This window comes from Furipterus horrens, unplaced genomic scaffold (assembly GCF_987537825.1).
Source record: "Furipterus horrens unplaced genomic scaffold, mFurHor1.1.pri manual_scaffold_2, whole genome shotgun sequence".
In the NCBI taxonomy this organism is placed as follows: Eukaryota; Metazoa; Chordata; class Mammalia; order Chiroptera; family Furipteridae; genus Furipterus; species Furipterus horrens.
This window is the reverse complement of record NW_028327172.1, coordinates 158,865,682-159,154,039: the sequence shown is the minus strand read 5'-3', so window position 1 is coordinate 159,154,039 and position 288,358 is coordinate 158,865,682. Positions and strand designations below refer to the sequence as shown.

The following is a 288,358-nucleotide window of genomic DNA, read 5'->3' as shown; positions in this document are numbered from 1 at the left end:
AGAGAGAGAGAGAGAGAACAGAAAGGCTTAATCACCAGAATAAAAGGCAGTGGACTCACTTCTGAGAGAACCAGGATAACTGAGCACTAATAATTGTGTTGATTCTTGAATGTTCCAAATGATGTCTGACCATTTTGTTGTACAGATAGTTTCATGTCTCTTATTTCTCTGTGTATGCTTTATGTTAAACTCCCACTAACTGAAGCAACCTTTTAGTCTTTCGATCTGGAAAAATTTAACACAGTTCTGAGTTCCACTCTGCCTAGATTGCTCTTTGCCATCTTCTCCTCTGGCTAACTTCTATTCTTACTTTAAAATTCTGTTCAGATGCCCCTCCTCCATTTGTCTTCTTCTTCTCTCCCCTCAGGCCCCATCCTCTGTGCTTGTATGACTGTGAATGTCTCCATCCCTGGGGTTGCCTCACTGCGTGATAATAATCTATTTATTGTCCCTATTAGATGTCAATCTCTTAATGGCAGAGATTATATCTTCCTCATTTTTAATCCAGTTAGAAAATGTCAGAAGTTGAACTCACATCTTTACTACTGACCTCTACTACTGCTTTATCACATTTCCCAGTAGAAATTTTTCAGCAAGAGATTTTTCCTAACACGTTTGACTTAAAGAGGTATAGGCATATTTATTTGCTGAAACCTGTCTATCCCACAGAGTAAAACACAGTTATTCATTACTCTCAGATTTTCCTGCTAATTTCTTAGTTGAAAAATAAAATCCACAGTGACTTCTTTCTTACTGAAGAGTAGTATTGTTGGTCATTTTATAGTTAAATACTCCTTTGAGATTTATTCTCAGGTCCCATTTATGCCAAAATATACCAAACACTATTCTGGAAAAAAGGGTTCAGAGATTTATAGTGGGCTATGAATAAATTGAAGGAGCAGATTCCAGAAGCCTGGCTACAGAAAAGTAAACATAATCAGGAGGAGATCAAGGAACCACCAATAGGAAAGGGAACCTACAGACTAGGCAAGCACAGTGCTTAGGATATGAAATTAAAGGAAGCATCACCCTTGAAGTCATGCATGAGAACCTGAGAGTGACACCTCCTTCAATTTTGTACCCTAGGTGCCTTATTTTTCTCACCCTAGTCTTGGCTTTGCCTATGAATTTGTTATTTTAGAACCTTCTTATATTTTTTTGTTTTGTTTCTAGGAGGTTTTGAGAGATAGGATGCCTGCCTTGTTTCCTGCCGTATCCCCAACACCCAGCACGGTGCCTGGCACACGTCAGCACCTAATGAGTGTTAGTTGAATGAATTACTTAGCAGAATCTGGGAAACCAAAGCAAGTTGAGCAATAAGTAGTGTCTACCATGTCTTTTAGAGCAGACAAGCAGAAAGAAACCTGCATCTTAGAACTGATAACTTAGATAAGAGACAGATCATTATATCTCCAAAGCAGAGATAATTTCCAATTCTTCTCTTCTCTAATGAATTTTTAAAGTATATTTTACTGATTATATTGTTACAATAGTTCCAGTTTTTCCCCCTTTGCTCCCCTCTTCCCAGAAACCCCCTCCCCCAGCAATCGCACCCCTCCCAGTATATGCCAATGGGTCATGCATACAAGTTCTCTGGCTTGACCTTTTCCTATATTATTCTTTTTAAAAAAAGCAATCAATTAATTAATTTTTTACAACAATAAAAAATAACAATCACAAGAGATCCAAGATGGCGGAGGAGTAAGTGGAAGCTACACTAACCTCCTCCCAGGACCAGTCTGGATTTACAACTTAATTTTGGAGAAATCATCTGGAATAACCAACGGAACACTAGCTGGAAAGAAGTCTTATAACCACAGAGAGACAGAAAAGGCCGCTACATCACAACGTGACCGGTAGGGAGTGCGGAGACGCGGAAGGGCTGGCTGGGCTCACACGGGTGGCTGCTGAAGGGACTGAGAAACAGCTCAGCAGCCGGGGATTCCCCCTGAGAAGGGCAGGGTCTAAACCCCCAGCTGGGCTTCCCAGCCTACAGCGACAGAGTGGAAAGTAAAATAGTATCAGCTGTGAAAAGCGAAAAGCCACAGGCTTTCTTGCTAGCCGGAGAGAAACAGCAGGAGAAAAAGAGCTCTTAAGTGGATCACATACGAAAATATTTTGGCCACCACTTACCCTGGGCACAAGCAGAGGGAAGGCAGAGAGGACTGGAGACACTTGGGGAGAATTTGGCACGGTGGCTTTGAGGGGAGAACTGGAGGAGCAGCTGACTGGGTCCCAGTGCTGACTCATCCCCAGTACTGCGGGTAGACCATTCCCCTCCAAGTGGCGTCAGCCTGAGGGGAAGCAAAAGCCCTGCCTACAGGAATTAAGCTGCCACACCCACAGTCCTTAAGCCTGACAGCTAATCACAGATTGAATAGATTAACAATCAAAGAAGACAGACAACAGCAGTAGATCCCTGGAAGTCTCCAACAGGCTGCCTAGGGCCAGACTGGTACATGATCTGACGCCACCAGAGGCAGATCCAGGAAGTGCAGATCATTCCAAGAAGCACCAACAAACAATAGGAGTCAAAAAAATGGGGAGACAGAGAAACAACCTCCCATCAAAAGGAAAGGTAGAATCCCCAGAAAGAGTGCTAAATGAAATAGAGGGGAGCGAACTATCAGATATGGAATTCAAAACATGGATTATGGAGAAGCTGAATGAGCTCAGCGGAAACTTCAAAGAACTCCAGAAAAACTACAAGGAACTCACAGAAAATTACGTGAGCATGAAAAAAGGACATAGAAGCTATCAATAAGAGCCAGGAGGAAATGAAAAATACGATCTCTGAATTGAAGAACACAGTAGAAGGAATTAAAAGCAGGCTAGAGGAAGCAGAAGATCGGATCAGCGAGCTGGAGGACAACCTACACAAAAACTCCCAGACAATGCAACAAAATGAAAAAAGACTGAACAAGACTGAAGAGGTTCTAAGACAGCTGCAGGACAACATGAAACGTAATAATATCCGTATCATAGGAATTCCAGAAGGAGAAGAAGAAGAGCAAGGGATAGAAAACCTCTTTGAAAAACTAATGACAGAAAACTTTCCTAACATGACGAGAGAAAGAGTCACGCAAGTCCAGGAAGCACAGAGGGTTCCAATGAAGATGAACCCCAACAGGCCCACCTCAAGACACATCATAATTAAAATGGCAACATTCAAAGACAAAGAGAGGATCCTAAAAGCAGCAAGAGAAAAACAACTAATAACATACAAGGGTACTCCAATAAGGCTATCATCAGATTTCTCAGCAGAAACACTACAAGCCAGAAGGGAATGGCAAAAAGTATTCCAAGCAATGAAAAACAAAGGCCTACAACCTAGAATACTATACCCAGCAAAGCTCTCATTCAAAATGGAGGGTGAAATAAGGAGCTTCCAAGACAAAAGAAGGCTAAAAGAATACATCTCCACCAAACCAGCAATGCAAGAGATGCTAAAGGGTCTGCTCTAAGAAGATAAAGAAACAGAGAGAGACAGAGAAGAACACGAGTACAAAGGGGAAAAATGACAATGAATAAGTACTTATCGGTAATAACCTTAAATGTAAATGGATTAAACGCTCCAATTAAAAGACATAGGGTAGCTGAATGGATTAGAAAGAATGACCCACATATATGCTGTCTACAAGAGACCCACCTTAGAACAAAAGATCTACACAGACTGAAAGTAAAGGGATGGAAAAATGTATTCCAAGCAAATGGACATGAAAAAAAAGCTGGGGTAGCAATACTTATATCAGACAAAACAGATTTCACAGCAAAGTCCATAAAAAGAGACAAAGAAGGGCATTTCATAATACTTAAGGGAAAAATCCATCAAGAAGATATAACCCTTATAAATATATATGCACCAAACTTAGGAGCACCCAAATATGTAAGGAAACTTTTGAAAGACTCCAAGAAAGATATAGACAACAACACACTCATAGTAGGGGACTTTAACACCCCATTGTCAACAATGGACAGATCTTCGAAGCAAAGAAACACCAAAGATATGGAGGCACTGAACAACACTCTAGATCAAATGGACTTAGTCGATATATATAGAAGTTTTCACCCCAAAGAAGCAAAATATACATACTTCTCAAGTGCACATGGAACATTTTCAAAGATAGACCACATGGTAGGACACAAAACAAGCCTTAACAAATTCAAGAAAATTGAAATTATATCAAGCATCTTCTCAGATCACAATGGCTTAAAATTGGAAATCAACCTCAAGGAAAAAACTCAAAAACATTCAAACTCATAGAGAATGAATAACATGCTATTAAATAATGAATGGGTTAACAATGACATCAAGGAAGAAATCAAAAAGTTTCTGGAAACTAATGATAATGAACACACAACAACCCAAAACCTATGGGATACAGCGAAAGCAGTCCTAAGAGGAAAGTTCATAGCAATACAGGCCTACCTAAAAAAGCTAGAGGAATATCTAATAAAAAATTTAACCCTACAGCTACAAGATCTAGAGGAAGAACAACAAGCAAAGCCCAGATCAAGTAGAAGGAAGGAAATCATCAAGATCAGAGCAGAATTAAATGACATAGAGTCTAAACTAACAATTCAAAAGATCAACAAAAGTAGGAGCTGGTTCTTTGAAAAAATAAACAAAATTGACAAGCCTTTAAGCAGGCTCATCAAGAAAAAAAGAGAGAGGACTCAAATAAATAAAATCAGAAATGAAAGAGGAGAAATCACAACTGATACCACAGAAATACAAAGGATTATAAGAAATTATTATGAACAACTGTATGGCAAGAAATTTGACAACCTAGAGGAAATGGACAGATTCCTGGAAACCTATAGTCTTCCCAAACTGAATCAAGAAGAAGCAGAAAGTCTGAATAGACCAATAACAGCTAGTGAAATTGAAGCAGTAATCAAAAAACTCCCAGCACACAAAAGCCCTGGACCGGATGGCTTCACAAGTGAATTCTACAAAACATTTAGGAAAGAACTAACTCCTATCCTTCTCAGACTATTCCAAAAGATACAAGAAGAGGGAAGACTGCCAAACTCATTCTATGAAGCCAGTATAACCCTAATTCCAAAACCAGGTCAAGACACAACAAAGAAAGAAAACTACAGGCCAATATCGCTGATGAACATAGATGCTAAAATCCTCAACAAAATATTGGCAAACCGGATCCAGCAACACATTAGAAAGATCATACACCACGATCAAGTAGGATTCATCCCAGGGATGCAAGGATGGTTTAACATTCGTAAATCAATAAACGTAATACACCACATAAACAAAATGAAAGACAAAAACCACATGATAATATCAATAGATGCAGAAAAAGCATTTGATAAAGTACAACACCCATTTATGATAAAAACTCTCAGCAAAATGGGAATAGAGGGAGCATACCTCAACATAATAAAGGCCATATATGAGAAACCTGAAGCCAACATCATACTCAATGGGCAAAAACTGAGAGCATTCCCCCTGAGATCAGGAACAAGACAAGGATGTCCGCTCTCCCCACTCCTATTCAACATAGTCTTGGAAGTTCTAGCCACCGCAATCAGACAAGAAAGAGAAATAAAAGGCATCCAAATTGGAAAAGAGGAAGTAAAACTGTCATTATTTGCAGATGACATGATAGTGTACATAGAAAACCCTATAGACTCCACAAAAAAACTACTCGACCTAATAAGTGAATTCGGCAAAATAGCAGGATACAAAGTCAATATTAAGAAATCAAAGGCATTTTTATACACCAACAATAAAAACTCAGAGATAGAAACTGAAAGAAAAATTCAATTTACCATAGCAACAAGAAAAATAAAATACCTAGGAATAAACTTAACCAAGGAGGTAAAAGACCTGTACTCAGAAAACTACATAACATTGAAGAAAGAAATTAAAGAAGATACAAATAAATGGAAGCATATACCATGCTCATGGATGGGAAGAATCAACATCATTAAAATGTCCATACTACCCAAAGCAATTTATAGATTCAATGCAATCCCTATTAAAATACCAGCAACATATTTCACAGACCTAGAACAAATACTTCAAAAATTTATATGGAACCAAAAAAGAGCCCGAATAGCCACAGCAATTTTGAGGAAGAAGAACACAGTAGGAGGAATCACAATACCTGATATCAAACTATACTACAAGGCCACGGTAATCAAAACAGTCTGGTACTGGCATAAAAACAGACATATAGATCAATGGAACAGAATAGAGAGCCCAGAAATAAACCCAGGTTCATATGGTCAACTAATATTTGACAAAGGGGGAAAGAACATCAAATGGAGTGAAAAGAGCCTCTTTAACAAATGGTGTTGGGAGAACTGGACAGGGACATGCAAAAAAATGAAACTAGACCACCAACTTACACCATACACCAGAATAAACTCAAAATGGATCAAAGACTTAAATGTAAGCCGTGATACCATAAAAGTCCTAGAGGAAAAAATAGGCAGGAAAATTTCAGATATCCCACGTAGCAACATTTTCACTGATATATCTCCTAAGGCAAGGGAAATAAAGGAAAGAATAAACAAATGGGACTACATCAAACTAAAAAGTTTCTGCTCAGCTAAAGAAAACATCAGCAAGATGAAAAGGAAACCAACCATATGGGAAAATATATTCGCCAATGACATCTCAGACAAGGGATTGATCTCCAAAATATATAAAGAACTCATACGACTCAACACCAAGAAGACAGACAACCCAATTAAAAAATGGGCAAAGGACCTGAACAAACACTTCTCCAAAGAAGACATACGGAGGGCCCATAGACATATGAAAATATGCTCAACATCACTAGCCATCAGAGAGATGCAAATAAAAACCACAATGAGATACCACCTCACACCAGTCAGAATGGCCATAATCAACAAATCAACAAACAACTTGTGCTGGAGAGGATGCGGAGAAACGGGAACCCTGGTGCATTGCTGGTGGGAATGCAGACTGGTGCAGCCACTATGGAAAACAGTTTGGAATTTCCTCAAAAAACTAAAAATGGAACTGCCTTTTGAACCAGCAATTCCATTACTGGGATTATATCCGAAAAATCCTGAAACACCAATTCAAAAGAACCTATGCACTCCAATGTTCATAGCAGCACTATTTACAATAGCCAAGTGCTGGAAACAACCTAAATGCCCATCTGTAGATGAGTGGATCAAAAAACTGTGGTACATTTACACAATGGAGTTCTATGTAGCAGAAAGAAAGAAGGAACTTCTACCATTTGCAACAACATGGATGGAACTAGAGAGAATTATGCTTAGCAAAATAAGCCAGGCAACGAAAGAAAAATATGTTATGCTGTCACCTATTACAGGAAACTAATGAACAACACAAACAAATGAGCAAAATTGAACCAGAGGTATGTAAACAAGGAGTAGACTAACAGTAACAAGGGGGGAGGGGGGAGGGAGAAAAGGGGGTAAGAAGGGGAAGTGTAAAATCAAAGAACATGTATAAATGACCCACAGACATGGGCAACTGAGTGGGGACTGAATGTGGGGGAAGGGAGGGGCAGGATACAGGGAAGCAAGAGGGGAAAAAAAAAAAGTGAGACAACTGTAATGGAAAAACAAACAAAAAAAAATTTTTTTTAGTGGGGGAAAATGAAAATATGAAGAACGGAAATGCCAGTTCAGTGAATATTAGGACAAAGATTTTCCTTCACGTTGTATATTTTTCTCCCTATTTGATCTCTCCAGAGTTTGGCATTCTAAACAAGTAAGTAATGACTTAAGTTTCTTTGCATAGACCTAATAAGACCATTTGTTAATAGAGGTTCCTTTTTCTGAACAAGCCTTTGACTGGAATGTCAAGCCTAAAGGAGACATGCTTGGGCTCATGTTGTTACCAAAAAGCCCTAAGGAACTGGGAATGACTTTCAAAGGTAATAAAAGCCCGCGAAATAAAAGGCCTGCTGCCATGGTTGGTTGTGCGGTCCAGAGCAATCTCTCCAGGGAAGGAACGAAGGTTGTTTTCCTGAAAGATGGCTAGAAGGGACCTTAAGGCACAATGGAAAACCAGAAAGACTTGGAAAGGACAGGTGTGTACAGGCAAGGATGAATGCCAGGTATGTGGCCCAGCTTCTGTGCACTGAAGAGCAGACTGAGGGCCACCCTAAATGTTCCTTGGGTAAGTTCCAGCAAAACAGAACTAAAGATCATAAGTGATCATTTGCTGCTCTTGTTATGCTTATGCAAATGAACAGGATAAATTAAAAATGGACTTAATGTAGTCCCTTTAAAGATAAGGAGAGTAATCTTAGGGAGAAAAATCAGTATTCAAGGAAAATCACAATGATCAGTGGCAGACTGTAAAGTAGGGCAGCTAACCGTCTTAAAAGTTTCTTCTCATTTAAAAAATGGTTTCACTTGAAAATTAAACCATATCTGTGATATCACCAAAGAGATTCAAGTTGCAGGCAAGTAGAATGTCAAGTGCCTTGCAACTGTATGTCTTCCCAATAAGACAGTCTTACAGATTTAGAGACTTTTTTGTTGGTTATGTTACATAAATTAACATGTGTTTTCTGTTTTCAAAGGGCATAAGCCTATGACCGCATTACCTGAGTGATTGTCTGTACGCATAAGCCTCACTTAATCCTCTCTGCAGCGCTGCCTCCGGAGACTCAACAGTTTGGCTGAACTAAATGGCTGAGTTGGTGAAGAATGGGGTGGTCTGTGGGCTTCACTTTAAAACTGAATTCTCTTTTCTATCCTAATGGCTTGGACAGAAAGGGCCCAGAGGTCTGAGAAGGGGGAAACATAAACTATTTCCCTCAGCCCAAACTAAATAAAATGGGCAAAAGGGTTTTGGACAGGAGAGATGTGCCTAGCACACCTTCCTCCAAAGAAGCCCTTTTTTTTTTTTTTTTCTCCTAATGTGGAATATTGAAAAATTAATCCCTGCCTTTTGCCACCTAGTAGTTATGGATTGAATGATGCTTTTTAACCCTTTTTGCCAAATCTGTTGCCCCCAGAACACAACAAGGATGCCAGCCTGCTAAACCAAGCACGCCGTTGTCCGGAGACAGCCAACTGACCTGGAGTCTGCACAATCCTTCCCCATGTGGGAAGGCCACCCTCCCCTCCACACCCCCACTGTTATTAGGGATTTCTGGACCCAAGGGTAGGTAGGACGACGACCATGTCCAGCTTGAAGCAGCTACAGGAGCTTGAGACCTTCGCCCATTGTCCTTTACAAGATTACAAAGGGTCTTAATATCTGAGAGGGAGGGATAGTTATTTTTTACGAACCATGGGTATGGACTTGGGGGGGGATGCTGGGGGAGGGAGATACTGGGTGGAGGGGAGTAAAGGGGAAAAAACTGGAACTACTGTAACAACATAATCAATAAAATATACTTTAAAAAAAGAAAATAACAATCGCCTCCACACACACTTAAGACCCTTTATAATCTTACAAAGGACAATGGGCAGAAGTCTCATTCTCCTTTAGCTGCTTCAAGCTGGACTTGGTCGTTGTCCTACCTACCCTTGGGTCCAGAAATCCCTAATAATAGTGGGGGTGTGGAGGGGAGGGTGGCCTTCCCACATGGGGAAGGATCGTGCAGACTCCAGGTCAGTTGGCTGTCCCTGGACAACGGCATGCTTGGTTTAACAGGCTGGCATCCTTGTTGTATTCTGTAGGCCACAGATATGGCAACAGGATTAAAAGGCATCATTTAATCCATAACCACTAGATGACAAAAGACAGGGGTTAATTTTTCAATGTCCCACATTAGGGAAAAAAAGAGATTCTTTGGAGGAAGATGTGCCAGGCACACCTGTCCAAAACCATTTTGCCCATTATACTTAGTTTGGGCTGGGGGCAATATTTTAGGTTTCCCCCCTTTCAGACCTCTGGGCCCTTTCTGTCCAAGTCATTAGGATAGAAAAGAGAAACCAGTTTTAAAGTGAAGCCCACAGACCACCTCATTCTTCACCAACCCAGCCACTTAGATCAGCCAAACCATTGAGTCTCAGGAGGCAGCGATGCAGACAAGATTAAGTGAGGCTTATATGTACAGACAATCACTCAGGTAATGAGATCATAGGCTTATGCCCTTTGAAAAGAGAACACTCATGTTAATTTATGCAACATAACCCACAAACCAGTCTCTTAAATCTGTAAGACAGTCTTATTGGAAAGATATCCAGTTGCAAGGCATTTGACATTCTTCTTGCCTATAAATTCAGTATCTTCGATGATGTCACAGACCTAGTTTAACTTTCAAATGAAAACAAATTTTAAATAAAAAGAAAGTTTAAAGACGGTTAGCTGCACTACTTTATAGTCTACCACTGAGCATTGTGATTTTCCTTGAATCACAATTTTTCTCCTTAAGATTGCCCTCCTTGTCATTAAAGGGACTGCATTAAGTCCATTTTTAAAAATATGTTTCTTTATGCTATTAAAGTTCTCGCAATTTCTTTTTCCTTTGTTCCCCTCCACTCAGTGACGCCCCTCACTTCAGTTGTCCCCCGCTAGTCCATGCCCATTGGTTGTGCATATAGTTCTTCTCAACATCTTCCTGTCTACTCCACTCCCTCCTACTATGCTTCTTAATTCCTGTACCATCTCCCTCCCTTTAGCCCCTTCCCCTCCTACACTGACCTCCCCCCAAATTTTCCCCATGCCTATAATTCTTTTCACACTCTCGTTGCCTACTTAGTCTACCTTTGTTTCAATTCCCTAGCTTCTGTTGCTGGTTGTTCGGATACAGTTTTTATTTTAATGTTCATAGTTTTGATCCTCCCTCTCCTAAACAAGTCCCTTTAACATTTCATATAACAGTGGAGTTGATGAACTCCTTCATTTTTACTTTGTCCTGGAAGCACTTTCTCTGCCCTTCTATTCTGAATGACAGCTTCTCAGGATAGAGTAATCGTGGTTGTAGGTTTTTGCTTTTCATTACTTTGAATATTTCTTGCCAGTCCCTTCTTGCCTGCAGAGTTTCTTTTGAGAAATCAGCTGATAGTCTTATTGGGACCGCTTTGTATGTAATTCTCTTCTCTCTTGCTGCTTTTAAGATTCTCTATCCTTAATTTTTGACATTTTGATTATAATGTGTATTGGTGTGGTTCTCCCTGGGTCCTGTTTTTTTGGAACTCTCTGTTCTTCCTGGATCTGTAAGTCTATTTTCTTCCCCAAGTTCAAGAAGTTCTGTGTCATTATTTTTTCACATAATTTTTCAATTTCTAGTTCTTCTTCTTCACCTTCTGACAGCCCTGTGATTTGGATGTTGGCCCACTTATAGCTGTCCGATAAGTTTCCGAGCCTCTCCTCATTTTTCTCACTTTTTGTTTCCTCTTTCTGCACTGGTTGACTGTTTGTTCCTTCCCTATGTTCTTATTTGTTGATTTGATCCCTGGTTTTCTTGCCTTCACCATTAGTTTCGTATGTGTTTTTGTTCATTTTAGCAGGATTAGCCTTCATTCCTTCCCCGTCTTGTTTAATATCTGCTGTTAGGTCTGTAAGCATTTTTATAACCAAAGCTCTGAACTGAGCCTCAGAAAGATTTCCTATCTGTTGCTTCATTAGGTTAGATATTTGCTGTCTGGTCAGCTGCATCACTGGGTTCTCTATCATCATCTGTGCCATCCTGACAGTTTTGTGTTTACCTTCGCTTCCTGGGCAGGGCTGTCACACCTCCTACGCTATAGGGGGTGGAGCCCCGCGCACTCACCACAATCAGGAGACACTTTTCACCACGCTGTGGCGTTTTCTGTAGGGGTGGGGGTCCAAGATGGATTCCTGCTGTTCAATCTCTGCTGAGAGACTGGGAGCCTCCTCTGTCCCCACCCCCTCCAGGCCTCACAGTCTAAGGCAATGGAGGTCTGCCTTCCTCGGCTTTGGAATTGCAAGGATACGGGTCTGGTCTGCAGCCGGGGGTGCTCCCCAGGCGCCTCTCACCTCCCCTTAAATATGGGTGTCTGTGCTTACTGCAGTCCTGCCTCCATCGCTGATGCTGCCATGGACATCACAGCTTGAACTCCCCTCCCTGGCTTCGCTCCTCCTATCTGTCCGGATGAGCACCACTTCTTTATAACTTCATATGTTGGACTTCCATTTATTTTCTGGAATTTCTGGTTATTTCTGGTTTTGCGGTAGTTTATTCCTTCTTAGTTGTGGAAGGATACGGAGTGTGTTAGTCTGGGCCTCCATCTTGGCTGGAAGTCTCCTATGTTTGTTTGCTTTCGTGTCCCAGGGAAAGCTGTTGCTAATTCTACATTGTAAGGGGTGGAGCCTTAGGGATTTGTTAGTAATGGGCGACCTGTTTCACCACGTGGCGCTGTATGTGGGGGAAGGGTCTGAGAAGGAACAATGTTGCTTTCCCAGCACTCGCCCCTTTTCCAGGCACTTCTCCCACTTCTGCACTGGACTGGCACCCCTCTAGTTGCTGCCCTGGCCATAGTTTCCAGAGTGGGTGGGTCTGCGATGTTCTAGGTCTGTGGGTGCCCTTTCAACAAGCGGACTCTGCTTAAAGACTGGCAGTTTCTGCCTGCATCCCAACCCCTAATGGTTTGCACAGTCAAAAGAAATGAGGCTTGATTTTTCTTGGTGCTGGGACAGTGAGCTGCGCGGTCTGGTGAGAAGCTGGAAAAGCTCCCCAGGTGTCTCTCCTGACTTTTTAAAACTGTAACTGCACTTTCCACCGGCTGCTGCTGTTGCTGCTGCCGCCACCACCACACTGTGTCCTCTCCGCCCCAGCTCTGCCCCTCCTACCCGTCTAGATGAGTATTTCTTCTTTATATCTTCGTTTACTGGACTTCCATGCAGTTTGATTTTCTGGAACTTCTAGTTGTTTCTAGTTTTTAGGTTGTTGTATTCCTTCTTAGTTGTGGAGGGAGACACAGCATGTCTGTCTATGCCTCCATCTTGCCCAGAAGTCTTGCATTAAGTCCATTTTTAATTTATCCTGTTTGTTTGCATAAACACAACAAGAGCAGCAACTGATCACACGATCTTTAAGTGTGCTTTGCTGGAACTTACACAAGGAACATTTAGGGTGACCTTCAGTCTGCCCTTTAGGGCACAAGAGCTGAGCCACATACCTGCCATTCAGCCTTGCCTGTAAACACCTGTCTTTTCCAAGTCCTTCTGGTTTTTCATTGTGCCTTAAGGTTCCTTCTAGACATCTTTCAGGAAAACAACCTTCATTCTTTCCCTGGAATGATTGCCGTGGACCGCACAACCAACCAAGGTATCAGGCCTTTTATCTCGTGGGCTTTTATTACCTTTGAAAGTCAATTTCAGTTCCTCAGGGCTTTTTGGTAACAACCAGAGCCCAAGCATTTCTTCTTTAGGCATGACATTCCAGTCAAAGTCTTGGTCAAAAAAACCTCTATTAATGACTGGTCTTATTAGTTTTATGCAAAGAAACTTATGTCATTACTTACTTCTTTAGAATGCCAAACTCTGGAGGGATCAGATAGGGAGAAAAATATACAGTGTGAAGGAAAATCCTTGTCCTTCTAATATTCACTGAACTTGCATTTCCATTCTTTATATTTACTTTTTTTCTCCCGCTAAAAATTATTGTTTGTTTTTCTATTACAGTTGTCCCAACTTTTCCCTATTGCTTCCCTGCACCCTGCCCACCCCTTCTCCCACAGTCAGTCCCCACCTGGTTGTTCATGTCCATGGGTCATTTATACATGTTCTTTGACTAGGCCCTTCTCCTTTTTACACCCTTCTCTACCTCCCTCCTTGTCACTGTTAGTCTACTTGTTTACATACCTCTGGTTCAATTTTGCTCATTTGTTTGTGTTGTTCATTAGTCTCCTGTAATAGGTGATAGCATAAGGTATTTTTCTTTCATTGCCTGGCTTATTTCGCTAAGCATAATTCTCTCTAGTTCCATCTACGTTGTCGCAAATGGCAGGAGTTCCTTCTTTCTTTCTGCTACGTAGTATTCCATTGTGTAAATGTACCACAGTTTTTTGATCCACTCATCTACATATGGATACTTAGGTTGTTTCTGCACTTGGCTATTGTAAATAGTGCTGCTATGAACACAGGGGTGCATAAGTTCCTTGGAATTGGTGTTTAGGATTCTGCAGATATAATCCTAGCAATGGAATTGCTGGTTGAAAAGGCAGTTCCATTTTTAGTTTTTTGAGGTAATTCCATACTGTTTTCCATAGTGGCTGCACTGGTCTGCATACCCAACAACAGTGCACCAAGGTTCCCTTTTCTCCACATCCTCGCCAACACAAGTTGTTTGTTAATTTGTTGATGATGACCATTCTGACAGGTACGAGGTGGTATCTCATTGTGGTTTTTATTTGCTTCTCTCTGATGCCTAGTGATGTTGAGCATTCTTTCATATGTCTATGGAGCCTCTGTATGTCCTCTTTAGAGAAGTGTTTATTCAGGTTCTTTGCTCATTTTTTAATTGGGTTGTCTGTCTTCTTGGTGTTGAGTCATATAAGTTCTTTATATATTTTGGAGATCAATCCCTTGTCTGAGGTATCATTGGCAAATATATTTTCTCATACGGTTGGTTCCCTTTTCATCCTATTGATGTTTTCTTTTGCTGAGCAGAAACTCTTTAGTTTGATGTAGTCCCACTTGTTTATTCTTTTCATTTCCCTTGCCTTAGGATATATCAGTGAAAATATTGCTATGTGGGATATCTGAAATTTCTCTGCCTATTTTTTCCTCTAGGACTTTTATGGTGTCACAGCTTACATTTAAGTCTTTGATCCATCTTGAGTTTATTCTGATGTATGGTGTAAGTTGGTGGTCTAGTTTCATTTTTTTCTATGTCTCTGTTCAGTTCTCCCAACACCATTTGTTGAAGAGGCTCCTTTCACTCCATTTTATGTTCCTTCTCCCTTTGTCAAATATTGATTGACCATATAGACCTGGATTTATTTGTGGACTCTCTGTTCTGTTCCATTGATCTATATGTCTGTTCTTATGCCAGTACCAGACTGTTTTGATTACCTTGGACTTGTAGTATAGTTTGATATCAGGTGTTGTGATTCCTCCGACTGTGTTTCTCTTTTTCAAGATTGCTGTGGCTATTCAAGCTCTTTTTTGGTTCCACAGAAATTTTTGAAGTATTTGTTCTCGGTCTGTGAAATATGTCATTGGTATTTTAATAGGGATTGCATTGAATCTATCAATTGATTTGGGTAGGATGGACATTTTAATGATGTTGATTCTTCCCATCATTGAACATGGTATATGCTTCCATTTATTTGTATGTTCCTTAATGTCTTTCTTCAGTGTTCTGTAGTTTTCCGAGTAAGGTCTTTTATTTCCTTGGTTAAGTTTATTCCTAGGTACTTTATTTTTCTTCTTTTTTTAAATATACTTTTATTTATTTATTTTTTTGTTTATTTATTTATTTTATTTCTAGAGAGATGGGAAAGGAGAAAGAGAGGGAGAGAAACATCACTGTGTGGTTGCCTCTCAGTTGCGCCTATAACTGGGGACTGATGTGCAACCTATTCATGTGCCCTGACTGGGAATCAAACCAGCAACACTTGGCTGGCAGGCCTATGCTCAATCTACTGAGCCACAACAGCTAAGGCCGGTACTTTATTTTTCTTGTTGCTATAGTAAATTTTTTTTCTAGTTTTGATCTCTGATATTTTATTGTTGGTACACAGAAATGACTTCGATTTCTGAATATTGACTTTGTACCCTAATCTTTTGCCCGATTCATTTATTACATTGAGTAGTTTTTTAGTGGAGTCTATAGGGTTTTCTATGTACACTATCATGTTGTCTGCAAATAATGACAGCTTTACTTACTCTTTTCCAATTTGGATGCCTTTTATTTCTCTTTTTTGTCTGATTGCTGTGGCTAGAACTTCCAACACTCTGTTGAATAGGAGTGGAGAGAGTGGACATTCTTTTCTTGTTCCTGATCTCAGGGGGAATGCTTTCAGTTTTTGGCTATTGAGTATGATGTTGGCTTCAGGTTTCTTGTATATGGCCTTAATTATGTTGAGATATGCTCCCTGTTTCCATTTTGCTGAGAGTTTTCATCATAAATCGGTGTTGTACTTTCTGAAATGCCTTTTCAGAATCTATTGATATGATCATGTGGTTTTTGTCTTTCATTTTGTTTATGTGGTGTATTACGTTTATTGATTTGTGAATATTAAACCATCATTGCATCCCTGGGGTTAATCTCACTTGATTGTGGTGTATGATCTTTGTAATGTGTTGCTGGATCCGGTTTGCCAATATTTTGTTGAGGATTTTAGCATCTATGTTCATCAGCGATATTGGCCTGTAGTTTTTTTTCTTTGTTGTGTCATGACCTGGTTTTGGAATTATGGTAATACTGGCTTTATAGGAAAAGTCATGGAGTCTTTCCTCTTCTTGAATTTTTTTGAATAGTCTGAGGAGGATAGGAGTTAGTTCTTCCCTAAATGTTTTGTAAAATTCACCTGGGAAGCCATTCGGTCCTGGACTGTTGTGTGCCAGGAGTTTTTTTATTACTGCTTCAATTTCACTAGTTGTTTTTGGTCTGTTCAGGCTTTCTGCTTCTTCTTGATTCAGTTTTTGGAAGATTGTATGTTTTTAGAAACTTTTCCATTTCATCTAGATTGTCAAATTTCTTGTGATACACTTGTTCATAATAATTTCTTAAAATCCTTTGTATTTCTGTGGTATCAGTTGTGATTTCTCCTCTTTCGTTTCTGATTTTATTTATTTGGGTTCTCTCTCTTTTTTTCTTGATGAGCCTTGTTAAATGCTTGTCAATTTTGTTTATCTTTTCAAAGAACCAGCTCCTAATTATGTTGATCTTTTGAATTGTTAGTTTAGTCTCTATGTCATTTAATTGTGCTCTAATCTTGATGATATCCTTCCTTATACTCACTCTGGGCTTTGCTTGTTGTTGTTCCTCTAGCTCATGTAGCTGCACGGTTAGGTTTTTTTTAGAGCTTCTTCTATCCTTTTCCGGTAGGCCTGTATTGCTATGAACTTTCTTCTCAGGTCTGCTTTCGCTGTATCCCATAGGTTTTGGGTTGTTGTATGTTCATTATCATTTGTTTCCAGAAACTTTTTGATTTCGTCCTTGATGTCATTATTAACCCATTCATTATTTAATAGTATGTTATTTATTTTTCATTAATTTGAATCTATTTGAATTTTTTCCTTGAGCTTGATTTCCAGTTTCAAGCCATTATGATCTGAGAAGATGCTTGATATAATTTCATTTTTCTTTAATTAGTTAAGGCTTGTTTTGTGTCTTACCACATGGGCTATCTTTGAAAATATTCCATGTGCACTTGAAAAGAATGTTTATTTTGCTTTTTGGGTGTAAAAAGTTCTATATATATCAACTAAGTCCATTTGATCTAGAGTGTTGTTCAATGCCGCAATATCCTTGATGTTTCTGGCTTTGAAGATCTGTCCCTTGTTGGCAATGGGGTGCTAAAGTCTTCTACTATGAGTGTGTTTCTGTCTATATTTTTCCTGAAGTCTTTCAAAATTTTCCTTACATATTTGGGTGCTCCTAAATTGGGTGCATATAGGTTTACAAGGGTTATATCTTCTTGATGGATTTTTCAGTTAAGTATTATGAAATGCCCTTCTTTGTCTCTTTTTATGGTCTTTGCTGTGAAATCTGTTTTGTATGATATAAGTATTGCTACCCCAACTTCTTTTTCAGGTCCATTTGCTTTAAATATATATTTTTTCCATTCCTTCACTTTCAGTCTGTGTAGATCTTTTGTTCTAAGATGGGTCTCTTGTAGACAGCATATATGTGGGTCATGCTTTCTAATCCATTCAGCTACTGTATATCTTTTGATTGGTGTATTTAATCCATTTACATTCAAGGTTTTTATTGATAGGTACTTATTCACTGTCTCCCCCCCCCCTTTGTACTTGTGTTCCTCTCTACCTCTCTCTGTTTCTTCATCTTCTTAAAGCAGACCCTTTAGCATCTCTTGCAATGCTGGTTTGGTGGAGTTGTATTCTTTTAGCCTTCTTTTGTCTGGGAAACTCCTTATTTCACCTTCCATTTTGAATGAGAGCCTTGCTGGGTAGAGTATTCTTGGTTGTAGGCCTTTTTTTTTTTCATTGCTTGAAATATTTTTGACCATTCCCTTCTTGCTTGTAGTATTTCTGTTGAGAAATAGGTCGATAGCCTTATCGGAGCTCCCTTGTATGTTATTTGCTGTTTTTCTCTTGCTGCTTTTAGGATTCTCTCTTTGTCTTTGAATGTTGCCATTTTAATTATGATGTGCCTTGGAGTGGGTTTTTTGGGGTTCATCTTCATTGGGACCCTCTGTGCTTCCTGGACTTGTGTGACTTTCTCTCCTCAAGTTAGGAAAGTTTTCTCTCATTAATTTTTCAAACAGGTTTTCTGGCCCTTGCTCCTCTTCTTCTCCTTCTGATATTCCTATGATACAGATATTACATTTCATTATGTCTTGCTGCTATCTTAAAACCTCTTCACTCTTTTTCAGTCTTTTTTCATTTTGTTACACTGTCTGGGAATTTTTTTCTACACTGTCCTCCATCTCGCTGATCTGATCTTCTGCTTCCTCTAGCCTGCTTTTAATTCCTCCTACTGTGTTCTTCAGTTCAAAAATTGTATTCTTCATTTCCTTCTGTCTCTTATTGATAGCTTCTATGTCCTTTTTCATGCTGGTGTAATTCTCAGTAAGTTCATTGTAGTTTCCCTGGAGTTCCTTGTAGTTTTCTTTGAGCTCACTGATCTCATTGAGCGTCCCTATAATCCATGTTTTGAATTCCATGTCTGATTGTTTGCTTCTTTTTCATTTAGCACTCTTTCTGGGGATTTTACCTTTCCTTTCGATGGGGGGTTGTTTACCTTTCTCCCCATTTTTGTGACTGTTCTTGTTTGTTACTGCTTCTTAGATTGATATGCACTTCCTAGATCTGCCCCTGGTGGCATCAGCTTGTATATCAGTCTGGGCCTAGGTAGTCTGTTGGAAACTTCCAGAGATCTACCGCCTTTGTCTGTCTCCTTTAGGTGTTAATCTATTCAATCTGTGATCAGCTATGGGTCTTAAGCACCAAGGGCGGGGCAGATTAATTCCTGCAGGCAGGACTTTTGCTTCCCCTCAGGCTGATGCCACTTGGAAGGGAATGGTCTTCCTGCAGTATAGGGAATCAGCCAGCGCTGGGACCCAGTTGGCTGCTCCCTCAGTTCTCTCCTCAAAACCACTGCCCCAAATTCTCCCCAAGCCTCTCTAGTCCTCTCTGCCCTACCTCTGCTTGAGCCCAGAGTAAGTGTGTGCCAAAATATTTTTGTACTTAACCCCTTAAGAGCTCTTTTTCTCCAGCTGTTTCTTTCAGGCCTGCAAAAATCCCTGTGGCTTTTTGCTTTTTACAGATAGATACTATTTTACTTTCAGGTATGTTCCTGTAGTCTGGGAAGCCCAGCTGGTGGTTTAGATGATACCCTTCTCAGAGGGAACCCCCAGCTGCTGAGCTGTTTCTCAGTCCTTTCAGCTGCCACCTATGGGAGCCCAGCCAGCCCTTTCATGTCTCCTCACTTCCTACCAGTCACGTTGTGATGAAGCGACCTTTTCTGTCTCTCCATGGTTACAAGAATTCTCTCCAGCTAGTGTTCAGTTGGTGATTCCAGATGATTTCTCCACCATTAAATTGTAAGTCCAGATAGGTCCTGGGAGGGTGTTACTGTAGCTCCACTTACTCTTCCACCATTTTGGATTCTCCTGTTGGTTTATTAATGATGGCCATTCTGACTGATGTCAGGTAATACCTCATTGAAGTTTTAATTAGCATCTCTCTGATGGCTAGTGATTTTGAAATCTTTTTATATGTCTTTGGGCCCTCTGTATGTCCTCCTTTGAGAAGTGTCTGATCAGATCCTTTGCCCATTTTTACATTGGATTGTTTGTATTCCTGGTGTTGAATCATATTAGTTTTTTATATACTTTGGAGATTAAACACTTGTCTGATGTATCATTGGCAAAGATGCTCTCCCATACAGTCAGTTCCCTTTTCATTTTGATGCTGCTTTCTTTAGCTGAGCAGAAGCTTTTTAATTAAAACCATTTTTTAAAAAGTATATTTCATTGATCATGTTGTTACAGTAGTTCCAACTTTTTTCTCCTTTGTTTCCCTCTGCCTTGTAGACACCTGCCCTCCAGCAACCCAATCCCCCTTAGTTCATGTCATGGGTCGTGCATATAAGTTCTTTGGCTTCACCCTTTCCTATATTATTCTTAACTTCCCCCTGTTTATTTTGTACCAATCGATTATGCTTCTTAATCCCTGCACCATATCCCCATTTCTTCCCCTCCCCGCTCCCAGCTGATAATCCTGCAAATGATCCCTATACCTATAATTCTGTTCCTATTCTAGTTTGCTTTAATGGATTTTGTTTTTGTTTTTTAGATTCAGTTGTTGATAGTTGTGAGTTTGTTGTCATTTTGGTGTTCATTGTTTTGATCTTTTTCTTAAGTAAGTCCCTTTGACATTTCATATAATAATGGCTTGGTGATGATGAACTCCTTTAGCTTTACCTTGTCTGGAAAGCACTTCATCTGCCCTTCCATTCCACATGATAGCTTTGCTGGATAGAGTAGTCCTGGTTGCAGGTTGCCTTTCATCACATTGAATACTGCTTGCCAGTCCCTTCCTACCTGCAAAGTGTCCTCTGAGAAATTAGCTGATAGTCCTATAGGCAGCCCCCTGCAGGCAACTCTCCACCTCTCTCTTGCTGCCCCCAGGACTCTCTTTATCTTTCACATTTGGCATCTCAATCATGTTGCGTCCTTGTGTGGTCCCCTCTGGGTCCAGCTCACCCAGGACCCTCTGTGCTTCTCAGACCTGTATTTCCATCTCCTTCACAAAATTTGGAAAGTTTTCCTCATTTTCTTTAAATCTTACTTCAGGTTTACTGTTTGTTTTTGTTTTTTTTTTCTTTCATATGTTCCAAATCATTGATTTGAACCCTGGTTTTCTTTCCTTTACCATTGGTTTTGTGTGGATTTTCCTTTATTTCACTTAGCATAGCCTTCACTTCTTCTCTTATGCATTTTCCATACTCAAGCATATCTGTCAAGCCTGTGAGCACCTTTGTCACCAGTGTTTTCAGTTCTGCATCTGTTATGTTGTCTTTCTTCTCATCTGTTATTTTGGCTATCTCCTCGTTGCTTAGTTCTCTCAGTGGAACCTTGATCTGTTTTCCCTTTTGGGCCATACTTCTCTGTCTCCTCATTCTGACAGGCTCCTGTATTTGTTTGCCTCTGCCTCCCAGGTAGAGCTGTCTGTTACGTTGTAAGGGGCAGAGCCTTAGGGATTCATCAGTACACGGCGGCCTCTTTCACCATATAGTGGCGCTGTATGTAGGGGAGGGGTTGGAGAGTGAACAGTGCAGCCTGTCCAGCACTCGCCCCTTTTCCAGATACCTCCCATTTCTGCAGCAGCCTGATGCCCCTCTAGCTGCTGCCCTCGCCATTGTTCCCAGAGTACGTGGGTCTGCAGATGTTCTAGGACCATTGGGGCCCTTTAAACCAGCTGACTCTGCTGAGAGACCAGCAGTTTATTCCTCTGCCGCAACCGCACTGGTCTGCACAGTCAGAAGCAATGAGGCTTGGTTTTCCCCGCTGTTGGACCATGAGTTGCTAGGTATGGTGAGGAGCTGCGAATGCTCTCTAGGTGTGCCTCCTGGCTTTAAAACGTGTGACTGCACTTTCTGCCTGCATGCTGCTGCCACTGCTTTTACTGCCACCACACCGCATCCTCTCCGCCCTGGCTTCACCCCTCCTATCTGTCTGGATGAGTATTTCTTCTTTAAATCTTTGTTTGCTGGACTTTTATGCAGTTTGATTTTCTGGAACTTCTGGTTGTTTCTAGTTTTGAGTTAGTTGTATTCCTTCTTAGTCATGGAGGGAGATGCAGCATGTCTGTCTATGCCTCCATCTTGGCTGGAAATCCCAAAGTTTTTAAATTTGATGTAGTCCTATTTGTTTATTTTTTCCTTTATTTCCCTTGCCCAGGCGATATATTGGCAAAAATATTGTGACCTGAGATATATGAAATTTTACTGCCTATGTTTTCCTCTAGGACTTTTATGGTATTATGACTTATTTTTGTCTTTTATCCATTTTGAGTTTTTTTTGGTGTTTAGCGTTAGTTGATGATCTAGTTTCTTTTGTTGTTGTTGTTGTTGTTGTTTCATGTATCAGTCCAGTTCTCCTAACACCATTTATTGAAGATGATGTTTTTACTCCATTGTTTGCTTGTGCCCCCATTGTCAAATATTAATTGATCATAGAGGCCTGGGTTTATTTCTGGGTTGTCTATTCTGTTCCATTGATCTATGTGTCTGTTTCTATGCCAGTTCCAGACTGTTTAGAGTACAGTGGCCTTGTAGTATAGTTTGATATTAGGTATTGTGAACCCTCCTACTTTTTTCTTCTTTCCTTGTTCTTCTTTCTCAAGATTGCTGTGGCTATTTGGGGTCTTTTTTGATTCCATATGAATTTTTGAAATATTTGTTTTAGATCCATGAAATATGCCATTGGTATTTTAATGGGAATTGCATTGAATCTTTAGATTTCTTTGGATAGTATGGACATTATAATGATGTTGATTCTTCCAATCCATGAACATGTTATATGCGTTCATTTATTTGTACCTTCCTCAATTTCTTTCTTCAGTGTTATGTAGTTTTCCAAGTAGAGGTCTTTTACCTCCTTGGTTAAAATTATTCCTAGGTACTTTGTTTTTATTGTTGCTATAATAAATGAATGGAACAAGAATTTAACACTTGGAGATGATCTGTGTGTAGAACATTTCTATATTTTCATAATCCCCCTCCAACCTTTAAATAATTTCTCATTTATGCCCAATTCACCAGCAATTTTTAATGACTCAGCTTTATAAAATCTTTCTAAAACATTTAACTTCATTTTAAGAAACTAATTTCTTTCTTTTAATATTCACATTTAATCAGTTTTTATTATAAAAGTTTATAAGTATGTATATACAGGCTTATATAAAAGTATATAAATAATGTTTAGTTAAAGTACATAATTATAATAGGTAAATAGTTGCTTATGTTTTATGCAAACCATAGTCATATAGTCAGCTGGAAAGGTCTGTGTTAATGAGATTGTCCTACTAGCTTCAGTCACCAATGTTCAGTGTGCTGTGGCCAACATCCTATATGTTATATAGAACAACTGGAGCACACTGGTTCTGTTAACTCAGCTAGTAGAAGTAGGTTAAGAGTATAATTCCTAAATTCATATTTTTATTGTTTTTTTTTTTTCCTTCAGAATTTGACCTTCCACTTTGGAAAGCCAGGAAATCACTCTTGGTAAGGACAAAAGGACTCAGACTTAAGATACTGGCTCAGACTAATGAATTCACTGAAGTCTAAGATCTATGGCAGTTTATTAACAATTCAATGAAAACAAAGGATAACTGTCAAAGGACCCAGGCTATCAGGAGTCTACATTATGAGCATATTCTCACTCTGTTATCTCAGCCCCTCTTGTTTTTCATTCTTTCATAACATAACCAGTCAAAAGCTGTAATTATTTTAATGCCTGCTTATCTGATAATTAAAATTGAGGGTTCAATGATGGTATTAAAAATAGTTTCAATAAGCTTTATTTTTAAAATCAATTTTAGTTTCACAATAGAATTGAGGGGAAGGTACAGAGATTTCCCATATACCCCCCCTGCCATCCAATATTCATACCCTCCTCTGTTATCAACATTCTTTACCAGAGTGGTATATTTGTTACAGTTGATGAATCTATATCCTATGAGCTTGGACAAATGCATAATGACATGTATCCAGTATATTAGTATCATAGAGAGTGATTTAATTATTCTAAAACTCTATGCTCTGCCTGTCAAAACCACTGATATTTTTACTCTTCTTAATAGTTTTGCCTTTTTCATAATGTCGTATACTTGGAATCATACAGTGTGTACCCTTTTAAGATTAGCTTCTTTCTCTTAGTAATATGCATTTAAAGTTCCTTAATGTCTTTTCATGAGTTGATAGCTCATTTCATTTTACCACTGAATAATATTTATTGTCTGGATGTACTACAGTGTATTAATCCATTAACTTATTGAAGGACATTTTGGCTCCTTCCAAGTTTTGGCAATTATGAGTAAAGCAGCCATTAATATCCATATGCAGGTTTTTGTGTGGACATAAGTTTTCATGTATTTGGGTAAATAACAAAGTGAATGGGGATTTTTGTTGGTTTGTCTGTATTGTTATTATTTTTTTAATGAAGAAAGAGACTTGATGAGATTATAGGCCACTGGGAAAAACCCATTGGAAAATGAGAAGCTGAAGTTTCAAGAATGTTACAGATAATAGAGATACTGAACTCCTGAATAAGGGGCTAGGGCTTAGCTCAGTAATTATTTTCAGAAGTCAGAGGGTTTTCTTATTGATTATAACTGGATGGAAGGAGGACAGTAAAGGTGTGGATATAGGAAGGAAGGTTAGTAAGTTGGCAGGGAATTGAGAGAGTTCTCATTAGTCCTGTGGGTTTCAGAAGAGTGGTGGTGGCAGGGTGGGGACCTTGGAAGAGCAGTTCCAGAGAAGAGCCTTCTTGCCAGGGAAATATTCAAGCTGGCTGGCTTTTTGGGCTCAACTGGGGCTGGAAGCCATGACTGGTTCTGGCCTTGGTCTCTGATGGCCCTCAGAGCTCAGAGGTGTAGGCATATGATAGAAGTTGGATTGTTCTAGTGTAGTTTTGCCAGGTGGGTGCATGGAGCATATAATACTGACAAGAATGTGGTTGAAGGCATGGATTTTCTGAGGCCTTCTTTGCCCACTTTCTTGATTTTTGACTGTTCCTCTGCAATGGGCCACTGGTTGGGTGAGTGAAGAGAGACTAGTGATGAGCTAACACATGCCTGAAAGTGTCCTAGGGAGAGTTTGTTGATCTTTCCTTATATTGAAGGACTCTAGAAATGCTAGTAATGCAGTTTAGAATTTGTCACTTCAACAGTTTAAGTAAGTAAACACTAACTGAGTTTTATGTGGGCTGGTACCAGTGCTTGGAAATATAAAAATGAATATTAAAATGCTCCTATATTCCAGCAGTTTAGTCTAGTGGGAGACAGAGATAAGTCATTACATGAAAAAATTATAATGAGTTAAGTCCAAAGATAAAGACCTTTACCAGGGAGCGTAGCTGCTCAAGGGAGATTTATGCTAACTGAGTCATTTCCATGCTGCTGGAATTGCAGTGGGCAGAAGACCTCAGCTTGGCCTCTCTGGGCAGAAGGGACACCTAGAGGGCAGCAGGTCTGGGTGGGCTGCAGCACTGGCTTCCTGTGTGAAACTGCACTGGGCTTCAGGACAGATTCCTTTTGGGACCGTGGTTCCGATAGAGGTGAAGCTTCCTTGGCTGACTTTCCCTAGCACCTCTGCCATCCCCTTCATCACCACAGTGTAGATTTTCCATGACAGGGAGCCTAGCAGGAGCAATGTTACACATTGGAAGATTGTAAAGGGCAGCAGAGCACAGGGATTTACTATAAAACTTCACTGAGCAAGGATCTGATGGGATAATGTTGGTCAGGAAGGGGCTTCTGGACACTGGTCTTAACTGTAAAGCTTTGGACTGATCCTCATCTCTCCATAGAGCCTTCAGAGGCACATGCCTGCTATGGAATGAACACTCAGGTTAGGCTTTGAGGCAGTGCATACTGAGTCTATCTGTGGGGTTCACTCTTGCAATCTCACTAGGGAATGGGTATTTTTCTCCTATGTGTGTTTTTTAAAAATAATACTTAATTTTTTTAGAGTAGCCTTAGGATCACAGCAAAATTAAGTGAAAGGTACAGAGATTTTCCATATACCCCTCAACCCACACATATATGTACGGCCTCTTCCCTATTATTAGCTTCATTCAACAGAGCAATGTATTTGTTAAAATTGATGAACCTACATTAACATGTCATAATTACCTAAAGTCCATGGTTTACATTACAATTCACTCTTAGTGTTGTACAATTTTGTTTTGGACAAATGTCTAGTGACATGTATCCATCATTATGGTATCATACCAAGTATTTTCCCTGCCCTAAAAGTCCCCTATGCTCTGCCCACTCATCTCTTTCCTGCCATCCCCAATCCCTGACAAGCATTGATCTTTTTACTGTCTCGATAGTTTTGTCTTTTCCAGAAATTCATGTAATTGGAATAGTACCATATGTAGTATTTTCAGGTTGGCTTCTTTCACTTAGCAACATACACTGAAAGTTTCTCTTTGTCTTTCATAGATTGATAATTATCTTTTTAGTGCTCAATAATATTCCATTATCTGGGTTTATCACAGTTTATTTATCTATTTGCTTACTATAAGAAATCTTGGTTGCTCCCAAATTTTGACAATTATGAATAAAGATGCTAATAAACATTTGTATGCAGGTTTTTGTGTGGAAGTATGTTTCAACTCCTTTTGGTAAACACCAAAGTGTATAATTGTTGGATCATATGAAAAGAGTATGTTTAATTTTGTAAGAAACTGACAAACTGCCTTCCAAATTTGTTGTATCATTTTGCATTTCCACCAGCAGTGAATGAGAATTCCTGTTGCTCCATATTCTCATCAGCATTTGATGTTATCCATGTTGTGGATTTGGGCCATTCTAAGAGCTATGTAATGGTATCTCATTGTTGACTTAATTTGCATCTCCCTGGTAACATGATATGAAGCATCTTTTCATATATGTAATTGCCATCTGTATACTTTTGGTGAGGCATGTGTTAAGGTCTTAGGCCTATTTTTAAGTATGTAGAGAGGGAGAATATTATCTATCTATTTATTTTATTTAATTTATTGGGGTGACACTAGTTAATAAGATTATGTAGATTTCAAGTATTATATACAATTCTATAACACATCATCTGTATACTGTATTGTGTATTCACCATCCCAAGTATAGTCTCCTTTCATCACCATTTATCCCCTCTACCCTCTTCTACCTCCCCCCACACCCCTGAGAAGGAAAAGTTTTGTACCAGTGCATCTCTACTTCCCATCTAATCCACAGAGATCACATGGCTTGTAATATAGCTGAATAAATCCCAAAGCTGTAATTTGTAATCTAATTCTTAATGAACCAAAGTGGCCTTGCAGGCAAAGATATCAGGTCAGTTATCTGGTCATCACAGCAGATGCTGGTGTTTCTTCTGTCATAATTCATCTTTTGCAAGGTATTAATGATTTTTTCTATTAGTCAAAGGACAAAAGAAAAGTAAGTCAGTCTCTAATTTCCCTAAGGTGAGCTATTTTATGAATTTTCAGAAAGTCATGTAGGAAAAGATCACAGCCCAGATCAATAACTGCTTTCTGGACTGAGAGCAGAAGATGGTTTATTTATGTGCCTGGGATGTTGTTGAATATGTGCTCAGTAGCCAGGTCTTTGGTCACATGGGCATAGAAAACACCATGCAGTGAATTATTAAAACCAAGAGAGATTTGCCTGATTCACATCTTTTCCTGTATTGATGCTGCCCAAAGCAACTTCTACTTTCTTGACATTCTTGAAAAAATTTCCAGTACTGTTATTTGGAATTACTTTTGCCCAGGATCTTAAGTTCAATATAGGTCAAACACACCAAATACTGTAATTGTATTCTTAGGAGGGTGTGTGTAAGTGCTGTTTGGGAAAATCATATCATGTTTTAATTGTACTGGAGAAGCAGGAAAGTTAAAAGAACCTTGAATCCTAATCCTTTGTAAAGAGAAGGTTCAGTTTGTGGTGCTATTTGTAGCACTAATAAACTCTAACCTACATATCTGTTTAGTGAGTTGGCATTTTTCAAAGTTGGGCCAGTGTGCTCCCATAGTGAATGGGTAAAAGGACATTGGGGCATTTGTTTCCCTGTATCTCAGTGCACAGTGCCCAACAAGCAGACAAAAGACTGAGAGTATATCAGGAGCTACTTTAGTGACTTCCAACATGATTAAGGAGACTCAGAAGAACATGCTGGAAATTAATATTTGTGTGGAGAATGGAGGGATTCACATAGGTAAATTCTCATCAGTATGCATAACGACATTGTGATCCTATGGTCAGATAACACAGAATGGCTTGAACAGACAAACTTTGTGTTCTTGGGCTTGTGATAATTTCTTTTCATTGTAAATGAAGAAAAGTTGTCCTAGTTTGGCATATCAGTCTCTTTTCAGTTTGATGCCCACTCTGTCTGTTCCTACTGTCCCTTTTCAAGTTTTAGTACTCCTAATTTACTAATCCACAAGGCCTATCCAGTACAGGACCCTGGGAGGTTTTTATTTATACCCCTTTGCCAGATGGAACTTGAACCCTTCTCTCAGACTTTTTGACCATGATTCCTAAGCACTTCCAAAATGTAGGAATTTCCAGAGGAAGATAGATCTGTTTCTATCATAGCTGGTTCCTTTTTCTTGAGTTTTTCTAATATCTCAAGACCCTGAGCCTTTGTCTAAGCTAATGGAGAACCATATTCCTTCTTCCTGTTCTTCCAGCAGCCAAGCCTTTTGGACCTCAGTGCTTTTGTTCATGTTAATTCTTTGTCCAGAATTCTTCCTCATCAACTCTTAGTATTATTGATAAAATTCTTTTGGTTTTAATGATCAGAAACCAAGTAAAGCTGGTTTAAATAAAAAATAGAAAATTTACTAAAAAGGCAAATGGGAAACTCAAGAACAACGGGTAGCAACATAACTGAGCTTCAGGAAACAGGAACTAGGAGGCAGTAGAAATTCAGGTAGTATTTCCCATCTTGCATTTCTCCTTGGTTCTAGTCTCTGCTTTTCTTTGCAACTTTATTCTTTGTTCTTTGTCAACTGGCCTCTTTGCTCTCTGTTCACATGGTGGAAGATATGGCCTCCACCCCCAGCTCCCAAGTTTTATAAACTATAGACTGATCCACTCTGGCTAATGCTCTCTTTCTGGGTCCCAAAACAAATTCAAAGGAAGGTATTCTGATTGATCCAATTTGTGTCAATGGCCCATTCCTGGACCAATTATTTACTTCTAGGGTCCAGGATCAAGTAGTAGAAATGTAATACACTGTTAATGCAACGTCTATGGGCCAGATGGGCAGATTCCAGAGAATAGAGGCAGGCAAGTCAAAGGATGTCTGCTATACTCCTTCTCCATGCCTGTGAAATAGAGTTCTTTCCTTCCTTCCTTCCTTCCTTCCTTTGTTCACACATTTAGTACATGTCTCATGCAAAATGCTAGCTGTTAGAAATATAGCCCTGAACAAAACCCAATCCCTATCTCACAGCTTTTAAGGATGAGCAGAGAATACAAAAATAAGAAAACTCCTGCTTACTCTTTATTACTTACTCACATTAGTGGAAAAGTCTCTCTCCTTGTTTCCAATGGTCACAACTTGGTTGGTATTATCCTCTCTCTCTTTATTCCCTGTGGCTCTATGTACTCACCTCTATTTTGGTAATCACATTTCATTTCCATGTTCTGTCTCAGTGCTCTGTAAATTCCTGGGGAAAGAGATGGCCTTTGGATTCAGAGTAGTTGGCCCAAGGTATGTGCTCAGTGAATGTTTGCTGATTGAAAGAACTGCCCTCCTTTGGAAAGAATGAGACTCACAGGATTCTATTTCTTTAGAGGTGTGAGTTTGATGAGAAGACACTGCACAGCTATATGTGCCAGAGTAGATGTCTTGGCAACTCTTGGGGGGACAGGGCTACCATGGACACACAAACTATTAATTTTGAACAGGAGTTGGAGGAATTAGTCTGCTGCCCATGAAAGCAGTAGTTGATAGCACTCAATAGTCTCAGTGGGAAATTCTTCAGAGCTATTCTATTACACAAGAGACAGATCAGACCATTAGTTTGATGGCTTTGTTTAATCTGGGTTTTTCTTCCTAAAAGGGAAGCTCAAGAAAGAAGTATCTCCCTTCTGATTATGCCATTACTCATTATTTCCCTTCCTTATCAAGCCCTATCCATGTGGCAAGCTCCAATTGATGGAATCAAGATTCTTAGTTTATTGAGAGGGAAAATAAGTACAATAAAATTTGATCAAAGTACAGTTTGAGTGAGTCACAGAACAATAAACAGTACACAGGTTTGATTTAAATGATAATTTTTTCAAATTAGAAAATTTAAAAAAGTATTTAGCCAGGGCTTGTTATGCTTGTAGAACTGACTCACAGTACTTTTGCATTTTTGAGTGAATGCCATTGTTAGTTTTTAGTTTTCAACAATACATAATTGGCACCAAGAGCTCCACATTTTTCCTTTTTTCCATGAGTCAGTTGTGAGTGGCAGGAAAACTTCTCTTGGGTCTGTGTTTCCATTCTCCTGAAGAGTTTGATGATACATGGGTGGCGTGTTCTTTGCCATCCTCACTGGGTTGTACACATTTGGTAAGGAAAGTTTCTATTGTATTTGCTCAGGCATTATTCTCCTTTATGTTTTCCCCATTTTCACATTTTGAGGAGAAAATCAGTCGAAATAATTCCTCTCTAAATACTTCTCTTCTCCTTCTTCCCCATAACCCTCATCATTTTTGGGGGGCGGGGGGTGGAGAAGATGCCTCAAAGAGTGACCATGTTAGTTAGCAGTTTTCTCTAATCAAGATCCCTTTAGTTTCCTCCTCTGTAAGTGAGATTAATAGTAAAACATACTTCATAAGCATTGTGAAGAATAAATAAGAAAATATATGTAAAGAACTTAGAATACTCTGTGATTTAGTAAGTGGTCAGTGAATGTTAGCTATTATTGCTTTTCCTAAGACTCTCCAGATACTCACCATTATCTCTATGCAGAGAAAGGCAAATGAGTGAACGAGTCAGGATTCATCTTTCTGCACCTACTGGCTCTCTCACATCACTGTCCTCTGTGGCACTCAAGACCCTGTGAGAAGTCACCAGCAATGGCTGGGCACCTCCGCTGTCTGGTCTCCCATCCTCCTGACTAAGAGTGCTCTTATTCCAAACTTGATATGTAAAAATAAATGGAAACCCTTTGTACATACATGATTTTAGTCTTCTGCCAGTGGGTTTTTGCTTCCTTTTTTCTCACACAAAGTGATCTTTCAAATTAAACAGAGAGCAATTTTGAAGAAAAAAGTTGAGAAATCTGGATTTTAATTAACTTTATCTCTAATTGTAGAGTAGCTCTGAGTCACTGTTTTTGGTAAACAAGGGTAAAAACTACAAATATTAATAAAGGTTATCAAGGCAGGGGAAGAACAAAGCTGAAAATTTCCATAATGATATCTTTCAAATCCAATAAATATTTTGCTTCATTTGATTGCATAAAGGCTGGCAGGTGTAGAAGAGTTATTTATGTTTTGATATGTAAGAAAACAGGCACGGCAGAACAGAGTCTCACATGACTTAGTCTGATAGTCCTTCCCAGTGCTCAACACTTTTTTGCCCCATAATGTAATTTTTGTGTGTGTGTGTGTCCTTATCCCACCAGAACAAAATCTTCTTGAGGATAGAACTCCATCTTGAAATAAATTCGTGAGTAAGACATTCGAGGAGAGAGAGGAGGATGAAGAAGTGCTATTTTTTCCCTTTAGATTTAATCACATTGAATAAACCTAGAAGTAACAAATCATGTTTGGAGCACCATTTTCTTGAAGTTCCTGCAATGACACATTATTTTGATCTCTAAGAAGAGAGGATCATTAAACAGGAAGATTATTTGCTTATTTGGAATGATAAATCTATCCTAATTATGGCTGCAGATACTTGGGAGCCTGATCATAAGTACATTTTCTTAATCCTTGCAAAGATTAATGAATGATAATTACTTTATTAAATGGCAAAAACTTTGGTTTTGAGCACATGTCATATTAACAGTTTTTGCTATTCATATCTAAAATGAATCTACATAACACATTATTTATAATCCCTGTGTATTTCCCCTTCCATTAAATTTACTAGTAGACTCTCTTCATTTTATGGTATAAAGTAATTTGACTGTTTTATGACCGTTATTTACTGCTTTAAAAAAATTACACTTTTGCTTTCAGTTCTCCAGTGAGCTACAGCTATTATTCAGTATTTGTTGACATTGTGCCTGCAGGAGTCTTTGTTTCCTTCCAGTCAAATGTACTCCATTTCAATATTGAGGTTTCAGGAACACCAGTGAGCTGTTCTGAAATTACACAGTTGGTGTTCTTAATTGCAATGTAGAACCTGGAGACCATTGCTGAGTTGCAAATTAATAAAATCTTTCTGAAGTGGAAGGTTCGTATTCAAAGAGATTATAGAATTTAAGCTATAAAAACCTGGGAAGGCATCCACTTGCACAGGAAAAATTTACCCTGACACAGCCCTGATAATTAGTGAGGAATAAAAACAAGAGTGTTCCACACACCGAAGGCAAGGTTAGCCCTGGGATAGTCAGGCCATGGAGGTGTCTAGGAGAAATGTGGGCGAGGGACCACACCCCATATTTTTCCCATTTCTTTCCTCCGTGCCTCAGGGTGACAGGACAGGAGAGCTTCTTTTCATGATAGCTTTGAATTTCTCTAACCTCAGTTCTCTGCAGAAAAGCCATAGAGATCATGGAGATATAACTGGGTTTCCTCTTCAACCTCTCAATCCCTCTCAGTTCTGTTTTATAACAGTTACAAATTCACATTCCTTCTTGGAAGGAAAACCCATTTCCACAGATTTTACAGATGATGTTATTCAAGATACTCATGTAGAATAGGTTCTTACAATTCTTTCCCACAGGTAAGTAAGCCCTGGTTTCTCACCCTGAATTCCAGCTCACATCCCCTCTCAGGGACTTAGTCTTCAAGTTTCCATTCTTCTTTAACCCCTTGGCTTCTCCATTTTCCACAGTGATTTCCTTCAGCATTTCTGCTTCATAGACTCATTGTGGCAAGATCATTAATTGTCTTTCTTTTTATTTTTATTGTAACAAGGACCCCAAAATACTTCTTTGCTAACAGCCCTTTGCTTATATTTTCTGTGTCTATGATCTTAGCCTTCTGACTCTGGAATCTTTCATTTTGGGAGCTGGTACATAGCCTCTGACAAGTCTGGCCTTTTCAGCAAGTGACTGAAGTCCTCTTCCTTATCTCCCTTAGGAACAAAGATAGTTCTCTGGTTTCTCAATATTTTTGTATCTCAAAAGGGGGAGGAGCCTGGGCTTTTAGCTTAATATCTTTACACCTCGGAGTTCCCATTTTTATTCTAAAAACAGACAAGCTCACTCTTTCTTCCTCTCCTCAGTTGTACGCACTGTACCCAGCACTTTTTCAGCTTTGAGGTCAGATTCAGTTCCTTGATTGGTTTCCAGAAGAAACTCAAGTGGGTTTACTGAATATCTGTGGAGTCAAAGGGAGAGAACCCATCACAAAGCCCACAGACAGCATTTCCTCTTTTGCCTTCTCTCCTTCCTAGATGTTAGTCAGGGATTCTGCTTTTCTGTTGACACTTACTCCATATAAAGTTCTGCAGTTTTTACTTCATCCCCCCCACCCTGTTTTTTTTGCATCCACTAGTTCCCGTTTTTATATGTAAAATAGCTCTTTGCTCTCCTCAAGGAAATCTAGTGCCCAACATAGTACCCTTGCCTGGGAGGTTGATTCTTCTAGACATGGGTGAATGTCAACAGCTTTCCAACAAAGCTACCTTTCTCCTTATGGAAGGATTCTCTGACCAGCTGCTGTTACCAAAAAGATAAACATTTCTGCATATCTTTATTCATAAAATGGGGCTATTAATAATTCCTAGGGTTGCTGAGAGGATGAAAGGAAATTGTGAACATAGTAGAGGATTGAGCACCTAGCTATTTGTTGTCATTGTCATTGAATGGAATCAGATTATGCAGCTCCTCTTTCAGGGTCTGTGTGGCTTCCTCCACCCAAGGCTTAAGGCTGAGTTGCCTGAGGTTGCTGCTAGCTTTGAGCTCCCCAGGGCAAGCAGCTCACCTGATCCATCTTTGTATCTCCAGTACCTGATGCTGTAGCCGTCTCAGAGTGATGCACACTAAGTGTTTGTTGAACAACTGAATCTCTATGCCCTGGGGAGCTGCTGGTGTATTCTAAAAAAGCACTATAGATAGAGAAAAAGACAGATCTGAGGAGAAGTGATAACTATGAAGGGGCCATTGCTGAAATCAAGCACTGGAAGTACTTCACAGGGAGGGGCTGTGATCGTTCCTTTGTGGATCTCCAGAGCCCAGCACCACGGTGCACACGGAGGAGATGCCAGAGCTCCCCACTGATGAGAGACTTATTCATTCTCTTTTTTAGCAGCTTTATGTTTAATATTTTAAACTTGGTAAATTATGTTTTTATAAGTAATCTTTAATGTCAATGAATGAGGTTGTTAACTATATGAACTATTTATTATGTCACTCAAAGCAAAACAGAAAAGGTTAACTCTAAAGAATGCCAAGCTTTCACCAAGTTCTCACTCTGCTTTGCAGGCTAGTTCTCTTTCCACTGTTTGAGCAGTTCCATGGCTAGGAGAGTGGAAGGAGGAAGAAACCCTCTGCCTGTGATTCCTTCCCTGTACACTCTGCTTCTCCCAGACCCGAGGAGCATGTGTGCATGTACGGTAGGGCGAGGTAAGGGCTGGGCTAAAATATGGGAGTATCCCAGGAATACGCTAATAACTTGATGTCCCATTAATCTGATGTTCTTAAACTTTTGTTCATCAGAGGCTGAGGACCTATTTCATGGGGAAAAGATGCAAATTGCAAATGGAGGGAAAATGCAGATTATAGCTCTAAGCCCCAAACTTGTGTACCCAAATTAGAAAAGAGAAATCTTTACATTAACCCAATCAAGGCAGCTCAGGAAGGCGCCATCTCATGTTACCTGAACATATTTCTGGGGTGGGTGAGGGGCTCATTCAACCTCAAGTTATTAAAAAAATTTATTCCAATTACAGAGACAAACACCCCAAAAAGATCTCTTACAAACTACATTGTTTCATCTCATGAAATTTCCATGTCTTAGCATCCATTATTGATCAACAGCCCAGTTTTTGTCACCTTCATATTGATCCACATTTAGCTTCACCATGTCACAATCTAATAAATACAAAATGCACTGCTTCTTCTTCTGTATTCTCCTGGTATTTCCATAGGGTGTTTGTGAAATGAGCTGGACTTATATCAAATCCTCTAGTTTGGGAAGTGGTTGAATTCTGGCCCAAGAAAAGTATCTTACAAATGTATTGTTCTACTTATTACAGAGGAGGATATAATCTGAATCTTGATAGCATTTATTAATTTTGATCTCCACAGGCTTTTGGTATATGGTATTGGTTTTATTATTCCAGCAGTTTATGACTGTTAACTATGGTGTTTTGAATTGCTCTTCAACCAAAGTAGCCTCGGTAATACATGGCCAGAACACTATGTGGGTGGTGAAAGATGTTTTTATTTTGGACTGTCATACCTTGAACTTCTGCTCAGATTTACACAACTATAACATGGGAATAATGATTGCTAACATGTTTCTTTATAATGGGTGAACTCAGTTGATAACCAATCTCATTCTTATACATAGAACACAAAATTTTGATTTTGAAAAAGATGATAGATATCTAGGCCAAGCACTTCCTTTTACAGAAGAAGCATCTGAGGCCAAAAGTCAAAAGACCTGCCTAGGTTATCTGTCATGCAGTAAGATGCTCGTTCTATGTAGCCTGTGAAGGCTCCTGCTACTATTCACCATTATCAACACTTTGTCAGGTTTCCTCCAAATCACCACATCTGAGAATTCTACCCATCTGGTAGAATTTAAGCTACCCAAAGCCCTATGCCAGTCTTTGAGTGGTATAGCTAACCATTGAGGGCTAGGAAAGTTAATAAAATCTAACCTCTCACAGAACATTAGCAAACTGATGAATTCATTGGCCATAGAGGTATCCTGAGATCCATATGGACACCTGACAGAATTACTTCAATTTTTTATGTAGGCAATTAGTTTCTTCCACTTAGGGCCACTCAATTATAAGGTAACAATTAAATCCCAGCCTACAACAATAAAATGTGATTAGTCCTTCCCTAAGAGTATGTAAAAAAAGTCAAGGTGATGATGAAGGAGGAGTGAGAAAGTCTGAAGTATAAGAAGATTAATTTTCAGAATTTTTCCCTCTCCAATGGATGAGATGGCAGCATTTCTTTGGTGAGACCCAGAGGCCATTTCTTTTGTTGATGAGCATGGGGAGTTCTGTACCTCCTATCTATCTTTGACTTCTGTCAAGGAATTTTCTAAAATATAATGGCTATCCTGGTTTAGATAACAGTCAAAAAAGACTTTTCAAGCAATGCTTGAAAATGCTGAAACAACTCGGACTATTCAGCCTGAAGAAGAGACAGCTGGAGTTCATGAGTTTTCTACTACATGCAGTCTTTCTGGATATGTCAGTAATAAGCTGCTCTTTCATTCTACTAGTGCCAAACTGAAACTAGATTAAATTTTAGTGGATTCTGGGTTAAAAATAAATCACCACTAATTGAGGGCAATGTTATTCAGAATTCTCGGTTAAAAGGAGAGAAACCCAACTCAGATTTACTCAAACAAAAAAATAAATTTTTGTAACTGACAATATCATGGGTCGTCGAGGCCAGAAAAGTGTTGATTCAATGTCTACGTCATGTTATTAGGGCCCAAGTCTTCCCTCTCCATTTCCTACCTGCCTTTCTTTCCTTCTTTTATTTTCTCTCTCCCTCCTTCCCTTCCAAAATAATTTATTCAGTTGAAATTAACATAACATAAAATTTTTTTTAAGTGAACAATTTTAATACATTCATAATGTTGTGCAACCACCACCTCTATCTGGTTCCCAACCACTTCCATCACTACAAAGTAAAAGCCCATACCCATTAAACAGTTTCTAGTCTGGGTATTTCACATAAATAAAATCACATAATATGTGATCTTTTATGTCTGGCTTCTTCCACTTAGCACCATGTTTTGGGGGTTCATTCATATTATAGTATATATCAGTACTTCATTTTTTATGGCTGAATAACATTTGATTTTATGTATAGACCACAATTTGTTTAACTATTTATCTACTTAGTTTGTTTCCCCTTTCTGGCTATTGTGAATAGTGCTGCTATGAGCATGTATGTACATATACATGTTTGAATACCTGTTTTTAATTATTTTGGGTACATACCTTGGAACAGAATTGCAGGATCATATGGCAGTTCTATTTTAGCTTTGAGAAACCACCAAACTGATTTCCACAGTGGTCCAATTTCCTCCACATTCTCACCAACACTTGTTATCTCCCCCACCCTTTGGAATATTATTGTCATCCTAGTGGGTGTGAAGTGGTGGCACCACATTGTGGTTTTGATTTGCATTTCCCTGATGACTAATGATGTTGAGTACCTTTTCATGTATTTGTTAGCCATTTGTATATCTTCTTTGGAGAAATGCCTCCTTTTTTTCTGTAGGGGCTACATTCTCCTTCAGGCTTTCACCACAGTAGCATGGCTAATCAATTCAGTTTGCCTGGGCCTTAGGGGTATCCTGGGATGCAGGACTTTTAGACTTAAAACCAAGAAAGTTGAGTTTGTTGCCCAAATTGTGGGAAAGATGGCCCCTGCAGTCTTGGGATTATATAATTTTCCAGTTTTGGCATCAGAGCAAGAAAGGCATAATTTTCCCATAACCCTAGAATAGTCTTGGTGACCATTCAGCCATACTGATTGGCCTGACTTGAAACGCATGTCCATCCCTGGATTCTCTGTGGCCAGAGAGATGAATTACTTTGACATGTGTTAACATATGTTCACCTTGAGTTGAATGATTAACTTCTTTAAAAAAGAAAAAATAAGGTTGGACCAGGATTACTATAGAATTGGGGAGGTTAATTCTTCAAATAAAGAGATGCTTTATTTTTATCACAAGCATCTGTATATACTAGCTACTGTGCTTGCACATAGATTATTTCATTTTGTCCTCAAAATAACCTTATTGCATAGGTATTGATATATCAGTGTTAGACATGACAAAATTGAGCCTTAGAAAAGTTACTATGCTCAAAATCACATAATAAGTAAGTGCTAGAGATAGAATAGATAATTTTTAATTGAGATTTAATTGACATATAACATTGTATAATATTAGTTTTAGATGTTAAACAATGATTAGGTATATATTATATATAAAATATAAATATATCAAGTATATATAAATTATTTAGGTTAATTTTTAATAGGATATAGTATAAAATAGAATTTTTAGGCAGCAAGGAGAATTGAACTTCAGAAAGAGGTTAAAGAAGCTTCCCTTAGGACGTAATATCAGTCAGGACCCATTCAGGAAAATGAGCCATGCTAGTTGAGTAGAGAATTTAATAAAAGGAATTTGTTAAACAGGTATTTAAAAAGTTAAAGGCAAAAGGGAACACTGAGGTAATATAAGTATAGCAGCTTCAGATAGAAGCTACTACCTCTATAGCTGGAGGAACAGAGGCAAGAGGTTGGGGTTATTAAAATTTAGCATTGAGGAGAAGAGGCCTGACAGCTGGCTGGTGCTGGTATCTTGGAGAGGTGCAATGATGCTGGTTCTGGGAGTTTGGATAACATTTGAAACTGGAACCTACTGTAGTACTGCTATAGGTACAGAAAGCATAAAAGGACACAGAATCTGCCCTGCAGCCTTCCAACCTCCCTCTGGCACCCTCTGCCAGAGCCTAATAGGGCACTAGCTGGCAAAGCAAAAATACTGTTTGTGGGGTTCAAGCTTCAGCATCACAAAGGAGATTATGGCAGGGTGGGTTGGGAGCTGAGAAGCAATAGCTTAATCGCTAACACTACTGCTTTTATTTATTAATTTATTTTGAATGGAAATAATAGTTGCTTTATCTTAAAAAAATTTTATTGAATTTATTGGGGTGACATTGGTTAATAAAACTTTATAGGTTTCAAGTGTACATTTGTATAATGCATCATCTGTACAGTGTTCCCCATCCAATGTCAAGTTTTTTTCTGTCACCAAATATGCCCCCTTTACCCTTTTCTATCTCTCTCACCCTCCTTTTCCTCTGGGAACGACCATACTGTGTCTGTGTCAGAGTTTTTTTTTCTTTTTGCTCCATCCCTTTACTTTTTAGATCCAGCCCCCCATAGCCCTCCCCTCTGACAGCTGTCAGTCTGTTTTCTGTATCTAACAGTCTGTTTCTATTTGTTTGTTTGTTTGTTTTGTTCATTAGGTTCTACATATAAGTAAAATAATATGATAATTGTCTTTCTCTGACTGGCTTATTTCACTTAGCATACAATAGTGTATTTTACAGAACTAGAACAAATCGTCGGCAGCCGTCCGTCTCGAGAGACGATGGTGTAGCTTCTTAAGAGTCTATCTGCACCGCCGAGAATGGCTGTGCAGTCCGACTCGGGAGTGACACGGTATCTGTCTCCTCCCGTGTTGAATCGACATCTTGTGATGTGAAGCTGAAGCTACAGAGCCTGGGCAGGGTGATATGGAGGGTCTGCTGTTGCCCATGCAGCAGACTCCCCCTCTCTTCACAGCTGAAGGGCCCAAGGGAAAGACGGAGTCAATACAGCTTGGCTTCAGGTGCGCCGCAGGAGTTGCCGGTGTTGACTACAATGTCAAACCACCTTAGGGACTCCGGCTCCGGATTTTCTGTCGGGGTTTACTCCCTTAGCCTTTCCCCTGAAGAGGTATGCCGCAAGGCAGCGGAGGTTTTTTGGAATCAGAGTTTTCCTTCTCTGATGTGCCCTGACTGGAAGATCGAACCAGCGACACTTAGCTCGCAGGCCGACGCTCAATCCACTGAGCCAAACCAGCCAGGGCTACTAGAACAAATATTCCAAAAATATATATAGAACCACAAAAGACCCAGAATAGCAACAGCAATCCTGAGAAAAAAGAACAAAGATGGAGGACTCATGCTACCCAATATCAAACTATACTAAAAGGCCATAGTAATCAAGACAGCATTGTACTACCATAAGACAGACACATAGATGATAAATGGAACAGAAGAGAGCCCAGAAATAAACCACACATTTATGGTCAATTAATATTTGACAAAAGAGGCAAGAACATGTAAAGATAGTTTATTCAATAAATGGTATTAGGAAAATAGGGCAGATACATGCAAAAAAAAAAAAAAAGAAAGAAAGAAAGAAAGAAAGAAAGAAAAAGAAAAAGGAAAATAAAAAAAGAAACTAATCACCTTCTTACACCACACAGAAGAATAAACTCAAAATGGATTGAAGACTTGAATGTAAGGCTTGAAACACTACTGCCTTTAAAAGTGGCAAGCTCTTATATTTCAGAGTTCACAGTAAGACTGTTCATACATAGATAGAAAAAGGGTTAGATGCTTTTTTTATTGTGATGCTTTTTTTAAATTTAGTTTTAATTGTTTTTCTATTACAGTTATCTCATTGTTCCTCCTTTGCTCTCCCCTGCTCCACCCACCTCCTCCCTCTCCCACATCCATCCTCATTTAGTTGTCCATGTCCATGGGTCATTCACACTAGTTCCTTGACTAGACCCTTCCCCGTTTTTCTCCCCTTCTCCCCATCCCTGCTCCCTTCTGGTCATTGTCTGTTTGTTCCTTGTTGACATGTCTCTAGTTCTATTTTGCTCACTTGTTTGTGTTGTTCATTAGTTTCCTGTATTAGGTGAGATCATATGATATTTACCTTTCACTGCCTGATTATTTCACTCAGCATAATACTCTCAAGTTCCATTTATGTTGTAGCAAAAGGTAGGAGGTCCTTCCTTCTTTCTGCTGGTATTCCATTGTGTAAATGTACCACAGTTTTTTAATCCACTCATCCACTGATGGACACTTAGGCTGTTTCCAGCAGCTGGCTATTGAAAATAAGGCTGCTATGAACATAGGAGTGCATAGGTTCTTTTGAATTGGTATTTCAGGATTCTTTGGGTATAATCTTAGCAATGGAATTGCTGTGTCAAAAAGCAGTTCCATTTTTAGTTTTTTTGAGGAAATTCCATACTGTTTTCCACCGTGACTGCACCAGTCTGCATTCCCACCAACAGTGCACCAGGGTTCCCTTTTCTCCACATCCTTGCCAGCACTTGTTGTTTGTTGATTTGTTAATGATAGTCATTCTGATCGGTGTGAGATGGTGTCTCATTTTGGTTTTAATTTGCATTTCTCTGATGGCTAGTGATGATGAGTATACTTTCATGTGCCTATTGACCCTCTGTATATCCTCCTTGGAGAAGTATCTATTTAGGTCCTTTGCCCATTTTTAATTGGATTACTTGTCTTCCTGGTGTTGAGTTGTATAAGTTCTGTATATATTTTGGAGGTCAAACCCTTGTCTGAGGTATAATTGGCAAATATGTTCTCTCATACAGTTGGCTCCCTTTTCATCTTGCTGATGTTTTCTTTCGCTGAGCAGAAACTCTTTAGTTTGTTGTAGCACCATTTGTTTATTCTTTCCTTTATTTTCCCTGCCTTAGGAGCTATATTGGCAAAAATATTGCTGTGTGAAATATCTGAAATTTTCCCACATATGTTTTCCTCTAGGAGTTTTATGGTATCACAGATTCCATTTATGTATTTTATTCATCTTGAGTTTATTTGGGTGTATGGTGTAAGTTGGTGGTCTGGTTTCCTATTTTTTCATGTCCCTGTCCAGTTCTCCCAACACCATTTGTTGAAGAGGCTATTTTCACTCCATTTTATGTTCCTTCTGCCTTTTTCAAGTATTAATTGACCATAGAGACCTGGGTTTATTTCTGGGCTCTCTATTCTGTTCCATTGATCTATATTTCTGTTGTTTTGCTAGTATCAAACTGTTTTTATTACATTGGCCTTGTAGTATAGTTTGATATTAGGTATTGTAATTCCTCCTACTGGGTTCTTCTTTCTCAAGACTGCTGAGGCTATTCGGGTCTTTTTTGGTTACATATAAACTTTTGAAGTATTTGTTCTAGGTCTGTGAAATATGTCATTGGTATTTTAATAGGGATTGCATTGAATCCACCTATTGCTTTGAGTAGTATGTCCATTTTAATGATGTTAATTTTTTCCATCCATAAACATGGTATATGCTTCCATTTATTGTATTTTCTTTAATTTATTTATTTAGTGTTATGTAGTTTTCCAAGTACAGGTCTTTTACCTTCTTGGTTGAGTTTATTCGTAAGTATGTTATTTTTCTTGTTGCTATAGTAAATGGAATTTCTTTTTCTGGTTTCTATCTCTGATATTTTATTATTGGTGTTCAGAAATGCCTTCAGTTTCTGAATATTGACTTTGTGTCTTGCTATTTTGCCAAATTCAATTATTAGGTTGAGTAGTTTTTTGGTGGGGTGTACAGGGTTTTCTAGGTACACTATCATGTCATCAGCAAATAATGACAGTTTTACTTCCTCTTTTCCAATTTGGATGCCTTTTATTTCTTTTTCATGTCTGATTGCTGTGGCTAGAACTTCCAAAACTATGTTGAATAGAGTGGAGGGAGTTGACATTCTTGTCTTGTTCCTGATCATAGGGGAAAAGCTTTCAGATTTTTCCCATTGAGTATGATGTTGGCTTCAGGTTTCTCATATATGGCATTTATTATATTGAGGTATGCTCCCTCCATTCCCAGTTTGCTGAGCGGTTTTATCATATATGGGCGCTATATTTAATATATGCCTTTTCAGCCTCTATTAATATGATCATGTCATTTTTGCCTTTCATTTTGTTTATGTGGTGTATTACATTTATTGATGTGCAAATATCATCCTTGCATCCCTGGGATGAATCCCACTTGATCGTGGTGTATGATCTTTTTAAGGTGTTGCTGGATCCAGTTTGCCAATATTTTGTTGAGGATATTAGTGTCTATGTTCATCAGTGATATTAGCCTGTATTTTTCTTTCTTTGTTGTGTCTTGATCTGGTTTTGGAATTAGGGTAATACTGGCCTCATAGAAAGAGTTTGGGAGTCTTCCCTCTTCTTGGATTTTTTTTGAATAGTTTGAGAAGGAGAGGAGTTAGTTCTTTCCTAAACGTTTGGTAAAATTCACCTGTGAGGCCATCTGGACCAGGGCTGTTGTGTGCTTGGAGGTTTTTATAACTGATTCAATTTCACTAGTAGTTATCAGTCTATTCAGACTTTCTGCTTCTTCTTTATTCAGTTTTGGAAGATTATATGTTTTCAAATATTTCCCCATTTCCCCAAGGTTGTCAAATTTATTTTCATACATGTGTTCATAGTAATTTCTTACAATCTTTTGTATTTCTGTGGTATCAGTTGTGATTTCTCCTCTTTTGTTTTTTATTTATTTGGGTCCTCTCTCTTGCTTTCTTGACGAGTCTGGTTAAGGCTTTTCAACTTTGTTTATCTTTTCAAAGAACCAGCTTCTGTTTTTATTGATCGTTTGAATTGTTCTTTCAGTCTCTATGTCATTTAATTCTGCTCTGATCTTGATGATATCCTTCCTTCTACTTGCTCTGGGCTTTGTTTGTTGTTGATCCCCTAGTTCCTGTAGCTGTGGGGTTAGGTTGTTTATTTGAGATTTTCTGTCCTTTTTAGGAGGCCTGTATTGCTATGAACTTCCCTCTGAGGACTGCCTTTGCTGTATTCCATAAGTTTTGGGCTTTTGTGTGTTCATTATCATTTGTTTCCAGAAACTTTTTGATTCCTCTTTGATGTCATTGTTAACCTATTCGTTATTTAATAGCATGTTATCCATTCTCCATGAATTTTGACGTTTTTGAGTTTTTTCTTTGAGGTTGGTTTCTAGTTTCAAGGCATTGTGATCTGAGTAGATGCTTGATATAATTTCAATCTCTTAAATTTGTTAAGGCTTCTTTTGTGTCCTACCATGTGGTCTGTCTTTGAAAATGTCCCATGTGCATTTGAAAAGAATGTATATTTTTCTTCTTTGGGGTGAGGTTTTTTTGTATATATCAATTAAGTCCATTTGACTTAGAGTGTTGTTCAATGGCTCAATATCCTTGGTGTTTCTTTGCTTTGAAAATCTGTGCATTGTTGACAATGGGATGTTAAAGTCCCCTACTATGAGTGTGTTACTGTCTATATCCTTCCTGAAGTCCTCCAAGATTTTCCTTATATATTTGGATATTCCTATGTTGGGTGCATATATGTTTGTAAGAGTTATATCTTCTTGATGGATTGTTCCCTACGTATTACAAAGTATCGTTCTTTGTCTTTTTTTTATGCACTTCGTTTTGAAATCTATTTTGTCTGATATAAATATTGCTACTTCCACTTTTTAAAAATTTCCATTTGCTTGAAATACTTTTTTCCATCTCTTCACTTTCAGTCTGTGTAGATCTTTTGTTCTAAGGTGGGTCTCTTGTTGATAGCATATATGTGGGTCATGTTTTCTTATCAATTCAGGTACCCTACGCCTTTTTATTGGAGCATTTAATCCATTTACATGTAAGGTTATTATTGATAGTTACTTATTCACTGTGATTTTTCCCCTTTGTACCTGTGTCCTTCTCTCCCTCTCTCTTTGTCTTCATCTTCTTAAAGTAATCCCTTTAGCATGTCTTACAATGCTGGTTTGGTGGACATATATTCTCTTAGCCTTCTTTTGTCTGGGAAACTCCTTATTCACCTTCCATTTTGAAAGAGAGCCTTGTTGGGTAGAGTAGTTTTGGTTGTAGGCCTTTGTTTTTCATTGCTTGGAATATTTTTTGCCATTCCCTTCTGGCTTGTAGTGTTTTTATTGAGAAATCTGCTCATAGCCTTATCAAAGCTCCCTTGTATATTTTTAGTTGTTTCTCTCTTGCTGCCTTTAGGATTTTCTCTTCATCTTTGAATGTTGCTATTTTCATTAAGATGTGCCTTGGAGTGGGCCTTTCTGGGTTTATCTTCATTGGGACCCTCTGCGCTTCTTGCATTTGTGTGACTTTTTCTCTCTGCAGGTCAGAGAAGTTTTCTGTTATTAGTTTTTCAAACAGGTTTTCTATTCCTTGCCCCCCTTCTTCTCCCTCTGGTATCCCTATGATGCAGATATTGTTACATTTCATGTTGTCCAGCAACTCTCTTAAACCATCTTCATTCTTTTTCAGTCTTTTTTCATTTTGTTGCACTGTCTGGGAATTTTTTTTTATGTTGTCCTCCAGCTCGCTTATCTGAACCTCTGCTCCCTATAGCTTGCTTTTTATTCCTTCTGCTGTCTTCTTCAGTTCATAAATTGTATTCTTCATTTCCTCCTGGCTCTTATTGGTAGTTTTTATGTCCTTTTTAATGCTGGTGTAGTTCTCAGTAAGTTTCTTGTAGTTTCCCTGGAGTTCTTTGTAATTCCCATAGAGTTTGTTGTAGTTTTCTCTGAGTTTTGTTAAGTTCATTGAGCTTCCTTATAACTATTCTGTCAGATGCCTTTTTAAAAAACAATACAAGAAGCTTTTCATTTTCTGAACCTAGACTTACTGTTCTAGATTTTCAGAATTAGCATAATTAATGTCTGCCTTCCTTTGTAGATATGATTGCCAGGCCTCTCCCCAATCCTACCCTAGATATTATCATTTCTAAAACTTTCAGATCATCTCAAATTCATTTCCATTCTCTAATTTATCCATTGGAGTATTGTTTCAAGCCGCTGTGGGGAGACAAGGGATTTGGAATCAGAAAGGTATAGAATTAATCTTGCCACTTCAACTTTGCCTCTGATTTAACCTTGGGTGAGTTAATTAGTTTTAATTTCCTCATTTTTTAAAGGGGCATGGATAATGTATATCAATATCATAGAATTTTATAAGGTTTACATGAAGTAATGTATAAAAAAAATTACTTGCATGCTGTCTGGCAGAGGAATGAAGCTTAATAAAACAAATTCCATTCCTGTTGCCTTTACTCAACACTTCTACTTACACTGAACCTATGAGCTGCAGACAGATTACCTCCCTGGATGCAGAATCTTACTTTTGCAGCAGCAAACAAAAATTAAACAAGCAGTAGTGTCTCTCCAAAATTTCCACTAGTTCTCTCTTAAAGAACCTCCAAATAATCCAATGACATAAGCAACATAGTATAATCACTAGTGAAATCACAGCCCAAGACAAGTTTTCTCCAACTAGATAGCCAACCTTGGGTTCCCCTTATGTAGAAAGTTTGGACCCCTAAACTGGTGTCTCCCTGTTTCACTGAAGTGCCCCAAGATTTCTTTATTGAAAACTGGTCAAAGAGAATTGTTGTGCATTCCAAACATGCATTTCCAAGGTGTGGGAAATGGTATTTCTGAATTAACATAAGCATTTTTTTTCCTTTGGGAACTATGGATTAGGGGTAATGCTGCTGGCCAAAGTGCCAGGCATTCCTTGGGCCATTTTATAATGAAATTATAGGTAGGTAAATAGTTACAGATGTATAGAAGTCTTGGGTCCCTGCCTCAAAATATGCTCTAAAGAACAACAGAGAAAGACATTGATAGTTGCTTCATTTTAAAGAAATGAGTAATTGGATCATAATTTGCCTTTACCTTATCAGAGAGTATGAGCTTACTGAACATCTCCTATGCCCTCCTTGCCTTTTACTGAACCAGTGAAGATTTGGTATGTGTCCCCAAGAAGTTTCTGGAATGCAGTCCTTGCTGGGGGGCATTGCTCCTCAGAGGACCCCCTGGAGCAGGGTTAACACATGTGATACCACAGCTTTTCCAGTCAGGAAACACATCATGGAGCTATGTGCCCTGGGCTTCAGTGTCCTCACAGGCCTCCCTGAATGTGGAGTTAATAACCTGTGAAAACAACTTTCTATTTTTTAAACAACCTGTTTCCTTTTTCTCTTTTCTATTTGTTTTATCTTAACTTTTAATCCTTTCTTGAATCAAAGTGCTTCCTGGACTGCAAACTTACTATGCTGTTTTTCAGCCTGAATTGGATTTTTTACAGTAAGTCATAAACCCTGGGAAATAGGATTTATAATGGAAATGTTGATACAGGCCTAGCTAGTGTGGCCAGAGGGATGTTCTAATAATACTGGAGAGTAATATTCTCTAAATATAATACTCTGTAGATTTTTTTCCCCTTGCTATGATTCATACCAACTCAACTCTTTCTCTAACTTCTTCATGCCAGAGCCTGTGGTCTTCCATGACCAGCAAAGTCAATGCCCTTTGGGCATGTCTGGGTTACATTGGTATCTGGTTGAACATGACACAGTTAATTCCTATAGGCACAGACTTGGGGTGGGAGCAGTTCTGGAAGGTGATCAGATCCCTGGTGTGAGACAGGCTTGGGATAGAGGATGGGCATAGCTGGCTGTGACTAGTCCAGTGGACAGAACCTCAAATGAGGGAGAGTTTCCAGGTAAGCAGACAGGCTGTTCTGACAGATGTGTTGAATTCAGTGATGGAGTCAGAAAGCAATCACAGAAATCCAGGCATGTGACTCCCTTAAGGGAAGTCAGACTATGGCAGGTAGCATCGTTTCAGTTCTTGGCTCTGGTTCCTGGGGGGGTTGTAGTATAATTGAAAAAAATTTTTTTTGGTTCCAGTTCCTGGCACACAGCTTCAGAGTTGTTGGTCTTAAAATTCCAGCCCTCAGAGACTGTCAATGCTTTCTCTGATCCCAATGGGGAAGGAAATTTGTGGCCCAGATCCAGAGGGATTTCCAAGTGTAAGCCAGTCAACTGTGGCCAAAATAACAGGATACGTTCATGCCACTTGGATCAGGTGTCCAACCCTGTAGGAGTCAATGGTGGTCAAAGAAATGAAGTCATGAACATATGGTCACTTGGGCAGAAACAACCAAGATTAAGTTGGGGGCTGCCTTTTCCAGAAGCAGCAGATGCTGATCATATAAACAGTAAGTATCCACCAAACAAGTAAATTAGCTGTGTATTACACATATTACAATTATTGGGTTAATAGCACAATATTTTATTAGGGCCAGAATAGAAACTCATCTATCCCTGGCTGAGTGCCCTTTATATAGTCTTCTTTAAGAATCATTGCAACTCCTTCTCCCAGATGAAGATGAAGCATTTACACTCCTCAGTTTCCAAGTCTCTTCCTGGAATCTTCAGGCAAGTGATGATAGTAGTTCATGCCACACACACTAAGGTTACCCTGGTTGGGAGGTGGGGTAACTGAGAAAAAAGAACAAGCTTTCCTGGCAGATTTAGTTCACCTTCCAATCCCTGTGCACTACTTTTATGACTGTTGGCACATGTTGAACCTCTCTGAGCCACGGTTTACTCACTTGCAAAATGTGGATAATATATACCTTGCAAGGTTAGATATAATGTACATATGGAGCATTATTCCTGATACATGGTTACTATTGAATTATTAACATTAATGGCTCCCTCATGACTTCCAAAAGCTAAAGTACACTTGGACCTGAGACTGTCTTCAGGACATGTTCCATTTCATACTAACCCATTTCCTTGTGAAAAGCTCCCTTTTCTACCATCTATACCCAGAAGATATGATTAATATAGATTCCAACCAGGCTGTACTATAAAGAAAGAGAATGGGGTGGGGAAGGGCAGTTTTTGTTTTGGCTTTCTCCATAGGTTTTCTTATTTTATTTGAAATGATGCCACAAAATACCCCAAATCCAAAGATGACTTTAAAATATGAGCTAAGAAACACATATAGCAGCACTAATACCCTGAAATATGTATGTATGTGTGTATATATAATTTTATATATAGAAGTAGGTAATATACATTACATATATCATTATATTTTTGCTTATATTTAAAATATTATATTATATTTTATAACTGGATTCTTATTTCATTTTTAAAAATTTACACAGCTATTTTTTTAATGAAATATTCAGGAAAACTATAGCTGGCACCAGTTTTTCAGAGTATTAATCCCCTTATTTTACAAATGAGGAAACTGAAGTTCAGAGAGTTGAAGTGACTTGTCTCAGGTCCCCCAGTCCAAATATCAGGGACAATGTGAATTCTTATTCCCAGTCCAGTGCCTCTCCCACCCACTCTCTGACATATATATATATATATATATATATCTAAAGGGAAGAAGGCTCAGAAGGTTCCAGACCAGAACTGAAAGAGAACTACACAGAGACAGGAGCAAAGGAAATGCCACAGGCAGATCCCATCTCTCAAATATATTCTCTGGTAAAGGGGAGGAAAGCAGGCCTTAAACCCCACACTCACTTCTGGCCAGATTTAAGTGCTTTGAGAATTATCCATTATTATGAATGTTCTGAAGTTCTATTAATATAGATAATCAAAAAATAGCTTTTATTAATGTCTCTCGAATAACAATAGTAATAGAAGAAATAATTCAGCCTGCGTACAATATAAAACGATTCCTATATTCCTGTCTCAATCCCCCATTTCTATTCACTTCTAGAAAAATCCAAATGCTTGTACACCCCACTTCTTGCTTGCATGCTTTTGCTCCTGCTCACCCTGCTGGCCAGAATTTCCTTCTGCTCTTTCCTTCGCTCACTCATCTTTGAGATATATAGCTCAGGCCACACCTCCTCCAGGAGCTTTTCCTCATTCATCTTTTTGTTCTGGCCCACCGTAGGCTTCAGTGAGGGTGTATTGAGTGCTTGATGTGGAATAGAAGCGGTGTTTTGCTTCACTCAATACCAGAGATCCCCTTTCTCCAGTCATAACCTATTGCAGCCATCGCAACATCTCCTCTAACAACACTTAAGGGCATATAAATCAGGCCATCTCTGTCATAGGCCACTGAAGCTGTGAAAATGCCTGTTAGAAAATGTAGGCTTCCTTTCCTAATACAGAATAGAGGAAATAGAAAGTAGGAAAACTTAGTGGCAAGGGAGACAGGATAATGTGGGCAGAGAAATGACACTGCAGTACTTGAGGCAGGAAGCAGCCTGGATAACATGAACACATATCTTGTCCAAAACCATTGCTTCTTCTCTTGTCATTTTTAGCAACCTCCCTCTTTGCCTAGGATTCCTAGGTTTGCAATCATTCCCAGAAAAAGCAAAAACAAAAACAGAGGGCTTATGGAGTAAACTTGGCCCACGAGAGCTTCTACATCCAAGATCGTTACCCCTTTAAATGACCTCTACCCCAAGTTATACCTGGGACTCAGAGTTCCTTACAGTAGGAGTAGAGGACCAAGTGGAGGTCCTAGAAAGCATGGACTCTGCCCTAAGAACTCAGAAGGGCATTATATGATTCAGAGATGAAATAGCAGGAAAAACAAGTCTTACCTGTCCAGGCTGGGTGTCCCAGGGCACAGCTCTGTCCTCAGTGACTGAAAAAGCCTGCATGTCATGCCCAGCTCCAATCCTGGTACAGATAACAAGCTCCAGGACAAAACAGAGGCCAAATGTCAAACCTGAATTTCTCTTATTCTGATTCTCATCTGTACAGCTAACAAATCAAGTTTATTCACTTACAAACTTTGGCTGGCATCCAAGTCACCAGTCTGAGACCCTGGAGAACATGACATCTATGGTGTGTGGCCTTCTATAGCCAAAATTAGCTCCAGAATGCAATACAAGTTCCCATTTCCATTGTGATCATGGTTACCATGGGGATCACCTTATGCTTCTTTGTAGAAACCAACTATAATGCTTTTGCTAATGGCCCATAGCCTTGACTATTGGGAAACTAGAAACATTAGGCAATCAGAGCACTTGTATGCAAAATTCCTATCCTTCCCTAGGACCTTACGTATTGGTGAGAAGGGCAAAGAGCACAGGAGAAGAGTGTGCACCCATTCCATTAGAGAAGATGTTTCTGCTGCACCTTTCCTTTGCCAGTAGAGTATAGATGTTTATATAAATTTTTAAAAATTTAAAAAGCTCCTGGGTTCTATACTTGACTATGCCATCAACCTTCTCTGTGAGCTCAGACAAATCACTAAAACTCTTTGAACCAGATTCCTTATCTATAAATTGAAGACCTTAAATTTTTTTTCAAAGTTCTATCAGCTGATATTTTGAAAACTTATTCTGCTCTCAATTTACAAAAGAACCTTTCCCCTACATTGACAATGGTAAGAGTGGTCAAGTGAAAAATAGGGAAAAAATAGCAAGACTGAAAATAAAGCATGGTTCAGGTCACAAGGCTGGAGGTTAGAGTAGCCAAGAAGTAAAAAATCAAGATCAAGTTTGGGGTCTGAAGTCCCGCAAGTAGTCAGTCATCAGAGAGCCCAGGGGCCCAAAGAGCAGGTTCAGATACTCAGTGAGAGGCTACCATGGCCAAAGTACAAAGGCATTAAGTAAATCTAAAGTAAGGACTCATATTTTAGTAACATAATGGACTAGAATATGTCTATTGCAAGTCAGAAAATTATGAGTCAAAAGTCAATGAGAGGTTATAAAGTTGAGAGACATTAAGAGAAAATCAAATCCCAACAATTTTTCCTCTAAATCACCTAATGTCTTGTGTGTCAGGCCATGCATGTCACAGGTCACTACAAAAGCTCTGGAGAAGTTCTGGTGGAAAGTGTTGGTTCTTTTTGCCAATGTGGGTTCCCAGGATCTAAATGGATAATGCAAGAAAAAAAAAATCTTAGAACAGTCAGTTCAAAACCAATGGGAGCAAATGAATGGAGGTCTGTGTCTGAGATGCAGATGTTCTGAGGCTCATTCTGGAGTACATGTTCTGCTGCCTTTTCCAAGGCCCTGGGATGTACCTCTGCAGGTGTGCCCTCTCATCTCTCTGCATTCCCTACTTAATACAGAGTTCTATTTTCTCAGACTTTGGGGTTTGGAAAGGAGAGCTATCCATTATTTCAACAAATATTTACTAAGTACCTACTATAAGCCAAATCATGCTAGGAACGTAATATAAAGGCACATTGATTGCTACTTTAAAATACAGATATTTTGTGGTTAATTCTCTGATCCCATTTGAGTTCCTTGCTACTACACAACCAAATGAGCTTTATATATATTCCTACATAACATATTCCCAGGTATTGGTTCCTCTAAATACAGTGGGAAAAGAAGTGGGTTCTTATCCAAGCTCTGCCACTAACCTGCTTTGGGCTAAGCTTAAGTCACAAAAACATTCATGCTCTCAGCTTCTGCTCCTGCCATGTGAACATAATTTACCTCTCTACTTTTTTCACAAGATGCTGAAGGAGTTAATAAACTAATACCTGTGAACTAATCACTTTGAAATATGTTCTCATTGGTGACAAGCCAGCACTCCGTAAAGATGGGGGTTTCATGGGAATCAGAGCTTCTGACTCAGCCTGGCTTCTTTAGCCATTCCTGTGTCAATCAGCTGTCACTACTCCTTCTCCACAAACCATGGAGATTTTAAAAGTCTGCACAAGCTCATCAGAATTCACATACCCATGTTTCAAGTAGACAGGATAATCCGAAACTGGAAATCAGGAAGATGGCAGGTGGTGCTGCTCTCTGTGAGAAATGGGCATGGTAGAAATAGCCTCACTTCTCCCAAAGATGCCTGGTATTTGTGAGTGATTTCTAGTGCTTTCACTAGAAAGCCCTCATGCCCATGAACACATTTTGAAGACAAGAATCAATCTTACAATATAACAGAAGAGAAAATCTGTTAGGAAAAATGAAGAGAAGAAAAACCACCTAATTCTAGAATCCTTTCCACTAAATTAATGGATTCCAGAGAAGTAAGGCTGCATCCATAATTTTCCTTCAGTCTTCCCATTTACTAAGCAGCTGCATGAGGTGAGATTGAAGAGACTTTCTAGTTATCCCTACTAGCTTTCCCATCCCAATAATTTAGGCCAAATGCCATCAGAGAGAGACAACTTCCTCTGTCATTTCACCCCAGGGACCTCTCACTTCATCCTTGGCATTTTGTATCAAGCCAGTGTTTACCTATATGCATAAGACAAATAATCAAGAGCCTCACAGAATCTGTCATGCTATACACTACAATATATTGGGCATTACTACACAAGGATAGGCTGCCACAGTTTCCTTGGGGCATTTGTGACTTTTAAAACAAGGCAGCAACACACAGAGGTTTGATTTAACCCCAAGAGCAAGATGACTCCTACTTCTCAGGTCCTCCGACACTCAGGAATAAGGTCATTATAGACATACTGAAGCCTACAGTTGAAAATCATCATAGAACACATTGCACTGAGAATCCAACCAGTTTCAGATACAGGTAAATTTTAAAATAAGACATAAATGAGGAAGGGGCACTAGATAAAGCTAGCAAAGTGAAAGGAAGGAAACAAAAGGTATTGGGGGGATAGAAAAATATTTCCACGAAGTGCAAATTTGATGTTCCACCATGGCATGCTTACACACTAAAAAGTCCCTTTAACTCTTCTTTTGCTCATATGTCCATAGCCTCTTACTGTGTTTCATAGTCTAGAGAGTTTTAGAAGAATTGCGCAGGTCAGAGAGCTGTTGACTGGGGAATGACAGAGATGTATGAGCGTGAGCAAGGAGGAAAACACACTGGGCACCTGTAGAACTCAGTCCTCAAGATGGAAGCTTGTCATGTGCTCCATGTACCAAGAAGGAAAGGTGCTAAAGATTTTGGGATTTTTTTTGAAGTGCTGTCATGAAAGGAAGAGGCAGATGAAACTGGATGTGAAGAAGAAGCATGTTGAAGAAATGTATGATGACTTCAGGACAACCAGAAATATTGTAGAGCCATGAGAGAACATCCTGGCACATCAAACTCAAAATTCATGAAGAGGCCCAGAGCCTGACTTAAATAACTTGAATATAGGACAACAAATACTCTGTCAAACTCCATCCTGGTCCCTTTAAATCCTACATTCCAGTCAATTCTCCAGCTTCTAAGAGCCAAAGACAAGTAGAGATAACCCAGCGTAACTGTCTTCACTATGGTGACCTGCATGCGTCCTGTGGGTGCTCAGTACATATTAAAGGAATTGAGCGCATGGCTACAGAAGTCTAAATCAGAAATGGAGAGAGAACTTTTTAAATGTAAATGAAGACAAATCACAATTTTAATCATAACCACCTTTTCCAAGTGCCTCTGCTAGTAATATAAATACAAATTGCAGGTGTCAGTAAAATGTGTTACCTACAAGCCTACAAGTCAAGAGGTCTTTTCAGTAATGCACTATGAAAAGCTACTTGAAAAAATTTGAGATCCATCTCTGATGTTAGTGAGCTTTGCATTTTAAAGCTATTGTTCCCAAAGGCAGAAAACATTTTTTAACCAACCCAAAAGTGAAGAATAAATCTAGGTAGAATCAAGATGGCTGAGTGAGAAAAAAACATACACCCAAGTGCTAGTTACGGCAGACATTGAATCATGATTGTGGTAAAAGTTGTCCCATGAGAGAGATTAGACAGGAGAAATGCAGAGGCAGACTGATCCAGGTTGGAATTTCTGCATAGCATTAATAGCAAAAGACAGTAACTCCTAGCCCTGGTCCAAAGCCTGTCGATTCTTAGGCTAAAGTGCTGCAGTTTGAGATAAATTTGTCTGGAAAAAGGAATGTGGTTTTGGACCTTGTTCCAAACCCCAGCTCTATCTGGCTAAGCTACTTCATTCACTGAGTCTGTTCTCTTCTTTTGCTGTCAGTGTTAGTTGCCCTATCCGAAGAGCTAGCATGACAGGTCAATGAGGTCAATATGTACAAGTCCCTTAGCACAATGTTTACCACATGTTAGTTTTCTCACATCTGAAACCAATGTTTAGGACTATATATAGGGAAGGCAGATAAAGCTGTTGATATTTAGTACTAGGCTAAGGATTAGTTACCTGGTTCTCATGTCATCTAGCTCTGTGACTTTGGACAAGTCACCTTAATTCCTGATGCATCAGTTTTGTCAAATGCAAAATGGACTAGAGAACCTTTGAGATATCCTCTGGCAATACAGGAATTATGATTCAAAGATGGGAATTAATGTAAGTGCTAGAAAAAAAGCGTAGTATCTAGAATTATAGGGAGACATTAGTCTTGGGGTCCCCCAGAATTACTAAATGGGGTCATAATTGCTATTCAGGATCTAAAGCTTTTGGATCAAACAGGACTACATTGTATTATACTCAAAGGTAGTTGAGGTGACATGGGGAGGTGAAAGGGAGAGGAAGGGAAAAAAGAAAAACAATCCTCCTCTTCTGTAATCACGGCTGCAAGTATCAGATGAAAGAGCCTCCTACCCTACCAAGACAGACTTGGAACTACTGAGCCATATTGACCCTAGCTGGTTAACCCAGGTCAGATTCTATAATGGAGCTCCTAGGTGTTCCCCACATGCAACAGATAGGCAGGGTAGAAGCATTAGAGAAGGAAAATAAAAGGAGTCAGCTAGCTTTGGAGGTATTCTGACCTCCCACCCACCTTAAACACACACACACACACACATGCACATGCACACACACACACACACACACACACACACACACACATACATACTTCTATTCCCTTTGTGTCTGGGCAGGGGTTCCTGGCTCTGTTTCTAGTATTATGCATGCCTCTTCTCCATCAGCCAGCCTACACCCTGTCTAAAGCAGCAGCAATTCATGTGGGGATGAGAGTCTGGCTGGGCTGAAGGAGTACAGCATGTTCTTCAAACTACTTGGGCTAAAAGAATAAACAACTTTCAAAAACATAAATTTAACAGCATGCCATAAAACTTCAGAAAGAAGTAAGTTTCCCTTGTACCTGGCACTGCTCACACATAAATGCACACAACAACTATCCATTAACCAATAGAAATATCACACTGGGACTATTTCAGAATAGCATCTCCAAGTAATAAAGTATCTTCTAAAATACTCCATAAACATACAGTTCTCACTAGTCATCCTTGATGACCCTCTGCTTCTCTGAAATACCTCCAGGCCCATAGTCTCTCAGAAGCTTCTAGGTAAACATTACCAAGTTCAGCTCAATGTCTCCCAAGACCCAGGCCATTCTCTACTGTACAGATATGACTGTCTTCACTTTCACCACCATTTGTACCCACTCTATCCTTACTATGCTTCTGCCTGGTCAATTCTGACTCATTCTTAGATCTCAATATAAATGTTCTCTTCTCCAAGAAGCCCTTAGTAAACCTCCAAAGGTGACTTAGGTGCCCTTTCTATGTGCATCTTCATGTATCTTAACATTAGCTGCCCCTATTGCAATTGTATGTCAACTTGTCTAACTTCTCCACTAAACTCTGGGTTCCTTGAGGACAGAGACTCTATCTCTAGTACTTAACACAGTATTGGCATATGGAAGTGCTCAATAAATGTTTGTTGAATGAATGAATGAATGAATGAATGAATCTGAACCATATAATAGTTGTAATAAAAATATTAATCAGGTCTACTGAGGACAAACCAATATACCTGGTAAAAGGAAAGTGAAAATTCCTAGGCATGAAAATTGGGTACTCTCCCTAGAGTTCACAGTGAATTGGCTATTTGACTGAGCCAGGAATTGATGCTGCTAAACAGGCAATGCCAGAGAGCAGAGGAAAGATTAACAAGGCTAAACCAGCTTCTCCTTCAAAAGAGGGCAAGAAATAGCCACTTACAGAGCACCTGCATACATCGCTTTTAAGCTAAATAAAAGCTTGCAAGGTAAGTATTATCTATCACTATCTTCCTACATATAAGAAAACCAATACTCAGAGAAGCAAATAATGAGTCCAGTAAATAGTAACATTGGTACTGAAAGTTGGGATCTGCTGACTCCGGAGTCCACACTTTTTCACTCTCATTGCTTCTCAAATTTGATAGGTTTGGATGTTTATTTTCACATTCAGGTTAGCAAAATGATGGCTAGGAAGTGGGGCATCACTGAGTTGGTAGCACTGAATCAATAAGCAGATGAACAGGCACTTAGACCTATTATCTATGACCAGCAAAGGGCTCATGTTGCCAAAGATCTTGTCTTTGAAAATAGTTTCAAATCACAGAAGAGAAAGAAATTCAGAGTGAAGTGTCATGAAAGGCTCCTCTAGATTGATGAATAATAAAACAAAATTATATAAAAACATCACAGTGCACACCCAACCACTCAGAGAAAATGTATCTCAAAAAACTGTCATTATCAATAGGGACATTAGTCATAGCCACAGGGCTTCACCCAACTATCAGCATGTAGTCTCCTGCCTCCAAAAACAAAGATAATGTACTGAGAGTCAAGAGAAAACCTTAGAGAAAATAAAATTCATTTAATTCCCAGTCAAATGAAAATGCTGTAGGCCCAACGCTAAACAATATTCATGGCCTGATGGTGTTCACCACCCTAAATGTAGTCAACTGGTGAGCTTTTTTAAGGAGCACCTTATTCAAACTTCTGCATGCCAGAGATGTACCTCCTAATATATAGCCTGTTTCCTCCTGAAGCTGGAACACAGTGTCCTTGCTTTGTCATCCGTGGAAGAAGCAATGCCAGCAAAAGCTTTGCAGTTCTCACCCAACTCTACTTGTCCAAGCAGTGCCTGGGTGAGGCTTTTTAAAGGCAATGCCAAATAACCAGCCCACTTCTCCCACCCTCCCCAGAAATCACCTTTTAAAATTAGAAAACTCGGGGATAATTTGCATGCCCATTAACATAACCAAGGTCTGTGCAGCTTCTAACATTGCTTACCTCATTTGATCCTTATGACGAAACTGTATGGACAGAGAGGCAGCATGGAAGGCTGAAAAGCTTGAAGCCTTGGAATCAGAACTGGATTGAAAGCCTCACTCTTTCATCCAGGAAAGCTTCAGTTGCCTGATATGAAAGGTAGGGATTATGGTATCTATTTTTGCTCAATAAGTAAAAACTACATTGTTTTAGGTGTTATTAATTTTAGAAATTTTTAGAGCTAGAAGAACTAAATGGTTAAGTGTATGACTCTGGAGCCAGACAAAAATATCAAGGACTGTGTGGAAGAGAGTTGGGAGAATTGGTGAATAAAGGCAGTATCCAGACACAAGTGAAACTAATGTCAGGTCTGTGGGAATCAGAGTCAAGAACTCTTACCAGCCAACAAAGGAAATGAAGACATGATGAGGGGATGCAGGACCATCCAACTGACCTATAACCCATCATATCTTAGTTTGCCTTGTAGTCCCTCCTAATCACTGATTTCACTTTGGCAGTTGATAGTTATTCAACACAGCTCTCTGCCGTATGATGAGCAAAAGAATAGGTTTGGTATACTTGGGTTGTAGTAAGTTCCTCCCAGACTTTGGAAGAGGACATGAAAGTATCCTAAGACCAGAAGTAACAAAACACAACACATGAGGGGTGTGACAGTTGTGTACAGAAGTGGCCCACCGTGGGAAGCAGTTGGTAAGTATGTTCTCTTGGAAAGAAGGGAGCAAACAGGTGGAGGAAGAGAAATCTCACACATACATACACACAAATGCACATACACCCCCCCACACAAATTTACAAATCATAAGGGCACACTGAGTGTCCAGCAAAATGAAAAGAAATGTGACCCATACTTAGGCACATTTTCATGGCATTTCAGAGAACTGGAATTGAAGAGAAATATCCATAATACTTCCAAAGAGAAAATGGAGCAGTGCTTTCAAAATTCTGAGGAAAAATTATTTCCAACCAAAAATCCTATACCTATCCAAACTTAGATCAAAATGTAAGATAAAATAAAGATATTTTTGGGAAAGGATGGCATGCAATTAGGATGTGAGGAGTAGGAGCCAGTTTAAACATTTAATTTTATTCTCATAGATGGGAAGCCATTAGAGAATTCTGACCAGAGGATTGGCATGATCTGATTTATGTTTGATCTTGCAATCTATTTTATCTGATATTAGCTCTTACAGTCTATTAATCTGATGTCTTATCAGCCTGTACTCTTATGACTGTTGTTTATGGCATATCTTTTTTCCATTCTTTTACTTCATCCTGTTTCTATCTTTGAATATAAATTGTCTCCTGTAGACAACACTTATCGGGAGCAGGTTTGTTTCTGTTAATCCAGTCTGACAATCCCCCTCTTTTGATTAGATTGTTTAATACAGTAACATTTAATATATTGATATGGTTGGAAAGTCAATTACATTCTGCTTTTTGTTTTCTTTATGTCTCATTGATGTGTTGTTTATATATTCCTCCTTCACTACCTCCTGCTGCAACCCTGGCTGGTTTGGCTCAGTGGATTGAGCGTCGGCCTGCGAGTGTCGCTGGTTCGATCTTCCAGTCAGGGCACATCAGAGAAGGAAAACTCTGACTCCAAAAAACCTCCGCTGCCTTGCGGCATACCTCTTCAGGGGAAAGGCTAAGGGAGTAAACCCCGACAGAAAATCCGGAGCCGGAGTCCCTAAGGCGGTTTGACGTTGTAGTCAACACCGGCAACTCCTGCGGCGCACCTGAAGCCAAGCTGTATTGACTCTGTCTTTCCCTTGGACCCTTCAGCTGCGAAGAGAGGGGGGGTCTGCTGCATGGGCAACAGCAGACCCTCCATATCACCCTGCCCAGGCTCTGTAGCTTCAGCTTCACTGGAGAGGACACTCCAGCGTCATTGCAAGATGTCGATTCAACACGGGAGGAGACAGATACCGTGTCACTCCCGAGTCGGACTGCACAGCCATTCTCGGCGGTGCAGGTAGACTCTTAAGAAGCTACACCATCGTCTCTCGAGATGGACGGCTGCCGACGGACCTCCTGCTGCTACTTAAGTGGATATTTCCTAGTATGTCAATTAAATTCCTTTAATGATTTTTTAATTATTTTTTAATTCATTTCTTATTGATTGCTCTGGAGCATACAATGTACATCTTAACCTATTAGAATCTACCTCAGATTTATACACTTTTAGTTCCTGTAAGACTTTAAAACTTATCCATATATTGCTCCATTTTCTCTCCCTTTTATGTGCTATTAAATGCCTATATATGTTACAAACCCAACAATACATTGTGGCAATTACTGATTTTTATAATATAGTCTTTTATGTAAGCTAAGAGAAGAAATGAGAGAATACATTTACAGTATTTTTAAAATATATTTTCTTATTTTTACCAGTTGTGGTTATCTTTATCTCTTCCTTTGGATTTAGGTATCATCTGGTATCATTTCCTCAGGTCAATATAGTTTCATTCCCACTACCTCCTTTATGATGTTATTATCAAGTATGTTATATTTCTAGATGTTATACATCCAATAATACAACTTAATCGCTATTGTTTAAGTTAGAAAAAATATGTAATGATAACATTTTTACCATTACCTCGACTTATTCTTACTACTCCTTGTTTTTTAATATAATTTATTTATTTCTTTTGTTTGTTTGTTTGTTTATTTATTTATTTATTTTCAGAGAGAGCGGAAAGGAGAAAGAGAGGGAGAGAAACATCACTGTGTGGTTGCCTTTCACTCACGCCCCCAACTGGGGACCTGACATGCAACCTAGTAATGTTCCCTGACTGGGAATCGAACTACTCCTTGTTTTTTATGTAGATTTAAATCACTGTTTGTTGTCACTTCTTTCCAACATGAAAAGCTTCCTTTAGTATTCTTTATAACCTGCCAAAAATAAATTCTCTCATTTTTTATTTATCTGCGACTGTCTTTACTTTACTTTTATTTCAATTTCATTTTTGAAAATAAATTTACCGGATATAGGATCCTTGGTTGATTGTTTTTTTTCATTTGGAATTTTGAATATGTTGTCACATTGCCTTCTTGTCTCCATTGCTTTTGATATGAGGTAAGCTGTTAATCTTATTGTGATGAGTCATTCTTCTCTTGCAACACTCAAGATATTTCTCTTTATCTTTGGCTTTCAACATTTTGAGAATGATGTTTCTAAGTGCGGATCTCTTTTGTCTATTGTTCAGCTGGTTAGATATGTATGTTACTGTTTTTCACTAAATTTGGAAAGTTTTCAGTCATGGTTTTTTGAATATTTTTTCTACACCTTTGTCTTTTCTTCTGGTTCTACCATTGTGTACATATTGGTGTGTGAAATGGTGTTTCACATTTACCTGAAACTCTGTTCATTTTTCTTTGTTCTTCTTACTTTCTGTTCCTCAGATTGTGTAATCTTTTTGACCTGTTTTTAAGTTCTCTGATTTTTTTTCTTTTTTTGCCCAATCAAATGTACTGTTGAGTCCCTTTAGTGAATATTTCCTTTCAGTTATATTTTTCAACTCCAGAATTTACACTCAATTTAAAAAATTTTTTGTCTCTTTTTTATAATCTCTATTTGATGAATCATTGTTATACCTTCCTCTAAATCTTTGGTTTCCTTTAGTTCTTTGAACATATTTATAATAGCTGCCTTGAAGTTTCTGTTAGCTAAGTCCATCATCTGAGTCCTTTCCAAGTTATTTTCCATTGTGTGCTCTTTTGTCCTGTGTATGTATAACACTTTCCTGTTTCTTTACGTGTTTCATGATTTTTGGTTGAAAACTGTACATTTTAGGTAATATATTGTAGCAACTCAATATTGATCTCTCCCTCTTTGGGAAGTGTTTGGGAACCTATTTTATCATGTGTTTATCTTTTTTTAGTGACTTGACTGGACTAATTCTTGACGCCCATTTCCCCCACAGTGCAGTTAGTTACATTTTATTTTCCCTTTCTTGCTATTTTCTTTCTTCTTGGCTTCTAGGGGTCACTTCTGGATCTGTGTGAACCACTTTTTGGTCAACATTTGTGCATAAGCCCCCTTCACAATTTAGATATACACTCTTACCATTAGATATGTGTGCTTTGAGACTGCTTCCATAGTTCAGATAGTTTACAGTTTTGTCCCATATTTAGCCTAGGGCTGGTAGTCCAGTTTTCCATGTCATTCACCATATACAGCCTTGGGTATACATAACAGTCTTATAGACTACCAGGGAAGAGTGTAATTTTATTTTGAAGCTTGGCTTCCTAGGAATCACCCCTGGGTCAGAGTATCTTGTTGTTCAGTCAGTATTTAGACAAAGGCTGTGCTTACTTCCCTTGAGCCAGTAAGGCTTCCATATTTTGCTGATGGATGTGTATGTGGCTTAGGTCATGCTTTCAAGTCTGCCCCACATTCTTTGTTTCATTGTTTTTGAGTGATTGCAAGCACATGTACACAGCTTTACAGATCTCCAGGAATGAGAGTGACTTAGGAGGGCTCTCCTTGGGTCTATTTCTTTCCTACTAGTATCATAAAACTGCCATGTATGTATTGCTTTCAACAAAACACTAATCACAAACTTCTCCATATTCTGTTCCAAATAAATTCAGCCCCTTCAGGTAAAGTTGTGGGGCTACCTTTTTAAAAAAATTTTTATTTGCTTATGCTTTTATAGTTGCCCCGATTTTTACCGTTTTGCCCCCTCCCCCCAGCCTACCCCTTCCCACAGTCAATCCCTGCACCATTGTTCATGTCCATGGGTGATGCATATATGTTCTTTGACTAGTCCCTTCCCCTTCTTTCAACCAGTCCCACTCTCCTCCTCCCCTCTTACAGCTGTCTGAATGTTCTTTGTTTCTGTGCCTCTGGTCCTATTTTTCTCATTAGTTTATTTAGTTCATTATATTCTTATAAGTGAGATCATATGGTATTTGTCTTTCGCTGCCCAGCTCATTTCACTTAGCATAACAGTTTCCAGCTCCATCTACGCTGTCACAAAAGGTAGGAGAGTTCCTTCTTTCCTTCTGCTGCATAGTACTCCATTGTGTAAACGTACCGCAGTTTTTTCATCCACTAATTTTCTGATGGGCATTTAGGCTGTTTCCAAATCTTGGCTACTGTAAATAATGCTGCTATGAACATAGGGGTGCGTATATTTTTTGAGTTGGTGTTTCAGGATTCTTTGCACATATTGTGGGGCTATCTTTAAAGCCTAAGTCTTTGCCTGGGAAAAAGCTCTCTACCCCCTTCACAGGAACTGGGGGCAGTGACATCCCTTGCCATACAAGCAGAAGAGAAGAAAGCACCAGTCCTCTCTGCTGTACCTGTCTGAAAGCGTGCTTTTGTGACAGACTGAGAGGGCTGGGAATATGTGAGAAACACTGGCCTGCCTCTACTAGATAAAACAGTAGGCCTAGATGAAGGCAGTAGAGAAAACCCCCTTCTTCTTGGCTATGTTGCTCAAAGTAGAGTGCTCACATTGGAGCTCTGTCACATGGAGCTTGGAGAGGGGGGTAACCTCTGGTTCAAATGCCACAGACTCATTGTCCTTACTGATATTTGGTAGATTTTCTTGTATGTTTCTCTGCTAGTTTCATGCTCTAAGGACAATTTCCATAGGCTTTAAATAGTTTTATATATGTAATTTTTATCAGTTAAATGATTTTTTTTTTTTTTTGCTGGGGAAAGTGAAAAGGTCCACTAAACTTCTCACACCAACATCCTGGAAGTTCCAACTCTGACTCATTTTAAAATGATCCTTTTCCCTTCTATGTGGAGAATAGGAACAAAGTAGAAGCAGCAAACTCTATATTAAAAATATCCATCATCACTATTTATATATGCAACATCTTTAATACAGCCTGACACACAGCAGTGCTCATAAATGTTAGCTTCCTTTCTCAGGAACTGAGTCTTTGCAAGGAAGACTGTCCTCCAGTCAGACCTCATGTGCTCTGAGATGCCCCCTCAAAACCATTCTTGTTTGTTAACTTCTCTTTCTCAACCAAGATTTTCCAACCCTATGATTCCTCAAAGTAAACTTCTCCTCTTGTTAAGAGGCCCCTGAACTTCCTGACAACATCTAAAACCACAGTCTCACCTTCCCCAACCCCACAACTTTCTGTCTTTGCTTCAGGTTTCTCAGGCTCAATACTTAATATGTTTGCATAAGCACATGCCAGTTCTGATGTAGGTTTTCCTGCCTTTCTGTGTGCACCTTCTTCTGGTGTTTATTGCCTGTTCCTGTAAGTGCCATCCCACTTTCCCAGACCACCTGGTCCACACTCTGAGATACAATCCAGCTACCTCTGGCTTCTCATTGCCTCTACTCATCTCCTTCAGTTGATACTAATCTCTGTCTGTTTTTCCAGGACACCTGACCTTGTTCTATACCCTGTTGTTTACTTACACTTGCTGCTGACAACACATGCCTGAGTTTCATTCGTTATTTATGCCTCTTCTGCTTCCCTACTCAATTCTGGCTCAGGGACTCCTTCATGGGCCTTCAGTATCAAGCCTCTCCCCACACCAATTCTAGATATCTCACTTAGTTGTAGCTACCAGTTTCTGGCACTCACCTCAAATCCCTATTGTAATGCTATCTTATGTCTTTTTGTACTGCTTATTCTACATCCAGTCTCTGACCTAGTTGCTTGACCTGCTGCCAACATTCCAAAGACAAAAATGTACCTCTATATCTATTTGTACTAGTATTGACTGACCTTGTACTTTATGCATTGTTCTAGCATTAAGTATATCACAGAATAACACAAAAGAGATCCTTAATAGATCAAAGTGACTTTAAAATAAAACAGAGTATCCGAAAAAATATGAGTGAGTCTACAATAAAGGGAACTCTTATTTAAAGAGTACAAGATCCATAAGGGCAAGGATTTTATTTTATTTAGTGCCATATCCCCAGCACCTAGAATACTCCTTGACTTATAATAAGCTCTCAATAAATATTTGTAGAATGAATGATTGAAGGAAAAGTAAGTTTATTAGAGTTCAACTGACTGCAACATTAGAAACAAAGCATTTTTGCATTTTCACCCCAACTAGTCAAGGCTCTTCAATATACTAATTACATTCCTATGTTATCATAGATTATTTCTAAGACATCATCTCTGTGATCTTAATACCTTTTGAGATGCATTCACTTATTCTTTCTCCAGTGTCTATACCTGACTTAAAGTTTTGGGCTTTATTTTCCTTCAAACTTTACCCAAATCTTTGATATCTTAAAATTTTGTTCAGCATGCTATATAAAGCTATTCTAACCCTGGACATAAGTTTCCCATTTAAAATACCATGTCTTTGTCTTCCTATTGAACTTAAAGGCAAGATGGGAGGGGTGTTACGGAGGCTATGCTCCTTTGTAAATGGTGCTGTAGGTAAGAGGAACACCTACGTCAAGTTCTATCTGTTCTTCCTGTTGTAGGCAGGAATATACTTGGCATTTCTCTGAATTTATAATGTTTTGACCATTTCCCCCCCAAGTGTAGAGCTTAGGTAAAGAAGTAGGAAGCTTAAGAAAATGACAGAAATGATCACTCCCTGTATAAATAGCATTAAAGAGAATAATAGCTAGTTTCACTTATTTTTAGTTTCTGACCACAAGTGTAAGTAATTTTGATTCTCTTCTTGAAAGAGTAACAAAAATTGATTGATATTAGCCTGGTCTGGTGGGAAACAAAAGTGCATCTCTTTAATAGGTCATATTATCATAATTTAAATTAATACTCTACCATGCATTGTAATATGACAATTTTTATCCCATATGATCTTTGCAGAAACTTTCAAAAGGCTGATATTTAAAATTTAGAAATCCATGAGGAAAAGAGATGCTAAGTTTCATTAATTCTGTGTCATGATTTTGGGTGTATGACATTCTTTTATTTTATTTTAACCAAGAAAGGCACCAAGATTTCAGATGCTACCACTGCTCATCAGGCATGCTTGGTCCTCAGATCCCCACAGGGCTTTTGAGAAACTTAAAAAAAATAAAAGTATCTAAATGAATAGAACAACAAAAATAATAAGCAATATCCATCAATAATACTTTTGGCCTCTGTACCATATCCCAATCACTAAGACATCACAGTAATATGTCACTCCATGCATAAGCACATGGGAGGTCGGTTAATGTAGAAACACCTCTTTCATCCACCACCACCTCCCCATATTCTCTTTTAATCTGTCTCCATTTTTAAACTGGCATCCATATTTGTAGCTAAGACTAGATGTAATTCTGTGTTTGCCTACCTTAACATTCTGGCTATGAACTGAAAGGTACTGATATCAATGTTGGCCCTCCTATGTGGCTTAAAATGAAGAGCTGTATAGATCAAAAGAGTTTCAAAAGAAATGAATAGATCAAAAGACCTAGGTGGTCACCTAATATCATTTTCTTCCTGAGATTTGAACCTACTATATAATTGCCCACGTCAAGGGGACTTGTATACAAAACACCTCCAATCAAACACATCTATTTCATTAGATGAATAAATTAGTTTAACAACCAGTTAAAAATAACAAATCAGAGTGGCTTTCCAAAGGCCACAATTAAAAAACCTATTGCTAGAGAGCACATCCCTCAGAACTTAAGAAGTAGTTCTCCCTTATCCTCAGGGGAGATCTTCCAAGACCACCAGGGGATGCCTGAAACCCTGAGTCATACCAAACTCTACATGTATTATTATTTTTTCTATACATGCATATCTATTATAAAGTTTAGTTTATAAGTACGGCACCCTAAGTGATCAACAACAAAATCTACTAATAAATTAGAGCAATTATAAAAATATACTCTAATAAAAGTTATGTGAATGTGATCTCTTTCTCTCCCTTTGGTAACTGATCTAATAACTGAGATGACTACTTAGTGATTTATGGAAAGGCAGCATGCACAGTGTGGATACTCTGGACAAAAAGATGATTCACATCTGAGGCAGGACCATGTAGGATAACATGAGATATCATCATGCTACTCAGAACAACATACAATTTAAAACGTAAAATATTTATTTCATGAATGTTCCATTTAATATTTTTGGGTCATGGGTAATTGAAACCACAGAAAATGAAACTATAGATAAGGGTGGACTACTGTACCAGGATGACCCAAGCTAGGAACATTTGAGTCCTCACTGAAGCCTGATAGCATTAACCACTATGATTAGGGAAATGAGTCTGGTTTAGGCCCAACCCCTAGACAGGAAATAGAAATGAAGAAGAAATCCCCAGAAGTGCAGGAGGTTTACATCTGTGTGGGAAAGACGCTAAAACCATTGTATAAATAAATGTTTAGGCAGATTGCTCCTGACTGGCAGGAAACAAGATGATGTCTAAGCAAAGAGCACAGCAGGACAGGAAGGGAAGAAATCAAGCCAGATGGTAGAGATCTATGTCAACCAGTCTATAGCTCAAGAATAAATACCTGAGATGAGAGGGATTTCATGCTGAATCAAATTCCCAACTAATTTTATTGAGATGCTTAAGGAAACTTCCCTTTGAACTCTCTTCTCAGTTTGTATTTCTTTTCTTTTTTTCACTTTATTTTTCTTTTATATTTCCCAGTTACTCAGACCCATCAGTCTCCTGAATATCCTCAATATTCTATGCTAGCTTTCCACTAGAATAAATTGTAACTCCCTAAATCTAATATCTGAGATGAGGAGCAGGCAGGATTAGATGGAATGTTTTATAATACCCACCCAACTCTATTTCATGTAATTCAGAAGACAGATAAGGAAACTTTGTATAGTCTTTGATTTCATAAGCATTAACTACCAATGATACAAGCTGAATCAGCTAACTCCAGATGTCAATCAAATGCTCCTTCAGTATCTTCATAGAAATGCAACTTTAAGAATCAGAAAAAATGGGCAAGAAAGGATTCTTGACAGAAAAATTTTCCTTTGAATATTAGTATCAAGTAACCCAGTAGTTTCTAACATGTTCCAACCACTTGCACAAGAGAAGTCTTCTGCACAGCCTTCATTTATAAAAGAGATAAAGGTGTAGATGTTCTGGTTGAAGTGGCCTCAGGAATCCACCATTGCGCAGTTACTCTCCCCCTCATCACCTCTTCTGTTTCTTCCTTTGCAGCTGCTTCTGAGACCCCAGAGCTACATAAAAAATTATTCAAAAAATACTGGATAGTGGTTAAACATAAAACCTTCAGAATCAAGAAATCCTAGTTCCAAATTCCAATTCTCCCATTTATCAACCATGTCAACTTAAGCAAATGAACCAAAGCTTCTGTATATGAATGCCTCATCTATAAAATGTGGATAATAGCAACCTCAAAGGCTGATTTGGGGGTTACATAAGAGAGTATGCATGTAAAATAGCATCGCATATCTATAATAAGAATTCAATAAATGTCAGATATTACTATTATTAAAATGACATATAAGAATACAATAGAATCTTTTAATAATGGAGGCAAGAATTTTTAACTTTTGCCCTTAACTTTTTCTAGAATATTGTTTCTCAAATTGTATTCAGCAGAACATTACCCCCATGAAATATTTCATGAATAAAAATTTTATGGTCAAATCTATTAGGAAATGTTGTATCTCATAAAGCCTTCTAGAGACTCACAATGCATAACTAAGGCCAGGTTTCTGGGACAGAAGTCACATGATGAAATTTCACCTGAGAAAGATTACTCTTGATGGACTCTGGAAAATGGAAGAGGCAATAATCACGGCAGGTACTCTCTAGTTAGGAAGCCAATGCAATAATCCAAGGAGATTATGGCAGACTGAACTAGGGTAGAATAAAGAAAAGTGATCAGATCCAAGAGAAAAAGGAGGGGTGAGGAAGGAAGATAAAAGAGTCAATGATGAAATCATTAGATAATGAGATCAAAGGTGGTATCATTAATGGAAATGGAATACAGAGCAGGACTAGGCTGGGGAAAGATGAGTTTCATTTTGCATTAGTGAGTTTAGGATGCATATTTTCTAGACATTTTTCCATTGCAAGTGACAGAAACCCATTTAAACTAACTAGAGTAAAAAGGGAATGTATTAACTAATATAATGGGAAAGAGAGGAGCGTCTTGGTTTTGGACATTTGAGCAATGTCCCTTGTCTACTCTGTGGCTGATGTCATTGTCTTTCAGTTTGGGAAGAGAGCCCTGTACCAACCTGGGTAAACAGGAATCTTTCTGATTCTAGGGAATTCTCTGAGATATGACTGTTCCTCCCACTGCCTTGACCTGAGAAACTCACTTTGCAATGCTTGCTCGAAGCCACTTCACCCTTTAATAGATCTACTCCTGTGGAGAACCTCTCTAGCTGGATTCTCAGCTAAGTCTAGGACTATCTATGCCACATGGGATTTATGCAATGCTTAGAAAAACTAAAAATTCAAAGTATCTCATCCTAACCATAGAGCAATACCAAATTCTCTTCTGCTTTGGTGGCATCCTCAGCTGATGTAGGCCAAGCTAAGAGATGACCACCACAAAGAGTTGCAAATAGGAGCATGGGTGAGAGAACCCTGTGTCCTTGGTGCCATTCTTACTTCTCTAAACTCCTCCCATTTCTGGGCTGAAGCTTTAAGAAGAGAAAAATAGAAACATACATCTCTCATGCCTCTTTCTTCCATTCCCTCAAATGCCCTGGATTGGAAAGGGTGAAATCTTCTCTCCATCAGTGCTTCTCAAATCTTAAGTGTGCATCAGCTATTCCTAGAGGGATTGTTAAGAAAATTAATTGCTGAGCACTATGTATAGTACAGTAAATCTAAGCTGGGACCTGGGAATTTGCATTTCTAACAAGTTTCCAAATGATGCTGGTACTGCTGATCTGGGGACCACACTTTGAGAACCAGTACTATAAATCATTCTTCCCCTCCAACCTTATAAGAGAAGACCTTTATGATATGACTCCTATAGGCTTAGCCCTTGATTTGTTAGATAACATGTAGATTAATTTAGTAAATTCTCTCTCACTCTAAAATGATTGGTTTTCAAGCCTATTGTCTTACTGAATTCTATTTTGCATGCCAGAAGCTGAACATTATTCTGTATCTTCTCTTTTCATTTCTTCTGTAACATTTCTAACATACCTACAGGCAGGTGGATATCCTTAGCTGAGGAGAAAATCATGAACTCAGAGACAATATATACATACACACACACACACACACAAATATATATATATATATATGTACACACACACATACATATTTTCAAATATATACCCCCATTAAATGTATTATTTTGCAACTGGAATTTTAGAGAAAAACTTCTCTCCAAACAAATGCAATTTCTCCATTCAATTTTAGCTACATAGTCATGGTGCCTCCTCTTTTGACCTGACATAGAAAACTCAATACTTAACTTCAGGTTTCTTTTTAGTTGTTTCTTTTAGCTAATATTTTCTAAGTATTATAACTTTTCTCCTTAATCTAACTTAATAGTTTTCTTCATTCCTGGATTTTTAAATTTTACCCATTTAGAAAAATTGTAGGAAAAAAATTTAGGGTCCCTGTGTCCTTTGTTACAGGCTCATCAGCATAAAACACCGCTAAAGTTCTTTTTGAAAAAGCCATCCTTTCCCCACTGTCCTGAAGGGCAAAAAGAGAAGGGGTCTGTGTCCAAGCTCAGCTTTCAAGAGCAGGTCCCTAACCCAGAGTTAGGTGATATCAAGGATAATTAAAGGAGAGGCCCTGCCCTCATGTAAGAGAATGCAAAAACAAAAAGGATGTTTGGGGACTAATTGGGCAACTAGTTCTCCTGTGGGGGAGGGTAAGGAGAGAGCTGAGAGGGCAATCATAATTGGGATAGTCTGAGGGCTTTCTCCAAAGGCCCCTCTGCTTCCAAAATGATCCTACTGTCAACACCATGGAAAATTCTTCCTTCAGCTTGTTATTTTATCTCCACATATATCTTTATTAATCTCCTGGTAGGCATGCCACTTTCAAAATGAGAACGTTTTATAAGACAAAGGGGGAGAGGAGACCACAGGTCATGGTTGCTACCCAGATGGGAGAATCCTGCTTGGATTTCTTTGGAAGCCAGAAGACAGCATGAGCCTACATGAGAGGGGAGCAAAGCTGGAGCTAAAGCTCCAAATGAAGCAGAGACAGGTGGGTTAGCTTAGTTTTTAGAGAACACCAGAGACTTCCACAACTGCAGCATCTCAGTTACAATCAAGACCAGAGTCCCAACACTGAGGTTCCAATCACATCTTAGGATGGCGACCTTGAAATTGTGCAGTACACAGCCTGGGAGGCCATGTGCAGCAGCCTAAGTCCTATGGAGGCCAAAATCAATCACCACAAGGATAAGACAGAGTGCTCCCAGACATTCTCTCTCACTCTACACTGAGTGAAGCCCACCTGGGAAAATTCTGACTCTAAAAACTTGTCAAGTTTGACAAAAACAGGTGTGTTCTTCTTCAAAGGCCTTAACTGATGAGGTTAACTGCCAAAACTGCACATGGCCTTCATGCTAAACAGGGAGAAAATATCAAGCCTTCAACTGTAGCTGCTTTTAAAGTGAATCAAAAAAAGAACCAAAGACTAGTAGGAAAAATAAAAATCTTTTCCCACTGAATCCTAAAAAGGTCCATAGAAGAAAAGGACCCTTATCAGAGGTAACTGTGCCCCCTCCCAGTTTATACCTGAGAGAGCCTCCTGCCAGTCCACAACTTCTCCCTCTTCTCCAGGAGGCCACTGTGCTCCCGATCTAGTACCTAGGCACCCCATTGCACTTGCCATTTGGCTATTCCTGGTCCACAGAAGACCAGCTGTGATCTATTATGTTCAAAGACAATGTCAGCAAAATTCATTAAATGCCTATTTAAACAACTGTATCAGCCGGTGAATTTTCCCTTCTGTGTTACAAACTAGCATTAATTAGCCTGGTAAACTTGGGTAAGTCACTTCCCTCTGGGCCTCAGGTTCTTCAGACAAAGATTGGAGGATTAGACTTGGTACTACCTAATATTCCTTCTAGCTTAACACTTACATTCTGCATCTGATTCTCTATAGTTCTTCAGCGCCTTTCCCAGGATAAGCTCTACAAAGCCTATCATTGTTTTTATTTGACAAAGGCAAAGCCCTATTGTGTTTCTTAAGAAATTCTGAGGGGGGTGGAGAGGACATGGGGAAAATAAACACAATGAATAAGCATCTATCAATAATAACCTTAAATGTAAATGGATTAACCCCCTGGCTGGTTTGGCTCAGTGGATTGAGCATCGGCCTGCGAGCTAAGTGTCGCTGGTTCGATCTTCCAGTCAGGGCACATCAGAGAAGGAAAACTCTGACTCCAAAAAACCTCCGCTGCCTTGCGGCATACCTCTTCAGGGGAAAGGCTAAGGGAGTAAACCCCGACAGAAAATCTGGAGCCGGAGTCCCTAAGGTGGTTCGACGTTGTAGTCAACACCGGCAACTCCTGCGGCGCACCTGAAGCCAAGCTGTATTGACTCCGTCTTTCCCTTGGACCCTTCAGCTGCGAAGAGAGGGGGGGTCTGCTGCATGGGCAACAGCAGACCCTCCATATCACCCTGCCCAGGCTCTGTAGCTTCAGCTTCACTGGAGAGGACACTCCAGCGTCATTGCAAGATGTCGATTCAACACGGGAGGAGACACTGTCACTCCCGAGTCGGACTGCACAGCCATTCTCGGTGGTGCAGATAGACTCTTAAGAAGCTACACCATCGTCTCTCGAGACAGACGGCTGCCGACGAAATGGATTAAATGCTCCAATCAAAAGACATAGGGTAGCTGAATGGATTTACAAAACATGGCCCACATATATGCTATCTACAAGAGACACACCTCAGAACAAAACATCTACACAGACTAAAAGTGAAGGGATGGAAAAATTATTTCAAGCAATGGACATGAAAAAAGAAACTGGGGTAGTAATACTTATATCAGACAAAATAGATTTCAAAACAAAGTCCATAAAAGAACAAAGAAGGACACTTCATAATATTTAAGGGAGTAATCAATCAAGAAGAAATAACCCATGTAAACATATATATACCCAACATAGGAGAACCTAGATATATAAGGAAAATTTTGGAGATCTTTAAGAAAAGTATCGACAGTAACACACTCATTGTAGGGGGTTTTAACACCCCACTATCAACAATGTATAGATCTTCCAAACAAAGAATCAACAAGGATATTATGGCATTGAATAACACTCTAGGTCAAATGGACTTAATTGGTCTATACAGAAAATTTCACCCCAAAGAAGAAAAATATACACTCTTTTCAAATGCACATGGAACATCTTTTAAAGAAGGATCATGTGTAGGACACAAAACAAGCCTCAGCAAAATCAAGAAAATTGAAATCATATTGAGCATCTTCTCAAATAAGAATGGGTTAAAGCTAGAAACCAACCTCAAGAAAAAAACTCAAAAACATGAAAATACATGGAGAATGAATAACATGTCATTAAATAATGAATGGGTTAACAATGACATCAAGAAAGAAATAAAAAAATTTCTGGAAACAAATGAAAATGAACACACAACAGCCCAAAACCTCTGGGACACAGCCAAGGCAGTCCTGAGAGGGAAGTTCATAGGAATACAGGATTACCTATAAAAGACAGAAAAATCGCAAATAAACAACCTAACCCTACACCTGCAAGAACTAGAAAACAACAATAAGCAAAGCCTAGAGCAAGTAGAATAAAAGAAATAATCAAGATCAGAACAGAATTAAATGACATAGAGACTAAAAGAACAATAAAAAGGATTAAGAAACCCAGGAGCTGATTCTTTGAAAAGATAAACTTTACAAGCCTTTAAATAGACTCATCAAGAAAAAAAGAGAGCAGGCCCAAATAAATAAAATCAGAAATGAAAGAGAAGTTACAACCAATACCACAGAAATACAAAGGATTGTAAAAAGTTACTACAAACAAATATATGCCAAGAAATTTGACAACCTGGATGAAATGGACAAATTTATTGAAAAATACAAGCTTCCAAAACTGAATCAAGAAGCAGCAGAAAGGCTGAATAGACTGATAACCAGTGAAATTGAAGCAGTAATCAAAAAACTCCCAGCACGCAAAAGCCCTGTACCAAAAAGCTTCGCAAGCATATTTTACCAAACATTTAAAGAACTAACTCTTATCATTCTCAAACTATTGTATTCCAAAATATTCAAGAGGAAAGACTTTCCAAACCCTTTTTATGGGCCAGTATCATTCTAATTCCAAAATCAGATAAAGACACAACAAACAAAGAATATTACAGGCCAATATCTCTGATGAATATAGGTGATAAAATCCTCAATAAATATTGGCAATCCAGATGAAGCAATACATTAAACAGATCATACACCATGATCAAGGGGAATTCACCCCAGGGAAACAAGGGTGGTAGAATATTCACAAATCAATAAATGTCATACAGCACATAAATAAAATAAAGAACAAAAATCACATGATCATATCAATAGTTGCTGAAAAAGCATTTGGTAAAGTATAGAACCCTTTATGATAAAAACACTCAGAAGAGTGGGACTAGAAGGAGCATAACTCAGCATAATAAAGGCCACATATGAGAAACCTGCAACCAACATCATACTCAACAAGCAAAAACTAAAAGCTTTCCCCTAAAGATCAGGAACAAGACAGGGGTATCCGCTTTCAACACTTCTATTCAACATAGTACTGGAAGTTCTAGTCACAGTGATCAGACAATAAAAAGGAATAAAAGGCATCCAAACTGAAAAGGAGGAGGTAAAACTGTCCTTATTTGCAGATGACATTATAGTGTACAGAGAAAATGCTATCGCCTCCACCAAAACACTATTGGACTTAATAAGTAAATTTGGCTAAATAGTGGTGTACAAAGTCAATATTCAAAGGTATTTTTTATACTCTAACAATAAAATAACAGAAACAGAATCTAGAAAAAAATCACATTTGCTATAGTAACAAAAAAATATAATGTACCTGGAAATAAACTTAACACTAAGGAGGTAAAAGATCTCAGAGAACTACAGAACACTGAAGAAAGAAATTAAGGAAGAAAGAAATAAATGGAAGCATATACCATGCTCATGGATTGAAAGAATTAACATCATTAAAGTGTCCATACTACCAAAAGCATTCTATAGATTCAATGCAATACCTATTAAAATACAAATGCATATTTCACAGATCTAGAACAAATATTCCAAAAATTTATATGGAACCAAAAACAACCCTGAATGGCCTCAGCAGTCTTGAGAAAGAAGAACATAGTACTAGGAAATCACAATACTTGATATCATACTATACTAAAAGGCCAGAGTAATCAAAACAGTCTGGTACTGACGCAAGAACAGACACATAGGTCAGTGTAGCAGAACAGAGAGCCCAGAAATAAACCCACGTCTCTATGGTCAATTAATATCTAACAAAGTGGGCACAAACATACAATAGGGTAAAAGTATCCTTTTCAACAAATGATGCTGGGGGAACTGGACAAGGACATGCAAAAAAATGAAACTAGACCACCAACTGACATTATACACCAGAATAAACTCAAGATGGATAAAAGACTTAAATATAAGTCATGACACCATAAAAATCCTAGAAGAAAACATAGGCAGTAAAATTTCAGATATCCCACACAGCAATATTTTTGTCAATATATCTCCTAGGGCAAGAGAAATAAAGGAAAAAGTAAACAAAGGGGATATATGAAATTAAAAAGCTTCTGCATGGCTAAAGAAAACGTCATCAGGATGAAAAGGGATCCAATGGGAAAACATTTTTGTCAATGATACCTCAGACAAGGGTTTGACTCCAAAATATATAAAGAACTCATATGACTCAACATTGCGAAGACAAACAATCCAATTAAAAAATGAACAAGGACTTCCAGCCAAGATGGAGGCCTAGACAGACATGCTGTGTCTCCCTCCACAACTTAGAAGGAATATAACTACCTCTACCTCAAAACTAGAGACAACCAGAAGTTCAAAAAAATCAAGCTGCATGACAGTCCAAGAAACAAAGAAATAAAGAAGAAATATTCATTCAGACAGGTAGGAGGGTGGAGCTGGGGCAGAGAGGACATGGTGTGGTGGTGGCAGCAGCTGTGGCAGCGGCAGGCTGGTAGAAAGCAGTTACGTGTTTTAAAAAGTCAGAAGGTATATTATCTTAGACTTCCAGCCAAGATGGAGGCCTAGACTGACATGCTTGGTCTCCCTCTACAACTAATAAGGAATACAACTACTGTAAAGCCAGAAATAACCAGAAGTTCCAGAAAATAAAGCTACATGGAAGTCCAATGTATAAGTTATAAAGAACTGGTGCTCATCTGGATGGGTAGTAGGGGCACAGCTGGGGCAGCGAGGTCAAGCTGCGCTGGTGGCAGCAGCTACAATGACAGCAGCGGGACAGCGGTAAACACAGACACCCATATTTAAGGGGAGGTGAGAAGCGCCTGGGAAGCACCCTGGCTGCAGACCAAACCCGTCAGCTCTCGATTCCAATGCCAGGGAAGGCAGAACCCCCCCATTGCCTTGGACTGTGAGGCCCAGAGGGGCTAGAGATGGAGGAGGAGGCTCCTGGTCTCTCACCGGAGAGTAAATGGCAGGAATCCATCTTGGACCCCCACCCCCACACAAAACGCCACAGTGTGGTGAGAAGAGTTGCCCAGTTGTGATGACTGCACAGGGCTCCGCCCCCTATAGTGTAGGAGGTGTGACAGTCCCGCTCAGGAAACAAAGGTAAACACAAAACTATCAAGATAGCACAGATTATGATAGAGATCCCAATCACACAGCTGACCAGACAGCAAATATTGATCTAACAGATCAGCAGATAGGAAATCTTTCTGAGGCACAGTTCAGAGCTTTGGTTATACGAATGCTTACAGACCTAAGAGCAGATCTTAAACAAGACGGGGAAGGAATGAAGGGTAGTCCTGCTGAAATGAATGAAAACACATACAAAACTAGTGGTGAGGGAACATAGGGAAGGAACAGTCAACCAGTGCAGAAAGAGGAAACGAAAAGTGAGGAAAATTAAAGTTGGTCCTTGTGGGACAGAATCCTTAACCTGTGGGGTCTGTGACAAAGGGAGGGGGATATTGGCAGGACCCAAGTTTCAAAAAAGAAAAGGAAGGCCCAGAGTCAAATACTAGTTCTGCTATTTACTAGATGTGGGACAGCAAACAAGCGCTTTAACCACTTAGTTTCTGTTTTCCCATCTCTAAAATGGGCATAATAACATTGATAATTTGTTACATTCTCTCTTTTTGTATGATTGGTGTGTAGTAATCAAATATATTTATGCAATGAATGAATGAAGGGCTGTGTAATCAGCAGATAATCTACACTGGGATTTGGATTTGCATTTGGAAATGCTCTGCATTTGGAGCACATAGTCAAGGTTGGAGCCACAGGGAAGCCTTTCTTGGTGCTACATATGTACAAAGTCACTCATTTCCCTTTACCACCTTTTCTCTGAAATGAGGATTTGGTCTGGATTCTTTGAAGCCTGCAGGAGAAAGTTAGGAGACCCCAGTTATGGGGATAAGAAGACCGTAGAAGCTGGGATGTGAGAAGGGTCTGGCTCACACAATGTGGTAGAGGAGTAGCTAGTTCAGGCTCTGTCCTCAAACTGCATGGGTTCTAATCCCATGTATTTTTTTCAGTTCTTGTTTTCTCTCTCTCTTTTTTTTTTAAATTTTAAATTTTAATTTTAATTTTTTGGTTTTTCAATTACAGTAGTCCCATTTTCCCCCATTTCTCTCCCCCACTGAGCCCACTGCTTCTCCCACAATCATATCCCTCCCCGTTGTCCATGTCCATGACTCATTTATACACGTTCTTTGACTAAACATTTCCCTTACTTATCTTCTTTCTCTCCATCCCCCCTCCCGCCTATTGGCTGCTATTCTTCTCTTTGTTCTACTTAGTTCTTTTGTTTGTGTTGTTCTTTAGTTTCCTGTATTAGATGATATCATATGGTATTTTTCTTTCTTTGCCTGGTCTATCACTAAGTGTAATTCTCTCTAGTTCCATCCATGTGTTGCAAATGGCAGGAGTTCCTTCTTTCTTTCTGCTACATAGTATTCCATTGTGTAGATGTACCACAGTTTTTTGATCCACTCATCTACAGATGGGCACTTAGGCTGTTTCCAGCACTTAGCTATAGTAAACAGTGCTGCTATTAACATAGGGGTGCATAAGTTCTTTTGAATTAGTGTTTTAGGATTTTTCGGGTATAATCCTAGCAATGGAATCGCTGGTTGAAAAGGAAGTTCCATTTTTAGTTTTTTGAGGTAATTCCATACTGTTTTCCACAGTGGCTGCACTAGTCTGCATTCCCACCAATAGTGCAGTAAGGTTCCCGTTTCTCCACATCCTCGCCAGCACTTGTTGTTTGTTGATTTGTTGATGATGGCCATTCTGACAGGTGTAAGGTGGTATCTCATTGTGGTTTTTATTTGCATCTCCCTGATGGCTAATGATGTTGAGCATTTTTTCACGTGTCTATAGACCTTCTGTATGTCCTCTTCGGAAAAGTGTTTGTTCAGGTCCTCTGCCCATTTTTTAATTGGGTTGTTTGTTTTCTTGATGTTGAGTCGTATAAGCTCTTTATGTATTTTGGAGATCAGTCCCAGTCTGTGATGTCATTGGCAAATATGTTTTCCCATATGGTTGGTTCCCTTTTCATCTTACTGAAGTCTTCTTTTGCTGAGCAGAAACCCTTTAGTTTGATGTAGTCCCATTTGTTTATTTATTTTTTTATTTCTCTTGCCTTAGGAGATTTATCTGTGAAGATATTGTTATGTGGGATATCTGAAATTTTCCTGCCTATCTTTTCCTCTAGGACTTTTATGGTGTCATGGCTTACATTTAAGTCTTTGATTCATCTTGAGTTTATTCTGGCGTGTGGTGTAAGTTGGTGGTCTAGTTTCATTTTTTTGCAAGTTCCTATCTAGTTCTCCCAGCACCATTTGTTAAAGAGGCTCTTCTCACTCCATTTTATGTTCCTTCCTCTTTTATCAAATATTAGTTGACCACAGAGGCCTGGGTTTATTTCTGGACTCTATTCTGTTCCACTGATCTATATGTCTGTTCTTATGCCAGTACCAGACTGTTTTGATTACAGTGGCTTTGTAGTATTGTTTGATACTTGATGTTGTGATTTCTCCTGCTGTGTTCTTCTGTCTCAAGATTGCTTTTGCTATTCGGGGTCTTTTTTTGGTTCCATACGAATTTTTGGAGTATTTGTTCTAGGTCTGTGAAATATGTCATTGGTATTTTAATAGGGATTGCATTGAACCTGTAAATTGCTTTGGGTAGTATGGCCATTTTGATGATGTTGATTCTTCCCATCCAAGACATGGTATTTACTTCCATTTATTTGTATCTTTCTTAATTTCTTTCTTCAATGTTGCATAATTTTCAGAGTACAGGTCTTTTATCTCTTTGGTTAAATTTACTCCTATGTACTTTATTTTTGTTGTTGCTATAGTAAATGGTATTTTTTTTTCTCTGTCTCTGATATTTTATTGTTGGTGTACAAGAATGCCTTAAATTTCTGTATATTTATTTTGTACCCTGCTATTTTGTGAAATTGGCTTATTATATCAAGTAGTCTTTTAGTGGAGTTTATAGGGTTTTCTAGGTATACTATCATATCATTTGCATATAATGATAGTTTTACTTCTTCTTTCCCAATTTGGATGCCTTTTATTTCTTTTTCATGTCTGATTGCTGTGTCTAGGACTTCCAACACTATGTTGAAAAGGAGTGGAGAGAGTGGACAGCCTTGTCTAGTTCCTGATTTCAGGGGGAATGCTTTCAGTTTTTGTCCATTGAGTATGATGTTAGCTTCAGGCTTCTCATATATGGCCTTTATTATGTTAAGGTATGCTCTCTCTATTCCCATTTTGCTCAGTGTTTTCATCATAAATGGGTGTTGTACTTTATCAAATGCTTTTTCTGCATCTATTGATATGATCATGTGATTTTTGTCTTTCATTTTGTTTAGGTGATATATTTATTGATTTGCAAATATTAAACCATCCTTGCATCCCTGGGATGAATCCCACTTGATCGTGGTGTATGATCTTTTTGATGTATTGCTGGATCCTGTTTGCCAATATTTTATTGAGAATTTTAGCATCTATGTTCATCAGTGATATTGGCCTGTAGTTTTCTTTCTTTGTTGTGTCTTGACCTGGTTTTGGGATTAGGGTACTACTGGCTTCATAGAAAGAGTTTGGGATTTTTTCCTCTTCTTGGATTTTTTGGAATAGTTTGAGGAGGGTAGGAGTTAGTTCTTCCCTAAATGTTTTGTAAAATTGGCCTGTAAAGCCATCTGGTCCAGGACTTTTGTGTGCAGGGAGATTTTTGATTACTGTTTTAATTTCCTTCTTTGTTATTGGTCTGTCAAGACTTTCTACTTCTTATTGATACTGTTTTGGAAGGTTATATTTTTATAGAAATCTGTCCATTTCTTCTAGGTTGTCAAATTTCTTGCCATACAGTTGTCTGTAGTAATTTCTTACTATCGTTTTTATTTCTGTGGTATCAGTGGTGATTTCTCCTCTTTCATTTCTGATTTTGTTTATTTGGCTCTTCTCTTTTTTTCTTGATGAGCCTGGCTAGAGTCTTGTCGATTTTGCTTATTTTTTCAAAAAACCAGCTCCTAGTTTTGTTGATCATTTGTATTGTTTGTTTAGTCTCTATGTCATTTAATTCTGCTCTGATCTTGGTGATTTTCCTTTTCTTCTTGCCCTAGGCTTTGTTTGTTGTTGTTGTTCTAGTTCTTGTAGCTTTAGGGTTAGATTTTTTATTTGAGATTCTTCTATCCTTTTCAGATATGCTTGTATTGCTATGAACTTCCCTCTTAAGACTGCTTTTGCTGTGTCCCATAGGTTTTGGGCTGTTATGTGTTCATTATCATTAGTTTCTAGAAATTTCTTGATTTCTTCTTTGATGTCATTGTTAACCCACTCATTATTTAATAGCATGTTATTCGTTCTCCATGAGTTTGGTTGTCTTTGATTTTTTTTTCTGAGGTTGATTTCTAGTTTCAAGGCATTGTGGTCTGAAAAGGTGCTTGATATGATTTCAATTTTCTTGAATTTGTTGAGGCTTGTTTTGTGTCCTATCATGTGGTCTATCTTTGAAAATGTCCCATGTGCATTTGAAAAGAATGTATATTTTGCTTCTTTGGGGTGGAAAGTTCTATATATATCTGTTAAGTCCATGTGGTTTAGTGTGTTGTTCAATGCCTGTATATCCTTGGTGTTTCTTTGCTTTGATGATCTGTCTGTTGTTGATAATGGAGTGTTGAAGTCCCCGACTATGAGTGTGTTGTTGTTGATATCCTTCTTGTGGTCTTCTAGTATTTTCTTTATGTATTTGGGTGCTCCTATGTTGGGTCCATATATGTTTATCAGTGTTATATCTTCTTGATGGATTGTTCATTTAAGTATTATGAAATGTCCTTCTTTGTCTCTTTTTATTGCCCTTGCTTTGAAATCCGTTTTGTCTGATATGAGGACTGCTACCCAGGCTTTTATTTCCAGTTTGTTTGCTTGGAATATTTTTTATATCCCTTTACTTTTAGTCTGTGTAAATCTTTTGTTTTGAGGTGTGTTTCTTGTAGACAGCAAATATGTGGGTCCTGTTTTCTTATCCATTCCATTACTCTATGTCTTTTAATGGGAGCATTTATTTTATTTATTTATTTTTTCAGATTTAATGTGTTTTATTGATTAAAATATTACATTTGTGCCAATTTCCCTTCCCTCTGCTCCCCTCCACCCGGTGGCCCCCCTCCCTCCAGTTGTCCCCCCCTTTTAGATTATGTCCATTAGTTGTGCATACAGTTCCTCCCAACCTCTCTCCGTTTATTCCATTCCCTCCTACCATGATCCCCAATTCCTATATCATCTCCCTCCCTCTCCCCACTCCCCCTCCCTGTTGACCTCCCCCCAATATGCTTCCCGTACCCACAGTTCCTTTTCCACTCTCGTTGCCTGTTTAGTTTGCCTTTGTTTCATCTCCCTAGCTTCTGTTTTTTTAAACCAGTCCCTTTAACATCTCATATAACAGTGGTTTGGATCTAATGAACTCTTTCAGTTTTATTTTGTCCTGGAAACACTTTCTCTGTCCTTCTATTCTGAATGACAATTTCGCTGGATAGAGTATTCGTGGTTGTAGGTTTTGGATTTTCATTACTTTGAATATTTCTTGCCAGTCCCTTCTTGCCTGTAGGGTCTCCCTTGAGAAGTCAGCTGATAGTCTAATTGGGACCCCTTTGTACATAATTCTTTTCTTCTCTCTTGCTGCTTTTAAGATTCTCTCTTTATCTTTAATTTTTGACATTTTGATTATAATGTGTCTTGGAGTGGTTCTCCCTGGGTCCAGTCTCTTGGGAACTCTCCTTGCTTCCTGGACCTGCAAGTCTATTCCCTTCCCCAAGTCTGGGAAGTTCTCCTTTATTATATTTTCACTCAATTTTTCAAGTTCTAGTTCATCTTCCTCCCTCTCTGGCAAACCAATGATTCTTATGTTGGGCCTTTTATAGCTGTCCCAGAGGTTTCTGATCCTCTCATTGTTGCTTCCCATTTCCTCTCTCTGCATTGGTTGACTGCTTGTTCCTTCTCCATATTCCAGTTTGTTGAAATGAACTCTGGATTTTTTTTCCTCACCATCTGTCTCGTATGTGGTTTTGTTCCTTTCGTTATGAATGTTTTTCGCTTCTTTCTTATCTTTTTCCTGCTCTTTTGTGAATTCTGTAAGCCACCTGATAACAATGGCCCAGAACTGAGCCTCTGACAGGTTTCTTATCTGTTCATCTGTCAGGTTCTCTATCTGTTGCCTGGTGAGCTGTGCCACCGGGATTTCTATAGTTGTCTGCCTCATTTTGACAGATGCGTTTTGTTTTCTTGGGCCGGCTGTAGGGGGCAGTGCCTGTGTACGCGTCACAATTCAGCGACCGGCGCCTGTCCGCGACCTATTTCGCAGCCCTGTGGTGCTTTCTTTGGGGGTGGGGGTCCAAGATGGATTCACACAGTTATTCAGCTAGGAGACCGGGATCCGTCCTCCCGCCCCCCTGGGCCTCACTGTCCAAGGCGATGCGGTGGCCGCTCTCCCCAGCGCTGGGGTCGCGCACTGCCAGGGGCTTGACTGCAGCCAGGATTTTTCGCCGCCCTGCCGCTGTCCCAGGTGCGACCGCAAACAGCGCTGCCCTCTTTAACTCTTACCTGCCCAAATGGCACCGCTGGTTTATAACTTCATATGTTGGGCTTCCGTGTAGTTTTATTTTCTGGAATTTCTAGTTATCCTTTGTTTTGAAGTAGTTGTATTCCTCTCTAGTTGTAGAGGGAGACCTAGCGTGTCCGTCTAAGCCTCCATCTTGGCCGGAAGTCCTTAATGGGAGCATTTAATCCATTTATATTTAAGGTTATTATTGATGTGTATTTATTCATTTCCCTTTGTACCTCTGTTCCTCTCCTCATTTCTTTTTTTCCTTCTTTTTTCTTAGAATATTCCCTTTAGCATCACTTGCAATGCTGGTTTGGTGGAGATGTATTCTTTTGTTCTTCCTTTGTCTGAGAAACTCCTTATTTCACCTTCCTTTTTGAATGAGAGCTTTGCTGGGTAGAGTATTCTCGGTTGTAGGCCTTTGTTTTTCATTGCTTGAAATATTTTTGCCCTTCCCCTCTGGCTTGTAGTGTTTCTGTTGAGAAATCGGTCGATAGCCTTATCGGAGCTCCCTTGTATGTTATTTTCTGTTTTTCTCTTGCTGCTTTTAGGATTCTCTCTTTGTCTTTGAATGTTGCCATTTTAATTATGATGTTCTTTGGAGTGGGTTTTTTTGGGTTCCTCTTCATTGGAACTCTCTGTGCTTCCTGAACTTGTGTAACTGTTTCTCTCATCAGGTTCAGAAAATTTTCTGTCACTATTTCTCCTGTCTGGTTTTCAATTCCATGCTCCTTTTCTTCTCCCTCTCTTATTCTGATGATCCTGATATTATTTCTTCTCATGCTATCCTGTGACTCCCTTACATCTTGTTCATATTTTTTCAATCTTTTTTCATTTTGCTGTATTGTCTGGGAGTTTTTCTCTACATTATCTTCTAACTCACTAATCCGATCCTCTGTTTAATTTAGTCTGCTTTTGACTGATTCTACTGTGTTTTTATTTCAGAGATTGAATTCTTCATTTCTTCCTGGTTCTTGTTAATAGTTTCTATGTCCTTTTTTATGCTGGTGTAGTTCTCTGCAAGTTTCCTGTAATTTTCTTGGAGCTGCTGGTAACTTCCTTGGGGGTTGTCATAGTTGTTTTTAAGGTTGTTGAGTATATTGAGCTTCTTCACCATCATTGTTTTGAATTCCGTGTCTGACATTTGGGCTATGTCTATTCCATCTACCTCTCTTTCTGGGGATTCCTCTTTTCTTTTCATTGAAAGGTTGTTTCTGCATCTTACCATGTTGGAAACTTCCTGTTTGTTTTTATTTTTTTTTTATTTTTTTTGTTTGTCTGCTTTGACTTCCCACCATTCTGGTATGAGATTCTTTATAGGAGATCTGGGGGTTTCAGTGGTGCAGTCTCCTAAGCCTGATGTTCTTGGGTTACCCTTTATATTATTTGCTTATGCTGTCTGGTTATATTTCAGAAGTTCTTTGGTAGGATCTTCCTTCTGGCTAGTTGATTGAGAGTCACTCTGTCTACTTTGTCTTGAGTTCTTTTGTGGAGATGCTGTTAAAAACATAAACACACAGCCCAGGCAGGAGACCCACACCCTCAAAATTATCCCCCACCCCCTATCCCGCTATCGTCAGCAAATGAGCCAGTATTAATATAAATGTAGGAGATTAGAACTTTTATACTATAGGAAGAATAGATAAGAGTTGTTTTTAGGGAGGAAAAATATGACTTTTGAGAGAGGGGATGATAGATTAATAATAGTTGAGACTATGCAAGACAGTAGGTAATATTTACACTGTATGTTAATAAAAAATAGAAGAAGGATGGAAAAATGCAGAATATAGTAAGAAAGTGGGATTGTATAGTATTGGCTTTATATAGTAATTATATTCTATTTATTTAGAGTGAAAGGGAGGCTAAACTAGACACACAAATAAACAACGATTAAAGAGGAAGGATGAGAAGGAGAGATTATATGAAATGAATTAGAGATATAGTTTTTCTTTTCTTTTTTTTCCCTTTCTCTCTTCTCTTCTTTTTTCCCTTTTTTAAAGAAGGGGAAAAAGAAAAAAGAAAAAAAGAAGGAATGTTTTTACTTAGTTCAGCCTTCGTGTGTCGTCTTCTTTTTCTGTGTCCCCAGCTGGTCTAATGTGGCGAGTCAGAGGTTCTTGTTCCTTGCAGCAGTGGTGTGCGCCCTTGCTGGCCGGCATGGCAGGCTCCCTTGGTGCCCGCTGGAGCCAGCTGAGGTGCTTTTGCATGTGTGCCCCTGCGCGCACAGGGAGGCCTGAGAGCTTGCCTCAGGCCTGTCGAGCTGCGCTCCCGGAGCTGGTCTCTCGCCTCCCAGGGCGGGGTCCTAGACACTTGGGCACAGTGGGAGTGAGCTATTGGCGCCGATTGAAGCCAGGCTGAGGTGCTTCCGCGCTCACGCGCCCGTGCGCATGCAAGGCAGCCGGAGAGCTAGCCTCAGTCTCACCGAGTCAAGCTCTGGGAGTTGGTCTCTTGCCTCTTAGGGTGGGGCCCCAGTCACTTGTGCACAGTGGAAGTGAGCGTCTGTGAGTCGCTGCCACCTGCTGTTCCCATGCTGCAGCCACCCGCCGTTCTTGCACCCGTCTGGGTGGGCACAAGCAGAGCCTGAGCAAGTGGTCTGCATTCCAGCCTGGGGCCTGGCACCCACTGGAGCTGGCTAGGGGTGTCTGCGCATGCGTGTTCAGTGGGCCCTCCCTGTGCCCATTGGTGCACTAATCTTATGTTTGTTGGGACATGTCTGAGGGGCACCTGGACTCACAGTTGCACACCTGAGCCAGTGAATGAGGGCACTTCCCTATGAGCGCCCATGCGACCCAAGGGAAGGGTTGGGAGTGGACAAGCGCACCTCTGCGCCTGCACTCCTCAAGAATGTCCTACCACCCCCAAACTTTCCACCCCTCTCCGCAGTCCACAAGAGAAAAATATAAAGAAAATTACGTTCTCACTTGCACAGCAGTACGCTGTCTCCTGTTCTTCAGTGCCAATGCCACTTGGTCAAGTCCCATCTCTGCCAGCGGGCAGAGATATGCTCTCCTCCTGACTCCTCTCTGGGGAAGCCTGTGGTCGCCAAAAAGCCTTTGTGTCCTTCCAGCCACAGCTCCAGCAGCCACCCCAGTCAGGAATCCCGTTTTGTCCCTTTTTCCTCCGCTATCCTCACTAAACAAGTTGTTCCCAGATGGTTTTTCTCTAATCCAGCAGTGCCAAGGCTCGACTCCTGCAGTGTTCAGCTGCTCACTGAGATGTTCTGTCTGCAATTAGTCCAAACTACAGATGGGTCTCAGGAACCTGAAAGCCCAGCCTCCCCTCATTCCTCCACCATCTTCTCCTCATTTCCTGCTTCCTCATTCTGCACTGTTGACTGCTTTTTTCTTCCTTATGTTCCAAATCATTGATTTGAACCCAGGTTTCCTTCCCTTCACCATTGGTTTTGTGTGGATTTCCCTTCGTTTCACTTAGCATAGCCTTCACTTCTTCTTATGTGTTTGCCATACTCAAGCATAACTGTCAAGCCTGTGAGCATCTTTATACCAGTGTTTTGAATTCTGCATCTGTTAGGTTGACTATCTCTTCGTCACTTAGTTCTCCCACTGGAACATTGATCCATTCCCCCTTTTGGGCCATACTTCTCTGTCTCCTCATTCTGACAGGCTCCTGTGGTTGTTTGCCTCTGCATCCCAAGTAAAGCTGTCATTCCTGTTCCATTGTAATGGGCAGAGCTTTAGGGATTCGTCAGTACAGGGTGACCTGTGTCACCACGTTGTGGCCCTGTATGTGGGGGAAGGGTCTGAGAGGGAAAATGTCACCTGCCCAGCACTCACCCCCTTTCCAGGCACCTCTCCCACTTCTGCACCGGACTGGCCCCCCCTCTAGCTGCTGCCGTGGCTGTCGTTCCCAGAGTGGGTGGGTCCACAGATGTTCTAGGACCATGGGGGCCCTTTAAACAAGCAGACTCTGCTGAGAGACTGGCAGTTCCTGCCTCCATGCCAGCCCCCACTGGTCTGCACAATCAGAAGCAATGAGGCTTGATTTTCCCCAGTCCTGGGACCATGAGCTGCAAGGTCTGGTGAGGAGCTGGGAATGCTCCCCAGGGGTCCCTACTGACTTTTTAAAACATGTGACTGCGCTTTCTGCTGGCATGTTGCTGCTGTCGCTGCTGCCGCCACCACACCGTGTCCTCTCTGCCCCGGCTCTGCCCCTCCTACCTGTCTTCTCTACATCTCTGCTTGTTGGACTTCCATGCAGTTTGATTTTCTGGAACTTCTGGTTGTTTCTAGTTTTGAGGTAGTTGTATTCCTTTTTAGTTGTGGAGGGAGGCACAGCATGTCTGTCTACACTTCCATCTTGGCTGGAAGTCGGTAATGTTAAAATTATTTTGTAAAGAAATTGGATTCAGTTATAGTCCTGCTCACTAGTGTATAAGGGTTTCCTATTGTCCCAAATCCGCACCAAAAATTGGTATTGTCAAAGTTTATTTTTTGTATTTCTGATTATATAAAATTACCTTTTATGTAGTTAAAACTTGTATTTCCCTGATTATAGACAAGGTTGGCAAAGTTTCATATGTCTATGATCAGTTTTTTCTTCTGTAACAGGACAGAGTTTTGGCATTTTTCAATTGGGGTTTAAGTTCCTTTAGACATTTCTTCTTTTAAAAATATTTTATTGTCTATGCTAATTTAGTTGTCCCACTTTTTTCCCCTTTGCCTCCCTGCACCCAACCTGCCCCTCACTTCCATAATCATTCCTTCATCATTATCCATGTCCATGGTTCCTTCATATATGTTTTTGGACTAATCCCTTCACCCTCTTCCAAGCAATCCCCACCTTCTCTCTCCCTTCCTACAGCTCTCAGTCTGTTCCATGATTCTATGCCTCTGGATCTATTTTGCTAATTAGTTTATTTTGTTCATTATATTCACCTTATAAGTGAGATTATATGGTATTTGTCTTTCACCAACTGTTTTATTTAACTTAGCATAATACTCTCCAGCTCCATCCATGCCGTTACAAAAGGCAGGAATTCCTTTTTTCTTTCTGCTTCTTAGTATTTTGTTGTTTAAATGTACCAGAGTTTTTTGATCCACTTATTTATTGATGAGCACTTAGGCTATTTCCAGCACTTGGCTATTATAAATACAGTATTTCCTCACTTATCGTGGGTATTACGTTCTAGACCCCACCCCACGATAGGTGAAAATCCAAGAAGTAGGAAGCTTACATTTATTTTAGCATTTATATATATTTTAAGACTTTATAAACCCTTCCCACACATTTATAAACCATTCCCAGACCCTTATTAACCTTTTCTACATTTTTATAAACACTACTTATGTTCTTAAACATATTCTACACTCTTAAACCTATACAACTTTAAGAATATACATATATAGTACTGCAAAATCCCGCGATATAGCAAAAAATCCGTGATAAGTAAATATTTTTAAAACCCTGTGATATGGTGAGGCCACAATAAGTGAACCACAATATAGGGAGGGACTACTGTAATAATGTTATGAACATAGGGGTGCATATGTTCTTTTGAATTGGTGTTTTAGGATTCCTCGGGTATGATGCCAGCAGTAGAATTGCTAGATCAAAAGGCAGTTCTGTTTTTAGCTTTTTAAGGAAATTCCATTCTGTTTTCTACTGTGGCTACGCCAGTCTCCATTCTCACCAACAGTGCACTAGGGTTTCCTCTTCTCCACATCCTCACCAGCACTTGTTGTTTGTTGTGTATCTGCCTCAATTTCTTTCTTCGATGTCCTATAATTTTCTGAGTACAGGTCTTTTATCTTTTGGCAAAATTTAGTCTATAGATACTTTATTATTATTTTTTGTTATGGTAGTAAATGGGATTGTTTTATTCATTTCTTTTTCTGATAGTTTTTTATTGGTGTATAAAAATGCCATTGACTTCTGAATATTGAACTTTGTATTCCACTACTTTGTCAAATTCATTTATTATGTCGAGTAGTTTTTTAGTGGAGCTCATAGAGTTTTCCAAGTATAACATCACATTGTCTGTGAATAATGGCAGCTTTACTTCCTCTTTTCTAGTTTGGATACCTTTAATTTCTTCTTCTTGTCTTGTCTGATCAGTGTGGCCAGGACTTCCATCACTGTGTTGCATAAGAGAGGTGACAGCAGACACTCCTGTCTTGTTCCTGATCTTAAGTGAAACGTCTTTAATTTTTGCCCCTTGACTATGAAATTGGGAATAGGTTTTTCATATATAGCATTTATTATGTTGTGGTATGCTCCCTCTATTCCCACTTTGCTGTGTGATTTTATAACTGAGTGCTGGATTTTATGGGTTATTACTTTCTTATTGAAATGTATGAGTTTATTATAGATTCTGGATACTAATCCTTTGTTAGCTACATTTGTTGCAGCTCTATTTCTTAGCCTGTTGCTTATTATTATTATTATTATTTTAGTTTTTAATTTAAATAGTGTCTTTAAAAAAATACTCACCTGAGGACATGCTTTCATTCATTTTAGAGAGAAGAAGGGTTGAGAGAGAGAGAGAGAGGGAGAGAGAGAGAGGGAGAGAGAGAGAGAGAGAGAGAGAGAGAGAGAGAAATGTATGTGGCCCAACCAGGGATCGAGCCTGCAGCCTGCAACCTTTTGGTGTATGGGATGACACCCCAACCAAATGAGCAACTGAGCTACCAGGCCAGGGCTAAGTAATGTCTTTTGCTTAACAAAAAAATACTACATGTTTTATAATATAGGAATCATTTGCTTTGTGAATTTTGTCTTGCCTAATTCATGGAGATATTATTCTGTTCACTGTTAAAAGTTTTGCATTTCATATTTAGGTTTATAATCTACCCCAAACTGATTTTTGTGTATGGGGAGAAGGAATAAAATTCATATATATTTGTGTGTGTGTGTGTGTGTATGGATAACCAATTGTAATAATAGTTCTTAACTATTATTATAATTAGTAATAGTCTCTAACTAACTGGCAGGGCCACCTCTTTTACTTAGTAAGTTGCCATATATGAATGTCTCTCTTTCTGAGCTTTCTCCTTAGTCCTTCAATCTGTCTCTTCTTGCATCAATGTCACTCTGACTTCATTAATATAACTTTATTATGTTATTTCTCTTTTTTAATAAGATTCTATTTATTTATTTTTAGAGAGAAGAAGGGAGGGAGAAAGAGGGAGAACGTGTGATTGCCTCTCATGGCCCCCAGTTGGGGACCTGGCCTGAAACCCAGGCATGTGCCCTAACTAAGAATCGAACTGACAGCCCTTTGGTTCATAGGCCAGTGGTCAATCACTGAGCCACACCAGCCAGGAAACTTGGTATTTCTTTTAGTGAGTTTTTCTCCTCTTGCTTTTTCAAAATTATTTTGAACTTAGGTTTTAAATATAGTTTTAGATTTAGATCATTAGCATCCACAAAACAAAACAAACATTAGCATACTGATTAGAATTACATTGAAACTATGAGCAGTTTTGGAAACTGATATCTTACAATATTGATTTTTTTCTTATCTGTGAACAGATATCTCTCCACTTATTTGACTATTTTCAATGCCTTTAAATAAAGTTTTGTAATTTTTGCCATAAAGTGCTTACACTTTTTTATTACTTTTGTTCCTAGATGACTTTGTTTTTTGTTGTTATAGTAAATATTAATTTTTAAATTATTTTTCTCTTTGTTACAGGGATATAGAAATGCAATTAATTTTGCATATCACCTTACTAAACTCTTTTATCAATTATAATAATTTATCTATATTTGCCTTTGGGTTTTCTTTGTAGGAAGCATTAACTTAGGAATAATTCATTCATTCTTTCATTCAATAGACATTTATTGAGAATTATAGTGCACTAGGTTTTGGTCCAGGTAACATTCTAGGAATTTAACAAAACAGACAAAATTTCCTAACTTCATGTAGCTAACAAAGGTAATTCTTTTCCCCTCAATTCTTGTATCATTTATGACTGGGAAGGAATTAGTCTAACTAGGAGATTAACATATTTACTAGTGTTCTCAAAGAAATATTTGTTAAATTTGTTGGTACCCTATACTGTATCTTTGTTTTCTCTATTATTTGTTTCTACTCCTACAACTACTATTTCTTTCTTTTTAGTTTCTTTGGGCCTTTTTCATTTTCTTTTTTCTTGAAAGACATGGCTATTTTTCAGAAATAGTTTTCTTGAAATGTTTTTAAGGTATAATTTGTTTATTACTAATTTATTTATGATGTGTTTTGTACTAAAATAATATGAATATTTAAATTAATTTTTTAATTTTATTTTTCAATTACAGTTGACATTCAATATTATATTATATTAGTGTCAGGTTTACAGCATATAGTAGTTAGGCAATCATAATTTACAGAGTGATTCCCTGATATTTTAAGTACCCACCTGGCACCATACTTAGTTATTACAGTATTATTGACTATATTCCATATGTAGTAGTGAAATATAGTTTCTTGAAGAACTTGCTTCCATAACACTCCAGAAATCACCAGGACAGATGCTTATTAGATAGTAGAAAATCTCACCTAGAAAAATTGTACTGTTAACACTTTTTTCTAAGATAGACATTCAACTTAAACATTTTAACCTCTTTTCTCTGATAAGCACACAGAGTACACATTTCCTCAACTTATTATTTTAGCATTTTACAGGTTTTAATATGTGTTAGTATTACTATTTAACTCTTAATTTCCATTTCCTCTTCTTTGACATATATTATTTAAAATATTTTAATTTTCAATCATGGGGTCTTACATTATTTTGTTACTGACTTCTAATTTAATTGTGTTCTGTGTGATACGGAAAATTTGAAATTTGTTGAGGCTTATCTTATGGCCTAACATTGGTATAATTTTTGTAAATGTTCAATGTATCTTGAGGATATGTATTTCTTATTGTTGGATGCATGGCTCTATAAATGTCTGTCAGATCAAGCTTTAAGTTTTTTGTTTATTTGACTATAAGAACTGCAAGTTTTAATGTTGAAAACTCCTGGGATGACAGTAAATTTGTACATTTCTTGACATTCTATTAACTTTCATTTTAAATCTTTTGACATTATTTTATTGAGAGAACATGATGATCCTTATTTATTACAATTTTTATCATTAAGCAATGGCCCTCTTTTAATATACTTTTTCTCTCAAAATTTAATTATCTGATATTATTTTTTTCTTTTAATTAGTTTTTACCCAGTATATTTTCTTTCATTTTTACATTTTAAAAATGTCTATGATTCTTTGTTTCATATTTGTTCCTTGGAAATAAGATATAGCTTATTAAAAAATTATCTGACAATCTTTTAACTATGAATTACATTTGCATTTATTATTGCTGATATAGTTGAACTCATTTTTACCATCTTATGTTGTACTTTTTATTTGTTCTTGGTGTTCTATTCTTTATGTCTCGTTTCTAACCTTATTTTTAATTTTTTTTCTCAGTCAACTTCTCTTTCTTGTACTTGTTAAGAATATTTATACCAATTATCTTGTACTGGTTCCCCTTTATGATGAAAATATAAAATTAATTTGTATGAATTTCTTGAATAATATAAGGCTCTGATAATTCCCTATCTCTGATACCCCTTCTTGGCTTATGTGCTGTTGTTATTCAGAATTTTATTTCTATCTTTAAAAAAGAATTTCACAATTTCATCATTATTGCTATGTTATACACTCAGAATTTTCAGATTTGTCTAATCTTTACTATTTTTTTTGCTCACCATTCTGTATTTTATCTCAAATCTTACTTTGTGAATAACTTTTTTACTTTTGGGGTTTATCATTTAGAAGTTCATTTTTTGAGAATCTGCTAGTGGTATGCTGTCACAGTTTATGATAATCTAAACACATTTTATTTTACCCTTGTTCTTGAAAGATAGTCTTGATGAGAATATTCTTTCATTTTTTAATTGTATTTCTTTCCATTGCCATTTAGTCTTCTTAACCCACCTACCTGCTCCCACAGTCACCACACTGTTGTCCATGCTCATGAGTCCTTATTCCTTTTTGTTCAATCCCTCCACCCCTTAACTATCCTGCCCCACTTAGCTGTCACCTGCTCTCTCTCTATTAATCTGTCTTTATTTTGCTTGTTAGTTCAGTTTGTTCATTAGGTTTCACATATGAGTGAAATCAAATAATATTTGTCTTTCTCTGACTGGCTTATTCACTTAGCATAATTATCTCCAGGTCCATCCACATGATCACAAAAGGTAAAGTTTTCTTCTTTTTTATGGCCAAGTAGTATTCTATTGTGTAAATGTTCCATAGTGGTTTTATCCACCCATCTACTGATGGACACTTGGGCTGCTTCCATATCATAGTGATTGTAAATGCTGCAATGAACATAGCGGTGCTAATCATTTTTTGAATTAGTGTTTTGGGTTCCTTCAGATATATTCCCAGAAGTGGGATTGCTGAGTCAAAAAGAATATACATTTTTAATATTTGGAGGAATTCCATACTTCTTTCCACAGCGGCCGCACCAATCTGCATTCCCACAAACAGTGCAAAAGTAGTCCCTTTTCTTCACATCCTCACCAACACTTGTTGTTTGTTGATTTATTGATGATAGTTATTCTTACAGGTGTGAAGGGGCATGTCATTGTGGTTTTAATTTGCATGTCTCTGATGATTGGTGACATCGAGCTATTGGCCACTGTATGTCCTCTTTGGAGAAGTGTCTATTCAGGTCTTTTACCCATTTTTAAATTGGGTTGTTTGTTTTTTTTTTTTGGTGTTGAGTTTTATAAGTTCTTTATAAATTTTGGATATTAACCTATCAGATGTATCAATGAATATGTTCTCCCTTTCTTTGGGTTGTCTTTTTATTTTGCTGATGGTTTCATTTGTTGTACAAAAACGTTTTAGTTTGATATAGTCCCATTTATTTGTTTTTTATTTTGTTTTCTTGCCTGGGAGATATATCATATAAAATATTGCTACAAGCAATGCCTGAGATTTATTTGCTGCCTGTGTTTTCTTCTATGATTTTTATGGTTTTGGTTCTGACATTTAAGTCTTCAATCCATTTTGAACTTATTCTAGTGTGTGGTATAAGAATGTGGTCTAGTTTCATTTTTTGCATATGTCTATCCAATTTTCCCAACAACATTTATTGAATAAACTATTGTTAGCCCATTGTATGTGCTTGTAACCCCTGTCAAATACTAATTAATTATAAAGGTGTGGGTTTATTTCTGGGTTCTCTACTCACTTCCATTGATCTCTGTGTCTATTTTTATGCCAGTACCATGCTATTTTTATTACTATGATCTTAAAGTTTGATATTAGGTAGTGTGATTTCTCCAAATACGTTATTTTTTCTCAGGATTGCTGTTGCTATGCAGGGCCTTTTGCTGTTCCATATAATTCTTTAAAAAATACATTTTATTGATTAAGCTATTACAGTTATCCCAATATTTCCCCCTTAAACCCCCTCTACCTGGTACCCCTATTCACTCCAGCAATCTCCCCACCCCCTTAGTTCATGTCCATTTAAAAAAATTCTTTTTTCTTCTTGCTTTTCTGATCGAATTTTTTTTTTTCTTCCTTATGTTCCAAATCATTGATTTGGTTGTCAGCTTTATCCATTCCACTGTTGGTTCCCTATAAACTTTTCTTTATTTCACTTAGTGTAAACTTTTTTTCTGCCTGTGTCTTTTTTGTGCTGTTGAAGTACCCATCGAGTTCCTTGAGCATCCTAATAACCAGTGTTTTGAACTCTGCCCCTCTGTTAGATGGTTTTCTCCATTTTGTTTAGTTATTTTTATGGAGTTCAGTTCTGTTTCATTTGGGCCATATTTCTTTGTCTCCTCATTTTGGCAGCATCGCTGTGTTTGTTTCTATGTATTAGATATAACTACTTTGACTCCCTGTCTTAGTAACATGGCCTATTGTAGAAAGCACACCAGTAACTTGGATGGGGTGGAGACTTAGGTAATTGCCTGGGAGGGGCAACCTGTGTGAACTGGGTTCATGGAGTAGCAGCTGTGCTACTGCTCATCGGAGCAATAGAATCCTATTTGCTACTTTGTACTTATAAAGGTTCTCCTGCAGTGTAGACTTACAATATATGCAAATATGCAAGGATGTAAATTATTTTGTGGATATGTACTTGTTTCATTTATGGTTTTAAAAGTTTTCTGTGTGTTTAAATATTCAGGTAAGTTGAAATTATATTAAAATTCCTATTGTTGAAATTATATTAAGATAAAATTAATTCCTGATGTTACATCAGTGCCTGGATTTTTGTAGTTTATGAATAATTTTTGAATTTATTTAAATATTTTCACACTTGTCATTTTAATTTCAAGTAAAATTCTGTGATTTTTTTGCTTAAATTTCTGATTGTTACTCCTATTATATGTATACTATCATTAATTATAATTATACTGCTACATATGTTCAACTATTAGTTCAAAACTTTGTGATTATTATTATGCCATTATTAAGTATATTATACACATATTCAAATTTTATTGGAAATAAAACATTAATAATACATAATATTTTTTATTTAAAAATATAGTTAACATATATTTTTATTTTCCCATCTCTCTCTTTTTTTTAAGGGGCCCAATATTTTCTTCTGTGCCCTGGGCCTCAAACGACCTTAATCCACCTCTGGGTATGCCACTGGTGCCCTTCCAGCTGCTGCCCAGTGCTGGAGCCCAGAGGGAGTGAGTCTGTGTAAGTTCTAAATTTGGTGCAGGCCCTTTAAGAAAAGATGCCTGAGAATCCCGCAGTTTCTTCTGCTGCTCCAACCCTTGCCAGTTATTATAGCCAGAATTTATGGGGACTTATCTTCCTGGCACTGGAACCCTGGGCTGGGTGGTCTGGTGTGGGGCAGGGATACCTCACTCCCAAAGTTTCCCTCCTGGTTTTTATCTACCACATGTGGGTATGAGAGTGCCCATTGGGCGTCTCCATGTCTCTGCCCCTCTTCGCAGGTCTCCATATCTCTGCCCCTTCTACATGTCTGGATGGATGTGACTTCTTCAATTCCTTGTTGTTGGGCTTCCACACAGCTTGATTTTCTGATGATTCTGGGTGATAGTTGTTTTGTAGTGTAGTTGTAAATTTTGTTGTGATTGTGCAAGAAGGCAAGCTGTGCTTACCTTCGCCTCCATCTTGACCAGAAGTCTACATTTTGAAATATTTGTTCTAGTTCTGTGAAATATGTATTGGAATCTTGATAGAAATTGTACTGAATCTACAGATTGCTTTGGGTAATATAGACATTTCCATGAACATGGTATGTGCTTTCACTTATTTGTATCTTCTCTTTCTTTCTTCGGTGTCTTATAATTCTGTGAGTACAGGTATTTACATTCTTAGTTAGGTTTATACCTAGTTATTTTATTCTTTTTGAAGCAATTGTGGGTAGGATTGTTTTCTTAATTTTCCTTTCTGTTAGTTTGTTATTGGCAAATAAAAATGCAACTGATTTCTGTTTATTAATTTTGTATCCAGCTACTTTGCTGAATTCATTTATCAGTTCTAGCAGTTTCTTGGAATCTTTGGGATTCTCTATGTACAGTATCATGTCATCTGTAAATAAGTCAGTTTTACTTCTATTGCGTATAGATTTAGAGTTACTGTTATTTTCACTCAAGAATTTGATCATTACATTATATTCTGACTTTCACTCTGGAGAAGTTTGATATCAGCCTAATTTTTATTCACATTAAAATTATCTGGTTTTTTTTTTTGTGGTTGTTTTTAAGATCTCCTTTTCTTTCTTGTTCAGTATTTTCATCTTGATATTTCTCTCTTTGTTATTCTACTTTGCAATTCATTGGGATTCCTAAACCTGAAAATTGGTATATTTCACAAATTCTGAATATTTCTCAGCCATTTTCTCTTCAAATATTAAATCTCCTCCACTCCCTGCATCAGTCTATTTCAGAAATATCAATAAGACCTATATTAAGCTCTCTCAGTTTATCCTCTGTTTTAATTTATTTTTTAGATTTCCCCATCAGTTGTTCTTAATGAAGGATAAATTCTTTAATTTTACTTTCTAATATGTTATCTTTTCATCTGTGTATTCAAATTCAAACTCTAATTTTAGACTTTAAGTCTAATATGTACTTATATCCCAGTTGTGAAATTTAAAATTAAATACTTATATATTTTATTTCTAATATTTTTGGGGTTCTATTTATAACTTGGTCATTTTGGTAGTCTCTTCTTTTTCGTTTACTTTTGGACTTCATTTTAAAACTTTTTGTTAAACATATATAGAGTATTTTACATTCTGAATCATGTAATTCTAAATATCTATAGTCTTTGGTCGGGAGTGGGCTAAACTTCTTTAAATTTTACTTTATTATCTTCTGACTCTTGCTTATGTTGTTTTCTTTCTTCATTTGCTTCACTTTTTTTTCTGAGCTCATTATTTTAAAAACATGCTCTGTGAGAAATCTTAGGGGCCTAGTTTTAATTGTCTTTACCAGAAAGGACATTTGTTTCTTCCATACACCTGAAAGCACTACCAACCAAGACACACTTGGATTTACTTTTTGGATTAGTGGTTTCTCTGTACTCATGAGTGAGCCAATCTATGATTGTGGATTGTAAATTCTTAAGAGATAGTATCACCAATGTTAATATTATCTTAATTTTTGCTACTGCAGCCAAAGCTAAGGAAGACTGGTTTCCTTATAGGCTCACTTTCCTGGAAGACTATATATTTCTAGCTCACTCTTTCACTAATGCAGAAGTCTGAATTCCTTTGGGAATGCAATGAAGCCTGTGAATCCTTCTTGGAGTATTTTTAGTTGCCTAATCCATAGCATTACAAATGACTACAATTATATTGAAGTACAGTTGCTGTAGGCTGAATGTTTTTGTCTACCGCCCCCCTCCCATCCCCGCTCAACTCATTTGTAGAAAACAAATCCCCAATATGATGATATTTGGAGGCGAAGGCTTTGGTGATTAGGTCATGGTAGGTCATGAGAGCATCAGCCTCATGAAGAGCATTCGTCGGCAGCCGTCCGTCTCGAGAGACGATGGTGTAGCTTCTTAAGAGTCTATCTGCACCGCCGAGAATGGCTGTGCAGTCCGACTCGGGAGTGACATCGTATCTGTCTCCTCCCGTGTTGAATTGACATCTTGCGATGACGCTGAAGCTACAGAGCCTGGGCAGGGTGATATGGAGGGTCTGCTGTTGCCCATGCAGCAGACCCCCCCTCTCTTCGCAGCTGAAGGGTCCAAGGGAAAGACAGAGTCAATACAGCTTGGCTTCAGGTGCGCCGCAGGAGTTGCCGGTGTTGACTACAACGTCAAACCGCCTTAGGGACTCCGGCTCCGGATTTTCTGTCAGGGTTTACTCCCTTAGCCTTTCCCCTGAAGAGGTATGCCGCAAGGCAGTAGAGGTTTTTTGCAGTCAGAGTTTTCCTTCTCTGATGTACCCTGACTGGAAGATCGAACCAGCGACACTTAGCTCGCAGGCCGACGCTCAATCCACTGAGCTAAACCAGCCAGGGCCTTGAAGAGCATTAGTGCCCTTAGTAAATTAGAGACTCCAGAGAGCTCCTTTCCCTTTTTCTGCTGTGTGAAGACACAGTGAGAAGATGCCCCTCTATGAACCAGTAAGCAGGTTCTCACCAAACACAAAGACACTAGATCTGTTGGCATCTTGATCTTGAACTTCCCAGCCTCCATAACTGTGAGACATAAATTTCTGTTGAATATAAGCCATCCAGTCTATGGTGTATTTGTTATAGCACCCAGTGCAGGCTGAGATATAAAATATCTATGATTTGTACTGGAGGCAAAGACATAGTTATTGGTCACACTACTGTGATTTGCTGCTTAAATTTTGTAATTAAAGGACATTTTAATCAGAGATAAATGACAATAATGATGTAATTTTTTCCTATCGAAGTCCATGGATTCTTTGAATTCTCTCACAAATAACTAGAGAGCCTACAGACCTCAGGTTTAGAACCCTTGGGAAAGATGAACCTCCCATTTCTTTTTCACTAATCTCAAAACTCAAAGCTGCCGGTCTTGGCACTTTCCTCCCAGTTACCCTGGCTTCTGCTTTATAGGCCATGCTCTGATTTAAACCCCATGTTAATTTCTTGTTTTCCCCTCCATAGGGTTCTCTTACTTTTTTAGAGATTAACAATATGTTTCAAAGTTTGCTTTTGATACTTCTGCAAGAACTACTTGTATTGTACAAGGATGATTCTTTTTCTTATATAAATGTGGTATAGTTAACCACAGTGCCAAAAGTAGAATTGTTGTAGGTCTTTCCCTTTACTATAAGATCTTAGAGGATAGAGACTTTTTCTTTTTCTTTTCTTTTATCTTATTTTTTGGTTTTTCAATTACAGTTGTCCCATTTTTTCCCCATTGCTCTCCCCCACCCAGTCCACCCCTTCTCCCACAATCATATCCCTCCCTGTTGCCCATGTCCATGAGTCATTTCTCTCCCTCCCTCCTCCCCCCTATTGACTGCTATTCTGCTCTTTGTCCTATTTAGTTCGTTTGTTTATGTTGTTCTTCAGTTTCCTGTATTAGATGATATCATATGGTATTTTTCTTTCTTTGTCTGGCTTATTTCACTAAGCATAATTCTCTCTAGTTCCAACCATGTTGTTGCAAATGGCAGGAGTTCCTTCTTTCTTTCTGCTACATAGTATTCCATTGTGTAAATGTACCACAGTTTTTTGATCCACTCATCTAAACATGGTCATTTAGGCCGTTTCCAGCACTTAGCTATTGTAAACAGTGCTGCTATGAACATAGGGGTGCATAGGTTATTTTGAATTAGGGTTTTAGGATTTTTGGGGTATAATCCTAGCATTGGAATGATTGGTTCAAAAGGCAGTTCCATTTTTAGTTTTTTGAGGTAATTCCATACTGTTTTCCATAGTTGATGCACCAGTCTGCATTCCCACCAACAGTGCAGTAGGGTTCCCATTTCTCCACATCCTCACCAGCATTTGTTGTTTGTTGATTTGTTGATGATGGCCATTCTGACAGGTGTGAGGTGGTATCTCATTGTGGTTTTTATTTGCATCTCCCTGATGGCTAATGATTTTGAGCATTTTTTCATGTGTCTATGGACCTTCTGTATGTCCTCTTCAGAGAAGTGTTTTTTCAGGTCCTTTGCCCATTTTTTAATTGGGTTGTTTGTTTTCTTGATGTTGAGTTGTATAAGCTCTTTATATATTTTGGAGATTAGTCCAAAGAGCATCTGAAACAAAGAGACTTTTTCTTTTTGTTGTTAAACGCACAACAAAAGACAAAAGTGTTTACATGCAATAGATACTCAGTAAATATTTGTTGAGTGGGTATGTATATATGTATACAGATATCTCTGACTTCTCACTTCCCAGGGGCAACTCTATTTAAGGACTTTTATAGTTTCAAGGTTTTAAGATGTAATCCTCTTGTGAATTCAATGTGACCTATGTTCACAGTGAATATTCTACCTACAGAACTATATATAGAGATAATGAGTGGAGCAGAAACCAGGAACAGCTATATATAGATTTATCTAGCTCCAGAAAGCAAAGGAGATTAACATAGATCTCTTATACAACTTTTGAAATATGGTATCATTTTCTACATTTTAATTATTCTAATAAAATTATTTTTTATTAAAATATTTTTATTTTATTGATTTTAGAGAGAAGAGAAGGGAGGGAGAAAGAGAGGGAGAGACAAGTTGATATGAGAGAGAAACGTTGATTTCTTGCCTCTTGTACATGTCCCAACTGGGGACTGAATCCATAACCTAGGCATATGCCCCGACTAAGAATTGAACCAGTGACTTTTTGGTTTGCAGGATGATGCCCAATTAATTGAACCACACTGGCCAGGGCTCTAATAAAGTCATTTTTAAGAAGAAACATTTTATAAGTTTGTCTCTGAAACCTTCAACTTTAAGTACCACACTTCTGTCTAAAGGTAGATCAGTTTTCATTTTTGTTTACTCTCTTAACTTCAAGGGCACAATCTGCCAGGCTTCTCACTACTGCTGCTTTCTTCTAAGCTGCTGCCAAATGGAAGATAACTCACTATAGGTCAAATTTTGGGACAACTTTAGTATAAATGTAACAATTTCTCCACCTGTTATTATTTCAAGATACTATTAAGAAAAAGCAAAAACACCCAGATGTGTTACTGACATTTTCTGTTATGAAAATTAAAACTGGGTTTTTGCTATGTTTGTTTCCACTGTAATTAGTGTTTCCTTTCTGAAAACATCATTATCCCGTTACTCTTCTGCCATTTGTTAAGAGCAGGTTATATATTACTTTTAGCATTCATTCACCTTTTATCTACCAAAATATGGTGCCGAATAAGAAAAGGACATTTTGTTCAAAATATGCAGTGTTCTAGAATGCCAAGTCTCTACAGAAAGAAGAAAAATGAGAGTGCAAATAGAGAAGCCACAATAGAGCCATTTCAGATATATTATGTTCAAGCACAACACACTTGGATACATTCCACATCCACATCCATTTTAGGGTGAGGAACAGTGAACAGTTCACACATCCCTTCAGCTAGAGGGTCAGAAAAGAATCTTTTCCTCTTCCCCCATGATTTTGGGAGGCATGCAGACAATATTCAAGATAAAAATATAAGAGGTATCTGGTGACATGTGCTTGGATTGAGTTTGGGGAGATGAATAACTGATCTTTGGTAAACAGTTAATTATTGAAAAGTGAGCTAAGTTAATAAGTATTTGCTGTGGGTTGAATTGTGTCCCCCTAAAAAAATATGTCAAAGTATTAACTCCCAGTACCTGTGGACATGACCTTACTTATAAATAGAGACTTTGAAGATATAATCAAATAAGATGAAGTTATACTGGGTTAGGCTACACCTTAATTCAGTGACTGGTGTTCTTACAAGAAGAGAGAATTTTGATGCAGAGACATAGACACACAGGAGAGAAAGCCATGTGAAGATGGAGGCAGAGGTAGAAGTGATGCATCTATATATAAGCTAAGGACCATCAAGGATTGGCAGCAACTGCCAAATGCTGGGAGACAGGTTTTTCTTAAGAACCTCCAAATAAGGAACCAACCTGCTGACTCCTGATTTCTGAAATCAGTCTCCAGAACCATGGGAGAATAAATGTCTGTTATTTTAAGTCACCCAGTTTGTGGTACTTTGTTATAGCGGCCATAAAAATAACTAAAACACTATTATTCACCAAAAAAAGTACTTTCTGCATTTTAATGAATTTTCAAAATATTATGGTTATTTATTAGTATAATATGGTAGTATACATGTTAATAGTGAAATAAAAGAGATCTTGGCCCATTCTAAATTCTGGACAGTTTCTACTTTTTTTTTTAGAAGATATAATTGACATATGACATTATAATAGTTTTAGGTGTACAATATAATGATTTGATGAACTTATATATTACAAAATAGTCACCACACTAAATTTAGTTTATATCCATCACCATACATAGTTACAAAATCTTTTTCTTTGAGATGAAAACTTTTAAGGTCTACTCTCTTAACAATTTTCAAGTATATAATTCAGTATTATTAACAATAGTCACTATGCTGTACATTACATCCCATGTTTTATTTACTTTATAGCTGGAAGTTTGTACCTTTTAATCACCTTTACTAATTCACCGACTCCCCCACTGCCCACCTCTAGCAACCACCAGTCTGTTCTCTGAATCAGTTCTTTTTTAAAAAATAAGATTCCACATATAAATGAGATTGCATTGTAGGTATTTATCTCTCTGTTTCTGATTTATTTTGTTTAGCATTTTGTTCTCAAGGTTCATTCATATTGTCACAAATGGCAGAATTATGATGATTTTTAAAATATGCTTTATTGATTATGCTGTTAAAGTTGTCCCAATTTCTTTTCCCTTTGTTTCTCTCCACCCAGTGACCCCCTTCCCTCCAGTTCTCCCCCTCCCCTTAGTCATGCCCATTGGTTGTGCACATAGTTCTTCTCAACATCTTCCTATCTACTCCACTTCCTCCTACTATGCTTCTTAATTCCTGTACCATGTCCCTCCCTTTCCCCCTTCCCCCTCCTTGCTGACCCCCCTCCAAAATGTTCCCCATACTTATAATTCTTTTCACACTCTTGTTGCCTACTTAGTTTGCCTTTGTTTCAGTTCCCTAGCTTCTGTTGTTGGTTATTGTGATACAGTTTTCATTTTAATGTTCATGGTTTTGATCCTCTTTCTCCTAAACAAGCCCCTTTAACATTTCAATATAACAGTGGTTTGGATCTGATAAACTCCTTCAGTTTTACTTTGTCCTGGAAGCACTTTCTCTGCCCTTCTATTCTGAATGACAGCTTTGCTATATAGAGTAATTGTGGTTGTAGGGTTTTGCTTTTCATTACTTTGAATATTTCTTGCCAGACTCTTCTTGCCTGCAAAGTTTCTTTTGAGAAATCAACTGATGGTCTTATTGGGACCCCTTTGTAAGTAATTCTATTCTCTCTTGCTGCTTTTAAGATTCTCTCTTTGTCCTTAATTTTTGACATTTTAATTACAATGTGTCTTGGTGTGGTTCTCCCTGGGTCCAGTATTTTTGGAACTGTCTGTGCTTCCTGGACCTGTAAATCATTATTTTCATTATTTTTTCACATAATTTTTCAATTTCTAGTTCTTCTTCTTCACCTTCTGGCAACGCTATGATTCGGATGTTGGCCCACTTATAGCTGTCCCATAGCTTTCCGAGCCTTTCCTCATTTTCCTCACTTTTCATTTCCTCTTTCTGCACTGGTTGACTGTTTGTTCCTTCCTCACGATCTGATTTGTTGATTTGATCCCTGGTTTTCTTTCCCTCACCACTAGTTTTGTATGTGTTTTTCATTCATTTCAGCAGGACTAACCTTCATTCCTTCCCGGTCTTGTTTAAGATCTGCTCTTAGGTCTGCAAGCATTCATATAATCTAAGCTTTGAACTGTGCCTCAGAAAGAATTCCTATCTGCTGAGCTGTTAGATTAGATATTTGCTGTCTGGTCAGCAGCATGATTGGGATCTCTATCATGATCTGTGCCATTCTGAGAGTTTTGTGTTTACCTTTGCTTCCTGGGAGGGGCTGTCACTCTTCCTACACTATAGGGGGCGGAGACCTGTGCAGTCATTACAACTGGGCGACCCTTCTCACCACACTGTGGCATTTTGCATGGGGGCGGGGTCCAAGATGGATTCCTGCCATTCACTCTCCATTGAGACACTGGGAGCCTCCTCCTCTGTCCCCATGCCCTCTGGGCCTCACAGTCTAAGGCAATGGGGGTCTGCCTTCCCTGGCATTGGAATTGTGAGCTGATGGGTCTGGTCTGCAGGTAGGGGTGCTCCCCAGGTGCTTCTCACCTCCCTTTAAATACAGGTGTCTATGCTTACCGCCATCCTGCCACTGTCGCCTGCACAGCTTGACCTCTCCACCCTGGCTTCGCTCCTCCTACCTGTTCAGATGAGTGCCACTTCTTTATAACTTCATATGTTGGACTTCCTGTGTAGCTTTAATTTCTGGAATTTCTGGTAATTTCTGTTTTTTCAATGGCTGTATTCCTTCTTTTTTTAAAAATATGCTTTATTGATTATACTGTTACAGTTGTCCCAATTTCCCTTCCCTCTGCTCCCCTCTACCCAGTAGTCCCCCTCCCTCCAATTGTCCCCCTCTTTTAGTCCATGTCCATTGGTTGTACATATAGTTCTTCTCAACCTTTTCCTGTCTACTCCATTCCCTCCTACTATGCTTCTTAATTCCTGTATGATCTCCCTCCCTTATCCCCTTCCCCCTCCCTGCTGACCTCCCCCCAATATGGTCCCCATACCTATAGTTCTTTTTCCACTCTCATTGCCTATTTAGTTTGCCTTTGTTTCAATTTCCTAGCTTCTGGTTGGTTCTTGTGATGCAGTTTTCATTTTAGATTTCATAGTTTTGATCCTCCTTTTTCTAAACCAGTCCCTTTAACATCTCATATAACAGTGGTTTGGATCTAATGAACTCTTTCAGTTTTATTTTGTCCTGGAAGCACTTTCTCTGCCCTTCTATTCTGAATGACAGTTTCACTGGCTAGAGTATTCATGGTTGTAGGTTTTGGATTTTTATTACTTTGAATATTTCTTGCCAGTCCCTTCTTGCCTGCAGGGTCTCCCTTGAGAAGTCAGCTAGCTGATAGTCTAATTGGGACCCCTTTGTACATAATTCTTTTCTTCTTTCTTGCTGCTTTTAAGATTCTCTCTTTATCTTTAACTTTTGACAATTTGACTATAATGTGTCTTGGAGTGGTTCTCTCTGGGTCCAGTTTTTCTGGAACTCTCTGTGCTTCCTGGACCTGTAAGTCTATTCCTTCCCCAAATTGGGAAATTCTGCTTTATTATATTTTCACTTAATTTTTCAATTTCTAGTTCTTTTTCTTTGCCCTCTGGCAATCCTATAATTCTTGTGTTCGATCTCTTATAGCTGTCCCAGAGGTTGCTGATCCTCTTCTCACTTTCCTTGCTTCCTGTTTCCTCTCTCCGTACTGGTTGACTATTTGTTCCTTCTCTATGTTCTGGTTTGTTGATTTGAACTCTGGATTTTATTTCCTCACCATTTGTCTCGTATGTGGTTTTTTGTTTTTTTATTTTTTTCAGTATGAGTGGTTTTCAATCCTTTCTCATCTTTTTCCAAATCTTTTGTTAATTCTGTAAGCCACCTAATAACAATGGCTCTGAACTGAGCCTCTGACAGGTTTCTTATTTGTTCATCTGTCAGATTCTTCTTCTGTTGCCTGGTGAGCTACGCCACCGGGATTTCTATAGTTGTCTGCCTCATTTTGACAGATTTGCGTTTTGCTTTCTTGTGCCAGCCATAGAGGGCGGAGCCTGTGTACTCGTCACAGCCCAGCGACCGGCAGGCAATCTGCAACCTATTTTGCCGTGCTGTGGTGCTTTGTCATCACTTCCCAGTGACCAGGGGTGATCCACAACCTATTTCACAGCGCTGTGGCACTTTGTGTGGGGGCAGAGGTCCAAGATGGATTACTGCCATTATTCTCTGCTGGGAGACCAGGATCCGTCCTCCCGCCCTCTGGGCCTCATCGTCCGAGCCAATGTGGTGGCTGCTTTTCCCAGCATCAGTGTCAGGAGCTGCTGGCACTCAACTGCAGGCAGGACTGCTCTCCCTGCAGCTGTCCCTGGTGCTCCCACAAACAGCACCGCCCACTTTCGCTCTTCTTACCTGCCTGACAAGCACCGCTGGTTTATAACCTTGTACATTGGGCTTTCGTGTAGTTTTATTTTCTGGAATTTCTAGTTATCTTTAGTTTTGGGGTAGTTGTATTCCTTTCTAGTTGTAGAGGGAGACTGAGTGTGTCAGTCTAGGCCTCCATCTTGGCCAGAAGTTGTCTTCTCATCTTGACAGGTTCCTGTATTTGTTTGCCTCTGCATCTTAGGTAGAGCTCTTGATGATTTTTGATAACTCCTTGTTTTATTAATTTGTTTGTTCGGTCTAAAACCCAGAAAGCCAACCTAAAGCACCATAGGGCTTGGGTTATAGCCAAATTTACTCTCTTTCTCTTTTTATTATCATTATTATGAAAATAAATTCTTTTGATAAAGAATACTATAGTCTTATCTTGTAAATCAAAAGCCATGCCTTCTCAGATCTCCTTGCATCTAGTGTCCCTCCCCTCATTATCAGTAGATTTTCAAACTCCCCATATTTGTCTTACACAAAATTCCACATATTGGAAAAGATAATGTGAACAAATAAGAAATAGAAAACTAAAGTTGCACTGTTTCAAATATTGCCAAATCCATAGAAATAATGGATACAAGCTGAATTTCTGTGGTGAGGTCTTTTGGGTAACTTTGAGCTAAGGCACCATTTCTTCCTATGGGGCTGTTCTCAGGCCAGGCCCTGTCAAGGTCTCTCCTCCCCACCCCAGGACACTCTGGGCTTGCTTCCTTCAAAGCACCATACTTTATTGCAAAGGTCTTTCTTTTAGCTCATTTTCATCTCTGATTCTGGCCTGTCTCCTCCACTAGATTCTAAGGGCCTGGGGTCAGGCTGCCTTTTGCATTCCACCTTTGTATTTCTGGGTCTCAGCATCCTGCCCAGCCAAGATCAGAGTCTGAGCCTTGGAATGACGGCAGTCTCTGCCCTCAAGGGCATTGTAGTGCAATCTGGCACCTTTGTTTTGAAGCAAAATTGACAAAGAGCAATGACTTTCTATTTGAGCCCACATTTGTTAATGCTGCTGTTAACAAAAGGTGCCAGCATGCCATACTGGCACATATACCACCATAAAAACAAAACGAAGTCACTTATCCAGAATAAGGGCTATCCTCAGATAAGTCCCTGTGTCCAGGGAGGGAGATGTGAGAGAAAGAAGTTACAATATTTTCAGGTATGTCGAGGATACATGAATAGCCTCAAATTTCTGGTTATTTATGTTCTTCTATCCATGTCTTTTTCTAACAGTGACTTTAGTTTGTTGTGGATGCCCTAGCTTTAAATTGATGATGCTTCTGCTATTGACTTTTTGGGAGGAAATCTAAGCTATTCTATATTTTAGCTGATCTATCAGGAGTTGCCAACAGTTGCAAATTAATCCGGCTCCCTTTACCTTACCATACTTATTGGCTGGGATTTACTGGCTTTGGCCGTTCTGTGCTAACACACTTCTTGGAGTGGGACTGTCCTGAAAGTGATCATTTATTTTCTGGAGGTGGCTTCTCAGAAGCAGCAGCCTATCCATCCCAGTGTCAGGGCAGCCTGTCCAGCAGTTGCTGCGGCTGCTGTGGGCATCCTGCCAGCAGAGCACTGCAGGCCCAGAGTGGCTCTCTCTGCTTTTTCTAATTCCTCCCCTTCCCTGCCATGTGTATTTCCATGACAAATTACCCAAGAAAGATTTTTAGTGTGTTTTGACAGGATGAAATTGTGTGATTTGGCTTGATCCTGTTAAGAGCCCCATGGCCAAATCCCTCCAAAGCACAAAGACAAGGAGAGCCTGCAAACTGTGGATGGCTTGTCTTTCTAGCTGGGAGAGAGAGAGAGACACTGAAAGAACTTAACTGACATTGCTGACTTTATGCCCTTGACCTAAAGGAGAGAGGAATATTTAGTACATGTTTTCATTTGCAAAGTCCCCCTGTAAGTGAAGTGAAGCGTAAGTCAGTGAAGGCATTCCTGTTAAGAAGAAAGCACCTAGGCTTCTGAAGAATGTTCTAGCCCTCTTTAATCCATCCTCCTTCCCTCCCTTCTTCCTTTCCTCTCTCCCTTCCTTCCTTGCCACAAATAGTGTGAGTGCTATATATAAAAACCACTGTGTGAAATAATAAGTAAAACAAAAATCCATGCCCTGAAGTGGCTCACAGTGTGGTGGCGAAAAGAGAAATGCAGATAGACAATTATATACCAATATTTGGAATGCAGTGGTATAGAAAAATACCAGGTATTGCAAGAAAGGTCACCAAACTCCATCTGCAGGAGACAGCAATAAGGATGAGCTTCCTGGTGAAAGTGATGCTGGGACTTGTTTCATAGCATGAGTGGGAGTGAGTAAGGTGGATTTGGGATGGGGAGATAGGCTGTCTTAGGCAGAGGGCAGCTATGAGCAAGGTCTCCTTGTCAATCCCTGTTTCCTTACTCTCAAGATTCGCTCATGGACTGTGATTTTCATATTTGTTCCCTTTGTGATTTCTATTCACAGGTGTCTGTTAACTGGTTATCTGAACCTGTGTGCCCTAACTTTATGTGAGCTTCATTTCATGGACCAGGGTTTGCAGCCTGTTTAAATCACCCTGACCATCTTCAGTCTACCCCTTGATTTAGGTTCACCACTCCCCTCTTGACACTGAGTCTTACAGAATATACAACCAGTTAAAAGATCAAACACATATCCTGAGAAACAAGATGGCCCTACCCTCTGTCCAGATTTGCAGGAAATTTCAGTTGGGTTTGTGTATTCTCCATCATTTTAGTTCCAACTGCCTTATGCATAGCAGGGCTAAGTATATATTTGGTGAGAGAATGAAAAATTAGGTGGTCCAACTAACAAGCACCCTATATGTTTAGTGTCTTTTGTTATTCTGGCTCTTCAAAGAACAGAAAAATGCTACCAATGCCATTTTTATGAAAATCCACCTTATTTGCACAGTCAGAAGCAGGCTGTAGGAAGGATTTGAGAGAACTTGCAATCATATGACCACTGTTGTGCATGACCTGTAAGCTGTGCACAGAAATAAAAGGACCCAACTTAAATAAATGCAGGAAGCTTCAGCACAGAGGCTGCAGCCTGGAAAATCAGGGTGGAAATGATGATGGAGATGGATTTATCTTTATCTTGTCTTCAGTGGCTCCCATTTAGGACTCTGCCATGGCTAGGCAGGAAGACACTTACATTCTGCATGTAAGAGAGGTGAAGATGCTTTTTCCAGGCAATTAGCTTAAAAAGAGTGCAGTTTCTTGGCTTTATGGAAATACCGGAAAATATTATGAAATCTCTAAAGATCAGAAAAAAAGCCCGGGTGGTAAATGACATTTTATTCATTAGTATGGATATGCAAGTATTTTGTGCCTCTAAGAATGCTCTGTGCTTTGTACACTGGGATGGGGTCTATGGAACCCCATTAGTCATAATAACAGCAATAAAACCACCTTACATTTGCATGACACTTTTATATATGTAATTCAAATTATAGAAGGAACTTCTTGTCGGGGGAGGGTAGGAGGAGAGGTATCCAAAGGAAGATTGATTGTTTCCATTCTTTAGGAAATTTAACAATCAGCTAAGTCTTTGTCTCTGGAGTGTGATTCAGGCTCAGCTTAAACAGTTCAGAGGGTACGGCTTCATAGTAAGGGGGCGGGTGAGGTTTCTTGACTCTCCCCACCACTCTGTGCTCCAGCTGTGTCATGAAGATAGTCCTGACCCCCAAACCCTTCCCAGGAAAGCCTGAGACTCTCCAGTCAACCCCACTCTGAGTGGCATGTGGTTTCTTACAGTCTTACCTCTTGCTCCTAGTGACTCAGTTTCTAGAAACTGTGTGTGAAGGAACAGCTTCATAACATCATTGGTTCCTTGTGATGTAGGTGTTCAGTGAATCTGGGGACCTGAGGGTCATTGACCCATGGTGGGTTCTTGTCTTTGTGCAGGAAAGAATTTAAGTGCAAGCCAGCATAGACCTTAAAGAATGAGTAAGTTGATTAGTCAAGCAATGAGACACAGAGAGAGCAGCATCCCCTTTAGTGAAATTTGATTCCTTTATTGAGGTTCATTTAATAGGGGTGGGGATAGGGTATTCAAAAATGGTGAGGAATTTTCAGGATCCTCCCAGGAAAGGGGTGAGATTTTTTAGAGGCACTCTGTTGACCACTTTGTGTCCTTATATGGACATCCTGTTTCCAATCATGGTGGCACAGGGTGTGTTGTTTAGGATGCTAATGTATTACAATGAGTGTATAATGAGAAAAGGGTTTACTGTTAGGTGAAATTCGTTGCTATGTTGGATTGAGCTGGTCTCTGCCAGTTTTAAGCCATAAATCCAGTGGGGAGTGGTCTTCCTTCTTGACAGTTTCAGTAGCTTTTATCCATTGTAGCTATTTCACCACCTATCCTATCTCACGTGGGGGCCTTCTGCTTGCTTCCTTGAGTCACAATTCCAGATGCCTCTACCATTGAGACCAAGCTCTATCACTGGCTTCTCTATTGGACTGTGTTCTGCCTCGTTTTGTAGCCTTTGTCTCTGTGGTCATCACTAATTTTGATGTCAGGAAATCTACTTTAGTCTTCCTGTGGTGCTAATGTCCCCATAATCACAGTAGCTACCATGTTTTATGTCTTTTTTACCACCTGTAGTATTGTAATCAACTAAACACAATGATTCCTGCGAACAACTTGTATTCTTTTGGTGTCATCCCATTTTTAGGTCCTTGGGACTAAGAAAGCAGGATCTCATGACATAATTACCGCAGTTGCTACTGCACTTGGCTCTTGGCTTTCACAGCTAACTCTTCTGGCAGAAGTGACAGACAGGCTCCACCTTTTCCTCAGCTTGATGGAGAAAATGTAGTTGACCCAAGAAGATTTAAGGAAAATTTTGGTTATATACTCTTTCAATATAAGAATAATATGGTTAGAATCTTACTTCCTGGTCCTATGAGCAGGAGGGAATAATAATAGCTGCTCCAAAGGGCTAGTCAAATAATATGCATTTATTCTAATTCTCACCACCAGCCCACACAGATATTGTTACTATTTTATAGCTGAAGGGACTGAGGCTCAGAGAGGTGTAGTAATTTGCCTGAAGTCCTACTGCTGGTAAGGGCCAGAGCTGGATTTTATGCTCAGATCTGTCTGGCCTCTAAAACCTTGTTTTTTCCACTCCTGAGGTTGCCCATTCCACTTTCCTTTTATAGCCAGCTGAGACAGAGCCTTGGAAGTGGCTTCCAAAACATGAGCAGGTTATTCAAAGTCATGTCATTTTTTTTTCTTAGTAATTTTTAGTTAATTTTAATAAATATTCCTTATATTATTTAGTCTCCCCAAACCTCCAGCTAGTTGGTAAGGCAATAATTATTAAAACAGTAATTGTAAATTGAGGAAACTGGAGCTTAGAGAGATTTAATGATTCCCCCAAAGTTACAAAGCTAAGAGGTGATGGGAAATAGGCTTACTTCCAGGTTCTCTGGATCAAATCCCTGTGCATTTTAAAGTAGTCCTCATTTTACATCTGATTACAAAAATAACACATTTCTTATAAAAAAAATTAAAAAACCCACAGGGATTGAAATAAGAATCATGCATATATATGACTTCCAATGATCCCATGCTCTTTCATCTGTCTACTTCAGCAGGACAGACACTTTTTGCTATTTACATGTGACCCCTCTTTACTCTAGGACATGATTGTCATTCAGCTATGACATGACTGGGTTGGGTGAAGTGCTGAGGAGCATGAATGTGAATTACCTACCTTTCTTCTGTGTGAACCTTGCTAGCCTCTTCACAGACTTGACACTGCATCCTGACCTCTTCTTCAGCCTCTCACTTACCTCTGAAAACCTAGGACTGCACAGGATTAGTGACTGCTATGACACTTTCCAGTTTGGTGGTTAGCCAAGACTTCCATGGTTTATGTTCACTTGCCAATATCAGGAGTTTCCTTAGATAGATGTGATCAAAGAAACAAGCTGTTCACCTCCTTCAAATTGTTCGCCTCCCTTAAAACTTAAAATGAATGATCAAGAATGTCTTCAAAGAGTTGTTTCACTAAGGAAAGAAACATCTTTATATTTTATCTTGATTGTAAGGGGCCAAATGGAGAGTATGCTCTTGATTCTGATTCATTGATTGTTCTTCTGGAGGGTGGTGATGTCTGTATCCTCAGCTCATATGTGAAGGAATCAAGGCTGGGACCCACTCAGGGTCGCCAAGGCAATGGGGGAGGTGCCAGAGCAGCCTGAGGAGGCAAAATGAGGGTGGCTTGAGCAGGTTCCCTAGGATGGAAATCTGATTCCTGGTTTGTTCTGCTTATTGATTTCTCAGTCATCATGTTTTCACTTGCTCCTGTTTGGCTTCCAAGAATGTGGTAGAATATTTTGATCGCTGCCTAAAAATTCTAACTTATCAAATTCACACAAAGGCTTAGGAACACATTGATCAAAAATGGACATTTCTGATATACAATATCTGTTTAAAAGCAAGTTTTATATTCTCACAGCCTTTCTGAGAAGCAGTCTGACTTTATGTATGGCTCTTCTATCTCTGTTTCTTTTGCTGCCTTTCCCTTTGTTCTTCCTCCTTCACCTATATTTCTCAGCCTTAGCTTCAGAAGCAGAGCAGTGATTTTCAACTTTACTGTGAAAGCGTGTCACCAAGGGATTGTGTTAAGATGCAGATTCTGAGTCACTAAGTCTGGGTGCTGCCTGAGAATCCCAGGTGGTGCTGCAGCTGCTCCTGAGAGAACCAAGCTTTGAAGTCCCAGGCTCTGAGCTTGTGTGGGGATCACAGAGCCCTGGGAAAGCTACAAACTTAGCTGCAGACTAATCCAAGTGTCTGGCTCTGAGGACTAGGAGACCTGTTATCAAGCTGCTTTTGACTCAGGGTGACCCAAAATTGTCAGCATTGAGAAACTCAATTGCCCAACTCTCCTGCCCTAATGGAAGCTCTAAGATGGCTAGTTTCAGGCTTCCTGAGCTTCCTTTGTCCCTGAGAGCATCACTATGCCAACGACACTGCTGCAGTTATTGCTTCTGAGGTCTTAACTTATGGAGCATTCCCACAACTGTAGGGAGGGACAGGTGTTGGAAATGCTTTACTTCCCTGTTTTCTCTCCCTAGCCTGGTTTCCTGTAATGAGAGAATGACTTTCTCCTCATTCTGGGGACACAACGGCAAAGTCTACATGACAGTTCCAAAATTTGCCATGAGTGAAGGGGGAAAGGGTGGAATCAGTGATGTTGTAATCATTAAACTGCTCTTTTATTCAGGTTTGATATTGACTGATCTCACTGTTTTTCAACAGTTAGAGAAAAGCTTTTTGTTTGTTTTGATTTTACTTATTGGGGTGACATTGTTTAATAAAATTATATAGGTTTCAGGCATACAATTCTATAATACTTCAGAGAGAAGTTCTTTTGGTTAAACCCCCCCCCCCCCCCACACACACATACCTGTAACCCATTCTTTCAGGTTTATTATGTGACTGTGACTGGACAATTTTGGTATAACCTAACTTGGGCAGGCAGCCTTCTGTGAGAGATGAATTGATGTATAAATGTAGTTTTGACCTTATTATTCTTATGCAACCTGGGTGTCTTTTTGGTTCCCTATCTTACTGGATCTCCTGGGATCCAGGATACTGGTTTTCTAGTTTAGAAGGACCAGATTTTAATACTTGCCCTTGAAAATTTTTGCTGCCATGTAGTTTGGGCCCAAAATAATTTTTGACCAAAATGTGTTGGCTAATATGTAAATTTGAATGAAGACAGATCTTGTGCCAGAAATTCGAATTATTTTTGGGTTCTCTGACAGTTCTAAATAGGATTGGGTAGGATATGGTCTACGCAGGAGGCAGAGGGAAGATGACTGTGCTGATTGTCATGGCCTTTGGTGAAGAAGGAGACCCAGCCTGACTCTGTGGTAGTAGTACAGAGGTGGTAGAAGGACAGACTCCTGATGTATCAGTAGTGTTAGGAAAAAGCTTCACCTGAGGAGTGAACCAATGACCAAAGGCCCTGGTGGGAGGTGCCAAGGAGGGGCTGACACTTGATGTGGTGCAGGGGGAACTGGCTAGGAATGGAGTCACTAGCAAGGTGGTGTAGGGCCTCCCACAGAAGTTAGGTTACTTGGAAATCTGAGCAGGTCTCTGATGGATTCCCTTCACAGATCTTGCCTTAGAGCCCAGTCCCAGGTATCACAAACCTCAGCCCTTTCTTTGCTCACTTTTCTTTTGGCCACAGTTCATTGGCTCAGGGTGGACATCTGAGCCAACAGTGGTAATCCATAATCTGACAAGCAGCTTTTAACATATTCTGGGGTGGAGCTCTATGCAGAAGTGAATGGGTCAGTCAAAGAAGAGCTAGGTCAACAAGGTTCTTCTGGTGAGTCTCTTTCTTGTGGGAAGTTCAAGGTAGTGGTGTGGAGCTGGGACTGGTAATCACGTTTATCCATATACAAAAAATGTAGCTCCTAGGAGAGAACATTCTTCCTATCTCCATGTGGACAGATCACAGGCAGTATCACTGCTGAGATATTTCTACCTCCCACCCACTCCCTTGATAAGAGGGAAAGTGACTTATTGACTGGAATGTGGTCTTTCTTTTGCCACAAAGTCACAGATGAACTTATGGTCTTGCTTTTGCAAGCAACTCTGCTATGAATGGTGGCTAAATTTTTAATTCAAGGGTAAAATATTAGGAAACACACTTGGACTTAAGCCATATTTTGCCAACAGATTTATTAGTAATTAAGATAATATTTGAATCTCTATTTGCTTGATCCCTGTGTGTATCCCTGAATCAGTTCTGAATTTTATTGAAAAATAGATGACAATTTATTGATCTCCAAACCTCAACAATGATCCAGAGACTTTGTGAAGGAGATAGGGTATAGAATTTGGGGATCAAAATAATTGGTACATCCTGAGCTGGATGCTTTAGTCATTAAATGTTAATAGATGGAGCCATGTGGGTATTTCACTTGGCATTTGGCAATAACCTGCATTTTGCCATGTGACCCTGGGTTTAATAAGTGAGTCATGTGGGAAAATTATATTAGTAGTTCACTTCAGATTATAGCACCTCTGTCTACAGGCAAGAGGAGGTTTTTCCAAAGGGGGGACCCTCAAATACCAGAATTTATTTATACAAAATTGTGTATTTGTTCTTACATGTTTAAACTTCAATCACCTTCAAAGTGCTCTCCATTTGATGCAATACACCTATCAAGATGTTTTTCCATTGCTCAAAACAGTTTTTGAGCTAATTGATCTTGATGCCTTTTAAGCCTCTGCTGTTTTTTGTTTCACCTCTTCCACATCAGCAAAACATTTCCCTCTGAGGACTATTTTCATCTGGGGAAACCAAAAACAGTCCCTTGGGGCAAGATCTGGTCACTAGGGAGGGTAGAGCATGGAAGCTGGAGGTAAGGGGGTTCTTGGTCAAAAACTGCTAAACACTCAGTGTGGTGTGAGCAGGTGCACTCATAAATCAGCCATCATGAAATGGGCAAATGTGTTGAAAGAATTTTCCAAAAAAATTTCACTGAAGCTGAAAACAGCTTCTCACAAAAACACAGCTGGTACACTGATACAGATGGATCTCCAGAACACTCATCTAACGCAGGGGTGGGGCTGGGGTGCTGTACTATAAGGAACCCACCCTCCAGAAGATAATTCCAGCTTTTTGGGGTTCTTTCTTATGTACAGGGAAGTGGGTCTTTCTATCCAGGTAGGTAGGACCGGAGCAAGTGAGAAAGGAGAGAAAGTAATACAGGATGTGTTATGGAGCTGGTTTCCATTATGGGCAGTGGTGCCCTCTGGGAATTAGCTAGCATATACTAAGATTGTCTCTCTGTAGCGTGGGAAACTGGACTATTGATCCACCATCTCCTCTTCTCCATGGTCTGAGAGCAGTCTCCTCACCATTCTAGAATAGACCTGCACAAAGATTGAGCATCTTTCTGAGATTTTGGAGAGTCCTGAAGCACAGAAACATTGGCAAGTGCTCGAGAGAGCACACAGGAAACATGCCAGAACAGTCCACTTCAACTGTGCTGAAATGAAACGGAATTAGTGGCATAGAGAATATGGTATGGGGCTCCCAGAGCTTCTGCTTGAAATCAAATTAACTCAGGAAATCAAGGAGCAATAAAACTAGTTGGAGAAAAATATTTCAGTTTTACTTTCAGAACAAGAACAAGGAAAAATAAGATAAAATAATGGAAGAAAGTATGGTTAAGCTGTGATAAAGAGATTTCTTCAGGAGATGTGTTGCAATGTAGAGGACAAACTAGAAGATATAAAATAAAAATTAAGATATTTGAAAACTAGAAGAGGTATATATGAAAGGGAAAATGAGATATGAGATATGCTTAGGTATAATTGCTATGAAACAGGACTTAAACAAGAGGGAAATATTTTGTATTTTAGTAAATCAGATAGTTGTATCCAATAAAGGCAAGAGAAGCAATGTTATAGGGAAAAAGTGAAATGACTCCTCAGAAGCTGTTAGAATACAGAACTTGACAGAAAAAAACACACTGACAGCTACAAATAGACACCATAGTGAGAACAGTGGACACCCACCCTTTCACATTGGGTTATGGAAAAGCTGACAGAAGGTTATTAGAAAGAGGAATGATTTGGAAATCTCCAATATGACACAGATATCACTTGTGTCTTGAGGGAATGTGCTCAAGAAATGTATGGAATTAGTAAACTAAGAAAAAGCACAGAAAAAAAAAAAGAGAGAGAATATTAAATGGGAGAAGGCAGATAATGATAGATGAAGTTTAGGACTGGGCTGACCTAGTAGGAGGATATGTTCTTGGTGAGCAGGTCTGTGCAACTTAATGAGGTTTTGATGGTGGGAAGTTTTGAACAGTGAGGGTTGTGGTAGACCCAGATTACTTTGATTTCATATTTTTTTTGTATGTCTTATTGATTATACTGTTACAGTTGTCCCAATTTCTTTTCCTTTTGCTCCCCTCCACCCAGCAACACCCTCCCTCCAGCAGTCCAACCCCCCTTAGTCCATGTCCATGGGTCATGCATATAAGCTCTTCTCTACATCCCCCTGTCCATTCTGCACCCTCCTACTATGCTTCTTAATTCCTGAACCATTTCCCTCCCTCTCTCCCTTTCCCCTTCCCAGATGACAACCCTCCATATACTCCCCATATCTATGATTCTATTCCCACTCTGATTATCTGCTTAATTTTTGTTTTTATGTTTTAGATTCTGTTGTTGATAGTTGCGATTTTGTCATTTTAATGTTCATAGTTTTGATATTCTTTTTTTTAAAATAAGTTCCTTTAACATTTCATATAATAATGACTTGGTGATGTTGAACTCAGCTTTACCTTGTCTGGGAAGCACTTTCTCTGCTCTTCCATTCTAAATGATAGCTTTGCTGGATAGAGTAATCTTGGTTGTAGGTTTTTTCCTCTCATTACTGTGAATAGTTCCTGCCAGTACTTTCTTGCCTGCAAAGTTTCTTTTGAGAAATAAGCTGACAGTCTTATAGATACCCCTTTGTAGATAATTTGCCTCTTCTCTCTTGCTGCTTTTAAGGTTCTCTCTTTATCTTTAACATTTGGCATTTTGATTATGATGTATCTTGGTGTGGGTCTCCCTGGGTCTAGTTTGCTTGGGACTCTATCTGCTTCCTGAACCTGTATGTTCATTTCCTTTCCCAAATTAGGGAAGTTTTCCTTCATTATTTTTTTACATAGGTTTTCAATTTTTTTCTCTTCTTCTTCTCCCTCTGGCACCCCTATGATTTGGATGTTAGCATGTTTAAAGCTATCTCAGAGGTTTCTAAGCCTCTCATTTTATTTTTTTATTTCTTGTTTCCTCCTTCTGTACTGGTTGACAGTTTATTTCTTCCTTATGTCCCAATTCATTGATTTGAGCCCTGGCTTCCTTCACTACTAGTTTTGTGTGGATTTTCCTTCATTTCACTTAGTATAGCCTTCATTTCTTCCCTATCATGTTTAATATTTTCTTCAGGTCTTTGAGTATCTTTATCACCAGTACTTTGAACTGTGCATCTGTTAATTTGGCTATCTCTTTGTCTGTTAGGTTCATTATCTCCTCATCTGTTAGGTTTGCTATTTTCTTATAGCTTAGTTCTCTCACTGGAACCTTGATCTGAACCCTCTTTTGGGCCATACTTCTCTGTCTTCTCACCTTGACAGCTTTCCGTGTTTGCCTCTGTGTCTTGGTAGAGCTGTTACACCTGTTATGTTATAAGGGGCAGAGCCTTAGGTATTCGTTAGTGCTGGTGGCCTGTTTCATCACCTTGTGGCACTGTATGTAGGGGAAGGGTCTCAGAGGGAACAATACCACTTGCTCAGCACTTGCCCCTTTTCCAGGCACTTCTCCCACTTCCTGTACTAAGCAAGCTGCCTCCTTTGAGAGACCGGTAGTTTCTCCCTCTGCCCCAATCCCCAGCTAGCTTTCACAGTCAGAAGCAATGCAGTTCTCTTTTTCCTGGCACTGGAACCGCAAGCTATGTGTTCTGGTCTGGGGTTGGGATCACTTCCAGGGTTTAAAATGTATGTCTGTGCTTTTCACTGGTGGATACAGTCATAGTACTGCTAGATGTGCCACCACTCTCCGCTTATCCAGCTGTCAGGCGCCTCCAACTGCTGCTGCCTCCAGCTGCCAGCCACTGCTGCCTCTAGCCCTGTGCCAGCTGTGGCCATCAAGCACCTCCCCTATAGCCACTACTCTGCACCTTTCTCTCTGTCCTGGCTCCAGCCCTCCTATTTTTCGGTCTGAATATTTCTTCTTTATTTCTTTGCTGAACTTCCCTGTAGTTTCAGTTCTCTGGCTTTTCTGTCTTTTTTTTTTTTTTTAGCTTTGAAGTGGTTGTAAATTTCTTCTTAGTTGTGAGGGAGATGCAGCATTTCTTTTTATACCTCCACCTTGGCCAGAAGTCTCATACTTTTTTGTTACAGGAGAATGTGCAAGATTAAATCTGAATGAGTATTTTCCAAAATCATACATCTGGTCCAGGTGGGAAAGTAAAAGAACAGAAGCTAGGCAGATTCTAGGAACAGTTTAGCACTACCTGTGTTAGAACAGAAAAAAATGTCCTTAAGAAGCAGAGTGAACAGTTAGAAACTCGAATGTGCCTTCCTTAAAGAAATAGGGAATAACAGATGAAAACAGAACATAAAAGTATGCTAGGTCCCCTCCACTTACTCCTCCAGATCTATTGTCCATCCTTCCAGGACCTGCTCTTTGCCTCTGGAGGCAGATCTTTTGTAGATTGATTTACCCACTAAGTCTGGTTGAGTATGGCCAATGGAAGATCCAGCAGAGACCAGAGAACAGGACTGGAGAGAGGCTGAGGTATTTACTTATTGGCTCCTTGCCTGATAAGCTACAACTTGGCAGTGGCTACATTTCCTTTTCCCGTAGCTCCTTCACTCCCCCAACCCCCCTTCATCCTGGGCTAGTAATAGCATCTTTGAATGCCTCCCTTGTAGGTTACCTTTGCCTGCCCACAACTCCTCAAACATAGTGCTCAAAGGAAAACTAAAATTTTAGAGGTTCTGAGGTATGCAGATAAGCAAAGAAAGACACCACAAATAAGATCCTTAAAATATCTCAAGTGCCATTCTTCAAGAGATACACAGTGCACGGTTGGATTTTGCCTCAGAAATAGCAAAATACATGATATCAAAATTAACCTCCTACTAGGAGCCTAACTCTCTCTTCACCAAGTTGCAGGGCACAGATTAGGACCTCCTAACAATGACAGAGGCTGACTGGTGTCCTTGCAGGGCTGAACCCAGAGATCTAAGCCACCTGCTGTTTTCCCTTCATGGCACTGAGTCTGTTCTATGCTCTATGGTAACACTAAATACTCAGATCTGGGGATATAGAAATGCAGGCATTCATTGCTTTATGACTTGTATTTTGTCAGTATGTGACCAGTGCTATGAAAATTTTATGTGTTTTATTAACTCTTCTGATTCTTTAAAAGTGAGACATATGCAAACCTTGACATTATAATTGAACTTGTGAGGGTCTGAGAAACTTAAACTCATACTGTGGATGAAAACCCAGACAACAGCTACTGAAAAATCCAATCCACCCAGCTGATAATCTTCTAACCCAAGATTAAGCAAAATTAAAAAGTCAGAGGGGTTATAATATAATAATTGTATAAATTTAAAATTCCTTGAACTTTGAATTTAAAAAGAGAAGACAATTTGATTTTGGACTTTAATTTTCAAAAAGATTAGTTTTGAACATTAATTTCTCCCTGGAAAAATTAATAACTAGAGGTGACTTATACTCCAACTTGGGGACACTTACTGCTGGTATTAGTGGAGCATAGTGTTTGCATGTTGCTATTTAATAGCATTGCAGAACCTCTGATGAGATGTATTAGATTTCATGGCTGGGAAAGTTTGGGATAGAAACTGGAATAGGAAGTAAATTTTTCAGCTTTCAAGTTAATTGGGTTAATGAACTGCAGCAATCTATTTCAGAGATCTTGGAGAGCAAAATGTTAAAATACTTCCCAGAGGTCCCAGAATAAACCAAAAAGGAGCACTGGTTGTTACTGGGAGGATGACCTCAGGGAGATGGGACAGACTTCTAACCTCCTCCCCTCTCATCTGTTTGGACATGGGATGAATGAAGAGGTTCTCAACTAAGGCTGCTCATTAGAATATCCTGGGAAGCTTTAAAAAAAAATCCCAATACCCAGACCACTTTGCAGATTTACTAAATCAGAATATGTGGAGGATGAGACCCAGGCATCAGCATTTTTCATGTTCTCCCAGTATTTGGCCTGGTGGCTAAAGTTGAGACCACTTGCTTAAAGGTCAAGAAAAGAAAGGAAGGCAGGAAGAAAGAAGGCAGAAAGAAGGAAGAAACCCCAATAAGTGTTAGGTTGAAAAAGAGTATTTCCCACTTTTTCTGTTTCCAGGTGGGATAATTTTGAAGATTAATAATCCTGGCTACTGTCTGATCTCACTCATTGCCCCCCAAGGTAATAGAACCAAATTATGACTGAGGACTTTGGGTATACATTTGCCTCTGCTTTCTCTCTTTGGATCCTCCATTGAAAGAAGTATCTGCTCTCCTTTGGCTAAGAGGTAAACTTAGTGTCAAATGCCTTTTGGCTTTTGGCAAGACCTATGTTGGTGCGTTTCTGCTGGTGTCTGGATGCATAGGGTTAATTCAAGGCTTATATAAGAGAAAGACCATTTGGTCAAGAATTTAGTTATGTTCTTGAAACAGCTTTATCAGTTAAAAAAATGGTTGACATTTTTATGCATCTGACTTCTTCAATTTTCTCTCAATTTTTTCTGACCTTAAGAGCAGAACAGAATAAACTAGGACCTAGTGTGGACTGATACATATGGAGGCTACAGACAAGCTAATAATTCGGCCACTCTCTAAATCAATATTTTAAAAATATTTATTTAACACATATTAAGGAGGGAGACAAATTTATATTTTGCTAATAAAATTTTTATGCCTCTACTTTTATGTCCAAAATTACATGCATTATATCAAATGAACCTAATATTTTAACTTATTTAGTTTATCATTCATTTCTAGGTTTTTATAGCACTCATGTTTGGATAGCATTAGTTACTCAGACTCACTGAGGATAGAGGTAACTTAAGTAGAAATACTTGCTAAGAAGTATTGAAAATATCTTGAAAGTTATTTTTTTCTTATACATAGGCAACTTGTTGGTTTTCCTTCTTTATCTTCATGTTTTGGTTTGGAATTTTCTGAACGAAATTCTTCAGTGTCAAACTACAAGGTTTATATCATAGATGGTAGTAAATCACTCATTTGTAGCAAAGGGCATTACACGATGTTGACTGTGACTGCCAGCTTCAGGTAACTGTAGTTACATCATGAAATGTGCACTTGTACCATATAAAAATATTCAACATGGTGAGATCAGCACCTGCAAGGAGCACGTTTTGAAATTTTCACAGGAGAGTACTGCCTTCCTGTCTGTGAGCTGGACCAGATTGCACTTGTGATGTAGTTATGTATGGAAACTGACACCACAATTCCTGTATATTCCCTGATGCTTTAATGCCCCTTGTAGACTGATCATGCTGGGCACCTGCCTTTCTGGTTTCCCTCTTAATCAGGGACTGATCAGGATATAAAAGGAAAGACTGCCAGCCAAAATGCCACAGAGAAGCCAGGCCTCAAGTTAAAAGTGTTTGGATTATTCAGTAGAGTTGCAACTTTTGATGATGGTGGCTGGATTAGAAATGGTGGGCTAGGGCTTATGTACACACATTTTCATTAAAGGTCCAGAGGGCCTATTGGGTGGATAAATGTGGAGTGAATTCTGATGATGAAATGTTTATATAATGTGATTATTTTTTACTTCATTAGTGGAAAAATTAAAATATTATGTACTGTATCTAGGTTTTCTAGAGCAAATTAGTGCAGAGTTGAAGCAAAATATTTTCCAACTTGAGATACAATGGACTACAATAGGCTTTAATGAAGTAATTAAAAATTATTCATGTGTATGGCCTATTGATATTGTTTTATCAATTATATTATATAAACTTTAATTGAAATTTTATATTAATATATAACTGGATTATTATTTTTTAAATTTAATTTTATTGTTTTCCTATTACAGTTTCCTATTACAATTTTCCCACCAATTTCCCCCCCACCCACCCAGTCCACACTTTCTCCCACAGTCATTCCCCACCCCGATGTCCATGTCCATGGGTTATTTATACTAGTTCCTTTACTAGACCCTTCCCTATTTACCCCTTCTCTCTCCCCCTCCAATAACTGTTTTTCTATTCTTTGTTCAATTTTGTTCATTTGTTTGTTTTGTTCATTAGTCTCCCATATTAGGTGATACCATATGGTATTTTTCTTTCATTGTCTTGCTTATTTCGCTGAGCACAATTCTCTGTAGTTCCATCCATGTTGTCCCAAAAGGTAGGAGAGCCTTCTTTCTTTCTGCTACATAGTATTCCATTGTGTAAATGTACCACAGTTTTTTAATCCACTCATCTGCAGATGGGCAGTTAGGCTGTTTCCAGCACTTGCCTATTGTAAACAGCACTACTATGAACATAGGGATGCATAGGTTCTTTTGAATTGGGGTTTCAGGATTCTTTGGGTATAGTCCTAACAGTGGAATCACTGGTTCAAAAGGCAATTTCATTTTTAGTTTTTTGAGGTAATTCCATACTGTTTTCCATAGTGGCTGCACCAGTCTGCATTCCCACCAACAGTGCAGTAGGGTTCCCGTTTCTCCACATCCTCGCCAGCACTTGTTGTTTGTTGATTTGTTGATGATGGCCATTCTGACTGGTGTAAAGTGGTATCTCATTGTGGTTTTTATTTGCATCTCTCTGATGGCTAGTGATGTTGAGCATTCTTTCATATGTCTATGGACCCTCTGTGTATCCTCATTGGAGAAGTGTTTGTTCAGTTCTTTTGCCCATTTTTAAATTGGGCTGTTTGTCTTCTTGGTGTTGAGATCTGTAAGTTCTTTATATATTCTGGAGATCAATCCCTTGTCTGAGGTATCATTGGTAAATATATTTTCCCATATGGTTGGTTCCTTTTTCATCTTACTGATGTTTTCTTTTGCTGAGCAGAAACTCTTTAGTTGGATGTAGTTCCATTTGTTTATTCTTTCCTTTATTTCTCTTGCCATAGGAGATGTATTGGTGAAAATATTGTTATGTGGGATATCTGAAATTTTCTTGCCTATGTTTTCTTCTAGGACTTTTATGGTGTCATGGCTATGTTTAAGTCTTTGATCCATCTTGAGTTTATTCTTGTGTGTGGTGTAAGTTGGTGGTCTAGTTTCATTTTTTTGCACGTCCCTGTCCAGTTCTCCCAGCACCATTTGTTAAAGAGGCTCTTCTCACTCCATTTTATGTTCCTTCCCCCTTTGTGGAATATTATTCGACCATACAGACCTGGATTTTTTTCTGGTCTCTCTATTCTGTTCCATTGATCTATATGTCTGTTCTTATGCCAGTAGAAGACTGTTTTGATTATAGTAGCTTTGTAGTATAGTTTGATGTCAGGCATTGTGATTTCTCCTCTGTGTTCTTCTGTCTCAAGATTGCTGTGGCTATTTGAGGTCATTTTTGGTTCCATATAAATTTTTGAAATATTTGTTCTAGCTCTGTGAAATATTTCATTGGTATTTTAATAGGGATTGCATTGAATCTGTAAATTGCTTTGGGTAGTATGGCCATTATGATGATGTTGATTCTTCCCATCCAAGAACATGGTATTTACTTCCATTTATTTGTATCTTCCTTAATTTCTTTCTTCAGAGATATGTAGTTTTCTGAGTACAGGTCTTTTATTTCTTTGGTTAAGTTTATTCCTAGGTACTTTATTTTTCTTGTTTCTATAGTAAATGGGATTTTTTTTTTTTTTAGTTTTCATCTTTGATATTTGATTGTTGGTGTACAGAAATGCCTTTGATTTCAGAATATTGACTTTGTATCCTGCTATTTTGCCAATTCACTTATTATGTTGAGTAGTTTATTAGTGGAGTCTATAGGGTTTTTTATGTACACTATCATGTCATCAGCAAATAATGACAGTTTTATTTCCTCTTTTCCAATTTGGATTCTTTTTATTTCTTTTTCTTTTCTGATTGCTGTGTCTAGACCCTCCAACATTGTTGAATAGGATTAGAGAGAGTGGACATCCTTGTCTTGTTCCTGATCTCAGGGGGAATGCTCTCAGTTTTTGTCCATTAAGTATGATGTTGACTCCAGGTTTCTCATATATGGTCTTTATTATGTTGAAGTATGCTCACTCTAATCCCAGTTTGTTGAATGTTTTCATCACAAATGGGTGTTGTATTGTATCAAATGCCTTTTCAGCATCTATTAATATGATCATGTGGTTTTTGTCTTTCATTTTGTTTATGTGGTGTATTACATTTATTGACTTGCAAATATTAAACCATCCTTGCATCCCTTGGATGAATCCCACTTGATCATGGTGTATGATCTTTTTAATGTTGCTCGGTCCTGTTTGCCAATATTTTGTTGAGGATTTTAGCATCTATGTTCATCAGTGATATTGGCCTGTAGTTTTCTTTCTTTGTTGTGTCTTGACCTGGTTTTGGGATTAGGATAATACTGGCTTCATAGAAAGAGTTTGGGAGTTTTCTCTCTTCTTGAGGTTTTTTTTTTTTTTTTTTGTAGTTTGAGAAGGGTAGGCATTAGTTCTTCCCTAAATGTTTTTTAAAATTCACCTGTGAAGCCATCCGGTCCAGGGATTTTGTGTGCCAGTAGTTTTTTTATTACTGTTACAAGTTCACTCTTTGTTATTAGTCTGTTCAGGTCTCCTGCTTCTTCATGATTCAGTTTTGGAAGATTATATGTTTCTAGAAATTTGTCCATTTCATTTAGGTTGTCATGTTTCTTGGCATATAGTTGTTCATAGTAATTTCTTACAATCCTTTGTATTTCTTTGATATCGGTCATGATTTCTCCTCTTTCATTTCTGATTTTGTTTATTTGGATCTTCTATCTTTCTTTTTTTATGAGCCTGGCTAAAGGCTTGTTGATTTTGTGTATCTTTTCAAAGAACCAGTTCTTACTTTTGTTGATCCTTTGAATTGTTTGTTTAGTCTCTACGTCATTTAATTTTGCTCTGATCTTGATGATTTTCTTCCTTCTACTCGTCCTGGGTTTTGTTTGTTGCTATTGTTCTAATTCTTGTAGCTGTAGGGTTAGATATTTTATTTGGAATTCTTCTATCCTTTTCAGGTAGGCCTGTATTGTTATGAACTTTTCTCTCAGGACTGCTTTTGCTGGGTCCCATAGGTTTTGGGTTGTTGTGTGTTCATTATCATTCGTTTCCAGAAACTTATTGATTTCTTCCTTGATGTCATTGATAACCCATTCATTATTTAATATTATGTTATTCATTCTACATGAGTTTGAATGTCTTTTTTTTTTTTTCCTTGAGGTTGATTTCTAGTTTCAAGGCATTGTGGTCTGAGAAGATGCTTGATATAATTTCAATTTTCTTGAATTTGTTGAGGCTTCTTTTGTGTCCTACCATGTGGTCTATGTTTGAAAACATCCCGTGTGCATTTGAAAAGAATGTATATTTTGCTTCTTTGGGATGAAAAGTTCTATATATATCAATTAAGTCCATTTGATTTAGAGTGTTGTTCAATGCCTCAATATCTTTGGTGTTTCTTTGCTTTGAAGATCTGTCTATCATTGATTATGGGGTATTAAAGTCCCCTACTATGAGTGTGTTGTTGCTGATTTTCTTCTTGTAGTCTTCTAGCATATTCTTTATATATTTGGGTGTTCCTATGTTGGGGGCATATATATTTACCAGGTTTATATCTTCTTGATGGATTGTTCTCTTAAGTATTATGAAATGCCATTCTTTGTCTCCTTTTATGGCCTTTTCTGTGAAATCTTTTTTGTCTGATATAAGTATTGCTACCCCAGATTTTTTTTCATGTCCATTTGCCTGGAATATTTTTTTGCATCCCTTCACTTTCAGTCTGTGTAAATCTTTTGTTTTCGAGGTGTGTCTTGTAAACAGCATATATGTGGGTCATGTTTTTGTATCTATTCTGCTTCCCTATGTCTTTTGATTGGAGCACTTAATCCATTTACATTTAAGGTTATTATTGAGAGGTATTTATTCATTTTCCTTTGTACCTGCATTCCTCTCCCTCTCTCTTTTTCTTAAAGCATTCCCTTTAGCATGTCTTGCAATGCTGGTTTGGTGGAGATGTATTCTTTTAGTCTTCCTTTGTTTGGGAAACTTCTTATTTCACCTTTCATTTAAAGGAGAGTCTTGCTGAGTAAAGTAGTCTTGATTGTAGGCCTTTGTTTTTCATTGTTTGAATTATTTTTTGCCATTTCCTTCTGGCTTGTAGTGTTTCTGTTGAGAAATCAGTTGATAGTTTTATCGGAGTTCCCTTGTATGTTATTTGCTGTTTTTCTCTTGCTGCTTTTGTGATTTTCTCTTTGTCTTTGAATGTTGCCATTTTAATTATGATGTTCCTTGGAGTGGGCCTTTTTGGGTTCATCTTCATTGGGACCCTCTGTGATTCCTGAACTTGCATGACTTTTTCTCTCCTCAAGTTAGAAAAATTTTCTGTTATTTTTTTTTTCAGTTAGGTTTTCTAACCCTTGCTCCTCTTCTTCTTCTTGTATCCCTATGATTCTAATGTTGTTTCATTCATGTTGTCCAGCAGTTCTCTTAAATCCTCTTCATTCTTTTTAAGTCTTTTTTCATTCTGTTGTATTGTCTGGGACTTTTTTTCTACAGTGTCCTCTAACTCACTGATCTGAGCCTCTCCTTCATTTAGCCTGTTTTCATTGATTCTACTGTGTTCTTCAGTTCAGAAATTGTATCCTTCATTTCTTCCTGGTTCTTATTGATAGTTTCTATGTCCTTTTTTTATGCTGGTGTAGTTCTCCATAAGTTCCTTGTAGCTTCCCTGGAGTTTTTTGTAGTTCCCCTGGAGTTTGTTGTAGTTTCCTCTGAGTTTGAAAAGTTCATGAATTTCCTTATAACCATTCTTTTGAATTCCATGTCTGATAGTTGGCTCACGTATGTTCCATCTATCTCTCTTTCTGAGGATTCCTCTTTTCCTTTCATTGGGTTGTTGTTTCTGTGACTTCCCATGTTGTATGCTTCTTGTTTGTTTTTGTTTCTTGGATTTGTCTTCTTTGATTTCCTGCTTTTGTGGTATGAGATTCCATATAGGAGACCTGGGGGATTCATTGGTGCAGTCTCTTTGATCTCCTGAGCTTTATGCTCTTGGGATGCCCATTTCGTCATTTGTTTAAGCTGTCTGGTTATATTTCAGTTACTCTTTGGTGGAAACTTCCCTCTGGCTACTTGATTGAGAGTCACTCTGCCAACCTTGTCTTGAGTTATTTTGTGGAGATGCTGTTAAAACATAAACACACAACCCAGGCAAGAAACCCACACCCTCAAATATATCCCCCACTCACAATCAAACCATCATTAGCAAATGACCCAGTATTAATATAGATATAAAGAGGTTAAGACTATTACATTATATGAAAAACTGATGAGCTGTTTTAACTGATAGAGAGATGATTTTTGAGGGAGAAGGTAGTAGAATAATAGTAGTTGCAAGTAGGGTCAAGGCTATGTGAGACAGTAAGTGTTATTTACATTGTATGTTGAAAAAGGGAGGGAAGAATGAAGAATTAAGTGAGAAAGTGGAAGTGTATTGTATTAGGTTTATATAACAGTTATATGCTATATATTTACTGTGAGAAGGAGAATAAACAAAACAGAAACAAAAAACAAAAAACAAAATTAAAGAAGAATAGGAGGAAGAGAAGGTGGAAGACAGTTTAAAAAAATATTTTTTTCTCCAGTACAACCTTTGAGTGCTGTCCTTTTTCTGGATCTGCCCCTGGTCAAAATTCCATGGGTTTCAAATCCTCTTTTCTGGCTGGCTGGCTGTGATGAGATTTGGCTCATTTCTGAGGCTACTTTCCTCTCACTCGTAGGCCTGCTGCAACTTTCTGCGGTGAGCTGCACTGAGTTGGGTCTCTCCCCACTTGTCCTGTGGCACCCTCCAGCAATCCTCAGGCTTGTTTAGCAATGTGGTTCTGCTGGCAAGGCAGTGTGCAAGCCCCTAGTCTCTGCCCAGCCTTGGGTCCTGTCTCCACTCCTTCCCCCCAAAAGTCTCTGTGTTACCTCCAAGCTGCAGCATCTGCCTGCATTCCTGGCTAGCAGTGCCTTATTGTGCTCCTGTGCATACCACTTGACTGTCTGTGGTCCCTATGGAGTCTGTGTTTCCACCACAGCTTTCCTGTATGGTCCCCTCTCTATGGCTCAGTTCCGTTCTTTTGTTTGGTGGAGCTATGATGTGAGCACCTGCCTGGCGTGCAGGGTTGCCAGCCCAGGGAGTCCCCACCTAGATTCAGTTCATAAAGTTTCTCACAGTCTGAGCTATTCACTGCCTTCCCATGCCTCCGGCTGTTTCAATGGAACCTTCTCGATGACTCCCTCCAGGTCTTTGCTGGTCCTAGCACCTATGGCAGGGGGAGTTTCTAAGCAAATCCTGGCTAATGGGTCGGTCTGCAGCTGCCCCTTTGGGTGTGGCGTGGCAGAGGTACAGGGCTGGGGGGCCCAGAGGCTCCATTTTGAGAGCGCGGGCTGAGCTTTCTGCTGTCTTTCATGCTGCTCCCACACTCCCTTCCCTGTGTGCGCTATCTGAAATCCACACTCACTCACTCACTGCTCTCTGTCTTTGTACTCCAAGTTCTTCCATGATTGGAGCAAACAAACAACACTGCTACCTACTCCACTGCCATCTTCCCAGCCTCTTATAACTGAATTATTGATAATAAGACTTCATTTATGTCAAATTTCTCTAGAGAAAATAAAAAATTAACATCTGCAAAGATAAGTGATAAAACACTGGATTATTTAAGTCACTTAGAAACCAATTGAGCTGACCACTTTATAATCTCTTAGTTCTTGTATTACAACCGATTAGTGCTCTTTTATACCATCTCTGTTCAGGTGCAAAAATAATCTAAAAGCACTTTAAAACTTGGGTATGCTTGTGTCATAGGTCAAACCCTGTTTTGCGTATAATTAACTACAAGATTCATTCTCAATCTGGAATTTTCTTCCTAATTAAATTTTTATTACTCTTTTAATTGGTGGTACTTTATGAAACTTACCTTCTTCCTTAACATTGGAAGATGAAAAGGAACCAAACATTGTTAATTCATTTCTAGTGGTTGTATAAATTAGGGACTTTACTCATTATAATAATGCAAGGTCATGTCTATTTCATCTCTTCAGCCCCAGCATAATTTCTAGCATAAATTGTATATTCAATGAACGCTGCTGAATAAAGGAACATATTTCTTCTGAAACTTTACCAACATGTTTCATTGAAACACATTAAGAAGTTCAGCTTGTTGAAAATGCATCAGCTCCCATCTCATTTTAAAATGAAGAATGACCCCATAAATCAAATCAATAGTACCTTGATAATATTTAGAGAGGTTTCAAATTTGATGAAAATCTGACATCATTTTTGAGTGTGGTATAGATTGATCATGTAAAATTAAGAGTGATCGAATTGGCTGAGGTTTTACTTTGTTCAGCAAATCAGCTTTCTAGTCATTATGAGTTGGCAATAATGTGATGGAGCATTTGGATATAGAAAAAGACACTTGGGAGATCCTGTCTGGTTTACACATTGAAAATTGACAAGTTGATCAAAGACTAATTAATGATAAAATCTTAGGAAAAGACAGGAAGCATGAATACTCACATTTGTTATAATTTGTTTTCTTCCCTACTGTGTTCTTTTATTTTTTCCCTCCCAATATAGGATTTATAATTTATTTTTTTGTTTGTTTATTTATTTTTAGAGAGAGAAGAAAGGAGAAAGAGAGGGAGAGAAACATCACTGTGTGGTTGCCTCTCACTTGTGCTCCCAACTGGGGACCTGACGTGCAACCTAGTCATGTGCCCTGACTGGGAATCAAACCAGTGGCACTTGGTTCGCAGGCTGATGCTCAATCCACTGAGCCACAGCAGCTAGAGCCCCACTGTGTTCTTTATGTTGGGTTAATTTTTAGGGATCTGCTATATTCAAATACATGAGCCATTCTCTTGTCATTTTCAACCTGTTATTTAGCCCATTGAGTGAACATTTTACTTTAGATATTGTAATTTAGAATATAGACTTTCATTTTATTCTTTTTTATAGTTTCTATTTTTCTGCTAAGATTTCTATTTTCTGATTAATATCACATTTCAATTAGTCCTTGAAGGTATCTATTATAATAATTATTTCAAAGCCATTGTCTGAAAATTCCAACATCTATATCATCCCAGGGTCTATTTAACCCATTCATATTTTCCCCCTTGTCTGGTCCATATTTTCATACATTTTTGTATGTCTAAAATTATTTATTGTATACTATATTTTGATACATTGTAAAAAGTCTGGATTATGTTGCCTTCCTTTAAAGAAGGTTGAGATAGATAATATTTTCGTGTCTGTCTTAGATCTCTTTGGCTTGGTTTTCAGCTTTGTTAGAGAAGGGTCTTTCCATGATGATGAAAATGTTCTACATCTGTGCTGTCCAGCCACTAGTTACATTTAGCTATTGAGTATTTCAAAGGTGGCTAATAAGATTGAAAAAAACAAATTTTAAATTTTATCTAATTTTAATTAGTTAAATTTAAATTTAAATTGCTGTATGTGGTTAGTTACTCTATTGGCTAGTGTAGGTCTAAATTAAATCTTACTCTAGGGTATGGTCCTTTCTCATAGACCTTTCTGGAATTTCAGTGAATGTTTGGTGCTGAGGAGTCTATTCTGACTGAGCCAGAGCACCTGTGATCTCCCAGAACTGTTTAACTCTAGTATCATTAACCACCATTCTCTATCAGGCTGTGTGCTGGCTTGTCCTGCATGTGCACAGCACAGCTCTTGGCCAAGCACCTGTAGGGAAGCTTCACACAGACTTATACCACTGACTTGTTATAATTAGGACTTGGAATTTTTAGCATATTTTCATTTTGCATATTTCATTGGTTGCTTACTGTGCCTAAACTTGGCAATAAAATTGTAATCTTTAGGTCTTAAAAAGTAAGGCAGGCTATAATGATGATTTTTTGTCTACTTCCTCCCTGTTCCCAAAGCACTTTCATGCCCTTGTTATATGTCTCATTACATTCTTCTGGTGTCATGTACATGTCTGCCTTCCCAGCTGATCTGAGTTACCTAACAGCAGGAACCATGTCTTTCCCAATTCTTTTAGGTACTTTTCTTCAGTACCTACAATCCGATGGACATATAGTGATATTGTATTTATTGAATTATAGAGGGATTGACAGAAGGCTGGAGAAACTGAACTTAAGACAGACAGACCAACACTGCAAAAGCAAGTCAGTCCTCAAGTGAGCCAAAAGAGGCAGTCAGACAGATACTGGGTTCAGCAGGATTTTTCTAGAGATTACTGCACACTCACAATCTCTTTTAAAAGTTCAGATATTAAAAAAGACTGATTCCCAACATTATTCCATTGTTCCAATGGGGTCCTAAGAGAACAGGTCTTGATGGCAGCAAAGGAAAGTGGAACAGGCACACCTGTGAATATATCATAATGCCCATAGTAGTGATAACAGCTAACAAACTTTGAGTAATTATTGTAACTGTAACTTAGGTATTATTATTACCTCTGTTAAGGAGAGAAGGAGAACTTGACCACCTTATAAAACTAAAAATTCTTAGAGAAGGGAACTAACCAGGCAGTGTGACTCTAGAACTCATGCCCTTAACCTCTAAATGATCTTGTCTTTCATATTCCTTTTCTAGTTTATTGTATTGCTATAAGGAAGAATGATGAATATAGTATTATCAGCAATTTTCAGCACCAGTTTTTCAGCCAATATACCTACTCTGCAGGGTTCTTTGAAAAAAGACATAGTATATAGAGCCCTGTTTAAGAAACTTGAAATCTTATTGGACAAATGAGACATAGAGCTAAAAATTGAATAATGATATAAAACATATGCTAAAGATAGTTATAAATTATACAACTATTGTCAAATTTTATTATTATATAAGATACTCGGGTAAAATAATCATATAAATTAACCATATTACAGGTTTGGAAACTGAAGTACCTAGGTGAACTGACTTTCTCAAGCTCTTTTGAAAATTATTTTTTATTTCTTATTTTTGAGTTATATGGTTCTTTATATATTTTGTCTTTTTATTTTTATTTATTTATTTAAATATGCTTTATTGATTATGCTGTTAAAGTTGTCCCAATTTCTTTTCCCTTTGTTCCCCTCCACCCAGTGACCCTCCACCCTCCAGTTGTCCCACTCCTTAGTCCATGTCCATTGGTTGTACATATAGTTCTTCTCAACATCTTTCTATCTACTCCACTCCCTCCTACTATGCTTCTTAATTCCTGTACCATCTCCCTCCCTTTACCCACTTCCCCCTCCCTGCTGAACTCCCCCCAAAATGTTCCCCATACCTATAATTTTTTTCCCACTCTCATTGCCTAATTAGTTTGCCTTTGTTTTGATTCCTTAGTTTCTGTTGGCAATTGTTGTGATACAGTTTTCATTTTAATGTTCATAGTTTTGATCCTCTTTCTCCTAAACAAGTCCCTTTAACATTTCATATAACAGTGGTTTGGATCTGATGAACTCCTTCAGTTTTACTCTGTCCTGGAAACACTTTCTCTGCCCTTCTATTCTGAATGACAGCTTTGCTATATAGAGTAATCATGGTTGTAGGGTTTTGCTTTTCATTACTTTGAATATTTCTTGCCAGTCCCTTCTTGCCTGCAGAGTTTCTTTTGAGAAATCAGCTGATAGTCTTTTTTTAAAGTATATTTTATTAGTTATGTTGTTACAGTAGTCCCAATTTTTCCCCTTTGCTCCCCTCTGCCCAGTACCCCCATTCCCTCCAAAATCCCACCCCCCTTAGTTCGTATTCATGCACATGCATATAAATTCTTTGGCTTCACCCTTTCCTATATTATTCTTAACATCCCCCTGTCTATTTTGTACCAACTGATTATGCTTAGTCTCCACACCATTTCCCCATTTCTCCCCCACCCCTCTCCCAGCTGATAATCCTCCAAATGAACTCCTTAACTATGATTCTGTTCCTATTCTGGTTTGTTTAGTTGGATTTTGTTTTTACTTTTTAGATTCAGTTGTTGATAGTTGTGAGTTTGTTGTCATTTTAGTGATCATAGTTTTGATCTTCTTTTTCTTAAGTAAGTCCCTTTGACATTTCATATAATAATGGCTTGGTGATGATGAGCTCCTTTAGCTTCACCTTGTCTGGGAAGCACTTCATCTGCCCTTCCATTCCAAATGATAGCTTTGCTGGATAGAGTAATCCTGGTTGCAGGTTGCCTTTCTTCACATTGAATACTGCTTGCCAGTCTCTTCCTACCTGCAAAGTGGCCTCTGAGAAATCAGCTGATAGTCCTATAGTCACCCCCCTGTAGGCAACTCTCCACCTCTCTCTTGCTGCCTCGAGGACTCTCTCTTTATCTTTCACCTTTAGCATCTCAGTCATGATGCATCCTGTGTGGTCTCCTCTGGGTCCAGCTCACCCAGGACCCTCTGTCCTTCCTGGACCTGTATGTCCATCTCCTTCACAAAATTTGGGAAGTTTTCCTCATTTTTTTCAATTCTTGCTTCCTCATTCTGCACTGTTGACTGTATTTTTCTTCCTTATGTTCCAAATCATTGATTTGAACCCTGGTTTCCTTCCCTTTACCATTGATTTTGTGTGGATTTTTTTTTTCATTCAGCATAGCCTTCACTTCTTCTCTTATGCGTTTGCCATACTCAAGCATGTCTGTGAAGCCTGTGAGCATCTTTATCACCAGTGTTTTGAATTCTGCATCTGTTAGGTTGTTTATCTTTTCATCTGGTAGGTTGGCTATCTCTTTGTTGCTTAGTTCTCCCACTGGAACCTTGATCCATTTCCCCTTTTGGGCCATACTTCTCTGTCTCCTCATTCTGACAGGCTCCTGTGTTTGTTTGCCTCCATGTCCCAGGGTGAGCTGTTGCTCCTGTTATGTTGTAAGGGGTGGGGCCTTAGGGATTCGTCAGTACAGGGCGACCTGTTTGACCACGCTGTGGTGCTGTATGTTGGGGAGGGGTCCTAGAGGTAACAATGCTGCCATCTCAGCACTCGCCCCCCTTCCAGGCACCTCTCTCACTTCCACAATGGACTGGCGTCCCTCCAGCTGCCGCTTCAGCCATCTTTCCCAGAGTGGGTGGGTCTGCGGATGCTCCGGGACAATGGGAGCCCTCAAAACAAGCAGACTCTGCTGAGAGACTAGAAGTTTCTGCCTCCACCTCAGTCCCTACTGGTCCGCACAGTCAGAAGCAATGAGGCTTGATTTTCCTTGGTGCTGGGACTTCGAGATGTGAGGTCCAGGGAGGAGCTGGGAATGTTCCCCAGGTGTCCCTCCTGACCCTTTAAAACATTTGACTGCACTTTCTGCCAGCCCACATCTGCTGCCACCACTGCAGCCACCATACCGTGTCCTCTCCGCCCTGGCTCCACCCCTTCCACCTGTCTGAAGGAGCATTTCCTCTTTATATCTTTGTTTGCTGGACTTCCATGTAGCCTGATCTTCTGGAACTTCTGGCTGTTTCTAGTTTTGAGGTAGTTATTTTCCTTCTTAGTTGTGGAGGGAGATGCAGTGTGTCTATCTGCACCTCCATCTTGGCTGGAAGTCTCTCAGATGATAGTCTTATTGGAACCCCTCTGTATGTAATTATCTTCTTCCCTATTTCTGCTTTTCAGTTTCTCTCTTTGTCCTTAATTTTTGACATTTTGATTATAATGTGTCTTGGTGTGGTTCTCCCTGGGTCCAGTATTCTTGGAACTGTCTGTGCGTGCTGGACCTGTAAGCCTATTTTCTTCCCCAAGTTAGGGAAGTCTTGCTTCATTATTATTTCACATAATTTTTGAATTTCTAGTTCTTCTTCTTCACCTTCTGGCAACCATATGATTCAGATGTTGGCCCAGTTATAGCTGTTCCATAAGTTTCTGAGCCTCTCCGACCTCACTTTTCATTTCCTCTTTCTGCACTGGTTGACTGTTCTTCCCTGTGTTCTGATTTGTTGATTTGATCCCTGGTTTTCTTTCCCTCACCACTAGTTTTGTATGTGTTTTTATTCATTTCAGCAGAACTAGCCTTCATTCCTACCCCGTCTTGTTTAAGATCTGCTCTTAGGTCTGTAAGCATTTGTATAACCAAAGCTCTGAACTGTGCCTCAGAAAGATTTTCTATCTGCTGAGCCATTAGATCAGATATTTGCTAGCTGGTCAGCTGTGTCACTGGGATTTCTATCATGGTCTGTGCCATCCTGACAGTTTTGTGTTTACCTTTGCTTCCTGGGCACAGCTGTCACACCTCCTACACAATAAGGGGCAGAGCCCCATGCACTTGTCACTACCGGGCGACCCTTCTCACCACGCTGTGGTGCTTTGTGTGGTGGTTGGAGTCCAAGATAGATTCCTGCCATTCACTTTCCTCTGAGAGACCAGGAGTCTCCTCCTCCGTCACCACGCGCTCTGGCCTTATAGTCCAAGGCAATGAGGGTCTGCCTTTCCTGGCGTTGGAATTGTGAGCTTATGGTTTTGGTCTGCAACTGGGGGTGCTCCCCAGGTGCTTCTTGCCTCCCCTTAAATATGAGTGTCTATGCTTACCCCTGTCTGGCTGCCATCGCCAGCACAATTTGACCTCTCTGCCCTGGCTTCGTCCCTCCTACACATCCACATGAGCATATAACTTCATATGTTGCACTTCCATGTAGCTTTAGTTTCTGGAACTTTGGTTATTTCTGTTTTTTCAGTGGTTATATTCCTTCTTAGTTGTGGAGGGAGATGAAGCGTGTCAGTTCAGGCCTCCATCTTGGCCAAAAGTCTCTTTCAAGCCCTTAACCACTCACTTACTTGTCTGTCCATCCATCCATTCATCCATCAATCCATCCATCCATCCATCCATCCATCCATCCATCCACCCATCCATTCAATATTTATCAAGTATCTGCTTTGTTATAGAAACTGTGTTTAGGTCCTAGGGAATCTGTGTAAATAAGAAACTATTCTTGTTTACATGGAGCTCTTGACTCAGTGGTAGGGACAAGCCTATAAAACTTATAATTATCAAATTCACTATGTAATGTGGTTTTTTTGTTTTATTGTTTGCTTTTCTGTATTATGGTGGAGACAGATATCTATATATCTATATGTCTATATATCTATATCTATATATATTTTTGTTTGATTCACTCCTGGGTCTCTGTCTCAGGTAGATCTAAGTTTTGTGGTACCTAAAGTTTATACAATTTGGGGGCCTTCCATTTAAAAAACATATTACAAAAGTATTAACATAAAATTAGTTATAAATGCATATTTGTTTGTAATAAGAAATCACAAAAATTTAGTTATAAAAGCTGACAACATAAACATCACAAATTCCAGAAAAAACAACACGATATTCTCATTAAATGCCTGTCACTGCTGCCATACTTACTCTTCATATAATTTTTGACTACATACTCTTTGATATCTCTTTTCTTACAATAATTTTATAATTTATTTAAAAATAGAATTGTACTTTCTTATTTCCTAGCTGGTCAAAAAAATTTTTTTTATTGTGAGTTTAGAAAAGTTTTTTTCAGCTTCATAGTTTGTTATTTGATACCATCTAAGCATCTGTAGACATACTCACTATTTGTTGTATACTTACAAATTTATGCCCTGTAAGCACAGCCTTCTGATAATTTCTATTTCACATAATTGCTTTTTAAAAAAGAAAATAAATATATAGTGCATTTCTAATTGCAAGCATTGCATTATTTGGTATATTTTAGATAGGAGGAGATTTTTGTTTTGACTTGCTGTTGATGAGGACCAAATTATCTGTTTACAATGTTCCACTTGCTTTGAAACAGACTAGTTTCTGGTTAGTATCTTTAAACCATGTGTCTTTTCCACATACATTCTTCTGGGGCTGGGCACTGAAGGATATGTGCATGTTGTTAGACCACGTCTGGCACCGCACCACTCTGTCACAGTGACTGGTAAATTGGAATAGTACGATAAGAGTATTCCTGGAAGCCATTCCTACTTCAGAAAGGCTAATAGTCACTTAAATGTGTACAAAGGTGACTCTGAACCACATAAAGCTACGCCACTAATCCCAAACTAAACATATCCCATTTTGACTTCCCCTTACTTAGCCAGGTCTCCTGGATGCCTACTATGATTCCAATATCCCCTGAGAGGAGGTAAGAGTGGAGAGAGAGAGACAGAGTGATTTTAACTGAATAAAATTAAAGTATCTTATGTGTACAAATCTGGCAGCAACATATGATTGTATTTGTTACAAACCCTCACAGAATTCTAGGAGGGATACATGTGAGGGGCTGGGAAGTGTAATCTTCAATAGCTTTATGACAAATCTAGGTACCTGGTGCTTAGAATAGTGCCTGGAACTGTATAAATTGTGTGATGAATGAATGAATGATGATACAAAGAGCTCAGAGTCAACAAAATTTTGAAAACATCCTGTAGGCACAGTGGTATCAGGGAAGCTTTTTCAACTGCATTTGGTAGAGAAGAGGCAGCAGTGACATTTGAAGCAAAGAAACAGCACAAAATGTGACCTGAGTGCAGGGCAGGCTTGACGAGTTGTGAGTTTGTGGCAGACACTGGATTTCACAGAAATCTGTCATCTTTCTCCAGTGCTGCTCCCACCACATTACAGCTACTTATTTGTTTCTAAATTGGTATTTCTTCAGCTCTTTAACCCTGTGAGAAGAAACTGTTGTGGCAGATTATATTTCCAAGATGACCACAATAGGCTCTCCCAACCTGCATGTTTTTCTAATAATATGATGTTGACATTCTGCCCACTGAGAAGTGGGTGGCAGAGTGAGGGGTGGTTAGTTCTTCAAGTATTTTTATGTGATGACACTAAACATAGCAAAAATTTCTTTCACAGACAGGCTCATATTAATCAATATACAGTTTTGTGGTTTCTGTTTTTAGGCACTTTCTCTCCCTTTGTCTATATGACATCTTTACTTTCTCACAAATGTAGTCACAGATGCTGGTACTGCCAGCTTTGCTTTAACTTATTCAACAAGTATTTATTGAGCATCCACTATGTGTCAGGCACTGTTCTAGGCACAGGTGACACAGCCATGAATAAAACCAACAGTCTCTGCTTGCATACAGCTTCTAAAACAGTAGAAGGAGATAAATACACACACATACATAAAATAATGTTATGTCATATGAATGTTACAAAGAAAAAACAAAGCAAAGGGGTAGAATGTGATGCGATTATTTTAAATAGGATGATCTCATATGGCTCCTGTTAGGAGGACACAATTGAGTAATAAGAAAACCATGAAAATATCCCAGGCAAAAATAATGTGTGTAAAGGCCCTAGAGCAGTGGTTCTCAACCTGTGGGTCGCAACCCCTTTGGGGGTCAAACGACCCTTTCACAGGGGTTGCCTAAGACCATCAGAAAACACATGTATAATTACATATTGTTTTTGTGATTAATCACTATGCTTTAATTATGTTCAATTTGTAACAATGAAAATACATCCTACATATCAGATATTTACATTACGATTCATAACAGTAACAAAATTACAGTTATGAAGTAGCAACGAAAATAATTTTATGGTTGGGGGTCACCACAACATGAGCAACTGTATTAAAGGGTTGCAGCATGAGGAAGGTTGAGAACCACTGCGCTAGAGTATTGTATGCATTGTCATTCTCCCCAAGCAATGGTTGCATTAAATGCTTTAGTGAGGGGATCTGCGTGTAGCTACTTTGTTGTGATCATTTGCCAACTGAGACCTCTTCAGCTTCCCAAAGGAAAATACAGAGCTGCCTACCCTGGAACAGAGACCAACAATGGGTCCTGGGAGTTTTCATCATTCAACTAACAAACACATCAGGACCATTGCAGCAAGGGGCTATTCCTCTTAAGTGAAGTTCTTTGTAACACAGTGGCCAGTTTTTGTCTCTAAATAGGTTGCTTAGTTTCCTGCTCCGCTGAAGCTCAGCACCAGTTGTTGCTAGAGTCTTACTTTTTAGCAATATTATGGTTTGCTTACAAGCATAGGGTTTTATTTGTATGAATTACTGACCTGAGGAAAGATAGTCTCTGTTGTGTTTAATTGCCTGTTTATGCATCTGCTTGCCAAGATGTATAGTGGCATAGAGTTTGGGAATTCTAGAAAAAGCATGGGCTCTCTGAGCTCAAACTCATCTACCATTAATAGCAATATGGCCTCAGGTGAAGAATGCTTCTCTGGGTCTCAGCTTATTCCTCTATCAAATGGCTGTGGGTCCTCTGTGATGCTAAGTCTCTCATAGTTCCCCTCACCAAATCCCCATCAGCTCCTGGATGTGATAACGTTAAACTATGGTACCTTAACTGGCCTTAAAGATAGCGTAAGAGACACTTATGTGCACAGTGAGCTTGCTCCCTAGATGATGGCACTCTGCTGGCAGATACACTGATTTTCAAGATCACTCACTCAGTTTTCCTCTTGGCAGTCAGGTAGTAGTTACTTGCTCATGAAAGAGTCATCAATCCTGTTACTGGGTACAGAGGCTGGGAGAAAAAACAGATTGACCAGGCTTTAACAAGTGGCTCTCAAACATTGCTCATTAAGCAATATTATATGGGTGGATCCAAAGGCTCTTGGAGGCTTAGATACCTGGCTTAGAGGGTGTGTCTGATTTTCTAAAGTTCGAGGTCTAGTGTTCATGTGGTGACACTCTCAATGAATAATTGTGGACAGCTCCTAAAAAGTATTGTGTTTCCAGGAGATAGCAAGTAATACACAAGGGACCGCAGACTTGTGGGATTGATATTTAAATTTTTTTCACATCTAATATTTCACTTTTTCTGAAACCTTTGTGAGCCAACAAGCCTTAAACAATAAATAGCCAGCAAATCCTATCTTTACTGAACACTGAGATGTCTCTAATGAGAAAAGCCATCCTTTAGAATGGATGGTCTGGAACGTTATTACTGCCTCACAAGGAGGCACCTGTGCTGTTATCCAAATAAAATGTTTGTGGTGAGTCTGCTAAAGTACCATCCTTATTGAAATTATATGAGAACACAAGTGAAAGAGATAAGTGATCTGACCCCCAGTCTAGGGACTCAATAAATGAGTAGTTTGGATCATGGGGCTCTTGGTAGAAAAAAATTGTCACTTATTTTAGAAATTATTATCTTAACCTGTGTTTTTTCGTGCATGTTCTTATATTGTTACTATGGTATCTGCTTCCAGTGTAGCCAGATAGCTGCCAAATAAGCCACCTCCATGTTAGTAAAACCCTTTGCTGACTGCTCAGGGTAAACTGCAGAAAAGGAGAGCACGTAAAACTGGTCACTGGTGACTCCTCACTCTCTCCCCTGTCCTGGCAATGTACTTTCTACCCACTGTTCCTACAGTGGGAGCCATTTTCAGGAATGCAATCTTGAGAGACTAATGTGTTGTAAAAATGACATGGACTAAATACATGACCAAACCCAGTTAACGCCTTTTAATATTCTGGTGCAGAGATCTACTTGTCTTGAAGCCACCCAAGGCAAGCCTCGTATGAAAGATGATTATTAAACCTGCCACCTACAAAAAAAAAAAAAAAAAAAAAAAAAAAAAAACCTTTTGGGAAAAGCAGAACAGATATTCTCTTCCCTTCTATTCTTTCATTAATCAGTTGTCATTTTAAAAACACCTTCTGTGTCTCAAGCAGGAATAGGTCTTTTCTTTCATATGCATTATCTCATTCAATTCTCAAGATAACTTGAAAGGAATTCTTAGTTCCCATTTTCTGTTTGAGACAGCCTCACCCCAGGAAGGATCAAAGCAGGGGCTAATATTCAGCAGGTGTACACCAAAGTCAGTGTACTTGTTAAAACATTAAAATATTTCCAACTTTGATAAACAGTGTCTGGAGCTCCTGTAGCACCCCTTTCCCTGGTCTGTTTTCCCCAAATCCTTCCCATCATTTAACAACTAACTGGTCAGTACTTGGCAGAGCAGGGAGCTGCCAAGACCCTGCTCCAGCATGACAGCCAGTGTTAATTCTAACTGGCCAGTGCTTCTGCCATACTGGCCAGTAAGTATTTGAATATCACTGCTGAACAGAAGGCAAATTACAGTTCAGAAAGATTAAGTAGATTGTCCAGAGCCCCAGGAGTAATCCTCATGTTTTTCAGCAGCTCTACCCTATATCTCAGTCAATGGAATATGGGAACCTCATATTAGGTCTACAGATTTTACATTTTTCTCTCAGAACAAAATTATCAACTCTATATGGCTTATTTCTCAACAGGTAATGTAATATATACTCCCAGCTTGACTGGTTAAAATTTTAATGCTTTTACCAGACAGAAGCAAATATGGGAAAGCATTACCAGCAAACAGTTTTGTTGTGATATTCTTGGAATTTCTGGGGCATCTACTATGGTGGAAAAGGGCACACTCTTTATAAGGAGTATGTATCTGTTCTCAAGCATATCTCATTTTATCTTCTCACCACTCTGTGGGTACAATGTCCCCCTGGCAGGAGTATCCCTAAAATTTCTGAGCATTTGTAGTGTCATTGCTGCTGCAAACAGGACCTATTCTAAATGTAGAGTTCAGGACTGGAAGAAGAAGTTTCGAGTCTGGGCAAAGGAGGTGCCTACCTACAGGGCTTCATAGTTACTGAGTATCAGAGCTGAAAAGGCTTTAGAAATGTCCTAAATCATCAGTCAAAATGTTTTAAGTGGCAACTGTGAACTAGGCTATGGGAGGCTCTGAGGATAAAGAACTAAAAATCAGTTTCTACTCATACTGAATTCAAAGGCTCACGGAGAAACAGACGAGTAGAAAGATATAATTATACACTCTAACATAGCTTTTATGGGAACTGGAAGAGGGAGCTGACTATGGAAGTAAAACATTGCCAAGCAGCCTAAGCACCTTCCATGGCTGGAATAATCCTTTTGTTTTCAGCAGAGAAGATCAACATGGGTTGAACCAGGATAAAAGTGGGAGGACAAAGGGTGGCTATCCCATGTATTAGCCAAAAAGTGGTTTAAATGATGGATCATAACTTCTACACTGCTTATGGAAGGATGTGAGGTTTGGGAAAAAGTGGAAGGTCCATTGTCTCAATGTCTTAATGAGGTAAAAGTTTAAGCACAGAAATGATAAATGTTGTTGTTCAGGAGTGAAACAGAGAAAAAGGGCCAGGGAATGACCATGTTAGGTAGCTGAGGTGTGGTTGACTGAAGAAGCAGCAGCATTTGTGGTCAAGCCAGGCTTCAGTCACAGCATGATGGAGAAGGGAGTGTTCTGTGAAGAGGTTGAGAATATTGCGTGATTTAGAGGAGAGAATTTAGAAGAGGGAGCTTGTAGGAGGATCGAGTATTGGGTTGAAATTGGAGGAAAGAAAGCACAGAGAATGAATGTGTGAAAGGATAAATGATGGCTGGCTGGCTCTTGGGACAGGAGTCAAGGATGGGAAGGAGGTAGCACCAGGATGCTTCCCAAATGACATACTCATTGAGGTTGTTTCAGTGCTGCAGGGGCATATCCTGGGAATTGGTATTTTGAGCTGTTTCATGGTTCAGTTCTGAAGTAAGTCTGTAATTAATATATTCGTTAAGAGTGTAGTAAAGGGAGGTCCCATTAAGGGAGTAAGGGACTCAGAACACATGCCAGAAAATGTGCTTTTGTCCCAGCTTAAAGTGGACATGGGAGGGAGTGCCAATGTGCCTTCTTATACCTTCTTGACCACCTGAGCAAAAGATAGATTTGCTCTGTTCCCAGAATCCTCACCTTGATTTGGAGGAGCCAGCTGAGGTCTGGGTGGATTCTGCTCTAGAGGGAATCCAGCCTGAGTGTGTAGACAGTGGCATTTGGCAGTTCCTAGGATCTTGCCCTCCTGCAGTAAGCATCATCAGCCATCAGCTATCTAAATGTGTTATGTGTTAAATTTGAAATTACCCCTATTGAAAAGATATGGTTTCTTGGAAAGTCTACATCAGATACATTTTATTCTAATTTCCTTTAAAAGTCTAAAAGCTGGAAAAATGGCATTTCTGTTGTTAATAACCCATACCTTTAGAGGAGGACATTCTATTGACTTTAACTAGTTTTAGAGGCTTCACAGTTATTTCAGACAGACCAGAGTAAGTCTCTCACTAAATGGTAAGCTCTTGAAGGATGGTTCAGAAGGGGTATTCAGTAAATATTTATAGAGCTAATAGCAAGTATTATACCATTTCTTGGTAGGATGGGACAGTTGTTTCTTTTGTAATAGTGCCTCCTTCAACGGACCCTTCTTTTCTGATCTTGTTGTCTACAACCCCATAATAGCACAGGCTCTAACATCTGGAGAGCAGAGTGTGTTATTCAATGTCTTCCATGATAATGACCAACGTCTTCCCAACTCAATTTTTTATCTCTCCTTTATGGGAACCTACCTTTGTAGCCAAATTTATCTATTGACTATATTGTGTTCACACCTTGGGCTTTATCATCCTTATTTAGTATTCTTTGTTTCCTTTGCTTGGAATAGCAACCCCTGCCTTCTGCTTATTTTTTGCCTTCTAAAACTAGTACATGTTAATGATGTCTTGTGGTATTGACTATAAATAAATGCAGCGAGAGCCACTTGAAGTGAATCCAGTCATTCAGTTACTCAGCCAACATTTATTGATCTTATACTATGTGTTAGTCACTGTTTTAGTTACTCTTAGACAACAACAATGATAATAGCTAAAACATGTGGTATGCACTATTCTGTTTTACATATTTAATCCACGTAATGAGTTTAACTCACATAATATTACTTTAATGTAAATGTGAACCAGATACAGTCTGCTCTCATGAGACTCACAGTCTTGTTGGGGGAAACAGAAAGTAAAAGGCAACATGCTATGGTATGGTAACAGGGTTAATCACATGCTGCTATGGGATTACATGTGGTATGGTATTAGTTTTATGTTACTGTGTAACAAATTACCACAATTTATTGGCTTAAAACAGTACAAAGTTATCTCATAACTTTTTGTAGGTCAGAAGTATGGGCATGGTATCGCTGTACTTTTTTTGTTTTCTCACTGTCTTACTGGACTGAAATCAAGGTGTCACCTTGCATCTCATTTGGGGCTCAAGGTCTCTTTCAAGATCACTATTGTTGGCAGAATTTATTTCCTTGAGGTTGTAGGACTGAAGTCCCTATTTTCTTGCTGGTTGTCAGCTTTAATGCTCTTTCATCTTCTAGGGGACTTCCTAAGATCCTTTCTATCTTCAAAGCAGCAATGGCACATCAAAACTCCTTCATGCTTCAAATGTCTGACTTTCTCTTCTGCAACCAGCAAGAGAAAACTCTGCCTTTAAAGGGCTCATGTGATTATCTCAGGCCCCCATGGATATCTCTCTTCTGGTTAACTCACAGTCAACTGATTAGTGACTTTAATGACACTGGCAATATCCCTTTTGTCATGCAGTGTAACACAGTTATAGCAGTGATGGCCTATCATATTCACAAGGAGGGAATTATATGTGGCAGAAAGTCACTGGGGGGCATTGTGAATTCTGCTGTGGACACATGGGATGAACTCTTCACCTAATTTGGGGATTGGAATGGGAGTAGGTAGGATAGGAGAAAGCTTTTCAAAGGAAGTGATATTTAAGCAAGGAACTAAAGGGTTTATAGAAATTAGCCAGGTGAAGAAGGGAAGAAGGGAAAATGGGAAGAGAGTGTTCCTAACTAATGTAGTAGGGATAATAATTAATATTAACCAATATTCTTTTTGCTTCAGACTTTCTTTTCTGCACTGAAATCTTTCATTTATTTTGTGTTTTTGTTCCTCATATTTCCCTCTTGCACTATAACCCTTCTATTTATTTTAAGTGCCATCTAGGGAAGGCTAAGCTTATTAGTTTTAGGAATGGGATGAGTCAATATTCAGATTTTGTGTTCTGTAGCAGACTTAAAACTCATGGTAGAACCAGTAGATAAAATACAAAAGTTTTTTCTGTCTTAAAAGTCAAAGCTCTGAATGACTCAGACGTGGAATTTTGAATTGGAAGACTGAGACTCTGTCAGAGCCAATTTTTCCAAATGAGAAGGGATAAATTCTTCCTTGGAGAAGAGAACAATCCAGGAGAAGAGCAAGAGTGAGAAGTTGCTCTAGGTGTCTGATAAGGGAAAATGTACCCTATTCTTGGTCTAATCTCTGTCTGGGCGAGTACAATATACTCCCGTACAGATTGGAGGGTCTGAGAGGAGAGGGAATCTGAGTCCTGCTTCCCTGTTGAGAGTCTTGGGTGTTCATCCAACTTATCAGAGTTCCCTCTTCTTCAGGACAAGAGGGCATCATCAAGAAATGGCTGTGAGGGGACTTCCGGCCAAGATGGAGGCTTAGACGGACGCGCTAGGTCTCCCTCTACAACTAGAGAGGAATACAACTACTTCAAAACAAAGGATAACTAGAAATTCCAGAAAATAAAACTACACGGAAGCCCAACATATGAAGTTATAAACCAGCGGCGCCCTTTGGGCAGGTAAGAGCAAAAGAGGGCGGCGCTGTTTGCGGTCGCACCTGGGACAGCGGCGGGGAGAACAACCCCGGCTGCAGTCGAACCCCCGGCAGCTCGCGACCCCAACTCTGGGGAAAGCAGCCACCACATCGCCTTGAACAGTGAGGCCCAGGGGGGCGGGAGGACGGATCCCAGTCCCCTAGCTGAATAACTGTGTGAATCCATCTTGGACCCCCGCCCCCAAAGAAAGCGCCACAGGGCTGCGAAATAGGTCACGGACAGGCACCGCTCGCTGGATTGTGACGACAAAGCACCACGGCACAGCAAGAAAGGCTGCCGAATGGCGCCGGCTGCTGGGTCATTACGAGTACACAGGCACTGCCCCCTACAGCCGGCCCAAGAAAACAAAACGCATCTGTCAAAATGAGGCAGACAACTATAGAAATCCCGGTGGCACAGCTCACCCGGCAACAGATGAAGAATCTGACAGATGAACAGATAAGAAACCTGTCAGAGGCTCAGTTCTGGGCCATTGTTATCAGGTGGCTTACAGAATTCACAAAAGATCTGGAAAAAGATGAGAAAGAAGCGAAAAACACTCATAATGAAAGGAACAAAACCACATACGAGACAGATGGTGAGGAAAAAAAATCCAGAGTTCATTTCAACAAACTGGAATATGGAGAAGGAACAAGCAGTCAACCAATGCATAGAGAGGAAATGGGAAGCAACGATGAGAGGATCAGAAACCTCTGGGACAGCTATAAAAGGCCCAACATAAGAATCATTGGTTTGCCAGAGAGCGAGGAAGATGAACTAGAACTTGAAAAATTGAGTGAAAATATAATAAAGGAGAACTTCCCAGACTTGGGGAAGGAAATAGACTTACAGGTCCAGGAAGCACAGAGAGTTCCAAAAAAACTGGACCCAGGGAGAACCACTCCAAGACACATTATAATCAAAATGTCAAAAATTAAAGATAAAGAGAGAATCTTAAAAGCAGCAAGAGAGAAGAAAAGAATTATGTACAAAGGGGTCCCAATTAGACTATCAGCTGACTTCTCAAGGGAGACCCTGCAGGCAAGAAGGGACTGGCAAGAAATATTCAAAGTAATGAAAATCCAAAACCTACAACCATGAATACTCTATCCAGAGAAATTGTCATTCAGAATAGAAGGACAAAGAAAGTGTTTCCAGGACAAAATAAAACTGAAAGAGTTCATTAGATCCAAACCACTGTTATATGAGATGTTAAAGGGACTGGTTTAGAAAAAGGAGGATCAAGACAATGAAACCTAAAATGAAAACTGCATCACAAGAAACAACAGAAGCTAGGGAATTGAAACAAAGGCAAACTAAACAGGCAACGAGAGTGGAAAAAGAACTATAGGTACGGGGAACATATTGGGGGGATGTCAACAGGGAGGGGGAATGGGGAGAGGGAGGGAGATAATATAGGAATTAAGGATCATGGTAGGAGGGAATGGAATAGACAGAGAGAGGTTGAGAAGAACTGTATGCACAACTAATGGACATGATCTAAAAGGGGGGGACAACTGGAGGGAGGGGGGCCACCAGGTGGAGGGGAGCAGAGGGAAGGGAAATTGGCACAAATGTAATATTATAATCAATAAAACACATTAAAAAAAAAAAAAAAAGAAATGGCTGTGAGGGATGTCTAGACAAAGAAGCCTGAGACAGCCTCCCTTGATTTTCTACCATCTCAGATATGTTGTGAGTATAAACCAGCAGGTCTGACCAGGCTTTGTGGAAAGAAAAACAAGATGCATTAACAGATGCTGGCTTAGTCTGTGAAACCAGAGACCACATGGGAACTCACACCTCACTCAGGTTTAAGTAGGGAAAGACTGATGATGGGTCAATGAGGGGAACATATAGCAGCAGGTGCTGGAACAAAGAGTGGACAGTGCCAAGGTGGTCAGATTGTCCCCACCCATCTCCCAACCTAAGCATTATGTAAGCCTCCCTGGAATTTAGATATAATCCTAAGAAAAAGAGAAAGCTGAATATCCAGAAATGACCGAGAAAATTTTGATATGAGCAAGAAAAACCAAATTTGACTATGGTTAAATTACTACCTCTAGTTGAAATGAGGGCTTGAGCTAAAAATAACATTTAATTACAGAAAAATAAAAAGGATAACATTCCTAGGTGTCTGAGATTGTGGCTTGGGAAACTTGTACCCACTGCAAATTTCTGAAAATGGTGAAATCATTGAGACTAAGGAGGCTGCAGATTGAGGAAATTGAGCTGGATTTTTGAAAGGATTTGCAGGACAGGACAGTGGGCAGAAGGGAAGCAGAAATGAATACAGAGCGTAAGCAAAGGAAGAAAGGTATAAATGGAGGCAAAGAGGAGTGGAGGCCTCACTAGGGCACAGAATCTTTTCAGGGGAGACATGTGGTTGGACATGGAGGATGGAATCAGGTTATGAAGGGCCTTGGTGGGTCAGGAAAAGATGGGGCTGATTAGGGTTGTAAGATGTTAACCTCAGTGGGGAGGGGAAACAGGAGCCACATTTATTGAGTGCTTTCTGAGGGCTAGGCACTTTATAAATTATGTACCACTTATTTGTAATAACCTTCAAGGCATGCATTATTTTCATTTTACAGATGAGTACATTGAGGTTCAGGGATGTTAAATTCCTTTTATAAATTCAAATGGCTATGGTTGGTGGAGCAGGGATTTAAGCCTTTGTCCTTGATTTCAAAGCCCTGGCACTTCCCAGTACACCCGAGTCTCTCTGTGGTAGATTTCTAAATGGGGGAGAGGCTTGAAAATTTGGAAATTTTTGAAAGATTGGTTTGGCATAATTGTGAGTGATAGATTGGAGAGAGAAGAAGCTAGAGAGCAGAAACTGGAGCCTTTGTTTTGGGAGAGGTGGGTATGGGTCCAGATTTGGGAGATGCCGATAAGGAAGAATATATCCAAGAAACTATTTGAAGGCTGAGGTTGTATAAGATAGCTCTGATAGATGAGTCAACTTAAAAAAAAAAAAAAGAACTTATATGATTCCCGTCTCTGATTTCCAGTGGTTTCCAGGTTTCTATAAACCCAAAACTACTTTTAAAAAATCATAAAACATTAAAAAAAGTAATAGTCCAAGGCTTCCTACTTTTTGCAGGTTTATTCAAGGACATCTAGTTCTCATAATTAGTTTCCAGAAGGTATGAACTCTACCTGCAGTGTTTCAAAGAAACATTTTAACTTTTTTCTAGGCTTTTTGATAGGAAAATTCTCTTATCCACTGTTGTAGTTTGCTGCATATCCAGAACTACACAAAATGTTCTTTCGTGACATATGGACAAAGAACAATGAAAGCACAGTCCTCTGAGAGGTCTGAAGTTTATGTAATTGTATGCCCACGTTTTCATGGAATTTCTGGTAACAGGACATCTGTAAGCTTGCTATCAGCAGTCTGCCACCAGCAACTGGTTCCTATTTCTGAAGCAGGACTACATATCAAGGACTCCAAATATTTTGCAAAGAGTTAATTTTCCTTTCCTGAGGCCTTGCCATCACTTCTAGTTACATTGGTAATGATACAGAAGTCCAGATTCTGGGTAATACATCAGGTTTGTTGGTTGCAAGCAGTAAAAACAGATGCTGGCTTGCCTAAGGGGGCGTGGGGAGAGAAACCGACCAACAAAGTTTGAGACTTAGATCTCTCCCATACAAATTTAAAACTCCCAGGAGAGAATTTGATTGGCCCACTTAGATGTGGGGCTCCCCTTGTATATCATTTCCAGAAGGAATATCATGTATGCATTTCTAGAAATGAGACTCAGTCCAGGTCAGGCAGGCATCCCAGGATTTGTCTACAACAATGGTCTTGCAGTTAGAGCTGAGTTAAACCTCAGGTGTTCTTCATTCCTTCAAAAATATTTATTGTGGAAGAGGGAAGAGGAGTGGGTATAATGGGGATAAATTGTAATGGAAAATAATACAATAAAAATAAATAAAAAATAAACATCAAAAATATTTATTGAGACTATTGTGTCTAATATGTCTATACTCAATGAATGTGGGTTTCCACTTTCTGGAGAAGAAATATAAAGAAAGTTGCTGGTGTGTGTGGGTTCTAGTCATCAAGTTTATTAATCAAGTAAAAAAAGGCTTATAGACAGCAATTCCCCTTTATTAAGAAATAAGGCAAACTACATAGGACTCTTGATGCAAATACCCAGAGGTATTTAGGCATCAAGGTAAGCCTTCAAGATTGAGTCCGTAAATGTAAATTTTTAGGAAAATAAATAATAATACATGCCAAGTGCCTTAGAAATATTTATTTGTGACACAGAAATTTAACTTCTAGGCATTTATCCAATGGAAATAATATGGCAAGGGCAGAGATATTATACTATAAAATAGTCAACATGGCAGGTTTAAAGTTTGGAAATGATCTGAATATTAGATAAAATAGGGTTGGTTAAATTGATTATTATAATATTTATGTAACAGACCACCTAACTGTATTATTCCCATTTTTTTTTGTTTAACTAAAACAGGGAAAATCATACATATATGAAAATGTTTAGAGATAATAGTACTTATCTCTGAATAATGATTTTATAGGGGCTTATAGTTTTTACTTATTTTTTGTTTATATTTTCAAATTTTTTATAGTAAAATTATTATTTTTATTGTTTGTAAAAAAAAAATAAGTATTTTAAAAAAATCCCAATGATGTCAATCTGTTTTTATGAAAAAATGCTAGGCTTCCTATTTTAATCAACCAATCAGATCCTATTTCCTTTGTTATTGTTAGAATCAGTGAGGAAAGTTGACCTTTTTTTTGTTTTTTTCTGCCTTGTCATAATAAAACCAGCTTTCGCATAGTTTGCCCTGCCACTATCAGAAAATCTGCATTAGGGAAGCAACTCACGGACATTGGAGGGACAGTGCTAAGAGGAGGCTGGAGGAATCTGCAGATAAAAGTAAACAAATGATGGGAGGCAAAGCTGGGACGTGTTGCAGCCACAGGAGTCTTCTTCCTCCCTGTCCTGCAGTTAGGCAGCCAGTAGAAACCTGTGATTTTTGTCTCTCCTATCTGTGTCCTTTACATTAAGTGGATCATGGAGTAGATCATATCTCTCCCTGAACCACTAAAGCAGGACAACTTTAGTTGGCTTTGTTCCCTGGACTGTTTTAACTTTATCTTGAAGAGTTTAAAAGGACAGAAAAAAATAAACTCCCTCAGAAAATGTCAAATGCTTCCCCCCTTTCTTTTCTTAAAAAACAAAACACATTTCTTTGCTTTTTACTTTGAAATAATAACAACAATAATAAAAAGTTATTAGACTCCTTCTAGATGTTATGATGGAAGAAATGATGTGACTCTTAGATCTTCAAGCCCATGCTTAGGTAGCTCAATGCTGATGCAGTGTCTGCTCAGTGCGTGGCAGGGTGTTCCTGAGTCAGAGGGTTTACAAAGGGAGAGCCAGATATATGTTTGTGTGCCACTTTTCTGACCACTCAGCATCTCTGTATCTTGGTTTACTTATCTGTAAAATGGAGGTAATAATACCTATTTCAGTATTTTGAAGTTGAGATATCATGCATGCAAAACACTGAGGATGTTCTCTGGTGTATTAGCAAGTAACTAAAATATGATTACAATGCCATCAGGATTATATGTTGCAGCCATGGAAAATTCAGCTCAAAATGGCTTATGTCATAAAGGAAAGTTGTTGGCTGACACTATTGAAAAGATCAGGGGTAGATGTAGCTTCAGGTGAGATTTGATCTACCTTCTTATTAGTGGCACCAAGAAGGATTTGTTTCTCTCTCTCATCTCACCTGCCTTCACCATCAACCCTCTACTCCCATGATGCTATAGGTTCTCTTTTTTTGACTAGAGTCAAAATCTTAGATTGCCACTTTTTGTCCTACTTGAAGAGAAAAAATTTCCCTACTTGAACCTTCAGCTTCAAGTCACAGTGTCAAGTTTATCTGGCTATGATTGGGTTTCTTGTTCATACCAAACATGGTGGGGGGAATGGGGTATGTTCTTGGCTGTGCTCAGTCAAGTTCTATCCCTAGAGTTAAGGTCGAGTTCAGTCCCATCAAAACTACATAGCTGAGAATGGAGAAGAGGTGGTTTTATAAAAGAAATTTGATTATAAGGAATACTTGTTACTCCCAGAAGGAAAAGGAATAGATGCTAAATGCAAACAACATGTTTATTACTGTGCTTACAATTTGCATTTCCCTGATAAATAATAATGGTAAGTAGTTTTAGTATGCTTATTGGCTTTTCTTCTTTCATGAAATGACTGTTCAGTTCTTTTGCTCATTTTAAAAATTTGCATTGCCTTTTTCTTATTGATTTGTATGAGTTCTTATTGTATTTTAGATATGAATATTTTGCCAGTGATATCTGTTGCAAATATTTTCTTCCATCTGTGGCTTGCCTTTTTATTCTCTTAAAGGAATCCTCTGCTGAACAGAATTTCATTAACTTGAAAAAAGCCCAAATTTATCAGCGTAATTCCTTATGATAGGTACTTCTAATGTCCAGGTTAAAAACACTTTTCTAAACCCAACTATCCTCTGATGTTATCTTTATTGTTTATTTTACTCTCCACATTAGGTCTAAAATCTATCTGAAATTAAGTTTAGTATACTAAATTAGTTGAACCTGAAGTTTTCTGTTTTGAGACAGTTTTAATCACAAATTCAAATGTGTAATGGATAGCCTCATGTTTTATTTATTTTTGTGTCTGTTTAGGTAAGCTGTGTTTTTCTAGGGTTGTGTTTATTTCAACTAAATTGTTGAATTTATTGGCATAAAGTTTTAAGTAATATTTTGTTGTTATTATTCTTTTAGTGTTTATAGTTGTGCTTGCCAACTTTTTCTATAATGAGCCAGATAGTAGGCCTTTTAGGCTTTAGAAGCCATGTAGTAGAACTCAGCTCTGCTGTTGTACATGCAAGCAGCCATAAGTAATATATCAACAAATGAGAATGGCTCAATAAAACTATTTGTGAGCACTAAAATTTAAATTTCATATAATTTTTATGTATCATGAAATATTCTTTTTATTTTTTCTCAACCATTTAAAATATAAAAACCATTCATAACTTGTAAATTATACAAAAACAGGTAGAGCCTTATTTGGCTCAGAGGCCGTAGTTTGCTGGCTTAGATCATTAGCATCTTCAGCTCTAGCTTCTCTTTCATTCCCAAATTGATAATTTGTACCTTTTCTCTCTCTCTTTTTTCTCTTGATTAGTCTTGCTGGAGGTTTTCAATTTTTTAAAAAAAATTTAAAAAGGAACTTTTTGGCTTTGTTGTTTTTTCCTATAGTTTTTCATTTATGTATTTCATTGATTTCTATTCTTTATTATCCCATCTACTTACCTTATGTTTGAATTTAGGTCATTGATTTTAAAGCTCTCTCTTTTACTACTACAAGAATTTCAATCTACATATATATTCCCCCCACTAAACATTATTTTACGTGCATCCCACAAAGTTTGTTATATTGTATTTTTATATTCATTCAGTTCACAATATTTAAAAATGTTCCTTGTGGTATCTTCTTTGACTTAAGGGTTATGTAGAAATAGGTTGCTTAATTTCTAACTATTTGATATTTTTGATCTTTTTTGTTATTGATTTCTATTTTATTTCTGTTGTGAATGTATACTCTAAGGGAGTATATTTTATAAGATTTCAATTTTTTGAAATTTACTATGGCACTTTACGGTATATAATATAGTTTTGGTGACCATTCTGTGTGTACATGAAAATAATGTTTATTTTACATTTGCTGGTTAGATATCACTGTTTTCTATTGTCATAAATTTTACTTCTTTATATGTTATAATTTATGTGCAAAACAATGTTATAATCTTTTTTCTTTATAAATCAGTTTTTTTTAAACATTAAAAGAAGGAAATATAAGACTTCTGGCCAAGATTAAAGCCTAGACAGACATGCTGCATCTCCCTCCACAACTAAGAAGGAATACAACTATCTCAAAACTAGAGACAACCACAGAAGTCCAACAAACAAAGATATAAAGAAGAAATACTCATCCAGATGGGTAGGAGAGGTGGAGCTGGGGTGGAAAGGACATGGTGTAGTGGCGGCAGCAGTGATGGCAGTGGCAGGCTGGCAGAAAGCGTGGTCACGCATTTTAAAAAGTCAGGAGGGACACCTGGGAAGCACTCCCAGCAACAGACCAGACTGCGCAACTCATGGTCCCAGCACCGGGGAAAATCAAGCTTCATTCCTTCTGACTGTGAAAACCAGTGGGGGTTGGGGCAGAGGAAGAAACTGCTGATCTCTCAACAGAGTCCACTTGTTTAAAGGGCCCTCACAGTCCTAGAATTTCTGCAGACCCACGCACTCTGGGAACAACAGCCAGGGCAACAGCTAGAGAGGTGCCAGTCCCATACGGAAGTGGGAGAAGTGCCTGGAAAAGGGGCAAGTGCTGAGCAAGTGGCATTGTTTCCTCTCACACCCTTCCTCCCCCTACACAGTGCCACAACATGGTGAAACAAATCGCCCTGCACGGATGAATACCCATGGCTCCACCCCTTACAACCTAACAGATGCAACAGTTCTACCTAAGACACAGAGACCAACAAACACAGGAGTTTTTCAAGATGAGTAGACAGAAAAGTATGGCCCAAAAGAAGAAATAAATCAAGGTTCCAGTGGGAGAAGTAAGTGATGAGGAGATAGCCAACTTCACAGACAAGGAGATTGCCAACTTAACAGACATAGAATTCAAAACATTGGTGATAAAGGTGCTCACAGGCTTGACAGATATGCTTAGGTATGGCAGATACATAAGGGAAGAAGTGAAGGCTATTCTAAATGAAATGAAGGAAAATCCACATAAAACCAATGGTGAAGGGAAGCAAGCTGGGGTTGAAAGCAATGATTTGAAACATAAGGAAGAAAAAAACAGTCAACCAGTACAGAATGAGGAAACAAGAATTGAAAAAAATGAGGAGAGGCTTAGGAACCTCTGGGACAACCTTATCTGTGCCAACATCCAAACCATACGAATGTCAGAAGGAGAAGAGGAAGAGCAAGAATTTGAAAGCTTATGTGAGAAAATAATGAAGGAAAACTCCCCAAATTTGGTGAAGGAAATAGACATACAAATCCAGAAAGCACACAGAGTCCCAAACAAGCTAGATCCAAAAAGGACCATACCAAGATACATCATAATTAAAATGCCAAAGTTTAAAGATAAAAAGAATCTTAAAAGCAGCAAAAGAAAAGCAGAGAGTTACTACAAAGGGGTGCCTATAAGACTGTCAGCTTTGCAGGCAAAAAGGGGCTGGCAACAAGTATTGAATGTGATAAAAAGGAAGGACTTATGACCTTACTCTGTCCAGCAAAGCTATCATTTACAATGGAAGGGCAGAAAAAGTGTTTCCCATACAAGGTAAAGCTAAAGGAGCTCATCATCATCAAGCCATTATTATATGAAATGTCAAAGGGACTTACTTAAGAAAAAGAAGATCAAAATTATGAACATTAAAATCACAACAAACTCACAACTATCAACAACTGAATCTAAAAAATAGAAACAAAATCCAACTAAGCAAACCAGAATAGAAACAGAATCATAGGTATGGGGATCATTTGGAGGGTTATCAGCTGGGAGGGGGAAGGAGAAGTAATGGGGAATGGTGCAGGGATTAAGAAGCATAATTGGTTGGTACAAAATAGACAAGGGTAACTTAAGAATAATATAGGAAGGGATGAAACCAAGGAACTTATATGCGCTACTCACAGACATGAACTAAGGGTAATGGAATTGCTGGAGGGAAGGTGGGTACAGGGCAGAGGGGAGCAAAGGGGAAAAATTGGGACTACTGTAACAACATAATCAATAAAATAGACGAAAGAAAAAGAAGGAACTATAATTTTTAAATCTAGCCATGTAGCTGTCATTTCTGATGCTAGTCTGTAGATCCATTTTAATTATTTTTTTCACTTTGAAAACTTCAGCATTTCTTGTAGTGTAGCTATACTGGCAACAAATTCTTTCAGCTTTTGTTTATGTTATTGTTTTTAGTAACTTTGTTTTTGGAAGGATTCTTTTTTTTCAAATATGAAATTTTTAGTTAACATTTTTTAACACTGTAAAAGAGTCATTTCATTTTCTTCTGTCCCTCACTGTTTCTGATGAAAGCTGTCATTATTATCATTGTTCTCTTTTATTTATGGTTTTCAGTAGCTTGGCTATTATGTACTGTGCTGTGGTTTTTCTTCATATTTATCTTATATAAAGTTTGCCAAAGTTTTTGAATCTGTTGGTTAATTATTTTACTAGAGGATTTCAACCATTATTTTTTCAAATGACTTTTCTACCCCATTACCTTTTTCTTTTTTTCAGAGAATCCAATTACTTTTAAGCTAGATTACTTGATATTTTTCCAAATATAATGACAATCTAATAATGAAAAGCAAATCTTTTCCTCTCTCAATGTGGATAATTTCTATTGGTTTTTCTTCAAGTTCATTTATCCTTTATTCTTCATAGTCTAATCTGATTCAAACTCATTTGTGAATTTTTCATTTCAAATATGATTTTCAATTTTAGAATTTCCATTTTGTTCCTTAAAAAATAGTTTCTACTTTTTTTGGTTAAGATTTGCCATCTGTTAATGCATTTGCCTCTTTTCTTTAAATTCTTGCACATATTTTTAATAGCTGTTTTATACTACTTACCTGTTAATTCTAGTATCTTTGTTATCTTTGGGTCATTTTCTTTTGATGTCTACTTCTCTTGGTTCTGGATCACATTGCATATCTAGAATTTTCAATTATATGCTGTACATTGTAGATAATATATTGAAAGGATTCTAGGTTATCTTATCATTTTTTAAAGAATATTTAATTATTTTGTTAGACAAGTTATTTGAAGAACTTCTTGCTTCCTTTAGGCCTGGTTTTAGGTTTTCTCAGGGTGGGTTTGTCTTTGTTTTGTTCTTAGTCCTAGGGCATAGCCTTATCTAGAGTATGGTCTTACTTCTCAGGAATGGCTTTTCTTGGGTCCCAAATAAATGCTTGAGGCACTCAGGTTCACTGTGTCTCAGCAAATATGTCCAGGCACTTTTAAACCTTTGGTGTCTTCATTCAGGCTTCATCCTTCCATGTGCCTCTCTCTGCTGTGTTATGGAATTTCACTCTGCATACCTGAAGCCTAGTGTTTAGCCAGGGGCTTGCGGGAAGCCTCTGCATTATGTTCTGTGGCCCCTACTTGCACAGCTTTTAAGTTTTAATACCTTCTTCACAAAACCTAGTCTGCTCAGCAGAAAAACTCTGATGTCTGCTTCCTCAATTCAGTGAGACTGCCATTCTATACTTTGTCTCTGATTTTGTTTTTATTAAGTGCCCCCAGGAAGAAATTCAGGGTGAATGTGGGTTTTACCCGAGTTTTCCTTCTCTCAAGGCCTGTAATCCTGTGCTTCTCATTGTCAAATACATGACAAAGTTGCTTTATACAGTATTCCCTCACTTATCACGGATATTACATTCCAGACCCCCCGTGAAGTAGGGACCTTAAATTTATTCTACACTCTTAAACCTACGTAACTTAAACAATATACGTATACAGTACCACAAAATCCCATGATATAGTAAAAAATCTGTGATAAATAATTAAATATAATACTTTAAAAAATCCCGTGATACAGTGAGGCCATGATAAGTGAACTGCGATATAGCAAGGGAATACTGAATATTTTGTCCAGCTTTATAGTTGTTTATGGCAGAAGAATAAGTCTAATACTAATTATTCCATCATGTCCAGAAGCAACTGTTACTACATTTACAAAAGAGTAATAATTTCTCTGGTGTTTTGAACCATTTGTCAAAAAACATCACTTCTTTTCCCCTCTATGCTCACACAAATCTTAGATAAAGGTGAAAGTCATTAGAGTTTTGCTTATATTCCAGTAGTTCTTAAATTTTGGTATGCCAATAAATCGCCTTTTATAAAACATGGATTCATTTGGGTATGAGATGGGGCCTAGAATTATGCATTTTCAACATGCACGTAAGGAGATTTCTGATTCATTTGACCTCTGTCTATACCTTTCAAACACCTCCTACATTGTGTTGGAGAATAGCTTATTTGTCCAAGTGAAGTTTCACCTTAAGGAAATCTGTATCACAGATACAAAAACCTCATGATAATTTGCACATATTATTTTTGAGAATGAAGTAATTACTTTGTGATGATGGTACAGCATGTTCCTTACAAACATTTGTTAGCCCTGAGAACTGAAATGTAATTATGCTCTTAGTTAATAAATGGGCATATTATTCTCCCCCACTAGACTTAGGAGCACTACATGTAATTTAAAACTGATTTTAAAATATAGGAACACTGGAAGTATTTAAAGGTGACATTGTAAGTCAGATTCCATTTTATTTCTTGTGATAAAGGCTAAATTATTAGGGATTTAGAAGTATGCAACATTTAAAATTTGCATATTGCTCTCCACAAGTTATAGCTTGTTCTAGGCTCTTGTGTGATCCTGTGTGACTTGGTTTGACAGACAGAATTCATAAAATTGTTTGCTTTTTGTGTAACTTCTGCACCAAATTTTTCTTCCGAAGTAGACAAATTTTATTGAATATTTGAAGTGAAGTTAATCTTCACCATTACTTACTTAATTTTTGATCTGTCCTGTTTGGAATGTATAAAAACTTAGTTTGTCTATATATACCCAGCATAGAGATTATACAGAAACTTGAACAGATATAGCACATCATTGCTCTTCCTCAAGACTTTTTCTTGTTTCCTTGAATAATGAAAGTTAGGGTGGCTCAGGGAAAATAAATAAAATAAATAGAGCTCATAAAATAATGCTATCTTTAGGGAGTCATTACTTGAATTATATATAGTGTTTATTTAGTTAGCACTTATTTATTAAGCAAACAATTCTCTCAATGGATAATAAATCCCTGAGAAATGGTAATAGAAAAAGGGACGGGATAGCAGCTTTTCATTGATAATAATGCATTATTTTCTGAGTGTGGTTACTAAGGATGTGAGCCATACACTGGAGTGATATCATTTTTGCCAAAATATGGGTAAAGTAGTCATCTCACTGTACTTATCTTCACTGATAGTTCTTTCAACATTTATGCATATTGTGTACCGAGTGCTTATTATGTCTCAGGCATTGTGTCATAAAGGTGCAAACAGAGATTGGACCTTTTTTCTCATTGTATCTCCACTGGATATCAAATCCTCCAGAAGTATCTTTTGAATAAAAGAATGAAAGTTCCAGCCTTTGGGGAATCTAAGTGAAGGTAAATAAACTGTTTTGATACAATTTCAGATGTGGTCTGATAGAAATAGTTTCAAAGTGCTATGTGATAAAGCTGGAAGGAACAGCTAGATTTGAAAAGGGTACGTAGTTTCCCTAATGCAATCATTCTTTGAGGACCATAAATGTATGAAAATTAAGTTCACCCACTAACTTGAATAAATTATGAAAAAATTGTGGCCACAGTTGTTGGAGAAGTGGTTGAGCCTGAAACATATTGTGGTGCCAGAATGTAAATGCTGAAAAAAAAGTCACAACTGAAAGTATTTGGGCAGCAAAATAAATAACAATAGTATTGAACTATAGCTTAAAGAACAAAATAACTATTCATAAGTGTAATTGATACAAATAATTGAGTGAAAAATAAAGGGACATTTTTTTCTTACAAAAGAATCCCAGTTAATAGAGGTAGAAAGAATGAGGGACATAAAAAAAAAAAAAAATCACCATTAAGCCCAGAGTGAGTAGAAGGAAGGAAATAATCAAGATCAGAGCAGAATAAAATGACATAGAGACTAAAAGAAAAATTCAAATGATCAATAAAACCAGGAGCTAGTTCTTTAAAAAGATTTAAAAAAATGGATAAGCCTTTAACCAGACTCATCAAAGAAAAAAAGAAAGGACCCAAATAAATAAAATCAGAAATAAAAGGGGAGAACTCACAACCAAAACCACAGAAATACAAAGAATTATAAGAAATTACTATGAACAACTATATGCCAAGAAATTTGACAACCTTTGAGAAATGGACAAATTTATGGAAACATATGATCTTCTAAAACTGAATCAAGAAGAAGCAGAAAGCCTGAATAAACTGATAACAACTAGTGAAATTGAAAGTTATCAAAAAACTTCCAGCACACAAAAGCCCTGGAGCAGATGGCTTCACAGGTGAATTTTACCAAACATTTAGGAAAGAACTAATTCCTATTTTTCTCAAACTACTCCAAAAAATCCAAGAAGAGGAAAGACTCCCAAACTATTTCTATGAGGCCAGTATTATCCTAATTCCAAAGCCAGGTCAAGATACAATGAAGACAGAAAACTACAGATCAGTATCTCTGATAAACATAGATGCTAAAATCCTCAACAAATATTGGCAAACCAGATCCAGAAATATATTTTAAAAAGTATACAGCACGATAAAGTGGGATTCATCCCAGGGATGCAAGGATGGTATAATATTCACAAATCAGTAAACATAATACACCACAGAAACAAAATAAAACACAAAACCACATGATCATATCAAATAATGCTGAAAAAGCATTTGATAAAGTACAGCACCCATTTATGATAAAAACACTCAGCAAAGTGGAAATAGGGGAGCATACCTCAACATAAGAACGGCCACAGGCAAGAAACTTGCAGCCAACATCATACTCAATGGGCAAAAACTAAAAAAGAAGCCTTTCTTCTAAGATCAGGAACAGGACAAGATGTCCACTCTCACCACATCTATTCAACATAATTTCAGAAGTTCTAGCCACAGCAATCAGAAAATGAAAAGAAATAAAAGACATCCAAATTGGAAGGGAAAAAGTAAAACAGTGACTATTTGCAGATGACATGATAGTGTATATAGAAAACCTATAGGCTCACCAAAAAGCTACTCGACCTAATAGGTGCATTTAGCAAAATAGCAGGATAGAAAATACAAAGTCAACATTCAGAAATCAAAGGCATTTCTGTACACCAACAATAAAATATCAGAGATAGAAAGTAGAAAAAAATCCCATTTACTATGGCAACAAGAAAAATAAAATACATAGGAATAAACTCAACCAAAGAGGTAAAAGATCTGTACCTGAAAAACTACAGCACACTGAAGAAAGAAATTAAGGAAGATAATAATAAAGGGAAATATATACCATACTCATGGATGGGAAGAATCAACACCATTAAAATGTCCATACTACCCAAAGCAATTTATAGATTCAAAGCAATCTCCATTAAAATACCAATGACATGTTTCACAGACCTAGAACAAATATTTCAAAAATTTATATGAAACTAAAAATGACCCTGAATAACCTCAGCAGTCTTGAGAAAGGAGAACACAGTAGGAGGAATCACAATACCTAATATCAAACTGTATTACAAGGCCATGGATATCAAAACAGTCTGGTACTGGCATAAGAATAGACCTATAGATCAATGGAACAGAATAGAGAGCCCAGAAATAAACCCAGGTCTCTATGGTCAATTAATATTTGACAAAGGGGGCAGGATCATAAAATGGAGTGCAAATAACCTCTTCAACAAATGGTGTTGAGAGAATTGGACAGGAACATGCAAAAAAAAAAAAAAAGAAAAGAAAAGAAAAGAAAAGAAAGTAGACCACCAACTTACACCATACACCAGAATAAACTCAAGATGGATAAAAGACCTAAACCTAAACTGTCACACCAGGAAAGTCCTAGAGGAAAACATAGACAGTAAAATTTCAGATATTCTATGCAACAATATTATCACCAACATATCTCCTAGGACAAGGGAAATAAAGGAAAGAATAAACAAATGGGACTACATCAGACTAAAAAGTTTCTGCTCAGCTAAAGAAAACATCACCAAACTGAATAGGGAACCAACCATATGGGAAAACATATTGCCAATGATACCTCAGACAAAGGCTTGATCTCCAAAATATATAAAGAACTCATACCACTCAACACCAAGAAGACAGACAATCCAATTGAAAAATAGGCAGAGGACCTCAACAGACACTTCTCCAAAGAAGACATAGAGAGGGCCCATAGACATATGAAAGAATGCTCAACATTACTAGCCTTCAGAGAGACATAAATTAAAACCACAATGAGATACCACCTCACACTGTCACCATCATTAACAGATCAACAAAAAAATAAGTGCTAGTGAAGATGTGGAGAAAAGGGAACTCTGGTGCACTGTTGGTGGGAATGCAGACTGCTGCAGCCACTGTGGAAAACAGTATGGAATTTCCTCAAAAAACTAAAAATAAAACTGCCTTTTCCTCCAACAATTCCACTTCTCAGGTTTTACCCAAAGAATCCTTAAACACCAATTCAGAAGAACTTATGCACTCCTGCATTCATAGCAGCACTATTTACAATAGCCAAGTGCTGGGAACAGCCTAAGTGCCCATCAGTGGTTGAGCAGATCAAAATTCCGTGGTAATTTTATACAATGGAATACTACACAGTGGAAAGAAAGAAGGAATTCTTACCTTTTTCAATAACATGGATGAAACTGGAGAGTATTATGTTTAGTGAAATAAGTCAGGTGGCAAAAGACAAAGACTATATGATCTCACCTAATACAGGAACCTAATGAACAAAATAAAAGAACAAAATAGAACCAGGGGCATGAGAACATGGGAATAAGGAACAGACTGACAGTGACCAAAGGGAAGGGGGAAGTGGGGGGAAGAAGGGAAAGACGAGGAAGGCTCTAGTCAAAGAACTAGTATAAATGACCCATGGACATGGACAGCATGGAGGGGATGACTGTGGCAGGGCAGAGGAGAGTAATGGGGTAAAAATGGGACAACTGTAATAAAACAACAGTAAAAAAAATGAAAAAAACATTTACATTATGTTAATAATTGCTAGGACAATCCACTTATGCATATCAAAATAAGTAAAGAGATTTTTTCATAATATTTACTCAGTACAAGTGGAAAATATTTACCACTAATTATAAATACATTTTCTACAAGAGTAGGAAATCTGGGCAAGCTCCATTTTAACAAATGATCAAAGTTAAATATCACCTATAACAACACCCATATGGACATGATGTACTCTATTTTAGGATCAAAAAAGACACATCCCCTCTGTGGTGTTCTTCTCAAATATGGATAAACACAGTCTAATCATGAAAAGCCATCAGCTAGACACAATTTCAGAAGCATTCTATAAAATACTTGACCAGTTCCAGCACTCTTTGAGTGTCAAGGTCATGAAAGACTAAAGACAAGTCACAGATTGTGGAAGACTAAGGAGACACAACTAAATGTAACATGGGATCCTGAATTGGGGGAATAGTGAAAATTGTTAAAATCTAAATAAAATCTATGGTTCAGTTAATAAATATTGTACCCATGTTAATTGCCTGTTTTCATAATTGTACTATGCTTATGTGAGATTTCCACATTAGGGGAAGTAGGATGAAGGGTATATTGAAATTCTCAACTAGTTTTGCACCTTGTATGTAAATCTAAAGCTATTTCAAAGTAAAGTGTTAAAAAAATGAGCAGCTCTGCAATTAAATTTGTTCCTTTGGGGACAACTCTACACTATTTTTACAAAATTGCTCTTTGATGATTGAAGTGGGACAAGGTAGACATAGATACCAGCAGGTGGATGACTGGGAGGAAACACAAAGGCCTCAGTTGTGTATGAAATTCAGACACTAGTAATACGTCAGTTTTTCATATTTGTTGTCTCATTCAAGGCAGAGGGTAGGCTCCTCCACCTATTGGGTAATAATTTAGGAAAAGAGCAGTTCAATATCTTTAGCAATATAAATACTTTTTAAATTCTTTATGGAAGATATGATAAATGCTTGAACACAGACAAGATTTGTTTTGAGTTAATAATTTTTTTTTTTTTTTCTATTACAGTTGTCCCAATTTTCACCGGTTGGTTCCCCCTGCCCTGCCCATGCTTCTCTCCCACACTCAATCCTCCCCCCCATGTTGTCCATGAGTCATTTATATATGTTTCTTGATTAGACCCTTCTCCTTATTTCTACCCTTATCCCTTACACTCCTTCACTCTGGTCACTGTCAGTCTGTTCCTTGTTCCCATGTTCCCATGTCTCTGGTTCTATTTTGCTCATTTGTTTGTTTTGTTCATTAGGTTCCTCTTAAAGGTAAGATCATACGGTATTTGCCTTTCACTGCCTGGCTTATTTTACTTAGCATAGTATCTCCAGTTCCATCCATGCTGTCATAAAAGGTAGAAGTTCCTTCTTTCTTTCTGCCGCATAGTATTCTATAGTGTAAATGTACCTCAGTTTTTTGATGACTCATCTACTGTAGGCTGTTTCCAGCACTTGGTTATTGCAAATAACACTGCTATGAACCTAGGGGTGCATAGGTTCTTTTGGATTTGTGTTTCAGGATTCATCAGGTATAATCCAAGCAGTGGAATCACTGGATCAAAATGCAGCTTCTTTTTAGTTTTCTGAGGAAATTCCATACTATTTTTCACAGTGGCTGCAGCAGTCTGCATTCCCACCAGCAGTGCACCAGGGTTCCTTTTTCTCCACATCCTCAACAGCACTTGTTCTTTGTTGATTTGTTAATGATGGCCATTCTGATCAGTGTGAGGTGGTATCTCATTGTGGTTTTAATTTGCATCTCTCTGATGGCTAGTGATTTTGAGCATCCTTTCATATGTCTATGGGCCCTCTGTATGTCCTCCTTGGAAAAGTGTTTGTTCAGGTCCTTTGCCCATTTTTTAATTAGATTGTCTGTCTTCCTGGTGTTGAGTGGTATGAGTTCTTTATATATTTTGGAGATCAAACCCTTGTCTGAGGCATCATTGGCAAATATATTTTCCTATACAATTAGTTCCCTTTTCATTCTGATGATGTTTTCATTAGCTGAACAGAATCTTTTTAGTCGGATGTAGTCCTGTTTGTTTATTCTTTCCTTTATTTCTTTTGCCCTAGAGGATATATCTGCGAAGATATTGCTGCATGAGATATCTGAAATTTTACTGCCTATATTTTCCTCTAGGAAATTTATAGTGCTATGGTTTATGTTTAACTCCTTTATCCATTTTGAGTTTATTCTGTTGTAGTGTGTAGGGTGGTGATGTATTTTAATTTTTTTTTTTTTTTTTGCACATACTGTTTCAGTTCTCCCAACACCATTTGTTGAAGAGGCTATTTTTGCTCCATTATATGCTCCTGACCCCTTTGTCAAATACTAATTGACCACAGAGACATAGGTTTATTTCTGGGCTCTCTATTCTGTTCAGTTGATCTATGTGGCTCTTCTTATGCCAGTACCAGACTGTTTTGATTAGAGTGGCCTTGTAATATCGTTTGATATCAGGTATTTTGACCTCTCCTACTTTGCCCTTTTTCCTCAAGATTACTGAGACTATTTGGGGTTATGTTTGGTTCCATATATATTTTTGAAATATTTATTCTAAATTTGTGAAATATATCATTGGTATTTAAATAAGGATTACATTGAATCTATATAGATTGCTTAGGTTAGTATGGACATTTTAATGATGTTAATTCTTCCAATCCATGAGCATGGTATATGCTTCCATTTATTTGTACCTTCTTTAACTTCTTCAGTGTTTTGTAGTTTTCTGAGTGCAGGTCTTCTACTGCTTTGGTTAAGTTTATTCCTAGGTACTTTATTTTTTATGTTGCTACAGGAAATGGGATATTTTCACTAGTTTCTCTTTCTGATATTTAATTGTTGGCATGTAAAAATGTTTTTGACTTCTGAATATTGACTTTGTATCCTGCTATTTTGCCAAATGCACTTGTTAGGTCAAGTAGCTTTTTGGTAGAGCCTATAAGGTTTTCTGTGTACACTGTCATGTCATCTGCAAATAATGATAATTTTACTTTTTCCCTTCCAATTTGGATGCCTTTTATTTCTTTTTCTCATCTGATCACTGTGACTAAAACTTCAATTACTATGTTTAATAAAAGTAGTAAAAGAGGACACCTTATCTTGTTCCTGATCTTAGGGGAGTAGCTTTTAGTTTCTGCCCATTGAGTATGACATTGGCTGCAGGTTTCTTGCCTATGACTGTTCTTATGTTGAGGTATGCTCCCTCTATTCCCACTTTGTTGAGCGTTTTTATCATAAATGGGTACTGTACTTTATCAAATGCTTTTTCAGCATGCGTTAATATGATCACATGATTTTTGTACTTCATTTTGCTTCTGTGGTGTATTACATTTATTGATTTGCAAATATTATACCATCCTTGCATTCGTGGGATGAGTTCCACTTGATCATGGTGTATAATCTGTTTAATGTATTTCTGGATCCTGATTACCAATATTTGTTGAGGATTTTAGTACCTATGCTCATAAGCGATATTGGCCTGTAGTTTTCTGTCTTTGTTGTCTTGACCTTGTTTTGGAATTAGGACAATACTGGCCTCATTGAAAGAGTTTGGGAGTCTTCCCTCTTGAATTTTTGGTATAGTTTGAAAAAAATAGGAAGTTAGTTCTTCCTTAAATGTTTGGTAAAATTTGCCTCTGAGGTTATCCAGTCTGGGGCTTTTATGTGCTGGGAGTTTTTGATTACTGCTTCCATTTCATTAGTGTTATCAATCTTGTCAGGCTTTCTGCTTCTTCTTGATTTAGATTTGGAAGATTATATTTTCCAGAGATTTTTCTATTTCATGAAAGCTGTCAAATTTCTTGTCATATAGTTGTTCATAGTAATATCTTACACTTTTTTGTATTTCTGTGGTATTGGTTTTAACTTCTACTCTTTCACTTCTGATTTTATTTATTTGGGTCCTTTCTCTTTTTATCTTGATGAGTCTGGTTAGAGGCTTGTCAATTTGTTTATCATTTCAAAGAATCAGCTCCTGGATTTATCTTTTGAATGGTTCTTTTAGTCTCTATGTCATTTAATTCTGCTCTGTTCTTGGTTATTTCTTTTCTTCTACTTCCTCTGGGCTTTGTTTGTTGCTGTTTTTGTAGTTCTTGTAGATGTAGGTTTAGGTTATTCATTTGAAAAATTTCTATCTTTTTTAGGTAGACTTGTATTGCTATGAACTTCTCTCTCAGGACTGCCTTCACTGTGTCCCAGTGGTTTTGGGCTGTTGTGTGTTTATTATCATTTGTTTCTAGAAAATTTTGATTTCTTCCTTGATGTCATTGTTAACCCATTCATTATTTAATAGCATGTTATTCAGTCTCCATGAATTTGAATGCTTTTGAATTATTTTTCCTTGACGTTGTTTTCTAGTTTCAAGCCATTATGATTTGAGAAGATGATTGATATGATTTAAATTTTCTTGAATTTTGAGGCTTGTTTTGTGTCTTATCATGTGATTTATCTTTGAAAATATTCCTTGTGCATTTGAAAAATATTTATGTTTTGCTTTTTTGGGTTGAAGGTTCTGTATATATTAATTAAGTCCATTTGATCTAGAGTGTTGTTCAATGCCACAATATTCTTGTTGATTCTTTGCTTGGAAGATCTATCCATTGTTGACAATGGGGTTTTAAAATATCCTACTATGAGTGTCTTGCTGTCAATATCTTTCTTGGAGTCCTCCAAGATTTTTCTTATATGTTTAGGTGCTTCTATTTTGGGTGCCTATATATTTACAAGGATTGTATCTTCTTGATGGATTATTTTCTTAAGTGTTATGTAGTATCTTTCTTTGTCTCATTTTATGGCCTTTGTTTCAAAATCTATTTTGTCTGATATAAGTATTGGTACCCCAGCTTATTTTTTTTATGTTTGTTTTCTTGGAGTATTTTTTTTTCATCCTTTCACGTTTAGTCTGTGTAGATCTTCTGTTCTGAGGTATGTCTCTGGTAGACAGCATATATGTGGGTCATGTTTTCTCATCTATTCAATTACCCTATGTCTTTTGATTGGAGCATTTAACCATTTACATTTAAGGTCATTATTGGTAGGTACTTATTCATTGTGATGTTTCCCTTTTGTACCTGTGTTTCTTTCTCTCTCTTTATGTTCTTAAAGCAGTCTTTTGAGCATCTCTTCAAATGCTGGTTTGGTGGAGATGTATTCTTTTAGCCTTTTGTTTTGTCTTGGAAACTACCTATTTCACTTTTCATTTTGAATGAGAGCCTTACTGGGTAGAGTAGTGTTGGTTGCAGGACTTTGATTTTTATTGTTTACAATATTTTTTGCCATTTTCTTCTGGCTGATGGTGTTTCTGTTGAGTAATTAGTTGATAACCTTATTAGAGCTCCCTTGTATGTTATTGGCTGTTTTTCCTTTGCTAACTTTAATATTCTCTCTTTTTCTTTAAATTTTGCCATTGTGTCTTGGAGTGGGTCTCTTTGAGTTCATCTTGATTGGGCTGTCTGCTCTTCCTGGGCTTACATAACTTTTTTTCTCATCAAGTTAGGGAATTTTTTGTTATTATTGTTTCAAACAGGTTTTCTGTGTCTTGCTCCTGTTTTTCGCCTTCAGTATCACTATGATATGGACATTATTATGTCTCATGTAGCCTTGCAGCTCCCTTAAACACTCTTCCTTCTTTTTGAGTATTTTTTTATTTTGTTGCTCTGTTTTGGAATCTTTTACTACCTTGTCCTCCAGCTTGCTGATTTGAATCTCTGCTTCATCTAGCCTGCTGTTAATTCCTCTACTGTGTTCTTCATTTCGATATTATATTCTTCATTTTCTTCTGGCTCTTATTAATAGTTTCTATGTCATTTTTCATGCTGGTGTAGTTCATAGTAAGTTCTTTATAGCTTCCCTGGAGTTCTGTGTAGTTCTCAGTGAGCTTTTTGAGCATCCTTATAACCATTATTTTGACCTCAATGTCTGATAATTTGTTTGCCTCTATTTCATGTAATACTTACTCTGGGGATTACTCCTTTCCTTTTGATTGGGATTTTTTCTTTGTCTCCCCATTTTAAGTGACTCTTCTTGTTTTTTGTTTGTTTGTTTGTTTGTTTTTTATTGCTTCTTATATTGACCTTTTTTGACTCTCTGTCTTCATGGTGTGCACTTTTGTGGTAGGAGACCTGTGGATTTCAGTGGTGCAGTCTCCTTGATCTTCTGAACTTGATGCTATTAGGATGGATGACTTTTACACCAATTTTGTGGGCTCTCTGGTTGTAATTAGGTTTTTGTTTTTGTTGGGACATTCTTTGGTGGGTTCTTCCCTCTAGCTGGCTGACTGAGAGTCACTGCACCCTTCACATCTTGTATGCTGTTGTACAGGTGCTGCCTGAACAAAACCAAACAGCCCAGAAAACAAACCCACACTTGTAAAAACATGCCCCACCCACTATCACACTATTAACAGCAAATGAGCCAATATTAATAAAGGCTTAAAAAGGTTAAGACTATTATAAGAAAGGAAAACAATTACAAGGTGACTAACTGAATGAGTAATGATTTTGAGAGGGTAGAGGGGGGTGCAATAATAAGAGTAGGAAGTAGAGACAATTTGAAAAGAAAGTAAAATTTACATTGTAAATAAAAAAAGGAGGGAAGACGGCAGAATGGAGTAAGAGAAGAGAGCGTATAAATTAGGTTTAAATAGAAATTATATATATATGTATATATATATATATATATATATATATATATATAGAGAGAGAGAGAGAGAGAGAGAGAGAGAGAGAGAGAGAGAGAGAGGAGAGAGAATGCAGGAATCAAATTGTAGAAGAACTTCCACCACAGCACTACCATCAACAAATGAGCTAAGAGTAACATAGGCAGAATGGGAATAAGAGGGAAAGTATGAAAGGAAAGCTTAAGAGATGTCTGGAGGAAGGAAATGATTTTGAGAGGATAGAGGGAGAAGTAAAACTAAGAGTGTGCAATGAAAATTGGGCTAAGATAGGGAAAAATTAAAATTTAAAATGAAAAAAGGAAAGGTCAGGAGGAAGGTAAAATGAAGTAGAAGAGGAGATGGTAAAAACTGAGATTTGCAATACAAAAATAGTGAAGGTCTTGAAATAAAATAGAAGAAATGCAACAAAAACCAACATGTCCACAACCAATGAGCAAAGATTGATAAAGGTGGAGAGAGAATAAGGGTATTTTAAGAATGGGAAAAAGAATATAAGATGATTGATGACAAGAAAAATAGTTTTGAGAGGCTGGAGTAGGGAGAAATAGTAAGGGTGTGGAATGGAAACAAGTTGTAGCAAGAGAGAAAATAAAATTTAAAATGAAAATAAGAAGAGGGAAGAAGAAGGTAAAATGGAGTACGAGAAGGGAGGAGCAAAATATGAGATTTGAATTAAAATACAATATAAAAACTAGTGACCTAATAGGCACAAACTTGAAGGAAAAGAAATGAATGTTAAAAAGCTATGCAGGACAGAAAATAATGCAGATTATGAAGAAGAATGCAGTGTAATTTGCCTCAGTGGAATTTAGTGTTTAACACATTCATCTCTTTCTAGATCTGCCCCTGGTGATGGCATATAGTGTCCTAGTCTGGCCTTAGGCAGCCTGTTTGAGACTACCAGTGATCCACAGTCTGTGGCTTTCTCCTTCAGTTGTTAATCTAGTTAATCTGTAATCAGCAGTCAGGTTTAAGCACCACAGGGTGGAGCAGGGTAATTCCTGTGGGCAGAACTATTGCTTCCCCTCAGGCTGATGCCATTTGGAGGAGACTGCTCTGCCTGAGCAAGATGGTTCCTGCAGTATGGGAAATGACTCAGCAAAGGGATCCTGGCAGATGATCCCTCAGTTCTCTCCACAAACTGTTTCTAGTTCACTCTTCCACTCCTTTGCCAGAGCCCAGGGTAAGTGGATGCAAATAAAATTTTATGCATTGGTTCTTCAGGAGGCTCTCTGTGTCTCCAGACATCTCTTCCTTGCAAACAGAAACTCTGCAGCTTTTCACAGCTGGATGTTATCTGAGTTCCTTTTCTGCTCTGGTACTGTAGGCTGGGGAGCACAGCTTTGGTTTTAGACACCACATTTCTCAAGGGAAACCCCTTGTTTTCTTAAATTTCCCTCCAGCACTTTAGCTACAGCCTGTGGGAGTCCAGCCAAACCTCTTGTGTCCCCTCTGCACTCTGTAACAGTCAAGCTGTGGTGAAGTAGTTTCTTCTGTATGTCTGTGGTTATAAGGCTTCTCTCCAGCTATTGTTCAATTGGTTATTCTGGATGATTTCTCTAAAATTTAGTTATAATTCCAGATTAGTCTAGGAGGAGGTTAGTGTAGCTTCTACTTACTTCTCTGCCATCTTGGATCCTCCATGTGTTAATGACTTTATTTCCATATTGTATTCTATTGGGGGAATCACAGAGATAGGCAGATAAGGGATTTCCAGGGAATATTTTGATTATTAAATCTGTGAGGAGCTTAGGATCTGAGAAACAGAAAAATCATCAAGACAGAAAGTTTCACAGATTCTCCCAGGAGAAACACAGTTTTCTAATCAAGAAATCTATAGATCACTCATTTTTTTTCAAATTAGTATGTTTTTTTAGCAGATACTATATGCTATTCATTTTTCATGTGCTATCCCATTTAATTATAAGCCAAACAACTTTGATATTCTTAATCCCATTAACAGATGAAGAAACTAAGATGTATAGGTAGGTTGCCCAAAGACACAAACTTGGCAGTCTTGCTTGCAGGTAGAGGAGCATCCCAAGAACATCAATTTATCCACTAAATTTGATAAAAAGAATACTTGGTACTGTATCATGGTGTGTAATACATGCTGGCTGACATGCACAGATTCAGAAAGTCTAACTTTAAAGTGGAGTAGGAGTGCTGGGATAATAACTCAGGATTGTCTGAATATAAAACTATTGTTCTTTGTATTACATCAGATGGACTTTGCAGGGGATCAGATGAATGAGATGAAACTTAGATTAGAACTTGGCGAGTGAGTAGGATTTGAATGGGCAAAGAAGAGGTAGGGATGCATCATGTAGGAAGTAGACTAGGTTTTTAATGATCCCTTGATGATTTGAACAATTCTCACTCATCTTCTACTATATTATTTCCTTGACTGTGGGTATTTCTTCAAGGAAATTCATCTCCCAATCATCTTAAATCCAACTGATAAATTAATATCTACTTTTTGCTGGATTTATTCCCAGCTTCTTAAGAATTTCTCTTTTTCTTCCTGCTGCCATTTGTGACAAAATGAATAGAAATGGAGAGCATTATGCTTAGTGAAATAAGCCAGTCAGCAAAAGACAAATGCCATTTGATATCACCTTATACAGGAAACTAATGAACAACACAAACAAATGAGCAAATAGAACCAGAGGCAAGTAAAAAAGGAACAGACTGACAGTGACCAGGGGGGAGGGGGGAGAAGGGAAAGGAGGAAGAAGGGGAAGAGTCTAGTCAAGGAACTAGGATAAATGACCCATGGACATGGACAATGAGGTTGGGATTGACTGTGGAAAAAGGGATGGGCAGGGTGGGGGGAGTAATGGGGGAAAAAGTCAGACTACTATAATAGAAAAACAATAAATAAATTTTTTAAAATTATAAAAAAGAAAAAGAAAAAAAAATTTCTCTCCTCCAGAAAGAAATGACTTGAGATAATACTGGCATGTTTAAACAATGCAGATTGTCCAACTCTCCTATCCCCCTCTACCTGACAGCTCTGGCATAAGTCTTCCTTTTCTTCTAAAATATTTTGGGTTCTGGTTGGTGCTATTGTCTGAGCGCTGTCCAGAGGCCACTAATGGACCTTGTAATATACCCAAGCCAGGTATGTTTGACTTGATTATTAAGACTGAACAGGATGCATGGAATGCTGTTGGCAATCTGCCCAAGGAAATTGGCCCACCAGAAAGAATGCAATTGATGCTCAGATGTAGCAAGAAATCGTGCTTGCACCTCAAGCTGCAAGCAAGAATGACTCAACCATAGCTGTTTTAACAGGAGATGATGACTATTACTAGAGTGAAAATAATCTAACTTCATTGATATTCCCGAGGAGAAAGCTAAACAAAGTGCTATTATGCTGAAGAATTTTTAAGGCAGTTTTATAGATTTCCCTAAGCCTCTGATTGCAGTGGTAAATGGTTCAGCTGTGAGGCTCTCTGTCCCCATCCTTGGTGTATTAGATGCTGTGTATGCCTCCACGGGGCAGTATTTCATACTCCTTTTAGTCAGCCAGTCCTAAATCCAGAAGAATGCACCATTTAGACTTTTCTGAAGATAATGGGTCTGGCCAAGGCAACAGAGATGCTTATTTTTGGAAATAAGTTTACAGGAGAAGTATGTGCTCAAGAAATTGTTACGGAAGTTTTTTCTGATAGTAGTTTTCAGAAGTTTGGATAAGGCTGAAAGCATATTCAAAGCTCCCCCAAATGCCACGAGAATTTCAAAGCAGGTCATCAGAAATGTGGAGAAAGAAAAGCTGCATGCTGTTAATGTTCTCCAGGGAATATGGCTGTTAGGCAAATGCATAAATGCAGCCATGAACTTCTTATCCAAAAGAGCAAAACTGTGATGACTACTAGAGCAAAGTTGAGCATTTCAAAGGAAGGGATGTGCTATGGTTTCTGATTTCCAATACTTGAACTAAATGACCTTCATGGTGCCTTTTTTCAGTGATGACATATCATTATGATGATTATATTTTACTAGAGCCCTGATGAAAAACAAATTATGAAAAACAAGCTTTAAGAATTTACATAGGTTTGATGTTAACTCCTGACTCCAGTGGAAACGTGAGGCTGCAGTCCTATCAATCCTCATTTACCACCACTGCTCTCTCCATGTGCTAGTGGTTGGTGTCCCACACTGCTGTTCACACTCTGTCCAGTAGATGACACCTTTCCAGTGGTTCTCTACTAGGGTAGTTTGAAAGTGCTGAGGCATATTTTTGGTTGTCATGGAGACTGGTTGTGTATTTAGTGCCCAGTGCCCCCCAAAATACTATTCTGCATGCCAGAAACAGTTGCACCCAATGAAGAATTTCATCCACCTCTAAAATATTTTGAATTCTGGAAGAAGGTGGGACTCTTAATGGGATTCTTTATTAAGAGCTCCTCCTTTGGCTGTTAGCTTTGCCATAAAGATGATGAAGGAGCAGATCAAAGACAGATTCCTGTGAGCCTTTTTGCTTTTCATGTCTCCAACTCCCCTCTCCTATTAGAGAGAACTGTTTGTTTCAGAACTGAGATGGACCAAGAATAGACTAAGTGAACACTTACCATTGAACCATTAATTTTACCCTGATAAACTCTAAAACTTAAAAAATCACTTTACTCCCATAAACTGAGCAATTCATGTGCTGAAAAGAGTACTATAAATTTAAACTTGAAAGTAAAAATTGAGTAGATTTATAGAGTACTTGAATTTTTTAATGCAATAGACATTAAATAGAGATTAAAAGTTTTATTTAATTCTTTCCAATGTAACCCCACAGTCCACATCTCTACAAAAGTTTCTAGAAAAGAAATGTACTTAATCATTAAGCACTTATTAAGCACTTGTTAATGAAGTAAATCACTTTTTTCAAGTATTGTGTTAGGTTCTAGAGCTTAAAAGATAAATAAGATATTGTGTCTATCCTCAGGAAGCTCATAACCTAGTGAGAGAAGCTAAGTATGAGTAGTTACAATATAATTTAATTCTGCTAGGATGAAGGTGTACATAAGAGATTTGGGGAGCAAAAAGAGGGGAGTGATGATTTTTGGGAACGGTTGACATAAAGTCAAGTGGATTCATGGTAATTGATAAATCAGAGATTGAACTATATATGGCTTGTTGTCAACTGTTTGGCTACTATGAGAAAGTACCATAGACTAGGTGGTTTATAAACAACATGAAATTATTTCTCAAGTTCTGGAGGCTGGGGAGTCCATGATCAAGGCACCAGTGGATTTGGTGTCCAGAGAGGGTCCACATCCCAGTTCACAGATGGTCATCTTCTGTCGTCCCACATAGTGCAAGAGGATCTCTCTGGGTTTTCTTTTATAAAGACAGTAATCCCATTTATGAAGGTTCCATTGTTATGACCTACTCACATCCCAAAGACCCCACCTCCCAATACCATCACATTGGGGATTAGGATCTCAACAGTTTTTGGAGGACACAAACTTTCAGACCATAGAAAAGTTCTAATAGAACCATTTTCTAGCATCAATATAGACTATTAAATCAATTTTCTGAATGAGAACAGCTTTTAAAAAAATTGTTTCAAAGGCTAAATAATCCTATGAAGGCAAGAAGGAATCATAAATTTGGAAAATTTACAGGGCAAGTAGGATGTGGACTGCTTTTGTTTAGATAGAAATAATTTTGATACATTGATAAGACATAGGTAATTAATTTTAAAAAAGGTCAATACTGGCTTGATTGCCTCTATTTTCTATTTTCTTTTGATACAGTCTAGGTGACACATGTTAAAATGTGAAATCTTAGAGAATAGATACATGTCCTACCCAACATTGCTTCAATACTTTATATTTTAATGATAAGAACAAGAAACAGCATGAAAAGTAATCTACTTCTAAGTATAGCTGGTGGCAAATTATTGTTCATAAACTAGTTGCTTTTCTTGAGTGTTGGCTCACTGTCATATCTGTTCTTCACTCTTCATGGTGCACATGTAGGTTGTATTACATTAAATTAAATTCACCAGAGAAGATGGCGGAGGAGTGAGGGGAGGCTGCGCTTTTTGACACCTGAGACCCATCTGTAGTTTGGACTAACTGCAGACAGAACATCTCAATGAGCAGTTAGACACTGGCAGGAGTCAAGCCTTGGGAATGCTGGATTAGAGAAAACCATCTGGGAGCGACCTGTTTGGTGAGGATAGCAGAGGAAAAAGGGACAAGACGGGGTTTCTGACTGGGGTGGCTGCCCGAGCTGCGGCTGGAAGTACACAAAGGCTTTTTAGTGACCACAGGCTTCCCCAGAGAGGAATAGGGAGGAGTGCAGATCTCTGCCTCCTGGCAGAGCCAGAAGTGGGTCAGGTGGCATCTGGTGCTGAAAGACAAGAAACAGCGTACTGCTGTGCATGTGAGAATGTGATTTTTGTTTATATTTTTCTCCTGTGTACTGCAGAGAGGGGAAGAAAGTTTGAGGATGATAGTACATTCTTGAGTGCAGAAACAGAAGTGCACTCACCCACTCCCAACCCTCTCCTTGGGTAGCGTGGCCACACACAGGGAAGTGCCCTCATACACTGGCCCAGGCGTGCAGCCAGGACACTGGCCACGCATCCAGGTGCCCCTCGGACACACCCCAACAGATCAGTGCCCCAAGTAGCGCAGGGAGGGCCCGCAGGTCACACAAAAGACCGTACACTGAAACCCCTGGCCAGCCCCAGTGGGCACCAGGACGGAGCACAGCCCACCTTTGCTAGCTCTGCTTGTGTCAGCCCAGGTGGGTGCGGGAATGGCGGGCGGCTGCAGCGCGGGAACAGCGGGCAGTGACTCACAGATGCTCACTTCCACCGTGCACAAGTGTCTGGGGCCCTGTGCCAAGGGGTGAGAGACCCACTCCCAGGGCGCGGCTCAGCAGGCCTGAAGCTAGTGCGCAGGCAACCATGTGCGCACATGTGCGCACATGCACAAGTTCTCCGACTGGCTCCACACAAGCGCCAAACGAGTGCACCAGCCACCTCGGGTGTGCAGGAGTAATCTGGGCTCCCGACCAAGGCCATGTGCAGGCACACACTGCTGCTGCAAGGATCAGGAACCTCTGGCCCGCCTCATTAGACCAGCTGTGGATCCAGAAAAAGAAGACACACAAAGGCTGAACTGAGTAAAAACTTTCTTTTGTATATATATTTTTAAAATTTTTATTTCTATTTTAGTTTTTTATTTGTATTTTATTTTATTAGTTTTTTAATTTCTTATTTTAATTTTAATTTTTACTTTTATTAAAAAATTTTTTAAAACTATCTCTTAAATTTGTTTCATACCATCTCTCCTCATTCTTCCTCTTTAATTTTTGTTTATTTGTTTATTTTGTTTAGCCTCCCTTTCAAACTAAATAAGTAGAATATAACTACTATATAAATTTAATGCTATACAATTCCACTTCCTTACTATATTCTGCATTCTTCCCTCTTTTTCTTTTATTATTATTAACATACAATGTAAATATTACCTACTGTCTTGCATAGTCTTGACACTACTTGCTACTATTACTAATCTATCACCCCTCTCTCAAAAATCATATTTTTCTTCTTTAAAAACAACTCTTATCTATTCTTCCTATATTATAAAAGCCCTAACCTCCCTACATTTATATTAATACTGGCTCATTTGCTGATGATAGCGGGGTAGAGGGTGGGGGATATTTCTGAGGGTGTGGGTTTCCTGCCTGGGTTGTGTGTTTATGTTTTTAACAGCATCTCCACAAAAAAACTCAAGACAAAGTGGATAGAGTGACTCTCAATCAACTAGCCAGAGGGAAGATCCTACCAAAGAGCATCTGAAATATAACCAGACAGCATAAATGAAAGACATAAAGGGTAACCAAAGAACATCAGGCTCAGGAGATCAAAGAGAGTGCACCACTGAAACCCCCAGATCTCCTATAAAGAATCTCATACCACAAAGGTGGGAAGTCAAAGCAGACAAATCACAAAAAACAAAAACCTACAAGAAGAATCCAAGATGGTAAGACGCAGAAACAACCTCTCAATGAAAAGAAAAGAGGAATCCCCAGAAAGAGAGGTAGATGGAATAGACATAGCCCAAATGGCAGACACAAAATTCAAAACAATGGTGGTGCAGAAGCTCAATATAGTCGACAACCTTAAAAACAACTATGACAACCTTCAAGAAAGTTACCAACAGCTCCAAGAAAATTACAGGGAACTTGCAGAGAACTACACCAGCAAAAAAAAAAAAAAGACATAGAAACTATCAACAAAAACCAGGAAGAAATGAAGAATGCAATCTCTGAAATAAAAACACAGTAGAATCAGTCAAAAGCAGACTAAATGAAGCAGAGGATCATATTAGTGAGTTAGAGGATAATGTAGGAAATAATTTTGAAACGATACAGCAAAATGAAAAAAGATTGAAAAAATATGAACAAGATGTAAGGGAATTACAGGATAGCATGAGAAGCAATAATATCAGGATCATAAGAATAAGAGAGGGAGAAGAAAAAGAGCATGGAATTGAAAAACTGATAGCAGGAATAGTGACAGAAAATGTTCCCAACCTGATGAGAGAAAAAGTTATGCAAGTCCAGGAAGCACAGAGACTTCCAATAAAGAGGAACCCCCAAAAACCCACTCCAAAGCACATCATAATTAAAATGGCAACATTCAAAGACAAAGAGAGAATCCTAAAAGCAGCAAGAGAAAAACAGCAAATAACTTACAAGGGAGCTCCGATAAGGCTATCGACCGATTTCTCAACAGAAACACTACAAGCCAGAAGGGAATGGTCAAAAATATTTCAAGCAATGAAAAACAGGCCTACAACCAAGAATACTCTACCTAGCAAGGCTCTCATTCAAAATAGAAGGTGAAATAAGGAATTTCTCAGACAAAGGAAGACTAAAAAAATACATCTCCACCAAACCAGCATTGCAAGAGATGCTAAAGGGAATGTTTAAGAAAAAGAAGAAAAAAAGAGGTGAGGAACACAGGTACAAAGGGAAATGAATAAATACATGTCAATAATAACCTTAAATGTAAATGGATTAAATGCTCCAATTAAAAGACATAGGGTAAAAGAATGGATAAGAAAACCGGACCCACATATTTGCTGTCTACAAGAAACACACCTCAAAACAAAAGATTTACACAGACTGAAAGTAAAGGGATACAAAAAAGTATGCCAAGCAAACAGACATGAAAAAAAAGCTGGGGTGGCAGTACTCATATCAGACAAAACGGATTTCAAAGCAAGGGCAATAAAAAGAGACAAAGAAGGACATTTCATAATACTTAAGGGAACAATCCATCAAGAAGATATAACACTGGTAAACATATATGCACCCAACATAGGAGCACCCAAATACATAAAGCAAATACTAGAAGACCACAAGAAGGATATTAAGAGCAACACACTCATAGTAGCGGACTTTAAAACTCCATTATCAACAATAGACAGATCTCTGAAGCAAAGAAACACCAAGGATACACAGGCATTGAACAACACACTAAACCACATGGACTTAACTGATACATATATAGAACTTTTCACCCCAAAGAAACAAAATATACATTCTTTTCAAAGGAACATGGGACATTTTCAATGATAGACCACATGATAGGACACAAAACAAGCCTCAACAAATTCAAGAAAACTGAAATCATATCAAGCATCTTTTCAGACCACAATGCCTTGAAACTAAAAATCAACCTCAGAGAAAAAAATCAAAGACACCCAAACTCATGAAGAATGAATAACACGCTATTAAATAACGAATGGGTTAACAATGACATCAAAGAAGAAATCAAGAAATTTCTAGAAACTAATGACAATGAACACACAACAGCCCAAAACCTATGGGACACAGCAAAAGCAGTCCTAAGAGGAAAGTTTATAGCAATACAGGCATATCAGAAAATGATATAAGAATCTCAAATAAAAAATCTAATCCTAAAGCTACAAGAACTAGAACAAGAACAAACAAAGTCTAGGGCAAGAAGAAGAAAGGAAATCATCAAGATCAGAGCAGAATTAAATGACATATAGACTAAACAAACAATCCAAAAAATCAACAAAACTAGGACCTAGTTCTTCGAAAAAATAAAATTGACAAGCCTTTAGCCAGGCTCATCAAGAAAAAAAAAGAGAAGACTCAAATAAGCAGAATCAGAAATGAAAGAGGAGAAATCATGACTGATACCACAGAAATACAAACAATTGTAGAAATTACTACAAACAACTGTATGGCAAGAAATTTGACAATCTAGAAAAAATGGACAAATTTCTAGAAACATATAACCTTCCAAAACTGAATCAATAAGAAGTAGAAAGTTTCAACAGATCAATAACAAAGAAGGAAATTGAAACAGTAATCAAAAATCTCCCTGCACACAAAAGACCTAGACCGGATGGCTTCACAGGTGAATTTTACAAAACATTTAGGGAAGAACTAATTTCTACCCTCCTCAAACTATTCTGAAAATCTCAAGAAGAGAGAAAAATTCCAAACTCTTTCTATGAAGCCAGTATTACCCTAATCCCAAAACCAGGTCAAGACACAACAAAGAAAGAAAACTACAGGCCAATATCACTGATGAACATAGATGCTATAATCCTCAATAAAATATTGGCAAATAGGATCCAGCAATACATCAAAAAGATCATACACCATGATCAAGTGGGATTCATCCCAGGGATGCAAGGATGGTTTAATATTTGCAAATCAATAAATATAATACATCACCTAAACAAAATGAAAGACAAAAATCACATGATCATATCAATAGATGCAGAAAAAGCATTTGATAAAGTACAACACCCATTTATGATGAAAACTCTCAGCAAAATGGGAATAGAGGGAGCATACCTTAACATAATTAAGGCTATATATGAGAAACCTGAAGCCAACATCATACTCAATGGAGAAAAACTGAAAGCATTCCCCCTGAAATCAGGAACTAGACAAGGCTGTCCACTCTCTCCACTTCTATTCAACATAGTGTTGTAAGTCCTAGCCACAGCAATCAGACAAGACAAAGAAATAAAAGGCATCCAAATTGGGGAAGAAGAAATAAAACTCTCATTATATGCAAATAGCATGATAGTATATATGGGAAACCCTATAAACTCCACTAAAAGACAACTCGATATAATAAGTGAATTTGGCAAAATAGCAGGGTACAAAATAAGTATACAGAAATCTAAGGCATTTCTGTACACCAACAATAAAATATCAGAGACAGAGACAACAAGAAAAATAAAGTACCTAGGATTAAACTTAACCAAAGAGATAAAAGACCTGTACTCTGAAAATTACATAACATTGAAGAAAGAAATTAAGGAAGAAACGAATAAATGGAAGCAAATACTATGTTCTTGGATGGGAAGAATCAACATCATCAAAATGGCCATACTACCCAAAGCAATTTACAGATTCAATGCAATCCCTATTAAAATACCAATGACATATTTCACAGACCTAGAACAAATACTCCATAAATTCATATGGAACCAAAAAAGACCCCGAATAGCAAAAGCAATCTTGAGACAGAAGAACACAGCAGGAGGAATCACAACACCAGATATCAAACAATACTACAAAACCACTGTAATCAAAACAGTCTAGTACTGGCATAAGAACAGACATATAGATCAGTGGAACAGAATAGAGAGCCCAGAAATAAACCCAGGCCTCTATGGTCAACTAATCTTTGATAAAGGAGGAAGGAACATAAAATGGAGTGAGAAGAGCCTCTTTAACAAATGGTGCTTGGAGAACTGGACAGGGACGTGCAAAAAAATGAAACTAGACCACCAACTTACACCACACACGAGAATAAACTCAAGATGGATCAAAGACTTAAACATAGCCGTGACACCATAAAAGTCCTAGAGGAAAACACAGGCAGGAAAATTTCAGATATCCCACGTAACAATATCTTCACGGATACATCTCCTAAGGCAAGAGAAATAAAGGAAAAAATAAACAACTGAGATTATATCAAACTAAAGAGTTTCTGCTCAGCAAAAGAAAACATCAGCAAGATGAAAAGGAAACCAACCATATGGGAAAACATATTTGCCAATGACATCACAGACAGGGGACTGATCTCCAAAATATATAAAGAGCTTATATGACTCAACGTCAAGAAAACAGACAATCCAATCAAAAAATGGGCAAAGGAACTGAACAAACACTTCTTCAAGGACATACAGAAGGTCCATAGACACATGAGAAAATGCTCAACATCACTAGCCATCAGAGAGATGCAAATAAAAACCACAATGAGATACCATTTTACACCAGTCAGAATGGCCATCATCAACAAATCAACAAACAATAAGTACTGACAAGGATGTGGAGAAACAGGAACTTGACTGCTTTGTTGGTGGGAATGCAGACTGGTGCAGCCACTATGGAAAACAATATGGAATTCCCTCAAAAAACTAAAAATGGAACTGTCTTTTGAACCAGCGATTCCACTGCTAGGATTATACTCGAAAAATCCTAAAACCCTAATTCAAAAGAACTTATGCACCCCTATGTTCATAGCAGCACTGTTTACAATAGCTAAGTGCTGGAAATAGCCTACATGCCCATCTGTAGATGAGTGAATCAAAAAACTGGTACATTTACACAATGGAATACTATGCAACAGAGAGAAAGAAGAAACTCCTGCCATTTCCAACAACATGGATAGAACTAGAGAGAATTATGCTTAATAAAATAAGCCAGGCAAAGAAAGAAAAATACCATATGATATCACCTAATACAGGAAACTAAAGAACAACACAAACAAACGAACTAAATAGGACAAGGAGCAGAGTAACAGTCAATAAGAGGGTGGGGAGAGGGAGAGAAGGCGGATAAGTAAGGGAAGGGTTTAGTCAAGGAATGTGTATAAATGACTCATGGACATGCACAATGGGGAGGGATATGATTATGGGAGAAGTGGTGGGCTGGGTGGGGGGAGAGCAATGGGGGAAAAATGGGACAACTATAATTGAAAAACCAAAAAAGAAAATTAAATTCATCAAACATTTATTGAGAGGCTATTGTGCACCACAGTCTATGGGATACAAAATAGAACTGGAAAACTGACTTCAAAAAGAGTGCTTGCTGGTTTACCTGCAATGGTAGCATGATTAAACCACATGTGGTGCCTGTGGAATCAGCAGATTTAGACATTGGAGATCTAATTCCTGTGCATGTTACCATTTGAACATTTGTAAACAGAAGGAGAAGAATGCTTCATGGAACCAACATACCTCACAATTCATTCATGAACTTTTCGTCAAAGACCTTGAAAACTAATAGCTGTCTTCCATTTTTCATATTTGAATACAGTGCAGGAAACAGTGTTTTCTTTCTCTTTCTAAGCTCTAAGCAATCATGCAAACATAGTCACTATGGCACCAACGTGGTCTGGAGTATGTTGCAGGCAACAGAATATTCTGTAAGTCACAAACAGGAAAGTGGCAATCAAAGAATGAAGTGCTAGACTGGATCCTTTTGATTTAAATGAAATTCTGTATATGCCAGTTTATGTTTTGCAGTGTTGTCCCTGGTGACATAGAGCATAGATAGAGAATGCTTTTTATCATCCATAACCATTGACAGCGTGTGCTAGAGAGGTACTGATGGCTTCTGAAGAGATAGCCATCATCAGCTTATCATAAAAATGCTGTTGGAGAGTACCTAGAATGGAGAGAAGAATGAACTAGAACATACAAGATCTTGGTTTTGTTCTGGGTTTCCACGTGCTGTAAGTTTTTTAAAGAAACCTGTCAGTAAAAACATTTGTCTAAGATGTTAACATTGTTAGGCCATGGGTCAGTTCCTTATAAGTTCTTATTTTCGTTTTTCAGAGAACAAATATTTCTTTAAAAAAAAAGATTCTTGTTTAGCCCTGGCCAGTATGTCTTGGTTGGTTGGAGTGTCGACAGTCTTATAACCAAAAGATTGTGGGTTCGATTCCTGGTCAGGGCACATGTCTGGGTTTTAGGTTTTGTCCCTGGTCCATGCATGTATGGGAGGAAACTAATTGATGTTTCTTGCTGTCCCCCTTCTCCTCTTTCTAAAAGCAATGAAAAAATGTCTCCAGGTGAGGATAAAAAGTAATAATAATAAAAATAAAAAATTCTAGGTTATAGTAATTTTTTCCAAGCTTTAGCTACCTGTACTGGTATTCTGTCCCCTCACCCCCCATTAAGTAGCTAATGTATTATTGATCAGAGTGTGAAATAAAACTATTCTAAGTTCTTAGATATACTAGCAATACTTAGTATCAAGATTCTCAGATTCTCTTTAATTAAATAAACGTACTTTTGTTTCTTGCTCAAGAAGGTGTTGGTTTTATTTAAATTTTCTGTTGTTAGAAAGTCAAGGATTCTGATAATTCATACATCCAGAATAACAGAGAAAAATTGAGATTTCTGATGATTACATTTAACTAGTTGGAACAAATTATTATCTTAACTGTTGGTACCAGAATCTCTTTTAAGGATAAGACTGTCTGGTTAGGGAAATACTTTGATAAGGTGCTTAAACAAAAAAGAAGACTTTGTTGTGATGGTTTAGTAGGAAGAAACAAAAGGTTTTAAAAGCTTATTGTTATATATAAAGAGTACATTATTGAAATGAGAAAGTCAAGAAGGTAGGAGCAATGTGAAAGAATGCCCAGGGTGGTTCAGAACAGGGATGTGTAATACTCAATTTTCAGTTTCTGTGCTGTGGTGAAGTAAACACCCTTTATATTCTTCTCACAAATCTTCAGTAAGCTCCTCTACACACAAAGGCTTTCTGTGTGTTTGTAGTTGCATGTGTATGTAGGTGGGAAGGGAGTAGGAGAGAGAGTGGGAGCTATAGTGAGAATGAGAGCAAAAGAGAGAATTATGGAAAAAGACTGTAGTTTATGTCTATGCTGAAACTCAGGTGGAAAAGGGACAGGACCATTAAGTGAATCAATGTCTAAACTGAATGAATTCTGCAACACTGTGGTAGATGTGATCAAGAGAATTTGGGATACCCCCACCTTGAACATTGAACTTACAGATGTCTTTAGGAAGCCATTGGACATTTGAGTGCCTGGCACAGTGCCTAATACATTGGTAGGCATTCAATGAGTATTTGTTGAATGAAGAGATCTTTGAACTACCTGGATTACATACAGCTCACACTGATGTTCTTTGAAAGTTTTCTCTGCTTGTGGACAGTATCATACAATTTTGCCTATATTTAGACTATATTTCTCTTCAAATCTGTTAGTATCATTTCTTATACTTATAGTTTTAAGTCATGTTGGAGTAAAAAATGAGGCATTGATACTTTTATCTTTATTATTAGAAAATGCCCTTTCTACCCCTCTCTATTCCTTAACCCCTCAGTATTTCTGTATCAGCATTAGCATGTACATTTCTGTTTCATCCAAGATAGTGAAGGAGTTGGAAATGGTTAATTTATTTAAGTAGGTGAGGGTCTCAGCTGAAGAGAATTATGTGTCAGTTGGTGGGGTGTATGTACAGCGTATACCATGTCAGAAGAGTGCTGTCTATACTCCCTTTGTCTCTCCCTCGTGTTGCATGTTTATTGAAAAGATTCTTGGTAGCTGGAGACAGCCAGGGACCTTCCACAAGGATCGAATCCACATAGAGATGGAATAGCCAGCCATTTTGCCATTTTGACCTGACAGTGAAGGCTCATATTTGAGAATTCCCATGGCCATTTTCCTTCTAGTGTTCAACATTCTCCTGTCAAAGATTCATATTTTTATATGAAGTTTGATCCCCCAGTTTTTTACTTTGGGATACTATTCATGGAACCTACACTCTTACTGTCTCTCTTCAGCATTACGTGCTGTTTCAAATCTCCCTTGGGGTTAGGGTTGTCAGATAAAATACAGCACATTGAGTTAAATTTGAATTTCACATAAACAATGAATAATTTTATAATATCAGTATGTCTCCATGCAACATTTGGGACATACTTGCACTAAATGATTTATAAGTTGTCTAAAATTCAAACTTAATTGGACATCCTGTGTTTTTATTTGCTAAATCTGGCAACCCTACTTACAGAGAAAGCCCTGGCTGGTTTGGCTCAGTGGATTGAGCGTCGGCCTGCGAGCTAAGTGTCGCTGGTTCGATCTTCCAGTCAGGGCACATCAGAGAAGGAAAACTCTGACTCCAAAAAACCTCCGCTGCCTTGCGGCATACCTCTTCAGGGGAAAGGCTAAGGGAGTAAACCCCGACAGAAAATCCGGAGCCAGAGTCCCTAAGGCGGTTTGACGTTGTAGTCAACACCGGCAACTCCTGCGGCGCACCTGAAGCCAAGCTGTATTGACTCCGTCTTTCCCTTGGACCCTTCAGCTGCGAAGAGAGGGGGGGTCTGCTGCATGGGCAACAGCAGACCCTCCATATCACCCTGCCCAGGCTCTGTAGCTTCAGCTTCACTGGAGAGGACACTCCAGCGTCATCGCAAGATGTCGATTCAACACGGGAGGAGACAGATACCATGTCACTCCCGAGTCGGACTGCACAGCCATTCTTGGCGGTGCAGATAGACTCTTAAGAAGCTACACCATCGTCTGTCGAGACGGACAGCTGCCGACGACTTAGAGAGAAAAGTCCCTTGGGACTGAGGCTGAAATCCATGGTTCAGGACATCTGTAGGAGACAAGCAATATAAACCTGTCTCACGCTGGAAAGAAAACTTGACACCACTGCACCTTGGCAAAAATTGAACTTCTTTTTTAGCATTTTTTCTTTTCAAAACACCCAACAAAGTAATTTCCTAGATTGGGATAATGAATTCCAGATCTTTTAATATCATGTACTATAATTAGCTGGATAATAACCTATAATTATTCAAGGAAAGTGAGCCCATGTATAAATTGTTAGAGTTGTAAACTATGCTCTTTCAGTGGGAAACTTTTGGCCTTTTATAATGAGTGGTGGCATTCAGAATCCTGTGATAAGTACCTGGCGTTCTCTGCTGGACCATCAGCCTGCTGTCTCCGCCATCCTCTCTCACTTTATTCAGTGAGGCCTGGTAGATGATGCTGGATCCGCTGTGTCAGTAGATGGCACAGAGCCCAGACCAGACATACAGAAAGCTAAGTGAGTTCTGTGAAGCCAAAGGCCAGGTAGGCATTTCTATAGTAGTTGGAGGTGCAGGTGCCCATGGCTATGTAACCTGGACATCAGTCAATTGGAAAGTGGAGAATATTGTGTATAAAAAGTCCTTTGGCAACACATCACCTCCCACAGATAGGCTATCACCCATGGGATAGGCTTTCTACACACAGCACCTCCATCCAGGTACAGCAATTGTCAGAACTGTGAAGTTAATAAAAGTTTATCATTAGAGTTTCTCCCTATTACCTTCTCACTTCTGTAATGCCCCTGTCTGGTTAATCCCTAACATCTTGCTTCTTATTCTCTAAAGAAGTTGGAGTTTTTAAAGGACAAAATTTGGCAAGAACTTTTTTTGAAAAGCAAGAAACAAGTCTCTTCATAGTGAAATTTCAAACATTATGAAGACAGTTGGGGAGATATAACAAACAGGAACTTTCTGGTGGTCCTTGGTTCATGTCACATGAAAAACTGATACAAGGCAAGTCATGTCTTATTCTTGGTGGATGTTCGATATCTCAAAAGAAATATGAGGAGGGCCAAATGTAGTAACAAATTGTCCCAGTACTCATGTCCCAGGCTGCCATCATGGTGGATTATTGGTGCTCTGACTGAAGGGCCCTCTAACATCCAGGAGTCTGAGAATATTTCAGATCTTCTCTGAGTCTTAAAAGATTTTTTTATGTTCACTATAAAGGATCCTGATAGTCTATTTTATGTATTAAGTGTGAAAGGATAAATGAGCAAAGAAAATAATCTCAATAAAGCTTATGTTTGTTGAATGCCAAGTATATGCTAGGGAATTTATTATGTTTTTAATCCCCACAACATCCCTATAAAAAAATTATTGGACTCATTCAACATTTTAGCAGAGTGAGGTTCACTGAGGTTAATTATTTGTCCAAAATTAGTGAGTGATAGAGCCAAAATTTGAACTCAGGTCCATCTACTTCCACTTGGTTTGGGGACTGTCATTATTACATTCTTTTGTTAAGGGTGGTCCTAGGGTGACATCTGACAAAGAACTTGCCTGTATTTAAACTTTAGAGTTTGGAGGGACCTTAGTGGTTATCTAGGAGATGTTCTTTCATTTTGAGAGTTAACAAGCTGAGGCCAGGTTTCTAAGTGACTTGCATAACGTCCCTAAATTGTATATGGATAGTTGCATTGAGAACCTTCATTTACTATCAGCACTATTTCCATTTACTCCATGACTCTATGTCCCATGTTTGAATCACAAGATAGATTTTGGTAGAGGTTTGGTTATTTGTACATCCTTGTCAGGAGTGCTCCTGTCAGTATGCCTGTTTTGGTGACCTCTGAAGGGGACAGAAATCAGGTCCGCCTTTTTTTCCCATCTCCCAGGCCCATACCAAAAACAATGAGGAACGTTGTGTTACTGTTATTGACAGATGATGATTTCCTTTAGGAGCCTTTGATTGAAGACCCATAAATTCTCCAGGAAATACATAAACAGTAAGAAATCACACTTTGCTCTATAAATCAGTGCCTAATACCTGAAAGGTCAGATCGTTGGGTAGAAATGCAAACCACATATCTGACATTTGTTAATATATACATATATTTTCCTGGAACCTGATTTCTTTTAGGCCTTGGATATTTGTTGATATATATTGAGTAGAGATATTTTCACAAATATCATTTCAACTAGACCATACAACTGTTAGGATGAACAGAAAGACAGTCTGACCCATTTAGCATTTAAAAACTTTAACAGAAATACTGAAATAGGAAGTATTCTCATTGAGTAATATCAGCACATAGTGACTGACTTCCTGCTACAGCTTGTGCATTGATTAGTAGGCAAGAAAATATAAAATTTAGTCATTTTCTGCAATGTGTTTATAATATAATTGGCAAATGTGTCTGAAAATCTATACAACAAAATAAGACCAAATAAGTGAAAAATAAGATCAGAGGAGGAAGGTTACTTTGAGCTTATGTGGAAAGTTAAGGCTTCATGAACTAGGCAGAATATAAGCTGCATCTGAAGTTCATTTAGAATACTAAGGTGAAACTCAGAATGGTTAATGTGTTTGCCACACTCTGAAGAACAAGTGTGGAATTCAAAATGGCCTCAGTGAGTTAGAGAAAAGGTCAGAATTCGACATAGCAGAGTTCAACAAGGCAGTGCCCATTTCTTTACATGGGATAGACAGAAAGGGAGGTGTGGTTCCTTTATTCTTTTCATAGATTTTTGTTAAGCATCTACTAGGTGCAGGGGATACAGTATTAAACAGAACACAAGTACTATATCCTGACAGAGTTATTAGAAGCAGCCCATGCATTTTTGGGTTCTGTACATATCTAAGTTTATTACTTAAGTTCTAAATAATGAAGGGTTGAAAGACTAGCCTTCCTAGAAACAGAAAAATGTGGGAAGGGAGTGGCTGGTGCTTTTGGACAGAGAAAAGGCTCTAAGGGATCAGAGTGAGTGGAGTGGCTGACAAGAAGTTGGTAATATGGCACTGTCTCATTGTCATCGTTTTAAAGCAAGCCCAACACTAGCCTTGCATTAAAAAAATCTCACTTAGTAAGCAAGTGGTAAATAATTTTTCTTGTCTTCAGCATCCCAAAAGTTTGCTTTTCCAGGGATTCAGACCACTTAAAGGAAAAGAAAACAAAAGGATCTGCTCCTCCTATCTTAGTCCTATTCCACTTGCATTCTACTTCTTCCTCATTCCTTTTCCATGCCTTTTCTAAGATACATATTAAAATACAGAGACCTGTAAAATGCCCTCTATCAAAAAGCCTGTACCCATTCAGATTCTCCACACTTTATTCTACTTTTACTTCAAGCTGTCACTTATCTTTCCTGAATTTGACCAGTATAATGCCCTCAATATCAGTGCCTTCCTGACTTCTAGCCTGAAAGCTGCTCTTTTGTAACAGTAACTCCTGTATTTATGCATAAAAGTTGAATCTGGAACCCATTGTTTATGCAGACAGGGGGATTTGCAGAACAATTACCATGGGAAGTGATTGTTAACAATTTGGTGGAAAATAGCCTTGCTAACTCGTGTGCACTGCAAGATAACTTAGCTCTGAAATACAGGGAATAATAACCAAGTCCTTTTTGGGTGACCCCTAATGTAAAAGCCACATCCAGGGCAGCTGAGTCCAGAAATGCCACTAGGGCAGTTTTTAACCTTTGAGAAACTGTTACAAAAGCCTTGTCAATGTGATATTTCCCATCGTTTTTCTTTTTGCTGTACAGATACATGGAGTCCATCCAACCCTTCTCCTGTGTGGCTTAGGGTTTTGGGGGATCCTCTCAGAGAGCTCACTCCCCTCCTATTTTTATGGCTAATGCATTTTAGGTGTAGGGACATGTCATTGAGCTAATTCATAATAAAGGATGAAAGTTAGTCACTAGCAGGCAGAAAAAAGAATCTCTCTATTAACAAGATATTTTTTACCCTTGTGACATCATTTGTCACAAATTCTACTTTTTTTAAATAATAAAATATTTTGACCTTTGAAAAATCTCTGTCACCTTTTATCATAGATCTGATGCTTTTTAGGGAATTAATGGCCATTAGTTCAAATGCCACCTTTCTCACTAATGATCTCAGTAACCTTGGGCAAATCTTCTTAGTGATGAGTGGGGGTCAGCTTCCTCATCTTATGTAGCTACTGGAGTGTCTCTTGGCTGAACCTAAACTAAGCATAGATTGGCTGGGGGTCTCAGTAGCCCAAGCCCACCTTCCACTGGTCCTATTCTCGTGAAATGACATTCATGAGAACCTCTTGAACCTTCTCAATCAGGAGAGAAAGGAAGGGCATTTCTGTGAGGATACAAGGGTGGCACAAGAAAATATTAAAACACTGAATGGAGCAGATAATTTGCATTCATTTTGAACCTCTATAACAAGAAAAGTTAGAATCAGAAGCTGAACAAACTATTTTTGAGAAAGTCTTGGTGAGCCTCTAAGCATGGTAATAGCCTGTTCAGAGCTTAGATGGCACAATTCAACCCCAGGTGGAAAGGTCTATTCTCTTCCATCCATCACATGCACAGTGTGGGAGAATACAACCCAAGTCTTTCTAGGTTTGATGAAGTTGACTGCTCTTTAAGAGAGTTACCAGGAAAAGTGGTGCCAGGTAGGAATTTCTAGTTCTGTTTGGGCACCAAGTATCCAAAAAGACATCCTTTCTAGGTAAAAAGGTTAGACTATCACAGCCAGGGTGACACTCCTTGGTTATAAGGTGTCATTCCTACAGTCCCAAGCTTTGGTGAGTCATCAGAGAAATACATTTTTATTTTGGGGAATATGGTGAGGAAGTTTCATCAACTTCCTGCAAAAAGAATGAGGTCAGAAAACAAAAGATTTTCTTAGAGAGTTCTTTTTCAGCCTTAACAAAAACCTTTGAACTGCAGCTGAAAAATGCCTCCTGAGAGGTATGCTCTGGGAGGAAATAGAAAAGAATGTTGACAGTTTACATGGCTTTTTACTGGAGTGTCTTTATCTGTTCTGGCAAACAGGGCTGGGACTGCTGTGATGGAGAACTTGAGTATATTTAACAATTACTCAGAAATATAGAAAAATGTAGGATAGTGCAGGTTACATTTCTTAAGCCTGGCCAACTGGTAAAGAATGAACTCTCTACTTACATTGTCATTGTTCTTGTAGAAAGCCATGGTCCATTAGTTTTCAAATTGTGTTCCACAGAACATTAAACTTTCCTCAGTGCCCACTCAGAGGACACCCCAGTGGAACTAGAGAGTGGGAAAGGGTGATGAGGAGGAGGAAGGATAAGGTGATGGGATTCCTAGTCTCCTACCTACATGTGAACCAGAGCAGCTCTGCTTTGAGTACTGGGCCACTGCTTATGGTTTTGTTTGAACACGGTGCTCCCTGGCTGAACCATGGCCACTGTGACAGAGGTTGTGGCTAAAAGGAAGTAGTTAGTTCACAAATGCTTAAAAAACTCATTGCTAGGAAAATATTAATGCAGGGCTTCAGTGCAGGCTCAGGCTGAATGACCACATGAATATCCTTCTAGTTCCCTGGATTTCTCATGGGCTTCAAAAGAAGAGGAAGAACCCCATATCTGTTGGAATAGTCAGTAAGACCCTTGCCAGGGTTGAGGAGACAGTATACTCAATGACTTCATAGATCATTATCCTGATAAAGTGCAAACATCACCAAGACTGTAGGGAACATCATCTAACTCTGAAGTGTTACTCTTTCCAAAACAAGGGCCAGGAACTTCTGAAGCAGAAAATTCACCATTATGTTATTGTTGGACAGAGGATGGCCATTCCTAGAAGAATCTGTAATTAATTATTCAGAAGCAAATGTACTTGAGAACATGGGAACTATATATCCTGACCTTCCTTTCTGCCACCTGATCCCCTAGTTTCCCAAGTAACAGAGCATATTTTTCAATTGTTTCACATGTTTAAAAATTAGTGGAGCCTTTGAAGAAGAGAGATTGAGGTCAGCTCCATTTTCACAGTTCTTCTGGCTATAAACCTTGAAATCTTCCTTGAAATCTTCCTTGACTTACACATCTAAAATCCAGTCCATCAGTTGGTTTTATTGGGCATATCCTCAATATGGATTCAGAATTCCATCATTTCTCACTCTTCCCTATTACCACTCTGGCCTCATCTCCTTTTCCTCTGAATTCTTGCAATAGTTTCCCTACTTACATCTCACTTCCACCATCTATTCTTAGTAGAGAAGCCAGAGTGATTCTATTAAAATGGGAGGAATGTGGGTCATTGTACTCCTCTGCTTAAAATCCCATTTCACCCATAGTAAAAGCCAATATCTTCATAATGGCCTATAGGGCCTCTCTAATTGATCTAATCTTTCATTATTTCTATGAACTCATCTTCTATTCTATCCAGTTACACTGACCTCATTGCTGTTCCCTGAACATTCTGAACTCATACCTGTCTTAGGGTTTTTGCACTATCGTTCATCCTGCTTGAAATGCTCTTCTCACAGATTTCTACAGGGTTAATTTGTTAATCTCCTTTAAGCTTTTATTCAAATGATATTTTCTCAATGAAATCTTCCCTGGCTGCTCTCTCCAAAATTGTTTCTATGCCCTACCATACACACTTGCTACTCTCCTTTACTTAGTTCTACATTTTCCTTTTTTAAAACATGTCTGAGTGTCTTATATAGTTCACTTAGTTATTATGTTCATTGTATACCTTTCTCTAATGGAACGTAAGCTTATGAGGACATGGATCCTTGTCAGTGTCACTCACTACTGTATACAAAGTGCCTAAACTCATGCCTGGCTCACTTGGTGCTTAATAGAATGAATGAGTAAGGGGGTTGGTCAAGATTCTTCTAGTCTCTCTTCTATTTTAACATTGTGTGATTCTGTGATAACAATAAGAAGCATTTTTCATCAACCTTTGTTTTCTGGCCAAAAATGTGCTATATTTAGAGAGTTAGGTAACCAATTGCATCCCTTTTGATTAAAAAAAATGCTCTTGCAACAAGTATTTGGCACTATTGTGTGCTTGCAGGTAGGTTTTAATGTTTCTACAGTTGTATTTTAATGATAATCCTATAGGAAAAGAGAAGGAAAAAGAAGAGGTAGGCAATGAGAACTAAGTCCCTCATCCTAAGGAGAAGAGTTCTTGTCAGTACATGGGCATATGATAAGGTAACTGCTAAGTAGTTACAGCTAACATGAATGTTCTGGTCTGTGTTGGCTAATTATAAATTGACAAAATGGCATTTGGGCATACAACTTAGTCTCATATGTATTTTAGTTAATGAGAACTTTTCAGGCCTGAGTGGGACCAAGTATAATACGTGGTGATTCAATTATGGTTAGGACTTTTTAAGCTTCTGTCCACTCCTGCTGATGCTACCTAACGTTGTACATTTTCCATCTCTCAATCTCCTGGTTTGATCAGAAACATACCTGTTTGGGAGAGTGAAACGATTTGCATCTCTATTAACTGGAATTACTGATAAGAAAGTCTTAATGAATAAAAATATGAATTGTTGAAAAACCATATGGTTGTGCAGGTTGTACCTGAACCCAAATTTTATAGTTCTCACCAACTTATCTTATTGTATTGCCAAAACTTGTTCTATTATCCTTTACCTACTCATAGAAAACATCTTCAGAAAACTGCAATGAAAGTAAGCAAGAAAGGCATAACACATGGGCTGTTTTTTTCTAACTTTATTGAGGTATAATTAATAATTAAAAAATCTATATAAGGTGTAAAACTTGATGACTTGATATACATATTCATTGTGAAATAATCACCACAATCAAGCTAATTAACACATCCATTTCCTTACATAGTTACCATATTTCTTTTTGTGTTGAAAACACTTAAGATCTATCTTCTTAGTAAATTTCAAGTACACACACACACACGCACATGCGCACACACACACATACACATACATAAAATAACATTTTCTTCATTCATCCATAGATGGACAAAGGTTGTTTTTGTATCTTGGCTATTATGAATAATTGTGAAATGAATATGGAAGTAAAGATATCTCTTTGAAATCCTGATTTTATTTCCTTTGAATAAATACCCAGAAGTAGGATTGCTGGATCATAAGATAGTTCTATTTTTAAATTTTTGAGGAACTTCCATACTGTTTTCCCTGATGTCTGCATCAGATTATAACCCAGAACATTGTATAAGGGTTCCCTTTTCTTTATATCTTCACCAATGCTTTCTATCTTGTCTTGCTCATAGAAACATGTATGAGGTGATATCTCATTGTGGTTTTGCTTTACATTTCCATGATGATTAGTAAAATAGGGTACCTTTTCTTATACCTGTTGGCCATAAGTATGTCTTCTTTTGACAAATGTCTGTTCAGGTCCTTTGCCCATTTCCTTTCTTTTTGCTGTTAAGTTATATTAGTTCTTTATTGTATGTATTTTGGATATTAACATCTTATTACATATATAGTTTGCAAATATTGTCTCCCATTCCATATGCTGCCTTTTCACTCTCTTGGTTGTTTCCATTGCACAAGTGTTTTAGTTTGATGCAATCCCACTTGTTTATTTTTGCCATCATTGCCTGTGCTTTTGGTGTCACATCTAAAATACCATTGAAGTGGGCTATTCTTAATTTTTTTGGAAAGCAGCAGAAACTGCTATGTTTATGTTATGAAACTGAGTTCTCCTTTGAAATTATACACCACTCAATAAAGGTAACCAGTTTGCGGGCAATTAGTGGAGCAGAGGCAGTGCTCACATTCCCAAAATCAAATCAGAAAGCTGGGGACTACAGCATTACTGGGCACAGTACATAATGAGGGCCTATGATATTGATTACTATACTTCCCACCTTTTAGATTGGAGGTAGAAGGCAAAACCTCCTAAACGTATATTAGCTCATCCTGCAAGCACTGGACAGATCGTTTTCTGTTCAATATATATCCTGCTCGTGGACAGGGTCCTGGGAAATTGATCCATTTCTTCCCCAGCTTCTTCACAATAATCGTCTTTTTATCTGAGCATTGGGTGAGTGATTGCAATGACCCATTTTGTTGTAATATCATGTGAATGAGTATGCTGTATATTTTTACACTGTATTAGAGTATGGTGATGGCTCTATTTGAGCACATGGGACACTTTCTGGATCTCTGATGTGTGATTTGAGAATATTAGTATGCTACATATGGACTTGCCTCAAGTACTGCAGTTAAACACATGCAGACACACAACTTCCACTAAAATGTTGTAACTCCAAAGTGAAATGATGCAGTTCTGAATCTTACTTTCTTTTACTTCCAAATTGTACCTCTAACAATTGCTCAGAGGAACTTGAAATAGAAATTGTGGGATTAACAAAATTTTATTGAATGCAGTCTCATTTGGTGGATATGGGTCAACCCAATCCTCTTCATCTTATTTGGTCAGATTGAAAGGGCCCTCTTGATTATTATTGTATATTTTAGACATTTGATGGCTATATAGATGAAACACACAGACTCAGATTATTCTGAAAGAATTTCAGGACCTCCTAGCATGTTGGCAAGGGCAGTAATGATATGAAATCCCTTGTCTGCTGGATAATTAGTGAGACTCATTCTATGCTCCTTCTTCTATTGTATCCTTTCTCTTTCGGGCCAGCTATAGATGAGTGATTTGATAGTTGGCTTATTAGTTGCAGGATTTATGTTGTAGGTTTAAATGGTTTATTGGTGATCTTTGGGTTTGAGTAACCAGTATCTTTACATCTTTTGACAGAGAATTGTGCCCTGCATATGCGCTCAGTCAATGGTGGTCGTGATCTTCATTTCTTACTCCCTTTCCCCCATATCTCCCCTGCAGGCTGGGCCAGTCTATATGGCATAGGCAAAAACATAAATAAGGAACTTTAGAAGGAATGAAAACCAAGATAGTTTTCAGTGCATTAAACAAATAGCACACAGAGGAATGCAATAATTTCAAACGAGCTTTTGGGTTTGAGTTCTGAAGGCAAGAAATAATTATGACTTGTCCTGGAATACACGTCTCACCACTTTTGGATCAGTCCAGTGGCTCATTCTGCCCTGGGAGCATAAGGAGTGCCCCTAGGTTTCTGGCTAAGAGACTTCTATTTCTTATTCCTCCATCCATCTATCTCCATGTTTCTGAAGTTGAAGGTTTTATGGACAGTATGGTCTTTTTGGTCCTGCTGGGTGAAGTTTGGGAACTTGTGATGTCTGATGAGTTCTTCCCAGAGAGAAGTGGGATTTGTTGATCAGACCTGCTGTCTTAGGTGTACAGCCTATGTCCAGACACATCTCAGTGAGGGGGCTGGAAGAGGTTACATAAGGGTTAGCAAGACTTTGGGGCTGATATATTGATACTTTTGGAGGAAAGGTGAAATGTATATGGTTATAGTGAAATTAGTAAGTGGAAGTTAGTATGCTGGCCTACTGTTCCTGCTACAGAAAAGCCCTATGCTTTTGGGCTGTTCTGTACCAGAGCAGAATTCCAAACCTGCATCCAAGGCTCTGCTAGTCCTTTCATTCATTCTTATATCATCCCATCCATTCCATTTAAGGAGCCATTTATTCAAGAAACATTCATCCAACCTAAGTGTAAGAGCTTGAGCTGGGCACTTTTGATAGAGAGAGAAAAGCCACAGTTCCCTCCCTCACATTCTAATAGGAGAGAGAGAGAGGACAGAGACAAGTGATCACAGCATCCTTGGTATCAGGATGAAGGTAAGCACAGTGTTATAAGGGGGCACAGAAGAGGTACATCCCATACAGGCTTGGAAATTAGGCCTCAGTTCAGTCTCCGTGGATGAGGAAGCTTTAGCCTGGTCAAGAAGGAGGCAGAGGGCCTTCTGGGCAGGGGGATAGTATCTCATTATCTGGCTGAAGATGCTTTTTCAGAACATCCTTTCTCTGTCTTCAGAGTAAGTACAAGAGGCTTGGTATTGTCTAGGGTCAAGTTTCTGACATATTCACTGAATTCACCTGACAATTTTGAGTCTTTTTTGCTCTGGTGATTGTTTAAATCTCAGGAAAGTCCATAGAAATCGCTGCTCAGTTAATTTCAGGGAAGATTGAAATATGTGTGCTATCTGGATAGACACCTTTCTGGAGATCCTGCTTTTCTTTTTAAGGAACTCACAACAAGCAGTATAATAAAAGCATTCTGGTTAAAATAATCACTGTTAACTGATAAAAGCTTGAATAATCTTTGGGATTTCCTACTAAAATTTGTATTCAATGGACAGACCTGAGGTTAGAAGATGAGTGTTTACAAAGGTGGTTGAAAGGGAATTGTTAAAAAAATGTTCTAACAAAATGGAGTCAAATTCACTGGCCTGACATCATTTTTTGAAGCAAAGGCCCATCCTTGATCCTTCAGACTAAACTGACAGCGTTTCACAACATACAGTGTTTCATCGTTTATCTTACTCCATAAGTGTAGCATTTTTCCTTTTGCTCTGCTGCAACCTTGTATTTTCAAAATGACTGACAGGCCTGGAGGTATTGCTTGTACCACAAACAGTGGGTGCTCTTTCTGACTGCCAGAGAAATTGCCAAAGGTAAAGGGGCCTTTTTCAATATCACATGAAAATATCTGGGTATTTTTTCCCTCTCTTTTCTGACATAAAAAACAGAGGCCTGAGGTTTAAGCCCTTCTACTCCCATCCAGACTAGGGTGTCAGTGATGAGAGAGCTCTGCTCTTCTTACGCCTGAAACTTGTGTCCGTGAGCTTTGTTTGTAAACACAGAGTGACAACAAGAGGGGGCAGTTGGGTGACTTTGCCCTAATTGATACCTACTCTGAAAATTCAGAGATCCTGATTTTGAAGCAAAGATATATAACATATGTTGAAAAAGCTTTTTAATGGGTTAGGGGTAGCAGATGATATGCACTGTGGTGGTTTGGAAAAGGGAATTGAATCAACAGGTGAGGGAACTTTGAGCAAAGAGATTGACTTTAATCCCATTCCTATCAAACTCAAGCCACTGAATTTCTCAAGGGATTAAAGGTGGGAATAGTAGAGTAGTGACATTAGCCTGAAGTACGGCTCATCAGTATCAAAACAGCTCTGGATTTCAGATCTGGGTCTTCCACTCATGAGCTGTGCCACTTTAGACTTTAGTTAACCTGTTTGCTTTCTCTTATATAAAATGGAGACAATTATTTTCAGGATAAATATTAAAGACTAATTAATTAATATTGAGATAAAAAAGGGGATATACAAAAATGGGTACTCTAGTGCCTGATAATAAAATATACCTAAAATAATAGAAATATTACTCAGTAAGTGAGATATATAGGTAAGATAGGACTGAAGCAAGTGACTCCTAGGACAATGGGAAACCTTTGTTAAGGCAATTAACTACACAACTAATCTTATCCACTTCAGAGTCAATAATAATAGCAATGAAAACAACTATAACAATAACAATTTAAGTTACAGTAGGATTTTGCTTTTATTAATGATATGACTGAATCAGCAATGCCCAAATGCTGTCCGACATCCATTTCTCCCCGTTGGGGCCTGAATTTAAATCATAATTAGCACTGACTTTCTTCCAAGTTTTGGGATCTGAAATTGTCTTATTAGCAACATGGAGGAAGTGGGAGAGCTAGCTAGTTGATCTAGGAACAGGCCTTAGATGTAATTCACCTTCTAGCTGTATGCCTGCGGGCAGTACAAAAGCACCAGAGAGAGGTGACAGTGCATTCACCCAGCAAGGTGTATGCCAGGGAAGAGTGTCACAGACAAAGTGGGATTCCTACCCATTAGGAAGATAGGGCCCTTCTGTTCCTTCATCCCTGGAGGAAAAAGGTCAGGGAGGGGACTGAAAGCTTTTTTGCCCCACAGTGAGAATGGTAGCTAACATCTACTGAGTGCTCCCAGGCAGGTCTGTCTGGTTCCAAATCTCATGTCCTTAACCTCCCTTCTGGAAGTACCCAAGGAAGAAGTTGCAACTCAGATGTTAAGGACAAGAGCATGAGCCCTTCTTTGTGAAAATTATCCTAGAGGTTGCATATACTAATGTTTTCTTCTTTTAAGCTTGCAGAATATTTTAAATCATATCATACTTAACAAGTGTTTGCTCTCTGCTCTCACCTTTTAAATTTTTACCAGCTTGGCAGATAAATTACTTTATTTTTATCTATCTCAGAAATCCTTACTGAAAAATTTGCATCAGTTATCCTCCTCCCCCCGCAACCCCCTCCCCCATTTTTTAAACCATTGAGTTATATTGCCCCATAAGCATTCATGTTCTTGGTGTGCAGAATCGATTTCATTTACATGTTAATAGAGTTAGGTCTGTGTGACCTGTGGTAAGATCTTATTTAGGCAGGCACAGGCCTGTGAGGCTCTGTTTTGAATGCACTAGGGTGCAGAGCTAAAAGGAAATAGATCCATCTATGTGATTAGGTGCTTCTAATTACATAATCATGATTCTAGAAAACTTCTCTAGTTGAGTCCTCTCTGAGGAGACAGGACAAAAAACCTAGCTCAGTCACAGTGAATATATCCCTCTTGGACTATCTATGTCTCTGATTCTTTTCTGTGTCCTTTCAAAAGACACCTGATGACTTGAGGGAAGGGTTTTATAAGTAGGAAAGCCCCACTCTAATATTACCTGCTTTTACTATTCTTACATCAGCAGTAATTTTATTCTTTCAGAAAATGTTTAAGTGATTCCATTGTGCCTGGCATATTCTAGATGTTTTAAAGAGGTTTAAAAAAGTTTTATTAATAAAAAAGATTTTAAGAAAAATTAATTCTTCCCCTCAAGGAGGAATAATTTACTGTGATATCTGGCTTTTATGAATGAAATAAATTAGAAAACTTAAGGGTTTTAATTAAAAGTAGAAAAATTTTGAAGAAGTGTTTTGGAGAGTAAACATATTGGTAGTGTAGTTCTCAAGCACATTATTATTACACATGTGTGGCACAATCAGCTGTGAGATTTATTACAGGTAACTTATTAGTAATAATAATTGAAGACCTAAAATTATTTTTTACATAAATTAGAGTGGATTCAGTGTAATCCCTAAAAACAGGACTTGTTTGCATGTTGAAATGCTTTCTTGAAGAAGAGGAAATCAGAGAGGTTGAAACTAACAAGCTATAATTATAGGACTACTTCCTTTTTAGGGGGTTGGACCCTGGAGTCAGGTGATCCCTGCTCAAATCCCAGTTCCCTCACTTTGACCTCAAATCACTGAGACTCCTCACTTTGCTATGAGGATTCAAGGAGATAATCCCTGTGCAGCCAGGCTTACCTTGCCATTAGGCAACTACTAGAATAAATGTTAGCCAGTGTCATCATTAATTGCATACAGTGCTGGGTACACAGCTATTGTTCTCAGAGACCAGGATAGGGAGCTGGCCTCAGTGAAGAAGAAAGGTCTAAAGGTCTAAGTACAGTACCAGTGCAGAGAAAGTTGCAAGTTTGGAAGAGAGGTTTATTCTACTTTTGGCTGCATGTGCCCCAGCTGCTCCTTATGCTTGCCCCATCTGGGCCTCACTTCCTAGTCAATATTTCCCTGTTACTGATAAGCCTATCTTAGACTTTCTAGGTGTCCTTGAAGTCTGCCTTGATCTCCATGTGATCGGATTGTTTGTCTTTGAGAAGGTGTGTAATGCTCTGATTTTCCTCTTTTTCTTTTTTTCCCTTTCTTTCCTTCTTCCTTCCTTCCTTATTTCTTTCTCTCTCTTTCTCTTTCTTTCTCTCTTCCTTCCTTCCTTCTTTGTTTGTTTCTTTCCTTCCTTCCTTTATTATTTGTTGATTTTTTATATATATAAAGAGAGAGAGCATCAACTTGTTGTTCCATTTACTTATGCATTCATTGATTGATTCTTGTATGTGCCCTGACTGGGGACCAAATTTGCAACCTTGGCATTTCAGGACAATGCTCTAACCAACTGAACTACCCAGGCAGGGCCTGGTTTCCCTCTTTCTTTTTCATGGGGAAATCTCACTCCTGACTCCACCTATCTTTTCTATTCTCTTACTAATGAAGACTGACTTCACCCAAGTCAGGACCTTTACCCTGAGGTAGAACTTTTTGTAATTCTTCAAACCTTTTATTTGTTCTTGGTCAACTCCACTCCTATTTTCCTCAGTAACTCTTCCAAATCATCACTGACCTTATTTTTTAAAAAACAGTTGTTTTTAAAAATTTAAATATTTTATTATTTAGGCTTTTACAGTTGTCCCAAATTTTGCCTTTCAGCTCCCTCCACCCAGTCTTCACCATGACTACCACAGTCTATCCCTCACCATTGTCCATGTCTATGGGTCATTCATATATGTTCTTTGACTAATCCCTTAACCTTATTTCAATCAGTCCTCATATCACCCCTCCCTTTTTCACAGCTGTCAGTCCATTCCATGTTTCTATGCCTCTGGTTATGTTTTGCTCATTAGTTTATTTTGTTCATTACATTCCACTTATAAGTGAGGTTGTATGATATTTGTCTTTCATTGACTGGCTTATTTCACCTAGCATAATAATCTCCAGTTCCATTCATGCTGTCATGAAAGATAAAAATTCCTTTTTTACTGCTGCATAGTCCATTGAGTAAATGTACCAGCTTTTTGATCCACTCATATAGTGATAGGCACTTAGGCTATTTCCAGCACTTGGCAATTGTAAATGGCACTACTATGAACATAGGGCTGAATATGTTGTTTTTGAATTGGTGTTTCAGGATTCATAGAATATATTCCCAGCATTGGAATTGCTGGGTCAATAGGCAGTTCCATGTTTAGTTTTTTGAGGCAATTCCATGCTATTTTCCACTGTAGCTGCACCAGTCTGCATTTCTACCATCAGTGCACTAAAGTTCCCTTTTACCACATCCTTGCCAGCACTTGTAGTTTGTGATTTATTAATGATAGCCAGTTTGGCAGGTGTGAGATGGTATCTCATCATGGTTTTAATTTGCATTTCTGATGGCTAGTGTTGTTGAGCATCCTTTCATTTGTCTATGATCCCTCTGTATGTCCTCCATGGAGAAGTGTCTGTTCAGTTCTTTTGCCCACTTTTTGATTGGATTGCTTGTTTTCCTGGTATTGGGTCATATAAATTCTTAATATACTTTGGAGATTAAACCCTTTTTAAAAAAGTATATTTTATTGATTATGTTGTTACAGTAGTTTTCATTTCTCCCCCTTTGGTCCCCTCCACCCAGTACCCCCGTTCCCTCCAGCAATCCAACCCTCCTTAGTTCATGTCTGTGAGTCATGCATATACGTTCTTTGATTCACCCTCTCCTATCTTATTCTTAACTTTCCCCTATTTTGTATTTACCAATTATGCTTCTTAATCCCTGCATCATTTCCCCATTTCTCCCCCTTCCCCCTCCCAGCTGATAACCCTCCATATTATCCCCATACCTATGATTCTGTTCCTATTCTGGTTTGCTTAGTTGGATTTTGTTCTTATTTTTTATATTCAGTTATTGATACTTGTGAGTTTGTTGTCATTTTAATGTTCATAATTTTGATGTTCTTTTTCTTAAATAAGTCCCTTTAACATTTCATATAATAGGGCTTGGTGATGATGAACTCCTTTAGCTTTACCTTGTCTGGGAAGCACTTTATCTGCCCTTCCATTCTAAACAATAACTTTGCTGGATAGAGTAATCTTGGTTATGCCCTTGCTTTTCAACACATTGAATACTTCTTGACAGTCCCTTCTTGCCTGCAGTTTCTTTTGAGAAATCAGCTGATAGTCTTATAGGCACCCCTTTGTAGGTAACTCTGCTTTTCTCTTGCTGCTTTTAAGATTCTCCCTTTATCTTTAACCTTTGGCATTTTAATTATGATGTGTCTCTTGGTGTGGTCATTTTTGGGTCTAGCTTGTTTGGAACTCTCTGTGCTTCCTGGACTTCTCTGTCTATTTCCTTCACCAAATGTGGGGAGTTTTTCTTCATTATTTTTTTACATGAGTTTTTAATTTCCTGCTCTTCCTTTTCTCCTTCTGGCCCCCCTATGATTTGGATGTTGGCATGTTTAAAGTTGTCTCAGAGGTTCCTAAGCCTCTCCTCTTTTTTTTTAAAATTCTTGTTTTCTCATTCTGTACTGGTTGACTGTAATTTTCCTCATGTTCCAAATCATTGATTTGAACCCCAGTTTCCTTCTCATCACCATTGGTTTTGTATGGGTTTTTCTTGGTTTCATATAGCATAGCCTTCACTTCTTCCCTTATGCTTTTGCCATAATTGAGCATATCTGTCAAGCCTGTGAGCATCTTTATCACCAGTGTTTTGAACTGTGCATCTGTTAGGTTGGCTATCTCCTCAGTTGTTAGGTTGGCTATCTCCTCGTCACTTAGTTCTCCCACTGGAGCCTTGAGTTGTTCCCCCTTTTGGTCCATACTTATCTGTCTCCTCATCTTGACAGGCTCCTGTGTTTGTTTGCCTCTTTGTCTTAGGTAGAGCTGTTGCTCCTGTTATGTTGTAAGGAGCAAGGCCTTAGATTTTCTCATCTGTAGAGGGTGACATATCAGAGAAGGAAAACTCTGATTCCAAAAAACCTCCGCTGCCTTGCGGCATACCTCTTCAGGGGAAAGGCTAAGGGAGTAAACCCCGACAGAAAATCCGGAGCCAGAGTCCCTAAGGCGGTTTGACGTTGTAGTCAACACCGGCAACTCCTGCGGCGCACCTGAAGCCAAGCTGTATTGACTCCGTCTTTCCCTTGGACCCTTCAGCTGTGAAGAGAGGGGGGGGTCTGCTGCATGGGCAACAGCAGACCCTCCATATCACCCTGCCCAGGCTCTGTAGCTTCAGCTTCACTGGAGAGGACACTCCAGATGTCGATTCAACACGGGAGGAGACAGATACCGTGTCACTCCCGAGTCGGACTGCACAGCCATTCTCGGCGGTGCAGATAGACTCTTAAGAAGCTACACCATCGTCTCTCGAGATGGACGGCTGCCGACGACGACGACGACGACGAGAGGGTGACATATTTCACCACGTTGTGGTGTTGTATGTAGGGGAGGGGTCTGAGAGGAAACAATGTTGCTTGCTCAGCACCTGCCCCTTTTCCAGGCACTTCTCCCATTTCGTATGGGACTGGCGCCTCTCTAGCTGTTGCCCTGGCCATCATTCCCAGAGTGGGTGGGTCTGTGGATGTTCTAGGATCAAGAGGACCCTTTAAAGAAGCAGAACCTGCTGAGAGACTGGCTGTTTCTTCCTCCACCTCAACTCCCACTGGTTTGCACAGTCAAAAACAATGAGGCTTTATTTCCCCTGGTGCTGAAACTGTGAACTGTGTGTTCTGGTCTGGTGCTGGAAATGCTCCCCAGGTGTCCCCCCTGACTTTTTAAAACACGTGATTGCACTTTTCGCCAGCCTGCTGCTGTTGCTGCTGCCACTGCCACTGCCACACCGCATCCTCTCTGCCCCAGCTTTGCCCCTCCTACTTGTCTGGGTCAGTATTTCTTCTTTATATCTTTGTTGGACTTCCATGCAGCTCGATTTTCTGGAACTTCTGCTTGTCTCTAGTTTTGACATAGTTGTATTCCTTCTTACTTGTGGAGAGAGATGCAGCGTGTGTCAGATTAAACCCTTAACCAGTATATTGTTAACATATATGTTCTCCCAAACACTGGGTTTCCTTTTCATTTTGGTGATAGTTTCTTTAGCTGTGCAGAAGTTTTTTAATTTGATGTAGTTCCTTTTGTTTATTTTATCTTTTGTTTCCCTTGCCCTAGGAGATATATCAGCAACCATATCACTGTGCAAGATATCTGAAACTTTACTGCCTATGTTTTCCTCTAGGACTTTTATGGTATCATGACTTATCTTGAGTCTTTTATTCATTTTGAGTTTATTCTGGTATATGGTGGAAGCCGGTGGTCTAGTTTCATTTTTTTGCATGTGCTAATCCAGTTCTCCCAACACCATTTATTGAAGAGGTTGTCTTTACTCCATTGTATTCTCTTGTCTCTGTTGTCAAATATAAATTGACCATAAAGATGTGGGTTTATTTCTGGGCTCTCTATTCTATTCCATTGATCTATGTGTCTTTTCTTATGCCAGTACAAGACTGTTTTGATTACAGTGGCCTTATATTATAATTTGATATCAGGTATTGTGATACCTCCAACTTTGTCCTTCTTTCTCAAGATTGCTGAGGGTATTCGGGGTCTTTTTTGGTTCCATATAAATATTTGGAATACTTGTTCTAGATTTGTGAAATATGCCATTGGTACTTTAATAGGAACTGTGTTGAATTTATAGATTGCTTTGGGTAGTATGAACATTTTAATGATGACAATTCTTCCAATGCATGAACATGGTATATGCTTCCACTTGTATCTTCCTCAATTTCTTTCTTCAGTGTCCTATAATTTTATGAGTACAGGTCTTTTACCTCATTTGCTAAATTTATTCCTATGCAGAGGCTAATTAAGGTTAGTTGAGGCCCTGGGCACAGAAGAAAATATTGGGCTGCTTTAAAAAAAAGAGAGACAGGGAAAATAAAAACAAATGTTACCATATTTTTAAATAAATAAAAAATGTTATCTACTATTAATTTATTAATTATTCATAAACTATGAAAATTCAGGCACTGATGTAACAACAGGAATTAATTTTATCTTAATATGATTTCAACAATAGGAATTAATTTTATTTTAATACAATTTCAACTTACCTGAATATTTGTTTATATGCACAGAAAACTACTTTTAAAACAATACATGAAACAAATACATATCCACAAACTAATTACATCTCTGCGTATTTGTGTATATCATTAAGTCTGTACTGAAGGAGATCCTTTGTAAGTACTAAGTAGCAAATACGATTCTATTACTCTGATGAGTGGTAGCACAGCTGCACAGGGACTGTGCAGTGTAGTACGTGTATAGGATGTAGTGTAGTAATGAAATAATGAAAATAAGCAAATATAAATATACAATCAGGTTTTCTTGCCGATTGTAAACTTGTACATAATTAAAATTGCACATATGAAACCAAACTTTGTGTCATCAGAAAAAAGTGTAAAGCTGGGGTTTTGTGGGGCCCTTCATAAGTCGGGGCCCTAGGCGTGTGCCCAGTGCACTTGCTGTTAAATCCACCTCTGTTCCTAGGTACTTTTGCTGTTGTTGTTGGAATAGTAATGAGATTGTTTTCTTCATTTCTCTTTATGGTAGTTCATAATTGGTGTAAAAATACCATTAATTTCTGAATATTTGCTTTGTATCCCACTATTTTGCTGAATTCAATTATTAGATCAAGTAATTTTTTGGTGGATTCTATAGGGTTTTCTATGTACAATATTATATTGTATGCAAATAATGACAGTTTTACTTCCTCCTTTCCATTTTGGATGTCCTTTATTTCTTCATCTTCTTGTCAGATTGCTATGGCTAAGGCTCCCAGTACAATGTTGAATAAAAGTGGTGAAAATGAACCCCCTTGCTTTGTTCCTGATCTTAAGGGAAAAGGTTATTGTTTTTCCCTTGAGTATGATGTTGGCAGTAGGTTTCTTGTATCTGGCCTTTATTATGTTGAGGTATGCTCCTTTATTTTTACTTTACTAAGCATTTTTTATCATAAATGGGCACTGGATTTTATCAAATGCTTTTCTGTATCTATTGATATGATCATGTATTTTTTGTCTTTCATTTGGTTTATGTGATGTATCACACTTATTGATTTTTGAACATTGTGCCAGTCTTGCATTCCTGGGATAAATCTCACTTGATTCATGATGTATGATCTATTGACTATATTGCTGGATCTGGTTTGCTAATATTTTGTTGAGGATTTTAGTATCTATATTCATGAGGGATACTGGCCTGTAATTTTCTTTCTTTGTTGTGCACCTGGTTTTGGTAATTAAAATAATTACAATTTAAATATTTTAAAATTATATAAAAGTAAAGAGTAATAATGATACTCCACAAATTTACATTCCTATTCAATAAATTTAAATATTTTTCCACATTTACTTTATCTCTATTCTCTTTGGCTTTTTCTTTCTTGAATTATTTTAAAGAAAATTTTAAATTTGTTATTTTATGACTATGTGCTTAAGAATGCATTTCTGGAAATTATAAACATTTTCTTAAACAATCACAATTCTACTAACACATCTAACAAAATAAAAAAACAATTCTTTGGTGTTAGTAACTACTTTGATTATTGAAATTCTTTTTAAAGGTCATGTTTGAATTCGGACCCAGACAAGCTCTCCAAATTGTTGAGTAGTGTCATAAATTTCCTTTGATTTATATCAGTCTCCTTTCACTCTGTCCCTTTCCTGCCCCACTTTCTTTCTCCCTTCTTTCCTTTCCTCCTTCCTCTCTCTCTTTCAATGCATATTATTAACTTACTGAAGAGAAAAAAGGCAATCATTCTTAAGAATATTCTATATTTTGTATTTATCTGTTTGCTTTTTTTGTGAAAGCTTGACCACTCTGTTGACTTTAAGTCCTCACAAAAGAGCAGAGAATGTTAGGTGGAGAAGTAAGTGAAATCTACTCTAACCTACTCCCAGGACCAATCTGGAACTACAATTAAATTATAGAGAAATCATCCTGGATAACCAATCAGAGAGAAGTCTTATAACCATGGACAGACGAAGAAACTCCTTCACCACAATGCGACTGGTAGGGAATGCAGAGGAGGTGTGAGAGGGCTGGCTGAGGTCCCATGAGAAGCAGCTGAAGTTGTGGAGGAATATTTCAGTGGCCAGGGGTTCCCTCTGAGAAGGGTGGGTTTTAAACCCCAAGCTGGACTATCCAGCCTACACCACCAGAGCCAGGAAGGGACCTAGATAGTGTCCATCTGTGAAAATCAGCAGTTTCTGTCAGCCAGAGAGAGATGGATGGAGACTCAGAGAGCCTCTTGGAGAGCCAAAACACAAAATTTCATTTGAACCTCTTACCCTGGGCTCCAGCAGAGAGAGGGCAGAGTAAACTAAAACATGTGAGGAGAATCTGGGGTTGGTGGCTCTGGGGAGAGAACTGATGGAACAGCCACCAGGATTTCTGTATTGAAACATTCCTCATACTTCTGAAACCATTTTTCTTGGGCAGAGCACTCCTTTCCAAGTGGCATCAGCTTGAGAGGTAACAATAGCCCCTCCCACAGGAATTACTCTGTCCCTCCCTGTGGTACTTAAGCTGATTATAGTTTAAGGCTATAGCATTGATTAGTTTAACAGATAAAGCAGAAAATACAAAATGAGAAGCCAAAGAATTAGACCCCAAATGAAAGAATAAGAAAATTGTCCAGGAGAAGAACTAGATGAAATAAAGACAAGCAATTTATCAGATAGCCAGTTTAGAGTAATGATTATAAGGATACTCAACAGAATGAAAAATGACATACAAACCATAAAAAAGGACTGGTTAGAATAAAAAGTGCAATATCTGAAATAAATAATACACTGGAAGGAATAAACAGTAGACTAGATGAAGCAGAGGATAGAATCAGTGATTTGGAAGATAAGGTAAAAAAAAAAAAAAAAACCCAAGCAGAGCAGCAAAAAGAAAAAAAATTAAAATATAAAATTAAATTAAAATTAAAATTAAAAAAATTAAGAGAGCTTAAGAAACATTTTGGACAACATGAAGCATAACAACATCTGCCTCATGGGAGTACCAGAGGGATAAGAGGAAAAGCAAGTTATTGAGAATCTATTTGAAGAAATAATGGTCAAAAACTTCCCTAATCCAGTGAATGAAAAAGACATATAAGTCTAGGAAGCTCAGAGAGTCCCAAACAAGTTGGGCCCAAAGAGACCTATAATGACACACATCATAATTAAAATGACAAGGCTTAAAGAAAGGGAGAGAATCCTAAAATCTGCAAGAGAAAAGCAAGTAGTTACATACAAGGGAGCACCAATTAGACTGTCATATTATTTCTCAACAGAAACATTTCAGGCCAGAAGGGAGTGGTGTGAAATATTCAAGGTGATGGAAAGCAAGGATCTACAACCAAGGCTATTTTACCCAGCAAGGCTGTTATTTAAAATCAAAGGAGAAATAAGCTTCTTAGACAAAAAACAAAAAACAAACAAACAAACAAAAAACTAAAGGAGTTTGTTAACAACAAACCAGTACTGCAACAAATTTTAAAGGGCTTTTTGAAGAAGGAGAAGGAGAATGAAAAGAAGAAAGAAACACAGAGGAAAGTAGTCTAACAATAAAATGGCACTAAATACGTATCTATCAATAATCATCTTAACTGTAAAAGGCTTAAATGAAGCAACCAAAAGACATGGGGTTGCTGAATGGATAAGAAAACCAGACCCATATATATGCTTGCCCAAAGAGACACATATCAGATAGAAAGATACATACAGACTAGAAGTAAATGGATGGAAAAAGATATTTCACACAAGTGGAAAGGAAAAAAAAGACTGGGGTAGCAGTACTTATATCTGAAAAAATACACTTTAAAACCAAGGCTATACTAAGAAACAAAGAAGGACACTACATAATGATAAAGGGAACAATCCAACAAGAGGATATAACCCTAGGAAACATTTATGTACCCAACATAGGAGCACCTAAATATGTGAAGAAAATCTTGATGGACATGAAAGGATAGATTGACAGATATACAGTCATAGTCTGTGATTTTTAACACCCTATTGACTTCAATGGATAAATCTTCCAGATAGAAAACCAATAGATGGTGGTCTTAAATGACATACTGTATCAGGTGGATTTAATTAAAATTTTCAGAGTATTTCACCCCAAAGCAGCAGAATATACATACTTTTCAAGTGCACATGGAACATTTCCTAGGAGAGATTAAATGTTATGGCACAAAACAAGTCTCAATGAATTTAAGAAGATCGAAATTATATCAAGCATCTTCTCTGACTGCAATGCTATGAAACTAGAAGTCAATTACAAGGACACTGAAAAACACATGAAGACATGGAAGCTAAATAACATGTTATTTAACAATGAATGAGTCAACAATGAGATCAAGGAAGAAATAAAAAGATACCTTCAAACAAGTAAAAATGAGGACACAATAATCCAAAATCTGTGGGACACTGGTAAAGCAATCCTAAGAGAAAATTCATAGCCATACATGCCTATCTCAGAAAAGACATGGTCCATCTCTTCACACAGTCACATCAAAATTGCAACTTAAATATAGGACAACCATCACTCAGAACCATCAGAAATGAAGTTTAATGGAACTCTGACAACTACAGAATTAAAGAAGCCGCATTCATCCAGACTGAGCCAGCAAGCTTGTACTGTATCTGAGACTCCATTAACCTGGCTAACACTGACCCACCTTGGAGATCCCCAGAGACTCCACCCCTTCCAACTTACAGGCCCACCTAAGTTGCTTTTCCATTTGAATACTTGGTCTTGACTCATGCTTCATGACTTCCTAAATCCTCTCAAACAAGCAACAGCTAGCCTCAGTGAGCCCCTGGCCTGGCACTAGTAGCAGCCATCTTTGACTCACAGCTTGGCTTTGCCTAAGAATCTCCAAGCTCAGTACAAGTAGCAGCCATCTCAGATCGCTTTATAGCTTAGGCAGTGTGCCATGGGCAAAACGCAGGTGGTAGTTGACCTTGGCCTGCACCACCTGGGAAACCCAGGGCCAGTGTACCTAGTGGACAGCCACAGACCACCACCCTGCCCCTGCACAGCTTATCTGCCATGGAGGGTGGAGGTTGGTGGTAAGTAGTCACAACCAATCCTTGCAGCAGGTGGCCTGTGTAAATCCTCCCATTGGTTTGCCAATAGCAACCAGGGCTCAACTACAAGAGGAGGGTGTACTCAGCCCACATGGAAGGCACAACTCTACCCAGCTTGGGTGATAGGAGGAGCTGTGCCACCAGACTCTACAGGACACTGATTACATTAAGATACACTACCAATACAGGGAGTCATAGCAGCTCTACCTAATACATAGAAATAAACAGAATGAAGCTGCCAAAACAAGGAGATAAAGAAACATAGTGCTAATGAAAGAACATATCAAAATCCTTAACAAGAGATAAATCAAATGGAGATAAGCAATCTATCAGATGAAGAGTTCAAAACACTGGTTATAAGGATTCTCAATGAACTTAGTGAGGACCTCAACAGCATAAAAAACATCCAGTCAGAAATGAAAAATACACTAATTGAAATAAAGAACAATTTATAAGAAAACAACAGTAGAGTGGATGAAAACTGAGAATCAAATCAATAATTTTGAACATAAGGAAACAAAAAACAACCAATGAAAACAATAAGAAGAATCCAAAAAAGGAGGATAGTATAAGCAGCCTCTGGGACAACTTCAAGAGGTCCAACATTTGCATCATAGGGCTGCCAGAAGGAAAAGAGAAAGAGTAAGAAATTGGAAATCTATTTGAAAAAATAATAAAAGAAAACTTCCCTAATTTGTTGAAAGAAATAGATATACCAGTCCAGGAAGCACAGAGAATCCCAAACAAGAGAGATACAAAGAGGTCCACTCCAAGACACAGAATAATTAAAATACTAAAGGGTAAAGATAATGGGAGAATCTTAAAAGCAGCAAGAGAAAAGCAATTAGTTACCTACAGAGGAGTTCTCATAAGACTTTCAGCTGATTTATCAAAAGAAACTTGCAGGCTAGAAGGGATTGGCAAGAAATAAGTCATGAAAAGCAGGAACCTACAGCCAAGCTATTAATTAGAATTTAAAGGCAGATAAAGAGCTCCCAAGACAAGAAAAAACTAAAGGTGTTCAACATCACCAACCATTATTATATGAAATGATAAAGAGACTTATTTAAGAAAAGGAAGAAGATCAAAACTATGAAGGTTGCCAGATGGGAGGGAATTTTGCAGGAATAGGTGAAGATGTGAGAGGATTAAGAAATACAAATAGGTAGTTACAGAATCATCATGGGGATGTAAAATACAGTATAGAAAATGGAGTAGTCAAAGAATGACCCATTGACATGAAAATGGTGGGGGGATTGCCTGAGGGAATGGGGAGTGCTGCGCGGAGGGAGATAAAGTGGGAAAATCAGGACAACTGTAATAGTATAATCAATAAAACAATTAAAAAAAAAAACAAGAAAAGACAAATAAACAACCTAACTTTACACTTAAAAGAACTTGAAAAAGAACAACAATGAAGCCCAAAGTGAGTAGAAGGAAGGAAAAAATAAAGATCACCACATAAATAAATGAAATAGAGTAAAAAATGATACAAAGATCAAGAGATGGTTCTTTAAAAAAATAAACAAGATTGACAAACCTTTAACCAGACTCATCAAGAAAAAAGATAAAGGATCCAAATAAATAAAATCAAAAATGAAGGAGGAGAAATAACAACTGACACCAAAGAAATACAAAGGATTGTAAGAAAATATTATTAACAACTATATGCCCACAAACTGGACAGCCTGGACAAAACGGATAAATTCCTAGAAACATACAAACTTCCAAAGCTAGATCAGGAGGAATCAAAGAATGTGCATAGACAGATTACACCTAGTGAAATTGAAGCAATAATCCAAAAAATATCAACAAACAAAAACCCTAGATTAGATGACTTCACAGGTGAATTTTACCAAACATTCTGAGAACTAACATTTCTCCTCAAACTATTTCACAAAATTCAAGAGCAGGGAAGGCTCCCAAACTCATTTTATGAGGTCAACATTATCCTAATTCCAAAAGCAAATAAAGACACCAGAAAGAAAGAAAATTTAGAGGCCTAAATCCCTAATGGATAGAGACACTAAAATCTTCAACAAAATATTAGCAAATCAAATACAGCAATTCATCAAAAAGATTATACATCATGATCAAGTGGGATTTATTCCAGGAATGCAAGGTTGGTATAACATTCACAAATAAATAAATGTGATTCACCACATAAACAAAATGAAGGATAAAAACCACATGATCCTATCAATAGATGCAGAAAAAACATTTGATAAAATCCAGCACCCATTTATGATAAAAACTCCCAGCAAAGTGGGATTAGAGAGAACATACCTAAACATAATAAAGGCCATATATGACAAAACCACTGCCAACGTCATACTCAATAGGTAAAAACTACAAGTGTTCCCCTTGGGATCAGGAACAAGACAGGGATGTCCACTTTCATGATTCATATTTGACACAGAACTGCAAGTTCTAGTCACAGCAATTAGACAAGAAGAGGAGGCATCCAAAATGGGAAGGAAGAAGTAGAACTGTCTTTGTTTGCAGATGACATGATACTGTACACAGAGAACCCTAAAGATTCCACCAAGAAACTACTAGAAGTGATGAATGAATTCAGCAAAGTAGGATACAGAATTAATATCCAGAAGTCAGTTGCATTTTTATATGTCAATAATAAGCTAACAGGGAAATTAAGAAAACAACCACATTCACAATTTCTACAAAAAGAAAAAAATCCTAATAATAAACCTAACCAAGGATGTAAAAGGCCTGAGCTTGGAAAATTATAAGATGCTGAAGGAAGAAACAGAAGAAGATATAAATAAGTGGAAGCACATATTGTGTTCATGGATAGAAAGAATTAACATAATTAAAATGTCCATATTGCCCAAAGTGATCTATAGATTCATCACGATTCCTATCAAGGTTCCAATGATGTATTGCACAGAACTAGAACAAATACTTCAAAATTTATATGGAACCACAAAAAGCCCTTTAGGCAACAGTAATCCTGAGAAAGATGAACAAAATAGGAGGAATCATGCAACATAATATGCAACTAGACTATAAGGCCATAGTAACCAAAACAACATGATACTAGCATAAAAACACACACAAAAATCAATGGAATACCTCTATAGTCAATTAATATTCAACAGAGGAAGCAAGATCATACAATGAGCTAATGATAGTTTATTTAATAAATGGTATTGGGAAAATTGGACAGATATGTGCAGGAAAATGAAACTAGAACACCTTCTTACATCACACACAAGAATAAATTTAAAATAAAACAAAGACTTAAATGTTAGACCCCAAACCATAAAAGTCATAGAAGAAAACATAGGCAGCAAAATCTCAAACATTGCTTGCAGCAATACTTTATCTGATATATCTCCCCAGGGAAGGGAAATAAAAGAAAAAATAAACAAATGTGACTACATCAAACTAAAAAGTTTTTTCCCAGCAAAGGGAACCATCAACAAAATAAAGACAACACACAGAATGGGAGAACACATTAGTTGATACATCTGATAAGGGGTTAATATCCAAAATTTATAAAGAACTTATAAAACTAAACACCAAAATACAAGCAACTCAATTAAAAAATGGGCAAAGGACCAGAATAGACACTTCTCCAAAGAGTACATACAAATGGCCAATAAACATGAAAAGATGCTCAACATCACTAATCATCAGAGAAATGCAAATTAAAACTACAATGTGATGCCATCTCACACCTGTCAGAATGGATATCATCAATAAATCAACAAACAAGTGTTGAAGGGGATGTGAAGAAGGTGGAACATTTTTGTGTTGTTGGTTGGAATGCAGATATGTGCAGTAACAGTGGAAAGAAGTATGGAGATACCTCAAAAACTTAAAAATGGATCTATCTTTTGACCCAGTGCTCCCACTTCTGGAAATAAATCCAAAGGAACACAAAACACTAATTTGAAAGAATTTAAGCATCCTTATGTTCATTTTAGAGTTATTTACAGTCACTAAAATATGGAATCAGCCCAAGTGTCCATCAGTAAATGAGTTCATAAACAACTATGGGAAATTTACATGATGGAATACTACTCGACCATAAAAAAATATTTTACCTTTTGGGACAGTATGGATGGACTCAGAGAACATTATGTTAAGTGAAATAAGCCAGTCAGAGAAAGACAAATACCATGTGATTTCACTCATATGTCAAATCTAATGAATAAATTGAACTAACAAGGAAAATGGGGGCAGACTCAGATAGAAAGCAGGATGATAGTTAGTGGGGGGAAGTGAGGGCGTGGAGAAATTGAGAAATGGAAAAATGACTCATGGGCATGGACAACAGCATGGTGATTGTTGGAGGGAGGAGAGTCTATGGGGACTAAATGCTAATGGAAAAAAATACAATAAAGATTAAATAAAAATTAATTTAATTAAAAAAAAAATCAGAGAATGTTCATTTATTTAAGTGAACTTTTCTCAATTTTCAGTGGTGTTTAAAATTTTTCCTTATGTAGACTTTGCATATTTTTCACTAACAATATATCTAGGTAGTTTATTTTTTTAAGCTGGAACCTTCTATCCTTTTATATAGCATAACATGTTAGTGTTTGTATATTATATGGAAACAATTGATTTCTATATATTAATTTTATATTGTGTTAATTTACCTCATGCTATAATTTTTGTAGCAGTTTTTTCATTGATTCTCTTGAGCTTTCTTAATATAAACACTAATTATCTAAATATAGATATAGTTTTACTTTCCAGTTGCTTTATCTTTCTAATTTCATTGACTAACTCTTCCAGTATCATGTTAAGTAGTAATGGATATGATGGGCAACTTTGCATTGTTTCTTACATTAATGGGAATGCCTTAAGTGTTTCCCCATGAAGATTTGTCTTTAATTGATTCATATTTTAGTGAATGAGTGTGTATGTATGTGTGAATGTGTGTGTTTGATCAAAAATATATGTTGAATTTCTTTAAAATGCTTTTTTGGCATTGTTAAAAATGGTGATATAATTTCTCCCTTCACCTATTGCTATGATTAATTATATTAATGGATTTCCTCTTATGGAATCATCTTGAATGATCAGAATAAACTCTTTTGGTCATGATGTATTTTTATTTCAATATGACATAATATTCTATTCCTGACATTTTATGTATAACTTTTACATTAATTTTTATGTGAGAATAATATATAACTTTATTTTTTGTATCATTTTTATATGGCTTTTATGTCAATGGATATATTATATTTGACAGGAAAAAATGAATGATATTTATTTTTTTCTATGATATAGAACAATTCAGCAACTAGACTATTTGGTTTTTAATTGTTTGGTATTATTTCATTGTAAAATCATCTTGTCCTTGTGCTTGTTTGAAGAGTAGCATTTTGAGAACTGTCTCAATTATTCCTAAATGATAATTGGCCTGTTTGGACTTTGTACCTCAATTTTTTATTTTGATTGAAGTTATCCATTTCATCTAGTTTTTGAAATACAGGGGTGGGCAAAGTAGGTTTACAGTTGTACAAATAAACAATACAACAATTAATAAAAAATAAATCCTGTGTATCATGTACTTACAACTATAAACCTATTTTTGCCAACCCCTTTATTTGTAAATAATTGTGCCAATATAATTACATAGATTTTTTTTAATCACTTATTTGAGTGGTTATTTTTTCTTTTTTATGTTTATTTTGTATATTTGCACTTCCTACTCATTACCAAAAAAAAATTAACTATAGGTTTGTTCATTTTATTTATGTTTTTCAACGTATAACATTATTTCTTTATTAATGCTATATATTTTTTCTATTTTCTCTCTCATTTATTTTTGCTTTTAGCTTTAGTAATTCTTTTGTTCTGCTTTCTTTGGATATTCTTTGCTGTTCTTCACTTTTGGAGTTGAGTGTTTAACCCACTTTTTTCATTTTTATTGATAAGTTGATAAAGTTATGAATTTTTATTTGAGCATTTACTTTACCTGTGTTTCCTAGATACAATATATTGCATTTTATTTTACTCTTGCCTTCTGGAAATTCTGCAATTATTTTTTATATTTTTCTTCCTGACACAATATTTGAATGAGGTTATTGTGTATTTGTTTACATTTCCAATTGGAAGGGCTTTATTTATTTATTTACTAATTTTTGACAGTATTATAGATGTTCTCCATTCCCTCCTCCCTTTGACTTCCTCCTTACAATCCCTGCTCTCCCCCTTGGCCTTCACCACATTGTTGTCTGTGTCCATGGGCTATGCATATATGCATATATGTTCTTTGGCTAATCTCTTCCAGCCCTTCTCACCCTCCTCCCCTCGGATATCTGTAAGTCTGTTCCATGTATCATGCCTCTGTATTTTTATTTTGTTCATCAGTATGTTTTGTTCATTAGATTCCACATATGAGTGAGATCATATGGTACTTGTCTTTCTCTTACTGGCTTCTGTCACTTAGCATAATAATCGCCAGGTCTATCTACGCTGTCACAAGTGGAAAGACTTTTAAGAGCTTATTCATTTTTAGTTTTATTGCTCTTTACTCAGAATATACTGTGTGTATTCTTTAAAAACTTATTATAACTTTATTTGTGGCTTAGTATATTGTTAGTTTTTGTAAATATTCCATGTGCTCTCATAAAAAAGGTGTCTTCTCTATTATTGGAAAATGGGCTTCAATACATATCAGTAAGATCTTCCTTACTGGTTGTTTATATCTTCTATATTTATTTCATCTATCTGGATGTAAAAGAAACCAATATGATAATAATTTCTTTTAATTAGGTGAGTTAAGCCTATTTGTATTTATTGACAGGATAGGTATATTTAGTGTTCTTTCTTTAAATTCATGTAATATTTTTGTCTTCTATTGGTGTTCCTTTTGTTATCTGAAATTTTAATTTTTGTTAAAACAGATACATTTCTATCTTTGTTGAATATTTTTAGTCACCTCTTTTTTGGATATAAGTCATTGGTTTTCTACTAAGACCAGTACTGAGGTTAACTGAAAATCATTTCTTATTTTCTCCACTGTCTCTACTCTGGTTCAATTTTAGACATTAGTATTATATTAATCTTATTTATTTTTTATTTTTAATTATTAAGTATATTTTAATGATTATGTTGTTACAGTAATTCCAATTTTTTCCCCTTTGCTCTCCTCTGTCCAGTACCCACCTTCCCTTCAACAGTCCCACCCCCCTTAGTTCATGTCCATGGGTTATTCATATAAGTTCTTTGGCTTCACCCTTTCCTATATTATTCTTAACTTCCCCCTGTCTATTTGTACTAACTGATTATGCTTCTTAATCCCTGCATCATATCCCCATTTCTTCCATTCCCCCTCCCAGTTAGTAATTCTCCAAATGATTCCCATACCTCTAATTCTGTTCCTATTCTGGTTTTTTATTTTTTTAGTTAGATTTTATTTTTATTTTTTAGATTCAGTTTTTGATACTTATGGGTTTGTTGTCATTTTAGTGTTCATAGTTTTGATCTTCTTTTTCTTAAGTCCCTTTGACATTTCATATAATAATGGCTTGGTGATGAACTCCTTTAGCTTCACCTTGTCTGGGAAGCACTTCATCTGCCCTTCCATTCCAAATGATACCTTTGCTGGATAGAGTAATCCTGGTTGCAGGTTGCCTTTCATCATATTGAATACTGCTTGCAAGTCCCTTCCTGCCTGCAAAGTGTCCTCTGAGAAATCAGCTGATAGTCCTATAGTCACCCCCCTGTAGGAAACTCTCCGCCTCTCTCTTGCTGCCCCCAGGACTCTGTCTTTATCTTTCACCTTTGGCATCTCAGTCATGATGCATTCTGGTGTGGTCCCCTCTGGGTCCAGCTTGCCTGGGACCCTCCATGCTTCCTGGACCTGTATGTCCATCTCCTTCACAAAATTTGGGAAGTTTTCCTCATTTTTTTTCAATTCTTGCTTCCTCATTCTGCACTGGTTGACTGTTTTTTTTCTTCCTTATGTTCCAAATCATTGATTTGAACCCCGATTTTCTTCCCTTCACTATTGGTTTTGTGTGGATTTTTCTTCATTTCACTTAGCATAACTTTCACTTTTTCTCTTATGCATTTGCCATACTCAAGCATATCTGTCAAGCCTGTGAGCATCTTTATCACCAGTGTTTTGAATTCTTCATCTGTTAGGTTGTCTATCTCCTCCTCTGGGAGGTTATCTATCTCCTCATTGCTTAGTTCTCCCACTGGAACCTTGATTCATTCCCGCTTTTGGGCCATACTTCTCCGTCTTCTCATTCTGACAGGCTCCTGTGTTTGTTTGCCTCTGTGTCCCAGTTAGAGCTGTCATTCCTGTTACATTGTAAGGGGTGGAGCTTTAAGGGTTCATCAGTACAGGGTGTTGTGTGTACCATGTTGTGGTACTGTGTGTGGGGGAGGGATGTGAGAGGGAACAATGCCACCTGTCCAGCACTCGTCCCTTTTCCAGGCACCTCTCCCACTTCTGCACAGGGCTGGCGCCCCTCTAGCTGCTGCCCTGGCTGTCGTTCCCAGAGTGGGTGGGTCTGTGGATTTTCTAGGACCATGGGGTCCTTTCAACAAGCAGACTCTCCTGAGAATGGCAGTTTCTGTCTCCACCTCAAACCTCACTGGTCTGCACAGTCAGAAGCAATGAGGCTTGATATTCCCTGGTGCTGGGACTGTGAGCTGCGAGGTCCGGTGAAGAGCTGGGTTTGCTCCCCAGTTGTCCCTCCTGACTTTTTAAAATGTGTGACTGTGCTTTCTGCCAGCCTGCCATTGCCACCGTTGCTGCCATCACCACACTGCATCCTCTCCGCCCCAGCTCCGCCCCTTCTATCTGTCTGGGTGAGTATTTTTTCTTTATATTTTTGTTTGCTGGACTTCCATGCAGTTTGATTTTCTGAAACTTCTGGTTGTTTCTAGTTTTGAGGTAATTGTATTTCTTCTTAGTTGTGGAGGGAGATGTAGTGTGTCTGTCTATGCCTCCATCTTAGCCGGAAGTATATTAATATTTTTATAGTTTTAAATATACTTAGATTTTACTACTTGATTTGCCAGCTTCAAAACAGGCTTACACATATTTCTGTTAATTCCTATACAATAATTAGCGACCTTACTTTGCTTTTCATTTACTCTTCCTTTCTCATCTATTTGGTTTATAGCAGATATTATTGGGACTCTTAGAAACTACAGTGTTACCATACATGTTCTCCTTGCCCCTTATTAGATAAATTTGCTTTCTATTTCAATAAGAAAGTTTAATAAATCATTAAGTATTTTTTCTGTAGACTCCCTCCCTACTTGCCTCACATTTGTGTCTGTATCCAGATCTATCATTGTCATCTTTTTTTCAAACTCAAAAAAAATGTTCTAAGTATGATCTAAGGTCAGCCTTGACATCTCTACCTGTAGCTTGGTTCTCTCTCCTCTTACCTCTTCTGGAAACTAATTCTATCAGCTGTTCTCCCCACTCTCTCCTTTATTTTTAGTTTCTGTCATTCCTGACTCTTTCTCATTACCCCATAAACATGATTATCTTTAAAAAAATTCTCTTTTGACTTTGTATTTCCTTTAAGATACCATCCAATTCTCCTTCTTTTACCCCAAAATTGATGATTCATAGCCTTTATCCACTCACCCTCTAATTACTATAACTCATTACGGACTGCCTCCCATTTCCACCACTTTTTTTGAAATAGATCTTGTTATAGTCACCAATAAGTTACTACTTGTAAAGCCAATGGAAACCTTTTTATTTATCTTATTTGACCTCACTGTTATATTGAAACTGGATCATTCCTTCCTGTATTCTCCTGTGTGTCCCTGTAAATTCTCTCTGACCATTCCTCCTCCATTTCCACACTGGTTCCTCTTCCTTTACCTATAACTGAATATTGCTGCTTTCTAGGGCTCCATTCCAAACTCAATTGTTTTCTCATTCTAGATCTTCTTCATTCATCTACCTTCATAACTTTAACTACTACTTATAGGCTGGTAACTTCTAAAGCAGTATCTTCTGCTCAGTTCTCTCTTCTCAACTTCTAGTTTGTTAATCTATTTATGGACTAGGCATCCACAAGCAGATGTCTCAAAGATATCTCAAACTCAGTGTACCCCAAAATGAACTTGTTTTGTATTTCTAGAATCCTCTATCTTTTATTGTTTATTTGTTTGTTTTATTTTTTTAAGTATATTTTATTTATTATATTGTTAAAATAGTTCCAATTTTTTCCCCTTTGCTCCCCTCTTCCCAGCACCTCCCCTCCCCCAGCAATTCTGCCCCCCCTTAGTTCATGTCCATGGGTTCTGCATGTAAGTTTCCCAGCTTCCCCCTTTCCTATATTAATCTTTTAAAAAATTAGTTAATTAATTAATTATAACATTAAAAAATAACAATTCCCCCCGCTCAGACTTAAGACCCTTTATAATCTTATAAAGGACAATGGGTGAAGGTCTTGTGCTCCTCTAGCTGCTTCAAGCTGGACATGGTCATCGTCCTACCTACCATTGCATCCAGAAATCCCTAATAAGAGTTGGGGTGTGGAGGGGAGCGTGGCCTTCCCACCTGGGGAAGGATTGTGCAGACTCCAGGTCAGTTGGCTGTCCCTGGACAACGGCGTGCTTGATTTAATAGGCTGGCATCCTTGTTGTATTCTGGGGGCAAGAGATTTGGCAACAGGGTTGCCAAACCATAACCACTAGATGACAAAAGGCAGGTATTAATTTTTCAATGTTCCACATTAGGGAAAAAAAGGGCTTCTTTGGAAGAAGGTGTGCCAGGCACGTCACACTTGTCCAAAACCCTTTTGGCCATTATACTTAGTTTGGGCTGAGGGGAATATTTTAGGTTTCTCCCCTCTCAGACCTCTGGGCCCTTTCTGTCTAAGCCATTAGGATAGAAAAGAGAAACCAGTTTTAAAGTGAAGCCCACAGACCACCCCATTCTTCCTCAACCCAGCCATTTAGTTCAGCCAAACCGTTGAGTCTCAGGAGGCAGTGATGCAGACAGGATTAACTGAGGCCTGTATGTGCTGACAATCACTCAGGTAATGAGATCATAGGCTTATGCCCTATGAAAACAGAACACACATGTTATTTATGCAACATAACCCACAAACCAATCTCTAAGGCTGCAAGACTGTCTTATTGGAAAGACATCCAGTTGCAAGGCATTTGACATTCTTTTTGTCTATAAATTAAGCATTTTTGATGATGTCACAGACCTAGTTTAACTTTCAAATAAAAACAAACTTTAAATGAGGATAATGTTTAAAGACAGTTGCACTACTTTATAGTCTACTACTGTGCATTGTGATTTTTCTTGAATCGCGATTTTTCTTCTTAAGATTACCCTCCTTGTCATTAAAGGGACTGCATTAAGTCCAGTTTTAATGTATCCTGTTTGTTTGCATAAACACAACAAGAACAGCAAATGATCACATATGATCTTTACATCTGCTTTGCTGGAACTTACACAAGGAACATTTAGGGTGACTTTCAGTCTGCTCTTCAGGGCACAGAAGCTGAGCCACATACCTGCTATTCAGCCTTGCCTGTAAATACCTGTCTTTTCCATATAGGATCCTTTATCTTTGTGGTGGCAATTACACAAATTAGAAGCCTAGGAATCATCCTTGATTACCTTTCTCTTTCAATCATCTTCAGTTATTCACATACCAAATCTCATAAAATTTACCTCCAAAGTACTCTTTCAATAGGCCCCTCTTTAAAAAAAAATTCCTTCTGTTATTATATCAGTCTCGACTTCCTCAATTATCCACATGATCTGTCGAATCATATCACTGTTCTATGTTGAATTTTCTCAGGTTCCCTGTAGCCTTTGTGATAGAATCAAGTTCTATGATCTGAAATGCAAAGACCCTAATGGTCTGGTCTATGGCTTTCTCAATACTTTCTTGTTTTATCACTCCTTGACTCTAACAACATTTCTCACTAACACTGACATGCTTTAGCTTTCTGAGCATATCATGTTGTCTTTCTTTTCAATGCTGTTTCCTTCATCCCCTTTTCTTCATTTGGTTAACTTCTATTTATTCTTTAAGACCAAATTCAGATATTAACACTTTATTGAAGGCTCCCTGACATCTGGTCATCCCTTTCCCTAAAACTAAGCTGGATTAATTACCCCTCCCGAGTGTCCCTCAGCACTTACAGCTCACTGATGTCATTTCACTTAACATACAATATTGCAATAAACTATTTTTTACCTCCTCTTTCATCTTCCTTTAGATTCCCATATTCTGTACAGAAGTCATGTAATATATGTGCTATTCAACAAAACTACCCATTGGGATTCAGCACTATGGATGCAAGGAAGGATATGGTTGTTACATGGTTGTTACACCCCCCCATTTTTATATCATTTATCATATTAACCAAAATGCCTTGCAGAGTTTGTGCTTAATAATTATTCTGTGCTAGATAATGTTGACAGATGTCCCCACTCTTAAGGTGCACAATCTTTGGTGAACTAGTGATACCAGAGGGAAAAGCTTCCAGGCTTAAAATGTGAAGAAATATGCCTTAGAGAAAAAGGTGCATGAATAGGTTATCTGGAAATCTGGTTGCTCTCACCAACTAGCTGTGACCTTGTAGCACAACCTCCCTGAATCTGTGAAATAAAGTGATGGCCTGGGTAAGTGCTATGATCCCTCATAACTCTAATATTTAATTCAAAATAATAGTTCAGCTTGTTATTTTAAAGAAAGTATTTCAAATAACATGGGATAGTTTGAAGTTAGCTAGGTGCAATGAACTGACAACTTAAAGAAAACCCAAGACAAAATCATTAGCACCAAATATCTTCCCTCTAAACACAGCTTCATGAATTCCCACCAGATGCTATGACCTTCATTTCATACCAGCTCTCCTTCATTTTTGAGCCCCCACTAATTCTGTTCTTCCCACTCACAATGTTCTTCCTTTCCCCTCTGCTTACCCAGCCCACTTTTTTTCCTTCTAAGGCTCAGATCACATCCTACTTCTGTATTTGTATTTCTCCTTTCTCTGTGCTACTGTTCACTAGAATTATGATCATTACACACTTTCATAATTAATTGCTTGCCATACATTTAATGTGACTTAAATTTACTTTTATGATGAAGTTTTCTAAGCTTATAGAAGACTGAGGTATGTGCCTTTGAAATCATCAAGTCCTCATCAGGAACTAGTACGATGCTGGGCTCATAGTGGGTTCTTATAAAATTCTTGCAGGCGAATTCCTGCAAGAATCTGGCGCATATGGTGCCAATGTTAGAAAAGGTGAATATTGAATAAGCACTGTTGGTGTTGTGGGGAAATTTCCAGCAGCGTTTCCTTTTAGAGAACATTTGGGTTTCAGAACAAGCTTAAGACCTTTACTGTGAGTCTGAAATCTGCCACAGACACTCTGTACAGATTTTCCATTTTCACATTGTTAGCACTGATTGATGATAATCATTTGCCCAGGGGATTTGGAAAAGATCAGTTTGGGACCTGTGATCCTTCTCTCTTGAAACCACTCAAAGCTCATCTTTGCTTACTGGGTATATTGTCTCTGGGACAAAGTCCACCACTGTCATTAAAGCTGCCTCAGCCTCAATTGGACAAATTCCCTTGCTCAAAACAAGCTGCCCCAACCCTAATAGCTTCCTGCTGAGCTGGTCTGACTGCTGCTGCTGTTTCTCAGCAGTGCACAGCTTTGCCACTCAACTTGAAGTTTCACTCCAGGTCATCCTTTAAACATTTGCCTGCTCTCCCTTGCAGAGTCATGGGAAAGCCTGTCTGTGTGATATACTCCACACCTACTGGCAGATGGAGTCACCAAAAGCAACCCTTTTGGAGGCCTTCCAGGGAGCTAGAATGGGAAGTACATTGGCTATTACTCACCTGGGCAGGTGCTGAGGATGACAGATGTGCTGAGTCAAGGAGCTCCCTGTTGAAGGAGCTGGCAGGCACTATCCTGTGGATTTTGGCTAAGGGCTCATTCCACTGTCAGGAAACCCTTGACGCTTCCCAGATGAGGCTCTGAGTGTGTCTCTTCCCCAAATTTATTTAAGCAGTTACTACTAGATGAACTGCCATGTTTTCCCACAGACTCTTTGGCAGAAGGTTCATATTTGTACCTTCCATGAACACTTACAAAATGTAGCTCTTACTCCTTTAAGATCTGGTATTCAATTCAATTCATTTTAATTCAGTAAATATTTAAGAGATGGGGTTGTTGGGATAACAACTGTGAAGAAGATATACTTGGCATATGTTCTCAGATTATATTGAAATTTTCTCTCTTGTGTTCTTCTGGCGCTCTTAAAATTACATTTTTACATTGAAATCATTAATTCATCAGGAATTAATTTTGATTAATAAGAAATGAAATAAGATAAGATGTTAATCATTTTCTAGATTGAGGCTCAATTTTTTCCAGTTTTTGAATAAGTCATCCCTCTTCCTCTGTGACTTCCTTTATTATGACAGGGTTCTGCCCTTGTGTTATGATGGTAATCTGTTCTAAACAGATCTTCTACTATTATTTCTATGACAAAATTTTGTGTCTCAAAAGAAATACAGTTTATCTGAAAACAAGTTCATAGCACATTGAAATCTATGAGATAACTTCAATAATTAACATTTGGCTATTATAATGACATCATAAAGGCAATTTTCATGAATTAGTTCTTTATAATATGGCTATATACCTGTATTCATTCATCTCTTTCATAGCCATTAGATACTGTTGTAATCTTAAAATAATCCTCATAAAGCATTCATATGATTTTCAATATTTAAGTAACTGAATTTTTAGTTACTTAATGAAGTCAATATAAATGAAGAGCTTATCACTACTCTGTACTAGAGTATTTTAGAGAAAAACCCAATAGAACATACCGACTCTACAACTCCAAAGAGTTTTCCTGTTGGCTCCAGTTTCACAGCACTCTGTTGCTCAGAGGTAATCTTAATTGATCTTTTAAAATACAAAGAAAATTGTAAAAATCAAAGCAGGAGTACTAAATGAAATTCTTTATAAATTGAACTGCCATTTGAATGGCTATACCACAAAATATGGCCATACTAAATTTAGTGTATATTTGTTTCTGCTTCTGGACTCACTATCCTATTTATTATATGTTTGCTTATTAATGCATTAATATCATATTCTTCTAATTACTATACCTTGATAATATGCTTTCCTATTAGGTAGAGCTATTCCTCAATCAACACTTCCTTTTCTCCTACATGTTTATTTTTTTCAGATGAATTATAGAAACACCTTTATTTAGTCATTTAAAAACAACTACTTATTTTTTTAAATTATGAGATCTATAATTGCTTTCTAGTAAATTAATTTTATTTTAATATTGAGTCTTTCAGGATAAGAACAAGTTATGATCTTTAATTCATTCACATCTATTTGGTACCTTACAGAGTATAAGAGTTTCATATAATATAATCTTGCACATTTCTTGGTAAGTTTATTAGGTCTTTAATTCTTTTTTTTAATGTATTTCATTAATTATATTGTTACAATAGTTCCAATTTTCTCCCCTTTACTCATCTCCACCCAGCATCTCCCTCCCCCAGCATTCCCCCCCAAGTCCATACCCATGGTTCGTACATACAAGCTTTCCTGCTTCACCCTTTCATACATTCTTCTTCTTCTTCTCTTTTTCTTAGTAAGTATGTGATTAATTAATTATTTTAACAATAAAAAAACAACAATCCCTCCCTCTCAGATATTAAGACCCTTTGTAATCTTATAAAAGACAATGGGTGAAGGTCTCAAGCTCCTCTAGCTGCTTCAAGCTGGACATGGTCATCGTCCTACCTACCCTTGGGTCCAGAAATCCCTAGTAAGAGTGGGGGTGGGGGGGAGGGTGGCCTTCCCACATGGGGAAGGATCGTGCAGACTCCAGGTCAGTTGGCTGTTCCCAGACAATGGCGTGCTTGGTTTAACAGGTTGGCATCCTTGTGTTCTGGGGGCAACAGATTTGGCAAAAAGGGTTAAAAGACATCATTCAATCCATAACCACTAGATGACAAAAGGCAGGTATTAATTTTTCAATGTTCCACATTAGGGAAAAAGAAAAGAAAAAGAAAAAAAGGGCTTCTTTGGAGGAAGGTGTGCTAGGCACATCTCACCTGTCCAAAACCATTTTGTCCACTATACTTAGCTTGGGCTGAGGGAAATAGTTTAGGTTTCCCCCCTCTCAGACTTCTGGGTCCTTTCTGTCCAAGCCATTTGGATAGAAAAGAGAAACCAGTTTTAAAGTGAAGCCCACAGACCACCCCATTCTTCCTCAACCCAGCCATTTAGTTCAGCCAAACCATTGAGTCTCAGGAGGCAGCGCTGCAGAGAGGATTAAGTGAGGCTTATACGTACAGACAATCACTCAGGTAATGTGGTCATAGGCTTATGCCCTTTGAAAACAGAAAACACATGTTAATTTATGTAACATAACCCACAAACTAGTCTCTAAATCTGTAAGACTGTCTTATTGGAAAGACATCTAGTTGCAAGGCACTTGACATTCTTCTTGCCTGCAACTTAAATATCTTTGATGATACCACAGACATGGTTTAACTTTCAAGTGAAAACATATTTTAAATGAAAAGAAACTTTTAAGATGGTTAGCTGCACTACTTTATAGTCTACCACTGATCATTGTGATTTTCCTTGAATAATAATTTTTCTCCCTAAAATTACCCTCCTTGTAATTAAAGAGACTACATTAAGTCCATTTTTAATTTATCCTGTTCATTTGCATAAACACAACAAGAGCAGCAAATGATCACTAATGATCTTTAGTTCTGCTTTGCTGGAACTTACCCAAGGAACATTTAGGGTGACCTTCAGTCTGCTCTTCAGGGCACAGAAGCTGGGCCACATACCTGGCATTCAGCCTTGCCTGTACACACCTGTCTTTTCCAAGTCTTTCTGGTTTTTCATTGTGCCTTAAGGTCCCTTCTAGCCATCTTTCAGAAAAACAACCTTCGTTCTTTCCCTGGAAAGATTACTGTGGACCGCACAACTAACCATGGTACCAGACCTATTATCTCGTGGGCTTTTATTACCTTTGAAAGTCATTCCCAGTTCCTCAGGGCTTTTTAGTAACAACCTGAGCCCAAGCATGTCTCCTTTAGGCTTGACATTTCAGTCAAAGACTTGGTCAAAAAAAAAAAAAAACCTCTATTAACAACTGGTCTTATTAGTTTTATGCAAAGGAACTTATGTCATTACTTACTTCTTTAGAATGCCAAACTCTGGAGGGATCAGATAGGGAGAAAAATATACAACGTGAAGGAAAATCCTTGTCCTAATATTCACTGAACTGGCATTTCCATTCTTCATATTTTCATTTTTGCCCCACTAAAAAAAATTTTTGTTTGTTTTTCCATTACAGTTGTCCCACTTTTTTCCCCCTCTTGCTTCCCTGCACCCTGCCCCTCCCTTCCCCCACATTCAGTCCCCACTCAGTTGCCCATGTCCGTGGGTCATTTATACATGTTCCTTGACTAGACTCTTCCCCCTCTCAGCCCCCTCTCTCCCTCTCCCCTTCTCCCTTGTTGTTGTTAGTCTTCTTGTTTACATAGCTCTGGTTCAATTTTGCTCATTTGTTTGTGTTGTTCATTAGTGTCCTGTAATAGGTGACAGCATAAGGTATTTTTCTTTCATTGCCTGGCTTATTTCGCTAAGCATAATTCTCTCTAGTTCCATCCATGTTGTTGCAAATGGTAGAAGTTCCTTCTTTCTTTCTGCTACATAGTACTCCATTGTGTAAATGTACCACAGTTTTTTGATCCACTCCTCTACAGATGGGCACTTAGGTTGTTTCCAGCACTTGGCTATTTTAAATAGTGCTGCTATGAACATTGGAGTGCATAGGTTCTTTTGAATTGGTGTTTCCGGATTTTTCGGATATAATCCTAGCAATGGAATTGCTGGTTCAAAAGACAGTTCCATTTTTAGTTTTTTGAGGAAATTCCAAACTGTTTTCCATAGTGGCTGCACCAGTCTGCATTCCCACCAGCAATGCACCAGGATTCCCATTTCTCTGCATCCTCACCAGCACAAGTTGTTTGTTGATTTGTTGATGATGGCCATTCTGACTGGTGTGAGGTGGTATCTCATCGTGGTTTTTATTTGTATCTCTCTGATGGCTAGTGATGTTGAGCATTCTTTCATATGTCTATGGGCCATCTGTATGTCCTCTTTGGAGAAGTGTTTGTTCAGGTCCTTTGCCCGTTTTTTAATTGGGTTGTCTGTCTTCTTGATGTTGAGTCATATGAGTTCTTTATATATTTTGGAGATCAATCCCTTCTCTGAGATGTCATTGGCGAATATATTTTCCCATATGGTTGGTTTCCTTTTTTTTCCTTTTCATCTTGCTGAGGTTTTCTTTAGCTGAGCAGAAACTTTTTAGTTTGATGTAGTCCCATTTTTTTATTCTTTCCTTTATTTCCCTTGCTTTAGGAGATATATCAGTGAAAATGTTGCTACGTGGGATATCTGAAATTTTCCTGCCTATTTTTTCCTCTAGGACTTTTATGGTATCATGGCTTACATTTAAGTCTTTGATCCATTTTGAGTTTATTCTGGTGTATGGTGTAAGTTGGTAATCTAGTTTCATTTTTTTACATGTCCCTGTCCAGTTCTCCCAACACCATTTGTTGAAGAGGCTCTTTTCATTCCATTTGATGTTCCTTCCCCCTTTGTCAAATATTAGTTGACCATATGAACCTGGGTTTATTTCTGGGTTCTCTATTCTGTTCCATTGATCCATATGTCTGTTTTTATGCCAGTACCATATTTTTTTGATTACCGTGGCCTTGTAGTATAGTTTCATATCAGGTATTGTGATTCCTCCTACTGTGTTCTTCTTCCTCAAAATTGCTGTGGATATTCGGGGTCTTTTTTGGTTCTATATAAATTTTTGAAGTATTTGTTCTATGTCTGTGAAATATGTTGCTGGTATTTTAATAGGGATTGCATTGAATCTATAAATTGTTTTGAGTAGTATGGATATTTTAATGATGTTGAGTCTTCCCATCCATGAGCATGGTATATGCTTCCATTTATTTGTATCTTCTTTAATTTCTTTCTTTAGTGTAATGTAGTTTTCTGAGTACAGGTCTTTTACCTCCTTGGTTAAGTTTATTCCTTGGTACTTTATTTTTCTTCTTGCTATGGTAAATGGGATTTTTCTTTCAGTTTCTATCTCTGAGTTTTTATTGTTGGTGTACAAAAATGCCTTCAATTTCTTAATATTGACTTTGTATCCTGCTATTTTGCCGAATTCACTTATTAGGTTGAGTAGTTTTATTGTGGAGTTTATAGGGTTTTCTATGTACACTATCGTTGTCGTCGTCGTCGTCGGCAGCCGTCCGTCTCGAGAGACGATGGCGTGGCTTCCTGAGAGTCTATCTGCACCGCCGAGAATGGCTGTGCAGTCCGACTCGGGAGTGACAATCCCTGCCGCACTTGTCACAGGTGAAGGCAGATGACTGTTGTTGCTGCTGTTGACGCTGCTTCCGCCTCGATCTTTTCTGGGCCGCCTCCTCGTTGCGCGCAGCCTCCGCGCGTGACGTACCTTGCCTGACCGCGAGCCTCCAGGCTAGCCGGTCGTCTGCTTGAACTTCCCATGTGTTGAGATTGATGGAGCATTGTGTCATGTCCTTTTTGCAGATGTCTTTGAACCGCAGTTTTGGGCGCCCTGTCATCCTCTTGCCTTCTGCTAGCTCGCCGTAGAGGAGGTCTTTGGGGATACGGCCTGCATCCATTCTTTTGACATGGCCGAGCCACCTGAGGCATCTCTCATTAAGAACTGCATGCAAACTGCTCATATTGGCTTGCTTCAGCACCTCGGTGTTGGGAACCTTATCCTGCCAGGCGACATGCAGGACGCGTCGCAGGCACCTCATGTGGAAGCTGTTGAGTTTCCTTTCGTGCCTTGCGTAGGTGGTCCACGTCTCGCTGCCATAGAGGAGAGTGCTGAGTACGCAGGCTTGGTAGATGCGCAGTCTGGTTTTCTCAGTGAGGCTGGAATTGTTCCACGCTCGCCGGTTCAGTCTGGCCATAACTGTGGCTGCCCTGGCGATTCTCCGGTTGACCTCCAAGTCGACTGACAGAGAGCTCGAGATGGTGGACCCGAGGTAAGTGAAGTCGTTGACAACCTCCAGGGTGTATCCGTCGATGGTGATGCATGGGGGAGTCCCCGTGCCTTGAGCCATAACATTCGTCTTCGTCAGGCTGATGGCTAGTCCGAACTCCTTGCATGCGTGGGAAAGGCAAGTGACTAGCTGCTGGAGTCCCTCTTCGGAGTGTGATGTCAAAGCTGCGTCGTCGGCGAAGAGCATCTCACGGATGAGCACCTCTTTGACTTTGGTCTTGGCTCGTAGACGGGCCAGGTTGTAGAGCTTGCCATCGGATCTGGTGTGAATGAAGACACCCTCGCTGCAGTCCTTAAAGGTGTATTGGAGGAGCATGGAGGAGAAGATTCCGAACAGCGTAGGCGCGAGGATGCAGCCCTGCTTTACTCCGCTGCTGACTGGGAAGGCCTCAGAGGTTGCGCCGTTGTAGGACACCGTGCTGTGCATGTTGTCGTGAAAGGACATGACCACAGCAAGCAGATGTGGTGGACAGCCAATCTTCTGTAGCAAGCTGAAGAGTTCGCTTCGACTGACCAGATCAAACGCCTTCGTGAGGTCGATAAAGGCGAGGTAGAGTGGTTTATGCTGCTCGTGACACTTCTCCTGCAGCTGGCGTAGGGAGAAGATCATGTCCACTGTTGATCGGCCAGCTCTGAAGCCACACTGGGACTCTGGGTAGACGCGGGAAGCAAGGGTCTGCAGGCGGGCAAGGGCGACCCGGGCGAATACTTTGCCGACGACGCTGAGGAGAGAGATGCCCCGGTAGTTGTTGCAGTCGCTGCGGTCTCCTTTGTTCTTGTACATGGTGATAATGTTGGCATCTCTCATATCCTGGGGGATGTAACCCTCCTTCCAGCAGCGACAGAGTAGATGGTGGAGCGGCTGTAGCAGGACTGGTTTCCCGCTCTTTAGGATTTCTGGAGGGATTCCGTCGCTTCCTGGTGCTTTCCCGCAAGCGAGGCGGTCGATGGCTTTGCTGAGCTCTGCCGCAGTAGGTGGGGTGTCTAGCTCCTCCATGACTGGTAGGTCTGGGATGGCGTTAAGAGCAGTGTCTGTTACGGTGTTCTTCGTTGCGTACAGCTCGAGGTAGTGCTCGGTCCACCGCCGCATTTGCTGTTCCTGGTCAGTGATGACCTCACCTGTCTTGGACTTAAGGGGGGCGATCTTGGAGGGGATTGGGCCTGTTGCCTTCTTGATACCCTCATACATTCCTCGTGCGTTGCCTATATCAGCGGCTTCCTGAATGCTGCTGCACAGGTTTAGCCAATAGGTGTTGGCACAGTGGCGGGCGGTCTTCTGGACTTTGTTCCTGGCAGCCCGTAGAGCTTGAAGTGTACTGGGAGTGGGCGTGGCCTTGTAAGCCAGTAGGGCCTTCCTCTTAGCCTCGATCACGGGTTCCATTTCTTCCCAGTGAGCCTCGTACCAGTCAGCGTTCTTCCGCTCTTTCTTCCCGTAAGCAATAATGGCGGAGTTGTATATGGCGTCGCGGAGACGTGACCAATTGGATTCGATAATGTCGTCTGCCGCCATTCCCTCGCCGAGTGCATCTTCCATCTTGTTGATGAATTGCTGGGTCTTAACTGGGTTGCTGGCACAACTGGTGTTGATGCGTGGGCGACCCTTCATCTTGGAGTGGTGCAACCTCGTCGGCATTATGCGCACCTTGCTTACCACGAGGGCATGGTCCGTGTCGCACTATCATGTCATTTGCAAATAATGACAGTTTTACTTCGTTTTTCCAAGTTGGATGCCTTTTATTTCTCTCTTTCTTGTCTGATTGCTGTGGCTAGAGCTTCCAAGACTATGTTGAATAGGAGTGGAGAGAGCAGACATCCTTGTCTTGTTCCTGATCTCAGGGGGAATGCTCTCAGTTTTTTCCCATTGAGTATGATGTTGGCTTCAAGTTTCTCGTATATGGCCTTTATTATGTTGAGGTATGCTCCCTCTATTCCCATTTTGCTGAGAGTTTTCATCATAAATGGGTGTTGTACTTTATCGAATGCTCTTTCTGCATCTATTGATATGATCATGTGGTTTTTGTCTTTCATTTTGTTTAGGTGATGTATTATATTTATTGATTTGTGAATATTAAACCATCCTTGCATCCCTGGGATGAATCCCACTTGATCGTGGTGTATGATCTTTTTGATGTAGTGCTGGATCCGGTTTGCCAATATTTTGTTGAGGATTTTAGCATCTATGTTCATCAGCGATATTGGCCTGTAGTTTTCTTTCTTTGTTGTGTCTTGACCTGGTTTTGGAATTAGGGTAATACTGGCTTCATAGCACGAGTTTGGGAGTCTTCCCTCTTCTTGGATCTTTTGGAATAGTGTGAGGAGGATACAAGTTAATTCTGTCCTAAATGTTTTGTAGAATTCACTTGTGAAGCCATGTGGTCCAGGGCTTTTGTGTGCTGGGAGTTTTTTGATTACTGCTTCAATTTCACTAGCTGTTATTGGTCTATTCAGACTTTCTACTTCTTCTTTATTCCGTTTGTGAAAACTATAGGTTTCCAGGAATTTGTCCATTTCCTCTAGGTTGTCAAATTTCTTGCCATACAGTTGTTCGTAATAATTTCTTACAATCCTTTGTATTTCTGTGGTATCGGTTGTGATTTCTCCTCTTTCATTTCTGATTTTATTTATTTAGGTCCCCTCTCTTTTTTTCTTGATGAGCCTAGTTAAAGGCTTGTCAATTTTGTTTATCTTTTCAAAGAACCAGCTCTCCTACTTTTGTTGATCTTTTGAATTGTTAGTTTGGTCTCTATGTCATTTAATTCTTCTCTGATCTTGATGATTTCCTTCCTTCTACTTTATCTGGGCTTTCCTTGTTGTTCTTCCTCTAGTTCTTATAGCCGCAGGGTTAAATTTTTTGCTAGAGATTCTTCTAGCTTTTTTAGGTAGGCCTGTATTGCTATGAACTTTCCTCCCAGGACTGCTTTCGCTGTATCCCATAGGTTTTGGGTTGTTGTGTGTTCATTATCGTTAGTTTCCCGAACCTTTTTGATTTATTCCTTGATGTCATTGTTAACCCATTTATTATTTAATAGCATGTTATTCATTCTCCATGAGTTTGAATTTTTTTGAGTTTTTTCCTTGAGGTTGATTTCTAATTTTAAGCCATTGTGATCTGAGAAGATGCTTGATATAATTTCAATTTTTTGAATTTTTTTGAGGCTTGTTTTGTGTCCTACCATGTGGTCTATCTTTGAAAATGTTCAATGTGCACTTGAGAAGAATGTATATTTTGCTTCTTTGGGGTGAAAACTTCTATATATATCGACTAAGTCCATTTGATCTAGAGTGTTGTTCAGTGCCTCAATATCTTTGTTGTTTCTTTGCTTCGAAGATCTGTCCATTGTTGACAATGGGACGTTAAAGTCTCCTACTGTGAGTGTGTTGCTGTCTATATCTTTGTTGGAGTCTTTCAAAATTTTCCTTATATATTTGGATGCTCCTAAGTTGGGTGCATATATATTTATAAGGGTTATATCTTCTTGATGTACTTTTCCCTTAAGTATTATGAAATGCCCTTCTTTTTCTCTTTTTATGGCCCTTGCTGTGAAATCTGTTTTGTCTGATATAAGTATTGCTACCCCAGCTTCTTTTTCATGTCCATTTGCTTGACATACTTTTTTCCATCCCTTCACTTTCAGCCTGTGTAGATCTTTTGTTCTAAGGTGGGTCTCTTGTAGACAGCAAATATGTGGGTCATTCTTTCTAACCATTCAGTTACACTATGTCTTTTAATTGGAACTTTTAATCCATTTACATTTAAGGTTATTACCGATAAGTACTTATTCATTGTCATTTTCCCCCTTCGTACTCCTATTCTTCTCTGTCTCTCTCTGTTTCTTTATCTTCTTAAAGCAGACCCTTTAGCATCTCTTGCAATGCTGGTTTGGTGGACACGTATTCTTTTAGCCTTCTTTTGTCTTGGAAGCTCCTTATTTCACCCTCCATTTTGAATGAGAGCTTTGCTGGATAGAGTATTCTAGGTTGAAGGCCTTTGTTTTTCATTGCTTTGAATATTTTTGCCATTCCCTCCTGGCTTGTAGTGTTTCTGCTGACAAATCTGATGATAGCCTTATTGGAGCTCCCTTGTATGTTATTAGTTGTTTCTCTCTTGCTGCTTTTCGAATTCTTTCTTTGTCTTTGAATGTTGCCATTTTAATTATGATGTGTCTTGAAGTGGGCCTGTTGGGGTTCATCTTCATGGGACCCTCTGTGCTTCCTGGACTTGCGTGACTCTTTCTCTCGTCATGTTAGGGAAGTTTTCTGTCATTGGTTTTTCAAAGAGGTTTTCTATCCCTTGCTCTTCTTCTTCTCCTTCTGGAATTCCTATGATACGGATATTATTACATTTCATGTTGTCCTGCAGGTGTCTTAGAACCTCTTCAGTCTTTTTTCATTTTGTTGTACTGTCTGGGAGTTTTTGTCTACGTTGTCCTCCAGCTCACTGATCTGATCTTCTGCTTCCTCTAGTCTGCTTTTAATTCCTTCTACTGTGTTCTTCAATTCAGAGATTGTATTTTTCATTTCCTCCTGGCTCTTATTGATAGCTTCTATATCCTTTTTCATGCTGGTGTAATTCTCAGTAAGGTCCTTATAATTTTTCTGGAGTTCCTTGTAGTTTCCCTGGAGTTCTTTGTAGTTTCCGCTGAGCTCATTCAGCTTCTCCGTAATCCATGTTTTGAATTCGATATCTGATAGTATGCTCCCCTCTATTTCATTTAGCACTCTTTCTGAAGATTCTACCTTTCCTTTCGATGTGGGGTTGTTTCTCTGTCTCCCCATTTTTGTGACTCCTATTTTTTTTTTTGGTGCTTCCTAGAGTGATCTGCACTTCCTGAATCTGCCTCTGGTAGCATCAGATCATGTACCAGTCCGGCCGTAGGTAGCCTGTTGGAGACTTCCAGGGATCTACTGCCTTTGTCTGTCTTCTTTAGTTGTTAATCTACTGAATCTATGAGTAGCCATCAGGCTTAAGGACTGTGGGTGTGGCAGCTTAATTCCTGTAGGCAGGGCTTTTATTTCCCCTCAGGCTGATGCCACTTGGAGGGGAATGGTCTGCCTGCTGCTCTGGAGCTGAGTCAGCACTGGCTGGTCCTGGGAGGAGGTTAGTGTAGCTTCCACTTACTCCTCTGCCATCTTGGATCTCCATCTGTGTTGTCCTTGATGTTATTTATTTAATCTGTCTGGTTGTATTTCAGCTACTCTTTGGTGGGTCTTTTCCTCTGGTAAGTTGATTGAGAGTCACTCTGCCCACCTTGTCTTGAGATCTCTTGTGGAGGTGCTGCTAAAACATAATCACACAACCCAGGGAAGAAACCCACACCCTCCAATATCTCCCCCAAATACAATCTCACTTTAGGTTGCAAATGAGCCCATATTAATATACTTTTGGAGATACTGGGACTCTTATTTCATAGGAGAAATAGATAGGAGTTGTTTTAAACGAAGGAAGGGTAATTTTTGAAAGGGAAGTTGATAGAGTAATAATATTAGCAATTGGGATCAAGGGTACATAAGACTGCAATTAAAATTTACACTCTATGTTTGAAAAGAAGGAGAGGGTTACAGTGTGTAGTGAGAAAGTGGAAGTGTATAGTATTAGGATTATATAATAGATATATGCTATGTGATTAGTGTGGAAGGGAGGATAGACACAACAGACATCCAGGCAGACAGACAGCCAAAAATTGAAACAGAGGGCTGTGGGGGTTAGAAGGTAGGAAACAGATTGAGAAAGAATTTTTCAAGAATAAAACTACAGAGTAGAAAATAGCAAGACAAGAAGGGAGAGAGGAAAGAGAGAGAGAAAGTAGAGAATGGTAGGAAAGAGAACAAAAGAAGAAGAGGAAGGTGAAGAGGGGGGACTGGATTAAAATTTTTTAAAAAACATATATTATAAAAAATTTAAAAGATTAAAACATGATATAAAATAGCAAAATAGAGAGAGAGAGAATATATAGCAAGAGGAATAAGAGATGGGAAAGGGAAGCAAGAATAATTGAATGGAGAGGGAGTGGGGGGCAAAATAAAGAAAAATATTAATAAAATTAAAAGAAGTTAGAAAGAAAGAAGGGAAGAAAGAAGAGGATGAGGGAGTGAAAGAACATGGGGGAAGGAAGAAAATTGAGAGGAAGCGGAGATATTAGGGAGGGAAAAATTGAAATTGAAGAGTTTACAAAAGATAGGATGAAAGAAAGAAATACAATAGGGAGAGAAAGGAGAGAGGGGATGGGGAGGAAAGAGAGAAGGGGTAAAAGAGGAGGGTGAAAGGGGAGGGGAATAGATTAGAATTAAAATTTAAATATTAAAAGATTAGAATATAAAGTGGAATAGGGAGAAAGAAAGAAAAAGAGAGAGAATATTTATATGGAGAGAAGAAAAATAAGGGAAAGAGAAGAATAAAATTGAAAGTGCTTAGAGCGGAGGAAGGAAAGAGAGAGAAAGGAAACAGAGGGAGGACGAGGATAAGGGGGAGGGAAGGGGATTAGAAGAAGGGAATAGGAAGAAAAGGGAGAGAACTTAAAATTAAAAAATTAACAAAGGATAGGATGAAGGGGAGACATGCTAAAAGGAGAGAAGGGAGGGAAGAGGAGGGGAGAAAAGGAGCGAGAATAAGAAAGGATGGGAGGGACAGTTAGAAAGAGAGTGAGAAATAGAAGAATGAGGGGATTTTAACTCAATTTAACTTTTAGGCACAGTCTCTGGGTATTTTTGGTTTGTTTGTTTTTTGTTTTTCCTTCCTTCCTTCTTGGGTCTGCCCCTATTCAAAACTCCATGGGTTTCAAATCTTTTCTGGTTGGTTGGCTGGCTGTGAGAAGGTCCTGCTTGATTCCAGGGTTGCTAGTCTTTTATTTGTGGGCCTACTGCTGCTCTGCTGTGAGCTGCGTTTAGTTGTCCCCTCCTGTGGCACCCTCAGCCCCCCTTAGGCTTGTCTAGCTACTCCTTCCCACCGTTGGTCCAGCCTGTGCCTGCCAGCAGTCCCCGCCCTGCCTCCAGTCATGTCTATTCCTGGGCTATAGCTTCTGTTCTCTTCCCTGTCTATATGCCTGTGCACCCTACCTCTCTCCCTGTCTCAAGACCATCCCTTTGTTCTGCAGGACTCTAGTGTGGTCGGTCAGCCCGGGGCTCTCCTACCCAAGAGCTGTCCACCAGTCTGGAGCTCTGCAGTGGCCTTCCCCTGCGGGCCCTTCTCCCCTCCCTAAAACCGTCTCTACTTCTGAGCCACAGCCTCTGCTTGCTTCCCTGCTTATGTGACCTGCGCACCCTATCTCTCTCCTAGCCCCAAACCCGCCCTTTGTTCTGTGGGATTCTAGCGCGATTGCTCAAAGCGCAGGGGGCAAAAAAAAAAAAAAAAAAAAAAAAAGAAAGAAAAAAAAGCGCAGGGGGCATGCACTGCTCTCTTGGAGTTCTGCAGCGGCTTTTCCACGCGGCCAGTCTCCTTGTCCCAAAACTGTCCCTTTGTTCTGTAGGGCCCTAGCGCAAGTGCTGTGTGCACCCAGAGTGCTGGGCTTTTGGTCAGAGGTTGCAGCTGAGGAGGTTTCCCTCTAGACTCAGATCACACAGTTTCTCCCAGTCCTGGTTGTTCACTGTTCTCTCACTCCTCTGGATTTTTCAGCCGAATCCTCTCCCTAACTCCCTACAAGAATTCACTTATCGGTGCGCCCCTAGCAGGGGCAGCCTCCAAGCAGCTCTCAGTTATTGAGCCCTCGGGCATGCTACTGAAGATGCACCATCCTGGAATGACTCAGCCTGCAGTGCATGGTAAACCCCTCCACCCCTCTCCACGCTGCTCCCACGCTCTCCTCCCTGTTCACACTATCAGAGATCCACACTCACTCAGTCACTCCTCTCTGCATTCATTTCTGGAGTCTCTCCTTAACAGGAGTGAGCAGAGAACACTGCCCCTACTCCCCCACCATCTTCCCAACCCCCAGGTCTTTAATTCTTTTAGCTGCTGTTTAAATAGGATCTTTTCTGTTTTTTGTTTTGTTTTGTTTTTTTTTTTGTATACAGAATGACCATTAACTTTTATATATTAATTTTGTATTAAGTTAGCTGAACTACGATATTGTTAGTTATAAGTTTTCAATAGATTTTTCTAAATTTTTGTTATATAACCATATAATATTTATTATTTATCACATGTAGGGATTAGCAGAGCGGTAAATATTTAGTTCTGAATAATGGATTTGGGATTGTATGAAATACCTCTTTTTGTCTATACAGATAATAATGTAATTTTTCTTTTTGACTTATAATTATGGTGATTTATATCAAGAAATTTCTAATATTTAACACTCTTACATTCTTTGAGTTAATGCCACTTAGATATGTTGATTTATTATATCAATGTTTTGTGTAGTCACTTATTGATATTTTATTTAGGACTATTGCATTGATTATTTCATATGTAACATCAGCCTATAGGTTTTAGTATGTGCTGCCTTTTGGTTTCAATAATATATTATACTAGCTTCTTAAGGAGGATATTATATAATAATTTAAAGAGTACTATAATTATATATATAAAAGATTGACACAATCACTCCTGAAACATCTAGATACTTAATGGTTCCAAAATGTAATATTCATTATCAATTTTTAAAGTATATTTTATTGATTATGTTGTTACAGTAGTCCCAAATTTTTTCCTCTTTGCTCCCCTGTGCCTAGTGCCCCTTTCACCCTAGCAATCCCACTCCACTTAGTTCATGTCCATGGCTCGCTCATATAAGTTCTTTGGCTTCACCCTTTCCTATATTATTCTTAACTTCCCCCTGTCTCTTTTGTACCAACCGATTATGCTTCTTAGTCCCTGCACCATTTCCCCATTTCTCCCTCTCTCCGCTCCCAGCTGATAAGCCTCTAAATGATCCCCATACCTATGATTCTGTTCCTATTCTGGTTTACTTAGTTGGATTTTGTTTTTTATTTTTTTAGGTTCAGTTGTTGATAGTTGTGAGTTTGTTGTCATTTTAGTGTTCATATTTTTTATTTTCTTTTTCTTAAGTAAGTCCCTTTGGCATTTCATATAATAATGGCTTGGTGATGATGAGCTCCTTTAGCTTTACCTTGTCTAGGAAGCACTTCATCTGCCCTTCCATTCTAAATGATAGCTTTGCTGGATAGAGTAATCCTGGATGCAGGTTGCCTTTCATCATATTGAATACTGCTTGCAAGTCCCTTCCTGCCTGCAGAGTGTCCCCTGAGGAATCAGCTGATAGATCTATAGGCACCCCCTTGTAGGCAACTCTCTGCCTCTCTCTTGCTGCCCCCAGGACTCTGTCTTTATCTTTCACCTTTGGCATCTCAGTCATGATGCATCCTGGTGTGGTCCCCTCTGGGTCCAGCTTGCCTGGGACCCTCCATGCTTCCTGGACCTGTATGTCCATATCCTTCACAAAATTTGGGAAGTTTTCCTCATTTTTTTTCAATTCTTCCTTCCTCATTCTGCATTGGTTGACTGTTTTTTTCTTCCTTATGTTCCAAATCATTGATTTGAACCCCGGTTTTCTTCCCTTCACCATTGGTTTTGTGTGGATTTTCTTTCATTTCACTTAGCATAGCTTTCACTTCTTCTCTTATGCGTTTGCCGTACTTGTACTCAAGCATATCTGTCAAGCCTGTGAGCATCTTTATCACCAGTGTTTTGAATTCTGCATCTGTTAGGTTGTCTGTCTCCTCATCTGTGAGGTTGACTATCTATCGCTTAATTCTCCCACTGGAACCTTGATGCATTTCCCCTTTTGTGCCATACTTCTCTGTCTCCTCATTCTGACAGGCTCCTGTGTTTGTTTGCCTCCATGTCCAGGTAGAGCTATCATTCCTCTTACATGGTAAGGGGCAGTGACTTAGTGATTCATTAGTACAGGGTGACTTGTTTCACCATGTTGTGGCGCTGTTTGTGGAGGACGAGTCTGAGAGGGAACAGTGCTGCCAGCCCAGCACTCGCCTCCCTTCCAGGCACCTCTCCCACTTTCACACCAGACTGGCACTCCTCCAGCTGCCGCCCTGGCTGTCGTTCCCAGAATGGGTAGGTCTGCGAATGCTCCAGGACCATGGGGGCTGTTTGAACAAGCTTACCCTGCTGAGACCTGCAGTTTCTGCCTCCACCCCAACCTTCACTGGTCTGCACAGTCAGAAGCAATGAGGTTGACCTTCCCAGTGCTGGGACTGTGAGCTGCGAGGTCTGGTGAGGATCCAGGAATGCTCCCCAGGTGTCCCCCCTCACCTTTTAAAACATATGACTGTGCTTTCTGCCGGCCCACCACTGCTGCCGCTGCTGCTGCCACCACACTGCGTCCTCTCGGCCCCAGCTTCGCTCCTCCTACCTGTCTGGATGAGTATTTCTTCTTTATATCTTTGTTTGATGGACTTCCATGTAGTTTGATTTTCTGGAACTTCTGGTTGTTTCTAGTTTTGAGGTAGTCATATTTTTCTTAGTGGAGGGAGATGCAGCATGTCTGTCTATGCCTCCATCTTTCTCAATTTATTTTTGTATTTATTTCCTGTTGGCTTACATCCAGGTTCTAGTAGGTTTTCATTTCAAGAATAAGTAGCTTTTCTTTTTTTACTTTTGCACACTTGGATATCTTTTTATAGTCACATTATATGCATATGACAATTATCTGGTATGGCAGACTGCTGGCTGTTCATCCAATCTATTATTTCTACTTGTGTACACACTGTACTACATATCCTATCCTGCCTTGAAGTTAGATGTGATGATGAGACTGGATGAGTTCTAGACAAGGGAATCTGAATGAAACTTATATATATCAATATTGGGGCTAGCTTTTGAAACCTCTGCACACACTATGAACCAGGCACTATTCTGGGAATTTGGGATAAGGCAGTCTAGAAAGACCAGCTCCCTGCTCTCTTGAAGCTTATATTGAGGTTGAGGAGACATAATATGAAGGTAAGGAAAATATGGGGGAAAAATATAGCATGTTTGAAATTCAGGACTGTAAATTGTATGTAACATTTGGGAGAGAGCCATGTAGGTTGGTGTGATCAGAATGTATTGGGTTGGCCCAAAAGTCTGTTTAGTTTTTTCCATAAAATAAAAGACTCACTTTTTGTTTTCACCAATAACTTGATTGATTTGTGTATTTTGAGTATGTTGACTATCTCCAGCTATTGGTTTCTAGTGGGCATAGGCCAGGGGTGCTGCTAAACATCTAATGCATATGACAGCCCACAACAAAGATTTATTTGTGCAAAATGTCAGTAATACCAAGAAACTTCACAAACCACTTTTGATGTGTTGGATCAGTCACAGCACCTTCTCCATATACTGCACAAATCTTTGTTTGCATTTCAGTTGTGTTTTCACCTTTATTATAAAGTATAATAGTCCAAAAATGTTGCATATTTTCTTCCATCTTCAATATTAAAATGGCTGTACAAAAATTCACCAATTTTTATAATTTTTTTAAATGCACACTAATATGACAGCTGTCACAATACAATTTAAGAAATTTGTTTTGAATGAAGTTAAAGACAACTTAGCACTACTAGAGCCATTGTGTGTATATATATATATACATATATATATATCAGTGGATGGAGCGTCGGCCTGCGAGCTAAGTGTCGCTGGTTCGATCTTCCAGTCAGGGTACATCAGAGAAGGAAAACTCTGACACCAAAAAACCTCCGCTGCCTTGCGGCATACCTCTTCAGGGGAAAGGCTAAGGGAGTAAACCCCGACAGAAAATCCGGAGCCGGAGTCCCTAAGGCGGTTTGATGTTGTAGTCAACACCGGCAACTCCTGCGGCGCACCTGAACCCAAGCTGTATTGACTCCGTCTTTCCCTTGGACCCTTCAGCTGCGAAGAGAGGGGGGGTCTGCTGCATGGGCAACAGCAGACCCTCCGTATTACCCTGCCCAGGCTCTGTAGCTTCAGCTTCACTGGAGAGGACACTCCAGCGTCATCGCAAGATGTCGATTCAACACGGGAGGAGACAGATACCGTGTCACTCCCGAGTCGGACTGCACAGCCATTCTCGGAGGTGCAGATAGACTCTTAAGAAGCTACACCATCGTCTCTCGAGACGAACGGCTGCCGACGAGGATATATATATATATATATATATATATATATATATATATATAAAACCATGACTTTATGACTTTTTTGGCCAACCCAAGAAACTATGTGAGTGGTGATGGGGTTATATCTTGAGAAATGAAGCTGGTGAGGTGGGCAAGGACCAGATGGTGCAAGGCCAGGCTTGTGGGTTGAATGTAACAGTAAAGTCATATTTTCAGGTGTGTGTTGTCAATCAAGTCACTCAGAAGGAGATCCAGAGATGGACTAGACAAGACTGGTACTAGGCAGGAGGTTGGGGTTGAGAGGAGAGACCATTAATGAGGTAGATCATTAAACATTTATTGTTGGTCAGATATGAAGCATAAAGGAAAGAAGAGGTGAGGGTGTATGTCAGATTCTTAGTGTGGGTGGACAGCAGTGCTATCCACTTGGACAGGTGTATGGAGACAGCAGGTTTTATCCACATTCTAATCTATGAGATTGAAAACATTTAAATTTGGTCAGTATTCATCAATTAGATGGTTGCATCTAAAGTTTAGGGAAAAATGCCTGATGACATCTTCAGTTAGTATTGGGCTTTTCCACCATAAATTGTCAGTTTGTATGAGTTTTTTAAAATGTATTTTCTCTTACTTTTTAGACAAAATTGAAATTAAAATGTATAGATTCAGTTTATTTATTTAAAAACATTTTTTCAAGTTATTATAATACCTTACTTTAGTGAGCTTCATGCTTCTGTTCAAAAATGTTTTGTTATTTACCTGTAAACAGTATTGAATAAGCATGATTTCTAATGGATAGCTTATTCACAGCTTTGTTTAGAATTTAAAACAAGTGTCAGAGTTTCCAATATAAAATGTTTTCTCTTTTATATTAATGCCTTTTCACACTTTATACTACAGGCTGCTATCATTCTTATGGGAAACGAATAGTTATGAGTCAGCTCTGGCTGGGTAGCTCAGTTGCTTAGAGCATTATCCCGATATGCCAAGGCTGAGAGTTTGATACCCAGTCATGGCACATACAAGAATCAACCAATGAATGCACAGATAAGTGGAACAACAAGTAGATATTTATCTCCCCCCTCTATCCTTCCTCGCCCTCTCTCTAAAATCAATAAATAAAAATTTAAAGTAGTTATGAATCATAAGTCTAACAGCTCAGCATATTAGTAATTGACATTTCAGAAAGGTACCTGTCAAAGGTAAATTAGGACACATGCCAAATGATAATTTAGTATTTATAAATTTTATCAAAGCAAGTTTTTAAGGTACAGGAAAACTTGTCTGTGAAGACTCCCTGGATTTGACTAACCAATTAAACAATTTGAGCTTTTTTACCTATTTACTTATCATTAGGTTCAAAAACATACATGCAAAGATAAGGGGAGAATACATTGCTTCTCACACACTTTCTATTTCTGACCTTATTATCTTTAAAGATTCACATTTACTTAGAATTAACCCAAAATGTAGCAACTGAAATACTAAACACAACTTATAGTGCTAAAATTATGCCACTGTAAAAATTCTCAGGTTCATGACACTTAGATGGCAATAAGGCTCTTCTTGTTTTTAATACATGTCATGTTAAAAATATGTAGAATGTTGTTTTTCATTAGTGTTTGTTTTAAAACATAATTGTATGTGCTTTACCTCTTTTGGAACGACATGAATTTTTAAAAATACTTCTAATTTCATTTAGAATTTTACACAGTTTAGAAATTCTTCACAGGACTTGAGTTTAAAGATTTACTAAATTATGTGCTAGGCCAGCATTTCTTAATTTATTATAATTTTTTTACCAAATGCAGCTTTTTTTTTTGAGGATTCCTCACACTAAATGTTTACTTTTCATAGCACAGTTCCATAATTCCTAGGTAATTCTTCATGTGTGCTAGGCAAAATAAACCTTGAATTTCACTAAAACAATTCTGATTTTGTTTGGTGACATTTTTTTTCTTGCCAGGTTTCTCATATTTAGGCCTATGAATTTTTTTTTTTCACAACACCATCTGTCTACTGTTTTATTTTCTTTGAAACTGCCAGCATTCTTAGGCTAATGTGCAGGAAAGTGAGGCATATTCTAAAAAAAGAATGTGTGCTCAAGATATTTACACCAAACTACATGGCTAAGGATATCTAAAGGTGATTTTATACTCGACAGTAGCATTAAAGCAAACTTCCTTTTGTTTTTTATTTCCAATGTCAGTTCTCTAATTAACTATTTATGGGTACATTACTTTAAAAAACTTTTAAAAAACATTTTTAGATAATTACAGATTTACATCCAGTTGTCAGAAATAATACAGGAAGATTCCAACTACATTTTATTAATCCATTTTTTCCGATGATAATATCCCCCAATGATAAATTATAACTACACTATCACAACCAGTATATTGACATTGATATAATCCACAAATCTTTTTCATATTTTTGTGGTTTCACATGTACTCACTTGTAGCATATGTGAATACTTTTTAATTCCACAATTTTATCACATGTGTAGATTCCAGCCCTGGCACTATAGTTGAGATTAAACAATTTAATCTCTGAGATTAAACAGAGATTCTTTGTGTGTCCTCTTATAGTGACACCTCTCCCCATTCTGTCCCACACCTTCAATCACTAATAACCAGTAACCACTAATCTGCTATCATTTTGAAAATTTTTTGATTTCCAAAATTGTGTATGAGTGGAATCATACAGCATGTAGTTGACTTTTTTCACTCATCGCAATTCCCCAGAAACTTAGTGAGATTGCTTTGTATATCCATAGTTCATTCCTTTTTATTGTTGAGTAGTATTTTATGGTAGGACATACTACAGATTGTTCATCCATTCATTTATTGAAAAATACAAAAGTTGTGAAGCCCTGGCTGCTATGGCTCAATGGATTGAGCATTGGCCTGTGAGCCAAGGGTCGCTGGTTCGATTCCCAGTCAGGGCACATGACTAGGTTGCACATCAGGTCCCCAGTTGGGGGCGTGAGTGAGAGGCAACCACACAGTGATGTTTCTCTCCCTCTCTTTCTCCTTTCCCCTCTCTCTAAAAATAAATAAACAAGTAACTAACTAAATAAATAAATTTAAAAAAATACAAAATTTGTTTCCAGTTTGGTGCTATTACAAAAAAAACTACTACGAACATTTGTGTACAGGTTTTTATGTCAACATAGTTTTCTTTGTGATAAATTATCCAAGAACATAATTGCTGGGTTGCATGGTAATTGAATGTTTAGTTTTATGAGAAATTACCAAGGTATTATATTTGCCAGATTGGCTGCACCATTTTTCATTTTCACCAGTGATGTGTGAGTGATTCTGTTTTTCTGTATTTTTTCAGTATTTGATGTTGCTACTATTTTTTTATTTTAGCCATTCAGATAGGTGTGATTGGTGATTGGTGTCTGCTTGTGTTTTGTATAATTGATTTTTTATACATTTTTCCTGTATTTCATTTCATTGATATCTGTTCTTACATTTATTTTTTCATTTGTTCTGCTTGGTTTTGGTTTACTTTGCTCTTCCTAGTTTCTTGGAATAGAAACTTTTATTGATTTGAGACCTTTCTTCTTTTCTTTTTTTTTTTGTATATTTTATTGATTATGTTGTTACAATAGTTCCAATTTTTTCCTCCTTTGCTCCCCTCTGCCCAGTATCCACCTCCCTCAGCAATCCCACCACCACCCCTTAGTTTATGTCCATGGGTTGTACATACAAGTTCTTTGCCTTCACCCTTTATATATATATATTTTTTTAATTAATTAATTAATTTTTATAACAATAAAAAATAACAATTCCCTCCTCTCAGACTTAAGACCCTTTATAATCTTATAAAGGACAATGGTAGAAGGTCTTGTGCTCCTCTAGCTGCTTCAAGCTGGACATGGTTGTCATTCTACCTACCCTTTGGTCCAGAAAACTCTAATAAGAGTGGGGGTGTGCAGGGGAGGGTGGCCTTCCCACATGGGGAAGGATCTTGAAGACTTCAGGTCAGTTGGCTATCCACAGACCACAGCATGCTTGGTTTAACAGGCTGGCATTCTTGTACTCGGTCACATTGTGATGAAGAGCCCCCCTCTGTCTCTCTGGCTACAAGACTTCTCTCTAGCTATTTCTCAGTTGGTTATTCCAGATGATTTCTCCACAATTAAGTTGTAAGTCCAGACTGGTCCTGGGAGGAGGTTAGTGTAGCTTCCATTTACTCCTCCTCCATCTTGGATCCTCTCTCTTTTTTTCTAATATAAGTATTTAGTGTTATAAATTTCCTTTTCAGCACTGTTTTTCCTGCATCTATTTTGATATCATATATTTTTTATTCAGTTTTATTTGTACTTAAACATTCTTGTATCTGAGATTTCTTATTCCACCCAAGGATTAGTTAGAAATGGGTTATTTAATTTCCAAGCATTTAGAAATTTTCTTGATGTCCCTCTACTATTAATTTCTAGTTTAATTCTATTATGATCAGAGAACCTTATATGAATTCAATATTTTTAAATTTGTTGAGGTTTGTTTTATAGATAAGGACATGCCCTATCTTGGTGAATGTTCCATAACTGCTTGGGAAAAATATGTATTGTTGGGTAAAGTGTTCTCCATATGTCATTAGAACCTATTGATTAATTTTGTTCAGTTCTATATAATTGATGATTTTCTATCTAGTAGTTCTGTCATTTGCTGAAAATTCCTGATTTCCATATGACATAACATACATTTTGCTTCTTTATTTATTCATCTGTTCTTCTGCCCCTCTAGAACATCACCTTTCTGAGAGCGGGCATTTGTGTCTATTTCATTCACTTCTGTATCATTCAGCAGGTGGTATGCTAGATCCAGTATGCTTGACTACAGTGAAAGAGAACAAAAACTTACTGCATCTTTGCTTGAGGGAATATCTCTCAATTATCCTGTGCTTAGGGCTCAGAACAAACACTAGTTTTGGGTAGGTGTTTAGTAATATCTGGAGAATGAAAAGATGCATTTCTTGGATGATTTGTTCCCAGATGCTGTGAGGCCTATGAGACATGTTACTTCTTGAACTGGCCCAGTTTTGATTTGGCCTGTGCAAGGTTGGCATCTTTGCTTAGAAACTTCTATGGAAGGGACCATGGCAGGCAGCTTCTTCAAAAGGCAGCAGATTTGCATTCCAGTTCTAGTTCTTCCTTTGCTTTGTAAAGTTTCTGGCACAGCTGAGGATGTTCACAGGATTTTACCTAATGTTGTCTAATTACATTTTAGAATTTTGTTCAATGTTGTGTAATTACATTTTAGAGTTTTGTCATGTCACTATCCAGCAGTTTGGGTAGCTGAGGGTGAATGGTTATGGTGATGATTCTGGTCACTTTTGTGTCTGTATAACTCTTTAGTGTGCCAGATAAAGCTTCAAGGGAGTTGAAGGAGCAATGGATTTTTCCCTTGTACTAAAAAGAGATTTTACTATTATAAGATGGTAAGAATGTCAGGATGGCAGGAAAGATCAGCATTCAGATATATATCAGACATTTAAATCAGACAGATTGGGTTCAAATTCCAGCCCTGCTACTCAGTAGTTAAACAACAATTAGGCAGGTAATCTCTGTCAGCTCAATTCCTGCCTCTATGAAAGTGGGGGTAATTATTTGAAATGTTACATTACATAAAGATTGAATGAGATTAAACTGTCTAAAATATACCCTGTCATAAATTAATGACTCAATAAATATAAATTTATTTTATTTCTCCCCTATTTTTGATGTGTGAAAAGGAAGAACTCTCTCCATCTCCAAAAACATTTACCTCCTGTATCCATGTTATAGTTTGGCATTGTTCACAGGCTAACATATCATGGGACAGAGAGAATCTGGCATAGACAACAATGAATGGATATTAAAACACTTCTGATGAGAATGAGCAAACCAGGGGAATGAAAAGGACAAACTAAAAGTGAGCACATAACCCTGTAAAGAAAAATAGATGGAATTCAAAAGTAATAACAATACACAATCCTTATTTCCATTTTCTATTTTTCTATTACAGGTAGGATATGATCTCATAACTATGACTGCTGATTTATATGCTGTCCATTCAGTTTTCATTATCAGATTTCAAGTACCCTTTGAAGAAGGTCTGTATTATATCTATAGTTTCACATTTCCTAGACCATACAAAGTTACCACTGGATATTTTATAAGTAGCATTTCCACTTGTGTTCTTTTTTTTAGAACATAAAGACCAAAATATTTTTCAGGAACTTGGAAATGAAGGAAAGAAAAACTTCCCTGGTAGGTAAACTAAAACATTGATCCATAATGATTCAGGACAAATATATGTAATTCTTTATTAAAGTCAAGATTGTGGACTTCCAGCCAAGATGGAGGCCTGGACAGACATGCTGGGTCCCCCTCCACAACTAAGAAGGAATACAACTACCTCATAACTAGAGACAACCAGAAGTTGAAAAAAAACCAAACTGCATGTAAGTCCAACGAAAATAATAAAGAAGAAATACTCATCCAGACAGGTAGGATGGGCAGAGCCCAAGTGAAGAGGACATGGTGTGGTGGCAGCAGCAGCCTAGCAGCATCAGGCTGGTGGAAGGTGCAGTCACATGTTTTAAAAAGTGGGAGGGCCACCTGGGGAGCACTCCCAGCAACAGACCAGATTTTCCCAGTGCCAGGGAAAATCAAGCCTCATTGCTTCTGACTGTGCAAACCAGTGGGGATTAGGGTGGAGGAAGAAACTGCAAGTCTCTCAGTAGAGTCTGCTTGTTTAAAGGGCCCCATGGTCCTAGAATGTCTGCAGACCAATCCACTCTGGGAATGACAGCCAGGGCAACAGCTAGAGAGGTGCCAGTCCCATATGAAAGTAGAAGTGCCTGGAAAAGGGGCAAGTGCTGAGCAAGTGGCATTCTTCCCTCTCTGACTCATCCCCCACATACAGTGCCACAATGTGATGAAATGGGCTGCCCTGTACTGACGAATACCTAAGGCTCTGCCCCTTACAATGTAACAGGAGCGACAGCTCTACCTAAGACACAGAGGCAAACAAACGCAGGAGCCTGTCAAGATGAGGAGACAGAGAAGTATGGCCCAAAAGAGGGAACGGATCAAGGTTCCAGTGGGAGAACTAAGTGACAAGGAGAGAGACAACCTCACAGATGAGGAGTTCAAAAGACTGGTGATAAAGATGCTCACAGACTTGACAGATATGCTTGAATACAGCAAATGCATAAGGGAAGAAATGAAGGCTATGCTAAGTGAAATTAAGGAAAATACACACAAAACAATGGTGAAGGGAAGGAAACCAGGGTTCAAATCAATGATTTGGAAGAAAAAAAGTCAACCAGTACAGAAAGAGGAAATGAAAATTGAAAAAAAATAAGAAGAGGCTTAGGAACATCTTGGACAACTTTAAACGTGCCAACATCTGAGTCATAAGGGTGCCAGAAGGAAAAGAGGAAGAGCAAGAAATTGAAAGCCTATGTGAAAAAATAATGAAGGAAAACTCCCCATATTTGGTGAAGGAAATAGACATACATGTCCAGGAAGCACAGAGAGTCCCAAACAAGCTAGACCCAAAGAGGACCACACCAAGACACATCATAATTAAAATGCCAAAGTTGAAAGATAAAGAGAAGATCTTAAAAGCAGCAAGAGAAAAGCAGAGAGTTACATACAAAGGGTTGCTTATAAGAGTATCAGGTGATTTCTCAGAAGAAACTTTGCATGCAAGAAGGGACTGGCAAGACGTATTCAATGTGATGAATAGCAAGGACCTACAACCAAGATTACTCTATCCAGCAAAGCTATCATTTAGAATGGGAGGGTCGAAGATGTACTTCCCAGACAAGGTAAAGCTAAAAAAAAAAAGTTCATTATTACAAAGCCATTATTATATGAAATGTTAAAGAGACTTACTTAAGAAAAAGAAGATCAAAACTATGAACATTAAAATGACAACAAACTCACAACTATCAACAACTGAATCTAAAAAATAGAAACAAAATCCAACTAAGCAAACCAGAATAGGAACAGAATTATAGTTATAGGGATCATTTGAAGGGTTATCACCTGGGTGGGGAGAGGGAAAAATGGGGAAATGGTGCAGGGATTAAGAAGCATAATTGGGGGAAGTTAAGAATAAGATAGGAAAGGGTGAAGCCAAAAAACTTATGTGCACAATCCATGGACATGAATTAAGGGGCGTGGGATTGCTGGGGGAGGGCGGATACTGGGCAGAGGGAAGAAAAGGGGAAACAAAATTGAGACAACTGTAACAACATAATCAGTGAAATATACTTTTAAAAAAGTCAAGATTGCTCCTAGGAATTATACCCTGATTGAAGGCCACACTGCCCAAAGATGTCATTAAAATTTTGAGTTATGTAGCACCCTTTATTTTGACTACATGATTATGAATCAACACTTTGATTATAGTTTACTTCTTTCTGTGGCATGCTATGAAAACAATATACCACCTGGAATATCCAATGGGTCTGATATCCTTGTGCTATACTCTTGATGTATAGGCAAAATTAGATTTTTGGTTCTTTAAGGCTAGGGACTAAGTTATTGACCAATGCAATTCTTTTGGGAACTCCACTCTGGGAGGCCTCTAGTGAGGTGACATGCTAATTCGATGTGACACACAAAGCTTATCACAGGCTCTTCTCTTCCTATTTGAAACATGTTCACAAGGTGACTTATCTGGAAAGTCATACACATTTGAAGAGACATTGTGAGTTTTAAAAAGTAACCCATTAAAAAAAATACAAATTTTGGATCTGGTAGTGACCTCATCTTCTCTTTTATATATACCAATGAAAATACTATAAAGCCTTAAGTTTGGAAGAATCTTAAGATGCAGTCTAGTATTACCTCCCTGCTTAATTCAGGAAGCCTGTTTATCTCTAGCAGGTTATCATTAAGCCTCTGATGGAAGCTTATTAGCTCATGCAGCAGCCTCTTTATTTAAAAATACTTATGTTAAATTATTACATACTGAAATACACAGATATGAAGTTACAATTTTATGAGTTTTGATAGTGTGTGTGCCTATGTGATCACTGCTCCAAACAAAATATAGAGCATTATCTCATTTTTTAAACAGATGTGATTATTAGGAAATTATCTCTTATATACAGTCTGACTGGAACATCTTCATGCTAGTCCCATTTCTCTCCTCTGGAACATGCACAGTCAACCTGATTTCTCTTTTCCTTGACAGTACTTCAAATATTTGAGAATTGACAATGAGAAAACCAATCTTCAGAATCTATTAAGTGTCACATGTTCCAACATGATTCCAGAACATAAGTCAATGTACTGTTTTATTTAGGAAGTCTGGTGAAGTAGAGCCTACTACTTTCCATGTATTAATTGTGTAACCTTGGGAGAGTTTATGTACCTACATAAGCTACAGAGTCTTCACCTGTAAAGTGAGAACAATTCCTACCCTATGGGATTGTTGGGGAAAAAAAAAAAAGATATAATGGAACTGAAATGCTTAACATATTTCCTGGCCTTTAGAAAGGTATACAGTATAAAGTAGTAGATAATCATTATTACTTTTTTAATTTAAAAAATATGCTTATTGATTTTAGAGACGAAGGGAGAGAGAGGAGTGGAAGGAGCAGGGAGAGAGAGAGAGAGAAACATCAATGTGAGAGAAGAGTGTCAATCAGTAACCTCTCATAAGTGCCCCAACCAAGGACTGAACCCACAACCTAGGTATGTGGCCTGACTAGGAATCAAATGCTCAGCCTTTTGGTGCATGGGATGGTACTCCAAACAACTGAGCCACACTGGCCAGGGCACAGATAATTGTTTTAAGCAAAGTAACTTTGAACATTCTTGAAAAATCCTTGGATAAAAATTGTTTCTAATTCTGTTTCCTTTTTTAACAGGTATTAAGGAGTATAATGTAGTGAAAAGAAAACTGAATTTAGAACCAGATTACCTGTGTTTCAATCCTGGTTCATCCATTTATTAGCCTGTGAGCCTTAATGAAACATTTAACCTCCCTGGCCCATTCCTACATATCTGCAGAAGGGACAATAATACTGGCTAACCTGTATCATAGTTTTGTTAAGAAGTTCAAAATTAAAATTCAGGGTACATTAAAGTTTTCTTTAAACTGCAATTTGCTATAATAGGGCAAGCGAGGGGGTGGGGTGATGGTGCTCACAGGGAGGTGAGGTAGGAAAAATCAACCTGATATTCCTGATGTCTTTCTGCTATTGCTACCAGTTGTGTGGAGGTAGCAGATGTCATGTCCAAAGGTGAATACCATAGAGAGAAGGGAAAAGTTTTCAATTTTCCTTTATTTAGAATTCCCAGTAGAAGCCCAACTGTTTTTCTTTTCTGTCCATCTAGCACCAAAAGCATTGATAAATCTCATTGGCATTTGTTTGGATAAGTCACTGTCATTCTGTGTACATGTATATGCATAAATTTTCATCTCATTTTTAACTTAAAATTATGAGATATGAGAAAAATGTATTCTATATATACTTGTAACCACCAGCAAGGTCAAGAAATAGAGCATTACCATATTACTGAAGGCCCCCCTCCACCCCTCTGTGTGCCCCTCCTTTATCAAGGTATTTGTATATGTGTATGTGTGTATATGCATTGATACAAATTTAAATTTACCATTCCTATATCAGTTTTGTCAGTTGATCTGATAATGTCCTTTACAGAAATTTCCCTTTCCAGCAAAGGTCAGAGATTACATTTGGTCATATCTCCTTAGAGGCTTCTTTTATTTATTTATTTTCTTGTGTTCACATACCTTTAGTGCTGCTCAAATCCACAACACTTATTTTTAAAATTTAATTTTTATTGTATTTTTTCCATTATCATTAGGTCCCCTTATAAACCTCTCTCCCCAGCAATCACCACACTGTTGTTTAATCTGAAATATGTCCATAGCTTTTCCTTGTCTTTATGACATTGATATATATAATCCTTCCCTCATCTTTAAAAAGAACATTCTTTACATTGTGTTTGTCTGGTGTTTCCTGAATCATGGTTAGATTGAGATTATGTTGTCTTGGCTAGAATACTGCACAGGTGTTGTGTCCGCAGGGTATCACATCTGGAGGCTCATGATGTCCATCTGTTCCTCATTGGTCATGTTAATTTTGGCCACCCAGACAAGTGGTGACTGATTTCTTCACTGTACATTACTGTTCATTTCCCCCTTTGCAACTAATAAGCACTTTATACAGAGACATGCAAATATAGTGTTTCTTATGAAGTTTCACTTGAATTAATAGCCATTGGTGAGTCTTGCTTATCCACTCTTAACCACAATGACTGTAAAATGATGATTTCCATCTCTAGCACCAGCATTCCTCACCAATATACTGCAAGTAGTTATTATCTAATATCTAAATAATTCCTGTTATTTACTTATCTACTTATTATCTGTATAAGACTCAAATTCTTATTATTTTTAATTGTTTATAGTTTATCACTGAACTTAATTTTTTTAGGCTGAAATTATTCCAGGTTTGTGCAGTGGAAGTCCCTTCAAGCTGGCTGCTTTATCTTTGTATATCTTTGTGATAACTGCATATCCCTGCTCCCTTTTTTGAGCACTTCCTTACATTTTGGTGTAACAAATACAACTTATTTAACATCTAGTTCAAATGTCATCTTTTCCAGGGCAACCTCCATGACTAACTCTGCCCCAGAGATGGTTTTATTTTTCAGCACATTGTACACATTATACTGAATTCTCTTATTCTTGCTTATTCTTAGAAGTGATTTCTAGTTTGTCAAATATTTGATTTATCTCTTCAATTGATTGTGTTTTAAGACCAGGATCTATGTTTTATATCTTAAAAATAAGATTCCCCCTTGGAACCTTAAACTATTTAGTTATACAATAGATGCCAAATAATGCTATTCTTATGAGTGAATAAATGAAGGAAGAAAGGAAAGAAATAGTGTCTCTAGAAAAGTGTTTCTATTTTACACTTTTCAGTTTATATGTTGATTGGAAATTAATGTTGGAGGGTAATTGGACTAGAGGAGAAAGTATTGAAATAGTGTGTACCTATACTGGTGATTCAGAAAATTTAAAGACAGAAGGTCAGTGACCTCATCAGTGAACATTTAGTGATCTCAGTTACCCAACTGACTAGTTGATTTATTGGTTTTATATAGAATTTGAAGCAGTTTTATTATTATATTTTAGCAGGTGTTGGTGTTTATTTCTTGAGATGATATAGTTGATATTTTTATTATTTGTTTGGTGAAGATTATCTTTGTTTTTATTAAAATTAATTTCTTGGATAGGTTAAATGATTTTAAAAGTTATTGACTGTCTATAAGGTTGTGTGGTGGTAAACACATTTATTTTTAGGAGGTGAATAATAGAATCCTTCACCCTTGATGTTGTTGCTTGAATTGATTTGTCACGTCCATTTCTTTTTTGTTGTCCCCTGAACTTGCAGAGGTGAGATTGCGTATGTTTGTGAGCATGACACCTTTGTCTCATGCCCCACTTCTATAGGGTGCCTAAATCTATTCCAGTTATAAAATTCAGCAAAACTTCCCAACCTGATCTAGTAAATATCAGAGAATATGTATATAATGAACATTTTGTTTTATAAAAGTAGTATAATAATAACTCCTCAGAACACATTCATTGTGTTAAAGGCTCCTGAAGACTTGATTTGCTAAAATAATTGACCTGCTGTTTGTATATAACTGGGTATATTTTTCATAGACTCAGCAAAAGATTGAGCTGGATGCAACCATGTAGGTCATTCAGTCAGATCCACTTATCTTACAGGAAAAAAAAAAAAAAAGAGAACCAGAGAAGTCAATGAGAAGTCAATGAGAGCAAGTTAGTAGCAGAGTTGTTGAAAGAACCTGCTCTTCTGACTCTTGTTGAGTCTGTCTACCTCAGAATGCACTTAGTGAAGCTTTTAATTAGAGAAAGCATGGAAACTTCAGCCCACTGTGAGCCTTACCCTGAATTTCAAATGTCTGAAGTCTAAATATTTGTGTTTTTACTGTAGGTTTCACTAAGCCATTAGAAGTTTCAAGCACTCTTTTGCTGGGTGGAAAATGGGTTAACCAAATGCAGAACTAACTATAGAAATTTCCACATTCTGTAAAGGCTTTCAGATTAATCTGTAATCTATTTAGTTACATTGCTACATCACAATAAACTTGGTATGAGCAATAGCATTTTCTCCATGCTGAAGATCAGGTCATGTTATGCTAATTAGCTCTTTAGTGCTCACCTATCCCCCAACAATTTCAATAAATATTTGAAATTTATTATGTGCCATACCCAGTGCTTATAACTGGGGAGATAAGGCAACTCGTAGGAATTAATCACACCCCTCACTGAGGTTGATAAACAATTGAAAACTAAAGCCAGTAATGTGAAAAATATTAATAGAGAAAGAATATGGAGCCATGAGAACATGTGACAGGAGGACCTGACAATTCTGAGAAGTGGAACTTAAGTTGAGACCTGAAAGTTCATCCTAGGCAAAGGTAACAACATGTGGGAAACTGGAGGCAAGAGTAAACAGCAGAGATCCAAGATGGCAGTGGAGTAGGTGGAAGCTATACTAACCTCCTCCCTGGACCAAACTGGAATTACAACTAAATTATAGAAAAATTTTCCTGAACTGAAAGCTAGCTGAAGACAAGCCCAATAACCAAGAACATATGGAAGAAATCACATCAATACAACAAAACTGATAGGAAGTGTGGAGGCCAAGAGAGCTGGCTGGGCCCCCACAGGTGGCAGCTGGAGTTCTGACGATATATGTCAGTGGCCAGGGTGTTCCTCCTGAGAAGTGTAGGGTCTAAACTCCAAGCTGGGCTCCCCAGATTAGAGTACCAGAACTGGGAAAGGAATCAAAATATCCAAATAAAATCCAGTTGTGAAAAGCAGCAGGGTTTCTGTCTGCCAGGGAGAGATGGCTAGAGATGCAGAGAGCCTCTTAAAGGGCCAACACACAAAGTTTGATTTGCAGCCACTTACCCTGGGCTTTGGCAGAGGGAGGACAGAGTGGACTAGAGCTGCAAAAGGAGAGTCTAGGGTGGTGACTCTGGGGAAAGAACTGCCAGGATTCCTGTGCTGAGTCATTCCCCATAGGGCTGAAGCCATCTTTCTCAGGCAGAGCACTCCTTTCAAAGTGGCTTCAGCCTGAGGGGAAGCAATAACCCCAGCTGTAGGAACCCTCTTGCTTTATCCTGTGGAGCTTAAGCTGGGCTGCAGAGGAGTACAGCCCATTCTGTTTATGCACTGTGCTGGCTAATCACTGTTTAAGGTGTCCATATTCAGGCACATTGGCCTGGGGACAGCCCTAAATCATTTGTTATTTATATAGATATATTGGGGTCTAGCACAAAGTCACCATATTGTTGGTGACTTTGTAAATTCCTTTATTCTATTTTTAATAAGTGTAAAAAGCCACAATTTTTAAAATAGTTGCTTTGACAGTGATGGGGGTTATTGTGATTGCTTTTGAAAACTATTTTTTAAATCATTAAATGAAGTATTTTAATGATTTCTGACTCCTCTTTTCAGGGAAAGTAGTAGCAGACCTCCATTCAGTACTTACTGCCATGGAAACCAAATATAGGGTAACTCTGCTGCTTCAGAAACGTTCATTGGTCTGTGGGTTTCTTGGTGAGGATCTTTGCTGATATTGCAATCCCTATGATCTCTTTCTATTAACATTTGCATGTGTGTGTCTGTGTGTGTGTGTACATGCAAAGAGGAAGGCATATGTATGTCATACTATTTATCTCCAATTATAATTCATGTGACTCAAGTTAACAAAGAAACATGTTCTTTGGTGTAGTGAACACTACATTTCTTTTTACCTCTTGATCTAGTGGAACAAACACATGATGGATTGGGCTCTGCCATCTTTTGCTTACATCTCATGAAATACTACAGTGCACTGGCATTACTAAATTAGATGTTCCTTTGAATGAGTAGGAGCCTGTAATTCAGGCTGAAACTGGGTCTCTGTGAAGATACAAAATCAAAGAAAAGTAATGCTACACTGCCTATAAGTTTGTAGAAGCAATATCTAATATGATGTGGTATAAAAAATACCCAGCATGCTCCAGATCAAACCCATAGTGCCTGTGTGCACTGACTGGGAGGCTTCATGTTGATCCACTGTTGAATGACGATAGGATGGTGGACATTCCTGCTGCCAAGATGATGGACACCAGATGTCATATAAGACTGTGTCATTATGACAGATACCTCACAAATATTGTAAAGAGGGAAGAGTATGAACACAAGAATCCTGTGTTGAGCTTGCTCTTCTTTCTTGCTGTTAGATTGTGCCTCTCTAGAGATTTTCCTTTAATCTCCTTTGCTGCTGCCTTTAACATTTTGGTTTCTTTCTAGAGGGCTTTGTCCAAGTCCTAGGTCAGGAAGTTATCTGTTTTTTTCTCTGTGATTTCTCATTCATTAATAGGATCCACTCTCAAAGTTTCAACTCCCATCCCTCTTCAGCCTTCAGCCTTCACTTCTCTCCTCTCCAGTTTCCTGATGACCATGGTCTCCTGGATATCCTGTGTGTATCTTTCTTCACAAATTAAATCAGTCTTCTGACATCTTTAGTGTTGCTAAAGGAACTACCTCCATTTTCTCAATCATACCTTGCTTTTATTATATTTGTGACTACTTTCTCTTCTTTCCCCCCCAAGCTACTATTCATACATTACTGATTTTAATTATATAGTAATTCTTATATTCCATTCCCAGTTATATGACCATCATTATGCAGATCCTTATTATCTCTCATTCAACATTTTCCCTAGTTTAACAACAAAACTTCCCAACCACCAGCCTCTTCTTTTCCCAGCCTATTCTCAAGTTGCTGCCAAATTATTTGTCTTAAAGCATATCTCTGACTAGCCCACCTCTTTATTCAAAAATGTATAATTGCTCTCCATTGCTTGTTAGCCAAATATTCACAACAGATCATTTTTTATTCATTACATCTTCCAGACTTATTGCCTGATACTACCCCAAATTATTCAAGGTGTTTGTGTATCTGGAAAATTGGGTTGTACCCAAATATATTTTTGTATCAAACAAGCAATTTTTAATTTGAGTGTTGGCTTGCCTGTTTTACTCCCTGGACCATAAGTTCCAGGGGCAGGTACTGTGTCTGTTTTGAATCATCACTGTATCCTCTTATCTAATGTAGAACTTGGCACACAGCACAATAGGTAAATTTTAAGTGAATATATTATGTGATTTGCTTTCACAGAACTTTGTGAAAGTTCTCATGCCTGGACTGTCTTATTTGTAGAGCTCTGCCTATTGTAATACTTTCTATGCTTCAATACCTATTCAAATATTATGACTCCTATGTTTCCTAATCTCTTACTTCTCATCCCACTTGTGTTCCCTTTCTTTACTTCCCCAATTTAGTATGTTCTATTCCTCCTTCTTCCAGTTGCTTTGACACTCCCTTATGTCACTTAACATATAATGGCATCATATTTTGGATATTTGCACACTGTCAACCTTAGCTGTAACTAGCAATGGATGTTTTACGCTGATTCTCTCTGGCCCTACTTTATTTGAAAAAATGAGGAAGTGTGTAGAAAGCATATTTATTACATTTGTGGAAGCTTGGAGAGGAGCCAGTGCCTTGGTATTCAAGAAAGCATTGGAGGCAGGAAAAATGCACCAAATCTGACAGGATAAAATCAAAGAAAAGTGTGCTTTAAAGACAAAGGGCTTAAAACCAGCTGTAAAAGTATAGGATGGGAAGCATGTAGATTAGTAAAAACTTAGAGTCTTAGTTGACAATTGGTTAGTATGGAAAAATAATGTGGCTATTAAAGTTATAAAGCACCCTTGATCTTAGATTATGAATATATTGATAGTAACAGACTCTAGGATGAAGGAGGTGGTAATTGTCCTTTCTTCAGGCTTAATTATTATACTCTCAGAGATATAAAAACACTTGGGCATGTTAAATGGAGAAGGACCAGAATTTTGAAGAATCTGAAAACCAATCATTAATGGCCTATATAAGTAACTAGAAATGTTTCACAAGGAGTGAAGTCATGATAGCTGTCTCTAAGATGATAGATTACATTTATTAAAGGTACAGAAAGCCTTTGGGGAATCAGAAAAGGAGAAACATACAGTGATAACATATAGTTTTGACTGCAGGAGGAAATGGATATAAACTAATAATTATAATACAATGTGATGAGAGCTATATTAGTACTTATGTGATACCATGAGAATATGGAGGAAGGGCATATACCTTTCCCTGAGTGGTCTAGGGGAGGCTCCATAATGGAGTGACATTTGAACAGGACCTTGAATGAATTGTTACATGCTAGAAGCATGGAAGGTCCATAATTTCTGGACTCTTAAGTGAATTATTTTCAGTAGACTCAGATGAATTTATAAGGAGGTGAGGAAATCAATTCTCTTTACTAGCTCAGAGATTTTTAAAAACTTACCTATTCCTCTTATAAAAGAAATACTTGTTCATTTCAGGAAATTTAGTAAATAAAAAGTGTATAGAGTAGAAAAAAAAGAATCCATAATTCTGTCCCTGAAATAGAACTCCTATGAATCTTTTGGGAGCAGCATTAGAAAGTAAGGAGGTTTGGAGAGGGGTGAAGTTGAAGTTTAAGTAGGATGTTTGGGAAGACTTTTAAGAGGCAATGACAAATAAGCAGAAACCTGCAGAGTAAGTGTTATGGGAGAAACTCCCAGGAACTCAGTTCTTCTTAACAATGCAGTAAAGAATTACAGATCAGCGAGTCTATTAGCATGCAAACAGGGTCTATTGGTGATCCATTATCATGGAAGAGAACTGGCCTACCTAAGGTGGGCGAGAAGGGCAAGAGCAATGGTGGAAAGGGCAGGGATGGCAAGAGCAAGAATGGTCTCAGGCTGGGTAGCCAGAGAGAAAGAGTCCTTTGTTCTGAGGACTTATGTAGTCAAATACAAAAAGTGACAATAGCCAATGCAATAATAGCCATTTGGTGGGAATGAATCAAAATTATACCTTTTTTTGGTCAGATTGGCAAAAGATATATCTTTGATGAGCTGCAGAATTTAGTAATTAGTTTATGTGTTCCATGATATTAAAAAGGTTGAAAATCCTGACCTAGATATATATATATACCTGTTACTAAGGGGAGATTTATATGGAGCTAATGAAGCTTGCACAGGTCCCTTTTCAGGCCCTGACAAAGCCCATTTAATTTTGTATTCATCATTTTGTATTCTTTCCCCTTATTTTATCAACTTTATGCTATACAAAACCAGAATCCAGCACTATTTCCAGATTATTTATTTACAAGATTATTTATTTTCTTTTTATGAAAAATAGGATCATACTCTTAGATTTCATTTTCTAAAATACTATCTATATCTTTCCATGCTGTTGAATAGTCTTAATTATATTTTTATGGGGTATTGTCTTTGACCATATGATTGTACTATAGTTATATGACCATTTTTGAGTTATTCAGGCTGAACAAGTCTTTTTGATACTAACACTTGGTACTCATTAAATTCATGCTGTTGATCTCTTACTAGATGGGACATATTACCTAGCATTCTCTGGTCATGAGTTGTGGAATATTGCTTTTCACATGACTATTTCCAGGAGCAGAAGTGAAATACCAGTTGAGTCATTTGTTTCCTTAATGTTTCTCTTCCTGATGCAGTAGTACTATGGAAATGGATGAAGTTTGATGTGACTCTTGTTTCAGTTAGAATTAATTCAATTTTCTATAATATGTGAAATAAATTAAAAATTCTACTTGCTAATATTTATTTAAAACTTAAAAAATTAATAGTATGCTTATTAGAATTATTAAACCAGTTTAAAATATAATCTCTGGCTAATTCAAAAAGATAAAAATGGTTGTAACATGCACGCATATTAGGCATTCACTTATAATAGCATGAAGTCTTAATGAGGAAGCCGATAGTCTAATTTTAAAAACTAAATGAAAATAACTTTGGAAATCCAGAAAATTCCTCCAAAGAAATGTAATTTCATCCCCAAGAATACAGAGTTACACCCCAAATTTTAAAATAACAATGGAAATATGTTATAAAGGTGAATAAATTTGAGTTTCAGGTAATTATATAAACATGATCAGATATCTTGTACGAAATGACTTAATACTGATAAATGTTCAAAGACAACCATTTGAATGTAGGTGTTAAAAACTGTTGCTCATCAAAGGTTTTGGGTATTTCCTGATTGATGAGCTGTGTGTATTGTGCCTGCTACTCTATCTTTAGCACTGGTGTTTACGATTTTTACCTCTGGTTCAGTCTATCAACATGGTAGAGTGAACTGATGTGGCAAATGTGGAGAGCACATTCCTAACTCATGGAGTTGTTACAATGTAATCAAGTCAGAAATTCTAGCTCAAAAGCAAAGAAGAGAAATTCCAAGGAACTCTATATAAACTAAGTGGAAACAAAGCTAGAGCATGAGAGCAGTTTAAATCTGAAAAACCACAGAGCTATTAAAATTAGATAGAAGCCTAGGGGGGCTAGAAGTTTACAAATGAGGGATAGGGTAGGTGGATGACAAGGCCAAGGATCCTGTGTGCCTGGAAGTCGCACACAGCTGGGACAGATTTAATCAGGGCCTCGAACAATTCTGTCCATTGGCTCCGGGACACAGCAAACACAATGGGTACCTTGGGTAATGAGTAGAAAAAGTTATCTGTGGGGAAATGGAATCTCACGCTTCTCTGGAGATGGTGGAAGTTGAATCAACAAAAAATCTTTTCAACAAATACTAATTTGTTGAGTATTTATGTTTTAAGAACAGCCATGCACGTACTAAGTTCTTCAAAAGCATTAACTTATTTAATTGTGATAGTGATTTTCTGAGAAAAATGTGTTTCGTGAAAAAAAAAATGCAAAACTGCCCCATGGGGTCTCCTCCACAGCTTAGATTGCAAGGAATTCCCACAGGAAAGAACTTGCTGAAGATGATTGAAGCTGAAAATGACAAAGCACATATGGAAACAACTATGACAGAAAATCAGCAGACACAATAAATGGGAGAATTCATTTTCATTACAGTTAATCGAGTACTATGTGCAAATGATCTTATTTTTTAGGTCACAGAAGTTGAAGTTTCAGTAGTTTCAGTGACTTATACAGGCACTAAATGGAGAGCTAACCTGAAAATCTAACCTACAGAGAACAGACTCTTGATCAGAAGCCTTATTTTTTTCTACAAAATTAAATTCCTTCCAAATACAAGATAAGCTTACCAAACTCTGAATCTATTTATAACTCTAAATATAGATAATCACAGAGACACATTTCTGTCAATAATATATATAGTTAAAAGTACTAGATATAAGTTATATACACCTAAGCCCAGGCAAGTTCCTTTTCTCAATGGAAGAGACATTTGTCAAGTTTTCCCTTCTAGTTTCAAACTTAGCCTGACTCTCTCCTAAAGGCAGAAACCTCAGGAGTTGCCTACTGTCCTTCCAGATACAGCAAACCCTTAATGCTCTCCTGGGCTCATGAGAGGAGAGGCATGGTTTTTTCCATTTGTCTCTGGTAAGTAACCCCAAAACTTATTCCCAATAGTGGATATTCATGTTTTCCTTGTCACTATCTGTTAAGGAGAAAATTCCAGCTGTTAGTCCTCTCCCAAACTGAACTAAATTCCACTCAGGAAAACATGGTACTATGGTCTGACTTCCTCAAGGTTTCTCCAGTCAGTATTGGTTTCCTTGGTTACTCCAGGCAGGCACACTCACCCCATTCATGTTCCTCCTTTGATAATGCCTATCTACTTCCAGTGAACTTTTTCTTTCCAGACTTTGGTTAGTGAAGGCCTTGAACTTTCTCCTCATGTTGATGAGAATAATTGTTAGGACACAGTACTTTGCACATCTACATCGATTTACCTTATATTTCACTTTAACTACACCCTTCACCTTCTCACTATCTTGCATTGATGCTAATTCTTTGGCTTAACTCAATATGATATTTAAGATACTCTTCAAATTAGGGCCACCTGTTAACCTGTGCTTCTTATTGCTCTCATGCCATGGGGCCCAGCCCTCTGCTACAGGCAGGCAGACATATTTGCTCTCTCTTGCGTCTTCTCTCTCACCCTTAAGTCACTGCTAATGTTTCTCTGTTCCTAACCTGGAGTTTTCTCCCTTGCCTTTATTGCTAAACCATTTCCTCCTCTTGAAAACCTTCATTTATGATTCGTTGTCAACATCCCATTTAGCTCAGAAATGCTATGCTTACTCCTCAGAGTCTTCCAGATCAGCCCCTATTGATTCCAGGGCTTGGATACCCCTAACACTGAACTGGCAGTCCCCTCCCACCTTGCTCTCTCACCTGTGTACATAAGCAGAGGCCTATGTCAGCCACCACCAACTGCAAAAGAGCAGGTGCTCCTCCGAAGGCCAATAGAATGGGCAGGTGTTTCTCTGAAGCTTTCTACAATCTTGAGGAGAAGTTGGAGGACATTTGAAAATGGGGTAAAATGCAGAACAACTGAGTAATTTATCAAAGCAGAACTACATTGACTCATCAAGATAAAGCTTTCCTCCCCTGCAATTTCTGCCATCATTGGAACTGGGGGACTTAAGAAGAAGCTGAGAGTGTTTAAATAACACGAGTGGTGTTTATTTTTTTCTGCGTATGTGACGAGTTATGTATAATTTTTATCCATCTTCCACTGGTTATTGGGAATTTTAATCAAGCAATATGTAAAATGCCCTGTTCATCATGTGGTACAGAAAGTTCAACAAAAGTAAATTTATCCTCATTTATAAACTGATAGAAAATCCTGACATTTTAAAGAGGCTTTTTATGCTGATGAAAACTCAGAGCATCTTGTCTGACAGACAGGAAAAATATTTTATTGGAACAACCAGGGCCTCAAAGTAGGATAAAAAATCGAAATGAGAATACTGGGGACAGATAATAGGCAACTTCCGTTTTCTCGCTTCTTGCAGTAGCCTGAATAAACAGAATACATTAATAGATGTAGATGGATTGTGAATGATCAGTAAAAGTCACTCCTGGTCACCACTATTTCTCAGGTTTCATGGCTAGTCACACAGCTGCCACTCATCACCATCATGGTCTGAGTGTAGGCTTTGATGGTGCACGCTTTTTATAGCTGGTTAGGAAAGGGACTTGCCCCAATGGGTCATCCTGTCTCTATAAAATTCTCTGAAAAAAATCCTTTGATGCTTGTAGCAATGGAGCTGTTCACATTGGTGACAGTGGAGGCACATAGCTTTTTATAGGCTTTGCTCTAAAAAATACTGTTCAATATGTGAGGTAAAAAAGATAATTCATCATCAGCAGACCTTACTGCTCCTGATGTTCTCTGGGTCACATAAAAAGCATTTGAAGTTGTTGGTGTCTTATTCTTTTTTTTTTTTTAATACGCTTTATTGATTATGCTGTTACAGTTGTCCCAATTTCTTTTTCCTTTGTTCCCCTCCACCCAGTGACATCCATCCCTCCAGTTGCCCCCCCCCCTTAGTCCATGCCCATTGGTTGTACACATAGTTCTTCTCAACATCTTCCTGTCTATTTCACTCCCTCCTACTATGCTTCTTAGTTCCTGTACTATCTCCCTCCCTCTTCCCCCTTCCCCCTCCCTGCTGACCTCCCCTCATAATGTTCCCCATACCTATAATTCTTTTCACACTCTTGTTGCCTACTTAGTTTGCTTTTTGTTTCGGTTCCCTAGCTTCTGTTGTTGGTTGTTGTGATACAGTTTTCATTTGAATGTTCATAGTTTTGATCCTCTTTCTCCTAAACAAGTCCCTTTACCATTTCATATAACAGTGGTTTGGATCTGATGAACTCCTTCAGTTTTACTTTGTCCTGGAAGCACTTTCTCTGCCCTTCTCTTCTGAATGACAGCTTCGCTGGATAGAGTAATCGTGGTTATAGGTTTTTGCTTTTCATTACTTTGAATATTTCTTACCAGTCCCTTCTTGCCTGCAGAGTTTCTTTTGAGAAATCAGCTGACAGTCTTATTGGGACCTCTTTGTATGTAATTCTCTTCTTCTCTCTTGCTGCTTTTAAGACTCTCTCTTCATCCTTAATTTTTGACATTTTGATTATAATGTGTCTTGGTGTGGTTCTCGCTGGGTCCAGTTTTTTTGGGACACTCTGTGCTTCCTAGACTTATAAGTCTATTTCCTTCCCCAGGTTGGGGAAGTTCTGCTTCATTATTTTTTCACATAATTTTTCCATTTCTAGTTCTTCTTCTTCACCTTCTGGCAACCCTATGATTCAGATGTTGGCCTGCTTGCAGCTGTCCGATAAGTCTCTGAGCCTCTCCTCATTTTCCTCACTTCTCATTTCCTCTTTCTGCACTGGTTAACTGTCTGTTCCTTCCCTATGTTCCGATTTGTTGATTTGATCCCTGGTTTCCTTGCCCTCATCACTAGTTTTGTATGTATTTTTGTTCATTTCAGCAGGACTAGCCTTCATTCCTATGCCGTCTTGTTTAAGATCTGCTGTTAGGTCTGTAAGCATTTTTATAACCAAAGCTCTGAACTGTGCCTCAGAAAGATTTCCTATCTGCTGCTTCATTAGATCAGATATTTGCTGTCTGGTCAGCTGTGTCACCAGGATCTCTATCATGATCTGTGCCATCCTGACAGTTTTGTGTTTACCTTTGCTTCCTGGGCAGGGCTGTCACACCTCCTATGCTATAGGGGGTGTAGCCCTGTGCCCTCCTCACAACCAGGCGTTTTCTGTGGGGGTTGGGGTCCAAGATGGATTCCTGCTACTCACTCTCTGCTGAGAGACCAGGAGCCTTCTCCTCTGTCTCCAACCCCACCGGGCCTCACAGTCCAAGGTAATGGAGGTCTGCCTTCCCGGACTTTGGAATCACAAGCTGACGGGTATGGTCTGCAGCCAGGGGTGCTCCCCAGGTTCTTCTCACCTCTCCTTAAATACAGGTGTCTGTGCTTATCACTGTTCAGCTGCCATCACTTCTGCTTCCGCGGACAGCACAGCTTGACCTCTCCTCCCTGGCTTCGCCCCTCCTGCCTGTCTGGATGAGCACCACTTTTTTTTATAACTTCATATGTTGGACTTACATTTATTTTCTGGAATTTCTGGTTATTGCTAGTTTTGCGGTAGTTGTATTTCTTCTTAGTCGTGGAGGGAGATGGGGCATGTCAGTCTAGGCCTCCATCTTGGCCAGAAGTCTCCTGTGTTTGTTTGCTTCCGTGTCCCAGGCAGAGCTGTCACTCCTACTATGTTGTAAGGGGCAGAGCCTTAATGATTCAACAGTACAGGGTGACCTATTTCACCAAGTTGTGGTGCTGTATGTGGGGGAGGGATCTGAGAGGGAACAATGCCTCTTACCCAGTACTTGCCCCTTTTTTCAGGCACTTCTCCCACTTCTGCACCGGATTGGTGCCCCTCTAGCTGCTGCCCTGGCCATAGTTCCCAGAGTGCATGGATCTGTGGATGTTCTAGGTCTGTGGGGCCCCTTTAAACAAGCGAACTCTGCTCAGAGACTGGCAGTTTCTGCCTCCATCTCAAACCCCACTGGTTTGCACAGTCAAAAGCAAGGAGGCTTGATATTCCCTGTAGCTGGAACAGTGAGCTGTTCTGGTGAGGAGCTGGGAACAGTACCCAGGTGTCCCTCCTGACTTTTTAAAACATGTAACTGCTTTCCACCGGCCTGCTGCTGTTGCCACTGCTGCCACCACCACACCGTGTCCTCTCCACCTGGGCTCCGCCCCTCCTACCTGTCTGGAAGAGTATTTCTTCTTTATATCCTTGTTTGCTGGACTTCCATGCAGTTTGATTTTCTGGAACTTCTGGTTGTTTCTAGTTTTGAGGTAGTTGTATTCCTTCTTAGTTGTGAAGGGAGATGCAGCATGTCTGTCTACATCTCCATCTTGGCTGGAAGTCCTGGTGTCTGATTTTTAGTGTAGATAAAGTCACAAAATAAGAGTTGAACAAAACTAATTATGTCTGAGGTCAGGCAGAGCCAATGGAGAGGGAGAGCATTCCTTGTTATATGTGCCTGTGTTTCCTTCCAAGCTCTGTAGAGACTGGAGCTCTGGGGATGATGCTTGTCCAGAACATTTTTTTTTTTTTAATTTATAAGACTGATAATTATGTGGCAACTCATAAGGGAATGTATCTGAAATAGGCCTCAGAAGTGAAGTTACATTATTTTTAGATGAGGATTCTTTTCCCCCTTAATGGTTATTCTGTTTTTGATTTTGTAATTTTAGGACTTTATCAATCTAGTGACTGTATAATTCCAAATCCAAAATTAGAACATTATGTAGGATATACTTTTTGGGTCAGGTAATGGTCTTGGAGATGTCATTTAGATGTTATACAATGTTAGAGCTTTCTTCTGTATTTAAAATAAATATTTTTTGGGGAATAAAAGATGTGATATTTACAACCATGACTTTTGCAGAATTTTAGGCATTGTTGTCTTTCATGACTATGAACATTAATTTTCAAATTGGCATAGCTAATTTCTTCTTAAATATAAATTTGAAGAATAAATGCAATAATATTTGTAAAAGAGTTTTCAAATAAATAACATACTGTATAAGCTCAAAGAGTTCTACTACAGAAAACTGTTACTTGGTACAGTTAAAGAACTAGAGAGCTTAATAGAAATGGGTGACAAAGAGTGTATGGGGAGGAAAGGGAACCAATCTTTTTGGTGTCTGAAGCATGGCAGTAATTTCCCATAATCTTATTTCATCTTTCAACGATCCTTGCTGTCAGTCCTCACTGTATACACATGCAAACAGTCTCGCTTAGTAGCAGAAACCTTTGACTCAAAAGCTAAATATTTCACATGGATCTACATTAATATCATGTTCATTTTTTTCTGAAAAATTTTCTTGTATTATTCTATGATGACTTTCTCTTTTTGAAGAACATGTTAATCAGATGTGAGACCTCTGAACTTCTCAAATTTTGTATCTTGCTTCTACTTTCAATCTCCTTTGTGCTAAAATGTTATCTTCCAATATCTCTATTTAGTTTTCTATTTACACTATTCTATTTTTAATAGCCAATGTATTTTTGTCTTTAAATGTTTTCCCTTATACAGGATTCTGTTCTTGTTACATGGAGGGTGAATTTTCTCATTACTATAAGGACTTAATGATAGCATACTTATTTTATAGAATTTCTTTTTACAACACAGTCCCTGTTTTCTTCAAATTTTATTTATTTTTGTATGTTTGCATTAGCCTCTGTCTGAAATATTACAGGCTCTTTTGAGGTGCTTAGTAGTGAGAAACTAAAAAGCTCTCTTAAAACTGTGTGTGTATGAGAGAGAGAGAGAGAGAAGCAGTGTTGTTAATAGTGAATATCATTGTAGGGTGTGAGGTTGAAGATACTTTATTAATCCATTTAGAGAAAATTGACATAATTGACATATATTTCAGTATTGTTTCAGAATTTCTCCTGTAGAGATATTTCACATTCTTTAAAAAATATACTTGTTTGTACCAGATATTTTTATTGTATTATAAATAGATATTTAAGCATTTATTTAAATTTTTGTTAGATTATAGAAATAGAATTGATTTTTACATGTTAATTTTGCATTAAGCAAACTTGCTAGGCTCTCTTAGTAATTTTAATAATGTATATATAATTTATTTAGATTTCCTAGATACATGATTGTATCATCTGAAAATCCGATCTTGTATCCTTTCTGATTATTATATATTTTATTTATTTTTCTTGCATAATCATGCTGCTGAGAATTCCCAGTTACAATATTGAATGAACGTGGTGATAATGGTCCCAAAGGCAAGTTATCAAGATTTTATGTCTACCTATTAATTAATTTGTTGCACACTTGTTGCTCATAAATATTTTTAGATTGGAGAAATTTTTTTTTATTTGATAAAAACTTCTATAAGAAATGAATGTCATGCCTAAAGGAAACATGCTTGGTCTCTGTTACCAAAAATCCCTGAGGAAAGGTAATAAAAGCCCTTAATAAAAAAGACCTGGTACATTGGTTGGTTGTGCAGTCCATGGCAATCTCCCCAGGGAAGGAATGAAGGTTGCTTTCCTGAAAGATGGCTAGAAGAGACCTTAAGGCACAATGGAAAACCCTAAGGACTTGGAAAAGACAGGTGTTTACAGGCAAGGCTGAATGGCAAGTATGTGGCTCAGCTTCTGTGCCCTGAAGAGCAGACTGAAAGTCACCCTAAATGTTCCTTGTGTAAGTTCCAGCAAAGCAGATGTAAAGATCGTAAATGTTCATTTGCTGCTCTTGTTGTGTTTATGCAAACAGGATACATTAAAACTGGACTTAACGCAGGCCCTTTAATGACAAGGAAGGTAATCTTAAGAAGAAAAATCGTGATTCAAGGAAAATCACAATGCTCAGTGGTAGACTATAAAGTAGTGCAGCTATCTTTAAAGTTTATCCTCATTTAAAGTTTGTTTTCATTTGAAAGTTAAACTAGGTCTGTGGCATCATCAAAGATGCTTAATTTACAGGCAAGAAGAACATCAAATGCCTTGCAACTGGATGTCTTTCCAATAAGACAGTCTTATAGATTTAGAGACTTGTTTATGGGTTATGTTGCATAAATTAATATGTGTTTCCTGTTTTCAAAGGGTATAAGCCTATGATCTCATTACCTGAGTGATTGTCTGTACATATAAGCCTCACTTAATCCTGTCTGCATCGCTGTCTCCTGAGACTCAATGGTTTGGCTGAACTAAGTGGCTGGGTTGGTGAAGTATGGGGTGGTCTGTGGGCTTCACTTTAAAACTGGTTTCTCTTTTCTATCCTAATGTCTTGGACAGAAAAGGCCCAGAGGTCTGAGAGGGGGAAACCTAAAATATTCCCCTCAGCTCAAACTAAGTGTAGTGGGCAAAACAGTTTTGGACAAGTGTGATGTGCCTCGCACACCTTCCTCCAAAGAAGCCCTTTTTTTCCCTAATGTGGGACATTGAAAAATTAATACCTGCCTTTTGTCATCTAGTGGCTATGGATTGAATGATGCCTTTTAACCCTGTTGCCAAATCTGTTTCCCCAGAATACAACAAGGATGCCAGCTTGTTAAACCAAGCACGCCATTGTCCAGGGACAGCCAACTGACCTGGAGCCCGCAAGATCCTTCCCCATGTGGGAAGGCCACCCTTGCCTCCGCACCCGCACTCATTTTAGGGATTTCTGGATGCAACAGTAGGTAGGATGACTACAATAACCAGCTTGAAGCAGCTAGAGGAGTACAAGATCTTCACCCATTGTCCTTTATAAGATTATAAAGGGTCTTAAGTCTGAGAGGGTGATTTTTTTCATTGTTATAATTAATTAATTAATTAATTAATTAATTATTTTAAAAAGACAATAATATAGGAAAGGATGAAGCAAGAGAACTTGTATGCATGACCCATTGGCATGGACTGAGGGTGGTGGGATTGCTGGGGGAAGGGGGTTACTGGGAAGAGGAGAGCAAAGGGGGAAAATTGGAACTATTGTAACAATATATTTAATAAAATGTACTTTTAAAAAAAGTCTTAGCTGCATAGGAAAAAAGAAAGAAATGGGTGGATGTTAAACTTTTAGAAAATTTTTTTGCATTTATTGATAGCATCATATTACTTACTTCTCTTTATAGGTTAATGGGGTGATTTGTGTTAATTTTCTAATGTGAAGCTAACATTAAATTAAAATCCCTATTTTAAATCTAAATCAATTCATGATATATCATTCACATATTTTTTGGTCTTTGGTTTGTTGTACTTTATTTAGAATTTTTGTCAAGTGCTGTGCAATTTCTCAGACATGTTTTTTTCCCTTGATTTTCTTTCTTTCATTGTCTTTCTTTCCCTTCTTGCCTTCCATTCTCTTTCCTTTTCCTCTCCTCCACTCCCTCCTTCATTCCTTCTTCCCTTTCTCCTCTCCTCTCTCTCTCTTTCTGTCTTTATTTTTTTCTTAGCTCTGATTGGCTCCAATACATCCTTCCATATAGTTCTCTGGGATGGGATTTGGAGGAGGTGGTATGAATTTAATTCTGGTTCATAATTACCCAGAAATTATAGCCATCTGGGACCCAATTTTAAATGGAAGTCTCTTATAAGATTCTTCACCTCTATTTGGGCCTGTCCTCGACTTCTGTCACCTTTGTCTGGTTAAGTCCCATATGAAGCCCAGTTTCTTGATACCAGCACGTGTCCTCAGAATGAGCAATTTGGTGTGTCATAGGTATTCACTTTTCATCTCAGGGTTCCTCCTTTCTCCCAACAGGGTCTGGCAATCTTCACTTCAACAATCTGAAGGTGATTTAGGACTATATACATATTCAATATAGCATTGTTTTCAGCAGAAGCGTTGATGTCAATAACCTATTAGCAGAAACAAAATATGTTTACAATATGTTTTTAATGATTCATTTAATATTTTTGTTGTTTTACAGCAGAAGGTTTTTAGGAAAATTGAATGTGAAGAAGATCTTCATAAGTATTTGCTGTAAATACTATTATTCAAAAGTATAGTGACATCCTTGGGACACTGTGAAGAGCTGGGTCTGGTTATCAGGTCACTCCTTTAGTGCTCTTTTTGGCGAAATGTATGGGGATCTTAAAACTTCCTTCTGTATTTTGGGCCCTTATGTCAGCACTAGGCTGCACAGCTCTCTGGTTAATGTTAATATGATTGAGGTCATTTTTGTACTACATACAATTTATCTCCAAAGTGTAACTCATAAAGGGGATTAGGATGAAAATAAGCACAGTCATCTGATATGGTTTCAGGTGGATATTGAAAGGAATGAAGCCAGGCAGCTTTCTCAGCCCTGAGCTGAGCTGTCTTTTCATGGCCTTTTATTTGCACTTGGGCTGTTCATCCATGAGCTTATAAGGAGTTTGTTCTTGACTTATCTCTCTGGCACTTGGAATACTTTGCGGCTTAATTTAGGGCTTCAATAGCCTCTTTCTGCTCAGCTTTCATTTTATTTATTTATACGTTCATATATCTATTATGTCACTGTGCACATTTGCTTTGTTTTGGAGGATAATGCTCTTATAAGTGGAGGCAGCCAGAGAATGCTATTCTGGATAAAGCAGTAACTTCATCTCCAGTAGTGATTCATACAAAGAAACAGAGGATTATACATACAAAGAGACTTCTTAGATTTGATTCTGAAGTCTCTCTTGATAGAACCTCTTGTTTTGACTCTGTTGCTTGACTGAAAGTGCTAACAAAATTTTCAACTTGATCCTAAATTTTATTTTTGTTCCTATTAACTTAAAATTTTAAGGACAAGAGCATGCTTTCATGTGTGGATCCTCTTAAGTTTGAAAATGGTTCAGACAGTGAGTTCCTGGAAGCTCCACACTGGCCCATAGCTCTGGGTCTTTGCCCATGCTTCTTTCTCTCTCAAATTCCTTTTCTCCTCATTTGCCTAATTCCTTCTTATCTTTCACAACTGCTCTGGGAAACTTTCTCTGATTGTCTAATCTGTGTATACTTATATAGGTACCTCCTTCTCAGCCTGTAGTTCTATATTGTAGCTAACAGGTAAGAAGCTCAGGCTATAGATCCACATTACCCAGATTCAAACCTAGGCTCCATTAGGAACAGGCTGTGTAACTATGGACAAATTGTTTAACCTCTCTGTGTCTCAGTGTCCTCTTCTGTAAAGCAGGTTAGTAATTTCCTAAAGATTCAGTAAGATAGTATATACAGAGAACTTAATACAGTTTGACACATAATAGTAACTCAGTAAATGTATAAATGTATCATATTATTTTCAAAGCTCTTAGCTTTGTGATCATTGGCTAACTTCTATGACATCCTCACATCTCTTATCCCCAGACTGAGATCTTTTTGAGGTCAGACATCATTTTTCATCTCTGTCTTCTCAGCACCTGGCCCATGGAAGGTTCTAAGGAAGAATAGGGAAAAAAACAAATGAATCCTTGGTCCCAGAGCTCTTAGGAGAGTTGCCAGATGCTTATGAGTGTTGAAGCTTTAGTATTTTATGAGCCTAAATTCTTGTCACATGTCTTCAGAGGGTTCTTCCAGGGTAGATTTTGGTATAGGACTTTATTGTTGTTTGTGCCCAAAGAAATTGTGAATATCAATGATGGAGGTGTGTGGGTATGTATCTGTTGTGTGTGTGTGAGAGAGAGAGAGACAGAGAGGGAGGAAGAAAGAGGGAGAGAAAGGGAGACAGAAAGAGATAGAGACACACAGAGGGAGAGAGAGAGAGAATGTAAGTTCTCTCTGATAGTCAAATCTTCCTGTAGCAATTAGTAATGGCCAATAATGGCCAAGATTTCCTAGAGAAATGTTTACCCACCTTTTCCAGTGCAAATCCATGAAGACATGGGTGCAAGTCAGTAGCAGACACAGTACATTTGCCCCATCCCCTTCCACAGGTTATTTTTGTAGTCAACCCAGGACAGTCCTTCAGCCCTTCTGTGAAGACATAGACCTGCAGGGTTCAGAGTGTGAGGCAGAGAAGATCATCCCAAGGATGGCTTTATGAGGAAAGTCTGCCAGTACAGCACATACTCTGGACTCCCCTCTCCTCTTGCTGCAAAGAGCCATCCAAACACTCACAACTTGAGAGTGTGTAAGCTTTAAAGTAATGTGCAGAGAGTGCTGAAGTTCACCAATATTCATTCCAAGTCTCTATTACTGTCTTCATTGATAAGGGTGACAACCTCCTGTTGAGCATCAGGAGACAAAGCAGAGTCTCTGAGGGAGACTGGATGGAGAAACAGTTATCCTTGTTTATGCTGTCAACGTGCCTGAAGCAAACCTTGCCAGGGTCTCAACAAACTCCCTTCCCCTAGAGATTATCACTACCCTTTCTTTTCCTTTCATCATGTTATGTTTGTCTCATAGGCTTCTGAGTATTTAGGAATCTTGGGTCTGATAATGCCACTTTACTGAGGTCATACTGTGACTGTTAAAGGTTTGTGCTCATAATGTTTGTTTCGCTGTGTGTGCTTGGCACTGCTTCACTCCAGCAGCACCTTCAAGGAGCAGCAGCACATCAAGGTTGAGAAAAGGCTGGGCTTGGAGTCAGAGACCTTTTCCATCCTTTTCCTTCTTCTTTCTCACCCAGGTGTGGCCTTGGGCAAACCATTTAACCCTTTGGTTTCACATGGACAGGGGGGTTAGTGCTCTAATACTGTCTGCTGCTTTCCTCCTAGGAGTGCTGGAGGATAAGGCTTGGTAATTAAAGTACTTTTATTACTATTATAAGGCCCCCTTCTCCCTGGCTCTATTGACATGAATTAGCTTTAATGTATTCTCTCTTTCCTAGGGAAAAATTGCTACTAAGGATAGTGACAAAAGTAGTACTTCTCAGTGAGTAGATCCAATTATGTTTTTTCCCCCCAGAATATCCAAACACATTCCAAAAATTTACTGCATTTGAATATCTTTTCATCTTCAAAGTCTTTCTTGATTAACCAAGGGGAATATTTTTTTTTAAAGTGCTACTTTTTGTTTTCATGTCTGTGCCCTTACACATTCTGTTCAGAAAAAGAAGGTGGTTTTAGACTGATTCATGTGTTTTATTCAGATACATTTCCTGGGGTCATTAGTAGAAAAGGATATCAGAAACCCCAAAAGGAAGTATTTTGCAGACTAGAAGAATCTTGTACATTCCTGATATAATTAATTTTTACAAATCTGAGTTCTCATGGACTACTGGCCTCTCTAAGGAGATTAGGTTCTATTAATCTTTAAATTACTTCATAATAAGGTATTAATACTGGCTTATTAAATTAATAAATGAATTTACAGTAACATGGCTAGAAGAGTATATTTGTTTTAAACTCTGTTGCTTAAAGTTCTAAAATATTCAGAAAATATTTTCTGAGCTTCTAAAATGGGTTTAAGTTTAAGGGAAGAGAAAATTCTTTTCTGAGAAAGCCTAATTATTGAGGAGAATGTGGCATGAATAAGCAGGGTATGCACTGCATTGTGGGGTTGCAGGAAGAGGAACACCTAACTCTTCCTGAGAAGGTGTGCAAAGGATCAGGGAGTGTTCAAATGTGCCAGCAGGCAGTCCAAAGAAAGGGAACAAGTTGGCCAGAAGACCAAACTCCTGAGGCATCCCCAGTCTCTTGCTGGAGCAGACTTTTGCAGTGGCTCCTTTAGGGTGGCTCAACCTGGCATTCTACATACTGTCCCAGGAAGAAATTTCTGACTAAGGTACCTGTGTAGTGGTATATCATTGCATTAATAAAACACAATATCTCCCTTTAAAAATTATGAAATACTATGGAAGAAATGCTGGTTTACTATACAAACATGAAAAAAAATCTTATAGTGTACATTAAAAGAATAAAATAATCACCCATGATACTTTCATTTAGAGTCAATCATTGTTAACATTTTATAATTTCCTTCTTCTATGAGTATTATTTTATCCAGCCATGATTAGATTATACATATAATTTTAATATTTTTTCTTAAAATTTTTTAATGTCACTAAACTTTCTTTTAAAAATCCTTTCTGAAGGCTGCATAATATTCCAAAATATTTATGTATCTATATTGTTGAGAGCCAGATCTGTTTTTCTGGTGTTTTGTTGCTATGAATGTAATGATGGCTAATATCTGTGGCATTATTCTTTTTATTTTACTTTTTACTTTACTATAAATTCCATTACTGTGAAATTTACTGGATTAAAAATAGTAGGTAAAAAATGGTGCTTAATTAAAAGTTTCATATTTGTCATTTTAATAATGCATTTAAATGTTTTTCAGAGATTTATTAACATTTTTTCTTTTGACCTGTATGTTTATATTCTTTATGCTTTTTTTGTTAGGAGTTGGGCAAATAGGTTAAGGTTAATATTTTCTTATTGAATTATATGGATTTTAGATATATTACTTCACTATACTTAAGGCATATATTTATATATACTTTTTTGATTATGTTATAAATGTTTCTATCTAAAATACAGGCATTTCATATCTTTATTCTGTCAAATATGTCAATATTTTAAGATTTGGGAAGATTTATAAGTCTAGAATATTCCTTTCTGCTTAGAGAACAGCCAAATATTCAACTACATTTCTTTCTGTTTATTTATTTACTTATTTAATTTTTTTATTGGCTTCAGGTTGACATCTGGAATTTTTTTGTATAACATGGAATGAGAATTAAAAAGATTATTTCCCAAATAGCTAGAAGATGGTCCCAGCACTATTTATTGGGTGCCTTCTTTTCTTATTGATTTGTGATTTTCTGTTAATTTCCTATATGTACTAGCTCCTGTTTCCTGAATTATATATTACATTATAACGAAGTGATAGCTTTATACATTTTCCGATCTATTTTTATACCAGTACCACACTGATTTACTTCATAATGTTTTAACATCTAGTGAGGCTATTACTTTCTTCCTTTTCTTTTCTTATCAAGTCCAGATAAACTATGGAATCATTCTGTCAAAATATTTAAAAACAAGGTTGGGGTTTTGATTGAGAACACATTAAATCTTGAAATTAACTTGAAATTACTAGTTGTTTCCTCATTCAGGAGCCTGGTTGCTTTTTTATGCAAGCCTCTTTTATATATCTCAGCAGTTTGATAGATACTTTTTTCCCCTTGCAGTTATAATCCTGACTTTACCTCATATCTCCCTTTTCCTTAAAAATCTAAATAAGTCATCACTCAGATTCCACTTTTTTTTTTTTTGGTTCCATATGAATTTATGGAGTATTTGTTCTAGGTCTGTGAAATATGTCATTGGTATTTTAATAGGGATTGCATTGAATCTGTAAATTGCTTTGGGTAGTATGGACATTTTGATGATGTTGATTCTTCCCATCCAAGAACATGGTATTTGCTTCCATTTATTTGTATCTTCCTTAATTTCTTTCTTCAATGTTATGTAATTTTCAGACTACAGGTCTTTTGTCTCTTTGGTTAAGTTTACTCCTAGGTACTTCATTTTTCTTGTTGCTATAGTAAATGGTATTTTCTTTTTTGTCTCTGTCTCTGATATTTTATTGTTGATGTACAGAAATGCCTTAGATTTCTGTACATTTATTTTGTACCCAGCTATTTTGCCGAATTCACTTATTATATCGAGTAGTCTTTTAGTGGCGTTTATAGAATTTTCTTTTTCTTTTTTTTTTTTCAGATTTAATGTGTTTTATTGATTAAAATATTACATTTGTGCCAATTTCCCTTCCCTCTGCTCCCCTCCACCCGGTGGCCCCCCTCCCTCCAGTTGTCCCCCCCTTTTAGATTATGTCCATTAGTTGTGCATACAGTTCCTCCCAATCTCTCTCCATCTATTCCATTCCCTCCTACCATGATCCCCAATTCCTATATCATCTCCCTCCCTCTCCCCACTCCCCTTCCCTGTTGACCTCCCCCCACTATGCTTCCCTTACCCACAGTTCCTTTTCCACTCTCGTTGCCTGTTTCGTTTGCCTTTGTTTCATCTCCCTAGCTTCTGTTTTTTAAACCAGTCCCTTTAACATCTCATATAACAGTGGTTTGGATCTAATGAACTCTTTCAGTTTTATTTTGTCCTGGAAACACTTTCTCTGTCCTTCTATTCTGAATGACAATTTCGTTGGATAGAGTATTCGTGGTTGTAGGTTTTGGATTTTCATTACTTTGAATATTTCTTGCCAGTCCCTTCTTGCCTGCAGGGTCTCCCTTGAGAAGTCAGCTGATAGTCTAATTGGGACCCCTTTGTACATAATTCTTTTCTTCTCTCTTGCTGCTTTTAAGATTCTCTCTTTATCTTTAATTTTTGACATTTTGATTATAATGTGTCTTGGAGTGGTTCTCCCTGGGTCCAGTTTTTTTGGAACTCTCTGTGCTTCCTGGACCTGTAAGTCTATTTCCTTCCCCAAGTCTGGGAAGTTCTCCTTTATTATATTTTCACTCAATTTTTCAAGTTCTAGTTCATCTTCCTCGCTCTCTGGCAAACCAATGATTCTTATGTTGGGCCTTTTATAGCTGTCCCAGAGGTTTCTGATCCTCTCATTGTTGCTTCCTATTTCCTCTCGCTGCATTGGTTGACTGCTTGTTCCTTCTCCATATTCCAGTTTGTTGAAATGAACTCTGGATTCCTCACCATCTGTCTCGTATGTGGTTTTGTTCCTTTCGTTATGAAAGTTTTTCGCTTCTTTCATATCTTTTTCCTGCTCTTTTGTGAATTCTGTAAGCCACCTGATAACAATGGCCCAGAACTGAGCCTCTGACAGGTTTCTTATCTGTTCATCTGTCAGGTTCTCTATCTGCTGTCTGGTGAGTTGTGCCACCGGGATCTCTATATTTGTCTGCCACATTTTGACAGATGCGTTTTGTTTTCCTGGGCTGGCTGTCGGGGGCAGTGCCTGTGTACGCGTCACAAATTAGCGACCGGTGTCTGTCTGCGACCTATTTCGCAGCCCTGTGGCGCTTTCTGTGGGGGCAGGGGTCCAAGATGGATTCACACAGTTATTCAGCTAGGAGACCGGGATCCGTCCTCCCGCCCCCCTGGGCCTCACTGTTCAAGGCGAAGCTGCTGCCGCTCTCCCCAGCGCCCGGAGTCGTGCACGCCAGGGGCTTGATTGGAGTCGCGCACGCCAGGGGCTTGATTGCCTCTGGGATTTTTCGACGCCCCGCCCGCCGCTCCGCAAACAGCTTTGCCTTCTTTAACTCTTACCTGCCCAAATGGCACCGCTGGTTTATAACTTCATATGTTGGGCTTCCGTGTAGTTTTATTTTCTGGAATTTCTAGTTATCCTTTGTTTTGAAGTAGTTGTATTCCTCTCTAGTTGTTGAGGGAGACCTAGCGTGTCCGTCTAAGCCTCCATCTTGGCCGGAAGTCTAGAATTTTCTAGGTATACTATCATGTCATCTGCATATAATGATAGTTTTACTTCCTCTTTCCCAATTTGGATGCCTTTTATTTCTTTTTCTTGTCTGATTGCTGTGGCTAGGACTTCCAACACTATGTTGAATAGGAGTGGAGAGAGTGGACAACCTTGTCTTGTTCCTGAATTCAGGGGGAATGCTTTTAGTTTTTGTCCATTGAATATGATGTTGGCCTCAGGCTTCTCATATATAGCCTTAATTATGTTAAGGTATACTCCCTCTATTCCCATTTTGCTGAGTGTTTTCATTATAAATGGGTGTTGTACTTTATCAAATACTTTTTCTGCATCTATTGATATGATCATGTGATTTTTGTCTTTCATTGTGTTTAGGTGATGTATTATATTTATTGATTTGCGAATATTAAACCATCCTTGCATCCCTGGAATGAAGCCCACTTGATCATGATGTATGATCCTTTTGATGTATTGCTGGATCCTGTTTGCCAATATTTTATTAAGGATTTTAGTATCTATGTTCATCAGTGATATTGGCCTGTAGTTTTCTTTCTTTGTTGTGTCTTGACCTGGTTTTGGGATTAGGATAATACTGGCTTCATAGAAAGAGTTTGGGATTTTTCCCTCTTCTTGGATTTTCTGGAACAGTTTGAGGAGGATAGGAGTTACTTCTTCCCTGAATGTTTTGTAGAATTCGCTTGTGAAGCCATCCGGTCCAGGGCTTTTGTGTGCAGGGAGATTTTTGATTACTGTTCCAATTTCCTTCTTTGTTATTGGTCTGTTGAGACTTTCTACTTCTTCTTGATTCAGTTTTGGAAGGTTGTATGTTTCTAGAAATTTGTCCATTTCTTCTAGATGGTCAAATTTCTTGCCATACAGTTGTCTGTAGTAATTTCTAACTATCATTTGTATTTCTGTGGTATCAGTCGTGATTTCTCCTCTTTCATTTCTGATTTTGTTTATTTGGGTCTTCTCTCTTTTTTTCTTGATTAGACTGGCTAGAGGCTTGTCAATTTTGTTTATTTTTTTGAAGAACCAGCTCCTAGTTTTGTTGATCTTTTGGATTGTTTGTTTAGTCTCTATGTCATTTAGTTCTGCTCTGATCTTGATGATTTCCTTCCTTCTTCTTGCCGTAGGCTTTGTTTGTTGTCGTTGTTCTAGTTCTTGTAGCTTTACGGTTAGGTTTTTTTATCTGAGATTCTTCTATCCTTTTCAGATAGGCCTGTATTGCTATGAACTTCCCTCTTAGGACTGCTTTTCTGTGTCCCACAGGTTTTGGGCTGTTGTGTGCTCATTATCATTAGTTTCTAGAAATTTCTTGATTTCTTTTGATGTCATCGTTAATCCATTTATTATTTAATAGTATGTTATTCAATGTCCATGAGTTTGGGTGTCTTTGATTTTTTTTCTCTGAGGTTGATTTCTAGTTTCAAGGCATTGTGATCTGAAAAGATGCTTGATATGATTTCAATTTTCTTGAATTTGTTGAGGCTTGCTTTGTTTCCTATCATGTGGTCTATCTTTGAAAATGTCCCATGTGCATTTGGAAACAATGTATATTTTGCTTCTTTAGGGTGAAAAGTTCTATATATATCAGTTAAGTCCATGTGGTTTAGTGTGTTGTTCAATGCCTGTATATCCTTGGTGTTTCTTTGCTTTGATGATCTGTCTATTGTTGATAATGGAGTGTTGAAGTCCCCTACTATGAGTGTGTTGTTCTTGATATCCTTCTTGTGGTCTTCTAGTATTTGCTTTATGTATTTGGGTGCTCCTATGTTGGGTGCATATATGTTTATCAATGTCATATCTTCTTGATGGATTGTTCCTTTAAGTATTATGAAATGTCCTTCCTTGTCTCTTTTTATTGCCCTTGCTTTGAAATCCGTTTTGTCTGATATGAGGACTGCTACCCCGGCTTTTGTTTTCCGGTCCGTTTGCTTGGAATATTTTTTTATATCCTTTTACTTTCAGTCTGTGTAAATCTTTTGTTTTGAGGTATGATTCTTGTAGACAGCATATATGTGGGTCCTGTTTTCTTATCCATTTCGTTACCCTATGTCTTTTAATTGGAGCATTTAATCCATTTACATTTAAGGTTATTATTGACGTGTATTTATTCATTTCCCTTTGTACCTCTGTTCCTCTCCTCTCTCTTTTTTTTTTTTTCCTTCTTTTTTCTTAGAACACTCCCTTTAGCATCTCTTGCAATGCTGGTTTTGTGGAGATGTATTCTTTTAGTCTTCCTTTGTCTGAGAAACTCCTTATTTCACCTTCTATTTTGAATGAAGGCCTTGCTGGGTAGAGTATTCTTGGTTGCAGGCCTTTGTTTTTCATTGCTTGAAATATTTTTGACCATTCCCTTCTGGCTTGTAATGTTTCTGTTGAGAAATCAGTTGATAGCCTTATCGGAGCTCCCTTGTATGTTATTTGCTGTTTTTCTCTTGCCGCTTGTAGGATTCTCTCTTTGTCTTGAAATATTGCCATTTTAATTATGATGTGCCTTGGAGTGGGCTTTTGGGGGTTGCTCTTCATTGGAACTCTCTGTGCTTCCTGAACTTGTATAACTTTTTCTCTCATCAGGTTCGGAAAATTTTCTGTCACTATTTCTCCTATCAGTTTTTCAATTCCATGCTCCTTTCTTCTCCCTCTCTAATTCCGATGATCCTGATATTATTTCTTCTCATACTATCCTGTAATTCCCTTACATCTTGTTCATATTTTTTCAATCTTTTTTCATTTTGCTGTATTGTCTGGGAGTTTTTCTCTACATTATATTCTAACTCACTAATCCGATCCTCTGCTTCATTTAGTCTGCTTTTGACTGATTCTACTGTGTTTTTCAGTTCAGAGATTGAATTCTTCAATTCTTCCTCGTTCTTGTTAACAGTTTCTCTGTCTTTTTTTATGCTGGTGTAGTTCTCTGCAAGTTTCCTGTAATTTTCTTGGAGCTGCTGGTAACTTCCTTGGAGGTTGTCATGGTTGTTTTTAAGGATGTCGAGTATATTGAGCTTCTTTACCACCATTGTTTTGAATTCCATGTCTGATATTTGGGCTATGTCTGTTTCATCTATCTCTCTTTCTGAGGATTCCTCTTTTCTTTTCATTGAGGCGTTATTTTTGTGTCTTACCATGTTGGATTCTTCTTGTTTTTATTTATTTACTTGTTTGTTTGTTTTTTTTTGGGGGGGGATAGTCTGCTTTGACTTCCCTCCTTTGTGGTGTGAGATTCTTTATGGGAGATCTGGGGGTTTCAGTGATGCAGTCTCTTTGATATCCTGAGCCTGATGTTCTTGGGTTACCCTTTATGTCGTTTGCTTATGCTGTCTGGTTATATTTCAGAAGTTCTTTGGTAGGATCTTCCTTCTGGCTAGTTGACTGAGAGTCACTCTATCCACTTTGTCTTGAGTTCTTTTGTGGAGATGCTGTTAAAAACATAAACACACAGCCCAGGCAGGAGACCCACACCCTCAAAAAAATATCCCCCACCCTCTATCCCGCTATTGTCAGCCAACGAGCCCATATTAATATAAATGTAAAGAGATTAGAGCTTTTATACTATAAGAAGAATAGATAAGAGTTGTTTTTAGGGAGGAAAAATATAATTTTTGATAGAGGGGGTGATAGATTAATAATAGTTGAGACTATGCAAGCCAGTAGGTAATATTTACATTGTATGTTAATAAAAATAGAAGAAAAGGATGGAAAAATGCATAATATAGTAAGAAAGTGGGATTGTATTGTATTGGGTTTATATAGTAGTTAAATTCTATTATTTAGAGTGATAGGGGGGCTAACCTAGACACACAAACAAATAAACCATGATTAAAGAGAAAGAATGAGAAGGAGAGGTTATATGCAACACATTAGAGATATAGTTTGTTTTTCTTTTCCTTTTTTCTTCCCCTCCTCTCCTTTCCTCCTCTCTCCTTTTTTTTTTTTTTTTTTTTTTTTGGAAGGGAAAAAAAGAAAAACCAAAAACAACAAGAAAAAAGAAGAAAGAAAAGAAGAAAGAAAGAAAGAGAGAAAAAAAAGAAGAAAGAAGTAAAAAAGAAAGAAGAAAGAAAAAAGAAAAAAAAGAAAAAAACAAAAATAAGAAAAAAGAAGAAAGAAAATAAAGAAGAAAGAAGAAAAAAAGAAAGAAGAAAGATAGGGAAAAAAGGACTGTTTTTACTCAGTTCAGCCTTGGTGTGTCATCTTCTTTTTCTGCATCCGCAGCTGGTCTAGTGGTGTGGTTCAGAGGTTCTTGTTTCTTTCAGCAGATTCCACTTTTAAAATTTATGGAAGTTCAATGTCCTCCTTAAAATATTTTGTGACGTCATTGTTTATATGCTTACAATTGGCCCTGAACTCATGCCTAAGCTGACTGAAGAAATTCAGTCTATGGGTCATTTGCTATCTTATTCTGATTGCTTATATTTTGTACACATTGACCTGAGTATGCAATTTGGTCTTATTTCATAATATGCACACACTCTCATACACAATTACTCTCAAATGCATTTGTATAGATTTGCAAGGCTTGCCTAAAAGAATGAAGGGTCATAGAATGAACCTTCAATACCCAGGTTGTAAAACACGCTTAGACAATCTTGCTTTACTAATCAGCCATTTCCCCTCCCCAAATGCCTCTTTATTTATCATGCAGAACAGTTCAGGTATCTGTTTTTTTCCCCTCCAACTTCCCTTTCTGTTAGTGACTCAACAAGGTATTTTCTTAAATGAAGACACTTCTGTTCCTAATCCTGGGACAGATGTGAAAATAATATCCCCAGCAGTATAGGGTTTTCACATTTCTTGCTGGGTTTATTCCCATGTACTTTTTTTTTTTCCAGTTGCTATTAAGAGGGAACATACTTATTTTATTATAACTAATTGTTAGTGGTATTTATGAAACCTTAAAAATTACAGATTAATTTTCTATTCTGACATATTTCTTTAAAATTTTTTTTTGATTTTTTAAATTTTTTTCTATTACAGTTGTCCCACTTTTATTCTGACATATTTCTAAGAGTATATATTTTAAAGTTTATAATACCAATTTGTAATTAATATACTCTCCTGTTTTCCAACAGTTGGATACCTCATTTTTGTTTTGTCATATTATAAAATATGGATTTGTGTATGTGTGTGCATGTGTGTGTGTGTGTATTCTTCTCTTGTAGCAAAGATTCTCTAATATTTATAGAGTAACTTCAAGGAAGAGATGATATAAAAGCTACAGAAAGTGGCCACAAAATTATGTTTTCTAATTTTTCTTCCATTATGTCAGGATATCACTTAAATATTTGTTTTTAAAGCTACTTTCTGATGAAAACAGCAAAAAGCTTTTCTCTTTCTTGCTGGTTTCATCAGCTGTATACTGCCAATTAGTATTCCAAAGAAAGAACCTTAGGTGTGTATCCCCTTTTGTTCAGAGCACTGTTTCTTCAAGGTTGGCACCTCATTTCTCATTATACATTCCTGGCATGAGATTTCTAACTCGGCACTTTCACATATACCCCTGACAGTAATAATCCCCTAGTTTTACAATTAATTTTGGGAGATAGTAATCATAAGTGTTAAACTGAATTTTCTCTTTTATTTAATGTAGTCTAACATTAGTAGTTAACATATAGAACTTCAAAACTCGTTTAAACAGCCCCATACTTGTAGTCATTTTTTTTAAATGAAATTTCCCACTGAGGAGAACAAAAAAAGCTGAAAAATAAAAAGTCTATTTAAATAAGTGAGTGAACTAAAAAGGCAGTAAAGAATTCCTGGGAGAATATCTGGAACAAGTCAAATCCATGTGAGACTCTTTTTACCCCTAGACATGCCTGCTAATTTCTGAGAAGCCTGAAAGTTGTCTGAGAAGCTGACTGGGATTTTTGTAAGCCTTGGAGGCTGGTGGGACAGCCATTGGAGAACACAGATTGCCAAGGCCCAAGGGCCTAGTGAATCCCTCCTTTTTGGTTTATATGTGGAAAGGCTAAGATCTACAGGTAAGGGTGAACTAGGAGAACTAAAATTAAACAGGTTTTCACAAGAACTTCTGCTCAGCTTCCAATCATCTCATCTATGAAACTCTCAGAGACAAATGGAAATCCTCTTTGGAAAAGGAAAACATTATTCTAGTCCTTAGTTATTTCTACTTTTTAAAAGCTAAAATGTGCAGCACATAATAAAAAATACCTAGAAATGTGAGGTAAGACAATGTGACCAATCCAGCAGAAAAAAATAGACAATAAAGCTATACTCACAGGAGCTCCAGATATTCACATACAGACATATATTAAAATAAACATGCTTACTGTATTCAGATAAATAGAAGATAAGATTAAAAGTATTGTCAAAGAACTGGAAAGTATAAAAGAGGAATGGCAGATTTGGGAAAAAAAAAAAAGAAAAAGCAATAGGAATTCCAGAGTAAAAAAATACAGTAACTGAAAGTTGAAAACCCAGTGGATGGATTTAATAGCAGATTGGATGTAACTGATAAAAATAATTAATAAATTGTAAGCTAAGTCAGTATAAATGTCCAGAGCGAATCATTGAGAAATAAAATAATGGAAAACGGAAGAGAAGGTAAAAAACAAAGAATACACCAGGAAATCTAATGCTTACAAATAGAATTGCAGAAAGTCAAGAGAGAGAGAGAGAGAGAGAGAGAGAATGGAGCAGAAACAATATTCTAAAAGATAATGGCCTAGAAGCTTCTAAAACCGAGGTACTCCATCAAGTTATAGATTTATGAAGCCCTATGAAGTCAAAGGAAGAAAAATTTAAAGAAATCCTTACCTAAGACAATTTGGTAATATTAGCAAATACAGAAACAAAGAGAAATACTTAACATTTAGAGAAAAATGGAGCATTTCCTTCAAAGGACCAACAATTAGATTGAGAGCTGGCTTTTCAACAGAAAAATGGAAACAAGAACTCAATGAAATCATATCTTAAACATTATGAAAGAAAACTACTGTCTTTCAAAATACCTATAGTCAGCAAAAATATCCTTCAAGAAAAAGGTGAAAAAATTTCCAAATAAAAATTCAGAGAATTCGTCAATCTTAGTCTCTCACTAAAGGAAATATCAGAAGGAATTTTTTTGGATTTTAGATTTAAAAGATGCAAAAGGGATTGATGAGAACAAAAGGGTAAGTATGAAGTAAATAAAGATAGCAATTGTTTAACACAACGATAGTGTCCTGTGAGTTAAACAGAGTTAAAATGCTCAGCACGTATAGTATGTAATTTAGGAGGCATGGGAAAATTTTCTAAGGTCCTTCATTGTCAAGGAAAAGAATAAAGTGCTAGTTAATATTAATCATTGTGCTTTCATTAAACTATGATAAGGTGGCATGTTTTAATACTTAGAGTAATTACTAAAAATTAATAAAATCATTGTAACTACAAAGAAAATACAGATGAGATTAATAATTATTTTAATTATTTAATAGCCTTAATACTAAAAAACCCCATGTTAAGATAAAGTAAGAATACAAACTAAAACCAAAGAAAGCAGAAGTAAGAAAATAATAACAATAATTTTAATAAAAAATCAGTAGATTTTTGGGAATAAAAAGCTTATTCTAAAATTTATACAAAATTGCAAAGGACAAAGAAAAATCATGGCATTATTAAAGAATTAATTTAGAGAATTTTTTAAGATATCAAGACTTATGAAAATTAAAAGAATGTAATATTGGCACAAGAATAAGACAGGTGAACAAATGAAATAAGATAGTCTAAAAACATAACTGTGCATATATTATTGCCTGATTTATAGCAAAGGTGGCATTGTGAAAACAATGAAGCTAGACTAATCTTTTAAATAATTACTGCTAGATCAATTGGGTATCATCTGGATAGAGAAAAAAGCGAAATTTGAACTTTATCTCACATTATAGATAAAATTTAATTCCAGATGATTTGTAAATCTAAATCTGAAAGGCAAAAAATATGCTTTTAAAAGATAATATTAGAGAGTATTTTCATGACCTTCAGGTAGGGAAATATGTCTTATGTAGAAAACAAAAGTTCTAAACATAAACAAGTTTTTTTTCTTTAACATACGCTTATCTTTATACATCTGCAAAAGTATAGAGACTGATATATTAACCCTCCACATGTAAATGTTGTCTCAAACAATTATTATCACATAACCAGTTTTGTTTTATCTACACTCAACTCTACCACCACCCACCCACAGGGTTCTTTCTAAACAAATCACAGATATTATATCATTTTAAACATTTTAATAAGTATTTCTAAGAGACAGGAATCTTTTAAAAACATAGCCCTAATACGTCACACCTAAAAGTTACTCTAATTCCTTAGAATACTCAAATACCCAAGCAGTGCTCAAATTTTCCTACTTGTCTCTTATTCTTTCATAAGTGGTTAGTTAGAATCAGTTCCTACCATTTGTTGTTACACAGTTAAGTCTCTTGCTTTATCATTTCCTTTTTTTTTTTTTTCAACTTCTGAAAACCAAATGTTGGAAGATTTCCTCTTCAGCA

At 38.2% G+C, this 288,358-nt stretch overlaps 1 pseudogene; it reads left to right on the top strand.

The window, feature by feature from the left end:
• The first annotated feature begins 172,514 nt into the window (after positions 1 to 172,514).
• On the top strand, positions 172,515 to 173,412 carry LOC150019813 (enoyl-CoA delta isomerase 2 pseudogene; annotated as a pseudogene).
• Positions 173,413 to 288,358: the final 114,946 nt, after the last annotated feature.